At 41.7% G+C, this 275278-nt stretch overlaps 1 protein-coding gene and 2 long non-coding RNA genes across 5 annotated transcripts; 1 reads left to right on the top strand and 2 right to left on the bottom strand.

The window, feature by feature from the left end:
• Positions 1-53496: 53496 nt before the first annotated feature.
• Positions 53497-260419, bottom strand: ARID5B (AT-rich interaction domain 5B). Of its 3 annotated transcripts, XM_020998264.2 has the most exons (10): positions 260316-260419; positions 259624-259878; positions 224724-224949; positions 166971-167201; positions 102122-102234; positions 91542-91746; positions 89521-89573; positions 79987-80084; positions 63169-63367; positions 53497-59665 (listed from the first exon to the last, which is right to left on the bottom strand). In XM_020998264.2, exons 1-10 carry the CDS (start codon positions 260334-260336, stop codon positions 57512-57514), a joined length of 3555 nt encoding a protein of 1184 aa, XP_020853923.1. In that variant the 5' UTR covers positions 260337-260419; the 3' UTR covers positions 53497-57511. The 3 variants fall into 3 exon arrangements, with proteins under 3 accessions (XP_020853923.1, XP_020853922.1, XP_020853924.1); XM_020998263.2 differs by lacking the exon at positions 260316-260419 and having other exon boundaries at positions 259624-259932; XM_020998265.2 differs by lacking the exons at positions 166971-167201; positions 224724-224949; positions 259624-259878; positions 260316-260419 and adding an exon at positions 104487-104716.
• On the bottom strand, positions 210550-212248 carry LOC110216441 (uncharacterized). Its single transcript, XR_002326768.2, has 2 exons — positions 211042-212248; positions 210550-210826 (listed from the first exon to the last, which is right to left on the bottom strand). It is a non-coding gene; the product is annotated as an uncharacterized LOC110216441 (long non-coding RNA).
• Positions 260420-261573: 1154 nt separating the features above from the next.
• Positions 261574-263129, top strand: LOC144456168 (uncharacterized). Its single transcript, XR_013485081.1, has 2 exons — positions 261574-261829; positions 262791-263129. It is a non-coding gene; the product is annotated as an uncharacterized LOC144456168 (long non-coding RNA).
• Positions 263130-275278: the final 12149 nt, after the last annotated feature.

Raw genomic sequence — 275278 nt, 5'->3', positions numbered from 1 at the left:
ATAGTAAATTAGGCACTTGAGAGAAACTGTCTCTCCTTACCACTAAGAGACCACTTATTTTAATGCCACATCCCTTAGCACCTCATTTATTCCCAGGGAACAACTGAAGACATGGGGATGGGAAGAGAAAAGAGCAATGAAGCCGTCACTCAATTACTATGTTAGGTCTACGTTTGATTTTCCAAACCTATAGCATAACCAGTGCTAAAAACGTCTTCCTTCTTGTGGGAATGAGCTTCATTTCTCCATGGAGAAATGTTTACTGACTGAAGGGAGGCTGCACTAGGCCCACTAAGGTAGACTGTGGTTCATCACCTGCCATGTATCAGGCACAGTGCTAAGGACACATGTACAAAGAATGAAAAGGCCCCTCTTCTCATTGAACTTACATTCTAATGAAGGAGACAAATACATATAAAATATATAGCATAAATGTAAAATTGATAGACATTTACAAAGTAGTTGGTGGGATCAGGAAAGGCTTCATGTAAGAGGAAGTACTGAAGCTGCATCTTAAAGGAAGTGAAGACAAGTCATTAAGTTGGGTGAATTTTCATCATCTTAAAAGTAGGGTTGGTTTTTTTCAGAAGTACAAACCAAACAACCAATTTAGTATTGCAGAAAATGCATTTCCAGAAGTAGTCATAAAGGGTATGTGGTCATGTGTACATGTTCTCTTTAGAATGAAAATTCATTACTGGCTCCATATATCACTGAGTGTTTTCAGTCAAAATATGTTCCATATGTTTCTTCATGTAATTTTTACAAAGAGAAAAATAGAACCTACTGAATTACAAATGATCCAGTGGGCAACGGGGAGATAATTATGGGTTTAAGCAGACTCTGGTATGTTACGAACAATACCTTGTGAGTTAGATGGGGTAGGAAAGATACTACTAAGCGAAGTAGGGCCTCTAAGTGCCATGTTAAGTGAGAGAGAGAAGTCTGGAATGACCAAGGGTGGATGAAGAGTTGGAGATGAGAGTAATTGCAAAGGGTTCATCGAGTGCTAAATTTATCCATATAATTGTCTCTCCTAAGGGACAGTCTGATTAAGTGGAAGGTGAGCCATAGAGTCAAGAAGACTGCCATATGCTGGCCTTGTGCCCAGGCAGTCACAGATGGCATACTCTCCGTTTCCAGGCAGACTGGACTATTAGCTATTAATTCTATCTGGTCCCGTCATCTCCAGTCTTGGCCCTGTTAACTCCCCATCATGAGCACTCTGCATCTTCAACAATTGAAAGCCTTCTTTCTTTGCAAAATGACTCCTTTCCAGAAGGCAATACACATCTCTTATACCCCAAGTTGAAACTGGTCTTCCCTTCCTCCCATCTCTTGCAGCCTTCTATCTGAATTTCTCCTTGCTTACCAGATTCTACTCAGAATCTTAAGGGCAACAGCTCTTGCCTCTTGAAACATAACTATGCAGTTAACATGTTTTGGTTATATCAAATAAAGGATTATTAAGTTAGAGATGTTCAGAGGTGGCATTGGAAAGACCAGGTGTCTTACTTTGCAACAAAGCATCTTGGGTGCCATTGGCCAGCTGAACATTGCTTATGTTTGCCATTGATCGATGATTCTTTGCAACTCTAGAGTCTCCAGAGAATAAAAGTTGATCATCCAAAGGACAGTGGAAAAGAGGCACACTGGGGGTGTGAGCTGGTTGTAATCCACGCTAAATGAGGAATTAATATAGAAACGGTGGAAAGGATATTGTCAACAAACATACAATGAAAAAAAAGGAAGGGTTGGTCATGGAAGAAGAGGAAGAACTAGCCAGTGGACAGCTTGCAAGCTTCATTGGTATTTTCATAATGTCACAAGAAGGAAGGACTAGAACACTGAGGGGTGAATTTATAGAGGACAGGCAAGGATGATTTGTAAAGTGTTCTTCAGTCACTTCTGGCTCTTCCTGACCCCATTGGGGGTTTTCTTGGCAAAGACACTGGAGTGGTTTGCCATTTCCTTCTCCAGTTCATTTTACAGATGAGGAAACTGAGGCAAACAGTGACTTGCCCAGGGTCACACGGCCAGTAAGAGTCTGAGGCCAGATTTGAACTCAGGAAAATGAGTCTTCTCCACTCCAGGCCCGGTGCTCTGTTCACTATGGCACCACCAGCTGCTTCTTGAGTCACTGTCTATGTTAAGATAATGATGATGGAGATTTTCTTGAGTGAGAGGTTTATTCCATAAAAACTATAGATTTAGATCTCTAGCAAGATGCTTCCATTTTTCCAATAAGGAAACATATTAAATTTAAGAAACAAGACAAAGCATTCTTATTGCTTCCTGGGAGCCGTGTCTTCTTCTGAAAGTCAGTTCATAACTAAATTCATGGCTCCCAATCAAGTCAATCAGTAAGCATTGTTTCCTGTGTGCCGGGCACTGTGCTAAGCCCTGAAGGCAGGCCCTTTTCCAGACCACTGAGGAGAGATTTTTGCCTCTAATGTTTTTTTCCCCTAGTACTCAAAACCTGTCCCATGCATGAACTTGGCGTGTGTTGGTCCTAGAAGGGCAATGCAACATTTTGCTTGTATAATTTTCTTAGCTTTGTGGCCCTCTACAAATCAAGATACCATTTATTTAATGATCATAAAGCAAGGTAGCCTCCCTCAACGTCTTCCCAGTGCTTCTTTATGGTGTTTAATTGACCAGGAGGTCTTGAATCTATGCCAGCAGAATATAAGCTATGGCTTATGTATTTATTTTCTTGGCAAAAGTACTGGAAAGTGGTTTGCCATTTCCTTCTCCAGCTCATTTTACAGATGAGGAAACTGAGGTAAACAAGGTTACATGACTTGCCTGGGGTCACACACAGATAGGAAGTAGCTGAGGCCAGATTTGAACTCAGGAAGATGAGATTTCTGGCTAGAGGTCCTGCACCACCTCACTGCCCCAGTGTCAGGTCTTACCAAACTGGAAGAGCCTTGAATGTGAGCCCAGGAATGGACTATATTTCTGTTGTCAAAGGACCAGCCTAATTAAATGCTACATGTGGGCAAAATGTTAGGGCCTGGAGCCAGGAGAAGAAGAGTTCAGATCCCACATCTGTCACTTTTATTTTTCCCCTTACCTAGCCTTGATCAGTGAATGGGTGTTGCCTCAGACAAACTGAGACCTGGGAAAGACCTTAGCTTAAAAAGGCCACGGTCTCCCACTACATTCAAGGCCGTCTCTGGTCATACCGATCTATATCTTGCCACTGGACCCCAATGTCTCCGGAGGAGAAAGTGAGGCCGGAGACTTTGCATTACCTCACTTAAATCCAATTCACTTTCAAGTCATCACCTTTCTGATGTCATGGTCCTCTTTGAGAAGGAAGGACAAAAAACCAACAGCTGTAGAAAGGTCTCTTGGAAATCCTTTAGCCCATCCTCATTTTACAAGTGAGGAAACTGAGTCCCAGGATGGTTCAGGGACTTAGCCAATGTTACACATGCAGGAAGAGGCAGAGCCAAGATTCCAACTCAGGTCCTCTGCCTCTAAATCCAGGACTCTTTCCACCTGCATTGCGGGACCAGGAGCCATTTGGGGCCTCCATTTTCATATCTACAAAATGGGGATAATATCTATAGCCCCTCTCCCAGTCTAGTTGTGAGGATCTAATGGGACAGTTTCTGTAAAGCCCCCTGCAAGCCTATCAATTGCTAGGTAATGCCAGCCATTCTCAGTGACAGAATTGTGATGTTTGCTGCCTCTCATCCTCAAAGGCTGCTAAGCCCATGCAGGGCCTGTAACCCATAGTGTGTGCTCTGGAGAGGGAGCCCCTCTCCCCATGAAATAACAGTCCCCTGAAACATTGGGGAGGCAGCAGAGTCTCTTCCAGTTTTAAGGTGGATTCATGGATTCTCATTGTCCCTTGCTCTGGAGGTCTCTGCTTTCTCTGCCTCCTCTTGTGAATGACGCCGGAACCTCTCTCCACCCACCACCGGAAGCAGGAGGCTGGACACAAGAACTCCTTCAGACATTTGAGAGGCCCAACATCAGGGCCCAGCTCAAGCTCTCCCAGGGTACTAAAAGGCTGTGTTTAAAAAAAAAAAGTCTCTGCCTTTTGATCGTACGGCATTTCGAGATGCTTGAACTGTTATTATTCATTTAGTCTGTCAGGGAAGGAGTGTTTCTCCCTGAGCCGTATGCACTTCGAGCATTTCTGTTGCTGCCTTCTGTCAAACAAGATTTCTTCAGCCTTTGATTTTTATCAAGATTTACTTCACCGTGCTCTTTAAAGCAGTTAATTCAAAGTTCACCGTCTCTGTGGGTGGATTCGTTGAGTAACTGAAATACCAATGGTGAATGCCACGATAGTTTGTTATAATATTTTCTCTTCACGAGATCCATTCTTAACAAAACAGGGGGCCTTGAACAATGGGACAAGTGTCCACATATCTGATGTCTTCCAAGAAAAGGCATCAGAGAACACCAACTACAAATTTTTTTAAAAAAATTTTTTTAGTTACATGTAAAAATTTTTTTAACATGTTTTTTTAAATTTTGAGGTCAAATTCTCTCCCTCCTTCTCTCTTCTCTCCCTTCCTTGAGAAGGCAAACAACTTGCTATAGATTATCCATGTGATGTCATGCAAAGCATATTTCCATATTAACCATGTTGCAAAAGAACCAATGATGTGTTAGTGATAGAGCACCCAGAATGGGTGCTAAATATTAAATATTATATTTAATTAGATATTATAGGTAATTAGGTATTAAATAGAACATAGATACTCCAAGATAATGGGGGATGGGAGTAGGGGGCGAGAGGTGGCAGGGTGCAGTGGATAAAGTGCTGAGCCTAGAGTCAAGAAGATTTCTCTTCCTGAGTTCAAATCTGGCCTCAGACAATTCGTAACTGTGTGACCCTGGGCAAGTTACTGTTTGCCTCAGTTTCCTCATCTGTAAAATGAACTGGAGAAGGAAAGGGGGAACCACTCCAGTATCTTTGCCAAGAAAACCCCAAATGGGGTCACAAAGAGTCAGACACAACGGAAATGAATGAACGACAAAGCTCCAAGCTTTACTGAGAAGGGAAAGTTCTGGACTGGGAATCAAGTGGATATTTGTTCACATCCTGCCTCAGATGTTAGCTGTATGACCTCAAATGAGCCATGTAAGCTTTCTAAACCTCAGCTTCCTCATGTGTAAAAGTCAGGGCGTTAGAGCCGTTAACCTACAAGATCTTTTCTAGATCTGAACCTGTGATCCTGGCTGGAAAAGAGATAAGCAATACCCAGAGAAGAGCAGAACGTAGCTTTTGCTCCATCGCCTTCTGAGTGAGGAGCTGGGGGCACGGAGAAGACAGTTGGAAGGAAGGGTTTTTTCTTTTTAGGTATAGTAGAAATGGTCCAAACAGGAGAGTCTTTCATAAGAGCACTCAACGTCAATGAACAACATGGAGGTGTCTCCTACCTTGAAGCTGGAGGCCATTATTTTTTGGAGGGCGAGGTGATGGGATGAAATGACTTGCCCAGGGTCACGCAGCTAGTATATGTCAAGTGTCTATTCGGACCTGAACTCAGGTCTCCCTGAATCCAGGTCCGCTGCTCTATCCACTGCACAGTCTAGCTGCCCCTTGGAGACCAGGAGAGGCAGGATGAGAGGGTGCTGAACTGGTCTGCCTGTCTGCTCAGCCCTGGACTGGAGCTCCAGATTGGAAGGGGAACCGGGGAAGCTTTTAACTGGACCTCCAGAGTATCTAGGGAGGGGGGAAACCACATTTTGCCTGTGAGACCTTCCTAAGGTTAAGAGTCTTTTCATAAATGAAGTAATGGTTTTACAGGACAAAATTACAATAGCTAGTATTTACATGGCCCTTTAAGGTTTGCAGAACACTTTAAAATATTACCACTGGGAGATAAGTGCTATTATTATTCCCATTTTACAGACAAGGAAACTGAGGTAGACAGTAACTTGCCCAGGGTACACAGCTAGCATGTTCTCTCCCCCCTTAGAGGGTAGGGACTGTTTATGCCTTTGTATCCCATGTACTTAGCACAGTGCTTGGTATCTAGTAAGCATTTACTAATTGTTTATTGACTGAGTGGCTTACTCTCAGCCCCAATCATGTGGTCCCAGTATCATGTAGGAGTCACACTATTCTTGTCCTTGTGGTGTCGTGGGTGAAACCACTTGGGTGCAGAGGCTGGGTTGGGGCAGATGGTGTTCCTGCCACCACCACACACACGCACCCCATCATGGCAGCTGTCTCTGTTGTCACTCTGGCCGTGGTTTAAGCTTCCCAATGACATACTGCTGGGGCTCCTCAGCTCCTCCCCTCAGGGCATTTGCTTGGTTGTCTTCTCTCCTGAGATCTCAGCTCTCCCCCTCCTTGACGGTGAGAGGAGAAACCACTCTTTCAGACACTGTCACCTACTAAGGACTTGCACGTAGAGACACTGGGCAATTTATGGCCACCAGTAGACACTGATATCCAATGTCCTGCCACATAAAGCTTTAAGGCTTGCAAACCCCTTCCCATAAAGATCATCTCATTTCTATACATAGTAAAGTGTCGAGGAGTGGGTAGGAACTGGAGCCATTAGGAAGACCTGAGCTAAGGGCTGAAGGGGACCATGGCCTCCTCAAGGTTGAGGTAAACCTGTGAGGACAGCCTGAGCGAGTCATAGAGGAAGGACAAGAGAATCCCAATTCCTCTCGGGATTGCATGTTCTACAAAGGTGGGAACCGTGCCTTTGTTTAATTTTGTACATCCTCTAGCCCCTGGCCCCACAGGCAGACCTTTAATGAAAGCTTGCCGAGTTGAATTCAATTTCTGCTTTCTCCCCTGGGCGTTTAACCTTGGGCTGATGTAACCATACCTGGGACACCACCAGTCAGTCAGTCAATAAACACTTACTAAGTGTCTACTGTGTTCCAAGTACTATGCTAGGCGCTGGAGATGCAAATAGGAAAGACAATCCCTGTCCTCATGGAGCTTACAATCTAACAGGAGAATACAAAAGGAAGACGGAAAGAGGGTGCTGAGGATCAAAACTGGACCCATCTCAGTGATGATGAGACTTCAGGTGGTGAAGGCAGGATGTTCTCGGAGTCAAATCCAAGCAGACGGCACCATTCGTTTAGGGGGCACATGTGATGATTGAAGGCATCATGCCCCTGCAGAGTATACCCTCTCATGGAGCTAGCCTTACAAAAGAACCTGTTAACATCAAAGGCTTTCCTATAGCCCCTTTCTATTAGAGAATGATGGAAATGCCTGTGTTTCTTGTCGTTGTCAAGTTCTTTCAATCATATTCAATGCTTCATGGCCCTGTTGGGGGTTTTTGTGGCAGAGATACTGGAGGGGTTCACCATGTCCTTCTCCAGCTCATTTTACAGATGAGGAAACTGAGGCAAACAGGGTGAAGTAACTTGCCTAGGGCCACACAGCTAGGAAGTGTGTGCAGTCACATTTGAACTCGGGTTTTCCTGACTCCAGGCCCTGAGCCCTATGCACTGTGCCATCTAACTGCCCTCTGGAAATGCTTGCTGACTTTCAAAACTGATCACATTGTTAAGAGGATAATGTTCTAAATATATATATATATATATATATATATATATATATATATATATATATATATATATATATATAATGTTCCTTGGATTGTTTAATTATTATATACTGGCTGAATGATCCTGGCAAGCCATTTTAACCCACAATCCCCTCCAGGCAACTCTTAAAACTGTATAAATTGGAGAACATTTGCTCATCCACCTTTGTGGAAGAAATTTCCTCACTGGGCATTCTAACCAATTAAATCACATATCTGGACCACTACATTCTCCCTCAAAACAACAATAACAAAAAAGCGCCAGGCACTATGCAAGATCCTGAGACTGCAAAGAAAAAAACCAAAAGCTAACCCTGTTCTCAAAGGGATTATAGTCTACTGATGATGGGTTTTATGCCATTTCATATGTGCAAGTCACAATTTGTGATATGCTTCCACCTACTTATATTTCTTCAAATCGTGTTCTATTTAATGTCCACACCTGATACTTAAAAATAAACAAATAATAGTTACAAACATTTATACTGTCCCTGAAGGTTTACAAAGCATTTCTTTGTACACTATGAGAACCCTAATGCAATTATTATTTTACAGATGATAAGGAAACTGAGCTAAAATGAGTTTCTGAGGTCACAGGTAGAAAGCGTCAGAGCCAAGATTTCAACACAACATTCCAATTCCAATTCCAACATTCTTTCCATGAATCCCCACCATGCCTCAGACTAAAGGGAGCCCAAGTTGGAAATTGCTCTAAGGTATCTCTGCCATGAAGAACGGGAAAGATTTCTTAGAAAAAAGATCTACATTATGACACATTATTTGGGCACGATAAGGCCTCACAATTTTCCATTGCTCCATCATGTGGAAGCATTTTATTCTGTCCTCACTATTTTAGAGAGAAGTGAAGCAAAACCAAAATTAACAAACAAACTCATTAGAAACATTTTCATCAAAATAGAGTGTTTTGTCATAAAGATTTGAAATTGCTCCATGGCTACAATTCATACTTCTTTAATTGTTCATTCAGCATGTCATTAAAATTGTATGAAGTTCACAAAATCAACCTTTAGAATGAAAGTAAATCTGAAAGCTTTTAGTGGATACCATGTTATTCCGTTAGCAAATCTGTCTTAATTACTTGTGCTCATTTGAGTGATTTTTCTGTTGACCATTGTGAAAGCCATCTATAGTATTTGGAATTTAGAGAATCATGGCGTGCTGGAGATGGAAGTGACCTTAAAGGTCATCTAGTCCAATTACTTCATTTTATAGAAACCGAGGCCGAGACAGGAAGTGTAACTTAACTTGCCCAAGGTTATACTAATTAGTAGGAGATGCAGGGCGAGAATCCAGATTTCCTAATACTTGCTTTTGTAATTCCTCTACTATATCACTCTTGAAGGAGACTAAAGAATTAGGAGTAGGGTCTGGTGGGTCCCTGATTTCACCCTCTGCCGGGGGAGGATAGAGTACCCAGAGAGGCAAATGGGGTCACCCCGAAGGAGTTCATTCAAGTAGAGTGTATAGTCCATCAAGGGCACAGAATGTGTTTTGTACTCCTTGGTATCCACCAAAGCATGGCCCTGGGCCCCTCACTGTTGGTCCTAGGGACACGGAGATGACAATGAAATAGTCCCAGCCCTTTACATTGTTCTGGGAGGGAAGAATTATGAAAATAAGTTTGTCTACAATATATACAGGGGCAAAGAAATACAAGATTGCAAAGGCAATAATGTGGAAAGGTTTACTGTAGAAGGGGACACCAGGGCTGTGCTTTTAAGGAAATGATGGATTCTACAAGGTAAGAGGTAAGGCAAAGATGGAGGGGAGAGATGAAGTACCGTGTAGAGAGAGTAACAAATCCACCAGTTTGGCTGGAAGATGGAATGTATGGAGAGGGTGGCCTGATACATGATCAATCCTAGAAATATAGGTTAGACACATATTGTGAAGGGCTTTAAATACCAAACAACCAGCCAGCCAAACACCCTCACCATCTTGCCATCCGTCCTTCCACTATTTCATTCTTTCCTACCTCAATCAGCACCTCCAAACCAGAAACTAGAAAAAAATGCCTCAGCACTGGGAGGGAAGTCGGGGAGGGGAGAGTTGAGGATGATTCTCTGTTTTTGAGTCTGAATAGGTAGAAGGATGGCATTTCTCAACAGATATAGGGCAGGCTGGACTAAGAAAGGATTCTGTTTTTGTGGGGGAGTGATCGGTTTTGTTTTAGACATGCTTAGAATGGGGGCCAATGGGACAGTCAGATGATGTCAGGCAGACATTTGGCCATGGGAGCCTGGGGTCATCTGCATAAATATGGTAACTAAATCCATGAGAGCTTATGAGTTCACTAAAAGAAAATAGAGGGAGAGAGGAAAGAGGTCCCAGGATAGAGCCTTGGGAAATATCAAAGGTTAGGAGACAGGCTATCAATGGTAATCCAGCACAGGAAGCTAGGAAGTGGTCAGGCAACTCAGGGGCAGAAGTGTCATAAGAATTCAAGGGAGAAGGGAATATCCAGGAAGAAGGTATGGTCAACGGTGTAAAAAAAAAACTGCACAAAAGTAAAAAGTGGGTCAAGTGAGGGCAGAAATTATGCGGGGGAGTTGATTAGAAAAGGTTTGGAACTGAATTTGAGTTGGTCAATAAATAATGGTTAATTGCTTTTTGTTTTCCTAAATGTGATATTTGACACATTAAAACCTCCAAATAAAGACTATTTCCTAAAGAGGAAGGCCAATGGACAATTGACCAGCACAACTCTGCTGACAAAATAGTCAATCTAGCTCTTTCCTAGGTCTCTACCCATAGTATTCAATTATGATGATTGATGATTGATTTTAGTTGAAATCAATTGAACACTAAAGCGTGGCTGGGAAGTTTCATCGCATTTGATTTTTATTGCTATTTTAACAGCATAATATAGAAATTTGTGTGCCTTCTCTGCTTCTCTTTTTCACGTTGTAAATGGCAAAGAACCTTGGATGTACAGTCAGGAGATCTAGGTTTTCATCCTGGCCCTGCCACTCATTGCCTCTGGAACTGTGGACATGTCTCTTCCCTTCTCTGGGCTTCAGCTGCTTCATCTTTCAAATGATGAGGTTGGTCTAGATGACTCTCAAAGCCCCTTTCAGCTCTAACATTCCCTGATTCTAGGTCAGAAGAAAACTGTCCTACCATCTGGGAAGTCAACTTCCAAGTCCTCTCTTCACATGGGGGTAGAACACTGGGAGAGGAGACAGGAAGAGAATGGGAGCGTTTTGTGTTTTCTTTTCCTGCACATCAGTCTCCTCCATCTTTGTGTCTGCTTTACTTCCCTATGTCTCTCCTCTTATTTCAGTTCTCCCCTCAAATTGGATCTCCCTCTTCTCTATCCCTCAAACTCTGCCTTTTTAGGGAAGCTCTCTGTAATCATGCATGTGTGTGTGTGTGTGTGTGTGTGTGTGTGTGTGAGAGAGAGAGAGAGAGAGAGAGAGAGAGAGAGAGAGAGAGAGAGAAAGAGAGGCGGGGGGGAGAGAAGAGAGAAAGTTTTGAGATTCGGGGTGCACAGGGGATCAGAAAGCAATAGAGTTAGCTACACAAAGAAAGGAAGAAAGTACTGTACAAAAGGGAGAGAGATCAGAGGCATTGAATCATCACTTGGTCTGAGCCCTGGGTGAAGGATGCTGTAGGGTACGTCCTAATACATCTGTCATGTCAAAGCCTTCACTTCCCAGGCATTAGCTAATAGGCCTACACCCCATTTTCATGAGCAGCCCTCATGGAACATTGTGTCACCCTACTCACAAAGTCCTTCTCTGACACCTTCTCATATTATAGAGGTGGCCCTGGACTCTCAGAGTCTACACCAGAGGAAAGCAAGTTCTGGCAGAGTTTACCAGGCTGGATAGACTTCAAATATGGTGCAGACAGACTGTGTCTGTTTTCTGAGGCCCATCCTAGTGAAGTAGGGAGAAGCTAGTTCATCACCAGCATACTGCCTACTGTTGAATGACGGATTCTCTGGCTATGGTAACCCATGAAAGAAAGAAGACTACAAAATGGTCCTTGGTCCTGTGTGGTCCCCATCTCCTTCTGGACTGACAGGAGCAAAGTGACAGAAAAGGAGGCAGAGGGTGCTAAGGATTACCAAGCTCTTAGACAGTTTAGAAACATTAATTTAGCTTTTGGCGCTCTAAGTGCGAGCAAAATTCTTGCTATACATGAAACGAAGAAAAAATGGCAGTTCAGGGGAAGAATGGCTTATAGCTTCTCCTTGGAGAGGTAACAGATGGAGAGAATTGGTTTTAGCCTGCATTCAAAGGTAACGAGGAGCCACATCATTTCATGGGGCATTTGGACCATCTCGTACGGCGGTGCTCATGATCAACTTTTACAAAAGCACTGACATGAAAATAATTTCATCTTCTGCTGCAACATCTGTTGTAGAAGATGAAGAGGTTGGGAAATCCAATGAAAAATTCAATAAAACCATCCAAATTAAATCAATATATACCACGGTACTCAGTGACTTTAATGCAAAGGTTGGCATGGTGAAAATATGTTGGAAAATATGGTATATGATGAGAAAGGAATGTGAAAGGCCAAAGATCTGTACACTACATAAAAGCCTTATTCCTTTATATCATTAAAACTTTGAGAAAAGACATAGGAGCCTCTAGAAATGGTGAGCACAAACAGCATTAAAAAATGAAATTGATTACGGTTGAGCAAACAGGAAATGGCTTGTTATTGAGGTGGGAGCCTATGACAAGCCACCAGCCTATTAGGGCAAGGCTCAGATGAGTGCAAAACTAAAAGGAACAATAAAAATGAAAAAAGGAAATGGTATGCAATTAAAACGATCCACACCTATCGTACTTAAAAAATTGTTGACTCTGAAAAATGGAAAATGGACAGAGGAAAGCACATTGACACCCATTATAACGTTTGTGAACAGAGAACCATTGCCATAATGAGGAAACCAGAAGACCCTAAAAATTTTCTCAATCAACAAACACTTGATCTATTTGTCAAGTAGAGATCTGGCAGTCAAAGACAATGCCAGTTTAGAATATAAACTCATTCGTAAGCTCTTACTGAGGAGTGTGGAAAATTGTAAGCAGTATTGTCTCATAAAACAAAAGCATTGGAAGGAAAAACCAGTCTAAAGAAAGTTTGGCAAGAGACCCAACTATGCTATGTTATCAAAAGGGTATCTAAGGATGAAACTGGAAGAAAGAAAACAAATAAACAAAATATAGAAAAAATCTGCAAAAATTTTCATAACATTCTTTTCATCAGTTATCACAGTAGAATCCTATTTGAATTCTAACATCACAGACTCAGTTATGCTTCTTGAGTAAATGAAAATGGCACTGGAGAAAAAGAAGGTGGGAAAAGCAGATGGACCAAACTGAGTATATACAAAGGAGGTGTGTGTTGGAGGCAACACAACTTTGAGAGCATGAAAGGATTGATTTTCAAGTTCCTGAACGAGGGAGAGTTAGCAAAGATGTGTGAAGAATCTCAGACTTTATTATTACCGAAACAGATGACCAAGAGAACATCAGTGACTGCCAGAACATAGGCCTACTTTCCCATCTGTGTAACATTTTTATGTTAATAGTTTAAATACAATTTGAAGATGTCACTGACAAAAGAATTAGGAGAGCATAGGCAAGGTTTTGCAAGTGATATTCCACAGAAGACTACATCTTTACTACAACAAAACTGATTGACAGATGTAGGTAATAGAAGATTCCACCATGTTTATCATTTGTTTATCATCAAAAAGCATTTGGTATAGACCAAAACGCTGCCATAATGTCTCTCCTTTGACAAGATGTCTCCCATGTATGCGTCAATCACATAAGTGTCCTTGACAAATGTAATAGCAGAAAAGTGTTCAACAGCTCTGTGATTATTAATATCAGGTGAAGCATAAAAGAGATGCATGTATCCTTGCCAAAGATATGTTCATCACTGTCATGGAAGAAATCCAGTAGAGACGGCAGCAGCCATTTTCATCGATGGGGAGGTCCTCCAGATACTCCCGTCCTTGAATGACCTTGTACTGCTTGGGCCAAGCCCCAGAACACTGCAGAGTCTGAATGAACCGTAACTGCCCAGAAGAGTTTGTCCTATGTATCCAGAGGGGGAAAACGCATGGGTGTTCAATGCCTGTCACCATATTTGGACAAGCAATTGGACAAACACCCTGCAGATTTTGGGCAGACCTCGAAAATGGACAGTGAGCTGGGCCCAGAATTGAACAAAATAAAGAGAAAGGTTGGATCGCCTTTGAAGAATTGCAAAGGTCTTTTAGTGCACCCCCTACCCCCAATACACACACAAACCTCTCCTGGAAACAGACTCATCTTGCTACCTAAAAGCAGTACATTTTAGGGGATATATGGCTGTGAGTCATGAAACATGACAGTCTCTAAAGAACTGAAACTGATGATCGTATCGTGGGTATGAACAGGTAGTAACACATTCCAAATAAGGAGTGAAGGGAGAGAATTTGGGTAAAGGATGTCTTCCAAGAAATGTATGATAGAAAGAAAGATGAGCAGGCCTCACAGGTGGAGAGAGGGATGGATAATCAATGGAGAACCCCTATGTGCATTGATATTTTTGTGACATCAAGAGAGAGAAAGGAAGACATCCAGCATGTTGGGGAAAACTTCCAGGAGGGCGCAGATAAGAATCGCACAAGATGGGCAGACATGGAGAAGGGCATATGCACATGAATGACATCAGGCATTCATTGGAGCATTGAAGTGTTGAGCTGAGCAAATGCCCCAACGGATGAGATGGAGGTGGAGATCAGAAGGCCTCCCTTCTCTTCCCAACTCTGCCATCCTCAGCCTAGGCTTCCTTAGCAATGAAATGAGAATGACAGACAAGCAATGAGCTGTGTTGGGAAATGCACTGTATTGGAGTTCATGGTCCTTAGGTCACATTCCTGGCTCTTCCTTTCACTACCTGTGTGATTTTAGGCGAGTTGCCCCCCTTTTCAGCCTCAGCTTTCTTCTCTGCAAAATTGATGAGTTGGATTAGCTGGTCTCTAAAGCTATAACCTTGTTTCATGTACTTCAAAAGGCTTGTTGTGAAGACCTAGAGAGATAATCAACAGGAAAGTGACTTAAGAAAGTGCTATAAAAATGTCAAGGATTATTATGATGGGAGACCCTCATTTCTACATTTTTCCAGGTCTGCCTTCTACTAGTCGGATCTAACAACTTCTGTGTAATGGGACCATAGAGATCAAGGGGCCATCTTCATGAAGTCATCATAGTGTAGTGAAAAGAGTACTAGGTCAGACCTGGGTTCAAATTTCAGCTCTACCATGTAACACCTGGGTGGCCTTAGGCCAGTTACTTAGCTCTCCTCCCCTGCAAAACTCTAAGGTCTCTTCAGCATTAAATCTTGTGAAAAATTACGTACCACAGAGTCAACTGATCCACATGGAGCCTATGAGACCTTAGGGACTTAATTCAATTCAACAAATGTTATTGAATACAGACTATGGGTCAGGCACTGTGATGGGTGCTGAGGACACAGAAATATAAATAGAATCGTCTTTGCCCTCAAGAAGCTTACGCTCCATGACAAGATACAGTGTGTATACCACCAAGGAAACATGAAACATATTCTAGGTAAGGCAAAGTAATTTCAAGAGGAAAACAATGCTAATAACTAGCGACATAATAACAATAATTGCTAATAATAGCACTTTTGTAGTTCTTTATGTTGTTTGGCCATGGCAACAGCTGAGAATTGTACCTAGGACCTTGGACTCCAAGCTCAGTACTTTTAACATTTTTCATAGCTCTCCCATTATGCTGAGTACATAGACATTCAGTAATTAGTCTGTTGGTTTGTTTTGGAGTAGATAAAAAAGGAGTAGAAATAGAGGAAAAAATGACCTCAAGGAATTTAGTGTCACCTAGAAAATTTGAGACTTCTTCAATGTAATCTAGTGTATAAAGCATGCATTAAGCACCTACTGTGTGCAAAACATGGTGCTACATGAAAGAGTTCTTTGCTCGAGGATCTTCCATTCTTCTGAGGGAGTAATATAAAAAGATAATTAAACACAAGGTAATTTAAAGAAGGGAGACTTCACTAACAAGGGTAGGGGGAACAATCACAGAAGGCTTCATGGAGGCAGGGAGAAGGCTCCTTGGGGATCAATATGCTCCCCATTGCTTTCTGTAATATCCCTGACAGTCACTCAGTCTCTGCTCAAACTCTTCCAGAGATGGAGTTCACTGCCTCATCATCCCTGCTCCCCTCCTCCCATCGGTCCATTCCATGTGGGAGCTGCCCTAAGGCTTAGGAAGTCTTGCTTGTATTAATCCAAACTCTTTTTTTAGGCAATTGGGGTTGAGTGACTTGCCCAGGGTCACGCAGCTAGTGAGTGTCAAGTGTTTGGTCTGAGGCCGGATTTGAACTCAGGTCCTCCTGACTTCAGGACCAGTGCTCTATCTACTGTGCCACCCAACTGCCCCACATTGATCCCAACTTAAATGAAGCTTCCCTCCATTGGTTTTGGTTTTTGATTCTTCTCTCTGGGGCAAAGCAGAGCAAGTTTCAGTCCTTTTCAATATGAAAATCCTATAAATTCTTGAAGACAGTGGTCACAAACTCCTTAAGCCTTCTCTACAATAAATATCCCCAGCTTGTTTTTGTCTTTTTATTATTCACAACCATGAACATTTCAATGTACAAAGAAGAAAATAAAAAGAGCACTGCAATGAAACTGACCTTTTGATGTAAAGGGTTTTTTTTTTTTAAAATCACATAAAATTTAACCTGGTAGGAACACAATTGCCCATTTCATGTCATCTTCTGAATAGCCTATCATTTTCTTTAGTGTATTTTAAAAATATTTTAAAATTATTTTTTTCATCTCTAACCTTACCCACTAACTCACTCAACCCCCAAATAGAGATCCTTGTTATAACACACGTCCACACTCAAACAGAACAAATCAGACTGTTGACCATGTCTGGAAAATGCACGTCTCATTCTTTACTTCAAGTCCATCACTTCTCTGTCAAGAGGTGGAAGGCATAGATCAACATCAGTCTTTTGAAGTCACATTTGATCATGGCACCAATCAGAGTTGTGTAGTTTTTCAAAGTGGTCTTCCCCTACATTCTTGAAGTCTTCATATAAATTGTGCTCCTGGTTCAACACACTTCACTGGCATCTATTTATGAAGCAAGTTGCTGTTCAGTTGTGCAATCAAGTTGGATTTTACATGACCCCATGGACATTGTCCATGGGGTTTTCTTAGTAAAGATACTGGAATGGTTTTCCATTTCCTTCTCCGGTGTGTCCCCATTTTACAGATGAGGAACTGAGGCAAATACAGGTTAAATGACTTGCCCAGGGTCACAGGCCAGATTTAAACTCAGCATATCCACTGCACCGCTTACAAACAGGTGCTGTGCTTAAAATAGTGGCTTTCCTGATTTCTCTAGGCATTAGTGATTCCCCACTACTTCATATATATTTTTGCATTTACTTATCTATTTATTTACTTAAAAGTTTATTTCTTCCTGAATGTTGGAGAGATGATTTTTCATTCCCAAATGACAATGGGACCAGGTAGAGTTTGAGGCTTTTCCAGGGTTAAGATACCATTTGAAAAATGCTCATGATCATGAAAATGTTTCTTTTGGTAATTTATGTTTGAATGGTTTGGACATTTCCAGTTCAGTTATTGGTTTGTTGATACAGTAAATGTATATTGGGGGGTAAAGAGGGATAATTACACATATATTTTGGCACTGAAAACCCAGGTCTTATTCAGCAGGATTAAAAAAAAAAGAACTCAAATATTATCTGATTCTATTCATGTGAAAAAAATTCTCATAGTCTCTTGTATAAAAAATATTTAAACGAGGATGAAAATTATTTTCAAGCTAAAAGAGACCTTGTAGAACATCTAGTCCACTTCATTTTATGAACGACAAAAACCAAAGCCCAAAGAAATGAAATTATCAGATATTCAGGATCATAGATTTAGCTGGAAGGGACCTTAGGAACCATCCAGTCCAACCCCTTCATTTTACACAGAAGCCTAAGATCCAGAGAGGTGAATTTGTACTTATTTCATTTGTACTTACTTATTTTCATTTATATACTTATTTACTGATTTGTCACACAGATAATAAATGATAGAGCTAGAACACAGTCAAAGCTTTTTACTGCAAATCCAGTGCCCTTCTCCTAACACTGAACCACAGCCTAAAATCTCTTGATTTTCAGTCAAGCACAAGGCTACCCTTATTTGGTATAGGTTTGATTTTGAATTTCAAAGTAGAGGGGAAGGTTTGGGAGAGGAATTGGTTCCTTTTCCCCTCCCCCACCAGCTTCATTAATGAAATTACATAAGGGAACAGGTAACAAAGAGAAGTGTTCATGTACAAAATGGAAAGTGCAAATGTGTCTGTGCCTTAGTATCCTTTACAAAGGGTGATGGCGTTTCCCATATGGATTTAGAAAAGTTGTTTCCCATTGGTGGCCTGAAAATTCACATCCTATCTGATGTCTCTTAAAAAGAAAACTTACCAGCCCTAAGAGACAACTTTGTGGAGTTACCCCTGTGTCTCTACCAGAGGGGAGTGTATGAGGGAAAGAGATTTCTTTTTCTCATTTCCTATCCCCATTGGCCATGGTATCTTACAGTGAAGTTGTTCACCTAGTAAGAGATACTGCTTCCTACAGGGACCACAGAGAGAAAGAGAAAGAGAAAGAGTGTGTGTGTGTGTGTGTGTGTGTGTGTGTGTGTGTGTGTGTGTGTGTGTGTGTGTGAGAGAGAGAGAGAGAGAGAGAGAGAGAGAGAGAGAGTAGCTTTAAGGATTTTGACCTTTGACTTTTGGCAGCAGAGAAGACAAATGCCTATGGATTCTAGAGAAAACACCCTGGCTGTCAAGAATACAGCTGTGGAAAGAAACAGACACATGGAGCCCTTCTGAGCAGTCCACCAAGCAGAGGCACCATTCTCAAGGGGAATTAGTTCCCTTCCATGGAAAGGGAAGGGCATCAGGAATCTTTAGTATTAGAGGAATAAGTCATCTTAGCCATATTTGCCCCTGTGTGCTCTTGACTCCCAGGGTACTCTACATCTATGCCCCTCCTTCCCATTGACCCTATGTATATTTGTGGGAGAGGTTTATGGAAGAAATATTTTATAGCTTCTGTTTGTATTATTCCATCTTAGGAAATGCCTTTGCTTTGAGCTAATTGTATCTACCAGCTAGCTATCAAGGGTAAACACACTGATGGGGGCTTGTGCATTATAGTTTTAGGAATACATACCCAAAGAATACCTTTGAACCTGAAGTAGAAGTAGAAGCATTGGAGAACACAATGTGTAAATATGAGAACAAGTTAAGGGCTAGCTTCTAGAAGAAATGCTGCAATAGGTAAAGATGCCACAGTGTCTGTAACTTCTAAGGACAATCAGAAAATTAAGCTGAATCTGTCATAAAAGTCTTATGTTTTAATAACAAGTGTTAACACATGAAAGTATTGGCTGAGCCTGGTAAAAAATGCAATAAGGCAAAATCAAACATATGGTAGAAATTCAAATATACTCCTAGGTACTAAAGCCTGTAATTAAGGCAAAGTATATGGTTTTTTCCTTTTTTTTCTTTTTAAATAATAGACGCTTAGCCTGGACAATGAATGTGCCACAAGCACTTGATTTATCAATTTTTTGAATTTCTTTCCTTCTGTCTTTAGGCTTCAGGCCTGACTTAGGTACAATCACATTTTGCTTTTCTAGATGCAGGATCTTCAATGATAAAAATGTAGAGTTCAGACTTATTTCCTTTACTGTCTCCATCCCGCCTCATCATTTGGTGTGAAGTGAAGGAGACAAAGTTGGTTAGCACTTGTCCCAATGAACCCAGACATGGAATCCAAGAAACCTAGGTTTTCATCCCATTTCTGCCCCTAACTCATTGCATGACCTTGAACAATAATTTGCTCTTTATTTCAGTTTTCAGTCTCTAGACATGACGGATGAACTACATAACCTCTAAGATTCCTTCTGGCTCTAATGGTCCATGCCTTTAATTTTTCCTGTAAGAAGGATGCTAAAAATGGCTGCCCCCACTGAAAATGTTCCCAAACCAAGATGGCTTTTGCATTTATCTGCATCATTCCTCTTTTCTAGTAGCATGGACAGACAAGAGTGGTTCCTAAGAAGGAATCTTTCTTTATCGAACAGAGATCAGTTTGTACTAAGCCTGCCTGAAAGTATAACTCACAACACATGGGTTGTTCGATCAGAAAAGAGTGCTTAATTATTCATATCAGATTAAATAGTCTCTCAAGGGCTGGTTTTGGACATTTTAAACTTTCATACACTTTTAGGAAGAAATGCAATTTTTAAACTTCTCACATATTGTTTTTAAAACTCAACATTATAGGATAGAGTGAAAAATAATTCACTCTTTCGCTAGTCCTAGCAATTCAGAGAAAGGGGTGTAGAGAATGGATGAGGCCACCTTCACCTCATTTCCTTGCTGGCTAGATTTAAGTCACATTCTTGAGCTGAAGTCTCATTTTCCAAAGAAAACATCTATCTCGGAGAACCAATATCTTAAGTGGGAATGTTCCAACTGTCCAAATGGAGATTACCAAAACAAACATTTGTTTCCCTAGCAAGTGTTTTCACACAAAAGCATTTGATTGGAGTGCCGCAGAAAACAAACATTTGCTTTACGCAGTTAAGGCAGCCAAAAGTTCTTGCAGAAAAATTTTCCCAAGCTGGCGGGCATCCCTCCTCTGCCGTGAGCTTTCCCATTGTCCAAGATCACTTGGGAAGCCAGTGGCCAGCTAGTGGAAGGAGCCATTTGCAAAACTCTGAGGCTGTTAAGACAGCTTGAGCATTTTCAGAATGTGTTCTCAGCAAAAATAAATAAACAGATAGATAGATAGATAGATAGATAGATAGATAGATAGATAGATAAATAGATAAATAAATAAAGGACACATTGTGGTTAAGATGCTGCTCTGCTAGGAAGTGAGTTCCCCTCTTCCCAATGCTTTATTTACCAATATAAACTCAGCCTTGGTGTAATTATAAAACCAAAATTCTTGTGAAAGTTCACGAAGGCAACTACACATAAATGCATATTTACACAGTTCTGAAGACATTATTTATGCAACGGACCGTGAGAGTTCATTATATAAATAGAACTTTAGACTGTATTTAAGCCTGCTATTTACCCAGCCGAACAAAATCTGGCTTTTCTGTGTAAATACATATTTGTAAGGGTGTTTTTCTTTTCAAAAACTAGTGGACAGACATGGCTCACGCACAGAAATCCAGTCATTTTCCATATTGTTTAAATGTCTTTGGAATGAATCAATATTTCTGAGGAAGTCATTTACTTAAATACTTGTTCTCTAAAGCGGGAGGAGATTGATCCTGAACTCCCACTTCAAAGATGGGGTTTCCTAGCAACTGGACCAAGATTGATTCTCTGGCTGGTTCTGAGATGAATGAATGACAACCATGGCTGCCCTCACTTGAGAGGAGGCCACTGGGAGTTCTCCTAGTGAATAACCAAAGAAAGGACCTTGGCCATACCAGTGGAAGTGCTTGAAAAATTATATTGCTGGCCAAGTAACCAACGAGTGCTTGCTAAGTGCCTGCTGTATGCCATATGGGGGGAGGGGGAAGAGATGCCCTGTCCTCAGGGTGCTTCCAGTCTAGTTGGGGAGACAAATCCATCACACGTTAAATCATTAGTATTTAGAATTAAGGCATTGTGGACCATTGGAGCTGGACTGATGAAGACAATGGCATGGGAAATGCACATGGGATCTAGAGAGAGAGGATTCCAAGCCCAGCACCCTATCCCTCACATGAGTAGAAGGGAGTTTCGATGAGGTGTAATGTAGTGAGCCATAGCTTTGGAATAAAGGGACTTGGGTTCAAGTCCTGGCTCGGCTCTTATCTGTGTGATCTTGGCAAGTCACTTAACCTCTTTGGGCCTCAGTTTCCACCTCTGTGAAATGGAGAAGCTGGATTAAATGCTCCCTGAGGCTTCTTCTAGCTTTGGCTCTTTGCCTAATTGGCTCATTGTACATTGATGTGTAGTAAAGACTACATAAGAAGAGACAAGAAGTCTTCATTGAGCAAATAGGATTGATGTTGGCCCCCTACAGCATGAAGGTTTTGATAAGTAGAGAGGAGAGAGGAAAGGGCATTATAGGCAGGAGGAACAGCATGGGCAGAAGTGCGGAAGTAGGAATGACCATATTATATACAGAAGGCCTGTCTTAGAATGTTAGAACTAGAAGGAATTTAGAGACTATCTTGTTCAACCCTTTCCTTCATTTATCCCACTCATTTTATCCAGAAAGGCTGTGCAGCACAGTGTCTAAGACCACTCCCCTTAGAGCCAAGGGGCCTAGGTTTGGGGCCCACTTCCAAGCTCCAGCTATGCAATTTTGTACTGGGATCCAGGAGGCCTAGATTCTAGTCTTAGGTATACTTGCGCGCGCGTGTGTGTGTGTGTGTGTGTGTGTACATATGTATGTATACACACATACATATATACACATGTATACACATATGTACATGCATGTATGTGTGTGTGCGCATACACACACATATTTAATTGCTATATGACCTCAGGTAAGTCATTTGCTCGGTCTAGATCTGTTTCTTCACATATAAAATAAGGGAATTAGACTAGATTTGTATCTTGAACCCCTTTGGCAGTCTGCTGAGATCTACCTATCCCTTCTCTTTTTAAGTGCATAACATAGAACATACACGATCACAAAGAAAATCAATTACATTAAAATGTGGTTTTCAAAATACAGCCAATCCTCAACTTTCATGGGGGTAATGGTTCAACAAAATGGCGCAGATAGTCAAAAAACACTAAGGCTGATACATTGAACTTACAGAAAATAGGGGGTTAGGTTCCCACAACCATCAAAACCTGTAATCTTCCACTAGAGATTGTTGAAAAGATGCTTTTCTGCATACAATTCTCTCTAACGAAACATTAATTCTGATAACATAATGGAATCAATAATATTAATTTATAATAATTATTAATAATAATGTAATCCTGATAAACTTTCTGGAGTGGATTCTCGAGCATTTTTATAAATACTTTCCTCCTTTGTGCAGCTATAACGAATCACCAATTTGTTGACGCCAAACTCAAAGCTGACAGCAGCTGCAGACGTCCCCTAACACCTTTATCTTCTCACTAAACCACATCACTGACTTTGCACACTTGGGCTCCGAGCCCAGAGGACTTGTACTATATATACTTTAAGGGTATAACTGCAGCACAATACTTGAGTGTTATAGGAAAACAATGAAAATAAGCAACAAATGCATAGGAAGCTCTTTACGATGGTAGGGTGAACAAGACCAGTGAAGCACGTAATAGGACACGAGCTGCTCCCTAAAAGTGTGGACATTAGGCCTCTCATTTTGTTCTCTCTACAATGCACAGCCACTTTGTGGTTGCCAAGCTGAAAGTGAAAATGAAGCTGCTAACAAAATCACCGAATGCTTGAAGTGCTAAAGTTAAACCAATGAATGTCGAAAATTGACTATATTTAAAAGCCAAGTTCACAGACTCCAGATTAAGAACCCTTGGGCTAAATAATCTATAAAGTATTTTCCAGCTCAAGTCTATAAAGGCAGCTGAGGAATTGTGGAAAAGCACTGGATTTGAAATAACAAAGCCTTGGTTCAATCTCCCACCTCCAGACCTTTGCAGAAGTCATTTCCCACCTCAAAAATGTACTCTCCTCAATTTCTTCAGTAGAATATCTTTGTCTCCCCTTGCATAAGCCACTTGATAAATATTTAGTTAATCACTGATTGTTCTTTCCCATTCAGGGAAAATTTTGTGCAGATAAAGCCCAGCTGAGGACAAGGTCTAAGATATCAGTCATCTATCTCATCTCCCCCACAAAACTTAATTCAGTAAACATTTATTTTGCACCAACTATTTGTAAGATTGTACTAGTGCTGAGGATTCCAAGATAAAAAAAAATCTTCCAATCCCCGCCCTTGAGGAGCTTATAACCTGCTGAGGGGAGGGGAGAAACACATGTCCACAAAGGAGTTTAATACGAGTCAAGGAGTGATGGGGTAAATGATACATTCAGACAAAATGCTCTAATAACATTTCAGGAGGGAGAGAACCCCTTGGAGAGGGAGAATAAGGAGAGGCCTTCTAGCAGTTAAAGGGATGTAGGGGACTGCATTCTGGACTGGGAGTCAGGAAGATTTGGGTTTGCATCTCACCTTGGGCACTTACTGTCTGTCTGAAATTGGTTTTTCTTAAGCCTTTCTGAGACTCAGTTTCCTGGTCTATGAAGTGGGGATAATTGTGATATTTTCCTTGATAAGCACCAGAACCCTGGGCCCACTGGTCCTACTTTCAGCCCAGCCATCATCTGGGGAAAGAGGGGCGATCCCCCTCAACTGGCACTCACAGCTCAGGTAAGCCTGGACGTGCAATTTCCTTGCATACTGTAGCTGCTCAACAAATGAAGGGGAAGGGGAAAAACATTTATTAAGTACCTACTATATGCCAGGCACTATGCTAAGCACTTTGCAAATTTTATCTCTTTTGATCCTCACAACAGCTTTGAGATGGAAGTGCTATTATTAACCCCATTTTACATTTGAGGAAACCAAGGCCATCAACAAGTAAGTGGCTTGCCCAGGGTCATGTAACTAGTGGTGTCTGAGGCCACATTTGAACTCAGGTCTTCCTGACTCCAGGCGCAGTACTCTTGCCAATGTACCACCTAACTTCCTTTAAAAATTAATGAATTCTTATTGAGTTCAGTTAAATGCAGCTATGTTTCTATTGGTGCAAATAAGGAATACTGTAAAGTGGATGCATTATTCGAATTCACACTTTCCATTGGGTTGGAACCAATGACCATAGCTTACATAAATATGACTTTTTAAAAACATTTTTTAAATTTATTTTTTATTTTTAAGTAATTGGGGTTAAATGACTTGCCCAGGGTCACACAGCTAGTAAGTATCAAGCGTTTGGTCTGAGGCTGGATTTGAACTCAGGTCTTCCTGACTTCAGGGCTGGTATTCTATCCACTGCACCACCTAGCTGCCCCAATAAATATAACTTTGAATAGTGCACATTCAAATACATGTGGCCACTTCACAGGCTTCATATTCCCCTGAATCAGGACCTAGCTGTAGACTTTTCTATAATCACACAGCTCACAAGTGTTAGAGGTGAGATATGAATTCAGTTGTCGTAAGTCCCAAAGCAGTGTTATTTCCACTATACCAAACTGCCCTGTGAGTACCAAACATTTTTAGGGATTAATAATAATCATAATAATCACAACTATCATTTAGATGGCACTTATAAATTTGCAAAGCACTTTACAAACATTAGCCCATTTGATCTTCCTGCCTACCTTGTGAACTGTATACCAGAGGGATGGTTAGCCCCATTTTATACATATAACCCCAGAGAGCTGCCTGTGCTCGCATAGCTAGTAAGTGTAAGAGCCTGGACTTGAACCCAGATCTTTATGACTCCAGGTTTGAGGATTAAACATCATTTGTTGTTGTTGAGTTGTTTTCAGTCATATCTGACTCTCCATGACCCCGCCTGGAGTTTTCTTGGCAAAGATACTAGAATAGTTTGTTATTTCCTTCTCCATCTCATTTTACAGATGAGGAAACTGAGGCAAACAGAGTTAAGTGATTTGCCCAGGGTCATACAGCTAGTAAGTGTCTGAGTTTAGATTTGAATTCAGAAAGATGAATCTTCCTGAGTCCAGGCTGGCACTCTATCCACTGAGCTATCCAGCAGCCCAAATATCATCTACCAGATGCTTTTTCCTTTGATGTTATGATTCCCACCATGAATCTAGGCCCTCAGTCCCCAAATAAAATTGAACAATTAAAGAATCTCAGTTTTTCCAAGAGAAATAGGCTTGGGAGGTGGCCAGTGGAAATTTCCGCTTTAATTAGCCCCATTGGGGAGTAGACGTCATTCCCTGATTGTCCCAGGATTCTATAAGGGGTAACACAATGGAAAATTAATCAAAGCTTAAGGTAGCCCTTCCCACTCAATGAATTCCCAAATAAGGCCAAAATCCACTGCCCTTAGACCAAGGTGGTTGGGTATTTATGTCAGTGAAGGGGTAAGCATTTGCTACTATTAATGAGTGCTGAATTCTAGAGTTTAAGAACTGAAAGAATCCTTCAGAAATGATTCCTCAAACCTTAACGTCTATTTGGGAAATTAGCTCCCTGAGTTGACTGGATTTTCTGGTTATCTCAGGGCTTAGCTGAAAATGTTTCCCCCATTATATAGCTTTGAACCATGGGAATTTAGAAGCCATTTAATCCAGTCTCTTTATTTTACAGATGAGGAAACTGAGGCTCGAGAAGCTACAGAGTCTTGGCCAAATTCACTCATGTGGTCAGCATCACAGATGGGATATGAACTCAGGAACTCAGTCAGGTTCTTTTCTCCCATGCCTTCTTTTTCACCTCAGTTCTTAAGACCATCAAAATGCCCACTCTCCTACATCATGAGCACTGATGTGATCTCAGGCAAGCCTGAGCCTCAGTTTCTTTATCTGTGAACTGAGCAGTTTAGACTAGATGTGCTGGCGGGGAGATGTCTTACAGCTCCAGATATGTTCTCCTCTGGTTCCATGGCTATAATGATATTTCCATGACACTGGCTCTTCCAGTGAGTTTCAGAGATTTGTGCTAATATATGGGCCTAGATCAGACCCTAGAGAATGCAGCTCAACAGAGTTGTAATGAGGATGCAGCAATCTGGGTTTTCCTGCAGGGTGCTGAAATTTAGGGGACACTGGTAGCTTTTGCATTTCAGAAACAACTGAGTTTAGGACCTACTTAGTAAACAAAATTAGAAGTAGAAGCTACCCAATGGGGTTTGCTTACTTCTCCCCTAGTCACAGCTTGACCTGCCTGGTCCTAGTCTCCCACCCCATCCCAGGGCAGTGGCTGCCCCAGCAGCAGATTCTCCATGTATGGGGGTCTCCTCTCATGCAGGCTAATCTCCCTCTCCTTTTGAGTTTGTGGTGAAAACTTGATATGAGAGTGTGTGCTTCATGCCTCTTGCCTTAGGACACAAACATGGCTAGTTACAATTCTGTTCCCCAATATTCAAATGGATATGTGATGGTATCAAGTGGGAGAGATCTCTTGGAAGATATATAACACAACCCATTCTATGGCCTGCCCATTCTATGTGACTCTTGTCCTCTTGCAAAAGTTTGACACAGAAGGTCTCTACACAATGTCCTTGATTTCTCTTCCCACCCTCCACCTTTAAAAAAATCACCATGCCTTTCAAAATCTCTTATGAATAATTTTTGAATCATTCTCTTTCTCACTCTCTTTCTCTTCTGCTCCACCTTTCTTCCCCCTCTGTGTGTGTGTGTGTGTGTGTGTGTGTGTGTGTGTGTGTGTTTCTCTCATTACCACCACCACCACCCCTCTTTCTTTCTCTCTGTCTCATTTTATTCAGGGTAGAATAGTGACCCTGGGCAACTCATCTAACCTTGTTTGCCTCAGTTTCCTTATCTGTAAAATGAGCTGGAGAAGGAAATAGCAAATACTCCAGTATTTTTGTCAAGAAAACTCCAAATGGGATCACAAAGTGAAAACATACAAGTCATACAAGTGAAACAAGTGAACAAGAAAAAGAATAGTGGTGGATCCAGGGCAGTCCTTGAGATGAGGAAATCTTGGGTTCAAATCATGCCTGCGATTAGTCAACCCCCTGAAGTGCCCAAGGGGCCAAGTTAATTGATTTGTCAATGTCAGAAAAAATTAAGACCATCAATTATGGATGAATTGCAAGTTGAAGAGAGATCTCTCTATCCTGATAAAATTCCAGATCCAGACCTTCCTCATCCATTCTATTATTTCCACACACACCCATTTAACTCACAAGAAAACAGATTGTAAATGATTTTTCTATTTTACAAATTAAAATGTAGTGAGGACTCATAACATTCTTCTCACAGATAGAGTGGATTTCTCCCTCCAGCATCACCCAGAGAAATTGCTGCCGCCATTTTCTTTTTCTTCTTGTCTGAGGCTGTTATTCACTTGGGGCCTACCAGATGTTTTCTTACCCCAAAATAGCCTATGCACAGCCTTCTCCGCTTTGTTTCTTTCCTTCCTCCACCACTTCCTGTGCCTCTTAGAACAGCCCCAAGAGCTCACATTTCTCTTCTGACTCCTACCTCTTTGCAATGAGTGTATCAAGGCTTCTCATATTATGGGCTTATCCATTCTATAGATGAAGAATGGAAAGGGCCTAAATGGTACAATGACCAGTTACACGGAGAATATATGAGACAAGTCTCTAGGTCTTCAGCTCCATCCAAAATTTGAAGGATCTATGATTCTGTGCAACCCCATTCTAAATATGCACACAGAAAATAAATTAATGGATAGCTTTCTAGCTAAAAAATAAAGAAATAAATGCAAAATTGCTGGCCTCCCTATAAGGAGAGCAATAATTCTGTGTGTGTGTGTGTGTGTGTGTGTGTGTGTGTACAGATATACACAAACATGTATGGGGAGGGCAGCATCTTTGTGAATATCTGTATCTACAAATTTGATATCTATATATATCTACAAAGTTGCTGCCTTCCTATATATGTATACATACATATATAGTGAATTCCTATAATGAATGAAGATACACACCCACACCCACCCACACATATATATAAGCATACCCATACAAAGTTGCTGCTTTCTCTCTCTCTCTCTCTCTCTCTCTCTCTCTCTCTCTCTCTCTCTCTCTCTCTCTCTCTCTCTCTCTTTCTCTCTCCCCAATCCCATCCTCATACACATACAGGGTATATGTAACTCTCACTCTCTCTGTCTCTCTCTATACATACACACATACACACACACACATGTATATGTGTGTATGTATGTATATATGCTATATATACACACACAGGGAGGGCAGTAACTTTATGTGTGTGTGTGTGTGTGTGTGTGTAGTAGTAGTAGTAGTAGTAGTAGTAGTAGTAGGTGAGACAGAAGAATCAATTCCAAACCTACACTGAAATGCCTGAGGGGCTTCTCCATCTAACTCAATGGCTAACTGAGGTCTCGATCATAGAGTAAGAGTTTCAGAGAATTAAATGGGTCCATTTGTTAAAAATATAAAAATGTAACACCTTTTGATTACTTTGTAAGAACAACTGACATCAGGGAAGGTAGAATTTACTAGTCAAAATTCAACAACAATTTCAACCTAATTGGCAGTTGAGATTGAAAAATGGCTACCATGAGCTTGTAAACATTGACAATGCCTGTTGGATCAAGGAATTTTTGTGAGGTCTCTTTTCCCACTGTGACAGCCATTAAGACCAAGGATTATCATAAACTGAACTTTGAACCAGACCTCCAAATCACCACATCACAAAATGTTAAACCAAGACTTAAAAAAAAATAAAGCCCAGTTACATTGTTTTCATTAAAATATCATTATTAAAAAATCTAACCAACAAATTATTTAATTATACCTCATCATTATTTAATTACTGTAATTAATTATTATTGGTAATTATTAATAAAGATCTTGGCACATATTAGGTGTAGCCTAGGAACCAGAAGGGGTTCAACTCCACCCCTTACTAACTGTGAAGGTTAAGCCCTAAGCAAGTCACTTGGTCGCCATTTGCCTCAGTTTCCCCATCTATAAAATCAAGAGGCCTGGGGCTGGTCTTGGTGGTGCTACAAGGGTAGAGTAAGGCTGGTGGATGTCTTGAGGGAATTCTAAGAGAAGAATCTTGCACACAGAAGGACCAACCCACCAATTAACTTAAAGGGGATGGTAAAGGTCATCTAGTACTAATCACATGGGCAGGCCTTCAGGGCTAGATTCAAGGAGGGGGCCCTCTCCCTGAGATCGAGGAAGGTTTGGCTTTAACAACAACAACAACAACTCTGTGTGGACAGAGCTAGAAGAATCCTCCTATTCAACTTAATAAATATGTATTGAGCCCCAGGATGTGGGTTAGGGGAAAGAGTTGGGTTTGGCGTCAGAAGATATGATTTGGGATCGTGTCTTTTCCCTTTACTAGTAGCTATGTGACCCTGGGCAGCTACTCAGCCTCAATTCTCTAAGACTGAAGGCTGCAGGGAGTGTGGAGGCGGTCCCAGGTCTCATTAGCCTTTTTGCTTTCTCCCTGAGATTATCTCCAGTTCATCCTGTATTTATCTTGTCTGTACTCACTATTGAGAGCTGGCTTAGCACAGTGCCTGACAACACACAGTGGGTGCTTCATAAATGCTTATTGACTTGACTTGACCTGCACTGGCAGAAGCAGTTTCCTCCTCTAGAAGTGCCTTAAATCAGTGACATCACAGATCCAGACTCTGATGCTCATTCCCATGTTAAAACAGGGCCACAAACTCCTCAATTCCCTGTGTGTCCACACAGTAGGTGCTACATCTCTACTAATTGATTGGCTGCTTTGGTTTCCCCAGCCTGCCTTGCCTTCCCTTGATTAGGACGAACTGAAGGAGAAAATCCACTTCACTGATCAGCTGAAGCCCCCAGGGCAGCTGGGGGCCGCCACAAATGGCCCTTGGAGAGGTAGAGGGTACCAAGTACAGCACTCTGGGGACTCCTAATTGCAGATATGGCTCTCGCCAGTGTGTCTCCCAGTGGGAGGTTGACCCAGATTAGCTGAAGTTCAACGTCATTATCTTCTAATGATGGGAAGGTGGCCTTGGTCTGAGGGGTGTGGAGAAGATGAATTCAGTTCCCAGGGGGAGAATCCCATGTTTCACAATTAAGTACTTCATGAAGCAGTAAAAAGAGCATCCTCTAGTGTTGTATAGTGTTACATGCTTGCTACAGCTAGGCTTGCAATGGATCTCAGGACCTGAAATTCAGGCACAGGAAGATGCCATGGAGGGAGTGTGGCTAGAAGTCACAGAGCCAGAAGATCAGTGCTCCGCTCTACCCCTCACTAGCCGTGAAGCCTTAAGCAAGTCACTTTGGCTCCAAGCACCTCAGCTTCCCCATCTATAAAAACAAGAGCATTGGGTCCAGGCTTGATGGTGCTACTGCAGGAGGCTAAGCCTGGTGGGATGGCTTGAGGGAGGTCTAAGCTGTAGGATGGCTAAAGCTTAGATTAGGTGTCTGCACTGTCTGGTACCAATCTCATGAGCCCTCAGGAGGGGAAGGAAAGTGGAGAGGAACCAGACCAGGTCAAAAACAAGGCTTCTGAGCCTATCAGGAATGGAAACTCCAGGGAGCAATGGATAGCCCAACCTGGGTCAAGATGTGGAGATCTTGGAAATCTTTGAAAAACAAACAACAAACAAAGAAGGAGGGCCGGGGTTGGGAGGGGAGTCGGCTCGCAGTGTAAGGGTGTGTGTGTGTGTGTGTGTGTGTGTGTGTGTGTGTGTGTGTGTGTGTGGTGAAACAGAGAGAGAGAGACAGAGAGAGACAGAGAGAGATTTACTTTACCCCACCCCACTTAAAGGAAGCGATCAAATGCCCAATCCATCATCTTTCCTAAGCTTTTACACTAAATGGAAAAGGCAGTGAGCTAGGTGAGTTCATATCAGCCTTGTTGGCTAAGCCAGGAAACTTGGCCACGCCCAAGAGATCATCTTCAAATTACTGAGCAAGCTCAGAAGGAATTCATGCCAGAAGCTGCAGCCAGCAGTGTGGTGCTCTAGTTCCCCCCCACCCCCACCCCAGGGGCAAAGGGGTACCTGTGGAGGGGCAGAGAAGGGAGACACCAATGAAGGCCATGGGCTCTATAGGCACCTTGGAGCAGAAGACCCAGGCAGGCAGAAGGAAGTCCCAAGAAAGACTCAGCTCTTTCCCAAACTTCCCCTCCCAAGGTCCGTCTATCCGCAGACATGGCAACATTTCTCATGCTTACTCCCTGTGTGAGCAAACAAGGGAGGTGAGGTGAAATGGTAGTAGAACTGGGATCTGAACCCAGGTCTTCTGATCCTACAGCCATTGCCGTTGCCACTTGTCAATGACCTACTTCTCTAGATGATCTCTGCTTCCTTCTGGCTCAGATAGTCAATGAGCATATTCACCAATCCCAGGAAGCAGCTTGCTTTTTGCAACAATATGTTGCCCAGCATCGAGGATCAGTTATTGGTTCTGAACTCTGCTTCATTTGACTTTTCTACACCATCTTTTGCATCTAGTCCCTCTTCTACACTGCCACAGCTGCTGCCTGGTTTGCAGTCTTTGATACTCATCTATGCTTAACATAGTACCTGGCATATGGTTGACTCTTAATTAATGCTGTTGACTTGACTTGACCTGGAATCTGACCTGGGCCATTGTAATAGTGTCCTCACTGATTTCCTGTCCTCTAATCTGTCCCCTCTCCAGTCAGACACAACTGATCTTATTTGATCTTCATAATCACTTTGGGATGTAGGTGCTATTATTGTTCCCATTTTACAGATGAGGAAACTGAAGCTGAGACCTTTAAACTTGGAGTCAGGAAAACCTGAATTCCATTTCCTTCTCCAGCTCATTTTACTGAGGGAGGAAATTGAGGCAAACCAGGTAAAGTGACTTTCCCAGGGTCACACACACAGCTAATGTCTGAAGACATATTTGAACTCAAGTCTTTCTGACTCTAGGCCTAGTGTTCCATCCACTGTACCACCTAACTGAGATCCTTAATCCAAATGACACTTGCAATAATTAATTATTGGGTCTTACAGTATAAGACTAGGGCAGCAAGGTGGCATAATGGATAGAGTGCTGGACCTGAAGTCAGAAAGACTCACCTTCCTGAGTTTAAATCTGGCCTCAGACACTTACTAGCTATGCGACTCTGGACAAGCCACTTTACCCTATTTGCCTCAGTTTCCTCCTCCGTAAAATGAGCTGGAGAAGGAAATGGTGGACCACTCTAGTATCTTTGTCGAGAAAACCCCAAAGGGGGGTCACAAAGAGTCAGACACCACTGAAACAATTGAACAACAACATTCTTATTTGACCCTCATAATCACCCTGGGAGGTATGTTCCATTATTGTCCCCATTTTACAGATTAGGAAACTGAAGTTGAGAGAAGTTAAGTGACTTGTCCAGCGAGACACACTAGAAAGTGTCTGAATCAGGATCGGAATCCAGGTTTTCCTGCCTCCAAGTCTAGAGTTCTATTCAAGGAGCCTCCTTGTTGCTTCCACATTCGTGGATACCAATTCCCTGATGGCTTTTTAGAGGAAATGACATTGGAAAGATGCTGACCCTTCATGTTATATCCTTCATGTTATCCTCTGATACTGCACTCTAGATCTGAGGGAGGAAAGATACTTTTAGGTACACATATGACAGCAAAGCCCAAGGCCACAGAATGTCAAAAACAATAGTCATGTCAACCTTAACCAGCCCAGGTCACTGTCCCAGCTCACTGTTACAAGCAACCAACTGACAAGACCAGCTGAATTTTCTCTGAAAATTCTCTAACTAATAATACACGAACTCCCTGCAGTTCTGCTCTTTGGAAGAACCCAGAAAAGAGGGGTACAAAGCCACCGGAAAGGATAGGAAGGCACTGGCTCTCTGTGGACATGAAAGTTACTCTGAGTCTGGCACTCATTCTTGATTTGTTATCACCTCTTTCCATCTCAGTCAAGCAGAAGTCCTTTCCTGATCTACTCCCTCTGTGTGCTAATATGAAGACAGAAGTCAGGGAATGTCTCCTATGTTCTCATCTTATATCACAGATATAAACTCACAGACATGGACACACACACAGAGACACAGACATAGATAGAGACACAGATACACACAAGGGCACAGACATAGTCCCAAACATGGACACAGACATGGAAATAAATCTTTAGAGTTGGATTTTCAAGACTATCCAGGCCAAACCCCATCAAGTTCAGGCAGCTAGTAAGTTGGGGACCTACAACTCAAACCCATGTCTTCTGACCCCAAATGGAGTACTATATCCATGATACCACCAAGCTCCGGTGCCCAATGGGAGTGGCAGTGGCAGTGGCAGGAAGTAATGATAGAGAACCTGAGGAAGATGATTGCATGAAGGAGACAAAGGGCATAATTAAGTATCTAATAAGGCACAGTGTCCCTCTGCCTACACAGGCGACAGTCCCTCTGTGCCTTATTTCCTACTTTCTGCAGGAGAAAGTCCTCCCTCTGGGGCCAAGCTGCTGGTGAGCCTCACTGGTCCCCAGAGGATAGACACAGTCACTCGCTGGGTCCATATTGGAACCCTTCCTAGGACCTGCTGGTAGTGACATTCTACTAACCTAGCCTTCAAGAAGCCGGGGTCTCTGCCACACTATACTGAAGGAGGATGTCTCCAGAGGAGCAAAATCAAAGTCAGCAGAAAGACTCTCCGCGTTCAAGGGAAAGTCGCCGAATCTGGAAAGATGGTGAGGACTCCAAAAGCAGAGCGGGGCAGGGAGCGACAGCAGGCAGTCCTTCAGGCCAAAGGGCCATAATGAGAATTCTAATCCCCTGAGGTCTCATAAACCAAGAATAATGTTAGAGAAGGGGGAGGGGAGGGAATGCTACACCTCCCCACAGAGGGATCTCTGTCTGAGCTACTGTTTATTTCACTGTAGTCCAACATTATTTGATCCTACACCCAACAACACACAAAAGAAATAAGGTTTATGGAGGTCTGTTCCTCTGACTTTCTCCTTTGTCCAATGGCATGAAGAGCAGCTTAGCATCTTGGAAAAAAACGTGAGATTTAGAGGCAGACCAACCGTGTCACTTACTGCTTGTGTGAACTTGGATGAGTCCCTTTCTTTCTTTGAGCCTGGAAAATGAGGGGATTGGGCAAGATGATCTTTAAGGATTTCTCTGAGGTAGCTGGTGGCAAAGTGGGTAAGATGCCTGGACTTAGAATCAGGAAGACCTGAGTTCAAATGCAGCCTTCCACACTTAGAAGCTACATGACCCTGGAGAAGTAAGTCACTTAATCTCTGCCTGCCTCAGTTTCCTTATCTGTAAAATAGGGATAATAACAGTACCTACTTCACAGGGTTCTTGAGAGGATCAAATAAAACATACATAGAGTGTTTTGCAAACCCCAAAGGGCTATAGAAATGTTAGCTATTATTACTATTTTAAAGGTCCCTGCTAGCTCTAGAATCTAGATTTTCTGTCTTTGTGACTTGCATTTTGGTATGGAGCTCCAACTTAGCTTCCATCCACTAGTTGCTCTGATATTACTTGTGTAACTTTGGGCAAACCACAACTTCTATGTGTCTCAGTTTCCTCATCTGTAAAAGAAAGGAAGGGGTAGGACTCGATGTCCCTTGAGATCGCTTCTAACCCTGAATTTATGACCCTTTGATCACATGCTCCTATGACATCAGGTAGATCTAGCCTCCCGGCATACTTGGCTCCTTGGCCCCAATCCCGCTTTATATTCTGGGTTCTGGAATGATAACACCATTCAGATAAGATCTCTCCTATACAGAATGGACAGAAATCCCTCCTAGAAAACTCAACAAAGGCCCTGGTTCCATGGCTGGGTCTAACATTTCCAAACTTGGTGAGACAAAAGCCCATCTCTATTCCATCTTTGGGATCCTTTCCTGCTAATCGTAGAAGCCCTGGACGGCGGCATTCTCTCCAACATGGGAGAATTACTCTCATTCCATGCTTAGCTTTTAAAAGAGTGGCAGATTCTGAGAATTTTAAAAGAACTTAAAAAGCCTTTTTTTTCCTGTGATTTCATTTCACACACACATACAAAAATCGTTTGTGCTTTGGGTTATAAAAGCCATGTCTGTAGCGATCTGAATGTTCCAGCTAAACCAAATGGAATTGAGTTATTTACAAAGGCCTTCATTTCCCCGGCCCTGCCAAAGTATCGTATTCTCATTCTTTACATAAAACACTAGATGGAGTGCACAACATTTTCTTAAAATAAAAAAATTCTTTCCATTAGTGCAGTCTAAGCAGACAGCCCCAACTGGCTTTTGAGAATACAAACACAAAGACTACAGTAAGGGTTTCAGAAGGAATCAACCTTGGAATTCATTGCTTGAATTAAATTGTTTGGAGTACTTACAAAGCACTGTGGGAAGTGAAACTTTGGGGTAGGGTTTACACGTCTAGCCCTGCCTGAAGACTGGGAATTAGAGCTTAACTTCTGTTGTGAAGGGGACCCATGATTTCATTAATTAATCAGTTAAGTTTGACATCTATAGAAGTTTCTAGATGTGTTCCCCAAAGGGCAATGGGCTGCCCTGGGAGGCTATAACTTTCCGCTTGCTAAAGGTCTTCGAGCAGAGGCCAGAGATTGCTACCTCCTACAGGAAGCCTTCCCTGATCTTGGTACAATGGAAAGAGAACTGGATCCAGAGTCGGAGAGCTGAGTTCATCCCACCTCTGACATTCAATACCTGTGCAAATCCCTTAGTTTCCCTGGGCCTCAGTATCCCCAGCTGTAAAACAAGTGGTTTGGTTTAAGTGATCTCTGAACTATGGACTTCTCATCTCCCGTAAGATGATCTTCCTCAAACCTCTTGTCTCGTTTTGTTTTGTACTACCTTCCTGCATTAGAACATTCTCATTAATTGTGTTTGTCTTATGCCCTTATTAGACTACAGGCTCCATGTTGTACCTCCGCCATTGTCTAGCATAGTTTTCAGTACTTAGGTTTGTTGAATGAATGAATGTTGAGCCCTACTATATGTCTAACACTGCACTACATACTATGAAGAACAGAGAAATAAGTGTAATTCAACAAGTATTTGTTAAGCATCTACTACGTGCTTGATGCTAGGGATACTTATCTGGACACAGGTTGTACATGCCAGTAGAAGGTAAGCTCCTTAAGGGTAGAGATGGTTTCCCTTTCGCCTTTGCAAATCCCAGCACCTGGTACAGTGATTTGTAGGCATTTGATTTAGGTGAAAAAGAGGGAATGAGCAAGAATATCCATGCTGACTGCCAGCATTAGTGGTGTAAAACCGCAACCACAATGAGGAGGTCAGAGAGCCCAGCAACTGTCTCATCCAGAAAACAGGATTTCCTTGCCAGGTGTAGAGAGATGGCAGGTTTGACATGTGTCAACCCCTCATTCTAGAAGCTTGGGTGACTCCCTATTGCCTCTAAGAATAAAGGGAAATTCCTCTGTTAGACACTGAAAGCCCTTCACATCTGTCTCCAGCTTCCTTTTCTAGGCTTCTTAGGCATTTTCTCCTTTTACATAGTTCATATTCTACCAGTCTAGTCTATTTGCTCTTTCTCATGCTTGACGGGACAGATGGTTTCCCACACCTGGAATAGGCCGTTTCCTCCCCCAACGTTCACCATCCTTACCATCTTCAGCTTCCTTCAAACTCATCTGAAGTCTCTTCTCCTACATGAGCCCTTTCTACTGTCCCAGCTGCTGATGTAACCCAGCCCAAATGACTTCTCATTGACTTTTAATAAGCTCCTAGAGGGCAAGGACTGTTCTTGGAAAATAATTTGAAAGATTTTAATGTAAATTTACAGGCAGTATCATCCAACAAAAGGATAGAAAGAGGGGAAGGACAAATTAGTCTGTAGAAAACTTGGCTTGCGATCCCACTAAGACAAAGCATCCTGAGAACATTTACATTAAACTGAAATAAAGATATATGTGAGATGGAACAGATTTTCTGGTGTTTCTAGTCATCTATTATCACTAATAATGGCAGTGGTAGAAAGAGCTTTGGATTTGTAGTCAAAGAACCTGAGTTCAAAGACTAGCTCCACTCCTTTTGACCTATATGACCTTGGCAAAACTCTTCATTCCTCTGGCCCTCAATTTCCTCATTTACTAAATGACGGAGTTTGGTTTGGGCTTCTTTCCCTTTCAGCTCTAAGTCTGGGACCTGTGGTAGGGGAATTACGGGTTGTCCTCCAGATTCTGCTTCATCTTCCCATGTTTTTCTGAATTCTTTATACTTGTCATCTCTTAAGACATACTGGCATTCCATTGCCTTCATTTATCAAAATCTGTGCAACAGGATTTGAACCCAGACCTCAAAATGCAGATTTTTTTTTCTCTCTGCTATACCATCAGTAAGCCAGTTGATAAGTGTTTAATTAAGAGACTACTTTGTGCCAGGCACTGTGCCTGGTGATGGGGACATAGAAAGATGCAAAAGACCTCAAGGAACTCATCATGTAACGCAGGAGACAGCAAGCAAACTGATATGTACCAACCAGCTGTTTCCTCGGCATCATGGATGCGCAGCAGTCTGCCGCCTTAAAGCACCACCTGAAGCCAGCTGTTGTTGTTCCTGTCTTTGTCATTGTTGTGATATTTGGCACCGCTGGGATCCTGCCTCCAGCCATGCCCCGAGGAACAGGTTTTGGAGAGCTAAGATGGATCACGGTGTCTGAGGGCAGAGGGCTTGGCCACCGGCTCAGAGCAAGTCCTGGGCTCAAATTTCCACGACTTCCTGGTCTTCCCTGGGAGCTGAGGTCAGGGTCTCTCAGTGAGGGAGGTGCGGAGGACAACGGAAAGAAGACTGGATTCAGACTCAGGAGATACGTGGGTTCAAGTCTCAGCTCTGAAGCTTGCTACCTCTTGGACTGCCGGCTCCTGGACTTTTTGGTGTCAGGAACCCGTCATATGCTTAAAAGTTACTGAGGACCACAAAGAATGTTTGCATATGTGGGAAATGTGTGTGTGTGTGTGTGTGTGTGCATATGTATATGTATATATGTGTATACATACTCACGTGGTGTGTGTGTGAGTATACGTGTGCATATATATATGTGCACACATACATACAAATGTGTGTACATATGTATATGTGTATGCGTCTACACGCACACATATATATGGTGAACCATTGGCTCTCTGTGGGGAAAGCAGGTAGGCAGGACATCCTTTGAGACTGAATCTGCATTGTTAATCTTTTCTTCACTCCTTTCTTAAGTCTAGAAAACGACAAATCAGTGAATCTATCCTCCATCTATAGCACTGGTCTGTTTCTGAGGTGGAAATGCTCTCACTGAAAATTTAACAATTGTCTCTCAGTAGGAGAGCCCGTCTAAGCTGGCCCCAGCACATCGGTGGTTATATCTATTGATATTTCCTGTAGTAGGAATGAAAACATCTTAGTATTATTGTGAAAATCATTTTGACCTTGAGGACCCCTTGAAAGGGTTCTGGTGGCCTGCAGAGGTCCCCAGGCCATACTTTGAAAACTGATATCCCAGACCTTCCTGAGTCTTGATTTCTTCATCTGTAAAATGGGAATAATGACACCTGCATTACTGCCTCAGAGTATAGAGAGCTATTCCTAAGGACAGAGGCCTGGGCTTTAAGTCAAGAATATCCAGGTTCAAAATCCACTCCCACCACTTAGAAGGAGCTGTGCAACCTGTGGGCAAGCCCTGGTCCTCTCTGAGCCTCAACTTCCTTATTTATAAAATAGTGACGATAATAAGAGAGCCTGCCTTGCCAGGTTATTGTGAGGATCAAATGAGATAATTTACGTAAGTCACCCTGCAGATTTTAAAGGGCTCTGTGAATGGGAGTTCCTGCTGTTATTCCCCATTTGGACAGGATTACATTGTGTCTTGAATGGTTCTCTTAAACGTGTTGCTAGCTAGCTAGCTGGATGGTAGAGCAATAGAGGAGAGGGGGAGGGGGAAGAGAGAGGGGGGAGAGGGGGGAGGGAAGGGAGGGAGAGAGAGGAGAGACAGAGAGAGAAAGAGGGGAGAGGGAGAAAGGGAAAGAGGGAGAGAGAGAGAGAGGGGGGGGGAGGGAGGGAGGGAGGGAGAGAGAGGGAGGGAGGGAGGGAGGGAGGAGGGAGAGAGGAGGGAGAGAGGGAGGGAGGGAGGGAGGGAGGAGGGAGGGAGGGAGAGAGAGAGAGAGAGAGGGAGGGAGAGAGAGAGAGAGAGAGAGAGAGAGAGAGAGAGAGAGAGAGAGAGAGAGAGAGAGGGGGAGGGAGGGAGGGAGAGAGAGAGAGAGAGAGAGAGGGAGAGAGAGAGAGAGAGAGAGAGAGAGAGAGAGAGAGAGAGAGAGGAGAGAGGGAGGGAGGGAGGGAGGGAGAGAGAGAGAGAGGGAGGGAGGGAGAATGATAGCAATAAATACGACAGTCCCACATATAGACAGGTAGATTGACAGTGATAAATAGTTAGATGATATAGTCAGACAGACAGATAGCTAGATGGAGGGACGGACAGATGGACAGAGAGATGGCTAGATGGAAGGATGATTAGTGCTCACTCTGTGTCAAATACAATGGCACTGTTTCCTTGACTACATCAGAAGTTCCTTAAGGGTTGGTTCTATGTTTTATATTCCTATTGTGTCTTCTCTCTGCCTTCCCATATTCATCACATACACACACACACACACACACACACACACACACACAACAGACTTCCTCATGCCAGACTTCATGTGTTAGGTGACAAACCATAGGATTTAAAGCTGGAAGGGACCAGAGATCATCTAATCCAGTTCCCTCATTTTTCAAATAAAGAAACTGAGTCCTAGAGAAGTTAAATGACTTGCCCACGGTCACACAGGGAATGCATAGCTGAGGCAGGATTCAAACCCAGGTCAGATGCTTTGTAATGCCATTCTCTTTCCATTAGGCCACAGTGCCTCCTTGGGCACCCATTCGATGAGTACTAGTCAAACAGAATTGAATTATCATTTCTTTGTCAGCCCCTTGACCTCAGGAGCATCTGTCACAGAATGGGGAGGCTCAAGAGTAGGTGGGCAATGAGGGCCCTCCAGGGTCGCTTCCTGCACCGTGGTCCTGCACCCACTGGTCCCCTGGTCACACACTCGTACTCTGTACAGCGGGCATGTTGGTGCGGATTGGTTCAGAGGCCACGCTGACCCAAGGTGGGCCTGAGTTAAGCCCTCCTGCCCGGAGATGGAGCAGAGTAAGGAGACAGACAAGAGGCAAATGCCTCCCCTCAATCTGTTCTTGTAATGTCCCTTTTATCTAGACAGAGGAAATGCTTCAAAAAATCATAGCTACGTTCTTGAAGCCCCATTTCCTTTCCTGCTTTTTAACCCTTTGGCTTCTGGAGCCAAGTCCCCAGAAGGTTTGCTCTTGTCCAAGTCCAGCTTTGGGCCTAGGAGGACCAACTCACCCATGTGCTGGCTGGGTAACTATAGGTAGTTAAGTCAGCTAGGCTCCTAGGTGGTGCAGTAGATAGAGCACTGCGCCTGGAGTCAGGAAGACCTGAGTTCATATATGACCTCAGACACTTACTCCCTTAATCTCTGTGTGCCCCTATTCCCTCATCTGTAATGTGGGGGCAATAACAGGGTCAGCATGAGGACTGAATGAGATAATATTTGTAAAGCTCTTAGCATGATGCCTGGCACACAGTAGGCTCTTAATAAATGCCTCTTTTCTTTCCTTCATCTTTGAATCTCAGTTTCCTCATCTGAAAAATGGGAATAATCACACTTGTTATGCCTGTTTTGCAGAGGTACTGCAAAGAAAGTGCTTTGGAACCCTTGCAAAGCAGTATAAAGTGCGAGCTGTTATTATTTCTTGTTACCCAGGGCGTCAGGGTGGGGGAATGGTGCAGAAACCAGACCCCCATAGAGCCAGACCCCGTTCTGTTTCTAAGCCCTCAGCCCCAAAACCTCATGCTCTATCTCTTCAGAATGCTTTACTGTGGCTTGGTTTGAAGGAGCATTTGAGGGATGCTGGAGAAGCCTTCCCTTCTCCAATATAGTTACAGCAATAAGTGCTTGTCATAATAGGAATTTAGGATTTGCAAAATACTTCACAAAAACGAGTGGGGGAAGGAAGTATGGCGCAGTGGTAAGCTCACAAGCTCATGGAATCAGAGTCCCTGGTTTCAAGCCCCATTTCTGATACTATGTGACCTGGAGCCACTACTTACCCTCTGGGCCTCAGTTTCCTTATCTGTGAAATGAGGGGTTGTTCTTGATTGTTTCTGAGGTCCCTTCTAACTCTGGGCTCATGATCCTGTAGAACTCTCTATTTGTTCCTCAAGCAGTCCTGGGACTGTCCAGTGAGAAAAGTGAGGGGACCTAAGGTCACAAAATTCCACAGTTGGGGCTCCTAGGATTCAGGCATCCTCACTTCCGGTCCCCTGCAGTACTCATTATATCATATCACCTCTATGAAAAACAATAATCCCCAGTATTTGAGTCCTTCATACATGGATTAAGTGGCCTGCCAAGGTCACATCTTGAATTACAGCAGAGCCCATAAAAGTAATACCTCACCTTTCTGTAGAGCTTTATACCATTTGAGATTTCCAGCAACACTGGGAGGTAGGAGGTAGAGGCATTATTATCTCCATTTTATGGATAGGATACTGAGGCCTAGAGAGCTGACCTGACTTGCCCATGGTCACACAGCTAAAAGGCCTCAAAGCAAGAATTAAACCTACTGCTTCCTGACTTTAAGACTTTTCATGGTCTCCCCAATGACCTCTATCACAGGGCTTGAAATTCTACCATTTGAAATCTTTTCCTTTGGCTAAGGCATTGCCCCACCATGGCATCCCTTTTTCAAATGTAGATTATTCTGTGAAGGGTAACATGATAAGCGATCACATATTCACTTTACCATCTTAGAATTCTTTTTTTAAAAAAAATTTTAACATTTTATTTCCCTATTACATGTAAAAACAATATTAAACATTCATTTATTTTTAAAGTTTTGAGTTCCAAATTCTATCCCTCCTTTTCCCTTCTCCTTCCCTGAGATGGTAAGCAATCTGATATGTTATATATATGTAATCATATAAAACATTTTCACATTAGTCATTTTGTGCAAGAAGATTCAAAAAAAAAGGAAAGAAAGTGAAAAATAGTATGCTTTAGTCTGTGTTCAGACAGCATCAGTTCTTTTTCTGGAGGCGGATAGCATTTTTCATCATGAGTCCTTTGGGATTGTCTTGGATCATTGTATTGTGGAGAAGAGCTGAGCCATTCACAGTTGATCATTATACAATATCGCTTTTACTATGTATACTGTCCTCCTGGTTCTGCTCACTTCACTTTGTATCAGTTCATGTAAGTCTTTCCCGGTTTTTTTCTGAAATCATCCTGCAAGCATTTCCATGACACAATACAATAAAAAAAAGATGATTGCACATGAAACTACAAATCTACCACATATAACTTGTTATTTTCTCCAAATATACAACACAATTATCATGTAAATTTCTTTTTTTTCTTCCCACCCACCCCCACCCTAGAGATAGCTGTCAGTACACACAAATTATATATATATATATATATACATATATATATATATATAAAACATATAGACATACATATATATGTACATGTATGTATGTCTATGTCTATGTATATGTCCATCTTAGAATTCTTAACTGCTTTGTCAGAAGACTCCTTTCTGAAACAATTAACTGGCAAGAGGACCCTGAGGAAGGGGCACCCTAATGGAGGGAGGTGAGGGGCTGTTTTGAAGCATGATTAGGGATGGCAAGATTTAATATGAAGGGGACTTTAAAGCTTCGATCATCTCATGTAACAGAGAAGAGATCCAAGTCTTATAGAGTTGAAGCGACTCCCAAGGTCACACAGATAGAAAGGGGGCAGAATAAAGCTTGAGACCCCAGTCCTCTCCCTTAGCATGTGCTATCCCTAATACTTTTCATTCTTCTTTATATTTGAATAGGCTTCCTTGGGAAATAGCAGTTTCCCTTTCCCTAAAAAGGACTATGTTGGGCATGCCATTGAGGTACTTCTTACTCAAGTATGGGTTGAACAAGTTGAGTTCTGAGGTCCTTCCATGAGGGTGCTGTTGTAAAACTTTAACAACCAGATCTCTGAGGAAATAAGATGTACACACAACACACTCCATCTGCATTATTGACATTTTCTCCATCAATTTCTTAAGTCTGACCAACTGAAAAATAAATCAAATAGGGGCAGGGAGGGGGGTCTTCAGTTCAGGCCAGCAGCAAGACCCCAAGTCCTGATACAAGAAGCTTAGGACAGTGCCCTCTACACTCCAGGAGCAGAACCCAACTTTTACATAAAGCAAAAAGTCATGAAACAAGCAGAAAAAATGAGCCCCAAAATGATCTTACCTGACCATAGAAAGTTACTATCATAATGGGAGGATCAAGACACAAACTCATAAGAGGACAACAATGTTGAAATGTCTACATGTGAAGCCTCAAAGAAAAATGCAAATTGGTCTCAGGCCCCAAAAAGAGAAGTCCTGGAAGAGAGCTCGAGAAGAATTTTTAAGATGAAATAAAAGAGGTAGAAGAAAAATAGGGAAAGGAAATGAGAGTAATGCAAGAGAATCATGAAAAAAGAGTCTATAACTTGGTAAAGGAAGAACAAAAAAAATGGAGGGAAATGTACCAAAATTCACCTAAGAAAACAACTCCTTAAAAAATGGAATTGGCTAAATGGAAAAGGAGGTACAAAATCTCACTAAAGAAAATAATTCTTTGAAAATTAGGATTTGGCAAACAAAAGCTAATGACTCCATTGAGACATCAAGAAAGAAATGATAAAATAAAATCAAAAGAATGAAAAAATAGAAGAAAATGTGAATTTTCTCACTGGAAAAACAATTGACCTGGAATATAGATTCAGGAGAGGTAGTTTAAGACTCATTGGACTACTTAAAAGTCATGATCAGAAAAAGAGCCTGGACATCATATTTCAAGAAATTGTCAAGGAGAACTGCTTTTATATTCTAGAACCAAAGGGTAAAATAGAAATTGAAAGAATCCATTGATCATCTCCTGAAAGAGATGCCAAAATGAAAACTCCCAGGAACGTTATAGAAAAATGCCAGAGTTCTCAGGCCAAGGAGAAAATACTGCAAGCAGCCAGAAAGAAATAATTAAAATATCATAGAGCCACAGTCAGGATTACACAAGATTTAGCAGTTTCTATATTAAAGGACCAGAGGGCTTGGAATATGACATACCAGAAGACAAAAGAGCTAATATTCCAACCAGGAATCACTTACCCAGGGAAACTGAGTGTAATCCTTCAGGGGAAAAATGGATATTGAATGAAATAGAGGACTTTCAGACATTTTTGATGAAAAGATCAGAACTGAACAAAAATCTTTATCTTCAAATACAAGACTCAAGGGAGCCATAAGAAGGTAAACAAGAAAGAGAAAGCATAAGAGATTTGATAAGGTTAAACTCTCTATATTCCTACATGAGAAGATGATAATTCTAACTCTTAAAAACTTTATCACTATTTGGGAAATTAGGAGTCTACATAAACAGAAGGTGAGAGTATGAGTTTACTATTATGGGATGATATAAAAAAACAAAATTAAGGGGTGAAAAAGAGGATTGCATTGGGAGAAGAGGGAAGGGAGACACAGAATGGGGTAAATTATTTCACATAAAAGAGGTGTGAAAGAGCTATTACAGTGGAAGGGAATAATAGGGGTGGGTGGGCAACACTTGAACCTTACTCTTATCAGACTTGGCTCAAAAAGAGAATAACGTGTGCTCAGTTGGATATAAAGATCCATCTTAGCCTATAGGAAGATAAAAAGGAACAGGAATAAGGGAAGGGGGCGGGTGATAGAAGGGAGGGTAGATTAGAGGAGGCAGCGGCAGAAGTAAAACACTTGTGAGGAGGGACAGGGTGAAAGGTGAGAAAGGGGATAAACAGGGAAATAGGATGGAGGAAAATACACAATTATCATAATGGTGAAGGGGATGAACTTGTACATAACATGAAAGCAGATAGCAGAATGGATTAAAAACCAGAATCTTACAGTATGCTGTTTACAAGAAATATACTTAAGGCACAGAGACACATACAGATTAAAAGTAAGGGGCTGGAGCAAAATCTATTTTGTTTCAGCTGAAATGAAAAAAGAAAAGCAGGGGTAGCAATCATAATCTCAGACAAAGCAAAAGCAAAAATAGGTGTAATTAAAAGAGATAAGGAAGGAAACTAAATCTTGCCAAAAGGTACCATAAACAATGAAGTAATATCAATACTAAACATATATATATATATGAAGTGGTATAGCATCCAAATTCTTAGAGAAGTTAAATGAGTCAACTTTCCCCTCTTAGAACTAGATAAATCTAACAAAAACAAAAACAAAAAAAAGAAAGAAGTTAAGGAAGTGAATAGAATTTTAGAAAAGTTAGACATGATAGACCTCTGGAGAAAACTGAATAGGAATAAAAAGGAATATATCTTTTTCTCAATGGTACATTGCCCTTACACAAATCCTGACCATGTATTAGGGAACAAAAACCTCACAACCAAATGCAGAAGTATTAGATGCAGCCCTTTCATATCATAATGCAATAAAATTATATTCAATGAAGGGCAGTAGAAATGTACATTAAAATTAATTGGAAACTAAATGATCTAATCCTAAAGAATGGGTGTGTCAAAGAACAAATCTTAGAAACAATCAATAATTTCATTAAACAGAATGACAATAATAACACAACATACTAAAATTTATGGGATACAGCCAATGTAGTACTCAGGAAAAAATTTATATCTCTAAACACTTACATCAATAAAATAAAGAATGAGCAAATCAATAATTGGACATGCAACTAAGAAAAAAAAACTATAAAAGAACAACTAAAAATCCCCAATTAAACACCAAATTGGCAATCCTGAAACTCAAAGGAGAGATGAATAAAATTGAAAGTAAGGAAACCATTGAACTAACAAAACTAGAAGCTGGTTTTATGAAAACAAACAATAAAATAGATAAACCATTGGTTGATTTGATTTAAAAAAAAGGAAAGAAAACCAAATTACCAATATTAAAAATGAAAAGAGTAAATTCAACACCAATGGAGAGGAAATTAAAGCAATTACTAGGAACTATTTTGCCCAATTATATGACAATAAATCTGAAAATCTGAGCAAAATGGGTGAATATTTGCAAAAATATAAATTCCCCAGATTAACAGAAGAGGAAACAGTATACTTAAATAATCCCATTTTAGGAAAAGAAATTGAACAAGCCATTAAGGATCTTCCTATAAAAAAAATCTCCAGGGCCAGACGGATTCACAAGTGAATTCTATCAAAACATTTAAAAAACAATTAATCCCAATACTATATAAACCATTTGGAGAAGTAGGTGAAGAAGTAGTCCTGCCAAATTCCACAAATATGGTGGAGAGAATCAACTAAAAAATTAGTTCAAACAATGAACAACTTTAGTAAAGTTGCAGGATATAAAATAAGCCCACATAAATCATCAGCATTTCTATATATTACCAGCATAGTCCAGCAGCAAGAGATAGAAAGAGAAATTCTATTTAAAATGAGTACAGACAGGGGCAGCTAGGTGGCACAGTAGATAGACCACTGGCCCTGGAGTCAGGAGGACCTGAGTTCAAATATGGCCTCAGACACATAACACTTACTATCTGTGTGACCCTGGGCAAGTCACTTAACCCCATTGCCTAGAAAACAGAATAAAACAAAAAAAAAGGAGTACAGACAATATCAAATACTTGGGAGTCTACCTGCCAAGACAAACCCAGGAACTATATGAATACAATTACAAAACACTTTTCATACAAATGAAGTCAGATCTAAACAACTGGAAAAATGTCAACTGCTCATGGGTAGGCTGAGCCAATATATACCAACCTATATCTCTCTCCAGAACTTGGGTCCTTCTCTCCAACTGCTCCCTGGATATCTTCACCTGGATGGCTGATTGACGCCTCAACTTCAACATGTCCTAAAATGGACTCCTCATCTTCCCCTGAAACCTTTTCACCTAACTTTTTCATTTCTGTTGATAGCACCCAATCACCCAGGCATGGTCTCATCTTTGATGTGCTCTTCTCTTTGACCACACAAATCTAACCAGTTGTCCAATCCTATCTCTTCTCCCTTTCTAATATCTCTTACAATTATTTCTTTTCCATTTTCACTGTAATCTAACTTTCTCGGATCCTGGTCTTTTCTCACTTGGATTATTAATAATTTCCCAACCTCTTTTCCTATTGCCAATCTTTTTTCTCTGCAATCATCTCTCACACTAATAATCTTCTGGAGGAATTGCTCTGATTACATTACTTCTCTACTCAATAACTTCTAATGGATCCTAAATAAAGCGGCCTTTAGTAGCTCACTCAATACAGTATGAATTCTTGATCCTGGTACTCATCTGTAAAATGGGGATAATAATACCACCTCCTTCCCAGGATTTTTGTGAGAATCAAATGAGATAATGATTGCAAAGTGCTTAGCCTGGCATATAAATCTTAATCTCCTCCTCCTCCTCCTTCTTTTCCTCTTCCTCTTCTTCTTTTTCTATAATAATAATTCTTCTTCTTCTTCAAGGACTTCCACAATCTAACTCCAATCTAACACTTAGGCATTGATATTCTCCTTCCGTCACCCAACATTCCACCCAAACTGGACCACTCCCTATTCTCTATTCCTAAATTGACCTCTCCCACCTTTGCTCAGATTGTCCCTCACGCTTCAAATGAACTCCTTTGCCATCATCACTTATTGAACAATATTTGTAATGACAGTAATAATGTTAATTGATAATAAACACTATATCTACTCCTACTTATAACCTTCAAGCTACATGGAACAAAAAGTTTTCAAACTATAGAGATCTTGCAATGAGATGAAAATCACACAGAGAGAGCAGGAAGTATTTATGAACCCTATTGTCTTCTCCACTACTGGATTTGTGCCATGGATGCTTCCAATCAGCTTATAACAAATGAGCTTACATCCTAATGCTTTTTATTTAGTTATCCCCCCAACAGTATTTTTTATCAACCTATGCCATGGCCTGTAGAGCAGTGATTATAAGGAATGATAGGGAGGTAGTGACTTGACCCAGAAAGTTTCTATCTTCGCATTCTATTGAAGACGATAAGAAGAATGAGCTGATCTTCACAATTGGCATATATCACTTTAAGGTTTGCAAAGTCATACCACAACCTCACTCTTTGGCTAGGGAGAAGTTCTGGGCCTGTGATTCCATCGGTATAGGGATCTCCCATGTGAGGAAAGCCCCTCCAGCAAAGCAGCATTTTCTTTGCAATTTGTAGTTTCGGAAAGGAGCTTTAGTGCACTGAGAGGTTAAGGTTAAGGCCACCCAATCAGTAGCTGTCTGAGGCAGGATTTGAATCCAGTTCTTTCTGGCTTTGAGGCTAGCTCTCCACACTCTCAGCTAGAGATGACAGTGTCCCCATTTTCTAGGTAACTGAATCTCAGAGGGGCGAATGACTTGCCCAGGATCACTCAGCTCGGGAGTCTCTTGGGCAGAATTCAAGAACAGGTGTCCCTGACTTCAGGCACTGGGGCCCCTACTCCACCCTGCTGGTCCATTGAAAACCTTCAGTTCCTTCAGCTTGGGGTAATTTCCTCCTGCGAAGCCCTCCCTGATCCTTCCAGGTGAAAGTGATCTTCTCATCTCAGATTCCTCATAGCAGGTCAACCTGAACCTGTCTCTAGTTATTTAGGGAACTTTCCCCTCTTTATCTAGTTTATTTTCATTCCCTCCTCCCTCATCTCCCTCCTCCTCAACTAGATTGTGAGTTCTTAGAGAGCAAGACCTGTGTTTGATCCTTTAAGGGATAAGAAGAGCTCAGGATGTGTCTGTTAAATTAAAACCTTTCCCTCTAAACCCTCTCTCTTTCTCCCTTTCCTATTGCTGTAGAGGGCAACACCCTCCCCCCAGGCCCTCCAGCTCACAACCTAGTAGTCATCCTGGACTCCTCATTCTCTTATCCCACACCCCTGTATCCAAGCTGTTGCCAACACGTCCCTTTCTCTCCTCTAACACGGCCCTCACCCTGGTGCAAACCTTCATCACCTCACACCTGAACATTGTAATAGCTACTGATGGGTAAGCATGCCTCATCTTTCCCCACTCCAATCCATTCTCCATTCAGCCACTAAAGTGATTATCTTAGAACACAGGTCTTATCAGATAACCTCCCACCTCCAGGAACAAATAAAAACTGCTCTGTTGGGCATTCAAAGCTCTTCATATCCTAGCCCCCTCCTACCTTTCCAGGCTTCTTTTTACCCCCTCTTTTTTTTAAAAATTATTTTATCAACAATTATTTCCATAACCTTTTGAGTTTTAAATTTTTCTCCCCCTTCCTTCTCACCTTCCTCCCCAAGACGGTGCGCAATCTGATATAGCTTTCCGGGCTTCTTTACACCTTACTCCCTGACATGTGCCCTTCCATCTAGCGACATTGGCTTCCTGGCTATTCCATCTCCCATCTCACGCTGGGCATTTTCTCTGGCTGTCCCTTCCAGGAATATTCTCCCTTCTCAACCCTGCCTACTGGCTTCCCTGGCTTCACTTAAGTCCAAACTAAGACCCTACCTTCTACAGGAAGCTTTCCCCAACTTGTCTTAATTCTAGCTCCTCCTCTCTGTTCATTATTTCTATTCCTCCTGTCTAGAGCTTCTTTGTATACACTTGTTCACATACTGTCTCCCCCATTAGATTGTAAGCTCCTTCAGGCTAAGGACTATCTTTTGCCTGTTTTTGTATCCCTAGGGTCTGACACATAGTAGATGCTTCATAAATCTTTATTGATTACTTGATTGGTTGAAATGATTAATTCAGTTTAGGAGTCTTTCTCCTTAATACCCTGACTCCATATAAGTAAATCATACAGATTGTATCCATATGTGAGAAATACCTTGGATTGAAAATAACAGGAGGAAGCTTCCTGGGAAAAGGCTTTTTGACACTGACATTTCAACCTCAGCAATTCTCACAAACTCAGCCACATTGATTAAGCTCATCTGAGGTGCAGGGGGCTGTGGTTAGCACCAACAATAGAAAGGCAGAAACAAGATCATCCCTCCTTTCAAGGAGTTTACACTAAATTGCAGGAAAGGCAATTTTAGTGCCAGAAATCTCAACATTGTGACTATTCTTAAAAGAAAAGAAATAAAATGTATTTTTTAAAAGAAGAGTGGCTTTATTAGTTTTTAAACCCTTAAAATCACCCACAAAAGGCAAAACTAGTGTAATGTAAAAATCCAATCAAGTCTATTTTAATAACAATAATGATGATGTGTATGTGTATATTTGTGTATATATATATATATGTGTGTGTGTGCATATATATGTATATATATATAATTCTTAAAATTTGGAAAGCACTTTATACATATTATGTCCCTTGATGCTCACAATACTCTTGTGAGGCAGGGCTATTATTACCCCCATTTTACAGATGAGGAAACTGAGGCTACCACCATCCACAAGTACATCTCCATTACAGATGTTAACATCTGCCTTTTATCAAAATGGTGAATTGACTTGTGCCTAATGTCACTGAGCAAACAAGTGTCCAACTTGGGTCTTCCTGACTTCAAGTCTTGGGATTTATCTGCTTCTATTTATCTAGCTGCCTCATTAAGGTCATCATTCCATATTAAGACTTTTAGGAAAAGACAAGCCTTTTTAAAAGCAGGCTGAGTCACATATAAATGATGGTACAAAAAAAATGCTTTGATGTTTCAATACTGGAGTAGATGTTTGAACTCATCAATCAAACCTCCAAGTTGGCAAGCCATCCATGCCTGCTCATCCTGTGCAATCCTTGCCCATGTCCTCCCAAGAGATCACTGCAGAGGGTTCACCCAAGTGCTGGAGGCTTCCTACCTACTTCAATGCATGATTTTATTGGAGGCTCATTTAAAAAAAAATACACACACACACACACACACGTGTGTATATATATCACTCTCTCTCTCTCTCTCTCTCTCTCTCTCTCTCTCTCTCTCTCTATATATATATATATATATATATATATATATATATATATATATACATATATAAAATTTATAGGTTTGTTGTTAATTTGTAGATGGGTTGGCCCCCTTGTGGAAGGGCTTGTCTTTTGAGGGAGCTAGATGGCATAGTGGAGATAGAACACTGGGCTTAGATTCAGGAGGACGTGTTCAAATCTAGCCTCAGTCACTAGATGTGTGATTCTGGGCAAGTCACTTGACCCTGTTTACCTCTGTTTCCTCATCTGTAAAATGAGCTGGAGGAGCAGACTGCTCCAATATCTCTGCCAAGCACAACCCAAATGGGGTCCCAAAGGGTTGGACGTGACTGAAACTAAACAAGTGACACCAGAATTCTAGGTGTGCAGCTAGCCTGGATAACAGTGTGACCCTAGGCAAGTCATTGAACCTTTGCTCCCAGTTTTTTCATCTGTAAAATGGAGATAATAGTGAATATCTTTCTCCCAGGACTGTGAGGATCAAATGAGATAATATTTGTAAAGCAATTTTGCAAATCTTCAAGTACTCTATCAGCTATGTTGATTATTTTGAAATGAACAAAGGTATTTTTATTGAACCCCAAAATGCTTTAGACTTTCATTAACTCAGTTGTTTAGTTCTCTTCCTCGAGCTTCCAGACCTTGTCTGGATTCTGTCCCCAGGCGCTGAGGTCCTTTCTACAAGTTAGAAATGGGTCAAACCATTGGCAAACAGACCAGGCTCTCTGGGGAAGCCTGACCACAAAGACAAATCATTTCTAACTCCTGTGCTGTGCAAATGCCAGCCTGCTCTGGACACGAATTTACTTAGGATTCCCTTTCTCACCACCTTGGGCATACCCATGAACTTCAGGCCTGACAGAAGCACTTGCTGGGGGTTCTTAAACAGAGGCTTTTGGACTCACTTTCTTCAAAGAGAACTTAAGATCATTAACCATAAATTACTGCCCATTTGGGAGTCACCTCTGGCCAAGCCAACCCTTGTACCTCAAGGCAAGTGATCTAATTCTGGGCCTGTTTCTTCACCTGTAAAATGAACAGCTTGGACCAGCTGACCTCTGAAACCTCTTCTAGCTGTAAAGCTGGAGAAAGAATCTTTTTCTCCTCTTTCTTGCCACTTCCTAGATTTGTAGGATCTCATAAATGTGGATTGTGAACAAAGTCTGGGTCGTTCTCTTTTAAAGGGTTTCAATCCACCACAATTTATTGAAGGGGGCAAGTTAAATGTCTATCTCTGCAAGGCTCCACACCTCCTAAGATGTACGGCGTGGTAGATGGAGCGCAGCACAGAGTCAGGATGCCCTAAATTCAAATCCTATCTCACCTTTACTGTATGAGCCTGGGAAAGTCATTTAACCTCTTTGCTTCAGTTTCCTCACCTGTAAAATGGTGAAACAAACAGCAACCAACTCCTAGGGCTGTTTTGAGGATAAAATGAGATGTCTGCAAAGCATTTTACAAATCAATGTGAGCTACTGCATGCTAAAAAAACAGATGGGAAAGACTGGAAAGCACAGGAAGGCCTAGAAGGCAGGTGATATGGTAATGAATTTGTAGAGATGAGGTGTACTGTGGAAAGGGGGGAGGGGCTGGGAAGCAGGTGTGGCTGACGGTGATGGGATGTGGTTCTGAGGGGACCTCCAAAAACCGGAAATCTCCCCCAAAAGGGGTCAATCTACATGCACACAGCTCGAGCACTTGTTCAGGGCAGCTTCCTGCCCATCGCCCTTATATCCCACCTGAGCCCCTGCATCTCTACTGCAGGGAAGAAGAGAGCTCACAGGAGGGTGTCCCAGAGCAAGTGACTGGGGAATACCCCCTTTCAGATTATAAACTCAGAAATCCCGGGAGAGAGCCCAATACTGACCAGAAATTGTCTGGGGATACTTTTGAATAGCGCAATGTATCCCTAATGAAAAGACCGTCCGATTTGGTTTCAGAGGATCTGGATTTGAAAGTCTCTTCCCTTGTGCCTTAGTTTCCTCATCTGCTAAACAGGGCATTCGGACTAGATTTCAAAGGTCCCCTCCAGTTCTAAGTAGATACCTCTATTCTCCCCTGGGAAGTAGCGCCTTTTACTGGCATAAAAGAAGGGAAGGTTGGGGGCAGGGATGGGGCAGCCTTCAAAATCCAGTGACTTCTCAATAGGAAAAGCAGGAGATAGAATTATTACTCAGGCACCAAAGGGAACAGATAGTAACATTTTTTTATTAAATATGACCGTGGATCAAAAAGTACAAAATATCTCTTGCCTGCTATGTGATTGGGAAACTATTGGCACGTGATACAGTATCAAAAGCATTAATAAGTACAATTTGGAAAACATACAAAATCGAGTGTTTATAATTGGCTCAGCTTTATTTCTGGTAGTGTTCAAACTAATGCAGAGGTTACTCAATAACCTTCTCCATGGGAAAGTCTCTAATATCACTGGGCCATTTTACTATATACAAATAACCACCTTACAGAGCATAGAGGTTACATAACTCAAATCACCAAAAGTATACAATATTTACAACAAAGAAAAAGTTTAAAAAAGTATGAACAGCCAAGAGATTATGCTGCCTTTTCTTCAAACACATTTCAACCATAGGGAGACAAGCAGAATGTCAAATACATTTACAGCCAACACTGGAGTTAAGTGCTTAGGATAATCGTTTCAATGGTGTGGGTCTCGCCAGAGTGAAATCATTCCCATTCCTCATTAAGATCAGGACAATTGGAAAACTGGACCAGATGGGACTTGGCTTGACCACCACAAAATGTGACCGTATGGAACAATCAGTGAAGAGAAAAATGAACTGCTCTCTTTGAAGGCACACTACATAAAAGATCTTTGTGGGACCAACTCAAAACTTCTATGAGACACAGCAACGTAGTAAGATACAGTACTTAAGAACTCATGCACCAGTTCAGTAAATTGTAAAGTCAATACTGGGCTTGAACAAACCATTCTTTATGCTCTGATAAATGTGAACTGAGAGTCTCCAATAACTAACTAAATAAGACAGTTCAGTTGCAAATATTCCACATTCTAATCATTTACTAAGAGGACACTGAATTCTGCAACTCAACTGGGCTCTATTTTTAAAAATGAGTTTGCTAAAGTCAAGAGTTGTTTTTGTGTTTTTCTTTTTTTTTTTGATGGGGGAAGGTTGTTATTTAAATCTTATAACCTCCAAAATATCCAATGAATCATGAACTTAGTGCATTTGGAATTGCAACATTTCTTGGAAGCTGTTCTCAGTAAACAGATTTATGACTCTGTTGCCCATTAGACTCCACAGTTTCCTTTACAAAACTACCAATAACAATGGTTTGGTTGCACAACAAAAGGCTTGCACAACTCCATTCAATAATAAGGCCCCTTGGACTCAAACAATACAAACAAAACCCCGTGTAAGACTTTAAAAAAAGAAAAAAGCCCTTCTCAGCCAATGAGGAATTCAATGGTCTTCTGGGAGAAAGAATTCCAAGATTTTGGTTGAGATTTAAAAAAAACAATAACAAATAATAACGTGTTGCTTCCGGAGGGAGTCCCACCATTTCTCATTAGTGGTCCTGAGGTTTCACCTAGCATTTGATCTCCCTCAGAGTGAAACAGTGAGCCTCCTCTTGCAACAAACGAGAAAAATGAATGCTGGCTTCTATTAACGTGATTTGAAAATGGCATGACCCAATTCCAACCTGATGGAACCAAAGTGAGATCAGTGCGTCACAGAAAACAAATACCCCCAGGCCCACAATTTATAAGTGACCCCCCAAAAGGGAAGCCCCCATTTTTTTTAAACAAGCTCGTTTACTGTGGAATGACCATGGGGTTGTTTTTCTTCCATATTCTCTGGTTCTGTCACGATTTCTATCTAGTGCAACTTCCTTATATGTCCCTGCTGGAAGGAAACCAGCTGGGATTGTGATGTTTTCTCTCTCTCTCTCTCTCTCACTCACTCTCTTGTGCAACAGCAGGATAATATGCACTCACACATGTATAACCTAAAGTCTATTAGTTTATTTAATATTCTCTCATATATATGTATATATGGGCATACATACATATATACACACACACCCACACACGTGTTTGTTTGTTTTTTTTTTCCCCACAGGAAGGTAAGTAATTAATTGAAGCAAATGGAACTTTGAACACTGGATGACTACATTCTTCTTGTTTTCACCTTTGGATATTAAGTATGTTACATTAGATATTTGGCTTTATGTCGTGGTGACGTTTCAATACAAATAAATGCATTGCATGCATGGCTTTGTTCTAGAGCCTTACCAGTTTTGAAAATTCTGCAGGCGAGTTGCTTATTTAGAAGTTGAAAACTGTCATCAATTTTCATACAACAAAACATCTCAGAGGAAAAAGAAATGGAAAAAAAAAACCCCAAACGTCAGGTAACTAGAGAACTAATGTCTATGGGAAATCATGGGGGGAGGGAAGTGGTACAGAGTTTTAACAAAATGACCATCTATGGATATAGGAGGGGGGACTCTCAGGGAAGGCCAAAAGGAAACCCACCATTTTTTTTTTGGACTGATAAAACATTTTGAAAACAAAACACTCTGTGGTTACATCTCAGTAGCCCATGAAACACAGGGGCAAAACAAATCATCCACATCTTTCCCATGGCTTGACCAGCGTCAGCATTTATTTCACACGACAGAAGCAAACATCAAGCAAAATCTGTTGCCAGATAGGCCATCGGTTAAAACAACCACCACGACAACACTGCCTTTGCAACCAAAGATGAGTTTCTTTTTCATATGTGTAATTACATACTCCAATTGTAATCAACAGCCATGATGCTATGGTGGCAGCGGGCTCTTCTTTGTATCTGTTAAGAGGCCAACTGGACCAAGTCAATGTTGACACTAAGGACAGCTCCGCTGGGGGAAGGTGTCTGATGTCTCCAAATTCTCTTTGACTAAGTTAGTCCCATCTGGCCTTCTCTCCCTTCCCCCCAGCCGCCCTCTAGCCCTCCTTTCTCCAGCCTCTTAAAGGGTTTCAACCCAACATCAGTGGAGATCATCTTGGCTCCTGCTTTAATTTCTGGAATTCCTAAAATATCTGTACAGCCCACAAGTATGTCCTCTGGATTGGGTTATTATTCTGTGGTTTGTTGCCAATGAAGTTTGTGTTTTTATGATTCCTCTGGTATGTAGGACAGTTTCACAGCCTAGATAAGGTACGTACAATGCTGAACATTTTCACAGAACCCAACACTTCAAAGCAAAGCCTTTGGCTGGGTACACAGTGGAGAAGCTCTTTCGGCCCTGCCGTGTAGGAGGAACAAAATCCTTAAATTGCCGATTGAAAAATGAACTTGGTTTGCACCATCGTGTGATCCGCCGTCTGTCTCTCTCCCTCTCTCTCTCCTTCTCTCCATTTGTTCCACTTGAATTGGTTGCTTCAATTTGTAAACAATAACTTTACCACCCAAAGCTGCTCCAAATGATAAGATGTGGAAAAAAATATACACACATCAACAACTAGAACAGCCTTTAAAAAAACAAAAACAAAACAAAACAGGAAACAGAAACAAAAGACCTGCCAACAAAATGATACTGTTTAATTAAAAAAAAAATAGGACAGAATAAACTGGGGAGGAAGGGGGAAATGGAACTACCTGTATATAAATTATGTGAACAAACAAATACAGGTACCTTTTAAGAAGCAAGTCTATACAGTCATTTGAACAGTGTTTACTTTTCCGGCTTAATAGTGTCAAAAGGAAAGATCGATTGCAGATTCACTATACATTGCATTGATTTAACCTTGAAAAGTCAAGCAGTTGACCCAAAGATGGGCATCCTTGGATGGCGTGGATTCACCACAGTCTTCCTTTCCCCCTGCTCTGAATTGCCACCTTTCTAGCTCAGGCCCAGTGATCTGAGGGCAGATGAGGGTCTCTTTTAGCAATTTTTGGACGTTGTAAATCCCTTCACAAAACTCGTGTGCAAAGTGAAATGATTTGGAGGTTGGGGAGGCCATCGACATAGGAAAAGGGGGTCTAGACCGACACTGCCAAAGCATAGCCTTACCCCAATCAAAGAGACCTATTCATTCAATTCGCAGGGTGGATCCCGAGCCCTAGTTTTTGGAAGGAATACTGACTTCTCCTTCTTCAAGATGTCATCACGGGGTGAGGAGTGAAGCTACGAGATTGACATTTTCATTTAGATGCTTTGGAAGGCTAAGTTTACAATTTTGTACTGGGGTGTACAGATGACAGCTGGGAAGATGGGAAGGCCGCCTGAGGGTTTATAGCAGCTAAAGGGTAGATGCTGTTGTGCAAAATCTCTCCATAGGAACTTCCTACAGGTGTGGCCGCAGCTAAATGTCTATAGAGCTGCTGAGAATTTGCCGGGGATGTGAAGATCCCACGTTGCATCACAAGCGAATGAAAAGCCAGGGGTTGCATTAGTGGAGAGAGCACAGTCTGGTTTTTCAAGTACTGCAAAGGGTGAGAATATCCAGCCGGGACTCGGGAATTGAGACCCGAGCACAGGGTTCCTGGATACAACCCCGTGAAGATGGGAGAAGAGAGAGGGAGCTTGTGGCTCTCCAACGTGCTGCTGGCGTGCCCGCCATGAGCCGGCTTAGAACTTTCACCATCCTGCTCCGAGGCCTTGTCCTTTGCCGAGGCCTCCTTGGAGGAATCCAGGGGAGATACTGCACGGATTTTTTTCCCCGAAATCACGAGATCCAAATCCTCCAGGTTCCTCTTTAAAGGCCGTGCTGTGCCAATATTCTGGGGGCTTGTTTTGCGGTGTATGATTGGGTGAACCATCCCCTCCATCTTCCTTAAATTTTCCAGTCTCACATGGTGAGGCTTTCCAGACCTGGGAAGAGATTCAATGTATTTTTTGGGGGCCGACATGGTCATGGGTGACACTCGGCAGGCTTTGGGGTTACAGTCTCGATTTGTCTGGCTGCTCATAACCTGAAACTGTGAGACAGTCTTGCCATCCTGATGCCCCACGGATGAATGAGCCAGGCCCAGGGCCTTTCCAGTCTGCTTATGTGTGCTCTTTGGAAGACTCAAATCTGTGGGTTGATCATCTGAAGAGGCTTCCAATGATGTCTTTTTGTCTTGCAGATGCAAAGACGTGTGATAATTTACATTGAGTTTTTCTTGGTGTTTATGTGAAGGGAAAGTAGAAATGTTTTCTGATTCTCTATACATGTCTCGTGGGGGATATTTAGATGTCTGTTCATTATTAAGGTGGTGTTCTGTGTGTCGGTAGAGGTTGTGTAGATGAGGAGATGAATAGAAGTCTGCCAGAAAGCTGGGCATGTGGGAATGCTGGAGTCCCCTTTTCTCCATCAGTTTGTCTTTGCTCTCCTCGAGATCTGATTTCAGTCCATATGACTCAGTGAGTGGATTAAGGTGATGTTTAGAGAAACTGCAGCGGTGGGGATCTGGCTTACTTAATTTGTCATGCTTAAAGACTTCATTAATTACTTTTCTTTCTTCAGAAGTCTTGCTTTTGAAACTCTGCACGTGCTGTATTACCGATGGCCGGCTGACCACCATGTGGTCTGCATTGGGACCGTGGTGGGCCTGGGACAAACCTGAACACAGTTCATCTCTACCAGGCAGTTTCTTTTTGCTGATCAAAGGGGGAGGGGAGCCATAGGGATAGCTGCTGGATAAAGTGGCCCCGCTCACCTGGGACAGAAGTTTTTTCTTTGCCAAAGGAGACATGATGCCTGGATTACCCCGTGAGTAAAGCAAGGGGGTATAGTTAAATGTGGGGTCGTCATGGGGAACCGTCAACTCCTTCTCTTTGAACATGTCAAATGACTGTACCACAAGGACTTTGGGGTTTTGTTTCAACGCATCATGGATGTCATCGTGACCAAGCTGGTCCACTTTCACAGTGCAGTTGGCGATGTAATCGGCCATCACAGGCAGCTTGTCATCTTCCATCTCGTTCTGGCTTGCCAAAGGCAGCTGCATGGTGGGGAAACTACCGAACGGGGTTTCCTGAAGCTCATTTTCAGGGTTCTCTGTAAAACTGCAGGCTTGGGGCTCTTGCTTCATGTCAATGAGGACATCCGGCGATGGGTGCAACTCTTTGCCAACCACTGGGATCTGGCCTGGCTCCTCCTCAGAGAGCACGGGAGGAAGGAAGGAAGATGGTGCCTCCTCCTCCTCCTCTTTGGCCTTGGCCTCCTCAGCTTTCTCCTTGTGGCAGCCTTGGTCCTTCAAGTCTCCTTTTTCTGGGTCTGCTCCGGACATAAGCACCTCTGTCGGAATTCCTTCTATCTGTTTCTTCAATTCTGCTGCAGCAAGGGGTGCGGTCAGGCTTCTCTGATCCGGCATCTCCTTCTCTTTCTCCGATGAGACCTGATAAAATATTTCAATAGAAAGTCAGAAGAAAGCAAAGAATGTTGACAGATCCCACTATGAAATACAATATTACACCCAGCAGCTTTCCTTAAAAACAGGCTTGTCAATCACCACCAAGAATTTTGAAAGGCTTTATTACTCCCCAATCACAGCTCTAAACAAAGAAATCTAAATTACAGAAACATTAAGGGAAATACGCATATCGACTGGTTTCTTATGAGACACCTATCAAAATAGCAAAGCCGTGTATACTGATGGTATACAATCATATCATCTCTTGATTCCAACATATAGTTTAATTCTGAGGTTGTCTTCTTGTCAAATCAGTCAATTATCCAAATGGGTTTGAAATTACATGTTGTAGTTTTATGACACCATTGAGAAAGATTAAAAAAAAAAACAAAACAAAACACAACAGTTGCTCTCTTCCAGAAAGAAGCAGGCAACCCCATTAAAAGCACACAACAGCAAAGTACGTTCTCACCTCTTCCTAGTCTTCGAGATGGCCAGATTCACTCTTATTTCTGCAATTTGGTGAATTTAAAATTAGCGACGCTTATGCGTTGTTAATTTCTCCTTGGTGCCACACGATACACAAATAATGCTAAAATATTTAAAAATTATGCAGATGCCGTGGCAGCCTGCCTGCCAAAGAGAAAAGAAACTCCCAGTCTCCCTTGCAGCATTGTGGCAAGCTACATTTGTATTAAAGCTAAAAATGAAGTTGTCAACATTCAGGCAATGTGCGCCATTACAAATATAGCTTTTCTCTTCCCTGAAATAAGTTATCGTCAATGAGACAGCCCCTCTTTGTGCTGCCCCCATTGACAAAGCTTGTGGGCACAATCCACTCCATTCATTCCATTATGGAGCCAGATGAACTGTGACCTCCAAGGGTCATTGCAACTTTCCATCTGTGACCCTGGCTGACTGACAAGGCCTTTCATAAGAGCTGTCATCTCGTCCTGACGTGCCCTGGTGGAGGACGGTCACAAAACCACGCTTTGTGTTGGTCTTTTATGGTCTCTGTCTCCCCCTCCAACTTGGTTCTCCTCAGTTGTTAAGATGGGAGGCATCCACAAAGTGATTATCTAAATGTTGCACGAAGGTTTTCAGGGGAGCCTTGATGGTGGGGGTGGCAGAGAAAGCATCTAATAAATCACACCCACACCCACTGAAAAGATGTTTCTCTACAAGAGCCTGCTGGGCTAGAGGAGGCACGATTTGTTACAATCTTTGGTCATCCATCTCATCCTTGCACAGAGAGTTTTTTTTTTAAAGTCCAAATATTAACATGTTCTCTGTGAAGTCAAATCTAAGAAACTTATAGCCGGCAACAACCCTGGATTGACTAATTACAACCAGTATGATCTTGGGCAAATCACTTAACTGCTTTGGGACTCGGTGTCCTTTTCTGTAAAATGAAAGGGGGAGTTAGACAAGATCATCTCTAAGGCTCCTCCCAGCTCTCATTTTACAGAGGAGGAAACTGAGGCTCAGTCACTAGCCCAAGGAAACAGGCTATTTAGCTAGCGACAGCACCAAGAGCAGCATCAACCATGTTCTTCCAAATCTTGTGACGACTGCACCAGCCAGGCTTCCTTCCACACAAACACTAGTCTCTTGAGCTCACATATTACATGAAAATGGCAGGAAAATGTATGAGTCAAAGGGGGAAGAAGGCAATTCATATTTAATATTTTGCCCTTTTATCTGCTGAAACTACAAGCTGAAGGCTTACTTGCTGAGGAACAGCAGAATCACATGATGATTTCTGGAGAAATTCATGAATCCTCGAGAATCCAGGCAAGAAAAAGTTAATACCTTTCCTGGTTAACTCAAGGGCATTTTTTCTCCCTAGCATCCAAGGGGAGGGGTGGGGTATACATATCCCTTAATTAGCATAAACCTGGCAATCCAAGTCATTGAGAAGCAATCAATATGAGAGGAAGACTTGCTACGCCAATTTTTACATGATTCAGTATTGGAAGTAATCAAAATCTTTAAAAAGCCAAATGAGGCCAAATAAGATAGTGAAGTTACTTGTCCAAGGTCACACAGAAAGGAAGCATCGAAGGTGGGACTCAAGTCTAACTTCTGAGTTAGCGCTCCTGAATGTTGTCATCTTCAGATGAGGGTTACACCAGCTAGGTTAGGGCTTGTTTGTTATGTTACGTCAGTGGGTCGGCTAAGGATGACGCCTACAGCAAGCAATATTTGGGGACAGAAGTTGGGTATTGATACCCAACCATAAAAAAGAGACATTCAAAGGTCAGCTTTGGCCCCAGCATCCATAGCTTGATCTGTTAGACGTAGGCAACAGTTGTGTATATAGCAGACCACATCGCTCAGCAATCTGAGGTTCAAGAGATGAACTTAGAAGCTTCCTTGATTTTGGTCATGTTATATGGCCAATTCATAGGCGTGTGCATGCGCGTGTGCGTGTGTGTGTGTGTGTGTGTGTGTGTGTGTGTGTGTGTGTGTGTGTGTGTGTGTGTGTTTAAATTACTGGGGCTTAAAATGTTTATGAAATGAAAAGAATTTTTTTTCTCCTGCTATCTATATAATCTATTTCTACAAGACTCAGCTGAGCAGTTTAATTTTCAGTTAGGGAGGGGTTTTTTTAATTTTTTTTTTATTTTTTAAGAAGCTACTGTTTAATTAGAGTGTCTCTTCTGGGTTCATTATAGACCTGATTTTTAGGGGCATTTAACAGAAGCACCAAAATTCCCCCTGGGGTTGAATCCTAAAACATGTTGCCTTTGAATGTGGCTCCTTAGTTGTCATCGGTGTTGGTGTTTTAATAGGGAGCAAGGTTTTAAAAAAAAATTTATTCATGTTACAACAAATTTCAAAACCAGTCTCTATGTCTAGCTTCTGGGAGGGCATCCATCACAGCAGCTGTGGTCTACTGGTGGCTGGTGCTAGTTTTAAAATGGTCAGAAACTACCTATTAACAGAAAAGATAATAATGGTTTCTGAGGAGCCATTTCAAAACTACCCAATAAATAATGTGTATTGAAAATGGTCTCAAAGAGGCTTTCCACACAACATTTGGGTATCATGGCCAGATCACTTACACTGGGCAGGGATAACTCAAAGTTACTTAGGCACTGAATGACTTGAGATATGCCCATGATTAAGGCCTGACTTGTCTAGTTTCAAACCTCAATTGATTTTTAAAATTCTTTTCAAATTCTCCAGATGCCTGGTATGCTGCCAAGATTCTAATGCAACTCTGTGAAGCCCTTTGCCAGCCCTCAGCAGAAGCCACCTGTTTTATTGGCCATCAGACCCCTGAAGGAGGGACTGTGATGGGTGCTGATGAAAGCCCTTCCCAATCAGAGCACCCAAAAGAAGGCCCAGCAGAACTTTCCAGGCCTTGAGCAAGCTACAAGAGGAGACCCTCTGGTCAAATGTGTGCATTCCACCGGGAAGACGCAAAAGCAGGATGCTTCTCATTGCAGTGTTTCAGCACAGGACTATGGCGGTTCACTAACCTCGGGTGTGTCCTGGGGCTTCGCAGCATTATCTTTTTCTTTTTTATTCTTTGGATTTTCACTTTTGACGCGTTTGGTTCCGGATAATTTTGTTTTGCTTTCACTCTCCTGCGAACTGTTATCCTGTTTTCGAGGTTTGACTGGAGGCAGGGGCTTATCTTCCTCTCCTTTAATAAATCTTTCATATGGCAGTATTAATCTAAAGGATTAAAGAAAAAATTATCGATCAGCCCTTACAATTTCAGCCAAGAACATTGCATGGTCATCACCTTCTTCTCCTTTTAATATATGCAACCTATTACCAAATCACAAAGAGTTAGAAGGGGGAAGATCCTTGGAAATCATCTTCATTTTACAGATGAGAAAATGGAGGCCGAGAGGAGGCTCCCTCAAGGTCCTATATCAAGAGCTAGGACTAGAACTCAGCTCTGTTTACTTCAAGTCTAGAGATTTTTCCATTAAAGATGACATTCCCCTATTGGCATAAATAAAATTCTAGAAATTCCCTCCGAACTAGCATAAATCTGTCATCATCAGAACCAACACTTAATATCTTAAACAATCTTCTGTGAAGAGCATTAATCTTGACTCTGTGCTTTATACAACTTGAAAGCCCCTTTATACAGCTTGACAGTTACAAAGTACTTTATACCTATTTATGACTCACAACCCTGGGAGGTAGGTTATGTCTCATCATTATTGCCATTTTCCAGCTGAGAAAACTGAGGTTCAGATGATTAAGTGACCTACTCAAGGGCATATGGCAATGAAGCGGCAGCATCATAACACCTGGATTTGAATCTGAGTCCTAAGGCCACTTTTCTACTCTACCCAAAGATGCAAGGGAAGACATATTATCCTGAAAGCACAGCTGACACAAATCTGGCACCCAGATTAGCATGAGGGCAACAATATTTCCAGAAACTGAAGACTTGGCATGAGTAGGGGGTCAATGCCTCCCTCCATGTTGGTAGTGGTTCAAGGACAGTCCCATCAAGCAACAGGCACCTTATTGAGCATTTCCAAGGAGGAAAACTTCTTATGGGGTCTCCAGCAGTAGGGAGGGAGTTTCCTGAGACTCCAGTTAGAACCAAATCATAAGGCAGAAAAGAGGAGAAAGGCAAGGAGACCACGGAAATCAGAGAACTAAAAAATTTTAGAATTTTAATTCTGTAACTTTCTTTAACAAAATCAATAAAATTGCTTTCAAAAAAGAGAAACATCAAACAGCTTTCATTTTAATCTGTTTTCCCTCTGCGACATAGCTCTTGATCCGAATGGGGAAAAATAGCTGATGTAATTAAAAGGGATGGATTGCATTACAATCTCAGTTTCAACTTCTGTGATTAAAGTTTTTATAATGCATTTGGTGTGATTAATGACTCACTGTGGGATTAATACAAGACTCAGCCTTAAAAATATGAACTTTAATACAACAAACATAATTTGTTTTAAATAAGACAAGTTGACTCAATGAAGAAAATGCACTCTACTTATAAACAACATAAATCTGTTCAAAGATTGGGAATCCTAATTATCTTTAATCTAAGACTCCCAGGCAGAAAACCCTTTGCCTGGGATGTTCATTCGTTATCCTACAATTGGTTTCTAACCATGCAATTTGGATCTCTACCTCTTTGACTGTACCAATAGTTTTGGCTTTAAGAGTGCAGAAACGGAGCTGCCTGTGATCATAAAATTTCATTTTTAAATAAAATACTACATAAAATATGGTAAAATCAAATCCCAATTTATGCCGTATTAGAAACGAAATTCATTAACTGAGCATGCTCTGACAAGGTATGTGCAAGGAGGCGTGAATAATACTTTCGAGCCCTAAATTTGGCAGTGGGCCAGCAACAAAGCTAAGGAGAGCCCATGGGGAATATTCATCTTCAGATCCCATTACAAACTGAGTTTAAACATGTTACAGCTGCTAAAACTGGAAAGTACTCCCTCTATGCAGACTTACTAAAATAATATATAGCTGCCAAATACCTGCTTCCCACTGTAATATTACAGCTAATGTTTATATAATAAAAAGCATAACTAAGCAGAATAAGAGAGAAAAAAAACAATCTTGTTCATACTTGAATTTATTCTACTTCATCTGTAAAGTCCCCCAACAACATTCCCCCAAACGTCTAATAATTTCACCTGGGCCCTGCCAAGGGCCCCCTCATTTCACAGCAGTGGAAAGGTGGGGTTCACGTGAGGACAGTATTTACATCCTTTCCCTCCATGTGTTAAATATTTAAAATTGACTTTAATCAAAACACATTTTATTGCAATAATTGTTATCACAGAGATAGGATTGTTTGATTTTTGTTTGGTTGCTGTGGCAACTGGAGGTGCATTTGAAACTTACATGTTCCAATGGTATTCCTTTCCCCACCATCTCCATTCCCAATTCTCCTCATCTTCAAATGAGATGATGACCCCATGGACAGAAGTTCTATGAGAACCCTTCAGGGGTGGAGGGTGAAGAAGGGAGGCAGCCAGGGAGCCTCAATCACCACTGAAATTCCTTCTCTGGAACATCATGTAATAGTCTTCTTTCTTAGCCTCGGTTCTGATACCACAGGCAAGAAGTGCACCCTGGCTCATTAGACAGGTGCCAATTAGTAGCCAAGGCTTAAATTTCCTCTTATACTATAATCTTGTGAGTTCAAGTAGGAGGACTACATTTTCATTTTTTTGTCTTTTTTTTTCCTCTTTCTTTCTTTCCACTCAACTCAGCAGCTGGGCTGGCCAGGAACAGTGAAAACACATTTCACTTTGCTGGTCAAAGGCTGAGAGCCAGAAGCAGGAAATCTGGAATTAAATGTTTCTTGTATCTGGAAAGAGGCATGACTAAGGTAAAACTGAATCCAAACATAAGCACTGCCTGTTCAAGGCTCAGAGGCTGTCCATGTGCGTTGTTCTGCACTGTGTGTGTGTGTGTGTGTGTGTGTGTGTGTGTGTGTGTGTGCACATGCATTTAAAGGATAGGGTCATGGGCTGGGCTGGTAGTCTTCTGAATAGCAGGAGGATAATTACAGTAAGGAAGAAATGAAAGAAAGGAAGGAAGAAAAGAAAGAGAGGAAACGGAAGGAACAAAAAGAAGGACTGAAGAAAAGAAAGGAAGAAAAGAGAGAAAGGGAAGAGGGAAAGAAGGAACAGAAAAAAGAAGGAAAAAGAGGGGGAGGTAAGGAGAAAAAATAGAAATTAAGAAAGGAAGGAAGAAAAGGAGAGGGATGTATACAAGGAGAAAGGGTGGGGGCAGCGAAAGTGAAGTGAGTAGGTCTACAAGCAGTGCAGCTCTGGAGGGCAGGACAACTCCCACCACAAACAATTACAGACAGCTTCATATAGCGATTTCCGTTTGGTGCAGTTTTCACTGAATGTTTTTTCAGTCATCCTCTCAAGGTCCAACACAATTATCCCACAGGATATGATCTTATTGTTTGATTATTAGAAGTTTTTACAGTCCCCGAGCATTAAAACTACTACAGGTTTTTGAGCATTTGAACATTCAACGAACATGCGGTACCATTAAAACAGGTTAGCCAACTGAAGGTCAATATTGCCCAACACAGGAAGAACGCGGTTTGGATTATACAAATATTTTAGCAGAATGCAACATGCCTGAACCCAGCAGATGATTATTTTCAAATATTTGTAGTACAACAAAGATTTAATCAGTTTCTAAACAGTGTAGATAAAAGCAAAAATGTCCCTCTCCCCCCTACCTCAGCCCCCCTAAAATTCATTAATCTGGAGAAATCACTTAGATGGGCTTGCAAGCTTTTAGGTCACAGTCGGGTTTCAGGTGGGTGGATATAATGGGGGGGGAGGAATGTGGGGGGGAAGCAATGTATTCATTAGAAAAACCAGAGAGCATTTTCTCCCCTCCCTGATCTTCATCAGGTCTGGGGATTGGAAGCAATGTAAATAAATGGACCTTTATTATTATCCAGATTTCAAATTCCAGATTAGCCAAATGCTTATTTATGATGCCATTAATGGATCTCAAATAGGTAAGCGATTATGTATTGAAAAATAACATCTTTCCATAGGCGAATTAGAGCAGCATGAGGTTTTTTTTCCCTCTCTCCTCTTCCAGGAATAATACAAGAATAGCATTTTCCACCCCAAAGCAGAAACAGTAGGGGAGCCCTTTGCTATCACAAAGATTCTTATTAAATTCAGTCACTGTGAAAGGCAAGACTTTGATTTTTTTTAAATAAAGACAACTTAAAATCAACTCAAGTTAGATGAACAAATCAGTGACATGCTAACCCTGATTTATTGGAGTCTGGGCCAATAAATTATAATCATACAGAAATAGCTGGTTTGAAAAGATTCCTGCTTTACTAAATCTCAAGTGAAATAATGGAGCTCAGTGTAACCTGAGTTTTTAGATCTGCCTCATCTGATATTATGAAAAATTCAATGTATTTCTCTGCAGCACAAGTCAGAGGTCAGCAAATCTATTACAGTAATGTAAGTAATCTGGCTACCTGCCAACTCCCTTTATTTTTTTTTTTAAACACGAAGGCAGATACTTTTATATTTACAAATTCTAAAATCCTCTGGGGATCTGCGTCTCTTTCTCAACAAAAACCAGAAACTTCACATTAGAGAAATGTATTTCACAGCATATCACACATGTCTCTGTCATTAGCATTTCATAAAAAAAGAAAAGGCTCTTAATCTTTATTAGTCAACGTTCCCTACTACCCCCCACCCCCAACCCTGGCAGAATAATGTCCAGACTAACCACCAGTGGCTCCTGTCCTGATTAATGCCTGCATGGAATAACTGAACTCAGAGGCCAAAACATTTAGCAAACAGTGCTGAAGAAGAGATGGGAATTCATCTATTTATAGAGATTTGAAAAATGCGGTATAGGCGTACATGGCCTGATTCAAAGTCAGGAGGAGAAAGAAAGACACGGGCTAGGGAGATGCTTGGACCTCAAGCTTACCAATCAGGGTTGAATGTTTCATGGGGCTAGCCATGGCAAATACCAAATATTTCTGTAAGTTATGCCACCCCCAGAAGCAAAATGTTTCTGAGGCAAGGGTGGGGGGAATATTGGCCTACTCAGGTTAAAAACTCTGGCACTCTCTCTGTAGCTATTAAATTTTGTGCACAATTGGTTCATTGCTTTTTCAATGGCAACACAGAGAAAGACATGCTATATTGCTTCCACTGGGGCTCCAGACTTCATCTGATGTAAAATGGAGTCATTACATTTCTTAGCAGAGATGCTAGTGTCTCGGCAATCAAGGGTTTGGCCAGACATTTTCCTTCTGGGCCAGAAATAGAAAATATAACTTCACTGTGAAGTGTGAAAAACAATCTCTCACCAAATATTCAGCCAAAGGAAGGTATATTTTTCCTCTTCCAGTTAAAAAATTACCAACAAAACAAACCATTTAGTCTTCCAAGGATTAGAAAAAGATTCCAATGCCATCCACACTTGTTCAACTCACAGGGCACCATCTTGATTACAAACATGGCAGAAAAGCACTTTGCAGACACACACGAGTGCTCGGTAGATGCAGAGAGATATGTCCAAAAGAGGCTGTTTCTACACTGGGTGCAGAGCTGTGAAGACAATAGCAAATGTGCTTCTTTGCTTCAGCTGTTGTAGATGCCAAACCCCACTCTGCAGAGATGCGCGCTCTCGATAAGGATCTCGGCTCTGCAGTGTTCTCAGCAGAGCATCTCTCAAACAGTGGCCTTGATGTGTAGAATGAGCCAGTGGGAAGAAAGACAGTCAGCAGGTTCAGGGACAAGAGACAACTGTGAGCTGGTGGGCACGCACCACCACAAGCCGGAACCACAAGCTGCCAGAGGTTGTCTGTCTGCACGGTTCAGCAACATGACAGGGAGAACCTGAGAAGCTAGCCTTTGCTGATGCGCTGAGGGTGGTGATGGGCCCCCAGGGAAGTCACTTCATCTACCAGGGCCTCAGTTTCCTCACACGGAAACTGAAGGGGTCAGACTTGAAGACCCCTGAGGTCCCTTCCAGCCCTACATCTATAACCCTATGATTCTTCCTCACAGATAGTAAAAAAGATACTATGGATAGGGATTTTATATTTACACACACACACGCGTGCGCGTGCACGCACGTTTATTTGTGGTCAAAGGGCAGTTCGACTTCCTCCCTGCCTTCAACTAGACCATACGTTCCTTGAGGTCAGCAATAGTCTCATTTTTCATCTTTCTATTCCCAGTGCCTAGTATAGGGCCGGGAGCTAAAAGTTTGTTTTGTCTCACTGCACTTTTAAGTGTTTGGGGAGTGATATTAATAGTGAAACCTGACATTGGCATATCACTTTAGAGTTTTCAAAGCAGATTCACAAATAGTAGCTCTACAGTGAATATAAGCTACCAAGGCTTCGATAGCTTAGGAGTGCATGAAGGACGCCCTTTATCTACATGAGTCTTCTGGATAAAGTGCATGGAGTCAGGCAGCTTAGGATCAAGTCTCAGCTCAACTACTTCCTGTATGACTTTCCTGGGCAGATCCGTTGAACTCGCTGGGACTTTGTTTTCTCCAGTATAAGAGAAGGAGGTTGGGTAAGATAACTTTGCAGGTCCCCTGTGTCTATAAAGCCAATTGATCAATACTGTCCATGGGAGAATGGTTCCCTCTCTCAGCACTGATATAATTTGTAACGAGAGGACTGCTAGGTTAGCTGGTGGTGTGGTACAGGGTTTGAAGTCAGAGGACCACAATTTGAATTCTACTGTGGCGACTCAACACCCGAGAGATCTTGGGCAAGTCATTTTCATCTGCGGGCCTTAGTTTCTCCATCTATAAAATGGAGGGGGCAAACTAGGTTATCGCTTAGGTGCCTTCTGGCTCCTATAATAATCCTATTAATTACTCCCCTATTATCCTCATGTCCATATAATGCCTAGCAATTCTCCCAAACATTCATCCTTTCAACTAAAGTCCTGAATAACTTTTGTAAAAAACAAAATGTTCTGAGAGGGTTTGAATGAAAGAGCTAAGGATATGTTTTAATGGTAAACAATTGCATTCTTCTGTCATCTGATACTTTCTTTCTTTCTTCTTTCTTTTGGAAACATGCTTTCTGAATTTTCAATAGTTCCTTTGTTAAAGCATCTGTTACTCACATAATTGAAAAGATGTTTGTGCAGTGGCATGCTTGAGAGTACAGTTATTTAATCTTAATGATAAAGCCCCGAGGACAGAAAATCATAAGGAGAAACCTCCTGTTATTTATCAAAAAGAAAAAGGACTAAGGCACCTAATCTATTCTCGAATTTAAATGCATGCTTGATGAGAAATACCAATAAAACATGGGACCTGTAAAGTTCTCTTAAGTCCCAGAGTTGGCTTCAAGAAAGGGAACACGAAAGTTCAGAGGCAAATACAAACAATACAACAATGTCCTTGACCCAAAGAGAGCTGGACAAGTCTGAGGATCAGACAAAGACAGAAAGAGACTTTCAAAGTATGACACAAACACGCTCTGGATTGGTTTGGGCCTAAGGGTGTTTTCTCACCCATCAGTGTAAAGGAAAACCTTTTGCTAATTACAACTTGAGTTAAAGGCAAATCTAAAAAAAAAAAATCCTGAAATCAAGATTTTTATTGGCTGTTAGTTATTTTAAAATCCGGTTTTTCTTCTTCAGGGATGGGCTGTTTGTTTTTGTTTTAAATAAAGTTTCTTGAAAGGTCCCATGTAATAGAAAGTTATTTGAACTGGTTTACAATACCGACTGGCCTTAGGGAGAGGATGCATATTAAATGATCTCCCCAAAGCCTCTGAGTAGATCTTTAGGAGGGCGGAAAAGAGACTACTGAGGAGTGTTACCCTGACCTGCCCAAACAATCAAGCTTCATGAGGACAGATGAGAAAAGGGTACAGCAGGCGTCTTCTGGCTAACTTTCAGAAATGAGCATTGGATTGTTTGAACTGGAGGCCCCTGATAAGGACATCGAGCCTTTTTGTGGGCTATGTGAGAGGAGACAAGAAAGACCAGAAGGTGGCGGAGCTTCAGTTGATGAAAGGAGAAGGGAGGACAGGATATGATAAAAAGGGATAGGATAAGATGGAATGCGATGGGAAAGGATAAGAGAGGAGAGGGAAGAATAATAATAATTAAATAGTAATAATAATAATAAAAGAAAACAGAATAGGATAGGAAGGGTTGGGATGGGATAGGATCAAAGAAGAGAGGAGAGAAGAAGACAAAGGGATAGAGGTTGGACCTGTGATTTCTTCATTCTGGAGAGCTCCCTGGGGGAACCAGGGAAGGTGGGCACCTTCTCGGCCACTTGAAAGAGTTTAGGGAGCTAAATGCCTAGGGCATTGAGAAGGATAATGATTTGCCTGGGGCTGTACGGTCAATATGTGTCCAAGGCATGAACTGAACCCTGGCTCTGTGGCTGGCTTTCTATTCGCTATGCTTTGGTACCTCTCTACCTTGTAGCCAAACAACTCCAAATGGCAGAAGCTTAGAATTCTGGAGCTAACCGGGACCTCTGAGACCACTCAGTGCACCTTCCTCTACAAACCTTTTTACTAAGGAAGACAATAAGCTTAGGAAGATGGAGATCCGATGAGCTACCATACACTGAGTACTCCGCACACCTGAAAACACCTTATGTGTATGTGTTAGCAGGCGGTTATTACGGCTGTTGTCATTGTTGTTATTATGACTCGACCAAGCTCACTCAGGTGTTGAGGAGCAGAACCACATGTCCTGGCTCTTAATCCAGTGTTCTTGCTCCTTTGCTGCTGGGCCGCCAGCCATGGAAAGAATGTGAGTGACAAGGGCCATCTGAGGAAGCTTCAGTATGGAGCTTTTCGGGGGGGGGCAGTCTTTGAATAGGCTCACCCCCAAATCTACACTTTCTTTCTCATTTGGTCAATCAGATCTGTGCCCCACTTTTCCCCTTGCTACCTTTGTCAAGTAGCACATTTTCAATCTCATTTGTGTTTCAATGTTTCTTTCCCTTTTCTTACATATTATAACTCATCAGAGACCAACAAAGATCTGAGTATTCTTTAGGGGATCAAAGCTGACCACACTCACCATCGATCCTACCCCAAAGCTTCACTCATTCTTCCAAGTCGAGTTCATGTCTGACCCCTTCCATCAATGAATTCTTCCCTGCTGCCTTGACTAGAAGAGATCTCTGCTTCCATCCTGAAGCATCTCTACAATTTAGAGTCCAAGACACTCCAGGTCTTCTCCCTGTATCTCTCGGAGCGCCTTTCTCAGAGCAGCTCCTCAATGCCTACTGATGGACTGCTAACAGTATTCAAGAAAGACAGAAAAAAGTTGGTGGGATACCTGAAGAGGAGGGCACTGGTGGAGGGAACACTGGCTGGATGGAGAAAAACTGGGTTCCAGGAGATAGCCCTTTTCCTCAACAAATTCCAAAGTGAAATACCTGTGAAAAGCTAATTTGCTTTTAGATTACATTATCACAGGACTTAGGGATGGAAGAGACCACAGAGGCCATCTGTCCAAAACTCAACATAGGACCACAGGACTGAGAAGGACCTTAGAGGCCACTGAGTCCAAAGCCTTTGTTTTACAAGCAAGGAAACTGAGGAAGAGATGTCGATTAGCCGAGGACACACAGCACAGCCAGGATTCAACCCGCCATTATCTGGCTCAACTAGCAACGTCCTCATGATAGCAGCGAGGCTGCCAGATTGGAGGACGTAAGAGGATCACCGTCCTTGGCCCTGCTCGGATCAGGTCTTCAGCACAGTGTCCAGTTCTGCCAACTCTGTTTCCAGGTGTGCTGATCAAGTGTGGAGGATCCAGGGAAAGGTGACTAGTCATGTAAAGGGCCTAGAGTGATCCCAGAATGGAGGAAGAGGTTTGGCCTGCAGAGGAGAGAAGATGGTGCTGCACAGACTTGCCCTGGGCTGTCCCAGACGTCTGAGCTGCAGCAGCAGGAGCGGTGGACTCAACTCCGGAGGTGTGAGTTCAAATGCCACTGATGAGAGGTCTGACCTGCGTGCCGTCTGGGCAATCCACTTAAATTCTTGGCTTCAGCATTCTCATCAGCCACACAGGGATGACAATCTCTTATCAGAGTTGTAAGGAAAACACTTTTGTCAATCTTGTGGTACTATATGAATACGAATTATTATTTTTAATTATAATAACCACAGGGAAGTAACTCTAAGGAGGAAGATTGGAGATCAATATAAGGAAGGAATTTAGGAACGGAACTGGCCAGGCTGGGAAGGAAGAGAGTGCTTTCTTCTCTAGAGACACTTGGAAGGAGAGAAGGGAGAAAGGAAGGAGAGAAGGAAGGAAAGACGGAAATAAGCATTTGTGTCTACTGTGTGGCAGACCCTGTGCTAAGTGCTGTACAAATATTACCTCATTTGATCATCAAAACAACCCTGGGAGGTAGGTACTATTATTAACCCATTTTACATTTGAGGAAACTGAGGAAAGTTAAGTGACTGGTCCAGGGTCACACAGCTATTAAGTGTTTGAGACCAGATTGGAACTCAGGTCTTCCTGACTATCCACTGGGGCACCTAGTAGGGAATGAATGGCCATCTGTTCAGGATCTTAGAGATAAGATTCCTCATTGAGTGGTAGGTCAGATTCGGTGATCTCTAAGGTCCCTTTCAACTCTAAAACTCCATGATTCAGTGACCTTCTGATCTACCAACTTTATAGCCTCTAGGGTGGCAGAAATATACAAGAAGAGACCAGATTTCTATCTGAGCTGAAAAAGAACAGAGCCATAGATCACCTTGGTTTTCCTTGGCCCCTGTCCACATAATTTGCAAAGCTGCCTTGGAATCTGGGGTATTTTTAGTATTGACACAGGGGCATATTTTTATCTTGCCCAAAATATATAGTGTGCCACACCCTGTCCTATGCTTCCACGTCAGAAGGCTGTTCTAGCTGGATGTCATTCAGTTGATGAACCCAAGTACACCCGGCCCAGGTACAGACTCCCTATATTCGTCATGGGGAGACTTTCCTGATTTCCTGGCATAGCGTTAGACCCATGGAACACTCAAGGAAGGGAGTCAGGGCTAGTTGGATGCAGGTCAATTGGTGCGGCGCAAAGAATGCAAACATGGCGCCGTGGCACCTCATCTCAAATCCCAGCTCTGCCTTTAATTAGCCATGTGACTGTGGAAGCCATTTAACCTTAGTTTCCTCATCTATAAAATTAAAGGGGTAGGCCTTGAGGGTCTCTGAGGCACCTTCCAGTTCTAAATCTAGGCTCCTGTGATATTGTCTTTTTTAGGTCCTCAGGCCTCAGTTTCTTCATCTGTAAAATGAGGGGCTTGGCCTTGACGGCATCTGAGGTATCTTTCAGCTCTGGATCTATGCCCCCGATGAACTTGGTCCCTACATCAGGAGGAGGCCCCCATCACCCACTCTCCCACCCCCAAAGACATTTGTTTATGATTTTGAGTCTCTGAATACTCAGAAAAGCACATCCTAAGGAACTTTTGTCTTAAAGCTTTTTCAAATCCCTAATAACAACTTCATGCACTCCACAGAAAGAGACCATGTAATTTATTCAGGAAAATTAAAACCAGTAATCTGGTATTTTGTGTGAAGGTTTTCTTCTTTCCTTTTTTTTTTTTTTCTTAGGAGAAGAAAAGAAACTCGCATGTGAAAGCAGAGCTATTTAAGCTGCATTACCGTGCTAAAAAACAAACTCAGAGTGTCTTACACCCAAAAGAAGCCATGGTCCATTTGCTCTGCTATTGATAGAAGAAAGAGATGCAGGACCCCACAGCAAAACAGAAGTACCTCAGAAACAGAGAACCGGGTGGCAGCCCACGGAGGGCAAAACATGACACTCTTAAATTCAGCAGCAAATAAGGACAGTCCTTTCCACTAATACCCAATGCAATCCTAAATCTGAATTTTGAGCAAGAGATGCCTAAAATGACTATGCTCGGGGCAGCTAGCTCAGTGGACAGAGCGCCAGGCCTGGAGTTAGGAACACCTGAGTTCAAATACAGCCTCAGACACACTAACTATGAGTTACCCTAGGCAAGTATCAAATCTCTGCCTGCCTCAGTTTCCACATCTATAAAATAGGGATAATAACAGAATCTAGGCTCAAATGAAATAACTGTAAAGCAGCTGGCATACTGCCCAGCACATAGGAAGCACTATGTAAATATTAGCTATTATAATTATTATTATTATTGTTGTTATTATTATGCTTCAGAAGCTCTGCTGAGTTTGAACTGTCTACATAGCAACAGTCTCACGATGGGAAAACGTGAATGCTTTTTATATTGGTAATCATCTGTAACATGAGCAATTAAATACAGTATTAATGGACTACAGCCAAGAACCTGGTACTAATATTAAAAACTGACAGAGATGAATAGGTTTGGAAGCAAAACTAGGCTGACAAAGCCATTTTTATGAAGTGCTTGGACCCATTTGATTTAAACCAATCAGAGGCAGGTTTGGGCCAGTCAGACCCCTCAGCGACAACAATGCATTCATTGGCACGGTGGCGATTCCTGCTACGCCTTAAATAAAAACATCCATTGATTCTATTCAATAATCTGTGCTTTCATTACTATGCTCATTAATAAGCCCAAAGCAGCCCAACTCACATGCTGTACAAATAACACTTACTGAGAGATTGGCTACTTTTTTTTCCTGATTGTAAAACAAAAGCATTTACTGGAACATGAAACACATGACCTGAAAAATGAATCAGAGGGGGAACGTACAGTAAATTACTCTTCTTCCTCCTCTTCCTGAAAAGAAAAGTGGATACTGGGTAAAAATAAAAGCCAGTTGCAACTGTCATGGTGGAAAATACCAGAAAAAGTAACATTTGCCTACACACAAATGAATTTAGGAGACAGTCCTAAGTTCCTAAAGGCAGGGAAACTAGATGATCACCCACGAGGAATTTCTGCTCCTCCTTATTTCTCCAAATCATTTGGAATGCTGCAGTCCTTTCACCAATTTAGCGAACTTGGAATTATTTCTGTTAATACCACACGTGCCCATCACGAATACATGATTTTGAAGTTAATCTTCAATCACAGTGGACGAGACAATGGGCTTGGAGTCTGGATACATAAGTTCAAATTAAGAATATTTATTAAGGATCTACTACTTGCAAGTCAATCGGGACACAGAAAGGTCAGAAACAAAAAACAGTCCCTGTTCTAAAGAAGCATGTTAATAAGCCCCTGGGGAGTTGATGGCTAACTTTCTGTTAGGGTTCAGACCCTGACTCCTCCAACGAAGCCCCTCTCAGTGAAAGGGATGTTTAAGGCAATCCTGCAGCCCTGTGTGATGCAGTTAATTCCCTAGGCCTCAGTCCCCTTGCCCCCTTTTATCAAGTGAGATCGTTCATGAAATAACCTGACTTCCCCTCTCCCCTACACTGTTGCTTCATTCATAATCATTTCCTCAAATTGCTTCAGCCATAAATTTCCTCACTAGGATTGCACAATGAGACCTGAATGAAACATGTTGGGGTGTTTGCCACTTGCAGAAGAGACAAATCATTTAGCTGGGAGTGTAAGTATGCATCACTTTCAAAGGCACCGATGTGCATAACCAGGGGTGGGGAATCTTTGGCCTGAAGGCCACACGTGACCTTCTGGGTCCTTAAGTGTGGCCTTTTGACTGAATCCTATTTCCCCATCTCTGTCCTTCCATACTGATGCTGTTTCTACTTGGGTAACAAATTTGACTGAATTTTGTACAGAAATTAAATTCGGTTCCCCCAACCATGTGACTCTGGCTCCCAGGCTGTCTGAACCTTCAACACTTTCGCCAGAGATGGGGGAGTGAACGTTTCCACTAGGTGAGGGTGTCGCACAGTGTCGGAATGATGTTCTTAGAGATGGTCTGCGAAGAGTCTGAGTGTCGTGTTTTTGAGGAATCTGTCCACATAACAGACAGGAAGGATGTGGAGGGTCTTGTGGAACAGAAAAGAAGCTTCTTGAAGGCAGGACTGAGGCATGCAGATGCTCAGCACCAACCAGGCTCAGTCAGAAATGAACAATCACTGGGTTCAATGCCATTCCCAGACCTCTTATCTCAGAGGGCAGCATCAGAACCATAGGGACACATGGAAAATCGTAGAGATAGTGCAGATCAGTAGAAAGGATGTCGTCTGTGAAGTCAGGAGCGCCTCCTGAGACCGTGGGCAAGACACTGATCCCCCAGCAGCCTCTGTTAGCTCATCTACAGACTGTTCATGAGAATCCTGGTTTGATTTACCCTTAGGGTAGGTCTCTGTAAACCTCAAAGGGCTGAAGAAATGGTCCCTTTTACTAGTGAGGTGAGGTGCAGGGGAGGGAACCAAACCTAAGGTTCCAATGTCACAGGGATAGTCTTCCACTGAGGAGACTTCCTCAAGCCAGGCTGACTGGCCACTCATTTAGGATTTAAAGTTACAGAGCAGTGCATAGAACTCAAAGGGTAAGTGACTTACCCAGGGACACACAGGCAGTACGTATTCCAACTAAGACTTGAACCTGGGTCGTCCCAGTACTCTTGATACTCTATGCCACACTGCCTCTTATTAACAAGGATGAATATTGTAGGGAACGGGAGTTTTGACTTTTGTGCGAGATACAAACAGTTGTCATTAAGAATGGTAAAAGTCAATACAACGGCTTATATGTTGGAAAAAAAAGAACGTATTTCTAATATAGTATAATTTCAACACATCACCAATTTTTAAAAATTAGACTTAGGGGGACTAATAACATAAATTAAAAACCCCTTTTCCTAGGAATTTCTCACAGGGGTGCATTCGTTGGGACAAAAGATGTTTACAGAGGGCTACAATTAAACCCAATTCTATTCATTGTATTCATTGTAACTGTGTCCCAAACAAGGAAGGATAATAATTTTTATTGCTGTTTAGTCCCTTCAGTTGTGTCTGACTCTCCGTGGCCCCATCTGGGGTTCAGAGATACAGGAATGGCCTGATCATTTCCTTCTCTAGCTCATTCAACAGATGGGGAAAATGTGGCAAATTGGGTTGAGTGACTCGCCCAGGATCACCCAGCTAGTAAGTTCTGAGGCCAGATTTGAACTCAGGACGATGGGTCTTCCTGACTCCAGGCCTGGCACTTTAAAGACTGTGCCTCCTAGTTGGTAACAATAACAGCAACAACAACAATAATAATAACACCATTTGTGCATGCTTTAAGACTTGCCAATTGCTTAAATACACCGTCGGAGCCTCTCAACAACTCCATAAAGTATAGGCATCACCACCTCCATTTTACAGAAGAAAACGAGGCTCAGAGTCAGACAACAATGATTTGCTAAGCTACGTAGCCAATAAAAGTCAGGCAGGATTTGAACTAAGTCTTTGTGTCTCCGAGTCTGGCACTCTCTCCACTATATCTTGCTGTCTCCTCTCTCTAGAGACATTAAGTATGCTTTAAGTATTTCTGAATCTTGTGTCCAAACTGAAAGTGTATCGTGTGAAAAGAAGGGTCAGAGGACCTAGCTTTGTAGTGGGGCCAATCACATTACACGCATACCCACACTCACACACACACATATATCCTCAGCCCCTATATCTTCACCTGCATAATGTGTGGGACAGCTTAGAATATTTCTAATTTCCCCTCTGACTGTAAAATCTTACAGGCAGTTTGATATTCCACAAAGGAAACACAGCACAAATGAAAAAAAAAACCAACCAACAACAAACCTAGCAACACTCCTTTGCATCATCCCTTCTATTTCTGTAAATGGTTAGTCAGTGATTTGTTCACAGGGCCATCCTAGACATATCACACAGTTTACGTGTCTTTCTTAAGCAGGCCCTGGGAAGGGCATCTACTACGGCACTCTGTGGTCAAAGCTGGTATGGTGACTATTACATCAGAGAAAAACAATTAGTAAATGTACAAATGAGCCTGCCTCCCCTCCAAACAAACAAGTGAATTGTCTATTTGTTCAGCTTACTGCCTGTGCCCAGAGTCCGGGCCATTAGTGGCCATTAATAAAGGAAGTGATGCCTAGATTTCACAAGTTCTGCATCTGAAACCAGGATGCTGAGCTCAGTGGGCGCCTTCCTGTTGGATCACCCGTAATCATGGCAGAGTGTGACCAAACTACCATTTAGCTTTGGGAATTGAAGCATGAAGCAAGGACAAGTGCTGATTCTGTTAACTGTTCTTTCTTGACATGAGTAAGCAAGGTGTTGCCCTGATGAAAAAGCAGGTAGGAGTACACCCTCGACTGTAGGCTATGCTGGTAAGGCTACATCTTGTTTGGGCTGTCACTGCCTCCATGACAGAGGATGAAGCTTGTAAAAATGGAACTGTAAAGAATGGATTTCATACGTCAAATACCTCTTTGTAGATAAAAACATCAACTGAAAGAAGAAAAACCAGGGAAATTTACAAGGGCTAAAGAAATGGTGACTTTCCAGACAGAGTGGGGGCAATCTCTCCTTGGAGTATACCAATGGTGACCTGAATAAAGCTCCAGAGCTATGCTTTTCTGAAGCAGAAGGTCTCTCTGTGATGAGGGGGCCAACACTAGGGGGAGGGCTAACAATGCCTGTGAAAGTAGGGACCTACCCAATGGATACCATTGCCACATACACCCAAAGCAAAAGCATCTTCTTTGATCATCTGGAACCCGCAAAATAAAAACTCAGATTTTCATCACAGAGTGGTAGGTTAATTAAAGTGGCAGCGGGATGTTTTGCATATCTTCTAAAAAGTCCCTTGACCTCCTCTTCTCTCTTACCCTTGACCAAGTGTCTCCCAAGTAACATGCTTTTAATTAAACAAGGATTGAGAGGAAGCATTCTCTTACCTTTCATAATGTCTGCGGGTACATGTAGCTGCACTCGTGCTCCCTGGATTACCCCCCAATTCATCATAAATATGCTTCCATTGTCGGCGGGCTGTTATCTGCAAAAAATGGTGATGGCAAATTCAAACATGCGTCTTTAGAGATTCGACAGCATCCGAGAACACAGCCTTGAATGCATATTGAACAGTACAAGAACAGTATGTTCTAGAAACCCAAGAGCAAAGAGTCTATGGAATGTACAAGGAGCTTATGGCTTTGTACCCTAACTTGATAGCCATCCCTTTTCTTGACTGGGAGGAAATGGAATTTGACTGTTGGTTCAATATCATGCCACTCCATTTAGTTTCACAGAAGGTAGCCCTCCCCTCCCCTCCCCTCGATATCCTGACATTTGCTCACCCCAATCAAGTTCTCCAACTTAGACCTCGCTCCATCACATCCCATGGTTAGCCACTGGAATGAAACTAGAGCTCAGCAAAATTACTGATTAGCTCATTAGTCAAATGGAATCCAGGAAATCAAACTGGTCATGGAATTCACAGCCGTCCCAGGCTGTATTTTTATCCCAGCTTGCTACGTCCGCCAAAACAAAACTCAGATCTGTAACTTTATATGTCACAAGCTGTTTATTTTTATTAACTTGGGTCAGCAAAAGAGTATATCGACTGAATGCTAACAAAATCTAAACATACTCCCCAAGCTAATATGTGAGCTACGTGTTTTATTGGGCTGGGTGAATGAAAATAAACATCTTACAATACATTGAATTGCCTACCATGCTCTTGTTTTCTTTTTCCTTTTCTGTAAAGAAATTAGGAATCTACAAAATAACAGATGGGAGATCTGGCAAAAGAATAATTTGGGGAAACCACGTCATTACTCTATCCCGGCAAGGCTAGTGGGTGTATCTTTGAAGGTAGGAAGAAAAAGGGCAAATTTCTACGCCCTATGTGAATGCTCTAAAGCAGAGCCCGTAGAAGACAGGAATGAGACTGAGTGAGTGGCCAAGGGGCCATTTTTGGTGGAGTTTAACACAATCAGAGCCTGAGGCTCTGCTCAAAGATACCCATGGAGCTGCCAGTGGAGTTCACTAAGGGGCCACAAGCAGCAATCAGAAAGAAAACAAATCTCACATCTTGCAATCTGGGCTCTGTAATTGTAATCTAAAGAGGAGGAGATGGGTGGTTAAATATTATAGGGTAAATGGCGCCTTTCCTGCTCTACATAAAAAGAAACCCTTCATTTTCGTAAAACCTTCTCAACAAGCCAAAGTAGGGCCTTGAGACAATATGTTATTTAGTATTGTTCAATTCCCTGTGAAGTAGTCTTGAAACCCTTTGTTTGGTGAGTTCTTATTAGAAAGAACCACCTCTCACGTCTAACCAGCAGGTAAAATGGAAATTAAAATCCTCCTCTATTCACAGGATGGTTTCGATTCTAATAAATGGTTACAGGAACCTTTTCAGCAAGACTCAAAATACATATTTTGATAAGGATTTTATATTTAATGACAATCTTCCCCCAAACCTGCTTAAAGGTACAATCATGAGCTAATTCTGTTCAAGAGGCCTGTTTTTCCTTCAGAGACTTTGTAGGTAAAAAAGGAAGAAAGAATTGTCAAAATATGCCACTCCTGGGATGTGCTACTGCTCTTGAGCCTCTCTGGACAGAGGGAAAACAGAGGTGTGTCTTGTTGTATTAAACTCAACTGTCCGAGGTCCATAGCTCCTAGCTACCATACTGCCCATGACAACTTGGCTCATGTGGTCACTCAGGTGCAACTGATGAAGCCAGCTTTGGGAGAAAGTGCTTCTGGGATAAACGTTAGTTTCTTGGCTTTGGAGGTTTTATCAAATGTTGGGGGTTGGCAAGTGGCTAACGACTAGATTTCCTCAGATTCCCATACCCTGTGTTTCCAAATGTCTCTCTGGTCCTTATACCACCCCTCCACCCCACCCAAGGTCGACTATACATGACCCGGATCTAAATGACCTCCCAAAGCTGAGTTGGCAAATTCTAAGTCTCTCAATACCACTCACAAAAGAGTTCCAGTTATGACTGGGTTAAGAGGTAAAGACCAACAGGGTCTTCTTCCCCCATGGTGGGCCCTACTGTTAAACATACTTGTGATATCGAAAAGACATGATGTCTTTGAGAATAAGCAATGAATTATCAAAGGAGAGGAATTCTGCTCACACTGGGAATGAAACTGAGTCAGCTGGAAGTGTGTAGGGCACAGTACTGCATTAATAAGCCATGTCCACACTTGTTAGAATTGGTATTTGTTAGCACCCACTAGTAGGAATTGTGTCTCTCTTACAGCTCTTGCTAATACTGGTGTCATCATGAATGAAGACAGGATCTTAGCCAAGGTTATCTCTGTTTTGACTGTATTTTAAAGCCATAGCCCTGAATGGCTACACTCCTTGATGGGTCGAGGTTTTAAGACAAATTGCTTTTTCTCTTTGCGCCAGAAAAAAAAAAACCCATGAAATGTGCTCTTACCGACTACAAAAGGCTTTTAAGTCCTGGGATCTCTTCGACACAAATTCCTCTTTGCTTTATTTCTCCAGCCTCACTCTCACTTACTTTTCATTCAAATGCTGACCATGGGTCCTAAAATAAGAAATCTCAAAAGCCCACTCAGCATAGGGTATCTAAGATGTCTTTGAGACTGACAAGAGGTAGAATAATTATGTTTGCCTTATCCCAGTCTCTCTGGGGAGGAGAAACCCATGGCTACCACCCAAAGGGAAAATTTCTCTTTATATGGCTAAGAAAGAGCTTGGCCCTGTGATTTTAGTGATATAAGGTACTCTCAGACGAGGGAACCTCTTCTACCTAAGTGTGTCAGCAGCATCCTTGCAACATCTAGTCCCGGAGAGTTATCTGGGGCACAGAGAGGATGTGTCGGGGGGGAGTTGAACCCCAGAACTCTCTGGCTCTGAGGTCAGCTCTATCCAAGGATTATTCCACCTCTCTTAATTGACAGCAGTAAATCAAGACTTAGACTTCTCTCTCTCTCTCTCTCTCTCTCTCTCTCTCTCTCTCTCTCTCTCTCTCTCTTTTGGCTATGGTACGTGGTGTGTGTGCATGCTAAGGTTGCCTACTGGCACCTGCATTCATCCCTAAAGCTCTACTTGGCACATATACTGGCCATCTAAGTAGCAAAGACAGTGTGAGCCTAAGTAGCTACCAGGACATGGCGTCACTTCAGTGGTGACTGCCATGGTGACAGGATCCCCGGACCAGAGACTTCCAGCTAGGCAGGCCTTTTGAGACCCTCTCATCAACTGTTTTAGGTCATCCCTTCACCAAACATGGGTCATCCTTGGCTTCCCTATCCACTTGTCTGTCTGCATTTCTTTCACCACTGGACTTTCTGAGGTTCTACTTTAAGAATTCCAGTGGAATAAGGTTCAATGCCTACAAAATCCCTCATAAAGTATACTCTCTCCTTATGCTCCCAGCACCCCTAGCTTCTTTAGATCCTTACTAGAAGTGTAATTCACCTATGTGAAGCATGGTTACTAATCAAAGCAAACAATATTTGAAAAATATCATTCATACGAATTCATGAGAGAAAAAATATCACCTCTCCCCATGTCCTAACCCCCTCCCCCTGACCATCAGTGCAGCACTCCAATTTGAATGATTGGGGTATTTTAACTTTAAGAGATATTCGCATGCTATAGGGACTATCCTTACTATAGACTCAGCCCAAAAGACAATCCATCTACCATCTTCATAATATACTCCTGACAAAGCCGAGCCTGGGCCTTCAAAGTGAGTTATAATATTCCTGAAGGTAAAGAGCCTGTAATCAAGACCAATTCCAATACCTTATCTTGGTGTGGAGATTGACCATGGAACCCCAAAGGCTATGCCAATGGAAAACAAGCCCTAGCAATGCCTGCTAAGCCAGGAATGTCTTGACTATGGGCTCAGAGATGGATACTATCATCTGAGAAACTAGACCAGCTAAGTCTGGAGAGATTCCTCATCAGAAGGTTGGCCACCATTTTGGGGAAGGCGGTGCTAGGGTAGGTTATAGATCTTAGATTTAGAGCTGAAAGGGACTTTGAAGGTCATCTAATTGAATCTTTTTATTTTAAAGAGAAGAAAACTGAAGTCCGGAGAGCTAATACTACCAATAGCTATCATTTATATATATTTATATAAGATATATATTTATTGTTACATATATATAAAATTTATGTTATATAGTCATGTAATATGTGTTATATATAGTATACATATTTATATTTAATATATATTCATATAAGACATATTTACAAACTTTAAAGTTGGTAAAGAATTTTACAAATATCATGTCATTTGATGCAATGTTCCCATTTAACAGATGGGGAAGTGGAGTCTGACAGAAGTGAAGTGACTTGCCCAGGATCTACCAGGCAGCACCTGGCAAAAGTAGGCATGACCTAGGTCCTCTGACTCCAAATTCACTGCGCTGTCTTTTCATGTCATGACGTTATCTACCAAGTGGTAGAAGGATTCTGATCTCTGCCAGTGCAGGAAGTACATTCACCAATGAAATCAAGGATCTTTCGAGATAAGAAGAGGAGGATGCTGAGATCAAATGATCCTCAGTGAGAAGAGAGACAGCCGTGATGTGCTGGGACCTTGGGGCTGCTTCACAGTGGCCTAGGCAGGACCAAGGCCCATTTGCTCCCGGGACTGCCCTAGCTCATTCTGTGAATGTTTCTTCTCCAGGAGGCCTGAGGGCTAGCTGAATTCAAGGAATATGCCTTTTTTTTTTTTCTGGTAGCACTCCAGGAACTCAAGTCTTTCCAAATTACATGACATCATCTTTGGCCCAGCTAATTTCAAATTAAGCAAGAAGCTCCGTCTGCCCAGAGAACTGAGGTCAGATTCGGAGGATGTCATGAGAATGATGTCAAACTCTGCCTAACCCACACACTGTGAAGGTAACAGGCATTTGCCAAAATGAAAAGAAAAAAAAATCATGTCACATTGGGGAGGGGAGAGGGGAAGCAATTAATCGACAGGCTTAGCAAGTACTGCTGTGGTTCTTCATCCCAAGCCCCCAGAAGAGGAATCCATTAGAACTTTTTGTTCTCCTTGCGATCCTTTCTTGGCTCTTGGCTGGCCTTAGCCACAGAAGCAGCAAGCCAATGGGGAATGCCTCTCAGACCAACATAAGTGTCGTGTAGCTTGGAAAGGCCCCAGGTGTCTCCATCAGCTGTAAGACCCACAACTCTCTGCAGGGATGAAGAAAATTGAGAGGTCACCCACCTGCCGCTGGCCTAGCCAATGAGGGTAGGGAGAGGGGCGGCCCATCAGAGCCCAAGTCTGGAAGGGAAATCTGAAAGTGACAAAACAACTGTAGGCTTATCACTGCACATGAACAAGCTCTCCTGCATAGGCTTTTGTAGAAAATCAAATCCATCCCCACAGACTAATAGGCTCTAAACACTGGGATCTACAGATACCGCATCCATTCCCGTCCCTGCCATCTGGCCAAGAGAAGAGAGAGCGCTACTTCTGACATACCACAGAGACCTGAAGAACAAATTCGGCCCTGTCTTCTTTTTTTAAAAAATTTGTCATACAATTTGAGGGCTGCAAAGGGCTGAGACCGAAGGCTCCCACAATCTGAAACAGCATCCAGAAGTTTTGAAATAGCTTACAACCACAAACAAAAACAAGCCAATTAAAAGAGTCTATTCTGTAACCACCAAGGATGCCAGTGAGATGTCTTTATCTTACCGTGAGTCAGAAGCCAGATAAAACTTCAAGTTTTACACATGTGAGTGACTGACCGCTGCCATATACGAACGCTCATCTTGATTCTCTCGTCTACTCTGATGCACACTTGTTTTCTCAACAAGAAGAGTATGGTGGTATAAAGGGTGAGAATATGGGCCTGGGTCTGAATGTCATCTCTATCACTGAACCCACTGAAAACGGAGGATTCTTTTGATCGCTCTGGGCCACAGCTGTTTCGCTTGTAAATAACGGAAACAGCCTAGGTCAAGTGTTTTTTAACTCTGTGTGTGTGTGTGTGTGTGTGTGTGTGTGTGTGTGTGTGTATGTGATGGATCTTTTTAGCAGTCCAGAAAAACCTCACCTCAGAATAATAGTTTTTTGTTTGTTTTTGCATAAAATCGAATACACAGGATTACTACATATTTTTAAAATTTTACAGACTCCAGGTTAAGAACCCTGGACTAGATGGTCTCTCTTAAATCTCAGCCAATGATTTTAGACCATTATAAATTAATGATATATTCCTTTACATAACATTAGCTATGAGGAAAAACCAAGTGATTGTCAACATTGTGAGAATCACAGGGTTTAAATTACTGAGTCCAACTCCCTGTCATTAGAAAAGTTTCAAAGTTATCAAGACCCATCCTTGGACACCAGACACACATGAAGGATCACTAGATCCATATCAAGGACAATTATGAAATCTGCTCACCCAGATACCTTGAAAAAGATAAGTCAGATGTCAGGAATAGGCTCAAAGAGTTAAAATGGATAGTTTAGAAAGGGATAGCTCTGGCAGTTGGGTATTTGAGAGAGAATAAACCTATGCAACAAAGCACTTCTGCTGAACCCTTTTAGCCTGCGAGTCTAATGAAGGAGTGGACTTAATTGCTTTCAAAATTCACTAGAGTTTACATGAAAATATCTAAGTCAAGAAGACGCTGGAAAAGAAGCAAAAGAGAAATACCATTCTGTGGTGTTGATTATGCGCTTTATCTGCCATGTATAACTTCAAAGGAAAGTCCCTATCATACAACCACATAATTCTTACTAGTCAAAGTGGGTCATCTGACCAAGAGAAGCAGTTCCTGTTTAATAGATCAGCAAATCTACAACTAGACCTTTAGATTTTCCAGTCAATGGCTCCCAAGAACACAAAGATGGACAAGGGAGGAAACTGGAGCTGCTATAAAAAACAAAACAAAATAAAACCGGGTCTTCTTTCCCTACTCCAGCAGAAGATGAGAGAGATGAAGGGCAACTAGAAGAAGGGGACAGTCACAGACTGGCTTGGCTTCAGTATTCTTCAGAGGTCTGCCTCCAGGTACAAGTCAATATTAGCTATGGCAGGGCATGCATCCAAATGGAAGATCAGCCTCAATCTCGCTTGCCAATATCATTTGTCCAGTTAGCATCCCAAATACCCTCTGTTACCTCAAACGGGGATATGTAATCTGCTACACGTATACAATCTATGCTGTTTTACTCCTGCATGAAAAAAGTACCTGGGAGGAAAATGACATGAGAATAAGGAGAACTGGTGAATTTACCAGCCCTCTCCTCAACAGTGAATGGCATTCAGAGTTGCTGGGTCTAAAAGAATGTATTTTGGGACAGCTGTATGGCGCAATGGATAGAGCTCCAGCCTTGAAGTCAGGAGGCCCCAAGTTCAAATCCGATTTCAGATACCTAACACTTACTAGCTGTGTGACCCTAGGCAAGTCACTTAACCCCAATTGCTTCACCAAAAAGCAAAACAAAACCAACCAAACAAAAAGAATATATTTTGCAACAATAGTATTTAATATGGTTTGAATATTTTTTTCCTCTTCTTTGGTATTTCAAGGATCTGCCATTGAGTATTGTTGTGAGGTCCCAGGAAGACAACAGACAAAAAGTAGTTTAGGCCATTAAAACTGTCTACAAATGTCAGCTACTGTTACTGTCATCATTACTACTTATTATTTCATTGGCATAGGTGTTCCTTCTGCTAATCAGACTGCAACTTTTCTAAGACTCAGCAGGGACTTTAACAAGTGAAGGTGGGCAAAAGGGTTCAGTCCTTGCTGGCCAACATTCAGATGACAAACCACTCCAAACTTAGCAAGACCCATCCTTGGACACCAATCACATACAGATGGGATCACCAAGTGGCTTTTTGGAACCCGAGACTACCTCTAAGCCACGATGAAGGCTCACGGTAGGACTGTTGTGGAAGCTTTCTTTTTCATTTCATAGAAAACATTTATCCCTATCCCTCACAACATCGGTTTGATCACAGGGTTGACTTCTAAATCTATGAGACATACTCTGAACAAGTTATCATCTTTCTCACAAAGATGAAGGTTATAATTAGCCCAGTATCCTACTAAGGTGGCAGCCATGGAGTCAAGGTTAGAGCCATCTACCACTCCTATCAACAGAGCCATCCATGTGTAATAATTACATTGTTTATTTTTATTCAGGGCACTTAAGAAAATAAACATTGGGAATCACTCACGCCTGTGAAATGCATATTTTATATGCAGTTCATATATTGATTACATTTCCTTATAAACATGCATACACCATACGTAAAATGAATTTATACATGGGAACACACAAACAAACCTATCAAAGAATTTCAAGTCAGAATGCACAGCAGATATCTGTCCTGTAAATATGGGATCATACGTATCCCAAAGAGCTTGTCACCTTTTCCCCACCCCCAGCCCCTTGCATCAAACCATGACATTAGTTTGCAGGACAGTATGCTTTATCTGGCAAAAAAATAAAAAGGAAACAAAACAAACAAACAAACAAAAAACCCAACCAAAAAAAGAAAAAAAACACAAAAAACAAACCTACTGGTTATTACATTTGGGCTAAAATGAATTTCATTTTCTTCATTTTGTGTCTCTTATTGTCATTTTACTACCAAACAGAGATAACCCAGATTACTTCTTTCAAAAAAAATTTCTTATTCAATTTCTGAAGAAACTGCAGAGCTTAATCTGATCACTGTGTGCAAAAGAAAGCATTTCCAGTGACTACATCTTTGTGTATCAATTGGTTTTATTGCAGATGTCATCTCTGCGGGCTGTATTAACGCAGCTCTTTCTTCTGATTTCAAGATTTTAATCCAACTTTGCTGCTTTAACATTTTATAGGTTCAAAAAATATGCTGCAAAATCCGTGGCCATTAAATTTTCCTGTGGGCTAAAAATAAACTGTTCCTGTCAGACAGAATCAGCCGATAAAAAGTGTCAGAGCCTTTTCGGAATTAGGTTGATCACTTCCTGTTTATGTGGCATTGACCCTTGTCTAATAAAGCCTTTCTTTTTTTTGGGTGTGTGCTAGCAATAAGAGAAGATTCTGCTGCATATTATTCCTGAATGGCCAATACTGATTACTTTTGAAAGCCTTTAATACATTTCCCATATTAGACATGAACAGATGTCAAGTATGTTGCCAAGTGAAATTTCTTTTATTCCATCTTGGCCTCTCGTACAATAATAAGCCTTTCTCAACATGGGGAAAAATCACAGACCCAACTGATTTCCTAGACAAGGAAGATTTCCATATGTTTTCCACTTGTTGTTTTTTTACGACAAGTTTACAATTTTGCCAAACCTGGGACTAATTGGGACCGGTTCCAAGAGTGGCCCGAGAAACCCCCAAAGGGTAGAGCTATTTGAAAAGCCGGTCTATGGTTGCTGGCTTTTGCTTCTTTCCCATTTTGGTGAAAGAAGGGAAAGTGAGATTGCACAATTATTTCATTTAAGTTATTTAAACACTTACTGTTTCATATCCTCCCAGGTTTTGAGCAGCTTGAAACATAGTCCAAAGGTTGACTGTTAGAGGGATAATAAGTATTTAGATAAGCATTGCATTAATGTACTTCCGAGAAATTTCAATTAAACATTAAAAAAAATAAATAAACTGAGAGGGAGAAATAGGCATGCTAATCCACCCCAGAGAGAGAGAGAGACAGACTTACTTGGGAAACAGTTTACCAAAGGGCATTCATTCATTCAACAACAGGATATGGGATGATTTACAATATATCTTAGGGAACATTAATACATAGTTACGGAAATGGTTCTACTTTTAGGATCAGGAAAAGGACAATCTGAGTACTGTTTCCATCAGTCTGACAGCAGAACCCTATTGCTCAATTGTCCTTGGGAAAAGTGTGTGATTTTAAAAGCGGAGTTATTCACCAAGCTTCTGTGAAGAAGCCATTGATTAAATAGTAATATATTACGACTCTCTCGGAGAAGAACCGCCATAATCAATAGATAACAGCTATTTTCATATATTATTGCTTTCATAATAGAATAACGGATGGCCACGCCATGTTAAAGGCCCATCCTGTATTTCAGACACGCGTGGGGACTTTCAATGACTACAGCGCTGATATTTCCAACCAGAGTCAGCAGCCATGCAGCAGATCTACCAGAGGGGCAGGAAGCCTTTCTTCATTGGCAGAGGACTTCCGAGGTGAGCATGCTGCATGTACCCACTCAGCCTCTGGCCATCTGTGTGCTGGACACTGCTTTTTTTTTACAGGCCTCTCTCTGTGGTGGTAGCCCACGTCCATGACACTTAGCAACTCCAGTGAACAGCTAACAAACTGTCTGTTTGAGCAGAATATCATGGAAGGGGGACTGCCATGGACTGGGTCATTTAGGCCCCCCTTCTCCCCCCAAATCTGAATGTCGAGTAATTCTTTGGCAGTAGAAATAAGGACTACAATAAAAATAAAACAAGGCTCTCTGACACATCGTGTTCTCAAAGCCTCATTGAACCGTGTACTTTTTTCAGAGTACTCAAGAGCTTTGCTTAGGCCTTGATTTAATCTGAGTCAATGCATTATGCAGCAAAGCTGTTCTTAGATTAATTTCACTTCTATTTTCAGAAACCAGTTTTCAGACAAACATTGTAATCATTCGTCGTTATATAAGTTTATAATGGCTGTGAGAGTTGGGTTGCAATCAGTGCCAACTGCTATTAGGTATGTAAATTGTTATGTAAAACACACAGGTTTGACATTCTTCATCAAAATGACACATGGTTTTAATCTAGGAAGATATGTTTGGAGAAAGGGATATATCAAGGCAGGGAGCTCTCTCTCTTTTGTGTGTCACTGGATCTATAGGCAACTAAGACATTTCTACACATAGTTGCGAACTTGGGAGATATGTGCTTTCCTCCTCAGTGGAATTCTGATCAGTTGTAAATAACTTTGACACTTAAAATGTTAACATTAAAGTCATTCGAAATAGGGCCTCTGTTCTAGACTGTCTCCTTATTTCTTCTGAAGCTGGCTATTTATTCGTTATCACCCAACAAATCGGGGGAGAGGGAGGTTTGCTGGGAAAACATGTCTCCTCTTTCTTTGTGGCTATTCTGACCATCTTTCAATGCTCCGGCTTAATATCTGTTTCTTCATAGGCAACATCTGTGCATGATAAAACTACGTCATTTTATTATCTCAGGAGAAAGGCATTACAGACACTACAGTTTGACAAAACAGAAAATGAGAAACTTTCAACATGTCTATTTCCAGTCATAATCAGTGGATTGAAGCCTATAAATATCTCTTTGCAACTGGCCCGGAAGGAGCACTTGAGAGGGAAGAGGCCGAGGAATGCCTGGCTGGGTGACATGGGGCAGGGTCCAGTATAAACGGACATCATCAGCCCCAAATTAGGCCTTGAGCCTAATCTCTGGGAGGTGCTTTTTTTTTTTAAATTCACAAGAAATCTGAACAGTTCTGTAATGCGATAAGAAAAAGAGAGGTAAAAAATTATACTTACTCTGCTTAAACCCTAAATAGGGAATTCGTTCTATTGGTGTCTTCCTTTCTTTCATGTACTTGTAAAGGGCCACTAGGAAGGCCTGCTCCTCTGCCCGGCATTCTTCCCCGATGGTGACCTTTGATTTCTCCTCATTGGAGCCCTTTTTACAGCTGCTGTGGTTATTCTTGGGCTTGGCCAAGGCTGATCGGGCCTCACATTTCACCTGGAAAGAGGAAAACACACCACATCAAACCTAGCACAGGCCTGGAGAGCTCCCTCAAAATCATGCTGGAGCCCAAACATTCCCAGGGCAGGAAGGGGGGCCCAATCACATTCCATCGGAGGCCAGTTAACCATCCAAACAGGGAACGTATCCAGCTCTTGCAGTCATCTCTACATGGGAACTGTTTTCAATGGTTTAAGTACTTTTCGTTTCTTTCTTTTTATGGGAATATCAACCTAAAACATCATTGCCATCTGCTGGGAAAGTTCTCCAGGTGCCAGATGCTGCTGCTTTCATTTTTCAAAGCGCTGTCCCTCATGCTACTGGGCAACCCATCCTTCCCAGCCAACAGCCCCCATTTTGGTGGTTGATTCCAACACACACACACACACACACACACACACACACACACACACACACACACACACACACACACACATTTCTCTAGAAAGCTCATTCCTCTTCAGCAACTCACATCAAGATACCAGTAGAAACAGACATTCCCGCTAATGGCATTGATGGGCTTCAGGCATGAAATCACAGATTTCAAGGTAACAGAGAGTTTAGGAATTTTTTTTTGAGGCAATTGGGGTTAAGTGACTTGCTCAGAGTCATACAGCTAGTGAGTGTTTTATGTCTGAGGCTGGATTTGAACTCAGGTCCTCCTGAATCCAAGGCCTGAGCTCCACCCACTGCGCCGCCTAGCTGCCCCTGAGTCTAGGAATTCTTAACCTGAGGTCAAGAGTCTATGGACAGATTTCAAGGGGTGTGTGAACTCGTATGGGGGTAATGATCTTTATTTTTCACTAACCCTTAACTAAAATTGAGCATTTCTTTCAATTATGAATGTTGTCAACAAATGATTAATTTGAGAATGGGTTCCTATGCTTTGATGGACTCTCAAAGGGGTCCAGAACACACACAAAAAATTAAGAACTTCCATTCATTCCAACCTCTCTATTCTTCAGATGAGGAAACTGAGGCACAAACATGAAATAATTTGTCTAGGGTCATACACAGAATCATAGCTGTATAGCTGGATATCAGAGGCCCTCTTGGCCAGCTCTCATTTCACAGATGAGGCTAATGAAGGCTAAGTGTCTTACGTAAGAATTGACAGTAAGTATCACAGGTGGGATTTGAACCCATCCCTTCGGGGTTCAGTGGTCCATTTCCCAATCTACAAGATGAGGGGTTTGGACTATGTGATCTCCCAGATCCCTCTAGGTCTATGATTCTTTCTATAAGAAGACATCCAGGACTGTAGATCCATCTGTCTATCTCCATCTCCTAGACTACTGAAAGCTGACTTAGAGATGATCAAGTCCAACCTCATATTTTAAATATAAGGAAACTGGGGCCTCTAGAAATTAAATGCCTTGTTCAATAAATCTGATCAAATAAGCAGTACAGAAAGACTTGAAAACAAATCTCCATTCTCTAAGCCCAACAAGATATATTATAATGGAGAGAAAACCGGAGTCAGAAGATCTAGGTTCAAATCCTGCCTCTGCTCCTCACCAATTGTGTATTCCTGGCCGTCATCTGACCTGTCTAGACTTCAGTTCTGCATCTATAAACTGAAAGGCTTGGACAAGATAGCCTCCATCGTCCCTTCTACCTCTAATTCTATGATCCTAAATAGAGGAAAAATCAGGCTGGTCACCTTACGGGGGTAAACCAAGTGTCTCACGGTCAGTTCATAAATGTGAGACCCAGATTGCCCTCTCAGCAAATTAAGAAAGGTAATATATTTTTATGACTACGTCTGCTTTCCACTAAGCTCTGAGAGGACAATAAGGGATGCTAACTTCCATAAAAGAGACTCTAGGTTACCCAAGCTTCTGAAAAAAAAAAAGGTTCATGAAAAACCCTGTAAATGGGAGGTGGGGATGGGAAGCTTTGCAAGCTTGCCAGATTTCCCCCCCTGCAACGTTACAGGAGAATGTGGAGGTCAGCACATGTGCAGCTGACCTAATATTCCATCCTCACTGCCTCTGATGACTGACTCTTCAATACAACATTAGGCTGCTGGGCTATTTTAATTGTAATAGAGGAAGTACAAGAGGTCAGATTTTCAGTCCATGTGAGTCTGGGAGGAATTTCTGTATTCCAATATTCTCATATTATCTACGGTTCCAGATCTAATACAGACAAAGGACTGGAAGCAAGTGATGGGGAAATGTTATGAATAAAAATATCCCACGTTTTCTTCTACATGTTTCATCTCCAGTTCTGGACTGATCTCTCCTTTTCTAAGTATGAAGAATGCAGAAGGCCATGATTACTTATTGAATGGAAACATATTCCCCGTAAGAGTTTTCTTCATCACTTATTCCCCAGAGTAACTGTGCAAGTTTAATATCTTTAGTCTGGTACTGGAAAAATAATACTTCCCACACTACAAGTTATTGAGCTGGGCTTTTAGGCTGCGTTTTAATTTTTTAAGAGGCTGTGGTAATGGGATTAAACATTTTTTTTCAAAGGAAATCTATCACTTTCACTCTTTCTAAACTTTCATTCCTTGTAACATTACACAGAGACTTACGCCACGTGAAATTTTACCTCGCCATCATTTCCCATCGCTGTAACTAGGGCTGGGTATGAACCTCTGATGAAATCTGTAATTTTAAAGGCTTTATTTAAATCATAAAATCACTCTACTCTATAATTGACATCACGCGCCAGCCTGGGAGTGATTTTTCAAAATATTAAGTTGGTAGTCAAAACTTGCAATTTGGAGAGATGTTTTAATTAAATTCAAGGCAATAGGAGAGCCTGCAGTTTAAAATGGTGATGCATATATATACTGGAGAAATTTTTTAAAAATCACAATTCTTAGGTTATTTTCCCAATATAAAAGGATAACAATTCTTCTTACGAACAGCAGAGCAGTTGAATCAATGGCAGATGATGCGCACGGAGAGATGAAATAATTGTCTGGATAAATCAGGCCAAAACCTTCAGTGTGGAGTAAAAGGTTTATCTGAGCTCTCTCTCCTTGATTCTGGAGCTGTGTATTAAGCAACACTGTACATACTTTGTATCTACTTACAGGGGCATGTGTTATTTCCTAGATAGAATGTAAACTCCTTGGGGGCCAGCCTGGCTTTTTTGTCTTTGAGTATCTTTACTGCCTGGCACAGTGCCTGGTATACAGCAGGTACTTAATTAGTGCTTCTAGATTCAGATTACAGAACTAGGGCTGACCCTTCTAGCCTAGTCCTCTCATTTTACAGATAATAACCACAATGATGACAGCATTTCTGCAGTATTTTATAGATGCTGTATTAATTACGTGACTTGTCCATGGCCATGCAGCTAGTGAAGGAGACATGCAGGGTTTGAACCCAGATCTTCCTTATTCTCAATCTGGCCCTCTATTTATGGCTTCTCTCCCTGAGTAGGACCTCTCTTAAGAACGTATAAGAATGCATGAACCAGAAGCACCTAGAGGAAAAAAGTGTAGAGGGGTAGTAATCTTCACCAGTGAAGGGCCTACTCATACGGATGAGATCCTCAAACCATCCATATGACCTGATCAAATGTCGCTGGATTACAGCTCAGCTCTCCACTTAGCCCAGGCTGGAAGAGCTGCAGGCTCTCAAGTGCAGAGCACAAAAGGGGGAGTAAGTCAAGACCAGAGCACCCCAAATGTGCTTGGAGTCCTGGGTAAAGGCCCCTGGGCCAACTTGTGTTAACTGCTTTAAGCATTATTCCACTTTAGTCTTCTCAAAAGTGATCCTCTTGATCAGCTCCATCCGTGGCAATGAGAAAACACTGATTTCTTTTCTAACTTCATTTATTATGCACTTACTCCAGGCATAGCACCGTGCAAAGAACTAGGGATACAGAGACAAAAAAGAAAAAAACAGTCCCCATCTTGCTCAAGAAGCTTACAGTCTCCTCAGGGAATATAGCAGGCACAGACACCAAAATACAAGGCAATCTAAGTAGGGAGGAATCAATAAAAACCAGGGAGGGATAAGCTTCAGGCTTCACGAAGGAGGCTGAACCTAAGCTGAATCTTAAAGGAAAATGGGGGTTCTGAGAGTACATGTAGCTGAAGAGGGAGGGCAGGTCACCTCTAGAGGGAATTCCATATAAAGGTACAGAAACTGGTGAGAGAACTCCGAGTTCTAGACATCCCATCAGGACACAATGTAGACTGTGTGAAAGATAAAGTGAAATCGATCTGGAAAGAGAGACAGGAACTAGGCTGAGAGTAATATAAGTAATATGTAATATAAGTAATAGGGAGCCATTGAAAGTTCCACTTGAATAAAATTTCCTGCTTTATCACAAACAAGTGAGAGCAGGCCTCAGCGCAACAGTTACCAAACTTTTTGGACTTATGACTCCTTGGACACTTTTAAAAATTGTGGAGGACACCCCACCACACAGAAGTTCTGTTTAGGTGGTTATATCTAGGTCTATTTACTCTCTAAGAAATTAAAATATCTTCATATTATTAAGAAGATAGTTTTGGCCTCATGGATCCCCTGAAGGCCTCCCCTCCTTAGGGTCCCGTGATTATATTTAAGATTCCCTGGCTTGGTGGGTACATAGTTACCTTTGGGTCCTGCATCTGACTCATACTGGCTGTATGAGCCTGGGCAAATCTCAGCCTCTCATCATTCTAGGCAAATAACTCTCTAAGACCGAAGGTTGCAAAGATGTCAACCTGCTCTGGGAGAGGGAATTTCTTCAACCCAATGAAATAACAGGCCTATCCCTTCTCCATACCACAAACGAATTCATTCTGTCATTTTCTCTGGTTAGGGACAGAACCGACTTTCTTCTTATGCTTTCCTATGCTGGCCTGGGGACCGATGGCTTTTTTTCCTTCGTGATTTTTAAGGTGTGGCTTTGGTGGCCTCAATGGACTGGAAGGGCAGTTTTCCTAAATTCTGGTGTTAGCCACCTCCCTCCTACTAGCCTCAAATAGCTTCTACCTTCTGATGATGGCTTTTAAATGAGAAGCCTGTTCTCTGCTACCACAAATAGAGCATACCTGGTGACTCAGAGAGCAAACCTTCCATGGTGGCCAAACTGTACTGAGTAAGTCTGACATCAAAGCAAGTGTGGAAGGAAGGGATAGAGTTTCTATGAAGCCTAGGATACTGGGATCTTCCCATTACAAGGCAAGTGAAAAAGCAGCACTAGGGCTCACAGATCCCGGGATTCAGGGCTAGAACTGGGAGAACAGCTAATTCAGGCGCCTCCTTTTCAAACAAGGTCTACAGATCTGGTGGCTGAGTCATTTTTCAGTCTTGTCTGACACTCTGTGACCCCATTCGGGGTTTACGTGGCAGAGATACTGGAGTAGTTTGACATTTCCTTCTCCAGCTCATTTTACAGATGACGAACCTGAGGCAAACAGGGTGAAGTGACTTGCCTAGGGTCACACAGCTAATATGTGTCTGAGATAAGATTTGAACTCAGGAAGAGGAGTCTTCCCGACTCTCGGCCCAGTGCTCTGTGCCTAGAGATCTAGTGCCATGGTCACACAGGTCCAGTTAGAGCTTTTCTCTGAGATTTTCTCTCACCGGCACAGACTATTTGTACATGGCTGTTTGCTGTCTCTCCCATTGGAATGAGCTCCTTGAGGGCAGGAATTTCTTTTGCCTTCCTCTGTATCTCCAGCACTCATGTGCCTGACACACAGTGAGCCCTGCAGAAACCATTTTGGGTTTTATTATTACATTTCAACTGTAACGTAGCCCTTGAAATGGAGTCTGGGTCTTCTTTTACAAGTCTTACGGTTCCTGAGGCCACAAATGTGTGTAGCCTGACTAAATGGAAAAGTTCAGATTTGAACTCACATCATGTGATTTGACTCCAAAGCCCAGCACTCTTTACTCGGACTACGGTTTTCCCCTCTCAGGCCCTTTTTAGGGTATCTATAAACGTACACTTGGTTGACTTGACGCCTTTGGAAGATGCTTCTCCAAGTGAGAGGAGATTTGTCTCCCTCCCGCCCCCAGAATTTCCTTTAATTCAAGATCTAGCCAAACAAAAATTCTTTTACACAGACCCAGCACACATCCAGATTGTCACACAAGGTCTGCTGCTAAAGCAAAACAGTCATAGTTGGATTGGATCATGTTTATTACATATTCAGAAAACCAAGAATCCTGAATTTAATTCAGGACTGAAGTCGAGACAAGGCCTCATGAGGTTCAAAGGACAGTAAAAGATGGTGGCCCAAACAGGTGGCTTCTAACAGGCAGGGGATGCAGGGCTGTGGAAAGTACTGGATTGAGAGTCAGAAACCAGCCCTGGGCAGTTACTAGCTCGGAGTGAGATTGCTTCTCTAAACCTCAGTTTCCTCACCTGTAAAATGTGGAGTTACACCTACATGATCCCTAAGGGCTTTTCCAATCCTAATGTTCTATGAGTAATGGAAACTGTACAAAGGCTTGAAGAAAAAGTCCAAGATGGTGGTGGAAACCAGCTCTTCCAAGGGAAATCATTCCATTCTGTGAGCAGCCTCTCCTCCCATATAGGCAGGTGTCTTGGCCTGCTTTTAAAAAGGGCCACTGACACAGGTTTTGGCCATGACACAGGTTCTGGCCATAAGTTGGAGTGAAGCATTTCTATACAAAATGCTTCCAAGTCAGACCAACCATGATGATTCTAGCCAAATCATCCTGGGATTTGGAGTCAGGGGACACGGGCAGGACCTCCTAAAATACGGGTCTAATCCCATCCCCCTCCACTCAATACACTCAGGTAGCTTCCTACGGCCTCCAGAAGCAAATGCAAAATACTCTATTTGGCATTCAAAGCCCTTCCTCCCCTTCTAGTCTTCTTATACCTTACTCCCTACTACGTATCTCTGATCCAGTGCACTGGCTTCCTGGCTGTTCCATGGACAAGACCCTCCATCTCTCAGCTCCTGGCATTTTCTCTGGTTGTCCCTCCTGCCTGGAATGCTCCCCATCCTTTGCTGTTACTACCAACCTCCCTGGCTTTCTTTGAGTCCCAACTAAAATCCCGCCTACTACAGAAAACCCAGATTCCTCTTAGTATCAGTGCTTTCCATCTGTTAATTATCTCCAATTTATCCTGTACAGCTTGTGTGTATACATTTGTTTGTCTGTTGTCTCCCTGGTTCAGTTGTAAGCTCGTGGAGGACAGGGTGTGTCTTCTGCTTCTTTTTGTATCTCTGGCACTTAGCACGGTGCCTGGCATGTAATATGTACCTAAAAAATATTGATTGATTGCTACAGTTAAGTGACTTGCCTAGGGTCACGCAGCTAGTTACGTGTCTGATGCTGGATTTGAATTCGGGTCTTCTTGACTCCAGGCCCGGGCACTCTATCCCCTACACCACTCAGCTCTGCTATTTCCTAGCTGTGTGATCATGAGAAAATCATTTAACTTCTTTTCTCAGCCTCGTTTTTCTCATCTGCACAATGGATCTCATAACACTTATACTACCACTATCACCGGATTATCGTTAGGAAAGTCCTCTGTAAATTGTTATCTGTGGCAGAATGGGAGTTACGTAAGCTCCTTGAAGGCAGGAACAGTTTCATTTTTTGTTTCTGTATGTCTAGTGACTGTCATAGAACGGATGTTTAGTAAATGCTCACTGATTGATGGGTTCCACCATGGAATAGTGCATAGTCTGGCACACCTGAAGGCAGGAAAGACGTGATCTCCGATCCTGCCTCTGACACTCCCTAAATGTGTGACCATGGGTGAGTCACATCATTTCTAAGCTGCAATGTGGGGATAATGATAACATCTACTGCAATGAGGATTAAATGAGAAAATGCATATAAAAGTACTTTGCAAGCTTGGAGCGCTATACGTAAATCTGAATTATTATGATTACATTCCAGCTGTTACTACTTCCTAAGCAGGCGGCCCTTGAAATAGAGACTGGGTCTTTAAATCTCATGGTTCCTGAGACTAGAACCTTGGCCCCAATGCGTTAAGACAAAATCTTTACATGAGGAATAAGCCCACATTCAAAATTCAAGCAAGTCTATCAGAATTCAAGGTGACCTGACTGCCAGTACAGGCTGGTAAACTGATAAGCTTCTGAGAGGCAGCATTTTGGGGAGCAGGTCTATAAACAAAACCTTGCACCGACTTGCCACTTTCCTAGGCACAGGGGGAAAGGGTTAGCTGGCTGGGAATGAGATACGGAAGAAGTCCACCAATTTTTATGGTTTTGCGAGACTCTCGGGAAGCATATTTTGGTAGTGACTGTAAATGACATTAGAGGGAGTACCTGCTGGGCTCAGGTACAGAACACTTATACCTATGATGTCACACTAAAGGTATCGGGGCAGGCTGCCAAAACACAGAATTGGCAATGCCAGGCCTCACTGAGTGCTTGTGTCCTGAAACTGCCTGGCCCCACTGGGTAGTATCTTGTCAGAGCCTGCAAACCACATCCCAGGGAGCCAAGCTGCTCTAATTGATGGCTCTCTCAATAACCTTACGCTCATTTGTGTGTGAACCCCACTCGATCCCCTAAGAAGGAGAGTGTTTTGAATGAGCTGCATGGAGGCAAAGGTCCCCGACTCACTGAGAAACACTTTTCTCACTTCGTCATCAATCATAACCTAAGGAGAAGACGCTTGATTTGTTCTTAACAAGGAATAAAACAGACCCCCTATTTCCACTCAGCCCCCTTGAGAAAGTCACAGTCTGCTTAGGATGCATAACCTCAAAGGACCAGCCATCTGACCTCAGCAAGTCAGTACGGCGCTGTAGAAGAAAACATAGATCATGGATTCAGGACAGGGATTCCAATCCTGGCCCTTCCATCCACCATCCATAGGATTTGGGGCGAGGCATTTCCTCTCTCAACCTCAGTTTCTCCATTGGTTAAAATGAGAGGATTGGGCTAGATGATCCCTGAGATCCCTAGAAATGCCTCTGCCCCTAGGGCCCCCTCTGATTGGTGAGTTTCTGTCTGATATCATCAACTCAGGAAGTGTCCAAGACATTTATGTTCACTTTTCTCCTGGTTTACTCCTGACTTTCCAGACTTTTCCACTTTATCTCCTTTTCTTACCCCCACTTTCCCTTTTATGTGTTATCTTCCTCCATTAGAGCGTAAACTACTTGAGGGCAGGTACTGATTTTTTTTTTGCTTGTATTTGGATTCTCAGCGCTTAGCAGAATTCCTGGTATGTAATAAGTCTCTCTCCCTGTGTTTCTGTCTCTGTCTCTTGTCTCTTTCCCTCTCTACCGACCTATACATCTATTCGCTAATGAATTCCTTTGGGCTTTCCAGTGAGACAGTCATGCCAGATTGAGTCAATATTGATTATTTGGGTTGTGAAGGAAGCACTTTATAAACCCCAAAATGCTTATATAATCATGGGCTATGATTAGAAATTCTGGGAGGGAAGGGTCATTCATGGGGATAGGTCACAGGGGCCAAGCTCCTATTTCCCTACATCAGAGCCTGCCCAGGTTCCCACTGGAAGCTTCAGGGCTTCAGAATTTGGCTCTAGAAATACAGTTTCCTGAAATCTGGCCCTTAATTCTAGTCTTACAGAGCTGATTAGGATGGCTGGTTTTGTTTTTAAGGGGGAAAAGCATAACTATCTTTGGCATAAAATGTTACCCAATCCAAACACCTGGAACAAATACTTGGTAAACTGAGCTATAGAAATCTGACCCAATCCAGCAAAACCTGAGGAGGTAAGTCTACAAATACAAACTTACCCTTTACCCTTCATGTCAAGTGAGAATAAAACATTGCAAATGGCTCTTTTCAACGTTCTATGGAATTCCTGCCCAAGCAAGCTCCCAAAGACCTAACTGGGGATACTGGCTTTTATTGCATGTTCCTTTCTCCTAGTCAGACCCTTAATATGACTCTAGTGTAATCTGGGGGTAACCTGGGGGGAAACACAATTACAATGACTATATTTAGATACTTCTAATTTCATCCTCTGTTAATCTCTGAAAGATATTTAAGAGTCGGGGGGGGCAAAGGGGGGGGGGAAGAATGGCTCAGCCGGTTTATTTTTGATATGGTGAGAGTAAACCATGTCATTGTGTCCCCAACTGTGAAATCTCAGCCTTGATGACGTGGCTGCTAATCACAGTCCCTTTACCCAGCAGCCAAAGCTGGAGGTGGGAAGCCTTTCTTTTGACTAATTAGAATGTCAAGTTTCTCTCTCTCTCTCTCTCTCTCTCTCTCTCTCACACCCTCCAACCCCTCCCAATCCCCCTCCGCCCCCCCCCGGCCCCGAGCCCCACAACAGGATTCAAAGGCTTAAGATGCCAAAAGTCAGATTCTGAATGGAAAACTGCATCAAGAAACAAGTCGGAAAGATTTTTAAAAGGAGAAACAGAAAGATTAGTAAAATGAATAGCTCTGAATGAGTGACTATACCTTGGCAATGGTTTTGCCATCTGAATTACTGCTGGAATCCTTAACACCATTTACCGAATCTCTTCTCTGAGGGCACGGTTTCTTTTTGCGTGGCCTTCCCTTAAGATTTGGCGCTGAAAACAAACGGAAAACAATTTATAGTCATTTTCATTTACAAGGGCTTGTTTTCTTAAACAACCAAGCCAGACTCAAAATCAATCCCCTCTAATTGTTCGTACACATCTGTAGCCAGCCATCTCTTGTTAGGAGTCACTCACTCTGATGGGCTGCATTGGCATAGACGATAAGCCACCGTACCCCATTTCCCAAGATTAATCTATTATACTTTAACATCTCTAATTAATATCAAAGCAAGCCCTTTGTGTCTACAGGACGTTGACAGAAAGAAAATGCAGTTCCCCACAGATGGAAAAGATATCTCCGCAGAAACGTCCAGGCTTGGAAATCATTTCTGAACCAGGCTGTAACGTACTCTGCCTTGGATCTCACAAACTGAAGTGATAGCCTTATTTGTGAGGTCACAGCAGCTCGAGCCTGTCAAAACATCTGCCTTAGAAAGTTTCTCAAAGTAGCCACAGTCTCTCAAGCAGCAAAGTAAATAAATATGAATAAAACTAATTATATATAATAGACAAAACTATAGATATGTAAAACTATATAAATATACAGACATATATCTGTGTACATACATCTGTGTACATACATACACATTATATCTATACACACATACATATATACGCAAACACACTTTTGTATACAAATACACCTATATACATACACATATACTTACATATATACAAATATACACATATATACACACACAATACACATATACATACACATACACCCATACTTACACACATATACAATATACACACATACATATACCCATATACACCCATATACACACATACATATATACACACATACACCCATACTTACACATATATACACAAATACACACATATGCATATATACATAATACACACATATACCTATATACACATACACACATATACACAAATATTTATAGAGATATATAAATACATACATACATACTTACATACACATATATACAAACACACATATATACACACATATACATATATACACATACACACATATACACAAATACATACACAAATATATAGATATTTATACATGGAGATATATAAATACATACATACATACACACACACACACATATATATAATATACAAACACACATATATACACACATATACACACATACGTATATACACACATATACATATACACATACACCCATACTTATACATATATACACAAATACACACACACATATATATATATATACACACACAAATACACACATATACATATATACACATACACAAATAATTATATAGATATTTATACATAAAGATATATAAATACATACATACATACATACACACACATATACACATATATATATACACACACACATATACATATACACACATACACATAAAAGGAATTCACTAAAACACCCTGAGCAGTATTTGAATGCATTTTTACTAATCTGTGGTCAGAACAATCAACACCTTTAATATATCTGGCAGAGGCAGATGAACCAGCATGTCTGACTTTTTTCAGGACCAGTTTTATGGAAACTCTGAGGTTGGTTTAAAGCACCCTCCCCCGCCTGCGCCCCCACCCCTACCCCGCCAAGCTCATGCTGAGGCTAGTTCTGCTCTTCTGAGGCTTTTTGGAAAAGGGCCGTACCCAGGATGCAAATCAAAGTCGTATTTCATCCCTGATGTCAAACTTCATTTCTTTTAAGACCCACACAAAGGGAGGAAAAGAAGGCAGATGTTGATTTAACATCACCACTGTCCAGCGTAAGCTTCTACATTGAACTCCCATCGGAACCCAGAGTTAAGCAGCGTCAGGCTCACTCAGGAGGCATGAAGTAATAAGCAAACTACAAAACAACTGGTGTGCTCTAGGTAGCCACGGGCTGCCTTCCTTCAAGGCAGGATCAGCCAAACACCACAAAGCTGTCCCTCCAGTGTTTCCTAGCTGTTGTTAACCTAACTCTTTGCCACACAGTTAACCAGTGGGTTTTAGAGCATCTTACATCCTAAGCATTTGGCAAACACTTAATTAAGGTTACTAATTTGATTTTTCCAGTCTGTGGGAAAAGCTGCCTTAACTCTAGGAATAATGATGACGATGATGATAAGGGGGGTCACTGGGGCTTGTTGTGCTGTTGTTCACTAGCCCCCTGGTTCCTACGTCCCCCCGCCCCTCCAAACTTGAAATTCTTTCAGAAGCCTTGCCTGGACTTATGATCAGAAGAAAACACGTCCCAGAATGAAGCAAAGAGAAAGTCATGATTTACCCATTCCAATCGGCAAGCATCGGCCTGATTTCTATCTGTGCTCATGAATGCCAGACGCACGCAGCATGTGACTGACTGCCCACTACTACGTCCCTGGACGTCTCGGGCTTTCTCAGTCTGGATGTCAGCTTCCTCCAAATGAGCCTTCCGAGTCTCTGCTCTCTGCTTACAACTGCCCTCCCCCAGCGGTTCCATTACTCATGTAAACACAGAGCCGTGACTAGCCCTGAGTGTGGGGGTGTGGGATGAGCCCCCGGCGTTGCCAGACTGGCAGCGAGGCTGCTCTGGCGCTCTCCACCTTCTTAATGGAGCTGGTGATTTCATCCTAATTGTTCTGTTGACTCTGACCTCTTGCAGCAAGCCCAGCTAGGACTCTATGCCACGTTCCACGAATCTGACACCCCGGAGAGCCCCGAGCCAAGGCGTTTCATATCTTGTGTAGGCGACACTGTAGAGGAACAGAAATGTTCCTGAGAAGTGGCCTGAGAGCTAACGTTGTAATGCCTGGGATGTACTAAGTATGTTCCAGCGTCAGGCACCAAAATAAAGTCAAAGCAGAATGCAATGGAAAACCTGGCCTGGGCCTGAAGCGTTTCTTCAGAAACACACACAACTAAACAGACCAAAACAATATCCCACTGCCCCAAAGCCTCCTGTCCTTAGCTATCCTACAGTTCTAACAAATACCCTGTTCCTGCCTTCCGGGGGGTGGAGGGGGAGAGAAGCGAGCACCTGTCTGCAAACCAGGACCAAGAGAGGGGCCAGGAGTCAGCAGAGGAATAAGCCACTTTCTGCCTTCCTCAAGTCACTCAAACATGTAGAACAGCACAGAAGTTGCAAACTCAACAACAAAGTAGGAGTCTGCATCCAATTCCAAGAATTCAGACAAATAACAAATACAAGAATTAATTTTTAAGTGGGATGAGAAGACTTGAGGAAAAACTTGTCATCTTTACAAAGTAAGGGAGTGCAGGGAATAGAGCAATGGAACTGGACTCAAGGGATGCCCTCGGACGCTTTCTAGGTGTATGACCCTGGATAAGTCACTTAACCTCTGTCTGCCTCAGTTTTCTCTTCTGTAAGATGGGGACAGCATAGTACCCACCTCCCACGTTGTGTGCATAAAATGAGATAATATTTGTAAAGTCCTTTGAAAACCTTAGAAATGCTATGTAAATGCTAGATATTGAACCATCAATCCTTTAATAAGTGGCACTATTTTCTGTTTGCTATGGCATGATGGCCTTATCTGCACCGGCTGTGACTGCTAACATGAGCATACAGGGCGATATTCCTCCTACCCCTTCCCAGTCTCAACCCACCTATTGCCTACATAGCTGAAAGAATGCAAGAAAATGAATCAGTTAAATATGTATTGAATTTGGGATAACAGAAAGGGGTATGAGGATTGGTGGAAGGTGTATCATGCGAAAATTCTACTAGAATTGCTGGGCCCCAGAAGATCAAATTAGGGGAGAAGCTATAGAAGCCCAGACCTTGACTGGGAAAAATGTCCTAAAATCACAATGGGCTGCTTTGGTAGATAGTGAGCTCCCTGTCACCGGAGGTCTCCAAGCAGAGTCCAAATGACTACTAATGGGGATGTGGTAAAAGCTCATCAGCTCAGGTATGGACTGGAGCTAGTGGCCTCTGAGAGACCGTGATTGTAGGACAGCTCTCAGTTGCTGGCTAGATGTTCGAAGAAAGTACAATATGGTGGCTGTTCAAGGTTCTGCTCCCCAGAGGCTACCGGAGGGGTTATCTCAAGCCTGGTGAATTTCTTTAATTCTTCCAAAATACTACCTCAAGGGGCACTGAGCCAGAGACCACTCCAGCTTCAGGGGCTGCTCTGAGATCTGAGACCACCTTTGGATAAAAATATGTCAGGATGTCTTAGAAACAGCACATTCATGCAGGGTGGGCCAGGCCTTTCTTTTCTAGAAGTGTGTGTGTGTAGTGGGGAGGAATTTCAGCCTTTAATTATTCTACATCAAATGACTACCCTTATCAGCTAGGTGGCACATAGGGTCCTGGTCCTGGAGACAAATTCAAATCCTGCCGCAGACATTTACTAGCTGTGTGACCCTGGGCAAGTCATTAACTTCTGCCTGCATCAGTTTCCTCAATTGTAAAATGGGGGTAATAACAGCACTTACCTCACAGGCTTGTTGTGAAGTACAAACGAGATAATGTTTGGTAAGTACTGAGCACGATGCCTGGCAAACAACAGGTGCTAAATAATTGCTTGTTCACTCTCCCCTCCCCCATCACTAGCCCAAACCAAGCCACCCTGGAGCCCTGACACACATGTCCTCCTTAATTATAACAGCTGGCAATTCCATAGAACAGGGGCTCTCCTCTGGCAGTCTGGTGACACCGATGGACTGATTCTCAAAATAACGTGATTAGATGCGTGAAATAAAATACATTGGGGTTACAAAGAGAGCTGATTATATTGAAATCTAGTAACCAAAATATATACAGATTTTTAAAGTCCACAGACTCTAATTTAAGAATCTAGGGCTTAGAGCTTTAAGATTTAAAAAAAAAACACTCCATGTACATTATGCCATTTCATCTTCCTTGAAGACAAAAGTTGGCCACCATTTTGATACAGAGAAGAAATGGTATTTTTAAGAGTCCCAGACTTAAGGGGGAGGGGGAAGTGTTATAACAGTGCTCCAGAGGAAAACTGGTCTCCACTAGGGAAGGACACAGGGAAATCGGGGCAGCACCTACTCAATTCATGCCTGGCTTAAGCCAGTTTTATTAATCTCTCACTTCTAAGAGACCATTAAGCTTGCCCACAAATTTACAACACACACACACACACACACACACACACACACACACACACACACACACACGAATATGCACATATTTGCCTGTAGAGGGTGCATGTATAATTCACATCTAGCCACCCACACTCATGTAAAGAGACACTTATTTTAATAACCCTGCCTGGAGTAGTCAACAGAGAACTTTCTATGGGTGAAAGAAACTGCCATGTCCACATCACTACATGACCACAGAACATGTGACCATGGCCAACAGTAAAATACGGATTTTACTGAACAGGGAGCCACAGATATCCAGTGAAGGGCTAGGAACCAAGGGGTTAGAGGTCTTAGCCCACTCATGCTTACTCCTCTATATTAGTCACATTTGCTCTTCTGGTTAATCATTCAAAAATCTCTGTGGTTTGAACAAGGATTTCCTGTACCACTGGCCATCTTTTCTTCTCACTTACTCGGTGCTGTGAAATGAACAAATATTCACCTTTATGAAGTCCCAGCCCCTGGGAGGGCCAACAGCATGGGTGTTAATCCCAGGAGAATTCAGGGATCCCCAACAGTCCTGCTGGCCTGACACCTTTTGTGGGCATGATCTGGGCATTGTCCTCCCCCATGCTAATGAGATGCTCCTGAAAGCTCTCCTGGCCAAACAAACCATTTCAGATACCCGATCACCAGGGCACGACTGAAAATTTACTTCTATCCATCACAGAACCGGGGAAGTGCAGGTGTGGGGAATGGATTCAAACACAAACACTCATGATAAATAGTCCCAATAAGAATGACAATTCATAATAACAAAACAACGGAAATGTACCCAGCTACTGGCCAAGTAAATTGCTTTTGGCCTAAATGTTCCTGTTTTTCAATTTGTCCCTTCCTTCCTGTGGTAGCCCTCTCTTTTTAACATTCATGGTCTTGGAAACACCATAAACACCTCTAAAAGCTGGATTGATCTGACATTTAACAAGCCCTTCCCGTTTTGTAAAGAGAAGGCTTTTGCCAACAAGCAAAGCTCCGCACTCTCCTGAGACATGCCTGGTGCCCCTCTGCCCCAGAGACAGGAGAGGCTCTCTGGTGGGCACTGGCTCCGATGGTCCCCGGAAAATCACAGGCCTGAGTTTTCCCAAGAGCATTTGACAAAGTCTGCCACTGGAGATCAGTATCAGGAGGGAGTCAGAGGAAAGTTAACTCATTTGATTGCAAATTGCCATCCGACAGCAAAAGCAAACAAAGGCCAGTGACTCAAGTACTGGAGGCTGAAATGCATTCTCCATGTGGTGTGCGCAGCACAGGCTGTGGATAATAACCTGCATTTCTCTAATGCCATTCCTCTGAGGATCTCAAAGCTCTGTTTACAGAGACAGGAATCTTAAAAATACTCTGATGAGTTGCAGGGTGGGACATGCTCTTTCTGGAAAAACTAATTTAATTGTCATTGCTGTGTTCTATTTTAAATGTTTCCCTTTTGACTTTTGAGAGACTTCCTCTTTCACTGTGGCAAAAAATAGTTCGGCTGTTTTTAAGTTATTAATTTAAAAGGTTGAGACTTGGAGGCTTCTCCTAGTCTTGGTTTCTATTGAAACCACATTTGACATTGAGAGTATAAAAAAAAGAAAAAGGATTTTGCAGGTTGTCCCTCACAAGATTTCTCTTCTTTCAAATACTTAAAACCAACAACACTAAACTAAAAATGAACAGACTCTAAATTTGGTTTCAACACGTGGCTTTAAAAATATAAACACAGAAATGTTTCCCAGAAATTGCATTTTATTTCTATATTTACTGTTTTCAAGCACGTCTGCCTATGCACAGGCCCTCACACAGTGGGGCTACAGCAGTGTAGTTAACTCACTACACCTGGCAGCTGGTACATCTAGCCATCAGCTGAATCCTACTTTGTTTAGAAGGCACCTACCCCATAGGCTGCAGGTCCTGAGTTTAAAACCTGCTAGTTGACTTTTAGAGAATTTTTTCTCCTAGACTTGGAAAATCAGTCCAAACGCTTCAAAGCACTGAGAGATGAACACAGGAGTGGTATCCCCAAGGATGACAATGACAATTGGTCCTTACCAACATTCTGGAATAGGTGGCAATCTCCAGATGGTGCTCGCCTACCATGCTGGAAAAACTTGGGGGCATCAGCATGGGAGATGGATTCAGTGTCGAGTATCTAAGGACTGGTTTGGTTATCATTTCAAAAGTTCATCTCCAAAATCAGCATCATAAAATGATGATTTTTTGGGGGGGGGAGCAAAGGGGGAGAATTCAACAACTCATGAATTAGTTTCTTAAGGCACAAACAGAAAGGTTGTGTGTGATTTGTATGAGTAGAAGGAGTCTGCCATGGAAGAAATCACAGACCATTTCAGTATCAGTGAGTAAAGATATTTATGGGTGCTTCCAAATCAGACTGTAGGATTGTCATTGTCTCATTCTGAAAGTTCCCCTTTAACAATTACCTTCTTTTCCAAATAAAGATACTAGAGATTTCTAAGACTCTGCTTCTTTGTCATTGAATGATCTGGCCCCAGGTCAACCCACAGATGAGACTACAAAAAACCCACAAAAGCAGACCATGAGCCCAAGTTGACTGTCCAGTCCCAAGCTATCCTAGGCAGGCCTCTTAGATATCACATGATCCAGGAGGAATAACCAAATGCACTGGGGAAGGCTGCATGAACAAGCATGTGGTTGGGAATGGTGGGTGACTAGCCTGAGCCATGAGCTTCCCAGCCCGGATCCATTCGTCACAAGGCCTCCTGGCCAGGACTCCTGTGTCCACTAACTACAACTTTCGTAGAATTCGGGTCTCAGGACTGGGGAATGTGTAGTCATTCTGTTAACAGGAAGATGACGAAATGAAGCAGGAGGAAGCGGAGGCCTCGCCATGATGACATTTTGTCAAAATGAGTGAGGTAGTCCAATGGAATGTATGACCTCATTTGTCATCCCTGCATCTCTCCTGAGCAGCTCATGTCCAAAACAGCCACACACTCTTTGAGGGCTCAACCAACCACGTAAGTAAATAAACACTCCTCCATCCCCTCCCAGAACACCCCCTCACCCCTTACTCACTCCTGTCTCATCCTGGTGAAGGCTAGAGCAATTGTTAATGGCCTTCATTGAAGTTTTCCTGATTTCAAAGCCATCTGATTTGCATATTGACTTCCTGATCCACCTTTTTTTTTTCTCGGCCTTGGAGGGCTTCATTTCTCAGAAACACTTAAAAACACAAATTAATATATTTTCCCCCTCATAAACTAAACAAATCATGCTGGTTCATCTGTATCACTAATTAGTTTGAAAGCATGTGACTCCATGAATTCTTGCTATCAGAATGGATGTAAGCCACTTATGGCATCTTCAGCTTTGTCAACATTGATGAATTTCCAAGGGAGAATGGTGAGGAGAAACATCAATCAGACAATTCCGATATCTCCCACTGACCAGCCAAAGGTTGTTTTGTCTTCATCCGGAGTTGAGAGGCAGAGGCATTTCAGTGATTACAGAAAAAATTTAGTAAGTCTGAAATGGTTTTTGACCCAAAGGATGATGATAACTACAATACAGTTTGTGGATATTTACAGACCCAGAATCTTAGAGCTAGATGGTTACAAAAGCAGCAGCATCTGAACTCGGAGCTCAATTCTTGTCTCTGACATTTGCCTCAGTTGTCCTTTCTGTAAAATGTGCTTCCCTCACCACATTGTTTTAGGCAGAAGTTCTTAATCTGGGGTTCCATAAATAGGGTTAAAAATTTGATAACTGTATTTCAATATAATTGGTTTCCTTTGAAATCCTGTGGTTTTTTAAATTTTATTTTATGCATTTGAAAACATTCTTCTGAGAAGGGTTCAAAGGCTTCACCAGACTACAAAGGGGTCTACGACACAAAAGAGGTTCTAACCCATGGTTATGAGGCCCAATGAAATAATGTATGAAAAGTGCTTTGTGCATTTTAATAAGTTATAAGTGAATTTCAGTTATATTATCTAAGTCCAATCTTCCCTTTTTATAGCTAAGGAAACTGAGGAAATGACTTTCACACACCTCCAGATCTCTTAATTCCCAGTCTAGTCCCACACTCTTACATTGTGATGGGTCAACTACGCCCTTGAGATGCTGTCACAGATGCTGAGAATTGAGTTCAGCTATAAAACAGAAAGGGAAACAGAATTGTCATGATACTTGGTCTTTAAAAAAGCCTTCTGTAAAGTGGGAAAAGAGATCAAGACCCAAGTGAGACCCGTCAAAGTTTCACCTCCCCTCACCCTCCCTTCAACCAATGCTTCCTTCACGAGAAAGTCCCTTCTGAAGGTGAGAAGTGAGGGGAGGGGAGGCAAAACACACCACACCTTGAGGTCATTTTGTGGCCAAGGCTGCTCAGGGGCACAAGGGCATCTGGGGAGCTCTGCCCTGTGGACTCAATTGCTTCTGGGGATCAGAAGGGTTGGGAGAATATCTTAGCATGGGTTCCTAAATGTCCATGTGGTGTCAAAGCATGAAGGTCAAGCACAAAGCGAGATGACTCTCCCAGGTGTCCTTACTACCCACAAATTATCTGTGGCTAGCTTAAGGGCAAATATTTAACAAAGCCTGCCAGCTCCAACTGGTATGGCAGCTAGGTGGCACAGTGCTAGACTTGGGAGTCAGAAAGATGTGAGTTCAAATCCTGCCTTGGACCATGCTTAGCTCTGTGACCCTGGGCAAGCCATTAACCTCCACTGGCTTCAGCTCCCTCATGTGTAAAATGGGGATAATAAGAGAACTTACTTCACAAGGTTGTTATGAGGACCCAATCTGATAACACATACAGTGCTTTAGAAACCTTCAAGAACTATATAAATGCTATTACTATTATTATCATTATTATGCACTCTAGAATTGGGGGAGGGGGGTTTACACTTTTGTTCTCTCTACTTCCCATCTACTTTTTCCTAGCTCACCATCTTTTATGGATCGACTTGCGAACGGCCAATGCCAGCCAAAAGATCAGGTGGGCTCTTGGTGGGTAGAGAACACAATAGGTTGGGGGGGGGGAACCCTGCAAGTGGCCCATTAAAACTAGGACAAAAGAATATTGTTCGAATGTTAAACTAGATGGGTCTCTGAGAAAGACTTAAGCCTCAATTTAGAAAAATCTCAAATTTCCATTTTTGGAAGACGTTTCTGTAAACATAGATATACATTCTTTCTCAGGATGGTATCACATAATAAAAATTAATGTTAACCCCTCAGATGCTTGACATTTTTTTCAGTGTTCCGGGATTCGTGTTGGAAATATTACTACCCCAAACAAAAATTTGGATTTCCTCAGTCTCCAAAGGATTTAAAGCTGAGTAACCGTGTAAACACAGAGGATGAATTTTTGTCATTGAAGAAAAATAATCAAGAGGCCTACTCCTTATCTGTAATTGAAATGTTCTGTGGAGTTAGAACGTGACAGAAGAGATTGGAAAGCTACATTCGTATTGAGTATCCTTGAAAGGGGTAGTAAATATCAGAACAATTTTCTAACTCGTATGTACACAGTGCATTCTTGTTCAACCATTTCTCCTGGTTTGGGTTTGGAAATGAGATATTCTATTCTCGACACTGAGGGTAATCGATTTGCTACATCTCTTAAGAAAACATTCCCCATCCGAAAGTAACTGAAATGGACACTTTTGGGGGGTGGTGTGAATTAGCACGGAGACATTCAACTGAGTGCAGACTTGGGACTGAAAAATTATGAGGGTGATTTTTATTTTTAATCTTGGACTTTCTCATTAAAAAGAAGGGGGTTGGGGGACCAACACAAAAGAAGGAGTTCAATGTCACCAAGGGGAGACTTTGGTTTTAAAAGGCTCTATTCTTTTCAGGCAATGAAAGAAGTTTTAGAAGAAAAAAAAGCACTCTATAAACTGAGGATTTTCTCCCTCCTTTTGATTATTCTGCCCCCATCAGGATGGAAAATTGAAATCTCACGTCACTCATATTTGGACAAGGCCCTGAGGGCAGGATCAGTCTCTCTTTAAATGGAAGAGGTGGCTAGATAAAGGACCTGGAATGGGAAGGCAGGTGACTGAGCCTTAGAGAAGGTGGGTAGCCCAATGGGTAGAAGGTTGGCCTTGGAGTGGGAAGACTTAGGTTCAAATCCTAACTATATGAAAAAAAAGCAATAAGAATAGTGTCTACCTTCTGGGGTTGATAGGAGAATAAAGAGACAATATTTGTAAAGAATTTTACAAAACCTTAAAATGGTAGGTAATTGCCAGCTGTTATTATTATCATCATCATTATCATCATCACCATCATCATCATCATCATCATCATTATCTTGTTCAAGCACTCCTTTCACAGATGAAGAAATCAAGACCCAGGGACATGAAGTGACTTGCTTGAGGTTACAGAGGAAGCAAGGAGAGTCCTCTGGAGGGGAGGGAAGAAAATGGCTCTATGTGGTACCTGTAGCATGAAGCGGGCTTGATTTGGACCTGGGTTCAAATCTCTGTTCTGCCACAATACCAAGTGGGCAGTTTACTTGTCACATTTCTCAGTTTTCTCAATTGTAAAATAAAGGGGCTAGAAGGGAAGGCTTCTATAGTCCCTCCCTGCTAAAATCCTAGGACCCTAAGGAAAGGAAGGCTAAGTAGAGCTCAATGATATATTAACAAAAGGTAAAAAGAAGTACCCATCAGCAGGAAGAACAAAGGGGTTTCAGGTAAATAGAAAGCTTGACAGCAACACAGGTGGTTTCTAGACAGACATCCTTGCTTAAAGGCTGGTCACGGGGGGCAGAGGAGTTTGACCTATCATTTTTTAAAAATATATTTTATTATCCCCCCAGTTACATGTTAAAACATTTTTTAAACTTTTTTTTTAAGTTTTGAGTTTCAAATTCCATCCCTCTCCTCCCTCTTCTCCCCCCTCCCTGAGAAGGTAAGCAATCAGATATAGGTCATACAAGTGTGATCACGTAGAACATTTCCATATTAGTCATTTTGCACAAGAAGACTGGAATAAAAGAAAAAGAATGAAAGAAAGAAAGTGAAAAATCGCATTCTTCAATCTGTAATTAAACAATATCAGTTCTTTCTCTGGAGGCAGACAGTTTGCTTCATCAGGAGTCCTTTGGGATTTTCTTGGATCACTGTATTGCTGAGAACAGCTATGTCATTCACAAGTCTTCACTGAATAATACTGCTGTTACTGTGTACAATGTTCTGGTTCTGTTCACTTCGCTTTGCATCAGTTCATGTAAGTCTCTCCACGAACCTCTCATTCTTAAGTGATAAACATGGTGGCTTCAGTGTAGCTTTCTTTTAAAATGTCACAGATTTTCCTCCAATCCTTTGAATAATTTGTGTCAACTTTCTACGGTTGTCTTCTCTCTGCTCTGTATATTGACATGCTGTGTCCTCACTGCTCTGTGAGGGCAAGGACACGTGTAAGGCATTCTTTGTATTCTTATGCTTGGCACAGCGCCTGGTACATAGGAAGCTCTTAAATCCTGCCTGCCTGCCTGCCTCTCATTCCTGGACATCATAGCAGCTCTGGGATGCCATCAGAATGGACAGGAGAAAGGACGAGAATTTCAAGAAGGGCACAAGGTGGGGAGAGAGTCCAGAACTCAGGCTTTCCTTGGTGCACCCACCTAGACGCCATGTGCTCTAATAAAGCCACCAAGAAAATTGCTGTAAGACACTGAGTCAGCCCCTTCTGTGGTCTAAGGCCTGGAACTCACCAATAACTGGGTCACAGCCCCTCCGGCCCCAGGATCCTCCTCCTGTGTCACGTTTCAGCACGGGAGCCTAACTAGAAGGGAGAAGTCCCCCAAACCCAACATGCCAACTAGAGGGACTTGCACCAGCCTGAATTAATTTGGGGCACACCCTGAAAATAAAAAGGAAACAGCTTTCTTAACCCTAACTTTAGGTCAAATTTTCCTTTCTTAGAAGGTATGACCCTTGTCCCCTCGGGGTGATAGGGGCAGTACCTACAGACCGAGAGCAAGAGATAGGTGCATCGTGGAGTCCAAAGACCAGTGCCGAAATCCAGCCGTTGCTGCTTGCTACTTGTGTGGCTTGGGAAAAACTGCTTATTTCTTTGAACCTCAGTTTCCATATCTATAAAATGGAGGAACTGGATTATACCTCTGACATTTGTGACCTATCATCACTGGGGCTCAGTTTCCTCATCTGTAAAATGAAGGAGTCGGATTAAACAAGCTTCTGACCCTTCATACCCTAGAAAATCACGTGACCTCCCTGGGCCTCAGTTTCTCCCTCTGCTAAATAAGGAGGTTTGCCTAGCTGCCCTCTGAAGTCCCTTCCAGCTCTGGAGCTGTGATGCTGATAGAGTATCAATAAACTCCCTCCTTGCCCTAAAATCTTGAGAGTCCATGGCACCCCTGGCCAAGCCTCCATACAAAGATTAAATATCTCTCTCGGGACCCTTTCCATTTTCATTAAGTTCTGGACTTGTTCAACCCAGATGTGGCTGTACATTCTGCTCCCTTGTGCTACGGTTCTGATGTGTTTGTCTTTGTCCACACGGTTTGCATACTTCAGCACGCAACGTTATTAGCTCATGACCAACTATCAGCTGATCATTATCTAACCCATGGGGGTCTCCCCCCAAAAACATCCTTATTTGGGCAAAAGCTCTTGTCTGCTCTATTCCCGATTTCCCTCCAAAGAGCTTTATTTGGACTGGCATTCAGTGTCGATGGAAACTCCAAGGTTACATATGGGGTGATGGGGGAAACAAATCCTTAGCAAGTTTCAACACTAAGATGATATTAAAACATCTCTAAGCTTTGTTAGCTGAAAGGAAACTCTCAGTGGCCCTCTAGTGTTAAATCCCTGCTCTGCACAAGAGAGACCACAGAAAACCAGGAGGTGGAGAGAGAATATTCAGTGACTTCCATCTGTGCAGAAAAAGACACCAGTCTCACCGGTAACAATTCCAGAGTATCAGCCATTTTGTTTGTTTGTTTTTTATTTTTTAAAGTATACTCCGAGGTAGCTGAAGTGGCCTGGGTCTATGGAAATGCCAGTCCTTTGTTTTTCCCCCATACAATGACTTCATTATATTTACAACCATAACTGTTGTGTGTGGCCAACTGATTTTTCCAAGATTTAGGATCCTTTGAAATCACTGCCTCCTGCATTAAAGATTCCCTCATGACCAAAAATAGACTGGTGGAAGAACCAGTTCAGTATTATAGAAACCAAGGAAATGAGCTGGTAGAATTCCCTAATATGGAAGAGAAACCAAGATTCTTTTTTTTAAAGAGCAGTTTATTTTGCTTCTGAAAATGGGCAACATATGGAAAGCGTGGCCCTATTGAAACGAGTGAAGGTATGGTATCTCTCCTTCTGGGGGAACAGTAAGAACGCTGATTTTAGAATCAGACCACTTGGATTAGAATCTTGTTCCTGCTACTCACCATCAGCGTGACCTCAGGGGTGGGCCTCAGTTTCCTCAACTGTCAGAGGAGATGGTGGGGCTAGATGATTTTGGGATACTTTGACTTTCCTCCTCTTTAGAGAGATTCTCTAATTTTTCTCCTCAAAACAGATTTGAAGGAGCCCGCACTGTCTATTTAAGGATAGCCAAGCTAAGCATGCACACTTTATTAAAAAAATTCATTTTCAACTCTGGCTGGAAGACTTTGGATAATTTCCTGTATAACAGGCCCATCCCTGAAAAGTAAACAGACCTGGTATTAAAACAAACCAATCAGTGTATCTGAAAGTACATGGAAGATTAATGGAAAGGCGGGAGAAGCCAGAGGAAAGTGTATGAAAATAGGAACCTTTCCTCCCTCTTCTCCCAACACCAGGCAAAAAGTATTGATGTTTTCTCAGATTTGACTTCTAGGCTGATTAATCATGACTACCCCAATCAGCATTAAGAAAAATGCCCTGTATTTTTAATGTGATCTTAGGAGCTGATTAAATCTTAACTTGGTTTTCCAAATCACATATGGCAGGCCAGTTTTGCAACAAAAGCCATTTGGTTTTGTCTTTGAATTAGCAAAGTTATTAAAGTAATTTTACTATAAAATTAAACAGCTGTGAGCTCTTTAGAAAAACATGATGATTCTTGTTCTCTTTTGTACTATTGTGCAAGCTGAAAATACCCTTTCTTTCATGCCTTTTTATTCCAACATGAATTCCCCAGTGAGACGGTTTAGCTTTTAAAAATAATAAAGAAAACACAACAAAACAAAAAGTATTTGATGACCTCTGAAACCCAATGTTTAAGTAGTAGGTAATTTACAAGAGGGCTTACAGAGAGTGGGTACTCAAAGGGCTTTTGTTTGGCTTCCATCACTGAATAAGTAATGATACTCTGTCCTAATGCTGCACCTTTCACTAAAATACAAAGCTTCTTACAAATATTTTGGGGAAACAAGAATTACACAGCCATTGCACAGATGGACAAACTCTTAACATATCAAGATGTCAGCCCAAGGTAAGTAAGCCACCAAACAGGGAAAGGTAGGGACAGGGGTCACACACAGAATCTGACTCCTTGCCAAGATTTCAACTTGTGGGATTTTTAAATTTTTTGGAATCAAAAGAATGGTAAAGTTGAAAATACGCTTTTTTCGTGATTAACAATAGCCTTCAGGCCCGGACTTCACCAGGCTTGCTACTACTTTAGAAATGAGGAGCGTATGGACAGCACCATGATTGGTTGCTTATAATCTCTTTGACGGATTGCCAAGAACCCAGATAATTGGGCTCGATGGATACATTCTAGGGATGTCCAGACATCTAAAGTTAGGTCTAGTGGATAAACCTTCTGATGCAGCTCAGGTCTCCTGATTTGGCAAACATTTTAAAACAAAATTCTCTTGGACCTCCCATAGACCTTTGTTTCACATTTTCTGAATGTATTTCTTAACCAGCCAACTAACCTACCCACTCAATCAGAAATATTTATTAAGACGGAAAATGTTTTGCATGATTGCACATGCATAACATATCTGATTGCTTACCATCGTGAGGGATAGAATTTGGAACTCAAAACTTAAAAATAAAAGTCAAAAACTTATTTTAACATACCTGGAAAAAAATAAAATATATTTAAAAATATTTATTAAGCATTGTGCTAGGCTATGGAGATACAAAGAATGAAGCAATCCCTATTAACAGTGAGCTTACATCTTCATGGGAAAGACAATTACATATAAAAAGATGTACAATATAAGCATAAAGTCAATAAATACATATTTAAATATTCACAAAGTTGTTAAATGTAAGGTAGCTTGGGAGGAAGGAAGCTAGAGATGTACTTACGCAATTCCGTGTGTTGTAATCGCCTGTCTGCCTGTTAGTCCCATACTGAAACTATAATATCAGTGAGGGTAGGGACCGTTTCAATCAGTCAATAGTCAATAAACATTTATTCAACATCTCTTCTGTGCCAGGTACTGTGCTAAACCATATCTTATCTAAATGGTGTATCTCCATATCACCTAACAGTGGGTGCACAATAAATGTTTATTTAATACGTAAGTTTTATGGATGCCTTCTATTTTTTACATCACAGACATTTCCAGATAGATTGCCCCAACCCTACCTCCAATGAATCTTCCATTGTAACAGAGAAAACTGTTAAGCAAACTGACTGACGAAGAAGCTACATCTGACATGTATACAAGATTCCATAACTGTGGTTTCCCACCTCTCTCAAGCAATGAGGGAAGGGCATTTCCTCATCCCATCATGCCCTCAATGTGAACCATCTTGTCATCTGTCTATTGAATAAGCCTCACTCTTCCTTATTGTGACCAGCATCGCCCTGACCTCTAGAATCCACTCAACAACTTCTATCCTGGATGGAGCTGAGTCACCTTAATTAGAAACATACTTGGCCCCTTGTAACCACCTGGCTCCTGGACCAGGCTTTACACTTCATCCAGCTCTCCACTGAAAGCATGGAGGTTATCTCACTCTTTCCATCCCCCTTCATCTCTTGCTTGGAGCACTGAAATCAAATCAACACTCCAACACTGGTTTTGGAAAGGGCTTGTCAACTGCCTACCCTGTGGATCAACTCACCATCCATGTGACCCTCCAACCAACCAAATTATTCTCTGACCACCATTTCCCTATGTGTATTGTCTCCCTCTACTGGAATGTGAGTTACTCCAGGGCAGGTACCAGCTTTGCTTCTTTATTTTTATCACTAGCATTTACCACAGTGCCTAGCTTCTGTTAATCATTTAATAAATACTTTTTATCATTCATTTAGTTATACATTTCTTCCTAAGAGCCAAGACAATCTCAGACCATATACCAACATAAGGTCAAAATGGGTACATGATTTAGACATAAAGGATGGTACCATAAGCAAATTAAGAGACCATGGAATAGTTTATCTATCAGATTTATGGATGAAGGAAGAATTTAGGACCAAAGAAGAGACAGAGAGCATTATAAAATGTAAAATAGATAATTTTGATTATACAAAATTAAAAAGCTTTTATACAAACAAAACCAATGCAACCCAAATTATAAGGAAAGCAGAAAACGGGGGGGGGCGCAGAATTTTGCAACAAGTATCGCTGATAAAGGCCTCATTTATCATACACACACACACACACACACACAGAGAACTGAGTCAAATTCATAAAAATAAAAGTCATTCCCTAATTGATAAATGGTCAAAGAATATAACAGTTTTCAGACAACGAATTCAAAGCTATCTATAGTCATATGAAAAAATGCTTTAAATCACTATTGACTAGAGAAATGCAAATTCAAACAACTGAGATAACCACCTTACACCTATCAGATTAGCTAATCTGAGAAAAAAGCAAAATGCTGGATGTTGGAGGGGATGTGGGAAAACTGGGACACTACTGCACTGTTGGTAGAGTTGTGGACTGATCCAAACAATCTAGAGAGCAATTTGGAACTCTGCCCAAAGAGCTAAAAAATTGTGGATATCCTTTGATCCAGAAATACCACTGCTAGGTCTATATCCCCAAAACATCCAAAAAATGGGAAAAGACCTATTTGTACAAAAAATATTTATAGCAGCTTTTTGAGGAGGCTAACAATTGGAAATTGAAAGGATGCCTATCAATTGGGCTAAACAAGCTGTTGTACATGAATGTAATGGAAATGACAAACAGGATGACTTCAGAGAAACCTGGAAAGACTTACATGAACTGATGCACAGTGAAGTGAACAGAACTAGGAGGACATTGTACACAGTAACAGCAATATTGTTCAATGAAGAACTGTGAATGACTTAGCTATTCTCAGTAATACAATGATCCAAGACAATCCCAAAAGACTAATGATGAAGCATATTATCCTCCTCCAGAAAAAGAACTGATATTGTCCGAATACAGACTGAAGCATGCTATTTTTCACTTTCTTTCATTTTTTTCTTTTATTTGAGTCTTCTTATAGAGAATGACTACATGAAAATATTACACATAATTGCACATGTATAACCTATATCTGATTGCTTACCAGCTCAGATGGGGGAAGAGGAGAAGTAAGGGGACAGAGGGATAGAATTTAAAACTCAAAACTTTACATAAAAATGTAAAGGAAAAAAAAGAGCCAAGACAGATCATTACAGTTACACATCTGGCTTCCTTTTGGAGCTCTTTTTGCTTACATTATAATGGTTACTGTGTATACTGTTTTTCTGGTTTTGCTTGCTTCACTCTGAATCAATTCATACAAGTCTTGCCAAGTTTTTCTGAATACCTCATATTTGTCATGTCTTACAGTATAATTTACATAATATTCCATTACACTTATATACCACAATTTGTTCAGCCATTCCCTAACTGATGGGCATCCATTTTATTTCCAGTTCTCTGCTACCCAGAAAAGTCTTATTTTGACTACTTTGGTATGGAGGAGCCCTTCTGTTAGTCTTTGACCTCACTTGGGCAAATGTTTAACACTGAGATCTCTACTGCCAAGGGTGTCAATGACTTAGTGACTTTTATTACATGATTCCAAATTTCCTTCTGGAATGGATAAGCCAATTCCCAGGTCTAATAAGAGTGGATTAGTGCCTAATATTTTCACAGCCCTCCAAACTGTTGGCTATGAAATGGCCATAGGTGCCTCATTCCAATCAATTCTAATTTTTAAAAATGATGTGAAGTTTTATATTCTGATCATGCATCCATTTGGAACTTATTGTAGAATATGGCATAAGAACTAGGTTGGAGCTTTTTTTCAAAGTGTTTTTTGGAGACAGACATTTTCCTCTAAGGACTGCTTTTGCTGCATTCCAAAAACTTTAGTACGTTGTCTCACTGCTGTCATTATCTATTGTTTCTATGATCTGTTCTTTGACCCACCAATTCTTTAGGACTAAGTTATTTAGTCTCTATTTTTGAACGCCTTCTTCAAAAGCCCTTTATTTTATTGCACTATGGTCAGTAAAGGATGTGTTTAACATTTTTGCATTTGTTTATGAAATTTTTATCTCCTAATTTATGTTCAAGGTTTGTAAAGGCAGTTATTAGAAATATGTATAGTCTTTTCTATAACCATTTAGCAATCATCAGAGATAAGTCACATTTAACCTTTCTAAAATTCTACTCAAGCTCTTAAATTCTTTCTTTTTTATCTTTTTTGTTATATTTGTCCAAGTCTGAAATGGATGGATTGAGTTCCCAAGTATTATGGTTTTACTATTTCTCCCTGTAAATAATGTAACTATTCCTTTAAATATTTATATTCTCTGCCATTTGGTAGATAGATAGATAGAGATATAGGTGCATTGTCTATGGTGCCTTAAGCATAATGCCCTTTTCCTGTTTATCTCTTTAATCAAGTTTATTTTCACTGTAGGCTCATTTGAGATCATGATTCCTTCCTCTGCTTTTTTAGGTTTATCTGAAGCATAACAGATTTTGCTCTAGCCCTTAATTTCCTGTAAACAACTCACTGTTGGATTTTGCTTTCTAATCCATTCTGCCACCCTCCTCTGTGTTTATAGCTGAGTTCACCCCATTCATATCCATAGTTGTGGTTGTGAATCGCACATTTTATATTCTTATAAGCTTTCTTCTCTTTGCTCTGCCCCATCTTTACCAAGATGAAGAGAGTGATAAGAGGAATGTGCTCAGTACTAGAAATCTGCTCCTACTCCCCTGACCTTTTCTTCCTCTTGACTAGACCCTGAAAACTCAGGTTCTTACCCTTTCTTTTCTTCCAAAGCGCTTTTCAGCCGAACCCTTTCCCAGAAATTCTTGCTTCTCCCCAAACAGTTTATATTCTTGGCTTTATTAAACACTGGACTGTTGAATATTACTGTTTCTATTTACTGCTTATCTTATCTGTATCACTGATCTACTTTTTGGTTTTTACATTTATTGGATACTGAAGGAATGAATGAATGATTTCAAAAAGATAAACTTGGATTGGAGGCCAGTACAGACATTGAAAATAATTTATATCCAAGGGAGTTTTCATGTTAACAACACTGTTATTCCATTAGAAACAGATCCAAAGTTTATTACTAGGGAAAAAAGGAAGAGGAAGGAGAAAACATTTTTTAAGAGCCTGGTAAGGGGGGCAGCCAGGTGGCGTAGCAGATAGAATGCCAAGCCTGGAGTGAAAAAGATTCATCTTTTTGAGTTCAAATCTGGACTCAGACAGTTATTAGCTGGGTGACCCTGGACAAGTCATTTAACCCTGTTTGCCTCATCTGTAAAATGAGCTGGAGAAGGAAATGGCAAGCCATTCCAGTATCTCTGCCAAGAAAACCCCAAATGAGGTCACGGAGAGCTGGACACAATGGAAAAACTACTGAACAATGACTGAAATGTACCAGACATTGTGCTAAGCACTTCTGTAGGATACTATGTCAGTAGGTATGGTTATAGTAAACTTTTTCTACTGGACAATTACAGAAATCTGGAGTGTTAGTCACCTTCATAATGACCCAGATCAATTCCTTCATTTTACAGATGAGGAAATTGAGGTCCGGAGTGGTAAAGCAATCTATTCCTGATCACAGAGTGGAGCTGAGATTAGGGTTCAGGTTGGCCATGACAGTGGCGACTGCTGGTTTCTGAAAGGACTTTGAATACCTCTACCTGAGACTATGATAGAAAAGCAGGAATCATCCTCCTGGGACTGTATGTTACCAAAACACAAATTCCAAGGAACTATAATTAATAAAGTCAATAAAAACCAATGAGTCCATTTCCACTGTGTTCACATGCCAAAAAATACAACAGGAAAAGCTAACTCGGAGCCCTCTGCCTCCACTGTGGGTCACTCTGGCAGGCCCTTCCAAGCACAATCCACCCAGCTGTTTGCTTAGGCCTAAATTAAGGGACCAAAGGGAAGATATTGGCAACGGCCCTGGGGCAACCCCACACCCCCACCCCGTATTTGGCACTGACTGCCACCGCCTGCCTGCTCTTGTCAGAAGAGGTTGGAAAATCAAAGCGACCCCATCTATCTCTTCCCAGGTTTTCAGAATTCTGAGCCTCCAACAGCCAGGAGAAATACACACCAGCCTCATGGAGACAGTTAACATCCAAAGAACAAGGTGAACAAGCTGGAGCCCTGGCTTTTAGGACCTTCCCTTCCTGCCAGTATTGTCTTTACTAGGGGGAAGACACTCACTCCCCAAACAAGTTCCCACCGTCCATGTGATTCTTAAGTGGGGCCAGCGGCAACCACTCTTGTACAGAGACAGCGTGAACACTGTGTTATCTTGGACTTCCTCTCTGTCAAGGTCCCACTTCTGAACATCTTCAAGTCTTGTTTGGCATGCCAAGATCACCTTCAAAAGGGCACTGTCAGTCAGAGGGACTGAATCTGAACCTCAGATCTGGTCACATATTACCATGTGACCTTGGGCAAATTTCTAGGTCTCAGTAAAATGGGCAGAGGAAGCAAGGTCCACTCAAAAGAGCCCTGGAGTTGGATGACCTCCAAATCGTACTTCTGACACTACCCATTTGTTGAAAATTGCTTAGCCTCTCTGGCATCAGTTTCCTCATCTGTAAAATGACAGGGTTGAACTAGATGGTCTCTGGGGGCCCCTTCCAACCCTGAATCTTAATTAAATGGTCACTAAGCTTCTTTCTAATAATGCTATCATCCTAATGAAGAAAGAATCAACAACATTTTTTCTTTAAATTTCCTCACTAAAATGGGGGCTGACTGGTGAGGATTATTTTTTAAAGAATTTCATCTATTCAATGCTAACTAAAAATAAAATTACAAAAAAAAAGAAGAAAAAAAAAGAAAAACCAACCTGAACCTGCTGATGAAATTCTGGGAAAATCCATAACCCAGAGATTAAATTTAAATTCCAATAAAGATTTTAACAAAGATCAATAAAAAAAAGATTGATCTGCAGCTGAAAGTTCCCAGTAATAGGATAGTCTAGAAATTTCATAAATAATGCTTTTATCTTGATTGCAAAATAATACCCTGCCACAAATACAGGGAGAATCAAGGTAGGAAATTGTTCAGTGGGAATTAAAATGTCACACTTTACACAGAATAAAGCATCGCAATCTCCAGGGAAACACACATTGCAAATGTGTTAACACAAAATTACATATATCACTTAATTATATAAGGGCAGAGTTTCTGACTAACCCATTAGCTAACCATGTCGGGCTAGGCTTTAATATATCCATACAATATTTCTAGCACAGAGGGGATGTAACTATGTCAGAGGCTGGCACTGTAAACCTTGGGATGGCAAGTACTATTAAACTGGGATGTAATCATGTTGAAAGGGAAACATTAGCAAACAGCAGACAATTGAGAAGAAAGTACAGTGAGCTTGTGTCCTACATGAGGCTCCAAAGTCTTATATAACTATTCACTGTCTATTTTGCCTGGCTTGAATCCCGGGTTTGTTCTATGCAATACTAATTTTATAATAATAAACTGCTATACAAGCTTTATGCAGTCATGCATACGGAGAGGTTGGGGATGACATTATATCTGATTATCTTTCCAGCAAAAGACACCATCCTGAAACTAAACACAGCCCTCTATAAACACCCTCTTCATTGAAAGTGGCCTCTGCTGTCTGCTTCAGGAAAATACCACATCTACCTGGCCCTGGCCCCCAAATAATAAAAATGCCCAGGCCATTAAGATGGTGGCACACCACTGCCTTCCGAAACTGAATCCCTCACCTAATTGCTGGAGGAGACAATGAAGGGGGTGTAAGTCCTCTGATGTAAGAGAAGAACCCACTAGCTCGTGGCACCTTGGAAAAGCCGCCCCTTTGTCATGGAGGTGAACCCCTTGGCAAGGAGGAATTTCTTGTAAACTCTGGCATCAACTGATACGAGATTCTAGTACGTCTCCATGGAGTTTAACTGTCGCTTGTCCTGATATGTTCTTGTGTTACGGAAACATACCCCACAGTTGGGAGGGGGGAAAAGGAACCCCCTTTGATCTTAGGTTTTCCCCCAGTACTCCCTATGGACCTCTAGTCTGCCCCAAGCACAGTCAACAATGCCTCCTGTTTGGGTGTGTATAAGTCATGGCTTCCCAATGGAGGGAAGCTGCTGAGGGCAGGCACCACTTAAAAACAAAGAAACAAAATGCAAACCTTTGTAACCCTAGTGCCTACTTCATTTCCTGTCCCATAAGTGGGTCCTTAATAACTATTAAATTGAACTGGAGAATGAATGGATATTTTCCACTTCTGTAAGATTTCCCCTACTTAGGAAGGTCTCAGTAAAAACAAAGAGTTGGGAAATGAAAGGCAAATCCACCTCTAGAAACACGAATATGCAGTGCCCACAAAACCACCTAGCGCCTCCCAGGCAGATTATAATAAATGGAGGAAACTTTTAACAAAATAAATAAAATGCAATACAATATAGATGATGTGAATTTGTGGTTTTCTAAGTCCTGATAGACATCAGTTAGTGCACCTGGCTCTTGTTGAGTTTGATACCACTGGTCTAGTGGACTGAAGGGCTGGCCTTGGTGTCAGGAAGACCAGGGTTCAAGTCCCACTTCTGACACAGATTGACTGTGTGACTTGGGCAAGTCACTTAACCTCTGGGATTCAGGGCAATTCCCTAAGACTCTGTTTCAGAGAAGGCATTGATCCATAATGGTAGAGGGAGGGAGTTTCCTCACTGGGAAGCCCTACACCAGTGAAGTCACAGATTCAGTCAAAATAAACAAGCAAAGACTCAGGAGAAGTTTACTGACTTGGAGACTTTACTATGGCCACAATTGTGAGCTGTTGATCAGAGCATCTGAGAAACATTCAAGAGAGACATGGGTAGCACAAAACAGTAGACGGACCACTGGACTGTGAAATGAGAGACTCAGTTTTAATGCTGTATCTAAATTAACCCTATGATCATGGTTAAGACACATTCTTTCTCTGAACCTCAGTTTCTTCATCTGAACAATCTTCTGTGAATGCCTATCCAAGACACTTGGCCAATCAGAACAAGGGAGAGGGTGCTCCCACCGTGGATAAAGCCCCGTTCTATTATCTGGCACATTCTCTGTCCAAGGGTTAAGGGTGTCACCAGAGAGGAGAGCAGGTTTCCATAGAGAGTGTAACAGACCAGATGTTTGGGATTATGGACAGGTAGTTAATTCTGCTTGAGGAGATTAATTGTATCCCCAGGCTTATTTATTAGCACAATGCCCAGCACATAGTAGGTTCTTAATAAATATTTATTGGATTGGAAGGAAATTGAATAAATGTCCTCATATAGGTGATAGGGTACCGGACTTGGGAGTCATAAATTCAAATCTTATCTTTGAGACCTAATAATTATGGGACCCTATACATCATCTCTCTATCAGCGTCCTCATCTATACCGTGAGGGGAGGGAGAAAGGTTATGGAACTGATTCTTCCAACTTTAAATCTATGACCTCCAATCACTTAATTCCTCAGTGACTCAGTTTCCTCCTCCGTAAAATGAGGTTCAATGGCCTCTAGGGTCCCTTCCAGCTTTAAATCTATGATTCTATGATCATAAGTCACTTACACACTCTGTGCCTCAGTTTCCCCCTCTGCAAAATGGGGAGGGGGAGGGAACTCAATAGTCCCTAAGATCTTTTCCAGTTCTTAAAGCGATGATCCTCTGAACCTCTAGAGGTCCTTCTTAGTCTCTGACTAATTTGACTGCACTACTGAAAGCATATTCCAGTGGGGTTTTATACACACTGGGATAGGTGGTTATAATCAGAATAATATGTAGAAGAGCAAATCCAATTCCTCCGGCATCTGGGTTGGGACCCACAGCAGAATCCCAATCCCTTCACCTCCAGTGCAAACTACGGTTGCTATTCATTCATTTTCGGCCCTTTGCTCTCCCAAAATGCTTCTGGGTGGTTGCTAGGCAACTATTGTTGAATACATGCATGAGGCATTAATTGTCTGAACACTTTCAAAAACAGAAGAAAAAAAATACTGAAAAGCGAGGCCATTATGAGAACTAAAATAAGACCTCTCCTCCTCAGATGGGCAGTGAGCAAGGCAGGCAGCTGTAGGCTGATGCATACAGCCGGGGCGAGATGACTTACCAAATTACTTATCGGCACATCTTTGCTGCCCCCATCAACAAGAATTCAAAGGTAGCCTCATCCTATGACAAAGTCTCGGCTGAAAGATAACAGAGGCTTTTGTCTTGTTAATTTTGCTGCCTTAATTGGTACGGGGTTCCTCACTTGCTGCATTTATACCTGACACGTGCATTTCATATCGGGATCTTCAGGGCGCCATCTCTGGAGGCTCCTCAGGATTCACTAAACAGATCACTGAGCTATCTTCTCCTCTCCTAACCCAAAATGGAAACAGTAAGCACTCTCTTCTTCTTCACATCAAAGAGCCAGCCTCCTGACAGATGCCAAGAGCTTTGTGCTTCTTACCAGTAAATGCAGACTTCATTTTATAGTGCGTTTTCAGTGCCTCCCCCACACTCCCAACCCCCACCCCCTGTCAGAACATTCCAGTGTGATGACCAAGCTATAGAAGCCAGTAAACACAGACTTCCATAAATTGAGTCAAACTTCTAAATTAAACAACTTGTAGGAATCGTTGCAAGGTATTCTTTCTTTTGTTGAGGGAGAAAAAAATCCCAGACCTCCAATGATCAGACTTGGACCCCCAAGGTACTACAAACACTACATATAGTAGTGGGAATAGATCGTACCTGGGAGCCACAACTTTTTGGGGTCCTGACTCAGCCACTGTCCCCTATCCCCAGTCAGATGGGCTCTCTTATTGGGGAGGTAATTCCATTTAAAGATTATGCCTTTCCTACAAAATCAGTCTGAGATTATCTAATGAGGATAATTGGGCATTATGATTCCTTATTCCTGGCCACCAAAGGTCAGCTGAGAAATAAAAATGTATTAAACAGATATGTTTCTTGCTTCTCAGACACTGATTATTTCAGTTTGTGACATTCTGTAATAGGTCATGTTCTTAGCTGGGGAAACAAATCAGCCATCCCAGAGGGGGAGGCAGCCCCCAAAGAGCTATACACTTTATGTGGTTTTAGTCCAGAGGCCTGATTGAAGCTTTCGATGGTAGGGCTACATATAAATAGCCTTAGAGTTCCAGGTTGATAGGGTCTTGTGAGCAAATTATTAACTCTGCAAATTATAACCTGGGGCACCTACCATCATGGTTCTGAGACTTGGGAATCTGTCCCTTCTGGCCCCTCTTATCCTTGATCTAATCCCTAAAACCTGGCTGTCCATAGACTGTAAACGTTACGAGTCAAAAAATGACATGGTAGCCAAGAAGGCAATGATGCACTCTTGATCTCCATTAGGAGAGATATGAGGTACAGGTCTACGTAGGTGAGATCTCTGCTGTAATCGGACTTGGTTAGACCATAGCTAGAGTCCTGCATTCAGTTCCACATTTTAGGAAGGTGGAAAATGTCCAGAGAAGGGCACACAAGATTGAGATCATGAGACTATCCATCTAGAGAACTAGGGATATTTAGAAGCTGCAGGAGAAGACAGAGGAGAGATGTGATGGCCTCCTCCAAGTTTCTGAAGGGCTGTCATGCAGAAATGGGGTCAACCTTGCTCTGCTTGGCCCAAGAGGATAAAACTAGGAGCAGAAGCGAGAAAGTTTGGGTTTAACATCAAGAAACATTTCTACTAATGAGAGCCATCTCTAAATGGACTGAGCATCTTCAGTAGACTAGGCTCCTCAGTCTTAGACAGCTTTAAGCAAAGGCTGGAGGAACCTATCTGAGGTATGTTGGGAGGGGATCTCTGCTCAGCCTGTTAAAGCACGTCCAAGTCAGAGTTTCCAAGAGGAGCGAGGTTAAGGAACAGGACAGTGTCAGCCACGTGGTGTGATTCCAGATAAGTCTGATGTAGTGAACTTGAAGGCAGGGACCTGTCCTCTAAAAATCCATCCCCTGGACCAGGAGTTCGGAAGGATAGGTGTCCTCTGGCCATAAGCAGTGAGCAGAACGAAGGGTTTGGAGGCCTGGGAGATTGCACCCATGTTTGTATGGAGGGGAAGGGGGCAGAGAATGCCTTTTCCACTTGCTTCTTTTCCTTGATTCTTACGTTGCTTTACATCAAATGCTTCTGCTATTGGAAAAATAAATAAAAGGAAGGAGAGGCACTAGAAATCTTTCTGGTTCCTCCTAACACCAAATCCTATGATGTGATTGTTATACAAAAGGGAGTTGCAGGTCCTTCCTCAAAAATTATAATAATTAGCATCTGTATCTTGCATTAAAGTTTGCAAAGTATTCTACATGTGTTGTCTTAGTCGATGCTTCCAACAACCTGAGAAAATAGATGCTACATTTATTCCCATTTCATAGATGAGCAAACTGAGGCTTGGCAAGAGATTAAAGTGATTTGTCCAGAGTCACACAGCTTTTTCACTTCCGAGGTAGGATTCCAACTCAGGCTGCTCCAATGCCACCTTCTGCAAGAAGACTTTCCTGGAATCCCGCTGGCTGCTTCACCCTTACCCGCTAAGCTCGCCTTTCATCATCTACTAGGTATGCGTATCTTGAATGCACCTGGTTATTTCTATTGTTTCCACTGTTAAAATGCAAGCTCCTTCAGCAAAGAGGTGGTTCTACCTTTCCTGTTACTGACTCATTCCTTCCCCTTTTGGTTACCCAGCTACACTCTTCTTTGTGCAGAGGAGTAGACCTGAAGCAGGGGTACTCCTGGTACGCAGGCAGCCACAGATGATGGGGACGGTAGGGGCTACAAGCACAAATTACGTTAACATGGGCCAGGAGTTGGGTTTGGGAGGCTGAGCCCAAACTGGTCTGATGCTCTGGTAACCTGATGTTTACACACACTCCCAACAGTCGCCCTTTCCAATAGATTCAGCTTTAGGTTCAATCAAATCATACAGCCTCAACCTCTGGGAGTGAGGAGTTCTTCCTTACTTCAAGGAAAGTGACCATTCCAGAATTTATGCATTACTCTAGAATAGGGCTTCTTAACTGTTTTTGTGGCCTCTCTGGCACTCTGCTGAAGCTTACGGACCCCTTCTCAGAATAATGTTTTAAATTTTGTTGTTCACTATGCCCAAAAGGCTATTAAACTGTGCATACCCTAACTCAGCAATACCACTGCTAGGTCTGTATCCCAGAGAGATTAAGGGGGGCAAAGAACCTATCTGTACAAAAATATTTATAGCAGCTCTTTTTATAGTGGCAAAGAATTGGAAATTGAAGGGATGCCAATGCACTGGAAAATGGCTGAACAAGTCGCGGCATCTGAGTGTAATGGAATACTATTGTGCTAAAAGAAATCATGAGCAGGATGGTTTCAGAAAAACCTGAAAGACTTACATGAACTGATGCCGAGTGAAGTGAGCAGAACCAGGAGACCACTGTAATAGTGGTACTGTACAATGAAGAACTGTGAGTGATTTAGCTCTTCTTGGCAATAGAATAATTCAAGACAACGATGAAAAATGCTCTCCACCTCCAGAAAAAGAACCGATGGAGTCTGAATATAGACTAAAGCACACTATTTTTCTTTCCTTCTTTGTTTGTTTTGTTCGAGTTCTTTTTTCCCACAAAATGACTAATATGGAAATGTTTTACATGACTGCACATGCATAACCTATGTCAGATTGCTTACTGTCTAAGGGAGGAGGAAAGGGAAGGATAGAATTTGGAACTCAAAACTTAATAATGAATGTTTAAAATAGTTTTTACATGTAATTTGGGGGAAATACAATATTAAAAAAATTGTCATTTAGTCAAGTCCAACTCTTTGTGACCGCCGCTGGAGTTTTCTTGGCAAAGATACTAGAGCGATTCACCATTTTCTTCTCCAGCTCATTTTACAGATGAGGAAACTGAAGCAAACAAGGTCAAGTGACTTGCCCAAGGTCACACAGCTAGTAAGAGTCTGAGGCCACATTCGAACTCAGGAGATGAGTCTTCCTAACTCCAGGCCCAGAAGTCTATGTACTCACCACCTCACTCCCCAAATGTTTTAAATGCATAAAATAAAATTCATAGGATAACAAAACCAGTTATACTGAAGTACAGATACCAAAATATTGGAATCCAAGTTCACGGACCCCTCCTGGTGCTACAATTTACAAAGCACTTTCCTCATAACACCCTGTAAGAAAATGCAGCAAACAAAAAAAGCTTTTTATTTATGTAAAAACCAAGGCTGGGGAACTTCAGCAACTTTTCCACGGTAAGGTGGCTAGTAAGGGTCAGAGCCTGGCCTCGAACTGACGTCTGTCTCATTTCTGTTGCCATCCTATCAGGCTGCCTGCTAGAAATTTCTATTAATGTCACTTCTGTGATTTGTCCTTTAATGAGAATTGTTGTGCAGGATGATGCAAGATTCTGAAATGCTTCCTGTATCCAAGAGAGGAAGACTCAATGGTATTTAGTCTAGTTTGGCTGTTCAGTGAGTTCTGTTATGTTTGAATTTAATTCTATTGTATATTATATTTAACCATTATCATTTAACCCTAATCTTAATAGTACTCTATCCACATACAGTCTACATGCAGACTTCCTTTTAGAAAGAATAACTGATTGACTAGAAGAAAAACCCACTTCTTGACCAAGAGGGATAACAGAGAAATTATTGTCTGACACACGGGTTGTGAAAGACAGAGGTGCTACAGCCCAGAAGTGGGTGGCCATTGGCCCCTGCTTCACACCCCCCTGCCCTCTGCAATACTAACACTTAACAGACCTCTTAAACAAAAAAAGAAACAAGCTCATACTAAACTTTAATATTGACTAACCTCTAGCTTGGCACATGTAGCTACTTAATAAATGTTTATTGAATGGAATGAAATATTTTCCCCGTAGCAACCACATCAAGAGAGAATGGAATCACAGAATAATAGAATCATAAGATGCCAGGATATAAAGGAATGTTGGAGATCAGCTAGTCCAGGCATTCTTAATTGTAGGTCTATGAAATTTAAAACAAATTATTCTACATACATACATACATACAAACATATGTATCTGTGTATGTATGTGTACATATCTATATCTATCTATCTATCTATCTATCTATCTATCTATCTACCTATCTATCTATCTATCTATGTGAAAACCAACTGTATTGAAATACAGTACCAACATACACATCAATCAATTAAGTGATGACTACGTTTCAATACAATTGTTTTCCCCTGGACTCCTATGTCTTTGATTTTATGTATTTAAAAACATGATTTTGAGGAGGGTTCCCTGACACAAAAAAAGGGCTAAGAACCCTTGATCCAGTCTAACCCCTTCATCTGAGAGGTGAGGAAACTGAGGTTCTGAGAAGTTAAATGACTTGCCAAAGGTCACACAGCCATTGATGACTAGATCCCTGGTCTCTTAACTCCTAAGCATGTGTTTTTTTCCTTATAATATCAGAGTCAAGGACTCAGAGTTAATGTCATGATGCCATGAAGCAACATGTAGCTTATGGGCCAATCCCTACTGCGTAGGATGAAGAATATGACCTTAAAGAATTTAGCATCATCTCCCAAACCAAGTCAACATTTACCTTGACAATCTATGACTTCAATGAGAAGGCAGGCATAAGAAAAAAAGGAATTTAACTTTAAAAACACAGTTCTAGATTAGGAAGCCAAAGAATCCAAAGATTTGTAAATTACTTAAACGCCTCACACTTCTATCTATACCTTCTTCAAATGATGGTTGGAAGGCTCTGGACGCAGTAAGCACTGAGCAATATCACACAAAAAAAGAAATTTGTTCCTAAAAATAAATACCTTAATAGAAAGGAAATTAGGGGTTGTTAAAAGGGAGTAATTTAATAATTAGCCATTTGTGTGCATTCAGGTCATAGGCTAGTTAAAGCAAATGTAAAAATTAATACGCAATTAAAGAAAGGATAAGGACAAGAAGATCCCGAACATAATCATAACTGTTCCTACCCAAACTGTTTAAACAAACAAGAGATCTTAAAAAAAAAAAAACTGATAAAACTAAAGACATTGACTCTAACATAATTTCTTAGACAAAAGTTAAGTAATATTAAACAGTCCATAGGATCTAGGAGCAGATTTCACACTGGAAAGGACCTAAGTCCAACTCTTTCACTTAATAATTACCCCAAATATAAAGCCAAAATGGCTCAGAAACCAGAACCCATCTGGCCCAGTACACACTTGACTGTTTTGCAAGGCAGAGACATTCCAGCTAAAAGTGACACCAATTTAGACCAAACCCAAAAGTAAAACATCAAACAGGAAAAGGGTAGAAAATCATAAACAACATTACCTCAGAAAAACATTGAAAATCAGCAGCGGGGTATAAAATTTGTAAAAAGCTTGGCTTGAGACCCAACTATGCCAAATTGCTCCAAGACCATTTATAGATGAAGCTGGAAAGAGGACCACAAATAAATGGAAATTGGAACAGATTTGCCAGCATTTCTGGAGTGATCTATTTGAATCACAAATCCAGCGAAACTTCAACATTTAGACTCTAACACCTCAGACTCCAATGTGCTAGATGAGGAGGTGGAAATGGCGTTTAGGAAGATGAAGTCAGAAAGAGCGGCTAGACATGACAAAATTCAGACAAAATAAATCTGTGTGAGGAGCGACACAATGTTAACAACACTCTGGGAGTGATATTCAAAATATCTGAAAGGAGAACATTGAGAAAGGGATAGAAAACATCAAATATAGTATTATTACTCCCCAAAAAAGTGATCAAAAAGACATCCGTAGCTCCCGACCCTGACTTCTTATCTCTATAAAACCTTTATGAGAATCTTCTTATGACCACATAGAGAATGTCACTGAAGAATATGGGAAGGCAGCGAAATAGGCTTTCATAAACGATTTTCAATCATCTTCTCAGGGACACAATTGACTGAAAGGTGTAGAGAATACAAGATTTAATTCAATCCAATTCAACAAACATTCATCGATACCTATTATGTGCAAAGCACAGTGCTAATCATTGAGAATACAAGGATAAAAAATTAAATAGTATCTGCACTCTAGGAACTTATGTATTCCATATATGGGCTATATTATTTACACAGATGAGTCAGCACAAAGTATATACAAAGAGATTTTAAGAAGGATCAGATAGTAACAAGTGGGGAAATGAGGACAGAGCGCCTATAGGGTAGCATATGGGTTGTGATTTGAAGAAGAATTGCCATTGCCAATAACATGGAGTCAGAAGGAGTTATTCCATCAGCATAGACAGATCACGGACAAGTGATGAAGGAGGACAATAAGAGAGGCAGTCCAGATTGCTTCAGGGAAATCCCATCATTCTTTCAGTAATCTCAAGCAAATCCTCTGCCATGAAAGCCCATCCTTATAAAACCGATATTCCCCAACTGAGTCTATGTGGCCCACCATGATGTCCAAGGATACAAAACTGTAACTGACCCATGGGATAATAGGGAGATGTGTGGTGGTTATAAATAAAACCATAGGATATAATCAATGATGAATTATATGTGATAAATAAGGTGAAAGACCTCATCAGGGACAACTATGACTAGATCCGTGGGGGAGCTGGTCAAGTGCTGAGAGTGAAGAATGACATATGGACAGTGCCTAAAATTATAGGCATTTTTAAAGTACTTATTATACACCAGGCACTGTGATAAGCACTGGGGATACCAATAAGGCAAAACCAGTCCCTGCCTTCAAGAAACTCACATTCAAATGGGGGAGACATCATGAAGAGAAACCTCTATAACAGATACAAACTTGAGCCAAGTGCAAGATATCATTAGAGGGTTACACAAAAATACGAAATGAATCAGAGGCAGGTCTTGGAAGTGTTGGGTTTACAGAAGATTTATGGAATGCTATGGAGAAGAACTGCACATAAGGATGTCCATGGATGGGATATCTGGACACATTTGGAGTCAGGAAGCCCCGAATTCAAATCCTGCTTCTGACACTATCTATGTGATCTTGAGAAAATCATTTCACCAATTTGTGACTCTTTTTTCCTATTGGTAAATTGAGATTTTGACTTGATGGACTCCAAGGTCCCTTTCACTTCTAAATCTAGGATCTAGCTGAGGAAGTACACTCATGGTTGAGATCCTAAATCCACCTAATTACGATAACTAATGAAATACTACAATGTTAGAGTACTTGGTGAATATGTGGAGAATCCTGGAGGAGTTGGCACTTGAGCTAAGCCTTGCAGGAGGGACTGACTGGATCTGGATGGGCAGAGGAGAGAACACAGGACATGGACACAGAAAGTCTCATTTTCCTCTGGGTCCCTTTCTCTCTAGACTATGACAATAACAGCAGCGACCATGAAGGGCCCATGCCATCCTAGCTTAGCAGCTCCCTGGCCCTGGGACACCGACTCTTCATTTGTGCTTGATGGTCTCATTGATAGAAGGAGCACACATGCTCCTGTCATCCCCGCCCCCCCCCCACCTCCAACCCAGGCTCCAGCTCCTTCTGTGGGCTGAAGTCACTTCTGTGATGTGTGTCTTCTCTTACTCACTTTTTGCTAATAAATTTTAATTAGCATGTTCTTTAAGGATATTAAACAGATTATTAACCAGGTGCATCTTTGGGAAAAAAAATCAATTTGTATGTGTATGTGGAGGGGAGAGGAAAGGAGAGGGAAGGGGAGAGAAAGAGACAAAGAGAAAGAAAAAGAGATACAGAGACAGAGATAAGGAGAGAGGGAAGGAGAGAAAGAAGGAAAGGAAAGAAAGAGGGAGGGAGGGAGGAGGAAAGGGACGGAAAGAAAAAGAAAGAGGAAAAATGAGAGAAAGAAAAGGAGAGAAGAGAGGGAGACAGGAAGACCGGGGGGGGGGCATTTGGGGGCTTAATTGGCATTAGTCAACATTTAAACCAAATCCCATCAAGCTACATTTTAAAGCCCTGACTCAACTAAAGATACCACAGGGCAGAAGAAAGGAGTGGGACTGATCTATTAGTCACTTGTGAAACTTACCAGTTCTTTGCCTGCATTAGTTCCAGTAAAATATTCAAGGGAATATTTGAAGTCAAAAATAGAATGCCATATTCTATCTCTGTATATTATCAAATGAGGCAGTGTGATGCAATGGAAAGAAATATGGCTTTATGTGTAGGAGCAGATATATGGAAATATAGAGACAGAGAGATGAAAGATAGACAGATGAATAAACAGACAGACAGACAATCACTGAAAGTTATAAGCCCTGTCCTGGTGAGATGAGCTGTAGAAACTGAGTCTCAGAGCAGTGAAGTCACTTCTGCAAGGGCACCCAGCAGAGCCAGGGAAGCCAAGTTTTCTGGCTTTAACTCCAATGTTCTTTTCAGTACATAGCACACGAGGTCTTAGTTCCCTCATCTGTAAATGGGGCTTGGGCTAGACAGCATTTGAGCTATGAACTTGTGATCTGTTAACCCTGCCCACCAAAATGAAGGCCTTGACCATCTGTTCCTGACTCTTCCTCACTGAGGCTCTGGGTAACTCTGACCTTTCAATTTCTTAATTTATAAAAGGGGGATAATAAAATCTGCTATGTTGACCTCGGGGGTAATTGTGAAGAATAAAGCAGAAAATCTGTCATAGCTGTGAATTGTGGCCCTCGAGACAAGATTCGGGCACGTCCTTCTTAGAAACCTCCTTCTGGATGGCAGAAAGCGTTCCGATCTTGCACTCAGAAGAAGCGGGTTCAAATCCCGGCAATGACACTAAATGCTCTTATGAACTAGGGCCAGCTGTTTGCCCAGTCTTAGTTTCAATTTGCTCAACTATAGCACGGGAATAATACTCACAAGAGCTCACATCCATACAGCACTCATAGTAACATCTACACGTACAGAGTGCTTTGTCCATATGATCTTGTTTGATCCTTTCCCATCAGCCCTGTAAAGAATACTGAGGATCCTAGAATGAGGGCTGGGAGGGACCTTAGATGCCATCTAGGACAACTCTCCCATTTTATAGATAGGGAAACTGAGGCCCAGAGAGGGCAAATGACATTACCCAAGTAGTAAATAACAGCGGTGGGACGTGAGCCTGGCTCTGTGCCTCTGGATCCAAGACTTGCCATCACCCTACTCCAACCATTTAATAAATGGATGATGTTGGTCATAAGAGAGAATGGAAGGGGAATAGAGGGCAAGCCAGTACCATTCCTGGAAACCCAGATCACAGCACGGGCCCTGCTGGTGGTACAGCAGCCCCGTCACCTCTGCCTCTCAAAATCTGGCTGTCATTGCTCTGCCGGCTACAGCAACACACAAGAAATGGAGAAGCTAGTGTCAGGGAGAGAACAGGACTGCACCCACTAACCCATCTGTGTGACCTCAAATCAATCATGTAACCTCTTGGGGCCTCAGTTTCCCCACCTCTAAAATGAGGTAGCAGGACCATCCAGGGACCCTTCCATGACTAGGGAGAATCTCCTCTGGGCAAGCATTCTGGATGCAACACGAAACAGTTTACATTTATGTGTGTGTGTGTGTGTGTGTGTGTGTGTGTGTGTGTGTGTGTGTGAGAGAGAGAGAGAGATGTACACACACACACACACACATATATGTATACACACAAATATATGTATATATACACACATGTATACATGTGTGCATGTATATAAGCACATGCATGTATATGTATATACACACATGCATGCATATCTATGTGTATGTGTATGGATCATCAATAGTGGTTTAAATTTGGTGACTGCAGTCATTCCTACAGAGAGCTGGGTGTCCTCCCCTTGGTCAGGAACTTAATCCCCTATTTTAACATTCTTTCTGAATGAAAATTCTAGTTCACCTCACTTTACTGAAGAGTGTCTTTGCCTTGAAGCAGCTGAGGTGCCGCAGTAGATGGAGAGCTGGACTCGGAGTCAGGAAACCCTGGGTTCAAATACACCTGCTAGCTCTGTAACTTTGGGCAAGTCACTTACCCTTAACTGTCCCATCTGTAAAATGTGGATACTAATAGCACCTCTCTCCCAGGGTGATCTGAGGGTCAGATGAAATAATATTTTTAAAGCACTTAGCAGCACAGTGCATATGTAGCACTTTATAAATACTTCCTTCCTCTCCACTTGACCCACCATAAGTGACTATATGTCAAGTAAGTCAGGTACGCAGATGATTTTGTTCCAGATAGCTCTTCCCTTTCTCAGCCAAACGCCTTGAAAAAGGTCTCTCTCCACTCACTGCCTCCACTTCCTCTCCAACCAAGCCTATCCTACACACTGTTGCCAAAATTTCCTTCAGCAGAGCTGACCATGGGACTGTCCTACTCATGCTTCCAGGATCAAATATAAAGTCTTCTGTTCAGCTTGTAAAGTCATCCACAAGATGATGGCCTTGACTTCTTTTTCTGGCCTCCAACGGCCACTACTGGCCCTTCCATGCTTTGTGATACAACCAACTGACCTGTCCTCTATTCCTGACACATGAGCCCAGCTCCCGTCTCAGTGCTTTTGAACCAGTTGTTTCATGTAGGTGGACTCTACCCCCTCTTGTAAAGCCCTCCATACCCTAGCCCATTCCTACCTTTCTCATCTTCTTCCACCCCACTCTCCTCTACCGCCTTGGTCATCCAGTGACTATGGCCACCTTGCTTTTCCTCAAACGTGACCCCTCATCTCTTGCCTCCGAGTCACTATCTGTCTTCCATGCCTGGAATGCTTACCTCCTCAACTCCCCCTTCTGTCTTCCTTGGCTTCCTTCAAGGCTCCCTAAGGTCTCTCCCTCTGCAGGCTCTCCCCAGTCCCCTTTAATCTCAGTGCCTTCTCTCTGAGAGAACCCCAATTTACCATGCATATCTCTTGTTTTCATGTCTCTCCATCAGCGTGAGGATGTTCTATTGCCTTTCTTTGTATCCCCAGAACTCAGCACAGTACTTGGAACACAGTAAGGACTTAATAAATACAGATCAGTGAAATGATATATAATAAACATGACTATTTTTTTCCTTTGGACTTTTAAGAGTTCTCACCTAGCTAGCTTGAAGGCGGGGCCTTTCTTACTATTTCATATAACTCTTTTTTAAACATTATTTCAGAATACCTTTTCAGAGCAAAAAGAAAAAAAATTCAATATTTTTGCTTACTATACTTTTCTTTTTAAAATTTTTCCTTAATAATATTTTTTTTCTAATTACATGTAAAGATAGTTTTCAACATTCATTTTTATAAAATTCTGAGTTCCAAATTTTTCTCCCTCTCTTCCACTACTCCCCTCCCCCCAAAGACAGCAAGCAATCTGATAAGTTAGACATATATATATATACATATATATTTATATTATTGTACATTATATAATAACATATAAACAAACACATATAATGTATATTTTTCTAGTTACAGGGTTAGCTTAGGGGAAATTTCTGGGAAGAGGGGGCTTTGTAGTTACCTAGCGTTCAGTGCAACCAAATACAGCCTGATCCAGTATAAGGAAGGTACAGAGCACCTCACCATCCACAGAGAATCCTCCTTCTATTTGGCTTCTGTGGGCCATCTTCTAACCACAGAAAACATCTCAGAGGAGCAGGTCTCCCTATTTTACACACGGCAATATGTTGATGTTCAGTGGATCCTGAAACAAAGCTATCTCCACCAAATGCATGTATCATAGAACCACTTATAATTTTATACTCTTGATGCATATATGGCAGAACAGCTTTCGGAGGTATTCTTGAGGCTGCTTCTGCCAAAAAAAAAGTAGCAAATATCTATCCATCTATCTGCTTTCTCATTTCTATAAACTCTCTCGGAAAAGGGTCTATGCACATTTCAAAGGCATCCTTGATGAGGACCTGGGCTGGCCTTCCCTGATGATTCAACTATCCATGGTCTTTTCAATTCTTTAGGAATTCTTCAATGATCCCAAACTATTTGTGGCTGTAAAAGTCTATCACTTAAACACCAATGTTTTCCTCTTACTACTACAGACTTATGAATCATAGAAGACTACGATCTGAAAAATATCAGAATCACAAAGCACGCAAAGGGCAATGGAAAGAATGATGGCACACATAAAGAAGAGACATCACTTGACCAAAACTTATTTGCTCATGAAAAAAGGCACCAAAGATATCCCTGGGGACATGTATGAACAATAAAGGAGATGAACCTGGAAACCATTCATGGTCCGGTGGTAATCCCTAAATGTTAAAATAACTAGGGAAAATTCTAGCATCTTTAATGGATACCTGAAGGCTGGGCTGGGGAACCTGCAGCCTCGAGGCCACATGTAACCCACTAGGTCCTCAAGTGCAGCTCTCTGATTGAGTCCAAACTTCACAGAACAAATACCCGTAATAAATTAGAGGATATGTTCTGTAAAACTTGGACTCAAAGGGCTGCACTTGAGGACCTAGAGGGCCACATGTGGCCACAGGTTCCCCATCCCTGCCTTAAGGAGAACTTCTGCACAGTAATTATGAAGAATGAGAAAGTGGGAAGGTGACACAGAGTTCACAGCAGATGTCCCATAGGATCACAGGTTTAGGGCTCAAGGAATCCTTAAAAGCCATCAAATTACAGATGAGACAACTGAGGCACAGAGAGGTGAGGTGATCTGACTCCAATTCTAGGGCTCCATTCACCCTGCCATTTACTGGGAACACCAACGAAATCATGGCTCCATGAAAGGGTGGGAAAATACACCAAGTCAATTTCCCCTCCTCCCTCTCCTCATTCAAAGGACATATCTGTCTAACTGTTTTAGGAAGGAATGTATGTTCTTGCTCCTCCTCACTGCAGAGCTGTTTATGATTTAGTAGAGAACGTATCAGTCAGGAAACATTTGACTGTGATAAAGTTGTATTTTGCAAGAATTTGATGAAAAACACGCCCTTATCAGCTAGTAATTGCCACCATAAATTCAACAGAAATTTTGCCTGCCCTCCCCCCTTTTACAGGACAGGTCCCAAAGAGGAAGATGTTCACTGTTCAAGCCCTGAGGTTGACTAGGGGCATGGAATCGACTCAATCACAAGTGAGATAACATATGCAAAGCATACTGCAAGCCTTTAAATGTCAAAGAAATCCTATCTCAGTATGCTAGCTATTAGCATGTTAATTGGTCTGCTTCCAGATTCCCCAGGTCCAATCCATTTTCCTTCTGCAACACAGGCCTGACACTTTTCTCCCCTCCTCAAAAGCCATCATTGGCTCCCCTTTGTTTCTAGCACAAATGTTATCAAATGAGAAAATATTTGTAACACACTTAGCACAATGCCTAGAACACTGGGAGTGCTTAATTAATGCTTATTGTCTTCCCTTTCTTTCTAACATAGGGGTTCTTATGGGGTCTGAACTTGAAACAAATATTTTTATTGTAGTTCAACACAATTAGAATAATTAAGAACATTTTGTTCTTCCAAAGCTTAGCTCAGGTGTTACCATAGATACATGAAATAGTACAACACAACTGAAAATGTGCACACCGCTGCAAGACCCTCTTAGTAGCTGGTCATTTAAATATTATGAAGTTCACAAGATATGAGTCATAAAGCTAAGAAAAACCAAGTTTACTCAAACCTCACTAGTTCAGATGAAAGGGGGGTAGGGCAGGAAGTCTGAGATATACATATACATAGATACACACATATAACATCTTATACTACGTATCATTATTACAATATGACCAACAATGTTTAACACAAAATAAAGTTTCATTCCTTCCTAGTACCTCTACTAACTGCTAACCAAATATTTCTTCAAAAACATATGGCTTTCATCAACAGATAAGATTCATTTACAATTAGTAGCATGCTTTTGAAAACAAGCAACTGATGGGCTAACATCCTTAAAAACAATTTACTTCTTGAGAACACTATCAATGCATCAAAGTTAAAAAAAAAGTCTTTCTGGGTATCTGTTGTCCTAGCCCAGGGCTGGGTACAGTTTCTCATAAGGAAGCAGTATGAGCAAAGTCTTTGCCCTCAGGGAGCTTACACTCTAATTGAGAAGATAAGAATGAAATACATCATGGCCCTAGGGAGTCCAGTTGGGAAAACTTGGAGCAAGACACAGGAAATTCTACAGCCTCTCGGTCTAATTTACTTCCTTCTTTTGCTGCCCTATTTTTACAAGTTCGGATTTAGAGGTGGCTGAATGAATGAGGCTTCACCATCTTCTTATTGCTGCGATTTAACATTTACATTCCAGTTATAGACAATGCTCAATTAGCTGCTTATGTTCTCACTTCCTTGGACTGTTAGTGCCGGGTCAATATCTCCTTCTCTCCCTACCTCCCTGGGTTCTCCCTTCAGTTCAATCATTCCCAATGCCCAGTTAATGTGTGTTCAGGAGAATTCAATTTCTTTTGAACATTATTTTAATAATGAAGCCTCAATCATGGAAAGCATACCTTAGTCAAACACAAATTACTTCTCAATTACTGGCTCTTCTGGATGTTCCAATTCAGCTGTGTCCCTCCTCCATTACTGTGAACGACATGGTGGATGCTATACATTTATGGGATCCCAAAGCCCACTGCCTCACTCCCCACTAGTTCTCTAAGGAGGGACATGGTGTCCCCATGGTAAGACTTGAAGGAGTGGTCCAGAGCCTTGGTTCAAAGACAGTGGTCCAGAGCCTTGGTTCAATGAACAAAACCCACAGAAAAGATGTTATAATGTCAGAATCCTAGCTAGAACTTCAGAGCTGAAAGGGACTTCAAAGACCATCCTTTACATCAACGAAGAAGACATCAGACCTCCATTTTGAAAGACTGTTGCTACCAGATTTCAACCAAACAAACAAGGCTAAATGTGAGACAGAAATCATTCTGTTCCTTTCAAATCGGAGAATTAGAGGGCAAGTGGCTACAAAGTTTTAAAACTATCAGAAACAGCCACAGCACATAAGATTTAGAGAACGCTACAATACCCCACATGCCTCTGGGTCCTGCTCACTATTTCTAAGAAAGAGGAAATTACAAATTCTTAATTATTTTATTGATCTAACTCCTGTCTTTTGGACAGCCAACTTAGAGCTCGAAGGGACCCTGAAGGCCATTTAGTTTAACCTCTTTATTTTACAGATAAGGGAAACTGAGGATCAGAGAGGTTAAGTGACTTACTTGCTCAGGATCACACAGTCATTAAAAGTGTCAGAGTGAGGATCTGAACCCAGGTCTTCCTGGCTCAAAGTCCAGCCCTCTAGCTATGCTGCCTCTAGGTTTTATCATCTAATCACCGGGACTGCACTGATTATATCGGTTTCTTTAGGGCTCTGCAACATACCCTATGGACCAACTGTTGCCCACGGCTGTGGTGCCACAGTGAAAGCCACAACACCCAGGGCTTCCTTCCCCTGGCAGTCTGTTACTTCTCCATGATCGGGTCTGTGCAGCACTGAAACACTTCAATAAATTAACCTCTTTATTGACACATAAACATCCCAGCACAGAGCGGAACAGGCCAGAACCAGAATGGGCATTTTGGGGTCACACATTTTGGACAAGGAGAGACCAAAAACCCCACTTCTTTGCAACTACTGCTTCCACTCCTCTGGTATCACTGCCCTACCCTCCCCCTACCTTCTTCTTCTTTCCTGAGGAGACTCTTCTTTTGGATAAAGGCTAATATTTCTAGAAATTTGAATTTGGGTTCCCAATTATGCAAACTTTCTCTTTCTCATTCCTGTCACATACGTTTTCAACTATGTTTACAGAACTCCCCCATCTTTCTCAATAAATACACAAGCAGTTCTGAAACATACACATTTTAAAGATTACTTTGTGCACACCAAGTTTTCCCCAGATGTTTTACATTGCGAATTTCTCAATAAATGAATAACACACTGAAAAAGCAAACACGAGCTGACAGTATTTAGTCTAAGTTTTTTAAATGGCATAACATCTGTAGCTAAAAACAATTTTCAATAACTAAATTTAACTATCAGCAGTATTAAGGAATTCAAAACTAGCTTTCGTGGGATCCAGCTGTGAGGTTTTACAATGTGGTCTTTAGGTTTCTTTGTAATTGTTTGCTGTTTCTACCAGCTACACGGCAGCAGCAACTCTTTTCTCGTCCCTTCTGAGTTTTATATATATTCATGTGACAAACCCATGATCTCAGTTAACTGCCGCAAGAGCTCATTAACAGTCACACAGTCAGATCGGCAGGCTTTGAAACAGTGCCAGGATGGGGGCAGGGGTGGCGGGGTGTGTGTGTGTGGGGGGGGTGAATGCAGCAAACAGCTCTTTGGCCTTTCTACTCCTAACTTGGTTTCCCAAAATAAAATCTCCAAAGCCCCCACCCCAACTCTGCTGCTCCCTTCAAAATCTCTTATCTGCTTTCTAAATGCCTAATGTTCACTCATTAAGCCCCAAACTATGCCACACTCTTATGTAATACTCCATCCCCTTCTACTGGGGTTGGCTTGTGAAATCTCTTTAATTAAAAAAGCTAAAAGAACTCTAAATCTGGATGGCAGACTCATTTCCAGGGCATTCAGGCTTGGCATCTAATTTTAAAACTCTGACAGGATACATGTAAATTTATGCAAGTTTCATAAAAGTCACAATTTCCTCCTTGAATACAAGCTACTAAAGAACTGCCTTCAAGCTTTTCGCGTGTGTGCTGCTGTTTGTTTTCTTAGGAAACTCATTCTGCCCATCGTGCTGGTGAGAGCATTTCTGCAGGATACCCAATATCTGCTCCCATCAGCAACCTGGGCACGAAGTAGTGAAATTTCACCACAACTGATCTAGGGACCCTTCGATCACTATTTATGACTCTCAAACCCACATGGGGGGAGGGGGAGAGAAGGGAAATATTATCATGCAAATTATTTCGGTTGACAGTAATTAAGAAATTATATGTTAAGAAAATCAGTAATTGTTCACATGAGTCATTAATGTGTTTTCATTCTTGTAAAACTTTCTGGCCCGCCCTTCCTTTTTCTGCTTTAAACAAGCAAGCACTGGAAAATATGCATAGTATTTGGAACAAGGGGAATGACAGATGAATTCAGAGTTTGCTGCTCAACACTTAGAAGGGTAGCTTATGGAAAGTCAAGCCTGCTTCCTCTGACTCCATTGTTGTCATGCTGGCCCCAACGTCCAGCTCTAGCATGGCTACTGGCCTTCTCCAGGCAGCTCCAGGAGGAGGTGCTCCAGGCTCCCTCACCTCCTACTTTGGAAGCAAATCAGAAACAAGCCCACAAAATGGTGAATTTCATCTCCAACTCATTGGAAGCTGCGATTAGCTCATCTGGATTAACAGTGCGGCTCCTCAGGAACACAGGATGCAGTCACAGCAGTATTGGGACAATGATCAGCTGGGAAAAACGTGGCTACTCTGCTCAGCACAATGACCCCAGACAATTTTAGAGGATCCATGATGAAAACCGCTCTCCACCTCCAGAGAGAGAACTGATGGACTCAGTTCATCAACTCAGAGTGCAGATTGAAGCAGACTTAAAAAAACCCCAAACTTTCTCTTTCTTATTTTATTTGTTGTCTGTATTTTCTTTCTGCAACATAGCTAACGTGGAAATATGCTGTGCATGACTTCACATGTATAATTAATATCAAAGTGCTTGCCTAGAGGGGAGGGAGGGAGAGAATTTACTAAAAATTTTAAAAATTAAAAAAAATACTAAAAACTTCTTTAAAAATGAGACATCATTTAATGAGAAATCATTAAAATGATAAAAAAATCATTTAAAAAATGATATTTTTTTTCATATGTAATTGGTGAATATTTAACAAGATAAATAAAAACACATTAAAAAAAACAAAAAAACACTGGGGCTCCTCAGACCCAGCCAATAAATCCAACAGTTGCCAAAGAGGCGGTAGTAGTTGTTGGGTTTGGGGGGGGGGTGTTTTAAATGAACAGTAGAAGGCATAAAAGCGAGTGAGTGCGTGTGCGTGTGTGACAGCCTCCCAGCTAACTAGTGCACCTAATGAACTCAGGTAGGCTTACAAACAGCCTGCCTCGAAAACAGCATGAACTAAAATTACATTTATTTGTATAGCAAGAAAGTTTCAAGTGCTGACATGCACCGTATGCCATGTGATACATAATAATACTCTGAAAGCAGTTCTGACATAATATCTCCCGAGGCCTAATAACCACAAATGATTGCCTTAGCTAGGAACCAGCCAGGAGCAAAAGACATGCATGAAAAAGTAGCCTTGGCCATAAATACCTCGACAATATTTTATGTCACTCTGTAAAAGGTAAAGGAGTCCCCTAATAATTAACAACTCAAACTCCATGTTGGTTACCACTGGAGGCTGGTTGGGCAAGGTGCTTTCAGGGTCCCACAGCTGCCAATAATGTAAGTTATTCAGGCACCAAGAAGCATTTAGGAGAAATAACAGCAATTGAAACGAAACCTGACGTAATTCATGATAAACGGTCACTGGAAAATATTACAATGTTGTCTCTTTTGGAGCGGGTTTAATCAGAAGAATGTGACCATATTCTAACATCCACCATTTCTTGGGATTTCCATTGTATTAACGGGGGGAATATGGGTACATGTGCTGGCTGCAAAGCACTCTTCATAGTCATTGCTGATGCTGACACCTCTCGGGAACATAACAATGTAAATTTGGAATTCTTACTGATGCAGAATGCTCCCAGGACAAAGCTCCCCAGCCTGGGCACGCCTGGTGGTCCAGGCAGGGGCTGAAATGTGAGCCCCATGGAGCCTGGATGCCTCCAAGAATCCATATCACAAAGATGGCTTAAAGAAAACACCCCCAAATTACTGCACTGTCACATCTCACAGAACCTTGGAATTCAGCAGAAATTTGACAGGTGTCCTGACAATCGCGAACCCTGTCGCTGATGGCTCTGGGTGAAATGCACATCCAGCCAGAGGTCAGAAAGCAAATATTTGGGCATGAGGAGGAGAGAACCTGCTGTCTCTTATTAATGGAAAGCATCAGCAGTTTAATTTGATTCGACAACAAGCATTTATTAAGAGGGCTGCTGGTGTACAGAGTGTCAGACTGGGAGTCGGGGAAACCTGAGTGCAAGCCTTGTCTCAGACACTAGCCTATGACCATGGACAAAGTCATTTAATTTCTGTGGGTCTCAGTTTCTTCATCTGTAAAATGGAGCTAAGAGCCACATCTACCTCCCAAGGTTGCCATGAGCTAATGAACTTGTAAAGCGTCTTGCTGACCCTAAAGCAGAATATAAATGATAACTATGGTGATATTATTAAGGGCCCTTTTAAATGTGAGCTCCTAGAGATCAGTGGCTGCCTCTTGCCTTTGTTTGTATCCCCTATTTAGCACAGTGCTTGGCACACAGTAGGTGCTTAATAAATGCTTGTTGACTTGCCAGATTTGCGGGAAGTGGACCTGCGATTTCAAAGATACTTCAGTGGCATGAGGAAGACCATGGTGAGGGAACTCCCTCGACCAATGCAAGTCTGCACCATCTTGGCAACCTGCAGTCTTAGAGAGCTGCCAAGGCAACTGGGGAGTGAAATGACTTGCCCAGGGTCACACAGCTAGTATGTGTGTCAGAGGCAGGACTCAAACCCAGGGCTTCCTGGTTCCAAAGCCAGCTCTCTGGCACCTATGCCATGCAAAAACACAAAGGAACCAGTCCCTGGACTCACCGAGCTTCCCTTCTTTGAAGAAAGAACACGTACAAACCAATGCATCTACAAGCATTCATTCAGCCCTGACTGTGTGCCAGACACGGGGAAGCATTGGGATCGGAGGGCACACCCATTTATTATTATTACTATTATTATTATTAGTGCAGCTGACATTGACACAGGGCTTTAAGATACGCAAAGTACTTTGCATATATTATCTCTTTTGAGCCTTATAATGACCCTGGGAGGTAGATGCTATTATGACCTTCATTTAGCAGATAAAGAAACTGAGGTTGAGAAGAATACAGTGATTTGCCCAGGTCACACAGCTAGTTAAGGGTCTGAAGCAGGATTTGAATTCAAGTCTTCTTTCTCCAGCGGATTAAGGCAGACAGAGATTGAGTGACTTGCCCAGGGTCACAGAGCTAGGAAACGTCAGAGGCGAGATCTGAACTCAGGTCTTCCTGCTTCTAAGCCCAGTGCTTTATGCTCTGAGCCACTCAGCCGCCTCTTTCCCATTTTACAGATGAGGAAATTAAGTTTCACAGAGTCAATAACACTAATCATCATAATAACGACCATTCCTATTTATATAGTACTATAAGGTCCATAATAATGAGGTAGGTACTACAGTATCACCTCCATTTTAAAAGTGAGGAAGCTGAGACTCTAAGAGGTAAAATGCCTAAGTACTCACGGTTACCTAGCTAGTGTCAGAGCTGCAATGGGACCATAGGGAACTTTTCTCTTGGCCTCAAAAGTCCAGCATTCTTTCCATGCCCTCAAACCATCTGAGCTTCCAAACCAGATACATGTACCTAAATTCTTTTTGACTGGTCACCGCTTGTGGGCATAAAATACTCTGTAAACAAACTGAGCAGAGGCCGGCTAAAGAAGGGAGGAAACCAGCCTGTACCAGCATGGAGCCTGGAGAAAGTTCACTGAGTTCAAATAATTGGGCCCTTTGGGGGTGAAGGTGGGGTGGGCAGGAGGTGAGTATTAAAAAAGGATGGTTGGATATGATGTTGCCACTATGACTTCATGTCCTTCGATCCCAAAGTTAATTTTAAAGCCATTCAGTCAACTATTGATTATCTGTACCAACAGAAAGAAGACAAGGATAAGAGAAAAATGCAGACAATCCAGTATCCAGGCTCCTACTTCATTCACGATGGGTTCTTTCCAAGGGCCTTGTGAAGAGCAGCAGAATGAGTTTCATTTTCTCCTTCTCTTTTCTTCAAGGCCAATTCTGTGGTAGAGGTGTGAAGGAGCTGGGATACAGCCCAAGAAAGGGGTATGGGTTGGAGGGGGCGGGGGTAAGGATGGGGTCCAGAGGAAGTTGGAAGCCTTGATAGTCTGCGTGTGGGGCCCCCTTCCCCTGGATAATCTCCATTTTGTGCCCCTTGTGCCTGGACAGTAAAAAAACTGACTGGACTCTTTCAAAAATGAATTTGAATACTTCCTGTACAGCAAAAAGATTATTTTTAGATTCAAGAATTCTTACACAAAATGAATCTACCTCCAGGGGTTAACTATCAGGCCACTCCTTTAAAACAGTCTTTCAAACAAGATAAATGACTTTCGTCGGCATTTTTAGTGATACAAACGTATTTTATCTCAGTTTGCCACACACAACTTGCTTTCTCTAAATAGCCTGTTGTGAACATTATCAGTGAATTTTGCTCAGTGTACAAATATTTTATGTATTACAATGAGTGACAGAATGCAAAACTTGCAAATATTTATTTTTAGACGTATGGGAAAAGAAGCAATTACAGCCAAAAATGTGAAGAATGAAGAATTCACTTAACAGAAATGATTACACTGGGTGTGCAAACGGTTCTAATATCAAACTTTTATTCTGATGCTACAAAGGCTATAAGGAAATATACTTGTATAAAAAAAAGAAAATATTATTTCCCAACTGAAATAATTCAATCACTCTAAACAACATCTGGGGGTCATTAATAACTTACTCTGCAGTTGGATTAGTCAAATTATAAAAAAAGATCTGACTCAGAATTCCAAATATTTCCATTTCTGAAAAAAAAGCCAACCCCAAGATTCATATTTAGATTTACGAATAAAGTATGTACTACTCAAATGAATATATAAATGTAAGTTTGTGTATGATGCATGCACACACACACACACACACACTCTATTATATATTAATCATAACTTCCCCTTAAGCAATGTCCTGTTTTTGTTTTGAGGAAGCTTAAAATCGCAATACTGAGCTAAGCCTCTATACCGGGCGCCTGGTATATAATTTGCATATTTTTCAGACTAGTGAGGATACAACCATAGGCAGCATCTGAGAAGGTTCCAGATTCCACGCTACTACAAAGCCTTTCATGGCCTCATAACACATTTGGAGAACATGCATAATGCTCACATATTTCAGACTCAAGATGAAAGCAATAACAAATATCTCTGCTACAAAACCCACCACATTGAAACACCCTAAATATTTATACTAATGGAGGCTAGAAATAGTATCAAAGAACAATGCCAAAATATTCCTTGGACTCCCTATTAGTCTTTGGGAAAAGTGATGCCCAAAATCCCAGGGTCCCATCACATGGAAAGATCTGTATGGTGGCTGGTCAGGGTAGGTCTAGGGAAGACTACAGAGTGGCAAGAAGTAAAAGAGGGGTGTGTGTGTGTGTGTGTGTGTGTGTGTGTGTGTGTGTGAGAGAGAGAGAGAGAGAGAGAGAGAGAGAGAGAGAGAGAGAGAGACAGAGTGTGTAAAGGGGGGGAGGTACAGGGAAGAGTGCTCTCCCAGTCCAAGTTGTATTTAGAATATGTCTGATGGCCCAATAAAGAAACCCTTCTCAGAAGTGAAACATTCAAATCATCTTCAACCCATGCTTTGGGTTACACAAACCCAAACATGCGCTTTCAAAAGCAAGGCACCTGCACCTGACATCTTTTGTATTCCAGGGTGTAGTGTGCTATCCTGCTCATGGGAGGCACCCAATAAATGTCTATTGTTGGCAAGAGCTTGAGGTATTCACTGAATTTTCATGGAAAACACTTTATCATATATGTATAACAGAGAGACAATACTGTATAATGGAGAGAGAGCCTTCAGCAAGTCACTTAATCTTTGCCTCAGTTTCCTCATCTGCAAAATGGGGATGATAATAATAGCACCTACTTTTGTGAGGATCAGATGAGATAATTGTCAGCTGCCTAGCACTTAGTACGCCCAATATCAATATTAGCTACCACTTAACCTCTCAGAACTCTAGACAACTCTAAGAGAAACAAACTATCAACCAGAATTAACTGGAGGACGAGGGAATTACCTCATGTTGGAGTCACCTTAGTAATTGTACTTTCATGTCCTAGCTTTTATTCCAGCTTTTTGTAAATGTATCTCATCTCCTAAGAGGAGGAGCTCTTCGAGGGCAGAGCCTGACTGCTCATCTCTAGAGCCCTTATCATGCCAATGTTTATGGAGTACATGGATGAACGCATGAATATGGCAAATTCACTCGATAGACCAGTTATTTTAGCTTGAAAATGGAGCAAAATGATTGTAGCCTCTATCAGCTGACATGACAAGATTGGACTGGCCCAACCTATCCAAGGTCATGTCCCAAGTGTGTCTGGCTACATGCATTAAAGAGGTCTTTAGAAAAGCTGCACAAAATTGGGTTTTTGTAAGTTGAATCATTTTGAAAACACTTGTGGAACTCGATATGTAAAGTAAATCCATGGCAGGCAACTCCTTTTGAAATGCAAAAATAAAAAAAATCACTGTTTAATTTACTATTCTTTATAGATCTAGATTTCAAAATACCACAAATCTGGGCATATTATCTGACATGAACTTCAATTAATCAGAATAATCAGGGAATGTTATTCCAGGTAGCTTAACCTTCAGATTCAATGTGGATTAACTAAAAGATTCCTTTATTTTAAGCCCAGATTCTGAAATTCCTAAAAATCAAGGTATGGTAGGGCTGCAAAGGACCTACGAGAGCATTTTAATCCAATGGCTTCATTTTATAGACGAGGAGACTGAGAGGGTCAAAGGTTTGCTCCAGGCGCATTAGGAGCAGAATTGATGAGCTCATTCAGCGGTACTGGAGTTCATGAGGAAAAGCTCACCACCTATTTAGGTTATGATTGATTACGTTAACTAATCTGTCTACTGATCATAGCACATCAATCCTTTATAGGCTCAAGCATAAAACACCCAAACATCCTGGCAAAAACAAAGCAAAAAACCGGACAACCATCCCCATGAGCCACCTATTCATTACCAAGCACCTCAATGTTTCCCAATGTGTGTAGACACAGCCAAAGTTTCCATTTTGAAATTATCATTAAACTAAGCAGGTCCCCAATGGTCACTTTTTTTTTCTACCTAAAGCCAGGATGATGCCTTCATCATCCTAACTAAACAAATGTCAGGCATACTCTTAAAAGTTCTGCAAAAAGGAAAAAAAAATCATGCAAACCAGAGCTCTACCACATCCCATGGTTTCAGAGTTAGGAGGGTCTTTGTCAGTAGCAGCTAAGGCTCTTAAGTCTGTCTGGCCAAGCTGAACTTGGAAAGGCAGTCTCCCACCAATCCCCAGGTAAAGAGACTTCTCCCATATGGCTGACTCCGCCTCAGCGGCTGCTTAGGGACTTCCCTGATGTCGTCCTGGAAGATCTGCTGATGATTTGAGATTCCCTGCTCTTCTAGACATACTGTTCCCCTTCTCTATGATGGACCCTGCTGGGACCCGGTAACAGCCTGAGCTAGCTTCCCCCATGGCAATTCTCCCTTGTCCTCCCTGCCTCAGTTGTTGTGGAGGCTACTTCCTGTCCAAACTGGGACTTAGCCTTGAATTCAAGACATCCTGCCCATCTTATGGTCAAGAGCAGTGTCTGGGCTGGGCTATGACAATCTTTCCTATGGGGCACCTGACGCTCCGGAGAATGAATTCAATTCAATGCAACAAGCTCTAATCAAGTACCTACTATGCGCAATGCACTGCATTTGTACGGAATGGCCATAACTTCATGTTGGCACTAGAATAAATTGTTCTAAATCACAGCGACATGACTATCCCCATAGACAAGATCAAAATAACTCCAGGTCTGCCCAAGATACATCCTCTACCTCAAGCCACCAAATAGATCCTCAAGTTCACTATATAATGCTTATCAATAAAACCTCCACATCCCTTAGGGGGAGGTAGCTGGCTTAAGAGGGTAGCTCGTGTTAGGAGTAGTTTCCTCTCCCTCTCCTTTCCCCTCCCCCCCTTCTCACTCTCTCTCCCCCACCCCTATCTGTCTCCCTTCCTTCCCTTCCTCTTTCCCTCCCAATATTCCTTTCACCTTTCAGTCCAAGAACTCTTGCAATCCAGCTCTAACCCTTCCCTGAATCATGTCCATACCGGTGACCATGGAGACTTTGAAAATCCCGTACAAGGCCATTTTTTGGTCTTACAGTATATTGAACGCAATTTAATCTCTCCTGGATGATCTGAGACCTTGTAACACTTCCAGGGCATTATTATTTGTAGGTGCTATAGGCTTTTGAGCTGAAGGAGATCTGAAAGACTCTGGTTCGAACACCACATTAAGGAAAGGCAGGCTATGCTCTTAACTGTTTAACAATTGGCTCTCTGGAAGACCGTGTGCCTTGGACATCCTTTTGAGATTAGTTTACATTATTAACATTTTCTTCATCGCTTTTTTAAGTAGACAATCAACAAAATGACAAACTGAGGCATAATTTGTAGCATTTGCTGATATCCAAGGTGAAAATGCTCACACTGAAGATTAAACAAGTGGCTCTTGATGATTCAAGTCGGCTCCATCTTGCCCTTGAGCAAAGAGGTATGGAGAGTGGAGAGGGCAAAAGGAGAACGGGCAACAGAAGTGGTAATAATCCAATGCCTTTCTAACACATTCATTTTCTAGGTGAGAAAACTCAAGGAGAAAAAAAGGTAGAATTGCAAGTGGAATTAGTTGTAGCGGAAAGAACACAGAATTAGGCTCCAGATCTGGTCACAGCTTTGCCACTCACTGTGTGACCTTGGCTAAGTCACTTGATTTCCCCCACTCTTAGTTCCCTCATCTGTCAAATGGATTAATCACCAAGTTGGCTCTTCCTGGTGCCCAGAAGCATGATGAGATGTAGTATGACAAAAGCACTTGGCCAATAAAGGGATAAAAGTGTAAGTGTATGGGATTAGTACGATCGTAAAATGAATGGAAGGCCCTGAATTTGAACTCACACCCATACCGACATGGTAGGGGAGCCACATTTCTTCCTAGCCATGGTCTCTTTGGATTTTCTGTCTGTTTTTGGTTGAGGGTCTTCCCATCTTGCCCAGGCTAGAAGTGCCCAATCCCAACACTGACCAGTATGAAAGTTTTAACTTTCTCCATTTTTTTGGACCTAGTTCATCCCTCCTTAGGCAGTCTGAGAGTCCTCTACTCTCCAGGTGCTAAGCTTAGCATGGACAGACTTTGGCTACACGGAGCCCGCTCCAGGAGCAGGGACCATAGGAATTCACTATCATACTCGGTCTGCTTGTGGTCTGGAAGGAGTCATAAGCAGGCCTCCAAAAGCATCCTCAGGAACCCTCTGTTTCCACCACGTTTTCCCTCTTTAATTTTTGCTAAGAACCATGCAACTGAATAGCTTTTGTTGCCCTGTGCCTGCCATCCATGCAAACGTAAACATTTAATCTCTACCAATGAGTGAGTACCAATGCTTCAGTGGCTCTACTTAGAAAGTTGAAATTCTCATGCTGTTTTTGATCCATTGGTTAAAATATTTCATCTTAGGTCTAAGTACTGGTAGTACGTTAGGGGCTGGAAGGGGAAGCATGATGGACTGGGTGCTATGATTTTTCCATGGCCAAAAGTCATTCCTATGATAGAAAACGATTTGTTCTTGACAACAAATAATCCCAGTTGAATAATGGGACCACTACAGAATTCATATGTCCATAGAATGTTAGTACGGGGAAGGACCTTTGAGACGATCCAGTCCAATCCTTTCATTTTACATGAAGCTTAGAGAAAGGTGACATATTTGCTCAAGGTCAAACAACTAGTTAAGTGGCAGTCACTCCAAAATTGATAGCCTTCTGCTATGTCAAACTGTTTCCTTTAGGAGGGGGGTAATCAAGTATTCTTTAACAACCTCACTTAAAATTTGATTGACCGATTGATTTGGCCTTATTAGGTACAAGGTTACTAAATCCAAACCCCATGAATATCTGCTGGACTTAAAACAACCTACCCTGCAGCTTAACTGGATCTATTTCTGATCCATAAAAACCACTGCTGATTAGGAGGTGAAGGACAGATCGATGCCCTGTCTTCTAACAGCCCTGTTTGGGGGACTTCTTTTCCAAACGGAATCCCAAAGCCTCCAGAGAAGTTCAAGGAAGATTCAGCCCAACTTATACGGCATTCCCTCTACTTAGTTAGAAAGAACCTAGTCCTGGTGTTGAAGGAAGAATGGGTCTGTTGAACATCTTCACCGTCTTCCTTATCACCCGAAGAGATTTCTTACTACGAAGAAACAGGGCTCCCTTGAGTGAGATGTTTCCTTTTCTGTAAGAGTCAGTTCAATAGAAAGCAAGACAACATACTCCTTGACTAGAACAGAACAAAAATTGATCTCAAGTAAACATTTATTAATTGGCTACACTATGAAAGGCACGATAGAATAAAGTACAAGGTAAACTGGGCAACAGAAAGCACTGGAAAGAGCCACAAGGTCAACAGTTTGTTTTAATGCTAGTTTGATTTCATTCTGCTAAAATGTATATAACTATATAGAATACATTTTTCTCCACTATATCTAAAATAAAGGCTGACATTTGAGAGAGTTTGGTTGGAGATCTACCCCATGCTCGGTTCAACTGCTGGTTAACTGGTGTTTACTATAAACTTTGAGTTTACAATAATGACAGTAAATTTAATAAAAGAGTAATTAAGTCAGCAGGGAAACGGCAAAAATATAAAGTCTGTACTAAAGGGCCTCTAAGCTCTAGGGAAGGAAAGAAGATGTAGAAGCTAAAAAAGTTGATGAGAAGGCCTTTGAGACCCTCCAGAGCTCTTTCCAAAGCTGGAGTGACTGTGATGGTTAATTCATACTTCCAGGAGATAATTTTTTGTTACTTACTGAAATCTCAGCTGACATTGCTGGCTCACCTTCCACCCCAGGTGGCCTCTATTTACTCTCTTTATCCCTAAAAGGCAGCCATTACATTTTAGAAGGGGCAGCAGCTTCCTCTTTTTTCAAAGCTCCCCACCTTTCATTCTGCCTGCTGATGAAAGTTCCTTGACCCTCTTGGAGAAGATGGGTCACTGCCTAGTAGTGGCTTGCGGTCCTCACATGGACTTAAGTTTAGCTGCTGGAGGGATAAGGAACCTTGCTCTGGGGACTGCTTCAATGTGGCTATTTGATAGTCCAGGATGAAGATGGAAGACACTCCTGCTATCACCTCAAATACCACTTTCTTCAGGAGGCCTCTCCTGGTACTTCCAGCTGCTAACGCCTTCCCCTTTCTGATTATCTTCAACTACTCTGTACATATCTTGGGGGTGCCTAATGATGTCTATGTTTTCTTCCCCATTAGAATATAAGCTCATTGAGGGCAGGGACTGTGTTCTACCTTTCTTTGAATCCTCTAGTGCCAGACAAGCAGTAAGTGCTGAATAAATGCCTGCTGATTGACCGACGTCTTTGTTCACATCGAACGTTCTTTCTCATATCATTATCTGGTTCCTTCTCTTTCTTTAAGACCCAGATGAAGCAGTACCTTCTCCATGAAGTCTTTCTTAACTACCTTAGTCCTCAGGGATCTTTGCTCTGCTAAACTTCTGTAACGCCAAATGTCTATTGCATTCATTTAGCCCTTGAAATATGCCTTTGAAGTACTGATGTACTTAAAATCCATAAAATGCTTTCCTTGCAGCACTGTGAATTAGGTTATCAGCTTATCAACATCACCATTTTATAGATGAGGAACCAGCTGGGCAGCAGAGGAGTTGAGTGATTTAGACTAACACCCATTTTCCAGATGAAGAAAGTGAGGCCCAAAGATGTCACGACCTGTTGAAGGTCCCAGAGCTAATAAGGAGTACCCAGTTCTTCTGTCTCCAAATTCACTGCTTTTTCCATGCCCCTCCTCCTCCCCCACAGCCATATAGACACTGAGTGTTGGAGGTGGCATATGACCCAGTGGGGGCTGGGACAGAGATGGCTTGATTCTATGGCTTCCAGCCACTCCTCCTTCCACTATGTCACATCGTGTCTTTGCACCGGTAGGCATGTGATAAATGTTGGATAATTCACTCACAGTAGTAAGTGTTTTTACTATTATTAGTGGCATGGATATTGCTGATATTGCACCTATTCTAATCCCTCTCCTCACAAGGGAAACTGAAAGACCAGAACTGGAATAGCTTGAAGAATTCCCAGCAGGAGGATTTTGTGTCCACGACTAAAGTACGCATGAAGCCCAGCTGATGGGAGCAAGGGCAATGCCAGCTAGCCGTGAGATTTCCTGAACAAGCGACACAGTCTTTTCTCATGCCAAGAACTTGCCTACTTGGCCCCCTCTGAAAACCCATTACCAAATCATGGCAAACAAAATTTAATTTAAAAAAGGGAAATGATTTATATGTTACAGGAATACAAATGTGAGAGAAGCAGGAAAGCTAGCATACATTTCAGTTTTTGAAATTAGACCTATAACTTTTTCATTTAAAAAAAAAGATGCCGATGTGGGCATGCCAATGCCTTCTAAGCAGAATATTGTAGCAAGGTATAGAGCAAAAGCCTCTTCAGGCACACAGCTCCAGCTCACACCAAGGTTATGGGAGACCTGGGCATGTCCCATGGAGTTCTAAGTGTCTTCATGGAGTTCTAAGTGTCTTCGGCACTTAAAATGTTGATCTTACAGCATTATAAGTCTTCGTAGCTAGCCCTCAAACACAGCCAATCTATCTTGGGATTGAGAATCCTTATGATAATTTCTTTTGTAATTTTTGAATTTCTTCCACAGCCAGTACAAACCACTGACCACCTCATTCTCCCTCCACCCTACCATCTGGATTATTCCTGGTTGATTTCAACATATATACCCCACATACATTGAGTTCCTTGGGTACTCTGGCTTCTAAAATCTCTGCCAAAGTAGGAACATTTTTTGGCTTTGTTGGCCCAAATATGTTCTTAGAGCCAAGGTAATATATGTTCATGCATGTGAGTTTATTTCCCATGAGTGAATCTTTTCTCCTCCAAAGAAACTATCTGACCTTGAAGGTTGCATCTTCTACGTGGCTGCAGTGATTAAGAGAAAAGGTAGCCACATCTGGCTTCAGAGACATAGGCTCTCATTCTCACTCTGTGTGAGTTTGGTTAAGTCATTTTTTCCAGGTCTCAGTACTACTCATCTGTAAAATGTAGGCTTGGATTAGCCAATCTCTAAATTTTCTGTAAGCACCACCTCTGAGGGATACTGTGATCTCTAATATCCTTTCCAACCCTAAATCTATGATGCTACAATTTTATTTCTGTATTCATTATAGTGCTTCAGATGATACTAAGGACGTAGTGGAAATGCTATGAATCTCTGTGACTAGACCTGGAGTCAGGAAAACAGAAGTTTGAACCCTGCCTTACACACTTACTGAATGTATATCCTTGAACAAGCCTTTAATTATCTCAGCCTCAGTTTCCTCATCTGAAAAATGGGCATAATAGGATCTACCTTATAGAGCAATTGTAAGGTTCAAATAATATACGTAAAACACTTTGCAAATTTTAAAATGTTACATAAATGTTGTTACTACTACTACTATTATTACTATTACTCCTCCTCTTCCTCCTCCTCCTTCTCCTACTACTACTATTATTACTACTCCTACTACTGAGTTGCTCCTCAGTGGGACAAAGAGGCTGCCACTACCACCCATGGGCGCTCATTTCTGACTAGGCACATTTAGACAAGCTTTTCTCCCTATAGCCCAGGTTACAAAAGGGTTAAAGATGAATGTTAGTATGAGAGTGAGTATTTCTGCTTATCAAAGGGCTTTCTTATTAAAAAGAAGACTGAATATTCTTTCTCCATCATGTGACTTCCCTCAGCCTTAATAATTTTGCAAGTTGATTTCTCAAAGAATCAGTTTCTTCCTGTGTGCGTGTTTTTTTTTTATTGACAAAAACGTCCATTTCACTCAGCAGAAGACTATGTTGATCTTCGTAATGTAATGGGATATAACTTTCCTACTTTTCTAGATGAAATGTTTGGTGAAAGATTAGCCAATATAATCTTATGGGGTGAACAAGAGTTTATTGTACCCACGAGCCCAGATAGCTTTTTAATAAGCCACTGAGTCCACCCTGCTATTAAAAAGTAGTCTGAAACAATTTTAAAATATTCTTTTGTTTAAAAAAAAATACAGGGAAAAAAATCCACTCATCCTACTCTCCTATAAGCTATGTCTATATAAAGGCTGGAATAATTTACAACAGCAACAACCATATTCTCTCCATTAGTCTTTACTAGAGGTGATATATTTTTACCTGTTATAACCCTTTTGTCCTGGTATCCGGGCTTCTAAGTCTCTGCCAACATAGGGGCATTTTCTGGTTTTTTGGCCTAAGCATGTTCTTAAAGTCAAGGCAATAAATCACCAATTACATATAAGAGAGAAGACGTGTGACTGCCTTTGTTGGCCGTGTTTCTCAGGTAGTCAGCTCACCATAGTGCCTGGTGAAAATCAACAGGTTCCCTACTTTCTCCACTCATCTCTTTGGGTGGCATATCTGAAAGGCAGCATGGAGTGAGACACGAATATTCACAGGGGCTTGTGATGATGTTGTGTCCACAAATGTATGCGTTTCTCGGACTTCAAAGAGAAACCAATCCTATGTCCTGGACTGGTTCTTCTTTGTAACCAGCCTACAACTTGCAAGAATTTCTTTAGTGCTTATCTTTAATTAAAGATAATGTTGATGGTTTTTATTATCTTTGAGATCAGTAAGATACCAACTGGCATGGGTACACTTTGAGTGGCAGCAATTGTGAACACGGCCAGGAGTTTGTGATCAAAGAAATCTACTGAGACCAAAAAGTACAATGGCCTATCAATTCTCAACATCTTTAACAAAATAGCCACCTTTCCCTCCATTTCTAGCAAAAATAGGGAATTTCTGGAGCAGAAGAAGTCAAGGGTAGCTGGGCCCTCGACCTCCATTCTTTCTTGTCATAGAAATTCAAGGTTTTCTTCCCTTCTTTTTTGATTCAATATATATTTTCTCCCAACAAGAAAATGGAAAAGGAGAAGAATCAAATAAGCATCTTTAAAGTGGATTAGAAAAAGTGGGGGAAATTATGCCCCCGCCATTAATATTTTGTCAACTAGTGGAAGAGTTCAAAGGTCTCAAGCTACATGAGTTCCTCTGTTCAACGGCCTTTGCAGAACCTAACTTATGGTGCTTGGGGCCTGAGACATGTACAGGCATGCAAACACATGTATGTGCATGTATAAATCAATCCTGAAATTACTATGACTCTTACCTGAAGATCAATGCTTATGACATGGACCCACAGACTAATGAATAAAAGAATGGGCTTCTTGCTGTAAATCTCAAATTTCTTTAAGGTGAAAAGTCTTTACCTTGGCTTACTCATAGTCTTGGTCAGAAATGACCACATATGTAACTCTGACCTGCTAAATGGACTAGTAGACCAAGACTGGACCTGGAGTCAAGAAAACACAAGTTTGAACCCTTCTTTACACACTTACTGGTTATGTATCCCTGAGCAAGCCTTTAATTATCTCAGCCTCAGGTTCCTCATCTGAAAAATGGGGATGATAATAGCAACTACCTTACAGGGGAATTGTGAGGTTCAGATAATATATGCAAAATACTTTGCAAATCTTTAAGTGCTATATAAATGCTGCTGCTGCTGCTGCTACTACTACTACTACTACTACTACTACCACCACCACCACCACCACCACCACCCACCATCACCACTACTATTAGCTTTAGGACACTTCTTATGCATCTTTTCAATTTTTAGAAAGACCAAGGAGTCCAAAACTAATTACATTTTGTTCCCTTTCCAGGCATCTGTAACAAATGGTACTGGTAGCATTTGTGCAAGGGGGTTTCTCTGTTAGATCTTGCTGACAGAAGTCAGTACCTTAAAGTAAGCCACCCCCCACCCTGGTTTTTGTTTAGATTGAACTGTCATCACCTTATACAAATGAAATCAATCTACATGATGTCAATGTAAACCCTATTCATTACAAGGTGCTGTGCATTTTATTGTTCTGCTAGAAAAAAGAGATACAAGGTTTTGGGGGGCATTTCTTTCTGCCACAACATGCACTGGACACAATATAAATGACAGGGTACATTTCATAATGGAGAAATCCAATGAAGGAAATGGCTAAGCACCTGGCAGGGACAGGGAAGGGGGTGAGGTCCAATTCTCTGAGATTCTACCAGGATGGTGGGAGTAAGGACTCTGAACTGGGTTATAGTTTTTGTAAAAATATTACCTTAAGGGAGGGGATCTTAACTCTTTTTGTTGTGCTTTGTTTTTGTTTTTGCCATAGGTTCCTTTGGCCATCTCTGGTGAAGCCTGTAGATTTAACCCTTCTCTGGATGTTTGTAAATAAATAAAATAAAATACATAAGTTTGCAAAAGACAATTACATTGAAATATAATTATCAATTAAAAAGCTTCCAGCCCTCCAGGTTAAGAACTCTTGCCTTCACTTTTCCCTTTTGCCAATTATTATACAATCTCATTTCCTAATCACAAATTCATCATAGCCTCTCTCTCTCTCTCTCTCTTTTGGCAGAGGGAAGAAAGGGTGGCCTATTTCTTTAGTTTTAAGATACGCCAATTCTCCACGCTAAGAAAAGAACACATGACTTTTAAGAGTAGCATAACTGAGAGGGCCAAGGAATACAATCGGTATCCAGATGTTGGGTCTTTTCAATCACCTTTTATTAATACCCCCCAATTTAGGCTTTAGACCCCAGTCCTAGAATCTATACAAAGCTATAACCAAGGAATGAACTTGAATAAAATGGAGTCAAGAAAGCAGATGGTCTGCTATCAAAACCCTTCAAGCCTAAAATAACCTTTCCAAAGGAAGGAGGACAGTTAATTAAAACCAAGCTATATTTACTTGATTCTGAATATCTCAATGTAAATAAAAATCTCGATGGTGCTGCTGTGATGGCAGGCTAAACCATGGCATTTCATTGATCCTCTTTTTCCCTTTAAAGTTTCTAATCAAACTTTTCATTAAATAGCTTCAGAAAACACCATGGAGTTTTGCAATAAACAGCCACAGATCTAAATGAATCACATTTACTATCCTATGAAACTCCTTCATTCTGTGGAGCACTCTGAAAAAGCGAGTACCCTCTGACAGACATATTGCATCTACCCACGAGATCCTGGTTCCAAGGGGACCTGGCTTTTGAGGGCATGGGGCCAATGAGGCTTGAACCCCATTTAGGGCAAAGAGAGAAAGAAAACCCTGTCCAGAGGCCACAGACTGTACTTTTCACCATGTTTCTCCAATTCATAAATCTATCCCCACTGTTAAGGAGGGGAACGAGGTAAGAGAAAGCAATTTGTTGCTATTCATAAAAACAAACCCAACTGCACATCTTGGGGACAATGGGTATTAATAATGTCTTCCTAAAAAAATATACCAGTCAAAATACTGGCAAAGGCAGCCACAATGGGTCAGTAGAAACAATAGTAGGCAGGATGGCAAAGTGATGGATTTGCAGCCAGATGACCCGGATTCAACACCTGTTAGAGGCGATTGCTTCCAACTACCTCATCACCTTCATGACCATGGGCAATCCAGGTAACCACCAAAGAGCCTCAGCTCCCCAGTCTGTAAAATGCCAGGGCGGAACAAGGCAGTAGCTAAGGCCCCTTCCAACTCTCCATCTATGAGGACTTTGAGAACACCAAGCCAGAAGTAGGAAGAGTTGGGTTCTAGGCCTGGCTTGACCATGAACTAACCTGCCACAGAAACTTTCTGAGCTCGTGTCCTTATTTCTAAAATGAGCATAATATTCCTATTCCTCTCTATTGTTGTTTTTAAAATGAGATAAAGTATGGGAAAGGAACTGGCAGAGTACAAAGCTCCACGAGATGTTATGTACCAAGAAGCTAAGTTATTTTAAGGGAAGGAAGAAAATACATATTTATATGATGCATATTACATAGTACTATGTATCATATGTAACATTATACATTTTAATTTAATAGATAAAATATAAAACAATTTTATATCTTATGTAAATATAGCTGTGTGCGCTGGCAAATGCCAACAATGTAACCCTAGCTACTGAGGCTGGTAGGTTCCCTGAATCTGCACTAAGTCCATCAGTTAATATAGTGAGCCCTCAGACAGGGTAGACTGCTAGGTTGTAAAAGGAGAAGGGAACTGGCCCAGGTCAGAAATGGAGCAGGACAAAGCACCCATGCCAATCTATATTAGTAGGACTGGGTACATTTGTGAGTAGCACCTGCCCTTCCAGCCCAGGTGAAATAGGGAGACTTAGCCTTTTAAAAAATATCTATCTATCTACATATACATTCATTACATATTTACATCATATACAATCTATTATTCAAATAGATCATATATTCAAATATATATAAATAACACATAAATACGCTTATAACATGTAATATAACACAATAGAAACACACAGGTATCTACATTTTCCCCCTAATAAGCTTCTGTACTCTTTTTTATCTTTCATGACCAATTTATACCCTACCACAAATCTTTCTATGAACCTTTTGGCTTACACTCTAACTCTATTTCTCCCTCCTCTAAACCCCCAGGGCACCTTTTGTTCATTTGATGCTTAATTATATATTTCTTTGGTGGGGGTGGGGGGGGAACGACCTGGGGGGGGGGACGACACAGACACAGAGAGACAGAGACAGACCAAGAAAGACAGAGAGAGTTCTTGTCTTCCCAACCAGACTAAGAGGTCCTCAGGGGTAGGGAACTCTACTCTCCCCCACAGCACCTAACAGAGTACTCAGTCCATAGCAGGGGCTCCGGAAATACTGGTTGATTAAATAAACATTTGTTACAACTAGGAAAACAGACACTGTCCTTACAATGGGCAACTGAGAGGTATTGTCCAAGCACACACACATTTCACATGTCAAAGGTACAGCTACTAAGTGCCATATACTTTCTTCCATCAGGTATCCTATTCATCCACCTGGTGATATGGCTAATAAAATTTGATTTTCACAGCACAGGCAAACTGTTACCTAAATTACATCTGACCAATTACTGAAGCAACCAGACGTGTGGTACAGAATATATATACTGTGCAACAAATTCATCTGTGAGCCCCCTGGCACTCTGGGTAATCAAACAGAAGTGTTTCAGTCATCTGGCAGTGTTTAATATTAGTAACATTTGTTTAATGCTAGTCACTAATTAAATTTATGTCCTTCTACCAACTGCTAGTTGTGGGGAGAAATCCTAGCCATACATTTTAACTAACTCCTTCAGCCGTGGCTCCCTGGCAAGACCAGATGATTTAAAAGTAAACTCTTTGGAAACTTAACGTGCATTCCACAGGGGGGAGGGAAGACAGGTAATATCAAAATTTCCAAAATTAAGAAATTCCCTGATTTTGCTAGCTTGCCTCAGATCACACTATGGGAAAATTTCAAATGCATTCCATTCCAGAAACATCTACTACCCTAATTATTATGGCCAGATACCCCAGAAGCTCTTTCAAGGCACCTTCAATAAAGAAAGTTGCCACTGCAAAAGACAGCTTCCACTTTAAGAAGCCCAGGAAGAAAAACAGTATTAAAATAAGCAATGTCACCAGGAGATTCAGGAAATCATGACTTCAAAAAGTCAGAGGCAAAGGTTTGGAAGAAACGTTTAAAATGGATTTAGTAACTCCAACAGCCATCTTGATCACTGTTGAATTGTTAAATTCTCAAATTACAGAAGAATCTTAATGGTAAGAGCTTTGAAACTTAATGACTAATAACTCTTAAATTAGCCCCAAAGGTTAAAACCTTTTTTTTCCATTGCATTACATTGTGAAATTCTAATTTCAAATGCTCTCAAACAAGAGGGAAGGAATTCTTTTGGTTTTATTTTGTGTCAGTAAATTAGAGGCCTCAGTAGAGTGGTGGGGGGGTGGGGGGTGGAGAGGGTGGTTTGAGGGGCCAAAGAGGGGAAGCTTAGGGTAGGACTGAAAAGAGGGATATACACACACACAAATATTTTTATCCAGCTGAATAAAAATTTTATTTCAAAGACATTCCAGAAAACATCTAACGCCCTAATTATTATGGCCAGATGTATTTGTACTAAAATATTCACATATCTTTGCTTTAAATACTGGGGAAGAGGGTGGGGAGGTGATAAAGTCTTCTTTCTTTTTTCTAATCAGTATTTTCGTTTTAAGGATTGGTAGAGATTTGGTGGACCTATAGATTTCATAGCTGAAATTACACTAATAACACAGTTTGAGCCCTTTCATAGGCTTTGAGATCCACTAAACGCTGACCTCACCATGCCCCTTCTCTCTCTCCCCTCGACTTCCACAATATGCCAATGCTCCCCCAGGGCAGGGATACTGGGGTTGGGGGGAACCTCAACAAAGCCTCTCCACAGGCATTACAAGAATGATTACTGTGGCTGTGTATACTTAATTGGTAGACACCACAATATACCACCCTATAACCAGGAGCCCATCTAAGAGAACCAAGTCAAGGAGAAACACCAGGTCACAGGATGGCGTAAGCAATAATTTAGAACCCTACAACATCTGGGGCCTGGATGACAGTGTGTGTGTGTGTGTGTGTGTGTGTGTGTGAAAAGCACATCATAATCTGTACTTGAAAGGCAGTGGAAATTTTTAGTCTAAGAATTTGAGTTCAAAATCCTACCTTTGGTACTAATTACCTGTGTGGCCTTGGCCAAATTGTCTACTCACATCCAGGCCTCAGCTATTAAATTTGGGGGGAGGGTTGGACTCAGTGGTTTCTAAGATTCCTTTTGGCTTAAAATCTAGGATCCTATGTACAGCAAAAGGATATCCAAAATGGTGCTCTGACATCAACAGTGGATATCTAATTCTATCTGAATACTGACAATGGAATACACACACTGACTCATATTTGCTGAGTGACTTGTTAGGGAAAAACCAATGTACCCCAGAGACAAACCCGAGACGCCTGTTGGTCCACAATAGGACCAGCATGTAGTGTTGTACCACAATGAGAGGTGAGTGACCACTGAGTAAAAACAACAGCCAAACAACTCAAGTTCATTGTAACAGAAAGCTTTTTGCCTTTTGGTCCTTGCCCAAAGTCCAATTTCAAGGTCTAACAAGCAGCTTCATGCTGTATATGCTGAACAACTTGTCTGTAGACTCAAAATAATAATCCCTTTGCCTATGGTAAACAGAGGTTGTGAGAGAGACCCGAACGTGGTTAAGAATCCACAGCCAACCATCATCTGCCACACTAATTGGGTGGAAACATCACACATGTGAGAATGAATGCTGTTCATCATTACTGCTCTTTTTCGGAGCCGAAAACAACTAGAAAGAAAGAAGTTTCACATGGGAAACAAAAAAGAGAGACTTACCAAATTCATCACATATACTCTCATTTTCTATAAGAGTTGGGTGGTCAAAAGTGTCCCGACAGTAAAGGATTTGTGGGTTCTTACTGACCACGGCAATTCCACCCAGGGCTAACACAAACTGGTCTGTTAGCACTGAGGATGGCTTGTCTTGAATACGCTTCAGCATGGAACGGTAGCGACAGTATTGGGGGTAGCTGAGGACGATCACATTAGAATCTTCATCATCCTCACCTAGAAAAGGAAGAAAAGACCTCAATTATGCTCTTTCCTCACATGAAGGAGGCAACGCATGCAATAATCAACACATGACCACATCATAATTTCAATCTCCAGATTCTGTTTTCTACATGATACGACATACAACAATAAGACATCTCATGTCAGTTCTCATTCATCAGAGTCATGGCTGGTGCCTCTTCCCTCCCTCCACAGAAAGTAGTATACTTCTCAGATTTCCATGGCTCTAAATATCATCATTACAATCTCTTCTCTCCTGACTCTTTCCCATGCCAGTCACCCCCAGCTAGTCATGCTTTTCCTTCCCCTATTCCAATGTTCCCCAAACCTTCAAAATCCATCTGGCAACTTGGCAAATCAAAGGGAACCCTGCCGAGAAGTACATCCCAAGAGCCCTTGTTAAAGGACTCAATCAGAACCACCTTAAGTCTGATGAAAATGCTTCAGCAACTTTAACGAAGCCCACCCATTCTTGATGTTCTTGATGCCTGTTTACACCTTGCTATATTTAGCACCCATTCACCAAGTGGATCTCTTCATGGATAGGTCTTTCCATCATCTTAAGCACTATAAATGACAAACAGTCAATCTCTTCTGTGACTCCCACTCCATGCAATGCCAAGCTAGATTTAGCATCCTAGAGCCCAGTTTGCCACTGCACTTAACAAACTCACCATCGGGACAGTTGTAACCAATTCCCAAATATGTCACTTACTTATCCAAAGGGAAAACACACAATATTTGAAGGCCTTACCATGCTGCAGGGATTTGTACAAGACAGTTGTTCAGGATACCAACACTATTATGGCCATGTGGTAACCAGTGGGAAATGTCTTAGGAAGGAGAGGATATAATGATAGAACATCACCAGTACCAATAGAAGGTGCGGATGTGACCTTTTCAGATAGCAATGCTATTTACGTTCATTTAGTTCCTCGGGCTGCTTATTTCTCCTCCAATGGAGATGTTTCGAGGCTTGCAAGATGACATCTTTTTACAGTTTACATTTCTTAGCCTCCTGCTTAGTTTGTGGGTAGCCACTTCTTCAGCTGGCACACTTAATTAAAAGGAAATATGTTTACATTGAAGGCAAGTTCCAAAATTAGAAGCCATTTCTAAAGATGGTAAAATGTGTCTCCCAAGACATGCTAATTTGAGATTTTTAAAGCAGACCCAAAAATAGTTTCATGCTTTTGGTTAAAGTAGGTGCTTCCTATAGAGTTAAAGCACTTACTAAATATTAAGTGTTAATATCCACCAATCTTTGTCAAAACTCAAGAGTACCTAAGTGCCATCCAAAGAGGCAACCACAAAGCTACAACTGTACCATCATAATTGTCCATGGAAGAAGAAATTCCAAATGAGACAGGGGCTGTGGTCTGATGGTCTACCTAGAAGCCGGGAAACTCCAAAACCCTAACTGAAGTTCCAGCAATGGCTTTCATTGGCACTGAGTAAGATATACCATGACTGCCTCAGTTTCTCTAGGTCATAGGATCATAGATTTTGCAGGAGAAGGGACCTTAGAAGCAATTGATTCTAACGCTGTCATTTTACAGATGAGGAAACAGGCTGAAAGTTATAAGATGAAGACAGTAGCACTTACTGACTTAATAAGAGACAAAGAAGCCTTCGGTGGCATTCCTCAATGGAGAAGTTCACGTGATCCCTTTGGACTATGTCACTTTCTTGATCATTCTCATTCCCCGTTATTCAATGATCCTTTCCCTTGATACTAGGCTCTCCCACAAAATACCTAAAATTCCCTCTCTTCCTCATTCCCTCCCCGTTTTGGGCTCAATGGGCCTCTTACATATACCTTTTTTGACCTATTCCATAACATTTTCTCATTCTAATTTAGGGAGATCATCATAGTAAGGCGGAGAGTGGGAAGAGTAACTGAAGATCATCTCTAGTTCTTCCTACTCACCATTTTACAGAAGAGGACACTGGTGCCCAGAGAGACCAAGTGCTTTGCCCAGTCACCCATTAGAAATGCCAGGATTAAAATCTGGGCCTTCTCTCCACTTTATTTGTGTACATATCTCATCCCCTCACTGATACGTTCTCCCTTAGGGGTTAGGGATTAGGTTAGGGATTAGCTGGCACAATGCCTTGGATGTGGTAAATTCCTGACAAATGTTCATTATATTTGAATTTCCTTCCTTCAATTAAGCAGTTCCTGAAATCTCACCTCTTCCACGAAGTCTTTCTTGATTAACTGAAAGTTAGTTACTGCCCTTTTCACTGAAACAAGCAGCTCCTCATTCTCCATTCGGCCGGCAATCTAGAATAGCTGCTTACATAAAGCTTTGTACATTTATGAATTTAATAATTGTTCAATCACCAAACTGCAGACTCTTGGCATTGAAAGGGGCCTCAGAAACCATCTAGGGCAGCTTGTGCCTGAAGGTGTCCTCTCTAGTACACACTGGACAAGGGGCTGTCCCACGTCTCCATGGAAGGGAAGCCCACCCTCTCCCGGGCACTTGCTTTATTTTGGGATGATAGCCCTAGTTGTGAGAAAGCTTCTCCTTGCTTATTCAGTTGTCTATATGTCTTCCTACCATCCTCACTCTTGGACCACAAGCTCCTGTCGAAACGAGGTAGCACAGATGTTAATGAATGTTCATGAGCAATGAGGACAGTGGTTCCTGATTAATTAGGCTAAGAACAACTCATTTCATGGAAAGCTGCAGAGAACAACCAGCTGTGGACCAGGATTTCCCGTGTGTTTTTGTAATGGCTCCCTATTACCTCCAGGATCAAATATAAATCCTCTCTTTGGCATTTACGCTTTCAGAACCTAACCTATTTTTACCTTTCCAGCCTTCTTTTACTATCCTCCTTTCTACAGACTCAGAAATTCACCTACACTTCCCTCTGGTAGCTCCTCACTGCTTCCCATCTCCACGCCTTTGCATCGGCTGTCTCCAGGTTTACGATGCTCTACTCCCTCATCTCTCTCTCTTAGATTCTATCAAGATTCAGCTCAAATCCCACCTTCTGCTGAGGGCCTTTCTTGTTCCCCTCCTTTTCCTCTCAGATTACCTTCTATCTACTCCATTCCATTTTTCATTTGTCCATATCTTGTATGTACTTACTTATTCGCACATTGTCTCCTCCATTAGAATGTAAGTCTCTGAGGATAGGGGCTATCTTTGTCTTTCTTTATATGGCCAGTAATAGTACAGTGCTAGGAACACAGACAAAGCACTTAATAAATGCTTTCTGACTGTTGCGTGGCAAGCCAGATCTCTTGACAAAGAACTTCCCAATCTCTAACAAATCAAATGGCCCCTTTCCAGCTTCATACCTGGGGTTCACTAAGTCTATAAATGGGCGACAATCACTGATCTGAATCATTCTGCATCTAGAGCAAAGTCATGAAATGCCAAGACAACTGATTTGCAGATGGAAAGAATTAAATCAACTGGTTGTTTTGTCGAGAAAATTTCATCAACAACCTTGTCGGACTGATTTCTGAACTGAGAGAACTGATCAGAGTGTTGGCACCGTGTGCGCAAAGCAAAGTTCAAGTGTGACAAACCTTCTTCCTAATGAGTCCTTCCCCAAAGGGGATTCCCATGCACTTCTCAAACTGCCACACCAAGATGCCAAACCTCACTGGCTCTCCAGAAAGTTGAAGAGTTAGCCTTCTGGGTAGGCACAGGGCCCAGAAGCAGTGGCCACTTGGGGCCCAGAAGCAGTGTCCCTTTACTGGGGCCTACTGGTAGCCCCTCTTGTGGACTGAGCAGATGCATTTGTTTGACCAGGGGAAAAAAAATCCACTGAAGACCCTGTGTGGTCATCTTGATATTAAGGAATCTATCACTTTATATGTAAAATGGATTTAGGGATCAGGGTGAAACAGGAGACAGGGGGAGGTACAATGGATGATCTCAAAGCTCTCTTCCAGTTCTAAAAATTCTCTAACTCCATGATTTTACCATAAGCCTTATTATTAAACTAACTTCCTCCTGACTTGATCCTAAGAACCTTAAAACCCAGTGCCTGATACAGCATCTTGACTGGCCACGAGGGGGAAGAAAAGAAAGCCAGGTCATCCCTGAGATACCTTTTTAAATAGAAATTCCAAGTTAACTTGTTTCCCAAATGACTTTTTCTTACTTGTGTGGTTCATCTGTGTGTGTGTATGTGTATGTATATGTGCACATAATAAACAAACACCGCAGTGCAAAGTTAGCCATGCAAGAAGGCCTGCCAGCAAATGCTCTGCCCGTGCATTTTTCCCCTTTCCAATTCATAATAAGGCCAACAGATAAATCTAAGAATGAATAAAGAATGGATAAATTGCACATTTGTTTAGTGAAAGACAAACAAAGTGTTCCTGGAACAAAGATTTTCTTTCAACCACACCCACATATGAAAAGAAATCAAAGCATTGCTCTAACAAAACACAGGCCTGAGAAAAAGAAGTTTTCTTCTCCCAACTCCAGTAGGCTGCCCTGAGTTGGGTTACGTGTATTATTCTACTTTCTAGTCAACAGAAAATCAGTGAGGAGTTGCTGGCACTGGTAAAAATTTTCAATTAATATAATGATGAGTTTCTAGTAAGGTAACAGTTCACTCCCTAGTTACAATCGGTTTTTCCCCATGTCCACTTCCCCCACCCCTCCAATCTGTATCTGTCTATTTTTAAAAGGAATTACGAGCCTGTGAACAGGAGATACAAAACTGCTAAACCTCATTTTAACTTCAATAAAAAGAATTTTACCTATCAAAAGTTAATACCTAATGTACATTGCTTGTAGATGCTCAACCAAAATTACTCTAATCCAGGGCTTATATCATAATTACACGTTTTGTTAACCTCTCTCAATGTCAATTTTTCATTTATTTATATATTTCCAAAGTTCAAAACAGAATTCCATAGAGAAACTGTAATTACATTGGGAGACTCCACCCATGCTTTTCAAACAGTAACTGTATACCGCTGCTTAATTCACATCGCTGGGCTGGGGGAGTGGGAGGTGGGGGGGGTGGAGAACAGAGTAAGAGCAGGCATTCAGGCTGAATAGCGTGTTGCTCAAGTTGCCTTTGTGCGAGGGGAGATGCATGAAATAGCAAACACAATGACTTAATGGGGCGCTGACTTCCAAACATCCATAATGCTATTTTTTTAATAGCAAAAGCTGGCCAAATGCACAGAGTGACTGAAAACATGATTTCCTGAGGAGAAATCTGCTTCCATACCTTCCCAAATGATTCAGAAATGCAACTTTCTTTTTCATTCTTGGGGCTGGGGAGGTGGGGGTGGGGGTGGGGGAGACTGAAGGAAGACTGTTTGTTTCGGAAACATTAGACTATTATAGTTACTGCTAACCACCATAATCTACCTCGAACATCAGTGAGCTTTTTTTTAACTTAAAAAAAAAAAAACCCTTCACGCCAGGATTTTATAGAGCCTGATGGAAAAAGTATGCATGTTCCTTCCTGCACCTAATTACCTCAACTGAGAAATCTGCCAAGAATCCGACCCTTTAGTTCTCTTAATCGTATTAGGGTGAAGGCATTTGGATGCCAACAGAAACAAACATTTACGGATTTTTCACTTAAAAGATTCCAAATATGTATTAAAGCTATGCTTGAAACACAACGTCCCCACTGCTTCAAAGACAACAGAGAGTGGTTTTTAAAAGAGCAAACCCGAATTTGCTCGTGTTATAAAACTTAATGTCTAGTTTCAGGCCAACTGAAGTAAAATCGTGTCGATATGAACTCCTCTCTCCATGATTTATGCTGCCTTCTGTTAGTTTATTACATTAGACATTCCTTTCTCAACGCTTTATACTTTTTCCTGTGCTCCTAGCAACCAGCTAGGAGAAGAGGCATCAACTTTATATACCTGGCTTCACTCCAGTTTTTGCTGCTATTGATAATTATATTGAAGTTTCCATTTAATTGCTGCTCTGTTGTGACACTGAATATTTGTCATAATTAGGCATTTCCTATTTTCTGTCCATTCATTTCTGATATTACTGAAAATGAAGACTGAATCCAGAAAACAAAAAGCAGAACAATAACACAGATAAGAGTAGCTACAGCTGTTACCATCATTACTAACACACTAACGTGTGGTAGGGAAAAAAATTCTGAATATAATTTCTCGGAAGGTAATTTTCCTTTCAGTCTAAGTACTCTTATTCATCTTACAGTTACTCAATGATTTCCTGTTCTAATTATAAGACATTATACAGAAAGACGTTTGTAAAAGGAAAATACACCAAAGCAACACAGCTAAATAGCCTGAATTGGTTGGAAGTGTTTAAAATTCCAAATTTGTTCATCAACTTGATCAATTCTTGGTTATGGCTCTGGATAATGTGTCCTACCACATGTCTAAACCTCTCTCGAGGCAGTCAAGTTAGTGCCCAAGTCTACTTCAAAGGGGAAAATACACTTGCAGTTAAACTGTTAAGGGGGGGGGAAAGATCAGTTATTTTTTCTCACCAAAGCTGTTAAGTTGGAGGCATGCCAAGACAAGGAGTGGAAAATCTTTTTTTTGTATAAAAGCAAAATGCTTGATTAAAAGAGAGAAAGAGCAAGATTCCACCCGGAATCTAAATGAATACAGCAGAAACGATTTCATAAAAACATGCTGTGACGTAAATTACACATCAGCATTGGACTGTTGTGGTTATTTTGAGAAATGGTTTGTACTGTAAGTCAGCTGGTTCGGCCCCACCCTTAATAGTTTTGTAATTCTCTACACAGCAAGTGAATGGAGCAGTCCTGAAATTGCTAAGAAGGAAAACAGACATAGCCATATAGAGTTGGCAATAAAAAGATAATGTACTTTTAACATAACAGAACAAGAAGATTGGTTTTATTAACTAAAAAACTACTTTAAATGGTCCCCAGCCTGCCATTTGTTTTGATAAATGGGAACACAGATCTTCCTAAGATAAGCAACAGAAACAACACTGGGGAACTTTAAAAAGTGGGAAAATGGATTAGTGTAAGGACAGCAAATTAAGCAAGAAAAATTCCAAATGCACAGTAAAAATAAATTAAGATTCAAGGGCTCTGAATAGACCTATTCTTACAGCAGGCCTCTTTGGAAAATATACACTTAAATTTTAAAAAAGAATTTTTTTATCCCACACCAAGGCAAACAGCTGGGCATAGGGGGATGCCTGGATAGAGTGTCCTACTTGTAACACATGAACCCATTTCCGAAATCCTGAAAGAAAAAAAGAAAAAGGAAGGTGACAGAAGAGAGACAACTATGACATCATCTCTCTGAATCAACTGAAGAACTATGGGCTTTCAGATAAGCTTTCTAATCCAGGGTCTAGTTTGCTTTGCAGCTCACTTCTATGAAATCTCAAGTCTGTATCGAAATATACACAAGTCATAGGAGAGGTCCATTAGTGAGACTATGGGAGGGGGGGCAGGCAAGATACACAAATAAAGCATATAGATCAGAGATTCAGAACTGGAAGGACTTCTGAAGCCACCATATATATAACCTCATCTCTCTTACTTAACTCACCTCATTAATGCCTGGAGGAGATAATATTGTCAACTGTTATCAGCCTTAGTGTGAATACATTTTGGATTACTTCTCAGTAGGTTTGATAATTAAAGAGAAACAGGGCACAGCGAAAAGGAAAGAAGGTAAGAAGACACTGAAACCAATGACCAATCACGCAACTAAGAAACTTGGGAGGGGGGTGGGGAGTAAAGGCAAGGGTCTCAACTGCTTCACAAGCCAAGATAATGCACACACTGGAAGTCATGGAATCTTACTTTTCTTTTTAAGGATCCACAAATCAAATGTAGAATATTTCAGGTAACCTAGACTGCCCTCCACATGATGGTGTCTCCCATGATATAATGGAAATTCCTGTATTTTTATCCCCAAGCTGCTCCAGCATAGTGCCAGGTATACAGTAGGTGTTTTAACAAATGCTTCGTAGGGGCAGCTAGGTGGCGCAGTGGATAAAGCACCAGCTCTGGATTCAGGAGGACCTGAGTTCAAATCTAGCCTCAGACACAATAACACTTACTAGCTATGTGACCCTGGGCAAGTCACTTAAGCCCACTGCCTAGCCAAAAAAAAAAAAAGCTTCCTGCTTGACTGAAGGCAAGGGCTACTTCCTATTCTTTTTTTTTTTGCCTTTGTATCCCCATCCCCTAATAGAGTATCTGACACATAGTAAATGACTGATGAGGGGCAGCATCCATGCCAAGAAGATAAGGGACTCTGCATTTAATTTGATCTGCTATCAGAACGTAACCTGGCTCTCCTCAGCCTGTCCTGAGCAATATAAGACAGTGTGGCTATCTTTACAGAAGGCCCCCACAACTACTAGTGGTGATCCAGTATTCCAATATTCCTTCCCTTCTGTGAACGTCTCTGTGTTTCACTCCAGGAGTTTCAAACTAGAGAGAAAACAGGGGTTCATATTGTTTTTGAGCTAGAAGGGAAGAAGTATTTGTGTTTGGGAAGCATGAGTGTCCCTAGATGGTGTGGCTTTTACGCCAGCAGGTGGCACAGTGACCTGGAATCACCAAGACCCAAGCCTGACCCCTATGACCCTCAGATGCTCACCAGCTCTGTGACCCTGGTCAAATCACTGAACCTCTCTCAGCCTGTTTCCTCATTGGCAAAATGGGCACAAAAACAGTACCTACGTCACAGGGCCAGCGTGAGGACGAAATGAGACGGCTGATGTAAAGCAGCTGGCAAAACTTAAAGCATTCTAGAATGACGTAGTGGTACACCAGTGGAGGTGAGGATGATGGTGCTGGATCCCAGAACTCTGGGATCCAGGCAGAGCACACATCACATGGCAGAGATAAGATGCATGCACCGTCCCAAGGCCCAGAGCCTCTTCCTAGGGACACTGTCCTTGCCCCACGCATGCTCCCACTTCAGCTCAGATGCCATCACCTCTGGCAGTGAACAGGGAGACAAAACAACCAGACGGCAATCACTGCCTGGAGTCTCTTTAGAGAGCGAGACCTTAACACGAATCAATTCCCCTTTCTAGGCCTTGGTTCCCTCACCTGCAAAACCATCTCTCAACTTCCTTCTCTGTACAGAAGTCCTTCTCACACTCTACATTGCAGCCAAACTGGGCTGCTTGCTGCTACCCGACCTGGGCCCCAGCTCCCATCGCTGCACGATTAAATGGGCTGAACCCATGCTGGGGATGTGCTCCTATTCACCTCCCCCGTCATGGCTCTCTCGGCTTCCTTCAAGGCCCAGTTCAAGGCTACTTCCCAGAAGGAAGCCGTTCTGATTCTCCCGTTGCTTAGCACCCTACCCCCACCCCCCCATTTCTTTGTATCTTTGCCCACAACCTACTTCCCCAACCCTTCAGTTTGCTTTTATGCTTCTCCTATGTGATTGTAAGCTCCATGAGGGCAAAGACCATCTTTCTTTTTCCTAATTGTATCTCCAGCACTTAACAGTACCTAGCACACTGTCAGTGCTTAATGAATATTTATATTTATGTGCTTAATGAATATTTATATTTATTGACTACTTCGTATACATTTCATATTTAATAACTTCATGTACACACATTTTATATTACATATTATTATATTCCACAGCTTTGTATCTATATCTTGTACGTACCAAGAAATTTTCAAGTTTGTCTCCCTCATTAGAATGTTGCTTCATTATGGTAGGAATTGGGTTTTGGGGGTTTGTTTGCTTTTCTTTCTTTTTTTTTTTGGCCTTTCTTTGTATCACCAGGGCTTTGCACAGTGCCCAGCCCAGAGTAAACACTTAACAAATGCTGTTGAATAACATGCTGTTTTCACCCAAGGGAATCTGACCTCTTTGAGGGCAGAAACTGTTATGTATTTGTCTTTTTATTTCTAGCACTCACAGCATGTATAGGTAGCAGGCACTTAATAAATGCTTCTGGGTCATGAAATGCCTGGCCTTGTCTTTTAATTTTATGTTTAAAAATAAATAATAATGGATATCTTTTGTTTATCCTTTGTTCCTCTCCCATCCAAGAGAGCCACCCCTCCATTTTTATAGGACTGACTGCACAATGGAGATCTGGCACACAGCAAAATATTTGGTAAATGTCTGGGGAACTAAGGAACGTGCTGGACATACTTCACAGGCAATGGCCAATGACTTGTCAAGGATTTAGCAAGGCAGAATATTCCAAAAGTAGGGTCCCTATCTGCTAGAAGATCACAATCTAATAAGACAAAATGGAAAGAAAGGATATACTATTTTGCAAATAGGCTTTTCCTCTCTGTTCTTGTAATCTGGCTGCTGGGGTGATTTAGTTGGGATGTATGGAGAAAAGGAAAGATCTTCTCGCCACACCAGATAATCAAGGTGAGTCACATTAAAAAAACCAAGGGGCTATTGTGGTGGACGTGAAGAGGGAGGTAATTCCAAAGCATAAAGAGTGACAGAAAACTCCTTGATACAGGGTCAAAGCACCTGCATTTAAATCCAGCTGCTATCTACTTATTACCCATGTAACTTTGGAAAAGTTCTTTGCCATTCAAAGCCTCACTTTCCTTATATATAAAATAGTGACAGTAACACCTGTAGAGCCTACCTGAGAGAGCTGCTACTGGGCTTAAATAAAGTCGTGTACATAAAATGCTCTGGTACTAGAGGAATGTCTGCATCATTACCAAAATGAAAACATGTCTGTAAAGCACTTAGCACAGTCCCTGGCACATAGGAGGTGCTATGGAAATGCTGGCTGCTCTCACCATCATCATCATCATGATCATTACTTAGTCCAACAGCTCCTTTCAAAGATGAGATCAAGCAGCTAGGTGGTACACTGGTTAAAGTCTTGGACTTATAGCCAGGAAGACCTGAGTTCAAATCCTACCGTAGACAATTACCACAAGAAGCCACTTAACTTCTTCACCTCGGTATCATCATTTGTAAACATGGAGTATAATAATAATAGCACCTATTTCATAGGGCTGTTATTAGGAGCGGATGAGACAATATACATAAAGTGCTTTGTAAACCTTAACGCTCTTTTAAATACCAGCTATTATTGTTATCGTAACAATCAATTAAAAACAATTATTAAGAAAGTACCTATTACATTCCAGGTATTATGTTAGGCACTGGAGACAAAGACAACAGTGAAACAGTCCTTGCCCTCAAGGAGCTTACATTCTATTAGAAATGGCACATTCCTACACAAAGTTCCCATACCCCACATGTTTTTCTCTATATCACACTACCTCGATGAGGCTGGACAATCTTTAAGGGCCCTTTCAGTCTAAATCCAAAGAACCATGAAGAGGAGAAAAGGTATCTACAACATATATAAAAACTGATGGGAGTGATTCGGTAACTTCAGGAGTCCTGGCCCCCACAGCTCTCTGGAGGGTCCAAGGGCGGTCCTTTAGATATCTAGTGGCTGATCATTTTGCTTTTGGTGAGTGACAAAAATCCACTCAAAGTAAAACAGAAACATGCCTCAAATATGTGGCCTGACAAAGGAAGTCCTCTTCAATGGGTTATGGATATGCTCCCATAAAAAAAAGAAAGAAAAAAACAGTGAGCTCTGAGTTCATTTTCACAAACCAACTACTATTCTTTCTGTCATGGTTTTCCAGAGGAAGACTAGTCACTCAGAAAAATTTGTGCTGTGCTTTGTGTGTGTGTGTGTGTGTGTGTGTGTGTGTGTGTGTTTACAGTGTGCACAATCCTAAAATTAGTTTAACATCTGAAAGAAAAAGATACTTATAAATCGATGGGAATCTGAAACCACTCTTCAATCTCCCGATGACGCAGTCATGTAAAAACTCCAACACCTTCTAATGTGCACTCAGAGCACATCGTGGAAGAACATTACTTCAGAGCTGACGCTCTGGATTGGCTCTACTCGAGTTCCTTTGAAGAGAGCTGGGAGGCAAGGAGTTGATGACAGACAGACAGAAGGACAAAGGCTCTGCGCTTTTGTCGGTCCTCTCACCTCTCCTATGTCGCGTATATTTTTCTTCCCTTTCCCACCCTCCCTGTCCCAGCCCATCCACCAACACTAAAGATATGAAAAATAATGCTGGGAAACCATTTGATTTCTCTGCTTTTGTATGTATCTCATGATTTATCTAATTCTGCAGTTCCTACATCAGAGTTCTCCTCCTGGAGATTCCTACGAACGGAGGAAAGAGAAAAAGGTACTCTGCCCCCCCCTCCTGGCCAAAGAAAAGGTACCTGTGTGATCTTAGGTGAGCTGCATAACCTCTGTGCCTCAGTTTCCTCATTTGTAAAATGAGAGGGGATGGGTGGGCAACATGCTTCCTGAAGTCCCTGCCCTGAATCTTCTAATTCCAACAAGCAAGACCTTCAAACGTAGAGACTTCCCAGCTGGCTTTCTAGATGCCCCTCACAGTCAGTCGCTGAACCAAATTAACTCAATGCCAGGTTGGGCATTCCCTTCAACGTTCAATTGCTGCCAGCCTTACCAAAATGCATGCCTCTTGTCCTTGTGGATGTGACTACATAAGTGGGTCCCTGCCTTCTCTATAAATGCCACCTAGTGACGTGTTTAAAAAAAAAAGGGACCCCCCCACCAAAATGTGACACCGAGTCAGAAGCCCATGTGGGTAGTCTCATAATCACTGAGAGATGGAAGCATAAGTCGATATTAATAGCCAGGAAAAGCAGATTAACAGTATGAGCTGAAAACAGTGAATAAATAAGTATCTAGAGGCAAGTAGGGTAGTCCTGGATTGTTCTCTACTCAAAAGTGTCTATGTAGAAGGACTGATGGAGACCAAGAGAACAGATGGTACAGTCATCCACAATCACTTGAACGCACAAGCTGAAACGGAAAATAAATACCTTTTTTCCTTGGAAACAGCAGATACTGGAAATAGTAAACACTACAAGCCCTGGACATGTAGGATGGACAGCAGAAAGATCACTGGCTCTCTAGAGTCAGAACTGGGTTTTTAACTCCCATCTCTACCACCTGTTTGACCTTGGCCAAGTCACTTAATTTCTCTTGGCCAGAGTTTCCTCATCTATAAAATGGGTACAGGATGGTGTGGGACCAGATGACCCCTGAAGTCCCTCCCAGCTCCAAATCCAGGATCCCATGGTTCTAAGTGTAGGATTCATCCATGGACATTCCCACTGGGACAGGAGAAGGACCCCTGGCAAGAATCGGACAACTGCTTAGGCAGGAAACCACTGGTAGTTTCCTGATTTCCCCTATCAACTGCCAGCGACCCCATAGTGTGTTGGTAATTACGAGAAACCCCAAGGGCCTGGTTCAATAGGTAATTGTGAAAACCAAATTTCTGGTTTCAAATTTCACTCCCTAAAGTTTCTTTTCAAGTTGCAGATTTGAAATAACCCCCCAAACTCAAGCTAACTTCTGCCAAATGCTTGTTTCTTACCTTATTTGGACATACTGCCAAATAATATAATATATTATAATAGAATGTGTGAAATAATAGCTCCTCTCTGTCCTATGTGCCCCCAGCCCCACCCCCATTCTTAAAATTATTAGGAATTGAGTTTCAGAATCAGAATAAAACCAGAGGGATTTCCCCCACCTAGATTCAGGTCTAGCAGCAAGAATGCATTTTACCCACTGTGGCCTACGAACACTCTTTTATCACACACAAAAAAAAAAAGGAGAGAGAAAAAGAAAAAAATTATTCTCTGTTAAAATTATACTAGGAATGATTTTTAAATAAAACTCAATAGATAACTGTGTCTCAACCCTACCAGCCCCACTTAAAACCTGTTTCACTTTGTGGCTTCCTTGTTTCTGTTGACAGTATCATTCACCCAGGAGGGGCCATTAGAGATGACCTTGAATTTTCCTTCAAATTCAAATTCCTTACCAATATGTCACCACTTTGGGCCTCTGTTTCATTAGTATAATGACAGAGCTGTGAATTAGGTCAGTAATTCTCAAATTTTTTGATCTCAGGACCCTTTTACACTTTTACAAATTGGGGGCTCCAAAGAGCTTTCATTTATGTGGGTTACATCTATTGATATTTACTATGTTAGAAATTAAAATGTCTTAGTATTATTGTGAAAAGTCAGATAATCAACAAACATTTATTTGCTGTTGAGTTATTTCATTTGTGATCCTATTTAGGGTTTTCTTGGCAAAGATACTGGTGTAGTTTGCCATTTCCTTCTCCAGTTCATTTTAGGGGCAAATAGGGGTAAGTGACTTACCCAGGGTCACACAGCTAGTAAGTGTCTGAGGCCACATTTGAACTCAGGTTTTCCTGACTCCAAGGAGGCCATTCTTCCAATCACATATGAGGAAAGCTGTTCATATTTCCTTTCTTCCTCTAGTGTTACAAAATACTGATTTCTCTTTGCCAAAACTTGCTTCCGTAAGTCTCAACTCCAAGTGTACAAAGTTTCCATGCCATGATTAGTCATGCTACAGACAGCCAACAACGTCAAGCATTGAGTATAAGCACCCACGGGGAAAGAGATGGAGATAGGTATAGGGGTGCAGACCGGAACTGTGGTTTCACTAATATAGAGAATGCCCAAATAAGGAAACTCTTTTACCAATATAATTGGGGGCTTCTTTGCAAGCTTAGGGTCTTAGAGAATTTCTTGGAGCAATCAGAGGTTCAATGACTTCTCCAGGCTCACAAAGCCTAAATATGTCAGTGATGGGATGTGAGCCCCATTTTGTCCTGGCTTTGAGGCCAATTCTCTCTTCACAACATGACTATTTTTATTTTACTTGACTTGTATAGGCCAACAAAGGACTATCCTTAACAAAGGTTACTTTGTGGAGGTGGCAGTGGTGTTGATGATGAAGAATTGAGATTAAGTCAGATAATCATAATTCACATTTACATAGTGCTTGAAGATTGACACAGTCTTTTGCATGCATCACCTCATTTGGTGCTCCCCAAACCCTAAAAGGTTGATAGTAAATAATAATTTACATTTCTGCCATGATTTAAAGGTTCTCAAAACACTTTCCTACAAACAGCTGTGTAAGATAGGGTATGTGACCATTGCTTTCTCCATCTAAAGAAAATGAAACTTAGGGAGGTAGGATGATTTTTCCAGAGCCACATAGATAGTTAAGGGTCGGAGATGACACTGAAAGACAGGTCTTCTCAGGCCAAGAACCACACCCTTTTCCCGAATTGTCACATACCGATAACGTGAGGAGGGAGTCTCCAGGAGGCACACTGGCCAGAGTGAAAGCCTTCTTTTGAACACAGAGCATTCCAGCCACCAAGGAGCAATGAAGGAGTTTATGCCCCAGCTCTGAAAGAGATGTTTATTCTGCTGTTTTGGATACTGAAGCTACAAATGCTACGGCAGACAAAAGAGTTGTATGTAATAAGAGGGGCCTTAGAGATGCAATCTGGGAACGCAATCAGGCCCCACCACACACAAGCCCCCTACAATTCATTTTTATCCTGTTTCAAATATGTTAGAGTTTCAACAGGCCTTTGACTCCAGGACTGCCAAAATGTTAGATCTTTTCTTAACAATGCAACAGATATTTATCTAAAATGCAAACCTATTTTAATTTTTTATTTCCTAAGGTGGGATTTGGACAACAAACATTCAGGTAATGGGAGTTCTCACTCAGCAAGACATGACTGAATGAGTCCCGGGTACCAAGTCACAACTTGTGTAGCCGAATTTAACAGTTTCATTTAAACTCTTCATAATCAAAATGATTTCAACAGGCTCTGAATGCCATCCAAGATACCAAAGTCTACCTAAATACCAGCAAACATTACACATTTTTTAAAATTCCATATTTATTTCCTTTGCTAGCTTAAAAAAAATCACTTCTCTTGCCTTACCTTCATATAGAGAAAGCCATCTTAATTCTGCAGAAAAATGGAAGAAAAAGGAGCCTTCACTAATGTTCATCTTTCCTTCAATTACCAACTCATTTTGCCCATGACACTTCCCCTTTCCCTTTTAGGGAAGTAGTGTGGCTCAGTGCACCTACCTCTCAGGATTAATTTTGAGAAGCAAATGAGGTAATATAAAGTAATAGGGTCATGAAGAGTCAGACATGACTGAAAAGCTGTCACTGCTACCGCCGCTGCTGCTGCTTTACTACTACTATTACTACTTCTACTACTACTACTACTACTACTATCTTTTTTGTTGATACAAGTTTAAAGTTTACAAAGAGAATTCTCTGGATTGTTTACTCACTGAAATGCTTTTTCCATGGTGCTATGTAAAAAGTCCTGGTTCTGGGGTCCAAACCAGACCTTAGTTGCAACCCAGTCTCGTATTTTTCTCTCTGTATGACTCTGAGCAAGGAACTCACTTTTCAAAGCCTTCATTTCTTCACCCCAAGGCCAGCATGTTGTTATAACAGCGCTGGGCATCCCTTCTTCAATGTTCACTTGGTTAGAACTCCATAGTTCTTATGCTCAAAGTGGGGCACCTCCCAAACCAACCTTCCTTCTTTTCTTCCTTCCTCCCTCACTCCCTCTTCTTTCTTCTTTGTTCCTTCCTTCCCTCCCTCCTTCCTTCCTTCTTTCCCTCCCTCCTTCCTTCTTTCCCTCCCTCCTTCCTTCCTTCCTTCCTTCCTTCCTTCCTTCCTTCCTTCCTCCCTCCTTCCTTCCTCCCTTCCTTCCCTCCTTCCTTCCCTCCTTCTTTCCTTCCTCCCTCCCTTCCCTCCTTCCTTCCTTCCTTCCTTTGTGCCTTCTTTCCTTCCTTCCTCTCTCTCTTCCTCACTTCCCCTTTATTCTCTCTCTCCCTGCATCCCTTCAAAGGCATTGGGTTTGAGGTTCGGTTATTTCTATTCTCATGTGAAAATCACCAGGCCCCCAAAACATAATCTAGCTACAATGTACCTCATGCTACTACTACTACTAGTAAAATACTTTTATATAGCTCTTTCCTTATCTCTGAGTCTTATATGCTTGGGGAAGGATATTTAATCAACAAATACTTCCCCATCCAACAGTCCCAGCAAAATATTATCAGGCATATGGGGTCCCCCTTTTTTTCCTCCCTAAGGGTTCCAAGGTCTCTCAGCTATTAAGTCTCTGAAGCAGAACTCAAACCCAGACCTCCCAACTCACAAACTACTGATGTTATGCCATGCAACAAATAATTTTCCTTCTTTAGGCATCAACATCCTAATCTGCAGAATAAAGGGGCTTGGCTAGATGGTCTCAGGTCCTTGTAGAGTCTAACCTGCTACAAGTCTAGGAAACCAGCTATTAGGATGATCCAATCAATGTTTTTGCTCACACACACTCTTGCAATCCCACAGTGAAATGGTTGCCGTGGTCACTCTTATTGGGTACAACTTCCTTAGGACAAAATCAAAATCTATTTCCCACATGATATACCATTTATTTACAAGTTCAAACACACAGGCAAGTGTCTAGGTCTGTGTAAAAAAAAATAACCAGCCCATTCTAACCTCAACTCCTCACATGTGACACTGCTTTTTCCAACACATGGGAAGAGTGAGAGTGATTACATTTTGCTAAGATTGGCTTATTATACTGATTTAAATAAGATTTCCCAACCTAAAAAAAAACATTTTAAAATACAATTTGTTTCAAGCAAAGCTCTTCACAGACAAGTTAGTGAAACCTTTTAAAAACCAACCTTGGTATGGAATTAGATGATAGCTTTTCCTACGGACATGTTAAAAAAGAATAGTAGCATTTGGTACCAGCAGTCAGCTGTTCACTTCCATTCATGGCTTGCCTCCATAATGCAACAGGCCAGTGTTGAGACACCCAGCAAGGAGCAAGAGTTGAGGACTTTCCAGAGATATTATACTATGCAAGCATACTTAACCTCCCATAGTATTCAACAGCAATTTACATGCCACACTTTCCTTTGAAGACCTTTCACACCTACACAGGTAAGATACCGTCCAGTTTGCAGACTGCCAAGTGAATCTAAGATTCTAGGTGTACACATGTCAACACTGTTTATTAACACTGCAGATAAAGGGATGCTTGAAGCTGGGTGGAAGAAAACAATAACATCCCAAACTACCAGGTTGGCAAATTACAATCCTACCAAGACACAGAAAAATGGTTTAAGAGAGGCCTTCTGATGCTTTATCGCATAATGAAAATAACCTTTGGATAATGCTTTGAGGTTTACAAAACATTTTTACACATATCACCTTATTTAATTCTCACCATAATCCTTTGAGGTAAGTGCTATTAATATCACTAAGATAAGAGGGAGAGAATGAATGGCCCAGGGTCACACAGGCAGTAAGTATCTAGGATAGGTTTGAACTCAGATCTTCCTGACTCAAGCTCCAGAATTCTATCCACTAAGTCACCTAGTTGTGGTATTCATCTATGTAGACCACAGTATCTGTGGACAGATTTCAAGGGGTTTTTGCAGTTGGACAGAAATTTTTTTATATATGTATGTGTATGTGTACTTACACACACACACACACACACACACACACACACACACCTTTTCACTAACCTCTAACTGAAATTTAGCATTTCCTTCAATTACGAATGTGGCACCAAACACAATTGTATTAGCAATTATTTGTGACTTTATCATCAATGGAAGTCAAAGATATTTTCATATCACATTACAATTACTGCAGATATCTCAAGATATCATTTACGTTTATAACTACTTCAAAATTACTGTAGTTACTAAACCTGCCAATAGCATGTATGCAATCAACCAGGCTCCTTGCCCACAGTCCCTATTTCAGTATGACTGGTTTCTACTGTAATCCAATATATTTTATTTTATGCATTTAAAAATATTCTGAGAAGGAGTCCCTAAGCTTCATCTGATTGTCAAAGGGGTCCACAACACAAAAAAAAGGTTAAGAATCCTCAATCTACTCATTTTGTAGGCACCTGCAGTGTGCAAACACACAGCATTTCTGCTCATCTGTGTGATATGAATTAACATTTTGATTTATCTCCCCTTCACACCTCTGTAAAGCTACTGTCTCAGAAATTTAAAATGTAACTTAAAAAACACTAATTACTTTTACTAGCCAGCCTCATTCTATCCTCACCTCTCATTCTCACTCCATCACTGGATCTGGAGCAGGAAGGATCTTTCCTATTCTTCTGCTCCAACTTCCTCATTTTGTAGCTGGCAGAAGTGAAACCCAGAGGGCTTCAGTTAACTGCCCAGGGTCCCACAGGCAGCAAGTGGCAGATTTGAAAGCAGTTCACCCAAGCCCAGATAACAGTTCTTCTTTTCCTATTCTTGGAAGCCTCCCTCCAAATGTTGTCCTGCTCTGAATTTCCTTTGTCGGCTCTGCAGTGTGGAGGCTCACAGTGAGACCCAAAGAGTCTCTGCTGGGTGGAACTGACCATTTGCCATCAGTTACTTGATAAAGACAGCAATGACATACTTATCCAATTGGCACTTAATGAGGGTTAAGTCACCTGCCCAAGGTAGCTCATGCCTGGAATGCTCTCTTTCTCTTCCCTTCCAACTCCCAGCTGCCCTAGCTTCCTTCACAAGTCACATCAAATCCCACTTTCTGTGGGAGACCTTTCCCAGTCTCCTCCACTGCTAGTCTCTTGCCTCTGAGATTTCCTACCAACTACAGGATAGTTCTTGTGTACATGTAGTTGGCATGTTGTTTGCACCATTAGAATGGGAAGGCAGGAATGCTGTTTTTGCCTTTCTTTGTATCCCATGTGCTTAGCATGGCTCCTGGCACATACACGGAATGATAACACTTAATGATACATGCTTATTGACAAAGCAAGTACTAAATGAATGCTCGTTGACTGATTCACAGCTCATAGGTGGAAAAGCTGGAGACTGAGCCCAGTCTGCTGGCTCCAAATCCAATTCTCTGACCACAGTTGCAAATATGACTGAAAGGGAGGGAGAAAATAGGCTGAAAGCTGGGTAGTGATGTCGGCTAGAGAGCCTAAGCTGGGAAGGAAGGGGGGCTATTGTCACTACCACTTGCTGAGTGACAGATAATTCCATGATCATGGGCTCTGGAGAGAAGCAGACCAGCATCCTGCCCCTCATCTTTAGGACTCAGAACGCCCACCATGATGTCATGTTGGGTAAAAGCACATGGCTCCGTCTTCCCCAGCAGAGCATGGCGGCAGCCTCTTCTCACTTTGCAATTATAATTCCTTCATTATCCACTAAGTGGTGGTAGGTACTTTGTTTTGCTTATTATCATTTTAAGAGAGGTCTTTGAAAGGAGGCCCAGAACCAGAAACCTCGATGAATTTATGAGATCAGTAGCTATTTCCCCCCAGTTATAATGCAATCCATTTCATTTGCGACCAATTTAACACGAAGCCTTGTTTAAGGGAGACAAATAAAAACAATCCACACTTCTGTGCTTCCCCTCTTTACTCTCCAGTTGTACTACAGGAAATTTTTCATTGATTACTCGACAATTACATTAGAGCCAGGACAAACTGACGCAGGCAAAAAGAGTTTGGAGAAGAAATTCACCTTGCCTACCTTACCTGGGCATACTTTCTTCAAGAAAAACAACAAGGAAGGAGAAAAAAATGGAGACAAGCAAGAGAAACTGCATTCAAATAGCCCTTTCTATATAACTATGTGCCCTTAGGCAGGTACTGTCTGAGCCTCAGTTTTCTCATCAGTAAAATTACTGGGGGCAAGCTGGGTTCAAATCCCATCTCTGAGACTTACCTGCTGTGTAACCCTGGACAAGCGTCCCTAAGGCTCCGTCTCCTCATCTGTTAAATAAGGGAGCTGAACTCGATGACTTCTAAGGTCCTTTCTGGTTCTGAATCTATGACGTGAGTCCTTGCCCCCACTTGGTGGCCCCTGGACACATTACCTGGGTTCCATGTGAAGGAAGGATTCAAATTGTCCTTCTTGGTCTCAGATGGCCCAACCAAGCGGAAAAGGTGGAAGGTTCAAGAAATAAATTTTGGCTTGGTGTCAAGAAAAATTCCTCAATAATAAGAGACATCCAAAAGTAGACTGGGCAGCCTGGAGAGGCAATGGATTCTCTCTCTCCCTGGAGCTCTCCAAGCAGAAAGGTAATGAATACTTGGTGAGTAGGAATTCCTTTCACACATGGGTTGGACTGAATGGCTTCTGAGGTCCCTTCCAAATCTCAAGTTCTGTTATCTGATTTTTCTCTGACCTTCAGTGTCTTCATCTGTCAAGCAAAGTGGTTGCCCTCAATGACCAAGATCCCTTTTGATTCCACCAATCTGTGACCAATCTTTCTGCCGCCTCTATTTAGCTGCAATTCCCCCAAATGCCAAAGTATGTTTCACACCTGGGGGAAAATGCTAATCTAGGAAACAGGGATGGGGTTTGAAGAAACAAAGGATGCTGACACGAGGTCACTGTTCGGAGGCACCTTCAGGGAATTCTCAAAAGTGACACTGAGGCACTCTAAAAAGTTAGACAGAGCTTTAGTTTTGTGAGATTTAAATCTCAGCTTCATTGCTATTTTACCAATTTGAGAGCTTGTTTCCCAAGAAAACACTTTGAAAGAACTAATTTTTATACCCCAAGTGAAATAATGTGTGTGAAAGTGACATTTTCTACCTATTTGAGAATAAACATCTCCTCAATCATTCTGCCAGTGACATTAAAAAAACTACTGAGACTCTTACAGGTTGAACATTGCCCCCTCAGGTACAAAGACAGAGAAGGGGCAAATGCAAATTTTCAGTTCGCTTTTCTTCTTGTCTGTCAACCACCTAAGACCCCTCTTTTCCAGTGAACACATTCCGAGGAGCTGTGTAAACTTAGGAGTTTAACCATCATCCTCTGGAAATTTAATTATTTGTGGTCTCATCAGTATGGGTACACTGCCTACTGGGGCATAGTGCCAACCCTCCTGTCTTTGTATCCTACGTGATCCTGGTCTAGGAATCACTGAAAGTGCCGAGTAATTTCCAAAAGCAATTCAGTTTGATTTCCTCATGTAGCTTAGTTTTGAATACCAATCACGGTTCAACTGTTATAGCTCCTGTCTACATTATATGTGCTGAGGAGCTAACGCAAGGAGTTATCCGTCTAGCTGCATTTTTCATCCACTTTGTTTTTGAACTATGAATGTTATACAGATCTTTTCCAAGTTGAATAGGGACTTCACTCTGAAGGCTTGTTGTGTTCTGGGGCTTCATTAAATTCATGTTATATCAAAAGGAGTCATATGTGACCAGGAGCACTTGGAATAACTTCGCTATGAATGGGGACTCCTTTACTTGACTCTGCACAGCACATTCTCCAGGGCACTGAGGAATCTCTGAGGAGCACAGGTACCCCTGGTTTATGCTTCACTTCACGCTAATACTCAGTGATCACTGAACCAAGTTATTCACATAGTTGTATCTGTCACACAGCCTTCAGAAAATTTAACAAACGGGTAGGGGACGCTCTGTTTGAGGACAGACTTTCAAGCTTTATTTTGTTCCACTGATTTAAAATACACACACACACACACACACACACACACACACACACACAGACACAGAGGAGCCTTACATTTCCTATTCCTCTAAGTTAGCTACAGGGATCAGGGCTATATTGGTGACTTTATTGGTACAGGCAACTTCCACGTGAGGAAACTCCATTTACCAATACAGGCCAGCACCTTCTCTGTATCTTAAAGACTTCAGAATTACCTACAGCTGAAAGGTTAGGTGACCTTCCCAGAGTCACACAGCTAGTATATGTCAGAAACCAGGCTTGAGCCAGGTCTGAGACTGCTTCTCATGATGCCACAATGACCTTCTATGAATAGGGTACACAGCTATAATAATGTGGTCTGATATAGAAAACTGGCTGTGAAAGCCTGCCAGAAAAGCCTTCCCCTATTTTCATCAAGGATGTCCTTAATATGTACAGAGACCGTTCTCATTAACAACAACAAAAAATTACAGAGCTCAGAACATAGGCACGGGGATCTGCTGCTGCTAACATCTTGACTGTCCTTTCTTTAGTGGCAGTAGAGTGACTAGCCTTGAAGCCAGGGCAACTTGGGTATATACCCCTCCTTTGGTGTGTTCTAGCTAGGTGAATACAGGCAAGTCACTTAACCACTCTGAGCCTTAGTTTTCCTCATCTGTAAAATGGGGATAGAAATACTGGTAGTACCTATCTCATAATGTGGTTCTGAAACATAAAAGAGATGTTTATATCAAGCTCTTTGTAAATTCCAAAGCACTGTGATTATTACTGTTATTCTCTTGGTAAAAACAATTATTTGTAACATTTGCACTCTCTTCTTTGAGATAACCGGAAATCAATCCATGAATGCCTTTAAAATTATGTTACTTCCTTCAGAGGCTCCTTTAGTACACGTTGGTCAGGTTGAGGGATTCTCCCCAGTTTGATCAACTTAACTGCTATAACTTTATAAAGAATATTTAGTTTTGAGATGAGAAGAGGTGAAATATAGTGGTTCCTTTATTATCGCCCAGGAAAAAGATCATTACAGAAACAAGGGCAGGTCTGTGCTCTTTTGTTCCCACTTGATATCTTTCCAGATGTACCGACAAATGCTTTCAGAGTGACCTGGCTTAACTGTCTCTCATACCACATTTTCCACCGCTCTCTTTTTTCCCCCAAGGTACTTTTCGTTGTTTTGTTAAATGACATTGTTTGAAATATCCAATCACTTCCTCCCTAAAGTTTAGTTTACAAACTTGCACATAGACCAGCATTGCCCATGACTTCCATATTTCTCTGGAAGAAGACCAAGTGCATAGTGACTGAAACAAGTTAATGGGCCCTGCCAGTCTTCGCCTTATGCCAGCCTGTTTGCTTCTTTTTGACTCCTCTCAGAAACAGTGATAATTAGTTAGAATCACTGACTTTCCTTCTGTCCATTTTACAACACTGTTTAAAGAGTGGAGTTGAGTTGGAGATGCTATCATCAATATACAGAATCAGTAGGCTGTGAGACTCAAGAGTTCAAGACCACACCTTCTCCAAACTTGATATTTCCCCAACACCCACACTGCAGTTTGCAAATAGTAGGTATTTCATATGCGCTTGATGAACAAAATACATTGCTTCTCCTTAACACCATCAATGACTGTCCATAAATTATCAGAATGCCCTACAGGATAATTTCCTCATCTGTGAAATGGGGCCTAAATGCTTATTTCCCAAGGAAAAGGTAGGATAGGAAAAAGGTGGTTTCAAAGACAAGGCTTAAAAAGTGGGCTTCCCTAGTCAACCAAACAGCAGCACGTAAATGGAATAGAACGTTACGCTACAAGGAATGACAAATAGGTGGATACGCAGAAGCACGGAAAGACTCACATGAACTGATACAAAGTACATTAAGTCAGGAAAACCATACATGCAACGACCACAACCACGTGAAAGAAAGAATAAGCGTAACAAAATAATCACAAATGAAGGGTGTTAAAGGACAACACACGAGCTCGTGGCCAAAGAAGAGAATAGCAAATAATAACTCCCCCTATTCCTTTTCAGAGCTGGAGGGTCCAAGGGTACAAAGCATTTCATATAATAGCCAATTTTTTCCTTTTGATACATAGATGAATTTTGCTATTTTTTCCTCTTCTATTTATTTATTTATTTTTTGTTGTTGTAAAAGATAGCTCTGGGAGGGAAGGGGGAAGAATACAGGGGGAAATCATGGTGATAAAAAACCAAAAGATCAACAAAATCTCTTGTTTAAAAATTCTGCTTCCCTAAAGCTGGAAAATGGGCCCCTTTTCACATTATTATCTCTGCCAGGTTTCAAGCCTTTACTGTAAACATCTTTCAATCAATCACCAAACATTTATTAAGTGCCTACTATGTACTAGGCACTGTACTAAATACTGGGGATGCAAAAACGTTCCCCCCCCCAGGTATTTACATTGTACTGCAAAAGAAAATATATAAATACATAGTGATCTTTTGCGGGGGATCACTAGTAACTAGGGGAGGATCTGGAAAGGCTTCATATGGATGATGGCCTCTGAGCTGAGTCATGAAGAAAATTAGGGAGTCAGAGGAAATGGCAGGAAGTAGGGAATGCATTCCTGGCATGGGGGGCCGTTAGTGTAAATGTGCAGAGACGGGACTTGCGATTTGATTTTCCAAAAAATAAATGCTCGCGTGCCATGAAGAGTGGAAATTTCTACAAATAAAAAAAAAGTGCATTTATTAAAAGTTGTATGAAAAGTGTCCCTTGTGGCGTTCTAAATATGGCTGCCTACCTTGCCTACCCCATAAGTATTAGCTCTGCATAGAAGCACTGTGAGAATTAATATTTAGAAAGCAGAAAAGACTAACCAACAATTATGAAAAATATGCTCTGTAGCGCCCATTTCCCTGCGGCAAAAAAATATTTCTGGTATCAATACAAGATATCTTTCTGTATGCAATGAACAGGGAAGACTGAATAAACTTAGCACCCAAATAAGTCATTCAGAAAATTCAGGACCAAGGTTCATAAGGAAGCCTGGAGTACAGAACTGTGTGTACTGCCCTGCAATTGACCAGTGCTCTATTTCTAATTTTTTATCTGTGCTATTCAGTGACTTAGGATTCTTGATAAAACCAGCCCTACCATGCCAGGCCCCACTCCACCCCCCTAGAAGATCAACGATCACTTGGCCAAGAGTCATCATAATTTTTTTGCTCCCATAATATTCAAGGACTAATCTTCAGTAACTACAGGCTACACAAAACATTATTAATTTATCACCAAAGAAACTGTTTCTACTGTGGGTGATCAATCTCTGATAGCCATTCTGGCGTACAAGTCTGATAAACTGTACTCTGTATAATGTAGCTGCTTTGCATTTTGAATTTTTTATTTATAGAACAAGTCAAATTAATAACTCAGAAATGTTGTTTCATGCAAAGTAATAGACACACAATAAACCTATTCATTTCCTAAAAGGTCACTCTAGGAGATGCATACATTGTTTAAAAAGCCTACCAACAATGCTATTATTCCACAGAAAAGGGAAAATGTATAATAAGCAGTTCGGGCACATATCTGCACTGGAGACCTTAGGCTAATTTAAAGTAGAATCACAAGGCGATCAATCATACTCTAAAATTACTTCATTTTCCAAACTGTTTACACTTTTTAAGTTACAAATCCACTTTCTGCTATTTCAACTCACGATTTACAACTCCAGATTTAGCCTGCTTGGCTGACAGCCAAACGCGAGTCATGAGGGAACTAATGATATGAACAGATCAGTGTTTTATAATGGAGAAAAGCGCATGTAAATTTCCAGTATGTCTGCAAGTAATCAAGGCATTGCTGACTATAAATGAGGCCGTCTCAAATTTATTTTAGGAGAAATATCTTAAAGCTGTACTTCTTCTCCAGGCCAAAAAAACGCCTTTCAGAGGAACTCTGAGATTACTCAAATTATTGTAAATAAACTGTTATGCAAACAATATGTAAAGAATAGTACAATAGGTGACTTATTTCAACATTCCCTTCTCACATGCCCTTATCATGCTTTCTGGAATGCTGGAGTAATGGAAAGGAACAAAGAAAAGATTTTGCCTGCTTCTCTCCCTCTCTCTTTCCCTCTCCCCCTCTCTCTCCCTCCCTTCCTCCCTCCTTTCCTGTCCTCCCTCCCCACCCCCCAAATGCTGTTAACTGTAACAGCAAATTAAGTTTGTTTTAGTAGCCAAAAAATGCTCTAAATAAAAAAAAAAAAGAAGACCTCAGGGGATACTGTTTTAAATTAAATATGATCTTTATTATTTCATTACAATGGCTCTGTGCTATTTGTACAAATAATGTAGGGTGTTCGTTTTTTGTGCGGAAATAATTACTCTAGTCTATCATATTCTGCTTGCCATCAAATGCTGTCCCTCTGCTTGTCACCAGGCATGTGCCTTGTCCATATTAGAAGCTGAGGGCTAAATTTAGCCAAGTTTCATGGGTTCTTACATGTTTCACAGCAAAGTTAGCTAAGCATATTCAGATGTGGCCGTGCCTTTAAGAGTACAGCTCAAACCAGCCTCCTTGTATATATCACAAAATTCCATTCACCATGATTGATATTTCGGTTGGAACATCATTACATGACTAAACTCAATTTTATAATTGGATAAGGCCAGAAACAATAAACTGGCACTGTATTGTTATAGCATCCTACATCTTAAAAGTATCTGTAATCATAAATCAACCTAATTATTTGAAATACTGTCATGAAGTGGAAAAGAAGAGGAATTAACAGAACTAGCTGCATGAATATCTCATTTTGTTTTCTAAGGCCCAAAGCATTTTATTGGCACTTAATCCCAGCACCACAATGGCTGGTAAACCATACTCTTTAGATAAAATCATGCACACATCAAATCAATAAGTTAAAGGATTAAAAGCCTTCCCCTCCCCCCCCACCACCACGTGTCAAACAGCAATGGCTGATTCTTTGGGTCATTCATAAAGTAATGGGACTAAGGAGTCCAGAGGTCAGCTAGAAGAATAACAGCTCATTTTATTAAGAGCTAAATTCATCTGCATTTTCACGGCAAACTCAAGAGCTACTGGAAGTGGAAAATCCAATTTCTGGGTAATTTCATGATAATAGCTCGCATTCGTATGGTGCTTTAAAGTTTACGAAACACTCTCTCCACAAAGAACTCACGCCCCCAGAGAACTTCTATGATGGATATGAGCTCCTTGAGAGGAGCTGTTCCATTCTTTGTCTCGGAATCCCCAGTGCCAAACACAGTCCCTGGCACACAGTAGGAACTTTTCCAATTGCCTGACTCATTGACATGTTCATGGAGTCATCTTCAGGCTACATTTTCACTGGTCAAAAGCAAGTTACAGTAGCTTACGCTTTCAAGAGTGTCAGAGCCAAATAAATACTCTATTCTCTAGTTTGGGAGCAGTGTCTGCTTCCACCAGAACAATAACAATAATAATAGTTGGTGTGTATACAGCTCATTAAATTGACAAAGTGCTTCATATTCTGTTACTTCATTCGATCTCCACAACGTTATATGTATAATCCCCATTCACCAGGTGAAGAAACTGAGGTCAGATGACTTCTAATGGGCACATAAATAGTAAGTATCAGAGAATGAGATTCAAACCCGTTTGCCTCTTGCTGCTCAGACAAGCATTCTGACACCCCCCCTCCCATGGAAAGAGCTTAAAGGAATGAGAAATGCCCCTCTATGTATTCTGCAGTCAGAAGAACAAAATATAACATAATGCAAAACAAAACAGCAAACCCAAAATACCAGTAATGACAACAACATTTATATAACGTTTACTATGACCAGGCACTATACTAAACACAACAATTACTATCTCTTTTGATCCTCACAACAACCTTGGGAGGTAAGTGCTATTATCATCCTCATTTTACAGATGAGGAAACTGAGCCAAACAGAGGTTAAGTGACTTGCCCAGGGTCACACAGCTACTAAGTATCTGAACTCAGGTCTTTCTGACTTCAGGCTCAGTGGTCTATCCATTATGCCACCTAATAACTGGGGGAGTTAATGGAGATACAGAATTATAGGGAAAGGGACTTGACATACAGGGAACTCTCAGATGAGGAAAATCCCTCCACCAATCCAGGTCTCTTGCCTTCTTTGCAATTTACAGACTTAATTAAGCACCATCTTCTGCATGAAGCCTTCCTGACCTCTGCCATCACTCCCAACTGCTAGCACCCTCTCTCCCAAACTCCTTTGTATTGACTTCGGTACATACTATTTTGTATATTCGTACTTACTAACTTTGTGTTCATGCTGTACAGTATATATATTTATATGTACAGTACTGTTTCCCCCATCAGAATATAGGTTCTCACAGTAGGAATTTCTGATTTTTTCCATTGGTAGCCCCAGGTCCTGGTGCACAACAGACTTTGGATAAAGACTCATTGATCTATTGCAGTGGCCTGGAACACTGACAAGAGAAATGAAGAGTCCAGGGTCACACAGCCAGTCTGGGTCAGAGGTGGACTTTGAATCCAGCTTGTCCTGACTCAGAGGCTGCTGGGCTCTCTAGCTGCTGGGGGATACTGCTTCACAGAATAATTAAATGGATTAAGAATTAACATAGATCTTTCAATCTAACTTCCTTATGTTACAAATGAAAAAAAAAAAAAAAACAGAGACCAAAGAGATGAAATGATTTGTCCAGAAGAGCAGGACTGGAACCTAGGTCTCCTGACTCCAAGCCCAGGTTTTTCATTAGCCTCATTATTTATCAGCAAGCAGTGAGTGACCTTTGGTACAAGCCTGGATCAAGCAAGGGGAAGCATGGAACTGAGCAGGGTAAGAAGACCTGGATATTTTCCCTCGGGAGTCGCCTCCAGTCCTACCCTCAAATGCAGAGTCAGGGCCAGGCAGGCAGCTCCCTGGGTCTGCCCATTGCACAGATCACAAAACTTAAGAAGCAGTGTAGACAAAGTCCTGACCTGGGATTGGCTGTGTCTACACTTTAAGAATTCCCTCTACCGAGAACTTCCTTCCTTTTCTTTTTGAATCTATATCTTGACTCTACCTCCTTTGGCACCGGTGTCCACACAGAAGGTAGCAGCATTTTCTCCGTCTGACATACATTTTTCTGAAAAGGAGGCATAACCACTAGATAAAGGAAAAAAGGATGAGGAGGGTGGGGGAAAGAGAACTATATTGATGCTGTATCTATCAATCAATAAACATTTATTAAGTACCTACAAAAAGAGGCAAAAGACAGTCCCTGCCTTCAAGGAGCTTACAGTCTAATGGGGAAGAAAGCAAGCAAACAAATATAGACAAAACAAGCTATATATGGGATAAATGAAATAATTAACAGAGAGAATATATATTTGTCTTCCTTATTAGATTATAAGCTTGGTGAGAGTAGGAACTGTTTCATTCTTTGTATTTGTACGACACCAAGCAACTTCCTCCCATTGGAGATTTGGCCAAAGGTTCAATTACAGGGCAGGGGTTGTGTATGCCAATTTAACGCTTGCATGTTCGGGGTCAGGCACAGAACCTTCAGGCACTCAGTATACATTTATTAAGCGCCTACTATGTGCTGGACAGAGTAGACAATGGATATTGACGGTATTTAAATGAATCTTGAAATAATAACCAAATGAATGAAAAAGTACTTTTAAAGTTTAGTATGCTCCAGTCACTGGCAAAAGTGAGAAATATTTCCCTGCCCTCAAGAAGCCTATATTCTAATAGGGGACATAACCCATACTGGGGCCAGGGAAGGGTGTTTTGGTATGAGAAACCCAGGGATGGGGAATGGAGTTAGGCCTTCCAGAAACAATGGTAGAATGGATGTTTTCTCAGTTCTACCCCAAACAGAAACACAATACCACACACAAAAGGAATAATAACAGGCAAGCAAAATTAGGCATGCATGGTGCAGTAGAAAAGAATGTTCTGTCTAGAGTCAGAGGAGCTGGGTTCAAAATCCTGCCTTTGTTATTTGGGCAAGCCACTTCTCTCTCTGGACCTCAGTTTCCCCAACTGTAAAACGAGGGTGCTGGGCCGGATAGCCTCTAAGGTCTCCTCCAGCTCTAAATCTGGGATCACTGATTATCTGGGTCTCAACTGATTCACCTAAAACAGAGAGGTCAGACTATACCACCTCTAACGTCCCTTGTAAATCCTGTAACTAGGCCCATTAAAGCAAAGTTCACTGGAGGCTCATGATGCAAGCTGGCGTTGCCCCTCTATATTAGGCTCTTTTATTCAAGTTGAAATCTCCTCTTCCACAGAGTCCACATTGACACTGTGACGCTTGGCACTACTGGGAGGACCGACCAGGCCCCAGCAGCCCAGCACTGTGAGTGTCAAGGCCCTTCTGCCTCTAGAAAAATTTAACTACCAATTGCTTGCATTTCATTTTCAGCCTTTCTTTTTTTTCCCGCTCTTACAGGACACAAAAGAACAGGACCTTGGTAACTTGTGCAAGGAAAAGAAGACGAAGAGTTTGAACTGAGACCTGCATCTTCTTCCTCCCTCCCAAATCAGAGCTGCTCTACAAGGAGAAGATGCCACAGAATGTCATAATGGAAGAAACCAAACTGAAAAAGGGAAAAGAAAGCTTGTTCTTTTTTTTTCCCCCAAATGAAGTTCAGTGCTTTTGCCTATTAAAGTAAACCAAATATGTTTCTCTCAAAAAAATTAATGCCAAAAGGCAAGATGCCAACCACAGTGAACAGATAAATCACTGTTCAAGGGTATTTTTTCCCTTTCTTTTTCCCCTTATTTTTATTTTTTTCCCTCTTCTGACAACAAACTTCCAACAAGTAAACACAACACTTACTCCCCACCTTTTGATTTTAACTCCAAACTGTCAACTTTTGGAAGAAAGCCGTGTGGGATTTTTTTTTTGGGGGGGAGGGGGAAGAAAACATGATGAAACAAATTCTAACCTCTTCATCAAAAATCAGAACCAAACCATTATACCACAAACCACATATAACTTCTAATTGTAATTCATTTATTACTAAGGTCACTGTAAACTAACTGGGAATGTGTAAACAGAAATGAATCACGGGTTTCATTTGTGTGTACTTTTCAAACTGGAAGACCTAACAGTTTCATGTTCCAACATACGAAAGAGAATTACTCCTATAAACCTACTCAGCGCTCTCTGCCAGCGCTTTCCATTTAATTAAACTGACAGCAAAACAGGGCTCTTACTAATTTGATCCAGACCAATTTTCCTTCAATGTAAATTCTCAGGCATGAAATTACATCTGAAACAGACACAATAATCCTTCTATATCTTAGACATATGTTTAATCTGTAATAACAATTCCTTTGTCTATTCTACAGTTTGCTTTGGAATCCAACGATCCTTGTTTTGGGTTGGAAATCTCAAGACGTATTCGACTTGATCTCTGCATTATTTGTCTTGACTTTCTATGAGGTTTTCTCCAGTGCCCTCTCTACATGCATTCATTGGTTCTAGAGAAGGAAAAAGTTGCTTCTCTCTACCAAAGCCCATCTTTCTAATATGAATATTCTCCCTAGGATGCTACAGTACATAGCTCTGAGTCATGGAAGGCAATGGTCTCCCAAGAACCAACACTTCAGGTGACCCACAGCACAAAGGAAGGACACCTGGAGTGTGTTTATGTGAGTGAACGAAGCATATGCTTAAGACGACTTGCATCAAATAAGCAAATGCTGCAAAAAAGAGGTGGAGGCTGGTCCTGCGGTCAGGGCAAGGGTTAAGAGACGGAGAGTTAGAGTGTTGTACTGGTATCCACCAAATAGTAAAGCATCTAGAGGAAGGCCTCAAGCAACTGGAGAGATGTATGGAGCATTTCTGGGGAGAAATGGCTAAGAATCATCTGTCCCAAGGTGGTAAGATAATGGGGTCATCATCAGAATGAAGTGAATTTCTGACTACATTACTATGCCCCCAATCACTTATTTCAGTAAGATCGTCCTCACTGATTATTTGCTTCCTATAAAATGATGGGATGGAGTTGGATTAGACCAGAGGTTCTTAATCATGAACTGTTTAAAAAGATTTTTGATAACTGTATTTTAATATAGTTAATTTCCTTTATACTCCTAAGTATTTTATTTTTTGCATTTAAAGCCATCATTCTGAGAAGGCATCCAAAGTCTTCACCAGACTGCCAAAGGAGATCCATGGCACAAAAAGAGTTAGGAACCTCTGGACTCCTATTCAAGGCCCTCCATTGGCTGTCTTCCCCCTACCTTTCCAACCTTATTCCCTTCTACATTCCCTTCTACACATTCTTACCACAGAGCCTCTTCTTCATCTCCCATTATCATCTGGCCCTCTCTCATCGTGCACGATGCCCATCCTATCCCCGTGCAGAGAACAGCCCCTCCCCTTCATCTCCATCTGCTAAAGTCCTTCTCTTCCCGACACAAAGTTATTGCTTAGTCAAATGCCAGTGGACTGGCTGACTTCCTTCAAGACTAGTCCCAGATACCACCTTCCCTATGAATCATTCCCCAGTCTCCCCAACTGAAAGTGATCTTTCCTTCATCAAATTCTTCATCACACTTGACTCAGAGTTCTCTGAATTTGTAATAATTGCTATTATTCACCTGTGTATTATTCAAACTTGGGCACACCCTCTCCAACCTCTCCCTCTACCCCCTCACTAAGATTATAATCTCAAAGCTAATGATGAAAGGTTCAGAGCTAGAAGGGGCCTGAGATGGACTTCTGTCCATACTTCTGGGAAGGTCTGTTTGTATTTCACAATTATGTCTGAAGTTCATCAAGTTCTGTATTTCATATCAGAAAGTCTGGTTATTAAGTATTTTCATTCCCTACTAGCCTCAACAGAAAAGATTTTAATTAAGTTCTTAGTCCAGAAAAAAAAAAGTATAAAAAAATCCAGCCCACTGCAATATTACTAAGTTGGTTGATTAGTCATCCATTAACCAGTTACAGGTCAGTGTTACACATGAAGGCAAACTCAACTGCTCTCCATACCTACCCTCTCATTAATGCGGCGGCTCTCTCTAAAGGGCACAGATCTAATCATTCAGGTCTTCTCATTTTGCGGATACCCAGAGGGTCTCCCTAACAGCTGGAGAACTTCTTCCCAGTCTTTGGCCAATATGTAGGTACTAACACAACACTTGGGTTCCTTATATGAATGAGTCACTATGTCTTCCAGTCATACATTTCCTCACTGATATCTTTTCCTCCACTCCTTAAATACAAGTTGTCATTGGTAAAATTCTATAGCCTCCTGATACCCATTATTCATCCTGCCATCACCCTTTGGGTCAACAACAATTTTTGCTATTCTGAAATCAGGAGGTTCTGTGATGTATTAGCTTCACTTTATACTACTTCAAATAAAGATCATTCTACCTATGAATAATTTCCCATTATTTGGTGAGAGAGACCAATATAGTAGAGAAAGCATCGGTTTGAGACTCAGGAGATCTGGATTTGAACCCCAGATAACTACTTTATTTAATAGCTGGATGACCTTGTGAAAATGATTTTTCATTCTTTGTCCCTGATTTTCATCATCTGGAAAACGAAGGAGCTGGATTTGATGGTCCCAGCTCTAAATAATCTATGATTCTATGACTCAGTGATCTCCTAAGCTACCTTCTAATTCTTATGGGCCATGATTTCACCTTTTCCAGGAATTCAGACATACAAGAGGTCAAAGAGAAAATCCCTCACTTAAAGATGAGAAAAATCCAAATTACCTTCAGGGCTCTAACTCTACGAAAGTCTTGTCAATTCAGTGTTCATCAAATCATACATTTAAAACTTATAACCAGCTCGATCTTGTCAGCTAATAATAATACAGACTGTGTGTATGCATATGTGTGATATATATATATATATATATATATATACACACACACACACACATAGTATATATATATTATATATATATATTTATATATATATACACACACATACACACATATAGTATATATATATAACATATATATATTTAATATATATAACATATATATACTTATATATATATATATACACACACACACATATGTATGGATTATGTAATATAGACTAAATTATACACCATAGACTAAGAGTTTCAATTCATACATTGTTTTTCAGTTAATATCACAAATCCATTTGCACTCCTATCATCTAAATCTTCCTTTCTCTTCATAAAGACTTGTTAACATGATTATTTGTTCATCTGAACAAAGGGATAAAGGGCTGTATGCTACATCTTGAGGGTCTGCAAACAGCCTGCAGCAGATCTGTTAACCCTGACAGAGGCACAAAGCCAAATAACTATATTCTGCACATTATAAACTGCTGGTCTTGTGTCCTATAAAACATACTCTAGCACAGAGAACCAAGCTATAGGAACTAAATTTCAGGAGGAGCTGGGTGGGCTAGCTGGACCACAGGGCTAATGGTTCCCGCTTTTGGCCAATCTATTCCTCATCAAGAGCGTTAAAGGACTGACAGCTACCATAGAATGTCTACTTATGCCTTCATCTGAAAAGAAAATGGCTCCCTAGGTCAGCCAAGAAGAGGATTTTCACTGTCGTTTTCTTCACTTGGCCCTGGGGAAGGACTATAGTTGACATAAGGCTCAACATTTCAGTGAGTGGAGAGGTAACAATTCCACACCTCCCTCCCACTTCCATGCCTATTTTGAAAACATCTTGGCACTCCCTCTGTCACACTGGTAACCAAACTCAACCAGCAATGAAGACATCATTCGGTGTGTCAGAGTGAGTCATTTTTCAAGTCAACAAGCATTTAAGCACCTACTACGCTCCAAGCACTGTGTTATGGACATGAATACACCTTCTAAGCAGCTGAAGCAGAGGCACCCTGAGAAGACAAGCCTCAGATGAGTTACCGAAATTTTTATCTGCAAAGAGGAGAATGAATGCCACTGTTTTCTTAGAAAGTAGAAAGCAAAGAATTTTATTAAAAAAAAAAAGCAGAAGGAGGGGTGTGGGGGTGGGACAACCATCTACTAAATATCCTGACAGTCTCTTTGAAAATGAAACATTTCATATATACCGCAGAAGACGACAGTCGCGGCAAGATTAGAAATCATTTCACATCTCACAGGTAACCAAAATCCAGCCTTTTCATGGGTATGGAAGGTCTCTTGTATTACAGAAAATGCTAAACAAACAATTCTATGGGCAGAAATGTGAAACCAATTTATTATTGTTCTATTCACTTTGGCTAAAGACTGTAGAAAACCACACAAAATCTAAAAATAGAAACCTTTTGGGGGGCAGAGGGAGGGAGGGGGATATTAAAGAACTGTTTCTCATAGGTCCAAAGAGAACTGACATGAAATTGATACCCCTTCTCATTGGTCGGGGGCACTGCTCTAATTCAGACCAATGCCCAAACAGTCTACTATTACATCTGTAAATGAGCAAGGCAGAAAACTTGCCCACGATTTCTTTAGAAAAGAAAAATCAAGGTCATCATATCACAAATCAGTTGAGCTTTTTTCCTTTGTTTTTCGTCAGTAGTGAATTTTTTTTTGGGGGGGGGTGGTGGTTGTCCTTCATATCAGATGTGGACTTCTTAACCATTTACGCCAATACTTTTCATTATGCCATAAAATAATAACAACTCATGTTTCTGTAACATTTTACAGCTACAAAATGTTTCCTTAACAACAATCCTGTAAGTCAGGTAATGCCAATGCTGTTGGCTCATTCAACAGATAAGTAACAGACTCAGAGATGAAGTGACCTGGCCAAGGTCACACAGCAAATAGACTGTACAGCCAGGATTTGAACTTGGTCTTCTGGGTCTAAGATCTGGGTGCTTTCCACTACCCCAAACAGAGGAAGCTTGGTACTTATAGGAGTAATGATTTGGAAATATGACGCCTTTCAATGACATTCTGTTAACAAATCTTTCATGGGCGATGGGAGAAATACAATAAGGTCTTTAGGGATCAGTATGGTGTTTGGACAGGACTAAATTAACCATCAGTTGAATTCAGTTCCTTAAGACTGGGACAAAGTAGAGCATATCCAGAAGAGGGCAATGAAGATGGTGAAGCATCTGAAAATCACACCCAATGGGGAATAGCTGAAAGAACTGGGTCATTCACTCTAGGAGACAGAGGGAAGGAGGGAAGGAGAGAGACAGAGGCAGAGAGGAAAAGAAGAAGAAGGAGGAGGAGGAGGAGGAGAGGACAAGAGGTACTTAGGGATGTCTGGTCTTTATCCTCAACTATCTAAAAGGCTAATGTGGAACAAAGATTAAACTTTTTTGTGGAGCTCCAGAAAGCAGACCTGGGTCTCAACATTAGAAGTTCCAAGAAGTTCTACATGGAAGATGGAGAAAGTTGCTAATCATTACAGCTTTCCAGTTACAGAACTAGCTGTTGGAGGAAGTCATGTTGCATGAAATGACTTCACTGAAATAGGTCAGGAATGTTGTAGAGGAGGTCTTACTTGTTAAAGTCCCGGCTAGCTCTAGAGAGCCTATGAGTCAATGGAGGTGAAGATCACTATGGGCCACACTAGGCTGAGCTTCACAGAAAAGATGGGACTTGAACTGAGTCAAGCAGAAATTAAATCTAGGAAATCCAAGAGTGGAGATGGAAAACAGCCCTCACATTGAGAAATAGCAGTGCGGCCCAACATTGGGCACTGAGATCATTCCCTAACAAAATGTCTGCACGGGTCTGCCATGGCTGTAACGTACCACATGGGCACTCCTGGGAGGAAAAAACTGAAGGCAGAGAAGACTTAACTGCTCTGATAGCCAGGGTTACCAATTCTGGCAAGAATTCCGACTTGAAAGACTTCCTTCGGGTGACCTCCATATCTGAATCTTTCAAAGGTCAGAGATATTTCAGTGTAGGCATTCTCTCTGCTGATGTAGGGCCTTCCTGATCACTTCACACCTTGGTGGGCAGTTTCATGAGCTGGTTATGGCAATGAATGAATGAATGAATAAATAAATACAGGTCACCTGGAAGTCAACTCTGAGGAGATGAAACTCTGAATAACTTAGTGAGGCCACTTGGGACAAGCCAAAACTATCTAGTTTAGAAGGGCTTCTTACCACTGTTGTAGCCTTGGTGAAACCAGGCAAGCTTTAACCTTCATATAACATACATGTCACATGTGTATTACGTGCGTGCGTGCGTGTATATGTATGGCCCATACATGTATGCATGTGCATACACACCCCACCTATATGTGTTCATGTATTCACATGGAATAAAAATATGTAGAGAGATAATAGTTCTATGACTTTAGAATCCCTAGATGAAGAAACTCCCTCTGTCAAGGCAAGGTGCCAGACCACAGATGGGGTAAAGGACCTGCTCAGGGTCCCACCCTTAATATGTGTCAGAGGCAGGATTTGAACCCAGCTCAGTTTGGTTTGAAGGCTGGTTCTACCCATTCTAAAACACTGCCTCTCAGATTAACAAGATCTGGAATGAGAAAATACCTTAGAGATCTAGTAATTCAACCCCCTTGTGCCACCGGTGAAGAAACTGAGGCCTAGACAGATTAAATGATTGGTCTCACACATGTAAGTGTCAGGTCTCTATCCATTATGCCATGTTGCCTGCTTCTACACATATAAAATTGGCACATGGCGAGGTTTCCAAGTGACCCTTCGCCAAGGATGTTCAAAGGAGCTGTAGGGCTGAAATGTGTCATTCTACATCTATCATCTCCCTTGAATAAAGTCTGGGCAAGGGTCATAAAACTATGAAAAATGTTCTGCCCCTTTGGACTGCTAAGAGCTAATCATTAGCCATCCATCTGTAATGTTTACCTGCGGAGTACATTACTTTCACATGTTTCTTCATGGGGACTAACCCTTAGGGATCCCTCTCTGCCCAACAAAAGTCCATCTGTTGCTCACTGGCCAATGATTTCTGGGCCCAGGGCACTGGATGGCTGAAGAAGGCCAACAACCTCTTGCTTTATATTTCTATTATTGCTGCCCTTTGGCACTAGCATAAGTCCTTCACTCTGGTTGCTTTCCATGGGCCATACATACCCCTAGTTTGTGCAAACCATTTACTCCTCTATGGGCTAAATCTAGGAAAAGAGAGAATGAAAACAGAGTGGGTGTCCCTTTATTAAGCTCTGATGTTTTATAATGGCTCTCCTCCCTCCTCTCTCAAATAAAAAAAAAGAAAAAATCCAAAAGTCTCCACCCCCAAAGCACCATCACGGCTCAAAATAATATATTTTTTCCTCTGCATCTTCAAGTAAGCTTGTTTGTATTTAAATGTGCTTATGTAAACAAGGTGTTCGACTATGGGGAGATTTTTAGTCACCAAGTATTCGAGAGCTGGAGTGAAAGCTATTCAAAGAACGAAGTATTCAATTCCTCAGGCCAGATGCTAGTATAAATATGAAACTGTGTTCACACTGCAGATGAAACTATTTTTAGATGGTACATTGGAGCAGAATGTGACTTCGATAGTTCTTCAAGCTCTATTCTGCTAAATGTCCTAAGGAACCCTGGCAGGGTGCTACAAAGACCTCTGAAATCCTCCTTCTCAGAGCTCCAGGCCCCTCCAGGGCACACCATGGCCCTAAATCAGGACGGGATCTGACTCTGCCCCTTCTCACCCCCAAAGCTCGGATTTTTATTTGACATCAGCCATTCAAAATATATTAGCTGTAATCTAAAGAGGATTTTAAGGATAAATAATGTATAAAAAGCATCCTAGACTGAGCGCTGTCATTGGGAGTGTGGCTGGTTACAGCTTGGCATTAATAAGGGAAAGGTTCAGGGTCCAATCCCTTCACAGATTGATTCTTTTCCAGCATCTAGGAAAATGGGAAAGGTTGGAATGTAACAACAACATTAACAGCATTTACACAGCACTTGAAGGTTTGCCAAGGACTTCACAAATATTTTCTCCTCATGTCTACCCAGTGAGGCAGGTGTTGTTACCATTTTATAGATTATGAAACTGAGGCTGAGAAAAGTGAAATGACCTCCTCAAGGTCACATGGCTAGAAAGGATATAGGTAGCATTGGAATTCAGGTCTTCCTGACTCCTAGTCCAGGGTTTTATCTGCTAGATGAACAGACTTGTCTGAAGGCACCAAGCAGGCACAGACCATGGTGGTCAAGAACATGGTGGAGGCTCCAACGGGCCCCACTGAGGTTCTCCATGCTTGGGGCTGGTCCTTGTCTTTTGAAGAGGATGAAGATCTAGAGCTGAAGGATCTCAGAGGCTTTCTTATGCGATCTCCTCATTCTACAGATGAGGAAATGGAGGCCCAGGGGAGAGAAATGGTTAGCTCAAAGTCCCAAAGGGATTAAGTTATCAGTCACAGGATTTGAACCCAGGTCTTTGGACTCCAAAGTCAGTGCTTTCCTCACTGTACCTTGAACCGCTTCTTAAAGCCACCTGCTAGCCTGATGGACATTATTCTATCCAACATTGGCCTTGGGGTTAGCCATCTAGCAGGTCACAGCGTCCCCAAGTGAGTACCAGTGGGAGGTTATCATAAGGGTTTGAGAGGCACACACCCTAATTTGAACAGCCTCATTCTCACTTGGTTGAAAAAGGGTCTTCCTTTCTATGAATCAAGGCCCAGCTGTGCCCCTCCCCACCTTTAAATGTCTTCCTCTTGCATCGAAGAGGGCAGGGGGTGGGGCTATGGTAACTAGGGCTTCACTTTTCCACCAAATCAGGAACAGCATTTTTAAAAATATACTAAAAAATAACAACAGCACAGCTACAACTAAATGGAGACGAAAGTGGCCTGGTCATTGTCTGCCTCTTCTCCCTTTTAGAAACATCCTTCAGAGGACAGGAACAGGACATGAAGGCGCTGAGAGAAGGACAGGAGAGAACATTTTCTTTCTCTTTAATTATATTCTGGATTTGTTAGGAGATCCATGTATTATCCAGGCTGAGGGGCTATTCTCCCCTAGACAGACACGCCTAACTCCCACTGGCCCTAATGGGAATGAGAAGCACGTCTCACCAAAAGAATAGGGCCCTAAAACTGTAGCACTGTGAACAAGGCTGTAAATATTTCTCAAGGTTCTGGTAACATTAGAAAGCACTCCAGTTCTGCTTGGGGTTTATTATGATATCACCAAATCCCCTCCATGTATTTATAGCCCTGTAAGACACAATTACCAATCATTTGTACTGTGTCCACAGAAATGCTTTTTTGGCATTTTAAACACAGAACTGATACTATTAGCGCCCGGATTAAGGGGCTGTCCATGAATGGGGGAAATTTATTCCAGCAGAGATTCCAGGAGTTCATTCGTCAGATATTTTATGCCACTGTTCTCTTTTAATGATTCATTTACCTTCAGTAATATTTGTATTCTGAAATGCAGTGTCTAGTCCACAGTGCGATGCTCAGCTGAATTATCTTTCTGTTTCACGGTGTAACGACGTCGAAGAGTCAAAAAAAAGATGGCCTTTCGTACTCTCCCGGAATAATATTGCCTGCCAAGCATAGCCAGACCCATTTCTCAAACCACATGTGATGCTCTGACTAGCAACGTGCTCATAAAATCATTAACAAGCATTTTAAAGGAGGCATGCTATCCATATTTCAATGTTTGGACCAGCCCATTCCCAGACATACTTGGGCTTCTATAGTTTAGGCAATGGAACCCAGATGGGAGTGTCCGCCTTCATTTTCCATGGACTTTTTTTATATAAAATTCATTTACCTTCACCCACTTCAAACCTAAGGCCCAGGCAAAGCGTTGGGCCCACCTGGGCCCTTCCAGGATTTTAGAAAGAATATGCCGAGAGAGTCTCTGTTTCCCAAAAGATTTCACACTAGAAAATCATCTTCAGCCATAAATTTTTTAAAGGAACTAATTTTATATGGTCCTGAGTTTTACAAACTGATGGAAATGAAGTCTACATCATGGTAGTTACCACCACAGCTGCGCCCACGGCCCTTTCTACCCCAGGTGGTGGAAAAGAATATCAGAATGTCACCAGATGCAAAAAGTGTCCAAGTTTGATCTGACAATCCTTTAAATTTCATGCACCATCAAACAAGCGACCAAAAAAACATAAAATCTGAGTCAACAAGAGGAGAGGTAACAAGTAGACTGTAGAATGAGAAGCACCTCAAGACTGCCTTTAAGCCCTTCCATGGGCTTGTGGTCTCAGTAGTTACAGGGTCACAGGACTGGAGTTAGGAAGGATCACAGAATTCAGGCCAAAAGGGAATTCAGAGACTATGTCGTTTTAAAGATAAGAAAAATGCAGTCCAGAGAGGTTCATTACCTTGGCCCAAGGTCACTCAGGACTTCAGAGGTCTTCCAGTCTAATCCCTTCTATCAATTTACAGGTGAGGAAACTGAGACCCAGGGAAGTTCAGTGATTCACCCAACGTTGATGTGCCAGAGTTGGAATTCAGCTGGTTGACTCTAGGGCCAGTGATCTTGCCACTGCACTGTCCCCGCCACGCCATTCTAGCACTGCCTCACTGAGGTGGCCATCTCCCTGGCCAAAGCTCCATGACCCAGGCCCTGGGTTCCATCCACTCATATTTCTGGAGTCTTGCTTCCCAGCTCAGAAGGTCCTTCCCTCTTCCTGAAGCCTTTCTTCAAAGCTTGCCCTTCCCACTGGCTGCTGCCCCTCTGCCTGAAGACATGTGGGGGTACCCCCAGGCTGAAGGAAGCCCCCCCCCCCCAAGCCCAGGGCTGAGATCATAAAAGGCTGTAGGGAAGGTGGCAATATTAGATGGAGGGGGACAACAGTCATGGTAATAAGCGGAGGGAGAAGTGGATTTCCAGTGTGAGTGTGAGTGTCAGTGTGTGTGCTGGGGAAGCCCCTGCAGGAATGGAGAGATGCCTCATCCATCTTTGTAATTCACCTTCCTCCTTCATTCCTCGCATCTCATCCATTAGGATGTTATATTGGTTCTGGCTCTGCACTACCTCTTGAATCAGTCCCCTCCTTCCACTCCCACTGCCTCCCCCCAATTCAGGTCCTCTCCTCTAGGGTCCTACAACAGCCCCTCAAGTGCTGTCCCAGCCTCCATTCTCTCCCCCCATACTACAATGCCCTCTCTACACCATCAATAGATTATTCTTCCTAATGCATCGCTCTGATTATGCTGCTCCTCTAGTAGAGCACAATAATCATCAGTGGCTCCTCACTGTCTGCCCAACAAAATCCAGACTTCCCAGAATGCCATTCAAAGACCCTACCCCACCCCACCCTCAATCTAACACCACTGTACCTTTCCAGTCTCCATTTCCTTTTCCTCCTCTTCAGATATCTTAGTTCATCAACCCAGACAACCCATAAACGTTTTCCTTTCTTCTGGCTTCTTTTTCCTTGGCCTTGACTGCCTTCAAAGCCTGTGGCCACCTTCAGAAAAGCCCTTCCCGCTCAAATAGCAGTGCTTCCCTAGGGCCATCCATCCTCGATGGGACATGGCACAGCCAACCACTCATGGCTTGAAATAGCCCCACTCCTTGAGATCTTCACTTCTACAAATGGAATAGCCCACATTTCATGTTTTTACTTGCCTATCAGCCTTAGGATGGAACCCCGAGAAGGCAAGGACCGTACCGAGGCAGCTAGGCAAATGCAATGGGCACAGTATTGCACTCCAGACCTACGGCCCTGACTACTGAGACCACAAGCCTACAGAAAGGTTTAAAGGCAGTCTCGAGGTACTTTTCAGGCTACAGTCCAGAAAGCCTGGTCAGATTCTGCCTCGGACACTTACTGCCTCTATGACTCTGGGCAATCACTTAATCACTCTGCACCTCGGTTTCTTTCATCTGTAAAATGGGGATAATAACAGCATCATAACCTCATAGGGTTGCTGTAAGGATCCAACGAAGTGCCTGGCAAATCTTACAGCGCTAGATAAACACAGGCTATTATTATCATCCCTTATTTAATAATACCTAGTCACCATGTGTCATTTATCTCTTCAATGGTGCCGCACAGTCCTCTGCACATAACCAGACCTTAATGAATTTTTGCTGAATTCAATTAAAAATGTTAAGTCATGGTAACATTATATTACAAAATAATCACAGAGTGGGAAGGGGCCTCAGGGACCATTTAACCCAATGTCCTCTTTTAAGAAGCCACTGAGGCCTGGGGTCATCAGGAGACTTGCCCAAGGTCACACCTTCGTAAGCATCAGAGGCAGAACTCAAGCCCAGATCCCCTGATGTTCCTTCCATCATGCCATGCTGTCTCCTGACAAAATGAATTTTCCCAGGTCCTTGAAGTAGCGAGCTTTCCTGGGACATTTAAAAGAGGAAACCATTAATTAAAAAAATGTAATTTATCTAATTTTTTAGGAACACATGCCCACTGCCAAATGTAAACCCGGCCCCTGATGATCACCACCTAAACATAAAAAAGAAATGAAGGCGACCCAAAGAACCCACTGGCCTCCTTTCCAAATGTCAAGATGCAAACCGAATCCCACCCTGCTCCCCCCTGAAGGAGCCACCTCAGAGATGAAAAGTCTGTATGCGGTTCCCTTCCTCAGCGCTTTCTATTCCTTCAAACCTTCCTCACTAAGGAATGAGTGAATTAGGTCATCCGTCTTCCTGGTCACACAAAAACTGATCAAGAAAAGGAAACACGGACAAACCTCAATTAACGGGATGGTCAGGGGAATGATTACTCTTGCTTTGCTGATGGTTAACTAGAAACTCCTTCTGTTTCGACACCTGCTGAAAACCCATCTTAATAAGTAAAGTATAATGTACATATCAGACACTTTTTTTTTTTTGCTGAACTTGGTTCTCAAGGTCATTATTCTAAACGCTAGCTTTCACTGTGCGGTCTTCTAAACACAGAGAGTAGAAGAGATTTGGCAGAATGTGATCGGATCCCAGGACATCGTGGGTGTTGTTTTTGACCAAAGTCCTTGAGAGCAACATGTTTTCCTAGGAGAAAGAGACATCTAACAAAAACCAAAAGATGTCCAAAAAATCCAACAAAATGAGGTTCCTGGTGAAAAGAATTCTGATGGAGATTTTTACTATATTCTATTTCATCATCGTCTACCACAGAAAAGAGACCTATCTTTCGTGCTGTGTAGCACTGGGTCATGGAAGAGGCAGGGGACATCAATCAGTGAACATGTGAGTCAATCCAATAACTTGGCTGAGTGCCTGTTATAGTAGTAGCTGTTAAGGTTAAACTAACTCCCATAAGGAAATCAGGAATATCTGAAGAAATGGCCTAGATCAGTGGCGGGTTGTGGTGAATATTACAGCAAATTTCAGTCACTGGAATTTCCATCTCTAATCAGTACATCTCTAATTTATTCACCACGTAATAATAGCTTACACTTATGTAGCTCTTTAAGGTTAACAAAGCACTTTAAATATGTTACCTCACATCATCCTCCCAGAAATCCTAGGTAGCTACTATTATTATCCCCATTTTACAGATGAGGTATTTGAGATTGAGAAAGGTGAAATAACTTACCCAGGGTCACACAGCTAGTTAGTGTCTGAGGCAGGGTTTGAACTCAGTCTTCCGACTGCAATGCCCATGCTCTATCTCTGTGCCACTTAGCTGCTATATGTAATGATTCTACATGGAAAAATCCCAATCACCATAAAGAGGCAGAAACAGAAATGGTGCAAGTGGTCACCTACCCGTTCACTGAAAAATGGCAAACTGGGATATGTTAATGAGTTAAATGTTACTGCACCATAAGAAATGACGAATATGAAGCAGTCAGAGAAGCATGGGAAGACTTACATAAACTGATGCAAAGTCAAGTGAGGTGAATCAGGAAAAAAACACAAAATGACTCAACAGCAACATAAATGGAAACAGTATCAACAACAAAAATTAAAGTGAACCCAGTATAATTTAATGATCAAGACTGGTGCTTAAGGAAATAGGAAGAAATGTGTCTCTCTCCTTTCTAGGTAGAGATGGTGATCTGTGGCTACTGGACACCCCAGATACTGCCAAGCTCAACTGATATATTGGTCAGGTTGTGTTTTTTTTTAACTGCTTTCCCCACCTCTTTTTAAAAATTCTTTCTTATAAGGGATGGCCCTCTGGGCAGAGAGGGCAGAGGGATATACATGAAAATAAAGATAAAGTAAAAGCAAAAGATATGAATAAAACTTTTTGTGTTTAAAGAAATGTTCATCTAATTTAAGGCAACTGGCTTGACAGGGCCTGATAAATAAAATGAATGAATAAAACTATTACTAGTCCAAAAGCCAGGATTTTCAAAGAGTGATTTGACCTATCCTTGCCTTTGGAATATCTTGTAGCTTTTCTTTGCCCATAGGTTAAACCTCATGGTCCCTGTGTAAAAAATAGTGGCTCTGGTCATATTCAGAACAGTCACACTTTAAGGCTCATAAGCCAAATCCAAACTCTTTATTTTTAGGGCATAATCCATATCCTTTTAATCCTTTATCAGTGCATATGAAAAATCCTCCCATTGAGTGAACAGTATCCCAGATTTGGAAGCAGTATCTCAGCCACCATCTCTCTAATCTTAGCTATACTGGCAGAATCCTCTCTAGAACATTTTCCCAAAGTGGGAGATGTTTGGCCTCAGTTTTGTCATCTGAAAAATGGGAACAATAAAAGCACCTAACTTTCAGGATTTTGGTGGGGAGCAAATGAGTTAACATATCCCAAGTATTCTGCAAACCTTAAACACTATATAAATGCTACCTATTGTTTTGGTTGTCCCCGCCATCTTCCTGTTATCCTTTCTGTTCTGGATGCAGAGCTTCTCAATGCAACCTACGAGCACATTAGTTTTCCATCCTATCACCCTTTTGATTGATGGGAGCATACAGACCAGACCACGAAAGTGCTCAAGTCGCTGTCACAGAAGATGTTATAACCTTAACGACAGAGAACAAACCTGGCATTTCACTGCTATGACAAACTCCCAGTAAGGAAACTCCATCCCCCAATGAAGATCAATACCTCCTCTGCAGCTCTGATCAGAGAGAGCTACCTGGCACAGAAGTGCCAGCCTCCCACACTCCCAAGTGTGGCCCAAAGTAGATTAAAATGCAGCTCTTACCTGATTTTAATGCGTTGATGTATTAATAAGAAAAAAAAAAGAATCACAAATGTATAGTTTTCTAAGTCAATATGTGACCTGCAGGGATCCTTAGTGGCCTAGGTTTCTACTGGAGTTTGATGGCACTGGTCTACAGCACTCAAAGGTTAATTAAGAGACTTGCCCAGGGACACAGAGTCAGTATCATAGGCTGTGTATCTGAACTCAGGTCTCCCTGGCTCTAAGGAGGCCTGTCATTGAGAAGTTATTATTGTATTGCTATTGTCAGAATATGATCGTTCAAATTAACATAGTGCTTTAAAGTCTACTTGTTCACTTGTGTCCAACTCTCCACGACCCAGTTTGGAGTTTTCTTGGCAAAGATGCTAGAGTGGTGTGCCATTTCCTTCTCTAGCTCATTTTACAGATGAGGAAACTGAGTCAAACAGGAGTAAGTGATTGCCCAGGGTCACATAGCTAGTTAGTGTCTAAAGCTGAATTTGAACCCAGGTCTTTCTGACTCCAGACCCAGTGCTCTATCCACTGTGCCACCTAGCTACCCAGATTTTTTAACTCCAAATAAAGTCCTTTCCATGTAACACTCACATGAGGTAGGCAAAGAAAGAATTCAACAAACTTAGAAAGGTCGTACAGGTCAGCTGAAGGAGCTGTGGGATTGAAGTCAGAGTACCTGGGCTTAGATCTTGGCTCTGTTATTTCCTCCCTGTGTGACCTCGGGTAAGTCACTCATAGAAACCGTGGAAAATGAGAGGACTTAACTGAATGACCTGATGGCTCCCTTCCAAGACTAAGTCAATGATCTCAACATAGTAAGAAGATATTCTGAAATGGAACCGCATTCCTACGGACAGCCCAGGATGCTTTCAGAGACGGAGAAGGTACATTAGGACTCTGTCAGTCAAGTTTATATGGCGGACCATCAGCTGGAGCTCCCAGTCGGAAGGCAGCTTTGCTGTTAAAATTATAAGTAAGTAATATCTGGTTACTCTTGGGCTCATTTAGGGGGATTTCACCCCTTAAACACTCTCTGATATAATCTGGCCATGGAGGTATGGCAGCCAATGCAAGAGGCAACATTTTAGCACAACCCACATGGTTTCCTAGTGGGAAAAATTTACAAGCTTGAATGAGGACAATTTTTAGGTGGATGATCACCACAGCCATAAATTCAATCCAATTCAGCAAATACTTATTAAGCTAATAGCTAGCATTTGCATAGCACTTCAACAACCCTGGAAAGTAGGTGCTGTTATTATTCCCATTTTAAGAATAAGAAATCTGATGCTGAGAGAAATGAAGCGACTTGTCCAGGGTCATGCAGCTAAAAGTCTTGCTGACCAAGAAGAAGAAAGATATTTTACAGGTGAAAGCACTCAATGATGATAATATATAATAATAAAGTATATATTAAAATAAAATATGCAAATAATATAAAGCATGGCATATTGAAAATAATATTGGAATGAGTGTCAAAAGACCTGGGCTATGTATTAGCTGTATAAACACGGGCAAATCATGGTTCTTTGGGACCTCAGTCTGCCCATCTGTAAAATGAGAGGGATGGGCTATGTGATCGCTCATGTTCCTTCAGCACTAACTATATATATATATATATATATATATATATGTATATATATATATTTTTTTATATATATATATATATATATATATATAGTTATATATATATAACTATATATATATGTATATATATATTTATATATATATGTATATATATATTTTTATATATATATATATATATATACACATACGTGTGTGTCCTTAGCTCTAACCATATATATGCATATATGTATGTGTGTCTACACACACACACACACACAGCACCCACACATACACATGTATATGTATGTGTATGTAGAATACACACATATCCACACATGCATATACACACATGTATTTATATGCATATATGTTTATATATGTATGTGTGTATGCATGCATGTATGTACGTAGTTTGTTTAAGACTGTGGTTGTCCAAGTGTTAACATTTTCTTTAAAAAGAGGCAGCTAGAAGCAGTGATGGCCAAGTAGTTAAGATCACAGGGTGAGTGAAGGTGATACAGTTAGACCCAGAAAGACCTCAGGGGGCATCTAGTCCAGTCTCTTCATTTTAGAGCTGAGAAAACTGGGGCCAAGTGTGGCAAAGTGCCCTGGATCACACAGGCAGGATTGGAACCCAGGACTTCTAGAATCAGAACTTCAAGACTCTTTTGACTGTGCCACACTTAAAATTCAGGATGAAAAATTCTACTCCCTAAGAAGGAAACGTTAAGGAAGTGAAGGCAGCTGAGGTGAGTTGTGAGAGCAAAAGGTAGGGACTGACTCAGCATGGGATGAAGAACCAGATCAGGGCTCTGACACCATCTTTGCCATTAACTAATCTAGTCACCCTGAAAGAAGCAGGGGGTCCTATGCCTCGACCACCCCAAAACACATGCACAGACCGCCACCACCTGTAAGCAAACCAAGCCCCAAGTCTGAGATACTTGTCACCAGAAAGCAAGGGCTGCATATGTGACATCCCAAAGCACATTTGGAGCTCCTGGGGCCAAATCTCTTGGGCAAGCAGGATCAAATGTCCACCATGATTTCTGAGTGACCAGAAAAGGGAGGGGGCAGAGATGCAGGGGCCAGATGGCTTGCAGGGCTCTACAGACTTCAGAAGGTTCATTCTCGCCCAAGACAATCAAATAAACACCAGCTGAAAACAGGGTCAGAGAAATTTCAAACATGATAAGGTTAGTAATGTTCTTTAAAGCTTAGTCTTTTTTAAATGCTCTGATTCTTGTCTTGACTTTATTAAGGGAAGTTTCAAGCATGTAGTCTTTCTCTATATATGACTAATCAGATTTTATCCAATGGTTTTAATGACGCTAATGTGAAATAGCTGACTTGATTCATTTGAAATAATGCTTACATGTATGACCATCATTCCAGATCTTTGGTACTATCAGAGGTGGGAGAGGGAAAGGCCTGGGCAGGCTGGCACCCCCTGAGGCGAGCCCTGTCGCCGGCCCTTCTTCCTGGATAAAGGTAATGCCAGCCCACTCTCTCTACAATCCTTTAGTAGCATTACTGTAAAATCAGCCAGGTCCAAAATAGCTATGCCCCAATTTAAAAACAGGCCTGCACACAGATGCCAACTGAATTTCTAAAAACCCGAATTTGGCACACAGGACCATCACGGAAAAGACAAGCTCCCATGCAAGAGTTATCTGGTCCCTAAGTATCCATCAGGTCATAAAGGGCTTATGCTAAATCAGCTGGCGGGCTGAGGATCCCCGAAGGGCCCGGTGCTATTGTAAGGGGACCTTGAATCCTTCAGAATCAGCCAAACATTGTCTTCCTTATCTTAATTTAGCTTCAAAGCAACAGGCATGCTTAGATGACTAGTTTTCAAATGTATGTCAATGCTGTTGGGATTGGTACAGATTAATTTTAAAACATTACTGAAATCACAGTAGCTTTTATTTTTAGGTGGCTAAATATTTTTAAGTCAATGGATACTAATAATGCAACCACTATTATGTGATAATCTGCAAGGTGTTTTGACATCTAAAAAGGGATAGCACAGGAAGGAACGTTGGAAGCCACTTATTGTGGTCCGGTCATTTCAGGGGTGGCTGACTCTTCATGACCCTATTTAGGGTTTTCTAACTGGAATGGTTTGCCATTTGGTTTCTAGCTCATTTTTACAGAGAAGGAAACTGAGGCAAAGTGACTTACCCAGCGTCACCCGGCTAGTAAGTGTCTGAGGCCAGATTCGAACTCAGGTCTTCCTGACTCCAGGCCTGATGCTCTATCTGCTACGCCACCTAGCTGCCCTGGGGAGCCGCAGGAATCAGCAAACTCTCTATAATGCTGTGATTTTATATAGAGCTAGGGAAGAAGAGATTACTGTGGGCTCATGTGATCTAGGAAGTTTTTGTGGAAGAAGTGGCATTGGGCTGGACCAGCACAAACAGGAAGATGGAGAAAGGCAGATGGTAAGAGAACGGTATTCTAGAAGTGAGCAAAAGGCTTGGAGGGGAGAAAAGTTCAGGATGATTGAAAGAGAAGCTCAAGAAAAGGGGAGTAAGACATAAAGTTGGGCAGTACACTGGCATGAGAAAATCCCAGGTACAAGCAGTGGGATGGAGAGGAAGAAGCACTGGACTAGGTGTCAGGAGAGCTGACCATGAGGCCTCATTCTGTTCCTATCTAGTTGTGTGACTTTGGCAAAGTCATTTCCAACTTTAGGGTACTTCACTCCTGCCTCCATTTCCTTACCTGTCAAACGGGAGTGAGGGAGATCAACATTAAGTTATCTTCCACCCCCTACCTCTAACTCTACAGTCTTATCTCCTATACAAGGCCAATTCACTAAAGGCTTAGGAGCAATCAATCAATCAATCACTAAACATTTACATGCATTTAAATCAATAACATTTACAGTGCCAGACACTGTGCTAAGCAAGGGAGACATGAAGACAATGTCATCTTTGGAAAATTCAATGGAAGTCTCCCCAGAGCTAGACCGAGAAGCAATTAATCAAACAATCAATAAATATTTATTAAATAGCCACCAAGCGCCAGGCAGTGTACTAAGGGCTAGGGACACAAAAAGAGACAAAAAACAGAATCACCCTCAAGGAGCTTACAATCTAATGGGGGAGGGGGAACTACATACAAACAAATAGAGACAAAGCAAGCTACAGACAGGAGAAATAGGAGATAATTCACAGAGGGAAAGGCACTAGAATTAAAAGGGGTGGGGGAAGGCTTCCTTAGAGAGCGGGATTTTAGATAGGACTTAAAGAAAGCCAGAGCAGGGGAGGGAGAAAGAAAAAAGAAAGGGGGAAAAAAAAGGAAGTGGGGCACTGGCCTAGTGTTCTTTAAGAACAGACGTAGCTACAGGCAGTGTAGGAGAGTGCAGAGAGAGCTACCTTTTGATTCAAGAAGACCTGGGTTCAAGTCCTGCCTTGGAGATTTTACACACACACACACACACACACACACACACACACACACACACACACTAGGTGATCCTGGAGAAATCACTTAACCTTCAAGCACTCCTCCACATCTGCAGGTTGGGAAGAAGATACCACTCTGCATGGTGGAAGGAATTCTGTACAATGATGACATCAAAGGTCCAGGGTTTTTTAAAACCTGTGGGCTAGAGCATCCTACACCTCAGCCCATCTCACTTTCGGCACTGAGTGGACCCACAGAGAACAAGGTGACGGAGGAGGGGAATATAGAACCAGCAGCAACATTTACTTAGCACCTGCCGAGCCCCGGGCATTTGATGAAACCTTTCTGAGTCTCAGCTGCTTTTTCAGAGGTAGCCTGTCCTAAGTAAACATATTTATAGAAAGGAAAGGGGAAAGGAACACCAATCACCACTCCCCCTTCCCTATCTTCGGCAAGCTTAAAATATACCAACCCAACTCCCCACTGGACAGATGATCTCTGACATTTTGGAAAATGCCTATTTGGGGTAAACCAGACAAATTAAAGTACTCTAAAAAATATGAATGAACTGTTTGGAGGAATCATGGTCAATACCAAAGATATCAAGAATGATTAACTTAGTCCAATATCAGTGCGTAAAGCCCTCCTGAAAAGCAAAAGAGTCCCATGAATTATAAATGTATTATACATTGTCTGAATGAACACAGTCACCATCTGAAGACGATGCTACAGACCAGGGATTCCTAACTTTTTTGGTGTCATGGCCTTCTTTAGCAGTCTGGGGAAATTGATGGGCCCTTATTTAGAAGAATGGTTTTTAAATGCTAAAATAAAACACATAGAATTTCAAAGGCGACCAATTATGTTGAAATACAATTATAATTTTTTTAAGTTCATGGATCCCAGGTTAAGACCCTCAGCTATAGAACCATAGTCAGTGACATCAACAAGATAAAGACAAAAGACAAATATTTTCTGATCATGACAAATAAGAGAAAAAAATAAGGAAACTGACATCATGCTTCATTCCACCTCCACCTTCAGGAAGGGAAGTATTACCCAATCAAGTTTCATTTTTCAAAGTATCTGAAGCACTGAGTCAATTTTCTGGGCAGGAATGATATTACAGTTTTCCATGGAAATCATAGAGATTTAGCAACGCCCAAACAAATCTGTACTGGAAACACTATTGATAGAACCCATAAATGATGGCCCAGGGGGAACCAAGAAAACGTTGGCAAAAAAAGAGAGAAAATTAAGCTCATTTTCACATGGAAAACTGACACATAAGTATTTCTGACAGATATATAACTTCCTAGTGAATATGTCGGGGCGGGGGGAGAGAAAACTGCTGGCATCAAAATGTTTAGCAGAAGAGCCCTACTCGCATTCTCAAGAACATCCGGATTGTGCAAAGTAGGGTAAGCAATGCCGTTAAAAATAATCAGGAACTAAAGTGATGATGTATTAATGTCAACTTCAGGTTTCCTCATCACAACAGATCTCTTTTCAGATGCGGAGGTCACTGAACAAAGGCTATGGTTAAAGCGGGTTTAATCTTCTTTTGTGTCCTGCACCTTCTGTTGGGTGAGTTGGGTGAGACCTATGGGCCCTTCTCAGAATAATGTTCTATAAATGCATAAAATTAAATATACAGCATTATAAAGAAAACCAATCATAATAAAATACAATTATCAAAAATTTTTTTAAGTTCATGAACCATAGTTGAGAATCCCTAGTGGTTTAAGGCTTAAAAACAAGAAAAGAGTAAAGGCATTAAACTTAAGAGTACATGCTAAATAATAGTGGCCTGTGAAAACTATTTCAACTGAGCAGAGCCCAGGCTCTCTGGCAAATGTCTTTTTTTTTTTTTTATGTCTCCCCACAGCTGAGGAAGGTGGCCCCATGGCGTGCTCTTCTTATTTATTTGGGTCTTGTCCACATCAGGCCTACTGCTCATCACAGGGACTGAAACAAGCCATCTAGACTGTGATTTGTTCATTTCCTATCCCTAAAGGTGATCAGAAAGTACCCCTAGGACAGCGCTTGGAGAACAACTGGATTCCAAAAGGAAGGCAAAGAAGTAAAAGGTCAGGATGTATGGATATGACATTTTGTGGATGTGCCAACCACTATCGTAGCTTCAGGGGGTAGAGGAGGGATATGAAAAATCGGAGTACATTTATCTTTCCTTTTGTTTCTCCTTTCCTTTCTTCCTTCCCTCCTTCCTTTTCTTCCTTCCTTCCTTTTCAACTAATCTGAGATAGCCTTAGAAATGGAAACTTAACCCCAGAGAATCCTTCCTTAAGACTAAATTCAGCCATGCTCATACCCACTGCCACCATCTTGGTCTGTTTTCTCAATTTCAGCTCAGACTCTTCCATCTTTTATTTCTCTTTCTAAAGACACATTTAGAGATGAAACCATCCATAACTGCCTATCCACAGACAGTTTGTGGCAGCATAATTGACAATGAGTCTGCTGCAAAAAAAATGAAAATGCTGTTTTAATAACCTTAGCCTAAAATACATTCTCTTGTATGCCTCAAAGGGTTTCAATAAAAAGTCAACCTGTAGAGACATATTTTCTTGGCTTAAACAACAATCCAAAGCATATAAATGTAGTCCAACTATAATGACATATTTATAGGCCAATAAAGCTTACACTGAAGCTCTCAGACCTCACTTAAAGGTGCTCTGTAAGAAACAGTATTACAGAAAATAACTTGAATTTATTTTCAAACTACAGCTGAAAGAATATGAAAATGCAAGTTTTCCACGTTTAACCAATTGTGTTTCTACAGTTTAGTTGCTAAAATTTTGGAAAATGAAATAATTCCTCATTTGCCAATTTCCTACTACCCTACCAAATATGGGTATCAAGTCCACTTTATTACAAAAGCTAAGTACTGTAATTCTAACGACAAAAATAAATAACTAGAGGCCTGTGCAGCGCACGATTTAATCAGCCCAATTCTTCTAGAAAAACAGGTTCTTGTATTCATTATGCTTATGAATAATACATTCCTCAGCCATTCTATTTTTACATATTGTTATTTTTCTTTATTTTTTTTTAAGAAACTGAATAAAAGAGTCAGAAAGAAGGGAGGAAAAGGCAGCTTACCAAGTCAAGTCTCAGTATGGGTTTGTGCTGGACTTTGGGGAAACAGAAGCAGGGGAAGGCAGCAGGAAGGACGAAGCGGATCTAGACTCACTCTCTCGAAAGAAGTTGGCTCAATTCTTGGCCCTGTTCTTTCCTCTACTCAGTCTGTTGTTCTTTTCACCAATCACGATAGGATTTTAAATGGAAACTCCAGAGATGTAAGGCACTCCAACAATACACAGGCAAACAGTGCCCAAAAGGAATGGCAGGAAGGAGGGGGAAGGTGAGAAGACCTGTCGTCATTTGAATGAGAACAGTCAATGGGAGCTAGCTGAATTTCTCTCTGCAGAGTAGAAACTGGTTGGCAGACACATTTATAAGAACCCTCTTGTTTTTCCTATTCAGAAAGAGGGAGGAAGTGAGACACACTAAGATTAAAGGGAGCTTGTTCTACCTAAGTGAACAGTCTGGGCTCTTTAACTAGATTTGTATGCCTAAAAAAAATCCATTCCTTAAAGGACAATGTATTTATTTATTTATTTATTTATTACCAAAAAAAAAAAAGAAAAAAGAAAAACCAGGATGAAGTGACTTAGTAATTTAAAAAAAAACACTCTGGAGTCTTCCTTTATTCCCAGAAAGGTGAGAAGTTTCCATTTTTGTTTCCTTCCACCAGAAGGAGAAAGAAAGGGTCTTAAATGATCATACAGTTCACTTCCTCTCTTGGGTAATACCAAGGAAAGACCTATAATAAGTATGTGAAGTGCCATTAACAATGAGGGATTGGAAGTGCTTTCAGTGGCCAGAAAGGTAGATAAGAAAAATCAGTGTATGCAAAGAAAAGAGCAGACAGCAAATATTTTGAAGTTACACCCAGAGAAGAAAAAAATCCAGGGAGAGAGTGCATTCTAAAGGTGTTGGGGATGGGAATGGGTGCCTAGCAGATGACACCAGAGATGTCCTCTATAGAAATCCAGACAATGTAGACTTGAAAACCACAGATCAGAGAGATAAAAGGAAGCTCATTACATTAAGGAAAGTTTTTGTTTCTCTTTGCACATTATTACGACACAGTGTACATTCCAATTACAAAAGTGATGTCTTGAAATACCCACAGCTCATACCAACTGAGTGGAATTTCAAGGCCCCAAATCCTATCCTTAAAGGGCATTCTGCTAAAAAAATAATTAGTTTGAGTCAGAGTGATTTGCCACCCACCAGAGGACGGACTCTTAACCAGCTCTCCTGGTCTTTGTTTTATCTTTCTCTGGACTAAACTGTAGGTCACGTCAAATGTAGATATTCTAGGCTAATCCAGGGTCTAAATTCCTAAAGAAACATTTGTTTAGCTCCTACTCTATGTTCAACACTGTGCCTTAACTAAAAGTACTTAAATCAAAAGGGTAGGTAAAGCATTTAAAATTTTTGGTGCCAGGCATGGCCTTTGAAAAATGATCCAAACAGTAAAGCAATGAAGCTTTTTTTTTTAATGGAGATTAAAGAATAAAAACACTAAATTATCTGCTACAGTGGAAGGGTTGAATTTTTTGTTTGTTTCCATTCATAATGCCTTGATTAAGAATAAAGCCTGGTATAAAAATGTATCAGCTTCCTTATGAAGTACCAGCCACATATCCTCCTGTCTCCCAGGGGTTTCCTGCTGGTGTGTTTGTTAGTAACAGTATATTCCATCACACAGGAAAAAGGAAAAAAAAAACAACCAAAAAAATAAAAAAGGTTTTTAGCTTTAAGGGAAACACAAAACAATGGTAGGGGGACTGGGCTGTTGAGTCAAAATCTCAGTGTAATCCGTAAGTCACCCAATGGGAGGAGGATAATGGGCCATATTATAATATCCTTGGCAGCTTTAAAGCCACAAACAGGAATAGCCCTGTCAGGAGACACACTCTTTAACTTTGGAGGGAAAGATACGGGTTTATTAACTTCCCATAACAGTGTGTAGACATATTTGTGCACATGCTGGACTTTCCATGTGGGCACTGCACCTGAAAAATGAAGACTTCAATGCCTTCCAGCAGACACAGTAGATCATTCAACCCAAATAACAGAGCTGATTGCAAAGAACTGCAAAAACAAATGTTCAGTTCTGAATGAAGAAGGTATCTCTTCAGAAAATGGAGACCATTATCCAGACAGAGGGATTATTAATATAATGCACTTTAAAAAAAATGTAAATGTCTGATTGAGAGACAGCATGGTCTGGTGACTACAGCAACAGCCTTGGAGTCAGGAAGACTTGGGGTCAGGCCCCATCTCTTTCATACTTGCTACAGGACCCTGGGCAAATCATCCAACTTTCAAGCTGTAAATCGATGGAACTGGGTTTGAATTCTGTCTTGCCTACTTACCAACTACACGAGATTGGACAAGTTGTATAACCTTTCCGGTCAAGAACCAGATCAGACCAGATCAGGGGCTTTTAATCTGGAATCTAGAGACACCAAGGGGTCTATGGATAGATTTAGATATGGATATGGATAGATTTCAGGGGATCTGTGACCTTGGATGAGAAAAAAACAAGTTATATCTTTATTTCCATTAACCTCTAATTGAATTTTACCATTTAATTCAATTATGAATTAAAACAACAATATTATTCTGAGAAAGGGTCCATAAGTGTCATTGGACTGTCAAGGGTTCTGTAATCAAAAAAAGGTAAGAGCCCCTGCACTACGGATGATCTCTAAAATTCCCCTCCCAATTTACAATTTAAGATCCTCTGGCCAGATCCCTTAATTTTTGGGAGCCTCCATGGCAAGGAGGACACAATTTCACATAGTAGGAATGTACTAATTGTTTGAAATGTTAGTGATATGTTCCCATGTCCATTTGTGTTCATGATCAATATCCACACCTTGGGAGATTCATCATGTCCTATTATGGCAGAGAGTTAGAGACCACAAGTCTTTCTGGGCAGTCCCTAAAAAAGTCAGCCCCCGCAAACACATGGGTACGCATCCCACCACCACCTCCCATGGACATATGCCAGATTTAGGAATGGAAGCTCTATTTACCAAGGTCTGCCTTTTCCTTGAGGACATCTTTGAAGTTGAGTCCGCTGTTCAAGGTAGACTGCCTGTACTTGAGCAAAGCTTCCTTCTGTCCATTCTTGCTCAATTCTTCAAGTTTTACTGGACCAGCCCGAAGACCACACTTCCACTTGGAGAAATCTGAATGGGCCCATTTGACCAGGTCTTCAAGCTTCACAATTACCTTTTCGGAAACTGCAATAACTTCATCCTAAAAGCAGTTGTCAAAGAAGAAACCAAAATGTAATTTCGAAGTCCAAAGTGAATGGTAAAACAGAGTCCTAGCTGACATACCATTTGAACTGGGCAAGCCTGGAAGGGTAGACCATATATATATATATATATATATATATATATATATATGTATGTGTGTGTGTGTGTGTGTGTGTGTGTGTGTGTGTGTGTGTGTGTGCGCGCGTGCGCGCGCGTATGTGTGTGATTTTTTCCCCTTCTGTACCAAAGAACATTCAATAACTTATTTTTATTTTTAATGGCCTTTCAATGACACCATTAGCTGCTGACTTTGGGAAAAAACGTATATGATCAAAAATACCCAAGAATATCAGATAGGCAGTAACCCTAACGGCAATTCTTACTGTTGACTCTTTAGTGCATCTAAAGCCTTGGGTGAAAGCTAGCATTTTAGGTGCAATTAACTGCAAATGTAAAAAAGGAGGGCCAGATGACTAATAGTTAGCCAGTCCTCATATAAATGGACTAAGTAAATCTGGGATTCTTGGAACTCTGACTCACCAGAAAATTCCTATGTTTATGGTACATTTTCCCTTGGCTTATACACAAATATTGAATTTAACTTTTGTCCTAAAAATTAAATAAAACTGTGATGTAATCCCAAAAGAAATACTCCATAAATGTTATGTTTTTCCCACCGAACAAAACTTACACGTTCTCATGTTTCTTAAAATCTTTGTAAGTTGAGAAATGAACTTATTTTTCTTAAGGGGGGGAGGGGAAGCCCAGGATTCAAAAAAACCAAAACAAAACAGTTTAAACTTAGCCTGTACTATGGAAAATGCATTTGAATTTTAAGTATATCTAATTGCTTCCAGGAAACAATCAACTTTTCTCACTCAGAATGTATAAAGTAAGTTAATAAATCTCTCTGCATGTAACAGAACTGCAGCCGCCCCCCCCCACCCCGGAAAGATGAGGTGGAAAGGGTGTCAGAAGATAAACTCTCTGCTCTTAACTTAAATATTTGAAACACGTGACATTTCAACTTGAACTGACTGCTCCAACTTCTTTCCATTTCCCATTTCAGAAGAAAAATTCAGCTGTGAAACCCTTTTGAGCCTGTGATATCTCTGCTATCAACATTTTTTCCACACAACAGAAAGATGTCTCCAGGTTGTTAAACAAAAGGCAGAGTTGATTCTGCCTTCCCCACCCTTTAAACACATTTACACACACATACATTACTCAATGGGAAACAAACAAACAAATGGTTATTGAGATAAGCTTCCCACAATATGGACTCCTAGCTTTAGAAAAAAGATGTAAAATTTTATTTTTCCTCATTCAATTCCAAACTGCTTTCTGAGCACAGTGTCTATTACACTGCAGCAAAACAATAAATATTTCATCAGAAATGAAATGTATGTTTGTGTGCTTGAAAAAAAAAATAAACTTTTGTAATGGAATCCCTTCTCTTATCGCTATTAAATATGAACTTCCGCCAAATGGGAGACAATGGAAACGGTGTTTTTATCTTCTGTTTATGAACATTTTTCAATACTTTGTAAACAATGGGGCATACTATAAAGGAGAATTTCAACGGATGATTTCATCAATTTCATTACACCACCCTCTTGAAATAAAAGATCTGTAGTTGCCGTGCATTTCATCGCTATTACATGGTGATTATTAAATGCCAGAATAAAAATTCAGGCTGGGTGGTGCATCAAAGCCGACTTCACAGTTCCTGGACAGAACACTGTGGAAGCCTTGTTTAGAATGCACGAGCAGATAATGAAGTCTCACAATATATCACCCTCAGCATTAGAAAAATGTTTGCTAGCATCAGTTGCCATAAAATATGGCTCCCCAGATCAGACATGTTTGGGGATAAGTGTTATTTTCAAATAGCCCTGGTATGATCAAATGATTATCATTTCAATTACCAGTTGCTTCAGATACTTTCCAAGAAATGGTATGACTAGCTCTGGCTGGTATACAACGCAAACCAAACAAATCATTTATTAACCAAGAAAAAATGTAGCCCTTCTTCAGTCGTTGGTGAATAAGATCATTTTTCAAGATTCAACCCAGAGATCTCTGTGTCTCATTCTCACATACACAGGCACACAAATCGACCCCAAAATACCCAAATGCTGGCAACTCATAAACACAAGTATGGTTAAATTGTAAACCACTAGTCTATTTCACTGTGGATTCACAGAAACTGGCCCTACCACACTGTCCAGTGCCAGAATTTAGAAGGAAAGGAGGAAATCTGATAAGGAAAATAAAGCCAAAAGAAAAAGAAAGACATCCCACATACACACACACCCATATATGCATGCATGCATGGATACATACATACATACATGAACAAAGCAGTCCCAGGATTACTTTCCAGACCCAAAATTGCATGTTCACTTTTATTATTCTGAGTGACAACCAAGCCACAAAACCAAGCGCTGACTCAGGCTGTTAATACTCTTCTAGTCCCTGAGTGAGTATGAACTTTCAGGAAAGGAATCTTAGCACACTCATCATACAATTACATTAGCCCTCAGCAAACCAGGTATTAGCCCTAGACAAACACTGCTGATGTACCTGAGTACAATACAAAGGGGACATGAAGAAGTCCACATTGCTCTTCTAACAAGACACACACTACAGTTTCATCAACGTGAACTGAATTCAATAAGCATGCACAAAACCTGATATATAAAATATATGTGTATGCATATTGTATGCATATATACATATGTACATTATGTATTTATGCATGGGGAGGGGAGAGAGGGAGAGAGACAGAGAGAGAGGAGAGAGAGAGAGAGAGAGAGAGAGAATATGTAATGGTGCATGGGATAGAAAGTCAGTCCCTCCAAGTCAAGAAGACCTGGATTCAAATTCTAGGACTCAGTTTCCTCATCTGTAAAATGAGGGAATTGGACTTGATGCCTCCTGAGGTCCTTTCCAGCTCTGGAGCTTTCTTTCTTTCTTTCTTTCTTTCTTTCTTTCTTTCTTTCTTTCTTTCTTTCTTTCTTTCTTTCTTTCTTTCTGTCTGTCTGTCTTTCTTTCTTTCTTTTTTTTTTGAGGCAATTGGGGTTAAGTGACTTGCCCAGGGTCACATAGTGTCCAGTGTCTGGTCTGAGACCAGATTTCAACTCAGGTCCTCCTGACTCCAGGGCCAGTGCTCTATCCACTGCACCACCTATCTGCCCCTGGAGCTTTATTTCAATCAATCAATCAATCAATCAATCAGCAAACATTAAGTGCCTGCTATGTACCAGGCATGTGCTAAGTGCTAGGGATACAAACAGAAGCAAAAGAAAGTCCTTGCCTTCCAGGAGATTACAATCTAATCGCAGAGACAACAGGCAAACAAATATATATGAAGTGAGCTACATACAAAATAAATATGAAATAATTAAAAAAGAGAAGACACAGAAATTGAGAGGTTGAGGAAGACTTCCTGTAGATGATGGGATTTTGTACATATTTAATCCTCATGAAAACACTGTGATAGTACAGATAGTATAGGCATTATTATTCCCATGTTACCTGGAAGGAAGGAAAGAAGGAAGGAAGGAAGGAAGGAAGGCAGGCAGGCAGGAAGGCAGGCACACTTTATATGTGCCTGGCACTGTGCTTATGCTAAGTGATGCGAATTAAAAACAAACAAGAAGACTGCCCTCAAGGACTCTAATGCTGGAAGGCCACACCAAAGAGGAGCTCGAAGATTCATGTGCAGGGCCACAGTTCAGAAATGGTGACACGGGGGTCTGGTTGTGGGCAAGATGATGCAAAAGCTCGCTTATCAGCACCCTACATCCCAGGGGCAAAGTCTAAAGTTCTGGTAGGGAAAAGATGGGGATGAAGACTTGAACCCAAATCTTCATGATATGGAGGCCAATTCCCTGTCCAGTATACCATGCTGACTCTCTCCATAACTAACAATCAATCAGTGAACTTGTATTAAGCACCTGCAGTGTGGCAGGCACTGCCAGGTACTAGGGATACAAAGACAGTGCAAAACAGTAACTGCCCTCAAAAAGCTTACATTCTATCAGGAGAGTAAATATATACATATAGAAACATATGCCAAACAGATAGATGCTATCACAGGGATGGCAGGGAACCAGCAGCTGATGGAACCAGGAAAGGAAGGTGGTACTTGAACTGCATCTTAAAGGAAACCAGGCCTTCCAAGAGGCAGAAATAAGGAGGTAAAGCATTCCAGAGACTGGGGGGACAGACCCCTTACAAAACGGCACCCATTCACTGTCTCTGGTCAGTAACTATAGTACTTCAAGCCAAATCACAGAATCAGAATCTTAAGAGCTAGGACACTTAGAGACCATTCATCTAGTCCAACGCCTTCCTTTCAGAGATGAGAAGACCAAGGTCATTTGCCCAAGGTCTCCCAAATAGGCAGTGGCAGAACTGGGACCAGAACCCACAGCCCCTGGCTTCCTAGTTCAACGCTCCTCTCACTGTGTATTTGATACAGCACGCTGTATCCAAAAGGCGTTCTTCTTCCCCTCAGCAGCAATGCTGACCATCACACCTCTCCTGCAACTGTTTAGTCCAGTCACCCTTCACTATGCCAATCCTCACTTCCCAACACTCAGCTGAAGCTGCTCTCTCCAAGGTCAACAATAACATCAATGGCTAAATCCCAGGGCCCCTTCCTCTTTCTTCATTCTACTTGATCATTCCTCAACCTCTGGCAGTCAACACCTCTCTCCTCCTGGACATCGGTCTTCCCCCTGGCTCCCCTGAGCTGCCCCCTCCTGGTTTTCTTTCTACCTGGCTGACCATTTCTCCTTGGTCCCCTATTGGCAGGTCATCATATATATGTCCCCTCAGAGTGGTTGACCCTCAGAGTGGTTGACCCCCAGAGTTCAATTCTGGACCCTCTTCTCTTTTTTTTTCTACCCATACAAGAGGGATTCGTGATCTTTTTTGTGTCGTGGACCCCCCACCACACCCCCATCAGTCGTCTGATGAAGCTTTTACTAAAGAATAAAGTTTTTAAATTCACTTTTTTAAAAAAAGCAAAGGATTGCAAAGGAAACAAAGTGTATCAAAATATAGTTATCACAATAGTTTTAAAAAAGGCAATAGGCCCCAGGTTATGACCCCTACTCTTCAGGTTCTTCCTTGGGTGAGCTGATCAAACACTTCCATCCCCCCTCCCCCCATCATTAGCTCGTCACCAACTGCATATTGTACATCTCCAAAGAGATGGCCTATAGACATTTAATATATATTAATTCAATATACATTCATTTATATTTTTATTTAATATATTTATTTATTTAATATATATTAATTTAATATGTTTTAATATATTTAATATATATTAAATATTTAATATATATTTATTATATATTTAATATATATTAAATGGAACTCATTATATTTTCCTTAAAATTCATCCTTTCTCTAAACTTTTGTGTGTCTATTGAGGTCCCCTACCATCCTTCCAGTGACCCATGTTCACAAGCTTTGAGTTAATTCTTAACCCTTCCCTCTCCTCTTCTCGCACACCTCCTACAGCCAATTAGATGCCTAATCCTACCTTCATAAGATCTCTCCCATCCACCCCTTCTCCCAACTTCTACTTTTTTTTTAAAGTTTAGGCCTCTGACAGTTCCCTTGGCCTCCTGACAGAGCCTCCTAATTGTTCTCCCAGCTTTTATTTTGTCCCTGTCTCTAATCCATCCTCCATATAGTTGCCAAATAGACATTTCCAAAGCATAGATATGATCATACCTCTCCCCTGTTTAAAAATCTTCAGTGGTCCCTAATGCCTCTAGGATAAAACACAAAAGGCTCAGCCTGGCATCAGAAGCCTTCCACATACAATATGGCACTCGCTATCTTACTTCTCATTACTCTCCAGCACATACTCTCCGCTCTGGCCAAACTAGCCTGGAGCAAGCTTTTGCTTTAATGTAACATTCCATCTCCCACCCCAGTGTCTTTGCACAGATGGTCCTCAATGTCTAAAATGCCCTCCCCCTCTTTAATTCGGCCTCACAAAGTCCCTGTTTCCTTCAGATACCTCCTCTTAGAGTTCAGATATCAATTTCTCATCTCTCACCTCCAGGTTACAGCTCCCTCCCTACTGACATTTTCTCTATTCCTTTTTTTAATTTACAACTTTGTGTTTATTTAGTTGTGTGCTTGCTATACACCTACTGACCCCCCTCACCCCCTCAGTTAGCAGAAACTCTTTCATTCTGGTCATTCTATCTATCCTCAGGAACTAACATGGTAGGCAATTAATTTTTGAATTCAAATGAAATTCTTCCATCTCCCTGATCATGTCTTGTCTAACTTCTTTGATCTTCTTTTTCCTTCTTTATCTATTCCTGACACTGTCTTTGACCCTCTGCTCTTTCCTCCCTATACTCATCTCTTCAAAAAAAATTACATATTTTGTGTCTTTGACTACCACAGTCATCACATCTGTGATTGATTCCCAATACTCCATCTCTAGTTCCCAGGACTCACCTAAAATTTTGCCTATAGCCTAGCTCATATTTCCAATGACCTACAAGCATATAATTTAGAGTGGTTAGACCCATTTGGGTCTCCTGGAAAACATAAAAGCTTAACGGCAGTAATGAGGCAAGGATATTACTAGGACAATGGAGAATTTAGAAGGCTCATCTCTCTTTGGGTGATTTAGCCCAAGAAGAAAAATGATAAAAGAACTTTCAGGAGGGCAGTGAGATGTTCAATGGAGGTCTATTACTGGGGAGAGATACATGCGGATGGGCTCACCGAAATGACAAAAGGAAAGAACATAAAGTTGGAAGGGACTTTAGAGAACAACCTGTCAAGAAGCACTTATTAAGCACCTACTGTGTGCCGGGAACTATGACAAGTGCTGGGGGGGAATGCAAAGAAAGGCAAAACCAAACCAAAAGGCAAAAACCTCTGCTCTACTGGCAGAGGACACATGCAAACAGCAAACTGAAAAGAGCCAGGAAAAACCAGAGATAATCAACACAGGGAAAGGACTAGCATTAAGGTGGCTCAGGAGAGGCTTCTTATTGAAGGCAGAATTTGAGCTAGGACTCAAAGGAAGCCAGAAGGTGGAAGTGAGGAGGGAGCGAGTTTTGGGGATGTGGGATGGCTGGTCAGTGAAAAGGCACAGTCCAGAAATGGGAGTGTCTAGCTGGAAGAAGAGCAAGGAAGCCAGTCTCAACCTCCTCCTTTTCTAGAATGAAGAAATTAAGAGACTGGGAGAGTGATCCACCTGCTGAGGGTCACATAGCTATCGGAAATGTCTGAGGCTGGATTTGCACTGGGCATTCCCAATTCCAAGCCCAATGCCGTTCCACCTCGTCGTCTCTGGGAATCATACCTTACGGCATCCTGTTGCTTTCGCCATCCTGGCTGACCTTCTCCCTCCTTTGTTTCATCAGCCACTGCATTTTCTTTCTTTCAGGCCTCAGTAACTTAGTGGGCTTTGTTCAGTCTTTCACATTCTCTCTCAGTCAGCATTCACTCTCCCTTCCCATTCTTTCATTGTTATAGTATGAACATTATGTATCATCAGGGGAACTACAACAACAAAAGGTTTCACTCCCCACAGAGCAGTACCCAGAAGCTGGATACATGTCGTAAGTGGACCAGGCAGGTCAGGCACAGAGCCACATTCCTTGTCCTGGTTGAGGATAGAGTTGTTCAAAGAATCCCTGAACTGACCAATGACGTGGAGCTCCTGGGGGGACTCCCCCCGAGGGGAGCAGTGTGGTCCTTTAGCAGGTTAAAGGACAGAGAGCTTCCAACATTCAACAGATCTAAAACCAAACGCATCTTTCTTCTATAAACGATCTTCACTTTCCCACCTTCCCCATAGTAATGGTACTATCATTCTCCATTTCCAAGCTCAAAACCTTGGGAACATCCCAGACTCCCTCCTTTTTGTTGTCTCTCATATACCAGCAATAATCAAGTAGTGTTGATTGGAGGTTTCCTAGGATGGGTCCCTTCCCCTTTAGGTCCAAACCAAGTCTATACCAATAGACATCTGGGTAGCTGCAAGTTTTAATGAGACAGGTTCCCTTACCTCCAGTTAGTCTATATTCTAATCTATTCTGCCCACCACTGACTAAGTTTAAAACACTTTGTCATAGTACATACCTATTGAAGAATTTGAAGATTTCCTATTGACTTACATCAAGTCAACACTTCACTGCCTGGCATCCAAGGCCCTCCACCATATACAGAGGGCCCCCCCCCCGTCTTTTTATCCACTTTTACTTCCTCTCTAATATGAGAAAGGCTACTCTCTTGATGTGACAAAACTCTCTTTCCTCCAAAAGATACGACTCATCTAGGAGAAACAACACTTGAATGAGAGTCAGGAGAGCCGAACTCAGTACCTGTTTTTACCTACTAATGGTGTGCACAATACTTTGGTGCGTCTGTAATCTCTTTAATATGAGCACAACCCAAACTGTAACCCATCCAAACCTTCCCGTCTTCTGTGATTCTTGCCTTCCTGTAAATCTCTAAGCATGTGTGTGGGTTTCTCCCAATCTTCTGGGGACCTCCTTTACCTGAGAGTTCTTCTTCTTATTTGTGTCATATATATTTTGGGCAGTCTCATAAAGCCTAAGGACCCCTTCTCAGAATAACGTTTTTAAATGCATAAAATAAGATACACAGGTTGACAAAGGAGGCCAATCATATTTAAACGCCAATATCAAATACTGTAAAAAAAAACCTTCTAAAAACCTCAGTTAAGAACCTGTGCTCTAGACACTATATCGAGTCTTCAATGGACCATTGTGGTTATCCATCAGTTGGTTATCTCTTGCTCTAGTCACATGACTGGCCCATCTGCCTTTCAGGTCATATATATCTCTGATGAGATCGTAGGCAGTCAAAATACATTTATTAAGTGTTTAGTGTGACAAGCACCATGCTGAACACTGGGGACGGGAAAGCAAAAACATCCTCTGCCTTCAAAGAGCTCACAGTCTAGTGGAGGAAACTATAACTTACTAGATGTGTACAAGATACATACAGAGTAGAGGGGAAGTAGTCTCAGGGTGGGATGGGCATCAGCAGTTGCTTTCTCTGTTTCTCCCACAAAAACATTTGGTAAAATGTTGTATTCATGCCTACCATTTGCCTCTCCATTGTCCTTTGACTGACTGACTATGTGGCTTTGAACCAATCATTTAACTTTGGTTACAGGGAACATCTACCCAACACATAACAACAGAGCAGTGAGGTGGTGTAGTAGATACAACGTCAGGCCCAGGAGTCAAGAGAGGACCTGAGTTCAAATCTGGCCTCAGACACTAGCTGTGTGACCTTGGGCAAATAATTTAACTGTTTGCCTCAGTTTCCTCATCTGTAAAATGAGCTAGAGAAGGAAATGGCAAACTACTCTAGCATCTTTGCCAAGAAAACCCCAAATGGCGGTGACGGAGAGTTGGATATGAATGAAACAACGCAAAAATACAACACAGGGACCATCTAAAGGGGTTGTTTAGACTCTTAGGCTTATGAAATTTAACCTGTGACGAAGATTACAGGTCTAGAGCTTAGATCATCTCTCAAATCACTGGCAGCTCTAAATACCTTGACTACCCCATGGCAACAGTGAACTTAAAGTCTACCAGCAACACAGGAAGGACCCTACCTCACTGTCCCCACAGCATCTGAGATGTAGAAAATATCTTTGAGATCACTTCACACATGGGAAAACTGTGACCAGTCAATAAATATTTAGTAAGCACCTACGATGTTCCAGGCACTGTGCTAAGCACTAAAGATACAACAAGGGGCAAAAGTCAGTCCCTGCCCTCAAGGAGCTCACAGTCTAATGACCAGAGATAACTGTCGTACACCAAAGCAGGACAAGGTTCAAATCTAAAACAGAATCTAGCCAGGTAATCAACCGGGGGAAACAGTGATAAAGGAGAGCAAGGAAGGAAACGGAGAAAGGTAACTAAGAAAGAAGCAGGTTGGCTTTGCAGTGTGCCCGCATTGAATAGCAACCAGTAACTAACTACACCAACATGCTACTTCCTAGCTGTGTGGCTTTGGGCAAATCACGTAACTATGAATGATCTGTGTGATATTCTGGTGAATCTGTGATCTCTTCAATACATGTACTTCTCCTCACGGCAGAAACTGCAATCTCTCCAAGCCTTCTTGTCTCCTCTGACTCTTGTCTCTATGTCTTCCTGTAAACCTCTAAGTGGAAGTTCATTCAGCTATCAGAATGACTCCACCCCAACTGATCTCTGATGTCCCTTACAGTTCTAAATCTAGGATCTGATGGATGACCTCTGGCAAATCTTTTCCTCTCCCTTGGTCAGTTTCCATAATCTCTTGAGGCAACTTTTACCTCTAAAATCTCATGGGCCCATGACCCTATACATCTCAGATTGGTCAGGAATCAACACACTACCAACCAAATGAAAGGCAGAAACAGGAAAGGCTACAGCCCAGTTGAGTGTAACTCAGCCAGACACCTATAACGATGTCTCCCAGTCACATGCCAAGGGCAAAGCAGCTGGGGTGAAAAAGAAGCAGAGCGGACTCTTCCCTTCTCCTAGGCAGCTGCCCCAATTTGAAAGAGGCCAGCCCCTCACAGCCATACAAGGTCCAATACCTGTCAACTCACTGAAAAGTACAGCAAGCTGATTTAGTCAGGCAACACGTCAGACACCCATCCACATACATCATTTGTTTATACAACTGGGTTTGGTATTGGTTTGTCTGTCAAGCAGAAGACAGTAATTCACAGTGTATCGCCAACTGCATCTGCATATCAAAGAAGTGATCAAAAAGTCATAAATATTTTATTTTCTTAAATACATAAAACCATGCTAACGTAAAATAATGCCTAATTTCATCCTGCTCCACTGAACAGCAACTAACATCACAGGAAAAATACAACTTGCCAACTGCCCACACTTAAAAGTTGCCTGATTACCCAACAACCCCATTACAGATCTCTTCTTTTTACCCTGGCCCTCCTTTTTTCTAGGTTGTTGAAAACAATTCTTACCGGAAACATCAAACTGTATCCCAGGGACCAAAGCATCGTCAAGCCCAGCTGCTGAGGGTTTGATATGAACACAAAAGCCTTCTAGAACTACAGAAGGTCCTTGGGGTCCTCAAGATCAGTCCCAATCCTGATGGACCTTAGTGTGGAAAGCAACAGCTGAGTTGTAAGGCTGCTCTGTAAACTCACCTGACCCTGGTGTGAACTTCAAATCTGGGACTTCTTAGTCTAAATGCCCACACCCAGGGGTGTCCATAGAATGTATACATCAAATGACAATGAGCCCGATTTTAGTTTTGACTCTTTGATTAGCCACACCCTTCAAAAATTAAACACAATCTCTCTCTCTCTCTCTCTCTCTCTCTCTCTCTCTCTCTCTCTCTCTCTCCACACACTCATATATTTACACGACAAAAACAAGCAACAAACCTTCACAAGGCCCTTATACTATACACATCCACAGACTATAGACAAGGTGATTTTCTTTTTTAAAAAAGTATTGGAATTTGGGGGTTTTATATCACCTCCATTTCCAAATGCATCCCATGCTTCTTTGTGCTCTTCGTATTTGTTATTTCACACAGAATAGTACTATTCATGTACAACAATTTGCTTAGTGATCAATGGGTGACAGTTGTATTTACAATTCTTGGCTACTACAAAAAGTGCTGTTATAAATATTTTGCTGTATATAAGATAACGCTCCTTCCCTCCCCCCGTGTTTGACTTCCTTGGGGTATATACCTTCCAGTGGGATTTCTGGGTCAAAGTTATGAACTTTTTAGTCATTTTCTTTCCATAATTCCAAACTGATTTCCAGAATAACTGGACCAATTCACAACTCCACCAGCAATGTATTAGAGTGCCTGTCTTTCCACAGAGACTTTAACTTTCACTATATGTAACTTTTGTCATCTTTGACAATTTTCTCAGATTTGTTTTGATTTGCATTTCTCTTTTTAGTGATTTGGAACATTCTTTTTTTTTTGGTAGCTTGTAATTCTTTTGAGAACTTTCTTTTAGCATGCTTACTCATTGAGGAATGACTCAAGGTAATTTTCACAGCTCCCACTCACTCACCAGGTATATGACTCTTGACCTTAGTATGCAAATTAAAAGATTTTACTCGACACAAAGAAAAGACTCTAGTTATGTGTGCTGTTGTGCTATGAAAACCAAAGAGGAAAATTTTTTTCAACATTCTGATTATTTCCTAGGCACTGGCATAGTTTCTATGCTGTCTTTGTGGGTAACCCCTTTGCCAATGCAGATCTCAAGCCCTCTATGACCTACAAGTCAGTCTTTGTGAGTTGCCGTGGCCAAAATACCCAGAGCCTTGTAGCCCAACTGGATGGCAATGAGCCCACTGCACTTGGTTAGGTGGTGTCACAGATCTGGATTCAAGTCCTCCAACTGCTACTGTGTGACCTTGGACAAGACATTTAGCCTCTCTGGGCTTCATTTTTTTTCCTCTGTAGGAAGGGGGTCTATTAAAGAAGCTCCCGAATCAGAAGTAAAAAGGAAGATTTAGAGCTGGAAGTGAACTCTGACCTTATCCAGTCTAACCTCTTCACTTTATACATGATGAAAATGAGGTCCAGAGATGTTAACTGTCAAGTAGTCACACAAGTAATAAGTAATTCAAACCTAGGTCCTCTGACTCTAATCCAGCACTTTTTTCATGATGCCAAACTTGATGAGCTTAGAGTAGTGTCAAAGAAAAAATACATGAATACTGATACCATACTCTTTGTGTAGGCTAATGTCTACCAGAAACAACGTCATTCAATTTAACATTAATCTATATCCACACCATTTCTAGTTTGGAGAGAGAAATGTCCAGAATGGCAGAGTCTCCCACACCCTCCAACGTGAGTCTCAGCTCCAATAGTATTTCAGGTAATATTTATAGGAGTCTTGAACAAACAAATCACAATATGTAACAATACAGTTCTGGGTTAATATTCCAGAAGTACAGCAACCTAATCGCTGCCCTCCCCTCCTTCCCAGAGTTAAACAAAGGGACCTCTACCCTTCCATTAATATCTTAATCTTTTCCAAATTAAGGGTAGTTTCTCACTAAGCCAATTATTTCAGGCAGGTGGGGAGGAATGACATGTACAAGACCAGGATTATATGTGGTTATCACCTTTTAATCCATTTCTCTAAGAAAAACCTTTTAGGTAATCATCCACTTTTCCAAGGAGATTTTCAAGGAGTCTAGAAAGGGCTTTATAGGAAGTATTTTTGAATATTTTCTATTTCATGAAAAAGGAGGTTTTAAATATACATTCACAGAAGCAAGCCTTTGCTTGGATTTCTGAAAACATCTCTCTGTGGAAAGTGTGTGGACATTTCTATTAGTATCATTTTGAGAGTACTAAGAACATTTAGGAAGCTAGGTACCATGGTGGATAGAGTGCCAGGTGTGGAGTCAAGATGACTCACCTTCCTCAGTTCAAATCTGACCTGAGACACTTAGTAGCTGTGTGACTCTAGGCAAGTCACTTTACCCTGTTTGCCTCAGTTTCTTCATCTGTAAAATGAGCTGGAGAAGGAAATGGCAAACCACTCCAGTATCTTTGCCAAGAAAACACCAAATAGGGTCATGAAGAGTCAGACACAACTGAAATGACTAAACAACAAAGGACATCTGAGTGAATGGGGTTGCTTCCAAGATGAATTGGTTGGTTTAACGCCTTCCTGCCCCTCTTTGGACCTCCCAGAGAATGGAGTTCATTAATGGGGACAGAATGGCCCAAGAACCAGATGAATTATTGTGAGATGGACTATTTTGGAAAGAGATACCACCTTCTCCTGGCCTATAATAGGGAGCCTAGGACATTGTTTAGGTTCTCCATCAGGAGATGTTAATAGCTGCCTTGGGGCTATTAACAAGTGGACCAAGAGTGGAGTTCCTCATAATATCAAATTCTCGTCCTAAGCTTTAATCAACCAGTAAATATTTATTAAGCTCCTACTGCATGCCAGGCACTGTGCTAAACACTGGGGATACAAAAGGAGGCAAGAAACAGTCTTTGTTCAGAGCTCAGTGAGGAGGAACTCCGTGAGAATCAACATGCAGACCTCTCAATCACACTGCCACTATCAGGAAGAAAACCTAAGTGCGGCAGTCACCCTGCTAGTAGCCCCAACTTCAGGAGTCCTAGACTTTCAGCCCAAGAAGGGGAGATTTCCTAGATAACGCCAAACTTGGAGGATGCCTCCCATGAGAGCTCATGGATCTGGCCTTCTATTGAGAGAAGCAGAACTTACTGAGCAGCATGCCTCTTGGAGAGAAAAGGATTGTGCATGTGGCTTCTGGTCGTGGAAGAAGCGAGAGCATTGGCCGAAAACCATGGTATAGAGGAGCAAAGGAACAAGCCACAGCAAGTGTGGATCCAGTAAGATGGGACGAGGGGGCCGCCTGCCTAACACACCCGGGAGTCTCCCTTCTGGAGGAGTTCAAACTCTGAGGGTCTCTGTGAGGTCCCTCGGTCACCTGTCTAGAAATGTTAAGTTTATTTCCCTTAGGCAGGGATGCCAAACCACAGGGTAGCATTACAAGTTTTCAGAGTCTGTGTAGAACCTTATAAAACAACAGAACTCATCAGAATATCAAAAACGGAGGAAAAGACTGACCCACTGCTAACTCTAGGTTCAGTTGCCTCTCACAGGGGCAAGCAAACCAGAGGGAAATTATTCTAGAGGATTTTAGGATCCTGGGGCAAGTAGGACACCCTTGGGTTAAAGAGAATGGTGCTGACAGTCTCCTGTGAGTCTACTGTGTCTTCTATATTTGCGGGAGGGGCGTGAAATGAAGGCTATCCTGTACCCGATATACTTATATGCGTGCATATGTATGTATGTATTCATTACCTTGAGTGCTTTTATAGAATGTGAGAACCTTTTTTTTTTTGAGGAAAATGAAGCATATTTTCAGATAGGTCCCCAGAGTAAATTCTGGTTAAGGCAATATGAGCCAAAAAAAGACATTTTGAGAGTAGCCCTAAGGACTGGACTCCGTCTGCTCGATCCCAGAACACAGGGGGCTGGTGGGAATAAAGGAGGAGGCCAAGATGACACCAAAGTTTCCTTCCAGCTTTAAATCTCTGTTTCTCAGAGGTCCCAGAGGAGACCTTGAGTAAAATCCAACATCTTGCGATTACCTCATGGGGCTGCGGGGCTCTGGCACACAGGGATCAAAATCCCAATAAGCAGCCCCAGAGTCTTTGCTCGGCTAGCTAATGGCAAAGGTATATTAAGGCTATTTAGGAAGCTTTAATGTAGAAACCAAGTCAATCTTTTGGTGTTTTGTGTAAGCTCCACTTCAACATAAACATATGATTTAGACATGCCCCCTCTTGTCTTCCATTTCTGCTCTGTTCTCTCTGCACAGCTCATGTCATTATCCTTATGTGTTCAATGCCAGTGGAATAATGTTGAGACCAACAGCTTTATTTAATAATGTAATTACCCTATATTGGATTACTCAGAAGCGCTTCGTATTTTTAACTTCCAGTTTTTCCAATAGTATTGATATATTCTGCCAGGGTAGATGATTTGGGCTTCAATCAAAAGCTCTTCAGTTTGTAAAAATATTGTGTACTAAAAAACTCAAGTACTAGGGATTAAAACAAGAGACAATTTTCAACCACAGTTGATCACCTTTGTATTTCTAGCCAAAGGAGGCAGAGCGCATTAAAGTGAGCACTGGATGGAGACGAAGGAAGCTCAGTACTGCCTTGAACATTTAACAGTTTCCTAGTGACCTTAGGTAAGTCACTTAAATTCAAAATTCTGTTTTTTTTATTTGCTAAATGGAGGCAATAATACTTCAAACACCTACCTCATTGGATTGTAGTGAATAAAATACTTTGTAAATCTCAGACCACTACCAAAAATGGGACACCAGCGATCTAGTACAATGCCTCTTTGTCAGCTCTTCCATCAAAGAGGTGCCTGGGAGGCAAGGAAAGCCAGGATTCACTGCCCTCAAATATGTACCAAGCAGTCCCATGCAACAGGGATTGGATACATCCTATATGGCTCCAGGAGCTAAAGGTAGGAGTAATGGCGGAAGTTACCACAAGGCAGACTCTAACTCAGTACAAGATAGAGTCATCTAACTAAGGAATGACCTGACTTACAAGGCAGGAAGCTTCCTGTCCCTAGAAGTATTCAAGCACAGGATGGATATCTGCTTCTTAACAGGGACTCCTGCATGCGGTTGGAGCTATCATGCTCCCAATTAAATTAATCCCAAAGCAAGACATATGTGTGCTAAATTAGGAGGAACTGGGTTCAAATCCCACCTCTGATATTTGCTTTCTATGTGAACATGGTCAAGCCACCTAGCTTTTCCTGGCCTCAGTTTCCTCATCTGTAAAATGAGGAGGTTGTGTTCAATGACTTGAGGTCCCTTCTAGCTCTAAATCTCTGACATTAAACAGCAACCACAACAAAATCTTCTAGCTATAGGACTCACAGAAGGTCAACTCCTTGAAGGCAGAGGTGGAGAATTAATCATCTGGGTTCCCACAATACCTAGCACAGTGCCACAGGGCAAGCTCCCAATAAATGTTTGCTGGAAGTCCGTGCGATGCATGCTTGAATAAATCAGGGTCCAATGTTTTGGTGCCAGATTTTGGTGTGCCAGTTTTCACGATTCCTCAAGGAACCTAGATATAGCTGCTCCTACTTCCCTTCAGGAATTCTTCACGATTCTGTCCCTGTCATAGGTCTCCATTACCATCCAATTTTGTAAGGGAGGAGAAGCAGGGAGGGATTGTGTTTTTGGCCACAATGGCTCCATTCTCCGTCCTGAAAACCTCATTGATTTTCCTCCTCCCACCCATTGTTATTGAGACTTGTCTTGCTCTTATGATAAGAATGGTCAAGTTCAAGGCTTTTCCCAAACCATTTTCAGATGATCCTCAGTCACTGACCCATGTACACCTGTCACAGCAGGAGCCACTGACTATGTCAACTTTTGGCATTAGAAATAGAAACCGGTTTATTTCATAGCACTTACCCCACTCTTGGACCCTTAAAAGCACACAATTATGTCATCAGCCCTTTGTTGAGGGCCAATCTATGCTTCTTAGAACAGAAATAGGGGCCATGCCTTTAATCTGATGTCAAGGATGGGGGCAGCTAGGTGGTGCAGCGGATAGAGCACCAGCCCTGGAGTCAGGAGAACCTGAGTCTAAATCCAGCCTCAGACACTTGACACTTACTAGCTATGTGACCCTGGGCAAGTCACTTAACTCCACGGCCTAGCAAAAAAAACAAAAAACAAACAAATAAAAAAACCCATGATGTCAAGGACAGAGGGACTGCTGCTCTTGGGGTTATCTGGGCTCAAGGAATAACTCAGAGGCCTTCCAAAGACACTCATTTCATGTAGGAAGTGACAGTCTCCTTCAAAAACACAAAGCCAATGTTCAAACCTCATCCCTGATGCTTACTACTCCCTCACAGTCTTAGACACCTCGATCTCCCTGGGCCTCAGTTTCTTCATCTGTAGGAGCCTGAACCCAATGGCTTCTGAGGTCCCTCTGAGTTCAAGGTCTATGATCCTATGAACTACTTAGCGTGGAACTCCTACTTAATATTTCGGGCTCTCTGGCCTAGTCTACCCAAGACCAGGTAGAGTACTAAGGTAATTTCTTCAGTCATTTAAGCATTCCTCAATGCTTCTCCCAAGGAGGGGGAAGAACCATTTTGTTTACCAAAAACTGGAGATTAACTAACTTTGTCTGCTGCTTTCTGCTCCTCCTTCCTACTTCACTTGGCAAAAAACCGCCATCTTGTTACACTTAGCCCCTCTCCAGGAAAATGCTCTGAACTCCCAATATAGACATTAGGTAAAGAAAAAACCAAGTCGTGTTTGTTGACATATAGTAAGATTAACAAATCTTAAGAGATTAAAGAAATCTGCCATCTACTATTTATGTCATCCCTAATTATATGCCCATTATCAGAGAAGGAAAAAAAAACCACCCAAGGAGAACTCATTTTTTAAAGCCAAGTTGGGAAGAAAGAGGAGGAAGGGAAGAAAGAAAGGGGCTGGGGAGTGGCAAGCAGGATCCCAGCTAGAAAGGAACCCAGAGGCTATCTACTACAACACCTTCCTTTTACAGAAAGGGAAACTGAGGCCTCTGGAAGTAAAGCAATTTATCCTAGACCATACAACTAATAAACTACAGGTCCAGAATTCAAATGCAGCTTCTGGGATTGTAAATTCAGATTTCTTTCCATTAGATATGGCTGCCTCTTGATTCCCAACAAAGGAGCTAGGCAAGAAGGGGGTGACAGGACTCTGCTGAAAGGCTGTCAGTGGGGTGACAGGACTCTGCCAAAAGGCTGTCAGCGAAAAGCATTTTTCTAAGTTTGGGGTGTTTTCTTCCCCAACAATGAAACTGGGTTTGTGATAAAAAGTGTTTCAGCTGAGCCTGGGAATTCAATTAATTTCCAGCCACTGAGAGCGCTGACCAGCCTCCGAGTAGTTGCCTGGACTTTGAAATCTTTGAAATATCCAATTCTGAACAGTCTCCATCTCCTGGAGGCCTGGAGTGTTTTACACCGCATCATCTTACAATTCAATCCTACCTTCCAGAACAGGGTAGAGAGTAAAAGCCAAGAGGATCTTCTACCAAGCAATAGCTTTTATCATGGCCTAGGGAGCATTTATTCACGTACACATAGGAACCACGACCATATGGTGTGACTGGAGTCAAAAGACAGATTCAAATTGCACCTCTCATGCTTACTGACTGTGTGACTTTGGACAAGTCACAGCCTCTATGAGATTTAGCATCCCTCATCTGTAAAAGGCAAGGAGGGCGGATAGCCAAAATGGCCTCAGAGGTCCCTTCTAGGTCCAGATGGAGGATCCTGTTTTCTCTCCCTTGGTCAGATATAAGCTTCCTGAAGACAGGAGCTATTTACTACACCTCTCTGTAGCTGCCACACCAGTTGGCACAATGCCCTGAGCCTCCATGTTGCTTAGCAGAACCTAGGTGGGATGAATGAATATGCAGCAAGGAAAAGGTCAAACTGTTTCCAGAAAAAAATCATTTCTTTATTGGTTTAAAAAAACGAAAAAGTGCAACGTTAGTCATTTTCGAAAGGAAAGACTGACGGGGGGAGCGTGGATCTGGGAGGAAAAGCCATCACACAGAAATATCCTCTCACTGTTGTCTAAGCAACCACCCTAACTACCAAAAGAGCCATCATTTGTTACCTGACTCAGCACCCAGCAACACCCTCACCTCGAAGGAAAAGTTGAAAGCATCATCTCTTTCTCCTCCTCTCCTTTCAAGAGCCATTTTTACAGGCACTTTGCCCAGCTGACCTGCTAGACCCAGGCTGCCTATAAGCAAGTTGTGAATTCCTTTTCACCACAACTACTTCTCCAAGAGATGGTGCTGAGACAAGGTTTCTCTTCCCTTTCAAAAGAGGAATGAGAAAACCTTAAAAACAAAAATTAAGCCAACGGAGATATCTGCGAATTCTGACATGCTGAAAATGCTTTCACGCCATTGCTGCTAGGGGTCATTAACAGAATTCTAGAGGTCGAGAGTGATTTGAACACCTGCTCAGGGGCTTGCTGAAGCAATGATCTCAGAACATCAAATATGTGTACAGATGAGCAGGACCCAGGCTGTAAAAAAATTAAAGAAAACCAAATAGGAACACTCTACCACTGCTGATAATTATGAAAGACACTGTCTGCTATTTATCTCATCTTCATAATTTACATTTAAAAAACATCTTCAGCCTTGTTATTGAAACCTTTACCAGGGTAGGTGGCTGGGGATGCATATTTTATATGCTAGCACATTGTTGCTGAATACACAGTCACCCTGAGGAGGACAAAATACAATTAGACTATTATGGACTACATTCACAGAGGATACTATATCTGTATATTTCACTTAGACATAAAGGGCTCCATTATTGTCTGTATTGACGCCCCCCATATGTTCAATTTGGGTGCAATTTGGTTAGTAGAGTGGCATGACCCAGTTCTCATCTGAATTCAGTACAGCAGATACTCCATGCCCAATTGGCCCAGAGCAGAGGGACGCATGGGGCCAGTGGGTCTGCTCTTCCTGTAAAAGGGAGGAAGGGGGGAGGCCTAATGCATTTAAAGCATAAAGCAGTAACATTTTATAGAAATGTAACCTCTATCTATTTTGGCCAGGACCCCTTCCCCCCAATAGGACTTTAATACCCCTGGCTTCTTTGAAAGACCTGGCCGTGAACTTGAAAAGGCCTGGTTTGTAGAGCGTTTCCAAAAAGGAGAAAGAAGAGGAGAAATGCAAAAAGATGAAGCACATCTTTCTTCTTACTGCCTGTTCTGTCCTGGGGCAGGAAGGCTGAAAAAGAAAATGGGGAGGGGTACGAGGGGGGAAGGAGCATGGTGTCATGGAAAGAACCTTGGATTCTGAGTTGGATTCTAATCCCACATCGACTACTCACTACCTGAGGCAAATCGCTTTACCGATCTAGATTTCAGTTTGCTCCTCAGTAAAATGAGGGGGTTTATACTAGAAGGATGATCTGATCCCAATGGGACATCATAGATCACCTGGAGGCTTCCTGGTGCTTTCAAGACAAAAAAAAACAACAAACCCAGAAATACCCAGGATCAGGTGTAAACTCTTCTAAGATGAACAGAGTACTTTCTTTGTCTCCCATTCTGTTTCTGTGGCTGCTAGATGGGCCTCCTTTGGAAGCAACCAATCAAAATAGAAATAAACTCTAGAGTGTAGAGGACCAGCTGCAAACTTTCCTCCTCATCTTCATAATAACTTCAACTTAACAAGGACCCTCCCAAAATGAATCTACTTTAAAAACAAAAAAAGCGGTTGTTTTGAAAAGGTCTCTAGTACAGTAACAGCAATATTGTTCAAAGAACAACTATGAAAGACTGAGTTTTTCTGAGTATTATAAATACACCTTCAAAGAAAGATAATTATATGATAAATATAAGTATACTTAATATGGTTTTATTATTACATACTAAATATATATACACATGTACACACATGCATATATGTGTATATATACACGTGTGTGTATATACATACATACTTCCAACATCCATTCATCTATCATCTATGTCAAATGGTGGCCTTCTCTAGTGCAAGATGGGGAGGGAGAGATGGAGGGAGACAGTTCAGAACCTAAAATCTAACAAAAAATAAATAAAATTTTTTTTAAAAAGTCAGTGGGATGAATGAAAAACTTAAAAAAGGTTTCTAATTCTCACCAAATACTCGTTCCATTAGTAAACCAACCAATAAACAGTTGAGTGCTTATGACGTGCTTAACACTGTGCTAGGCACTTGGTGGAAAAGGAGAGGAGAGGGGCAAAAAAGAAATGATTAGACAGGAGCCTGATCATTTGGTAGAAAGATCTGCACCAAAGAAGTGCTTAATGAATTTGTATGAGTTGGCTGATTGCTTAATTGGGAAAGATAAAACAATGTTCTATTGAAAAGGATGTTGGATTTGAAGCCAAAGGATCTGAGTTCAAATTCTACCTCCTCGTCCTATTATCTAAGTGACTATGGGTAAGTTGCTTCCCCTGACTATTTGAGCTTTAATGATCTCTAAGCTCTAAAATCTACAACTCTACAGACCTTTCACCACTCTCTAAAGGATCAATAAAAACCTATTAAGTACCTGCAGGCCAAACATTGTGCTTGCGTTGATACAAAGGAAAAGAAGAAACAGTCCTTGCCTTGAGGGGGTTTACTTTTGACCGGGGGGAAAACAACATGTACACAGGACATGAAATACAAACTATTTCCAAAGTAGATACAAAGAAATTCCTGGCGCACTCCAGGCCCAGGATGGATTTCCTACAAGAGGCGGCAGTTAAGCTAGGCTTTGAAGGAAGATTGGGATTCTCTGAGGAAGGGAAGGAGACATTCCAAGTGTAGATAATCTGTACAAAGGGACAGAAAGGAGAGGTGGAATGTCCTGTTCAGAGAATGGCAAACAGGCCAGGTGAGCTGGAATGTTGGGAGATTGAAGAACAGTAACATATAACAAGCCTGGAGTCTGACTCTGAAGAGCTTTCAAAGCCAACAAGAACAGTTTTGTCTTTTATCCTAAAGGCAAGAGGGAGCTTGGAGAACTTCTTGAGCAAAAGAGTAACCAGGTCAAACATGTCCTTTAGGAGTATTCACCTGGCCACAACTGTGACAAGTTTTCTTGTCTCCAGGCCTTTCTCTCTCTCAATCATTCCTAGAATGTTTTCCTCAATGCCAACTCCTGTTCTAACTAGCAAAAGCCTGCCTTCTATCAAGAGCCAACCCAAATGCCATCTGGTCCACTATGGACATCCCAGCTAGAATTCCAAAGCTATGCTGGCATATCCTAAGCTCCGTTAGGGCCCACTAAGACAGAAAATGCTTAAGAAGCACAGGCACAGTGGCAGACTCTACCAATATGTTCCAAGGACTGGATTAGTTTAGAAAGTCATGTCACCAGCCTGGCTATAGGTTGACAAAACTTTGTGCCACTGTAATTCTCCATCCTACTAAATGATGGCATCATAATTCAGAGCTGGAAGGGACCTCAAAGGACATCAAGCTGAAGTCCTGCATTTTACAATCGAGAAATCGAAACCAAGAAAGTTTAAGTGACATAGCTATCAAGCATCTGTGGCCAGATTTGAACATAGGTCTTCCTGACTCCGGTACTCTATCCACTGGGTTGGTGAAGGTAGAATCCATATCAGTGAAATCACAGGTAGATGAATAATAAGTATAACAATATTAATAAAGTGCTAAATTATGTAGTATAGATAGTAAACAAGATTAACAATCAGTTCCCAATGCTCGGTAGGGTACAAGTGCAATCTAGGATGAAGCTTGGGTCTCTCATTTCTTTGAGAAATCCAGACTGCTTGAGGACCTCACTACCTTTTTTTTTAAACAGTATTTTATTTTTTCCAATAATACATGAAGACAATTTTTAACATTCATTCAAACAAAGTTTGAAGTTCCAATTTTTTCTCCCTCCCTCCCTTCTCCTCTTCCTAAAATGATAAGTAATTTGACGTAAGCTATATATTTGCCATTGTGTGAAACGTATCTCCATACTAATAATATTGGACCTCACTACCTTTCAAAGCAACCCACTCCACTTTCAGCTAGCTCTAATCATTCAGACTTTGACAGATCCCATTAAGCTGGGATCTGTTTTTTGCAGAACCATCATTCCTGGTTCTACCTTCTGGGGTCACACAGAAAAGTCTGTTTCTGCACAGGATGGCTCTTCAAACACTGAGCAGAAGCTATCATGTGCACCCTAAGTCTTCTCTTTCTCAAGCTAAACAGCCTCTGTTCCTTCAATTAATTCTCGAATGACATTATCTCTATTCCCCTTACCACTCTGGTCACCCTCATCTAGATACTCATGAGCTAGTCAATGCCCTTCCTAAAAAGTGGCACCTGAAGAAAAACCAATACTCCAAATGTGGAGAGACACCAGATGAGGGCAGAACGCAGTGGGCCTAACAATATATTGTCTTCATTAAGAGCTTCCTGGAAGAGATCAGTCTTGCGTTAGAACATGAAAGATGAGCTGAAAATGAATAAGAAGGAGGAGAGGTAGCATTCCAATGACGTGGGAGTTAGCATGGCATGCAGAGGAACAGTGAGCAAACCAGCCCGATCAGATTCTAGGTTTTGAGTTGTAGGGTAAGGGAAAATAAGGTTGAAAAGCTCTCTTCATTTTAGAGAAACCTATGAAGACACTTCCCCATTCCCATGCTAATGTCTTCATTCCATCTACATGCTGTGCAGTTACAGAAATAGCAGCTTTGCAGACTATCCAAAATGTTATCTTGGAAAAGCTTGGCTTGGATCAACACACAATGCACTCATGAAAGCATCCTTTTTTAGTTCAGGAGAGACTGATCATAGTGGAAGGAGCCACGTTTCTGGGTCATTATCTTCCTTTATATGTGTACAATCTGATTTCAGTCCATCTTTCTAGAGATCCCAGAGAGTAACATTTCCTTGCTGGGTCATCCAAAGAAGCTAAACAGGATACAGAAAATCAAAACACTCTTCTAAAGTGCAAAGGGCATTGTATGACGTCAATACCGAGGCAAAGCTGAAGAAATCCCAAGAACGTTTTTCTTAGATAAATATGTTTAAAGGTTTCATTGCTGCCAACATCATCAAGATGTCATTCTCACAATGTGGCTGGTGAACTTCACCAACTAAAATTCAACACCTCTATGTCCTCTGTCTAATAACTATGTCATTATTACAAAAGAGCCAAGTGGGAAAGGCAGACAGACCAGACTTTGCTTTTTAGTCTATCGAGATTCCATCCTAGGAAATAGATCCTAATATAGAAGAGCACGAAACTAAAGGAAAGGGGGAGAAAGAGCAACAAATACTAGATTCCTTTCTTCTGCATAGTTTTACAATTTTCCTCATCTTCCTTTTAATGATATAGTATTTGGAGCAAGAACAAATAGAAATGGTAACTCGTGGCTAAAGTGGGAATTGTCAGAAGAAAAGAACAACCTAACAAGCTCTGACTTGGCAAAGTTTCTAGAGATGGGCACAAACACGAACACTCTGACTTACTGGTGTGTCACCAATTTTTTTTTTAACAAAGAAGTCTGATTTGATTTAAATGCAGATACAAGAGAATTTCTGACCATAGGGAAAATAAGATTCTGCCAGGAGGTGTGCTCTTAGGAGAGAGTCCACCCATCTCAATGTGGGCCAGCTGATAAGCAGACTGATGGGCAGGGCCGCTAATCTGGCCTATTCAAATTGGAGTGTGCAAAGGCCTATCCTGTAGATTACATAATTATATTTTTTCTTAACAAGAATACATTGCATTAGCAGGTTTAAATTATGCAAGCTTATTCTTTTGTCTCAAGTTGTATTGTGTTCTTTTGTGCTGGTAAAACAATATGTACTTTAATTAGCAAATATCTGTAAATAATTTACTTGCTTTTCATACAACAGAACAATGGGGCCAATTTTCACATACATTTACTGAGCCTGTACAGTGGGTTTCTTACACCAGTATCTTTCATTGTTTAGTAACTACATCAAGCTGCCCAACACTCGCTGCTCAGCTTTCTGCAGAAAAGGAAACCCAAGGTCTAAACTAACCAGTCACAAGAAGTCATTGTGAAGTGAAATAATACCAGACAGCAGCTCACATTTATATGGTGCTTGGGATCATAAGCCTATAGATAAAGAGCTAGACTTCAGGCACTAGTTGATCTGACCTCTTCATTTGACAAATGAGGAAACTAAGGCCCTAAGGTCACACTGGCAGTTAAGCAGCAGAGGACAGAAAGGAAGCCAAGTCAAGCCAAGTCATCTGACTTCAGACCCACTGCTCTTCACACAGTACCACATACATCAGCCCAGGACAAAGAGAGCACAAATACCAGTATCTCTCCATTGTACAGAATAGAAAAGGGAAGTTGAGAGGAGTTGATGTGATTTGCCCAAGTTCACAGAGCTAGGTGAGTTGTGGAGCCCAGATCTGAACTTGGGTCTTCCAATGGTATATCCAGCCCTCACTCTTTTGGCTCCCATAGGTTGCCAGGTCTGAGCTACAGCTAATTGTTATCATCTTTAACCCTGGCCCCTCCTCTTGGGACACAGAAGCACCAGCATCACTGGAGAGGTGCCTCTGGGTGCTGGCTTCCTTCTGACCTCCTGAATGTAGGCAAGGGCAGCTCTGCTGGCCAGGGGGATGGCTGGGCTAGGCAGGGGTTAACCTTAGGTTACTTCCACATTCTCTGCAAAAGAAGCTGTTCAATCAAATGAGAGTGACTTCTCCAGGACTGGAGGAACTATTGTTTTGAATAAGATTGGAAAGGACAGAAAAGGCAATTCAAAAACATTTCAATTATGTATTTCCCAGAACTACATCTTTGAGCAACTAAAGCAAATGTTACCACCATAACACATCTTCCCACATAGAAGCATATAAAGCAGGCTGAACAGCATATACTTTATATATCACATGCATGTTTTTGATGATTAATAAAAAAATTCCAAATCTACGTGTGCTTTACTCTCCTAAGCAATACAGTAATTATGATTAAGGGACAAGCGACACCGAAAGGAGCCAATTTATCTTACTCGTGCTCAGGAATACTATTGTGTAACTAGGCAACTAAAGACAAAATATGGTCTAATTAATTCACTCCTATGCTTATTTAAAAGACACAATTAGAACATTTTTATTTCCCAGCCTGCACAGTAGTGTAACATGCTGGAGGCTTGCAGAATGCAAAGTCCATTATTCTCAAAGACAAGAGTTTGAACACTCAGTGCCCCAGAGATCGGCCTGGGAAAGCCACTGTGGGGAGCACTGGGTGTGTTTCCTATTCTCCATGCACAGGGAGAAGTCACAAAGGACTGGCAGGTAAAGGAGGAAATAGGTTGATGCCACCACAGGTTAGAGACTGCTGCTAATGGCTAGCAACATGTGGCTTAACACTGACTGATGTCTTTGGTCCCGGCTTGGCCGACTTGTGGCTGCTGCCAAAAAGGAGGATGGAGAATATGTTGGGTGTTGTAATGGACAGCATGAATAGTCTCTCTCTCTCTCTCTCTCTCTCTCACACTCTCTCTCTCACACACACACACACATGCATGCACATGTGCACACGCATACAGCTAGCTATACATCTGCATAGGTGCCAATATAGAGAATTGTTAAGCAAGAGATATAATTATCCAAACAGTACCAGTCTCGGTGATAAATGCCAAATGTACATCTCAAACACTGCTAACAGTGGATTTGATTTCAGAAGCAGAATTAATTTACGCCAAGTGCGTGTTAGGGATTGATGGCATTAGCATGAGTCGAAAGCACACTCTGATAATCATAATATGCATGTTTGCAATGTGTTGTCATTAGTGATGTTGACAGACCAGGATGGGAGGTACACATGCCTTGGGCTAAGGCCTCGATTCTAATCTTCAACCAGCAGACAAGTATCACAGTGTAGCTTGAAAAATCCATTATTCTACAAGTGTAGGGGACCAGATTTTTCAAGAAACGCAGGAGCCCATGACCACATTTCTGAGAGGCGAATGAATCTTCAAGCCAGTGATCAATACATTTGTTTCAAATTTCTTTAAAAACCAATCCTATCGAGAATCACCACCAATGCTATTATTCTGAGTGAAAAAATGGAAAACATCCAAGTGTCCAGAGTATAAAAAACGATGGGCAAATGCTTTTGATTCCAGCAATTATATTCTGAATATTGGTAAAAATGAGACATTGATAAATGAGCTTTGGGTCATGTATCACTAAGATGCCACTGTGAACAACAGCACTCTTATCAATAATTAATAACAATTTATTTACAAGAGTGGACTCCTGTACGTCATTAAAAACAACATTTCCTTACTTCTTGCCTAACAGTTCTGACATCAATGGAGATTTTAATTGCTTATAATTTGGACTTGATGGAAAACGTGTGGCCCAGTTAAAAACGATCATCCTTAAACACATGTGAATGTAATGTGACAACAATCACTCAACACAAAGGCCACTGCCCCAGCCAAGGTCAAGTATTTAAAGAGGCTACTCTCCCCCACCCCTACCCCCAAACTGCTGCACTTTTCAAGCTGAGCCCACGTGGGAGAGCTCCCATTTAAACAAGAGAAGCTTCACATATTAACTATAATGGTGTGAAGTCAGTGCCCTCCTGATCCTTCGCTTAATCCAGCTGGCATTTTTGTAGAACCTAAGCACTATACCTACATTACCTTACCTGAGCTTCACAACAACCTTGTGAAGGCAGATACAACTGATCTTATTACCCCTCCCCCCATTTTACAGGTCAGGAAATCGAGGTTCAGAAAGGCAGTGATGTGTCCAATGAGAGAAAAGTTATGAGTCATTTAGGATTTAGATCCACATCTTCCTTTTATACCCAACATCACAATGAAAAATATACACAGACACTTAAAATTTATATGCAGTGTCTTAAATTTTCCAACATGCTTTATACACACTATCCTATTTGAGTGATTTCCACTCCTAGAAAGCAATGTGTGTGAGGACGATTACGTCGACCAAGGAGGCATGACCCATGTGAAACTGGGTGCCAAATACTTATGTGCAGGTAAATTGTTGTTAGGCAATGAGGTGATGAGTGCACAGAGCGCCAGGCCTAGAGTCAGGAAGACTCATCTTTCTGAGTCTAAATCTATTTTCAGACACTAGTTGTGTGACACTGGGCACGTCACTTCACCCTGTTTGCCTCAGTTTCCTAATCTGTACCATGAGCTGGAGAAGGAAATGGCCAACCGCTCCAGTATCTTTGCCAAGAAAATCCCAACTGGGGTCACGAAGAGTCAGACCCAACTGAAACCACTCAACGACAACAACCACCACCAGAACAACAACCTCAGATTGCTGTAGGCCCCTGCTGGGAAGAAAGCATAGAAGAAATCAGACTAAGGACTGAAAGTTGCTTCCTGGCTGCCAAACAATGGTGCAGTAGAAAGAATGCAGGGCTTGGGGATCAGAGGACTTGGGGTCCGTGCCACCTCTGTCACATGTTCCCTCAGTGAACTCGGGGTAAAGGTCACTGGTTTCCTCATCTGTAAAGAAGGGGGTCTAAACAAGAAGGTCTCTAAGGCTTCTTCTAGCTATAAATCTGTAACCTTGGGATCCTATGTTTGGACATAGGAACAAGTTCAGGAATGGTTAATGTTTATATTAAATGACTTCAAATGTGTAAAACACACAACCCAAAACAAAAACTCCTATTGGCAAAGACCCAAAACAGTAAGGGGCCAAGACAGATTCTCATCATGAGGCAGATGCCTAGATGCACACATTATTTGGTTAAACACAGAAGCTGGACCTTCTACAAAAAAAAAAATCTCCTGGACTTAAATCAATTAGCCTTTCTCTGAATGATTACACTTATTGTCTGGACCACACAATCCAGCACTTCAGTAGATAATGTCTTATATTGTTCTCTCCCAAAACAATCAGAATCAAAGTTGATCCAAAGGGCAATGGACTATGTCTGCATGATGGATATAATAAGCACAGTACTAAAGATGCCTTGAGCTTGAACAGTGGTGTAGAAGATACAAATAAGGACATATATGAGCGGAAAAGGATGTGGGTCAGTCACGGAATAGGCATAAGGAAAGGGCAGCTCAAATGTTGACCTGGTACCCATGAAATATGAAAAGAAGTCTTCTCATTGGGTGGCTCCAGAATGGAGAATTTAGAAAGACTTAGGCAAGAATGGCATGCAATAAGAAGGAATGGATGAGCTCTGATCTAAACCAGAAAACAAATTAAATGGAAAACCAATAAAATCACAGATCCACTGCAGTGTTATTTTCTAATTGTTTTATGTCTGTTCATTTAACCTCCTCAAGTACATTATAAACTCAAAGGCAGAGGGCTATGTTTTCTTCATCTATGTATCTCCTACAATAACTAGCAAAGTGGTAGGTAGGTACGTACAGAATGTAATACATGCATTTACTCATTAAGTGACTAAATGTGGATGATATAAACATTGCTACAGTTTAAACTTAACCCATTAAAAAAAACTCACGCTACAACATAGTATGTATTCACTTCAAAAGTTAATATACTATGTTATGATTTTTCTGTGACTTTGGGCAGTCATAAACTCGTTGGGCCTAAGTTTCCTAATCACTAAAAATGAGAGAGTTTGACTAAGTGGCTTCTAAGGTCCTATCTAGATTAAATCTGTGACCCTATGATCCACCATTGGGGTCTACAAAGAGGGGAGTCCCAGGTGCAAATACCACTGAAGATCATTGCCCTAGACTGTTTCAATTTCTAAATAAAAATGAGCAACAGGTGTACATTCACCAACCTGGCATTTGGGGGGATCAAAGGCCAAGCCACTCTGCAAGAAATGTCTTCCTCATCCCATGGCCCTACTGTAGCAAAGGTCAAGTTGGCAGATGGAAATGCCTTACCAGTCTATTTAATATAAATTTAATATTTTAGCAATTGACAATAAAATCAGCTAAAACATCTCAAAGAAATTTCCTCCCAAACACTCAATGAACGAATTCTAAAAGCTGAGGAGACAGCTGTCCAAGAGTACAAATACCTCTTCATTTTAATTTGGACCCTGCCTAGACAGCTCCAATCTCAGGGTCAACTTTAGCTTTTCCAATGAAAATTCAGTCAATGCAGATGTTTGACATCAGAGTTATGTAAATGTAGAGCAAACAACTAGGTAACCACCATCTCAATTTCTTCCAGAATTGACTATATATACCTGAATCATGCACATCTACCACATTTGGTAAGGAAAAGCAAAGGCAAGCACATTTTGGAACAGCTGGTGGGAATGCAAAAACCATTGCTATGGTAAATGACCCACACAAAGGGTTGAGTACCAATGCTGCCATTAGGGCCAGGGTCTGATGGGCTCTGGGGAGCCTTGTATCTAAAGACTGAGAAGCTGGGTTAGCTCAGCTGCTCAGTAATATGAGGGGTTTGGACTAGATGATGGCTAAATAAACCTATTAATTCAAACCCAAATTCTCCAGCATTGGTTCGACACCCAAACTCTAAGCTCTTTAGAAACATTACTTTCCTAATCCTTATCCCAAGAGCTTCAGTCCATCAGCATGCCTTTTCTTTCCCCCCACCCTCAGGACCAGGCATACTGCTGGCCAGGCTTAAATAGGAACCTGAGAGTTGTCTGCAAGCCTATTTCAAGAGGCTATAAAATTGCCATTAAACTAAGCACTTGGCAACTCGAAAATAAATGTCATCAGAAGTTACCAAGTAACAGAACGGTTGCCTGCCTACTTTGCCATTTTCCTTCTCTGAAGAGCAAATGCCTGAAAGTTTCAATTGCGGGAAACTATTGATGAAATTTAACCCCTTCTGGGCACTGGACTGCCATTCATTCCTTTGGCAAAGATTATGGAGGAAGAAATTATATGATTGGGTGTGCTGATGGTTCTTATATAGGCCATCATTTACAAAAATGCCTACAATGAGCATCAAATGAAGCTCTTTGCTCTTTGGAGGTAACAGGGTGTACACGTGCACATGTGGTATTACAATAATTACTACAGTGTTATTGTTGTCGATATGAACCTCTGACTAGCTCTCAGCTGAACTCTTACGATAGAGCCAATTGGTCTGCTAACCAACCATGTTACTCATACCCAGCACCGAATGACCTTTGACACAGCACATTGACAATTGTGAAATGTACAAGATTACAAGCTTCCATAATATAATATATACAAAGTGGAGCTCTGGAGAATAGCTTTCTCCCTAACAATTATTATCTGCCAAGTGTTGCAACAAATCTCTCTATATTTCCAGAAGTCTAACAAAGAGAACAGGGTGTTTCTATTAAGGAAACAAGAAACAAGCAAACAAACAAAACCCTAGCCCAAAACAAGCCCTAGGTGTCCTTTAGGAATAGATGTTGATGTCAGTTACATAAAGGAATTATTACCCTCGACTGAGTTACTTAAAATAAACTGCGCTCTGCTGATTAAAAGTGCTACATGTTTTCCTTAAGTAACAAAGCCTAAATCACTAAGAAGCTTTTCATTTTCGTTACCCATTTAAACACCAAATTTATCATTCAAAACTATTTAACATCAATAATAAAAATCATTTCTATGTATATAAACAAGTTAATGGAGTAAGTGAAAACAAAGTACATTTGTTAATGGGAGTGTGATGTTACCCTCTCTAGGTCCTGACTCTAAGTGCGAGTTTCTGTAGGCTCTCAGCCAAAGAAGTATGAGCTCTTGCTGCTGCTGCTGCTGCTTTTGCTGCTGCTGCTGCTGCTGCTTTTGCTGCTGCTGCTGCTAGTCTGCTAATGAATGACTAACTTAGGCCAGGGGGGAAATGACATCACCAGGGTGGAAAACCGATCCCGCGTTAGGAAACTTTCTACCTGCTCTAACATTTTTCATAATTGTTTTACACAATGCAACCCACATTTGCATAATTTTAAGGCGTGTCATTATTTTCGACTGAAAATTGTTTTAATATGGCTGGATAATTCACAATGACATCAGCTGAGGTCCTAATGAAATATACAAGCATAATCATACAGCTAATTACCAGCCATGTTAGCATTAAAAAACAAATCATGCATAATATTAGAGGACGTATATGCAGCTGAGAATTATAAATAGAGTCATCTCCCCTCTTCTCCCTCCCTCCCCAGTTTTCCTTTAAATGGTAAGATTAATTTTCTCAGGTAAGGTGTCTCACAGTAACAACATGAGCTGATCATTAAAATGGCTCATTTCCCTCTAATAAACAAAGAAAAAGTAGGGTGTTTTTTTTAAATAGTCACCGTCAGCAGTTTTTTTTTTAAAGCAAATTCAAACCTTCAGCTGCTCTATTTTTTACCCGCAAGCTAAGCCTCTCCATTGAATCAGCCAAACAGAAATTAAAACCTGTACCATAGTGGGGTCAAGACCAAGTCTTTAAAAAGATCGCAATTCCAATTTCGAAGGTGACCACAAAATATCCCGTAAAACACTGAATAATTTCCTCTTGGGTTTAGTCAGAAGTCTATTAGACTCCAGTTCTTTTTTCTGGATATTTAATCCTTCCCTTTTTCCAGATCACAGGCCATGTTGAAGTAATAAATTTGAAAAGCAAATAATAAGGAATCGGGAGGGGGAGGGGAAAGGGAGGGAGACAGCTGCACAGGAAAGTTGGACAGGGGGAGGGGACAGAGGGAGATCTTGAGAGGGGAGGGGTCAACCTGTAGGTGGATTTCAAGGTTGGCTCCACGTTCCCAAACATCATTTCTTAAATTGCAGACAGACACCAGACAATATGGACAGTTAGGACAAAAAAAGTGGACTATGGGGCGGGAGTGGAGGGGAGGGATTCCTGTTTCAGAAGAGGCAAATCGTAGGGCAAACACTGGACAAACTACAGTAATTAACAAACATATAATACTGATGGGTAATTCGATACTGAGGGAAGGGAGGGGGGTGGCGTCTTAGAAAAGTACAATTACTCCATCAGACTCAGGAACGCTGAAAGGACTGGCGAGCGCTCTCTAGGAGGAGTTAATGGGAACCCATTAATATCTGAGCCTTACACCTACCTCGCACCTCGGGCGCCTGCCCCATGGTTAGTTAGTTGCTTTCAGCCACAATATGATTGCCCTGACCTTTCTTTCACTTAAAACAACAGCAGCAGCAGCAGCAGTAACTCGCCAGGCCGTCAGTCAGTCGTATTGCCCATCGCGCTGCGGGTACACCATGAACACCAAAATAGCTCCCCAGCAGTCACCCGGCGCAGGCAGGCGGGCGGGCGGAGAAGCAGCTGACGCCAGAAGCCCGCAGAACTGCGGTCACCCGTGCAATTACAGCTCGGGAAGGTGGCAGGCTGGGCGGGAGGCGGCCGAGCCCAGATATCGGGACTGGCCATGTCCTCCCAGGGATCTGGACTGGCCACCTCCGGGTCCAGGTCTGGCTCCCGGGGGTGGCCCGCTCCTGCACCCGAAGAAAAAACGTGACGAGGAGGCTCTTCTCCCTACCTACAGGCACCCCTGCTCTTCACCAGGGCGACCGTCTGGGAGAGGAAATGACTGGACTTTCAGGGTTAGTGTGAGAGTCACACACCGCTCCCCCACCTCCTCCTCACTAGCCCCCCCCAATCTCCTTTTTGGAAAAGGGCCACTTTTCGTGGAGTCATTTAAAGGGAGTCCAGGCAATAGCTCGCGGAGGGGGAAGGGGAGGAGGGGACGAGAGGGGGTGGGGTGCAGTGCGGGGCGGGGGGGGCGGAGAGGAGAGGGGGAGATAGTTGTTAATGCTTAACGTGTTTGTGCGGGTTACTTGACTGCTTTGAAATACGCCCAGGCAGACCTGCAAGTTATTTGAATGTATTATCCCAGTACCTGTCATTTATCACTTTATTCAACACGTCTTTGCCAGCTCAATAGCTTTTGATCCCAACTCAGCCCTCCATTTCGTAATTTCCGCCCTCTTAAACATATCAAATACTTAAAAAAAAAGAAAGAAAGAAAAAGAAATGTGAACAATATCGAAACCCACCGAAATCCACCCAACCCTGGCTGAGCCAGACACCAAGGTAATACATACAGAGAGAGGCTGGGAGAAAGGAGAGGAGGAGAAGGGAGAGGGGAGACCCGGAGACAGGGAGAGATCTCAGCAAAAATACAAAAAGCATGTGACGTTCAGACAGCAAGCAGCAGCCAGAGCACTAACACACACACACACACACACACACACACACACACACTCTCTCTCTCTCTCTCTCTCTCACACACACACACACACACACACACACACACACACACACTCCTCCAACAACCCCCTCTCCAACAAGTTATTTGATCATTACTGGAAAATCAGCAGTTGGACCTTCTTTGTAAAGCTGACAGCCAAAAAACTCTGACAACGGCAAAAAAAAAATCGCTCCAGCCCCAGAGAGTGGCGCTACCCCTTTAAAAAAAAAGGCTCGACCACGCCGCTCCCTGCAGAAGTGAACACATACAGTATATTTCAAGCTCGCCCTGTAATAAGCATTACTAGAAAAATAACAGAAAAGAGAGACAAGAGATAGGTTTACCACCTCGCCATGGTCGCTATTCCTGCCCTGGGGAGTGTCTTCTGGGAGGAAATAAAGTTTGGAGCTGGATAAAAGTTGTCTGCTAGTCCTCTCTTCCCACAACAGCTGCAGCTCGGCTATGCAAATCGGATCCTTTGGCTTACATCTTACAAAGAAAAAGTCGCCAAGGGACAAAATTCTTGGTCTGCCTTCAAGGTGGAACTGAAAAGCCTTGTAGAAAATGTACGGTCCGTGCAAGCCACACGGAGAGCCGACCCACTGCAGGGGAGAAAACAATCGTGTAAATAAGACAATCATCGTTCCGCATACATTCAGAGACAGACACAGACACTCACACTTACACACACAGGCACACACACACAGAGTCACCCATCTGATATTAGCTGGGTGGAAAAATATATCGAGATTACACACAATATCGACCTCCCTGAAAACCCACACCCACACCCCCTCCCCCTTTTCTAGCCCCTCTCCACCCCCCCAACCCCCATCCCAGAAGGTAAAATTAAACATGTATGTAGGATGTGTGCAGGAATTTTGGGAAAACAATAAAAATGATCTGGGGAGCTGCAGAGGGCAAAAGTTTGGTGGAAAGTTTGTGGGGGGCTCCGGGGGGGTGTAGGGGTGCGGGCGGGCTGCGGGCCGGGGGGCGGCGGGGCTGCCGGGGGCCGGGGGAGCGGAGCCGAGCAAAATACCTGGAGTGAGCTGAGCTCCATCTCGACGTTCTGAATTGATTGAACTCAACATTCTCTCCAAACTTGTTGGCTTGAATGGATTGCATCAGGTCCTGGCAGGGAAAAGCATTCTCGCCCTCCAGCCGGCTCGGCGTCTCAATATAAAATCAAGCCCACCCCTCCCTGCCATCACCAAAATTACCAAAAACGATGCCTAATATTTCTCCTGCCCCCCAACTTTCCCTAGGTGGCCCAAAGACCCACCTCTGCCCCTAAGAGCCGGGGATCAAATTCACAATCTCGAAAGAGACTGGGTTGGAGACGGGGGACAGAGCGGATGGATCAAGGCAAAATGCACGTCCTGGCCCTAAGAAAAATAAAGGACCCCCCAAATCTGCGTCCTCCTTGCACGGGGTTTCCTGAAGATGGCAATGGGGGCGCGTACCCCGCGGTTTCTCTTTTTTGGGGGGCCGAGTGTGGTGGTGCTCGTTCATGCATCTGCCAGGACCTGCTTATATATGTCTAATATAAAGAACGTTTCCTGCAGAGATTCAGGGGCGCCCGCCGCTCTTTAGCAGATCTGATTTTATTAGACATGTAGATTTGTTTGATAGTTAAATTACGCTTCCTCACTGCCATGTTTTCAAGAACTAATCTGTTAAATTATCTTTTGATGCCTATTTACACGGAAGGGAAAAGTGGGTTATCGATTATATAAACATATAAATATTAATGCATTTGTTCGCTTTGCAAAAAAACACTCGGGAAAAGCACACACACATACACAGGGAAAGGCAAGTGAACCCAGTGTGCACACACACAGACACACACACACACACATCCACGGGATTTTTCTTTTTTGTTGTTGCTGGGTTCCCCCCCCCCCAAACAATATTGAACGGACACCGACTGCATTTAGGGACTGAAACAATAAACGGTGCATGATGAATCAATAAACGCGAGCAGTGGGTCTGCTCGGAATAGGAATCTAAGCTCCCGGTTCTGCGTGTGCATTCTTTAATTTTAAAGTATATACACTAGGACGTGTTTACAATGCTGATGGACGCCAAGGGCGCTCTCAAATGATAATGTGTTTATATAACCCAGTGCTAGAGCAATAATATACTAACTCTCTCTCACACACACACATCCCTCACCCCCTCCCAAAAGAGAGAGGGGAAAGGGAGGGGAGGGGAGGAGGGAGGGGGAGGAAGGGGGGGTCTTCCTCCGTGTAATAGTTGGAAACTTGGGGGGGGGATCCATTTGCAAACTAGTTAAATACAACTAGAAATTAAGCTGTTTAAAACCGGGGGCACGAACCGTGAGACAATAAAGGCTTTAAATGTGTATATTTATTGTTCTGGAGCCCTGGAGCACTGGGAGGTTTGCATTCAGGGTTATTATGCAAACACAGAGAAACTTAAGAGCGTCGGAACAAGGAACAGCCAGAGAGACCGACTGCATAGCCCAGCTCCGATCCAGCTGCCGGGGTTCTAAGCGTCTAGATTACATTTTCGCAGTGTGGATGTAAAATGGTATATTCTCGACTCCCCCCCCCTCCCCATCTATCCTCACTCCTTCTCCCCCCTCCTCTCACCCCCGCCCCCTCCCCCCTTATCCACACCGCCCTCCCTCCTCCCCCCCCCCGCCAGCTCTCCCCCACCTCCCTCCAATTTTATTATATTGGCAACAATCCTACTAAAGTAGGTCTGGCATGTTAAAAAGTAAACATGTAATATATGGGGAATAAGGTCTGTATAGTATGACAGTTGAAACTTGATCTGTGATAAAATTACAGGATGTTGAAATTACTAGTAAGCTATTTTTAACGCTTTCGCAACGTTTCACCTCTAGTCTTAGCATCTAGTTGAAACAGGATTACTTTAATAAAAAATTATATTCACATGGCTGAAGTTAATACACTCGGCAGAGAACAAATGTTTGAGATTCGAGGCTAGAGGTGGGGAGAGCCCCTACATGTATTTTGATGCATTTTCATAATGTATGCGTCCACTGCAGTAAGAATTAGGGCACTTAACGTGATCTAAACCACATTTTTGATTCAGAACATGGGGAAGTAATATAGGCAAGATCTATCTCGTTTCTCTATACCCTGAGATAAACGAGAGAAAATGGCAGATCGTCAAATTACACTAACTAATAAAAGCCCATGCCAAAGAGAGCCGGGATCCTGAAAGCTGTCGAAAACTATTTTAATAATTTAAATATCACAACTCTGCAGAGTGCAGGGAGACAATGTAGCAATTTGCAGGCTCCCCATCTTCTGCATTAGCCAAATTACGCCTTTCGCCTCACTCTTTAATTATCTTTCTTGAAATTTCATCTGATCTTCCTATTTCATCAACGTGGGTTGCAAAGAGGAATTACAGCTCATTTCCCTCCCCCCACTTCACTTTATGATACAGTACGTCCTTCGTATGTTTGATTAGACTAACCCATTTTATTTATTTTTTTATATTTTAAAATTTTTTACAGATGGATGGACATGACTGAAAGGCATTTTACACATTTCTGGAACATTAAAGACGCCTGATAGATACATGGGTTAGGCTCTCTGACCTGTTCGCGTAAATATATACGTCCAGTTCAAAAAATTCTGTTTTAAAAAACTGGAGTTGCAGTATTTTGACAAGATCATATTTGAGATGGACTCTGAGTCAGTTTCCTGTAAGACCAAAGCGGCAGCATTTATGCAGGAAGGCTCAGCAGAGTGCCTCAGGGCATCCCTCTATTGTATATTAAACCTCCCTCTTTTCTTTCTCTCTCTCCCCCTCCTTAAAAAAAAAAAAATACACAGCTCTTTTTTTTTAATAGCAGCTGAGCAACTTGTGTTTTGTTTGATGTTATCCTCCATAAGAGACTTTTAACAGAAACAATTTGGCCAATTATATAAAAATAGGAGCTTCACTTATTTGGGAGCTGTGTAACTCCCCCCCACCTCGTCCTACCCCCCCCAAAAAAAAACCCCACAAGTTTTTGAGAGCCTAATCATTGTAGGGGAGCTTGGTTTGAATGTGCTGAAGAGCTGCAGTCCTGTAATCAGATGAATACTAGATTCGAAAACTGAGTGGGGGGGGACTCCCAACCCCTGTACACTGCCCCCCATAATAAATGTAATATATCAACCCTTTTGTCCAATTCTATAAATAGCTTTAAAATTACAGATCACAAATGTTCATAAAGCACACAGAGACACAGACCAAAAAAAATCTTTTTTAAACCCACCCTTTATTTTCCCTGTTCTTAACGTGAGGCTTGCCAAGGCACCTGTAAATTATCTGTGCAGCAAATATCCATACAAAGAAAGTTTCAATTAAGATAAGTAGATTGTATTGAAACTGTTCTTTGAAGTAATGTAGTTAATAGTCTGTTTGATTTCTGCTTGTGAGAGAGTAATAACGTGGATTCAAGGCTCTATCAATCACAGAGCAGATGTAAGACTTCAGACAGTGACACCCAGGGGAAAAGAAGCCAACTCCTGCAGTGCGGGGTCTCTCTGCTAATGTAAAGTAAATACTCATAAACAGATTGAATGTTGTAGGAAGACAATCCATTCAGGACAGTTATAATCATGAAAACAACTGCTTTATTTATCTATTTAAAGGGAAAAAAGCTTATAGCAAGGACTTGCTGGGTATCAAAAGGAGGGAAATAGTGTGTATATTTTACTCCCCCTCCTTTCACCACCAGCCCCCCCCCTCCACCAACCACTATTGCTGGGCTGTTTCCTGTCCTGAAATGCAGTAACCTGTACCCACACGCCTCTATGGGTGCTCTGGCAGCCCAAATCCTTCCTCTGTTTTAAGTTCTTTGGTTTCTTCAACAACCAAATAAATAAATGGGAAATTATCGTCCCCCTCCCCTACCTCTAGCGGCTGGGGGTGGAGTGGGGGTGGTATTCAGTATCTCTCAGAACCTCTTCATAAAAGGATTAAGCAGATTACTTAGTTACAAAAGCAGCATAGAGTCATCAGGCAGCTCTGGCTATAATAAACACGATCATAAAATACCAAAAAAAAAAAAAGTACAGTGTGAGGAAACAGGGCGTTCATTTCGAAAACGCAGACCTTTTCCTCCACCAACTCCCCTCTCCCCTTGCCGTCACCCCCCACCCCCAACCCCCAATTGCAAAAGAACTGAAGTATTTTTTTGACCTTGGCTTCAATAATACTTCATGTTTTAGTTCTTAAGTCAGCAGTTTATCTACTAATTGCTGCACACTACCGCATGTGGCTAGGCTCTGCAATTGCAGCTTTCTCTGGGTGAGCGAATTGCTTGATAAAGACTGGGAATTCAACCTGGCTGTTTTCTTTCTGGCTTTTATTTCTCCTCTTTCCTGCCCCCCCCTTCTCTCTCTCTCTCTTTTTCTCTCTCTCCCTCCCTCCCTCCCTCTCCCTCTACTCCCCACCCCCCTTCACCAACCAGGAGAAGCTTGTCCTTTTTTTTTTTTCCTACGGACATATCGTAGATCAGTACAGGGTTGACAAATTGTCTACCTAATATCCATCACTGTGTCAGAGAAGCCGGGAACCCAATAGGGGAATTAAGAGGGGGTACAGGGGAAGCAAGCTGAGATGGAGGGCAGGGGCGGGGTGGGGGCAGACATGGGAGCCCGGGAGGGGAGCATCGTGTCTGGGGTGCTCTGGATGGGGCTTCTTGCAGAGCTGGTCCCCAGTGCACCAAGGTGGGGGCAGCGTGCCGCCCACCTGAGGTCCTGGGGATGCTGGATGCGGGATGCGGGATGTGGGATGCAGGATGGGGATGCTGGTCCAGGGCCTCTCCCCAGGGGGCCAGCCCCCAACTGCAGACTACTCGGAGGGGGAGCTGACCGGGGGTCAGGCCAGTTTGGGCCCCTTCCCCACCAAGCATGGCGGCCAACGCTATTGATAAGGCAGCCCCCCTTTACCCTCCCTCTAGGAGAGGAGGCTCCCGAGTCTGGGAGCAACAAGTCGATTGGTTTAAGAGAAGGATTAACCGGGTTATACGGGTCACTGCTTTTCCGACGACCTCTAGTGGTAAAAGGTTGCGCAGCAGCTTAAATTCGGAGCTCCCATTTATTTGCAGGGCTGGGCAGAACTGGGGGAGGGGGAAGAACTAGACGGTTGCTTGCGAGCTTTGGAGCCGGGGATGGGGAGCTTGACTTTGCAGAGCAGGGCATGACACCTCTGGGTGAAAGTTAGGGGGGGCTGTCAAAACCATCCCAAGCAAGCAGAAATGTAGGTTGCCTTTCCTCTTTGTCCCCAAAATAACGTTTAAAGGAGCATGGTTGCAGTTTAGCCAAGACTTTAAATTTGTTCAGTTTGAGCCTTTTGTTAAGTGGAAAGCAGCCCACTGGCCCTAGAGTCTGGGGAGCTGGGTTCAAATTCCGCCTCCGATGATTATTTATTGTGAGAGCTTAGGCAAAGCACTTCAACATCTGTAAAGTAAGAACATTGGAGAAGGCCTTTGGGTTCCCTTCCCATTCTAGATATATGATACCCTGAAGTCATTAACTCATCTTGGAGCCTCTCTCCTTCACCCCACTCTGAAACACACACCCTCCTGAAATACTACCTATCCATTAAATGGAATGGGGATCACCACCTTTGACTTCTTTGGTATAAGGAACCCCAGCTGAAGAAATCCCTGTACTAATGTGGGCCATCTATTTCTTTTCAAGGCATGGCCTAGAGAGTTGCCTATGGCACCTGAAGGGCAAAGACATGTCTCACAGCCGGCATGTTTCAGAGGTAACACTTGGACCCAGCTTTTCCTGACTGCTAGGCCAGCGTTCTGTCTGCTATGCCACATTGGTTGGTATTTAAGGGCCAACTTAAATGCGCTCTGTCTAGGAAACACCTCCTTCCCCCAGGCCACGATAGGTCCGTAATGATTATCCCCCTCAAACTTATTTTGGCACTTGGCTTTGTAACACGAATGCATTCATCATGAAATTACATACACACACACATACACACACACACACACACACACATATATTATAGGACCACAGATTTGCAACTGCAAGGGACCTTAGTGGTCACTCAGGCTATCCCCCCTCACTTTACAGATGAGGGAAACTGAGGCCAAGAGAAGGGAAGTTATTTGCTCAAGGTCAAACATGCACTGACAGACACAGGAGTGAAACCCAGACCCTCTTGCTCCAGGGTTCCTTCCAGTGTCCCCACACTGATAGAGCATTTCCCTACAAGAGCACAACTCTCTTGAAAGCAGAATTTTGGTCTTAACTAACTTTGGAAGATCCTTTAGTCTCCAACAGAGCATCCTGTCTGCAGTAGGGATATGCTTCACATCCTATCCAGCCATCCATCCAGACTATTTCCATGCCATCCTCCTAATCAATCTGGACCACTGGACGTCCTGAGACCACATCCCACCAAACTTAATCCACTCAGTTTTTTGACTACTAGTAGGGTCATGCAATCTGGATTGGTGGGCCAGCCAGTGCAAAAACATTTGTACCACCATGTTATTCTTAGCCAGCCAGAGACTCCAGCCATGCTTCACGTTCTATGACAATCTACTTCTACCAATCAGTCAACAAGCATTAGTTTTGGAAGGCACTTCTGGCTATATCCAGTCCAAGCCCCTTATTTTACAGTTGGAGAAACCAGGTCTTGGAGAGTTTCCTGACTTCTTGAATACATGTTTGTGGTATTGCATTGTATTACATTGAGTAGTTGATTGACTCTGAGTGCCCTTGACATTTCATCTGGAAATAGCAGGATGAAGGGTTAGGTATTTGAAAGTGGTCTAGTGCGATCATATTAATGGACTCTCTCCCAAGTTGTGACCTTGTCCTGCCCTCTGGAACAGTCACACAATCTATTGTAGAAGGCAAGGTGCTGGGAAATAGGGTGGCAATGATTTACTGGGTGTTCCTTTGTCCTCAGCCTCCTTTATACCGCGTGTATTAATTAATAATGCTGTTGACAAAGTTGTTCCATGACTTGGACATTAAAGGGATGTTAGAGAATGTCCATCTGGAACAAATCTTAAGAGGGTCCCTGGCCCATCACTGGAGCTCCTATAGTGAACTTGATAAATGAATGCGAAACAGAAGAGAGGTAGACTTGGGTATTTGCGTACTGTGGACATTAGAGTGTATTTCTTCAAAATCTCCCCTTATACTCTCAACTGGATATTAATGCCATCATGTATATGGTGATTAGTTCCTCAGATTACTTGATAAGCGTTAAGTAACTCATTAGTTACAGCAGGAGAGAAAACAGTGGGTAAATAAAAGGTTAGAACATGGTGGCTCCTAGCCCTCTCTGATTTTCTATGATGTGGTCAGCTTCACAGTAATAAGCGTTTAGATTTCTAGGCCTGAGAATTGTTCAGATGAGTGGCGTAGGGTAGGATGGAACATCTTAAAGACAGCAACCAACTGTGGTGTTGAATTAGAATAATCCAGCCTGGCTGTCTACACTGCCTGCCAAACCCTCTGTTTGCTTTTAGGCAACGTCAGCCTGACATGTAATCTTGGCCTTGGCTTCCATTTTGGCCAACTGCAAAAAATCAATAACTAATAGGGTGTCATTATTATAATACACTGCCTCCTCACCATTACTTCTTAGAATCGCTAACTTCCTGGAAGGCTCAGCTCCGCTGCTGCTTCCTACGTAAGGCAGAGCCTCATCTCCTTTTTCACCAAGACCCTTCCCAGTTACTTTGTATCTACTTTACATAAATGACTTATTTCCATGCACTTTTACCTTCCCCAGATTCTTCGGACTTGTTTTGTACAGACGTATTATTTACATTTATAGGAACGTGTTGTCCCCCCAACAGAAAGTAATCTTCTCAAAGTCAGGGACTATATCTTTTTTTTTAAATTTGTATCCTTAGCACCTAGCACTGTACCTGGCACACTGTAGGCAGTTAATACATATTTGAATTGAGTTGAACACTTGGCTTCTTGCTCGGGCTGTTCAAGGAATTCAGAGCACCTTAGAAGGAAAAATGATAACACATATAAAATTGGTGCACCCACTTGTTTTCTGTTTCTATTAAGAATTGACCAAGAAGAAATAAACCAAAACTATATCAAAAGAAGGATCAGAGAAAGAGGAGAAATGTTGGCCTATACAGACTGAGAGATGCCTTATTTAATGAGTTATTGAATACCATTCTCCGGAGATGGCCAAGGAAAAGGTAGTAAGCTTACTGAACCAAATGGTTCAATTCAATTCAACTCATTCTATTGGCCAGAAATTCTCTCTAGATAGATAGATGGATGGATAGATAGATAGATAGATACATACATACATACATACATACATACATGGACAGACAGACAGACAGACAGACAGATGGATAGATACATACATACATACATAGACAGATAGATGGATAGATACATACATACATACATACACACAGACAGACAGACAGACAGATAGATAGATAAGTAAATTAGGTGGGCCTCAGGGTAAAGGAATAAACATATGATTTTCTAGTTATAGCCAATTCTAGATAACAAAGCTCTTTCTACTAAATTAGGTCAAGGGGTTCAACTAGAAGATCTTTGAGGTCTCCTATAGCTTTAAATGCCATCATCCTTATTACCTCTTGGGGCAATTTAATCTGTCTAGGATTACGCCTCATCCCATTACTGTAAAAAATCCTCTCTGTGTGAATATTGGGGAATTGGTAGCAGTGGGAGGACCTAGATTCAAGTATTACCTTTGATGTTTACTTCTTATGTGACCTTGAACAAGTCACTCCTTGGGCCTCAGTTTCCTTATTGTCAAATGAGAGGATTAGTCTAAATGGGTTCTGAGGGCCCTTCAAGCTCTAGCTCTTAGATCCTCTGATCCCACAGACAGGGGCAGTGGCTTAAGTTCCTGATGCCGGGTCAGGTTGAGAGCAGAGGCCCTAATAAAAGCTAGAATAAGCACCCAGTAATTAATTCCTAGCTCCTTGCTTCTCCCCTGGACACTGGCTGACCGTGCTTTTCTTTCCGACTACTTGTCCTAAAATGCTGTATAATTTTGTTGGGTGCTGTTAAATATTTATTGAGTTGTTCTGTTAAATGCAGCCCCCTTACTGTGCATCTGTGTGTGTGATGGGACCCTTCAGGATTAAAGGTGCTATATAAATATAGGATTGTTTTATGACTTGCTTGTGCAAGTTGAAATATGTAAATGTGGAAATTCACTAATGCTATAGTGGAGGTAGAGCATCCCCCGTACATGGGGATGCTGGGATGCATTAGCCCATCGGTTGACGCTAATATCATTGACATCTTTTTTTTTTTTATGTCCAATCAAATTTTTTTTTTTTTTAAATCAGGGAATGGAATGGAGGAGGGGAAAAAAAGCCCACCTTCTTTAATGCAATACTTCGACAGCAAGTTTAATGACTCAAAAGGCAGGCAATTCAAAGTTGCAGTTCCCACAGCAACTGTAAGCCTGCTCTCTCGTACGTTCAGGCCTAGATTTCACAGCATGTACCGCAATACAAAATACGCCACACTGTGCTTGCAAGGGGGCAGAGTTATCGTTGCTATGGGGACCATGACTTTGAATTTCCAGATTTTTGGAGAGTTTAAATTCTCAACCAGAACATCACATTAATAGTTCTTTCTTCTCCCTCTCTTTATTTTGCATCGAAAATAATAAAGGTTGTATCACTGTTTCCACTGTCAAGTCCATCCCCAGCCTAGTCCACTGCTTAATATAAATACACACCCAGCCGCACTCCCTTTTCTTGCTAAAATTAAACACATGACCTCAGCCCCAGAGAGTATTTTAGTTTGCAAATTTTCTATGGGACAACTTGAACAGGCTTCATCAAAATTGCTCTCCCCACCCCCTCCTGACTTGGCCTAATGAGATCACCAATAAATTTTGATTAACCCCTACAGGAGATGTGTGTCCTCCATCTGTTATTCATAGAGCAGAAGACTATGGCATATGTAGTCATTCATTTATTCATTCATTAGTTTGTTCATTCATTCATTCAGTCATTCCTCCATACTGACAGTGCCTACTATGTGACTGGCAATGTACTAGACCCCATGGGGACCTAGGAATTATCCTTGACTCTCCTTTTCCTTCCTTCTTCTGCTGCACCACCCCCCAATATCCACATTAACTGCTAAATCTTGTGCAGAATATCTCTACCATATTCTTGTATCATTTTCTCTCCCCTCACAGTTTCTGCCATAGTTCAGACTCTCATCTGCTCTCACCTGGATAAACGCCTCCCTGCCTCCACTTTCTCTCTATCTCCAATCTAGCTTCTCTATAACAAATTCAGAGGCAAATTTAAGTTTACCATCAAGAAACAAACAAACAAACAAGGCTTAAAATTAATGCTGCCTAAATAAGGAATAGGCCTCCTTGAGAGGTCCAGGGTTCTATCTCCTTGGAAGTCTCTGAGCCAAGACTAGATGATTATCACCTTTGGGGAATGTTATAGTGAGGATTCCTTTCATGTTTGGGTAGGACCAGATGACCTCTGAGTTACTATCCAACTCTCAGATTCTCTGATGCTATTCAGGGGCAGCTAGGTGGCATAGTGGATAGAGCACCAGCCCTGGAGTCAGGAGGACCTGAGTTCAAAATCTGACCTCACATAATACCTTCTAGCTGTGTGACTCTGGGCAGGTCACTTAACCCCAGTTGCCTCACTTAAAAAAAAAAGACTCTGATGCTATTGAATCAACATTCCTGAAACAGACCTGGTTGTGTCCTACCCTTTCTCAAATATCTTCAATGGATCCCTCTTGCCCATAGGATAAAATATAAAATCATCAGCTTGTCATTTAAAATCCTTCACGTTCCAGATCCAATATAATTGTTTAGTCTCATATGACTTATATATTGCTTCCCATCACATATTCTGAATTCTACTTAAACTGGCTTGTCCAGTGTTCCCAGAACATAACGTCCATCTCTCACCTCAGTGCTTTGGTCCACATGGTCCTCTGTATCTGTATTATATTCTCTCTTCCCTGCTGCCTCACTCAGAATTGTTAGCTTCCTTCAAAACACGGCTCAGGGGCCACTACCTTCATGAGAAGGCCTTTCTTTCCAGAGCACCAGTTGTTATTGGCCTGTTTATCGTGAAATTATTTTCTGTTACTTTGTATATTTATTGTATCTGCCTTTCTGTATACATACTATATTCCCCCAGTAAAATATAAACTCATTGAGGGCAGGGACTGTTTCAGTCTTGTATCCATATCACCAGAGCCTAGTAGGAATAGGCTTGTAAGAAATGATTGGTGAATCGAACAGGGAAATACGAAGAACAAGAAGGCATTGTCTCTGCCCTCAAGGAGCTTGCAATCCATTTGAGGAGACAAGATGAGTGCCTATGGAAAATTAAGGTAAAAATAGGTAAAAAAAAAATAGGTAAAAAAAAAAAAGAAAAATAGGAGCTGTCACAAGGAGGTATATGAATAAGTGTCCTGTGAATCATAGAGACAATTACTGCTAGGAATTCTGCGAAGGCTTCCTGCAGGAGATGGGAATTGAGCTGGGTCTTGCATGATGGGTAGGAATATATTCAAAGGCATGGGAGAGTTTATCATTCAAGTAAAACTACCCTGGCTTATTGGCTTTCTCTTCCCTAACCCATGTTTACATGTTATAACCCTGAGCTCATTTTGTTTGGATTCTGCTTAGATGATTGTTGAATGGCAATATGAAACATAGACTAGATCCCTGAGCATCAGAATCCATCAGTCAATTAACAGACATCTCTTAAGTATCTACTAGGTGCTTGCCACTGTGATACAAAGACAAGAATGAAACCATCCCTGCCTTCAGAGAGCTTCCATTCTGTTGGGAGGCTCTTTTTTTTTTTAGGCAATTAGGGTTAAGTGACTTGCCCAGGGTCACACAGCTAGTAAGTGTCAAGTGTGGTCCGAGGCTGGATTTTAACTCAGGTCCTCCTGACTTCAGGACCAGTGCTCTATCCACTGCACCACCTAGTTGCCTCCGAGAGGCTCTTTAAGCTCATCTTTCAGTGACTGTGATGATGAGATGGTCCCCACAGTCCAGCTCCTGCTTACCTGTCAAGCCTCACCTTGTCATCTTCTGTATTCTAGCTAATGCAGACTGCTTGCCTTTCCCCATTCTTGTCTTGCCTTTGCTCCCATAATTCTCCCCATCCTCCTGCCCCTGACCCCCATGTCCATCTGTTGAAGTGTCTTCCTTCCCACAAGGCCCAGCTTAGGTACCACATCCTCCTGGAAGCTTTCCTGTCCTCTACTAAGAGAAAGTTCACTTTATCTCCTCAAATTTCTCCTTGTCTTCCTCTGCCTTGTAGCCTCATTGGACACATCTCCTCCCTGCCTTGCTCTTTACATACACATGTTGGATGGTAAGCTCCTTCAAGATAGCCCTTAGTGCTAAACATAATTCCTCACATTGTCTGCTTAATTAAATTGAACATGATGGTGATGGAAGTGGCCTAGAGGGGAGAGGCAGTGGGGAACACTGTCTAAAGTGCTGGATTGGAAATCCAATAGTCTGAGTTAGAATCCCACCTCTGCCACTTGCTGTCTGAGTGATCCTGAGTAAGCTACTTTACCTCTCTGATCCTCAGTTTCCCCATCTGTAAAATGGAGGGGGTAGAGTAGATGGCCTCTGAGGTCCCTTCCAGCTCTAACTATAGGATCTTATGAACCTGGCTTCCTAAAGCACTTGGCCTCAGGAAGGTAATTTCTGGGAATCCTGTTGTTCTTTACAATAAGCCAACTGATATAAACTCATTGTAGAATAAAAAGGGTTTGGACCTGGTAGTCAGTAGTCCTGAGTTCAAATCCCAGCTCTTCTACCTGCTGGGTAACCTCAGACATGCACCTCCACATCTCTGGGCCTGTTATCTTATCTGTAAAATGAGAGGATTAGACTAAATTATCGCTAAAGTGTCTTAGAATTTGGTTCTAAGCTAGAGATAGAAGAAATGGCCCCTACTAGGGTGCATTTTAGACACTGAAATTTCTCTTTAATCTGTGACTACCAAGGCATACGTCTTAGTCTTGATCTTACTGTTGGAAGGTAAATTTCCTCCGTTGATACAGATAAAGAAGTCATCTGCCCCTTAGAGTGGAACATTGCCTAGGGGCACTGAAAGGTCATGCCCTGTCCAAGGTCCCCCAGCTAGAATGTGACATGGGGCAGAATTTGAATCCAGGGCTTCTCTGTGTAAGGCCCATCCTTTCTCCACGCCGTCTCACATACTGACCTTATTATGCTTTAAATTTCACCCTTCTGGAGACTTATCCAGTTCTCTGCTGAGAAGACTTAGTCTTGCCTCCCCATCAGTCCTGGAAAGGGACATGCTGGGAAATGTTTAACACCTAGTTCCCTGGGAGGAAATTTGTGCTCAGGATGCACTTTTACATTTCCTCAGCATTATTCACATGCTCTCCATCACTTTCCCAATTCTAGCAAACCAACAAAACAATAAATCAAACTTTGATTTGTGGCATTTGCTGATGTCTGTAGTGTAAAGACTCACTCTGAAAATTTAACAATGGGCTTTTGGGAGTTGGGTAGAGCTGGCCACATCCCATCTCTGGGCCCTAAAATCCCTCCCAGCTCTAAAGCTACAATCCTATGATACTTCTTGTTCTGAATCCATAATCCTATTATCCTATGAACTCAATATGCCCGATGAGTCTGACCAGCAAAGACTATAATCTTCCTCATCCTGGACACCATGCTTTTGTTAGCATAACAGATTAACTAACAATCTGACCTAAGAATCTTGTGGAATCCAGCTGTCAAAGGCTCAAAGCATGGTGATGCCGTGTGTATAGGTGACCAGAAGGACCCAGATGTACCCACTCACTAGTCCTTTCTGCCCTCCACTTCACAGCTAAGGGCCGCAAGGGTGAACAATGGAAATTGGACGAGTATAAACCAGAACATTTTGCATGCTTTATCTCATAACTTCCTTATATCATCTATAGGGGGCAGCATTATTCTTTTGAGTGGAGGGGAGGGAAACTGAGGCACAGAGAGGTCACCTACAGCTGTTAAGAAGCAATATTGATAGGAAAAAAAATTTAAGTTTAAGTTCCTGCTGCCTATTTCTGCCTTAGGCAGTGTGTCATGCCACCATGGACTCAGAGGACCAGGCTCAAGCCCTGGCCTTGTCACATACTCCTGTGACCTTAAACAATCTGCTTGGCCACTCTGGACCTCAGTCATCTCATCTGTAAAATGAGGGATTGAGTCCCTCCTAGCCCTAGGTCTCTGATCTACTTGGCTACCAGCCCGTCATGGGGATTTTTAAATTCTGTTTATTTTGACCAGTCCTCCTCTGATGTCTCATTGTGTGAGGAACACTCGGGGTTCTCAGAGGCTGTGCTGATAGAACCCAATTTCTGGGAGGTCCCACTAAGCTGGAAAAGGCTTCAAGTCAGGGCTCTGGGAATAGATTGTGTGTCTATTTTCAGAATAATTTTAAAAAGCTCATTGCCAGGTTGGTATCAGGGTAAAGGATTTTTCAGTCACAAAACTCTCCACAGCCTGAGCTCTAGAGAGTTGGGGATCTTCCTTGGTGGAGAGAGTGAAGTCACCCACAGATCCTTGAGGTACTTTTTTGACTACCTTCAGAATGGGTGGAGTGGTGCAGCCGAATCACCTCTGGCTCTGAAATCCTAGGACCTTGGTTCCCACGCCGTTTCAGACACTCACTGGGCTTCGGTTTCATCCTATGTAAAATGAAGGAGCTGTACCATCTGAAGTCATTCTGATTCTAGAGCTATGACCCTGTGATCCCTTTCTGGGCCACAATTTTCTCATCTTTCAAAGAAAGGTTTGGACTAGCTGGAGTCAGCTCCCTCTGAGCTCTCCGGCAACCCTGATCTCAGGTCCTGCAGGCCAACCAGCCTTCCAGAGAATTCTGTCTGTAGGAGGTTTGGAAATGTGGGCCCAGCACTAATTTAGTTCAGTCATCCTACAATATTGTATAATAGGTAGCTAAGAAATGGA

Source organism: Phascolarctos cinereus, unplaced genomic scaffold, assembly GCF_003287225.1.
Source record: "Phascolarctos cinereus isolate Bilbo 61053 unplaced genomic scaffold, phaCin_HiC Scaffold_3;HRSCAF=262, whole genome shotgun sequence".
Lineage (NCBI taxonomy): Eukaryota > Metazoa > Chordata > Mammalia > Diprotodontia > Phascolarctidae > Phascolarctos > Phascolarctos cinereus.
This window is presented reverse-complemented; position numbering and strand designations above follow the sequence as displayed.

What these genes read in the sequence shown, in the direction of transcription:
- ARID5B (XM_020998263.2), bottom strand. Translation starts at nt 259,917, where the DNA reads ATGATTGTCTTATTTACACGATTGTTTTCTCCCCTGCAGTGGGTCGGC. An exon ending in CTATTTAGGGTTTAAGCAGA is followed by an intron (nt 89,574 to 91,541) that starts GTAAGTATAATT and finishes TCCCTCTAACAG; the next exon opens with TCAACCTTTGGACTATGTTT. An exon ending in ACCTGGGAGGATATGAAACA is followed by an intron (nt 80,085 to 89,520) that starts GTAAGTGTTTAA and finishes CATTTTTTGCAG; the next exon opens with ATAACAGCCCGCCGACAATG.